This window comes from Puma concolor, chromosome B1, assembly GCF_028749965.1.
Source record: "Puma concolor isolate L17-30 chromosome B1, mPumCon1.1.hap2, whole genome shotgun sequence".
Lineage (NCBI taxonomy): Eukaryota > Metazoa > Chordata > Mammalia > Carnivora > Felidae > Puma > Puma concolor.
In genome coordinates this window covers 90,400,382-90,688,739 of record NC_141670.1, presented here as the reverse complement: position 1 = coordinate 90,688,739, position 288,358 = coordinate 90,400,382, and positions in this window count along the sequence as shown.

The following is a 288,358-nucleotide window of genomic DNA, read 5'->3' as shown; positions in this document are numbered from 1 at the left end:
TTGACACCTTGATCTTGGACTTCCAGTCTCTAGAACTGTGGGAAAAAATGAAAGAAAAGCTTGTTGTTTTAATGTCGTTTAAGCCACGCAGTCTGTGGCATTCTGTGATGGCATTCCAAGTTGACTGGGATAGAAGAATCTGATCAGCTAACTTATTTTGAGAGAGAAGTTTCAGTTAGCCATGGAGCTGGACACTGGGGATCATAGTGACAAATAAGCCATGGTCTTCGCCCCTGGTGAGCACACCAAATACCCAAAGATATACCAGACCAAAGGAGCCTTGGCTACCTTAGGAGAGTGGGTATTTGGTGAGAGAAATATAAGAAGGTCCCTCCTCCACTGAATGGGAACAGAAGGGTCATGTGTTTGCAGCCCCACCCGTTGGAAGGAGTTCACAAACGAAAACTAAGAATGCAAGAAATTTGGAGACAGCTCAGAATCCAAGAATTCTTTGGGAGACTTATATTTCTACTATTTTACCTCTCACTGTCATTTCTTCCAACTTCAAGTTTGTTTTTTTTTTCACCTCTTCAAACTCTCTTGCATCTTGCAACTCCTGTTGTCTTCTATGACTACTTTGCTCTCTGCTGCCCAGAATTTTTATTCTTTCATTCCCTCCAAGTTCAATTATAGAAGGTGGTTGTGTGATTCAGACTTTACGCGTGAGCATGCAGTATTTGAGAGGAAAAATAGCTCTGCACAGTGAAATAGAGACAACTTAAAATTTAACATTAGTCCTTACTCCCAAGAAGATTTAACCCTTCCCCATCATAGTGATTTTTTGTAACCCTGAACATTATTAATGTCCCAGCTCACCACAATATCTTGCCTGCTCTCCCCCCTTGAAGTTTTACATTTCACTAGACTCCAGACTCCACATCCCATAGTTTGTAGTATTTTGCTCAGAATTGTCTTACTTTTGTAAATACATACAAGAGAATACTACTCTGGGATCAAAAAAAAAAATGCAATCTTGCCATTTGCAACAATGTGGATGGAACTAGAGTGTATTATGCTAAGCAAAATAATTCAGAGAAAGACAAATATCATACGATTTCACTCATATGTGGAATTTAAGAAACACAACAGATGAACATAGGGGAAGGGAAGGAAAAAGGATATAAAAGCAGAGAGGGAGGCAAACCATAAAAGACTTAAATTCAGAGGACAAATTGAGTGTTGCTGGAGGGGAGGTGGGTAGGGGGATGGGCCAAATGAATGACGGTCATTAAGGAGGGCGCTTATGATGAGCACTGTCTATTATATGTAAGTGATGAATTACTGGGTTCCACTCCTGAAACGAATACCACACTGCATGTTAAATAATATTAATTTAAATAAATTAGTTTTTAAGAAAAGAATGGTGTTACTTTTTCTACCTGTCTGAAAGTATGATCCAGAGCAATTTATACCCTCCAATTTTAAGGAGCTTTGAGAAACCAAATGCATCCTTGCAAGGTCATCATCAACCTTGTAACACTAACAAAAGATTTGTAACTGTTGTGCTGTGGTTGCTGTGGTTGGAGTAGAAGGGAGAGAGGAAGAGGTTGGGGAGGGTTCTCCTTTTATATGCATATTATTATTGATGTTTGAAAATTAATAGCCTTCTTAAGTGGTCTCTCTTATAAAGAAAACTTGACTCCATTTTGAATAAAAATGTATAAGGCTCATATGGCCAGAATCAAGGGCCATGTGCCTTTCTTGTGTAATAAGAATATGTCTCAGAGCATCACTGTTCCAAGGAAGAGAGATATGGAGAAGACCTGAGTCCAACCCACAATCTAGAGCCAATTCCAGGATTTCAGGAGGAGCACATGCTAGATCAACTAAAGCCCAGGCATCCTGCAGAATGAAAAAAGCTATTCAATATACAAAGATGTCCGTTACACTGTATTTTTGCAATGGAAGCTAAATGATATGAGGGGGAGAGTGGAACCCCTGTGTCCACAGCTCTTGCTCTTTGCTATACCACTCTCTCCTCTTACCTCTAAGGACACTTACCTTTGTCTTAGCATATTGATGCCCCTTTTCTCTTCCTCCTAGTAGATTATCATTTCCTAAAGGACAGAACATGAATTTTTCTCATGCTGTCCAGTCCCTAGCACAAATCTTTGTACCTTGCTGCTGATCAATGAAAATTTCGGATAAATGGTAAACTTGAGCCTCATGTTGGTGATAACTACAGATGGCAATTATGGCTTAATTACCTGCTGGTAAATAAATATCACCAGTCCCCAGTGAGACCGGATGAGATTTAGAAATGGGCTGGCACAAATTCATCTCTCTCATACTGGCAGAGCTTACGCCTGACAGCAGAAGTAGTGAGGTGAACCACAGTAATTTGTTTCTACCACTAGGGGTTTCATCATTACTTCACATTAGTGTATTACTGAAGACATTTTCGGATACATATGAAAGGGCTTATGACTAAGGTAAGTGACTGCTTCAAATGGAAATAGTTGCAGATAAGATTCTCTATCTTCTCAAGAAAAACTATTCTGGCTGCTGAGAAAATTAGGGAGTGTTCCTGTCTCTGCTACCTTCTCCTTTTCCTTTTCAGGTTTTCATCAAATAGACTTCCTTAAAATGACCAAAGCATGATGTACTGGTAATATGTAATATGCCACTACACCTAGCTGTTTTATGACTACTGGTGGCATTTAACTATTATAACAAAAATGCATACCAAACTGTAGAAAAAGGAAAGAAAAAAATATATATATTTTCACAATCTCCTGTATTTCTCTAAAAATGTGCATTTTCAGGGTGCCTGGGTGGCTCAGTCAGTTAAGCATACAACTCTCAGTTTCTGCTCAGGTTATGATCTTGTGGTTTCATGAGTTCGAGCCCCACATTGGGCTGTGTGCCGATGGTATGGAGACTGCTTGGGATTCTCTCTCTTTCTCTCTCTCTCTCTCCTCTTTCTCTGTCCCCCCTCTACTCACACTGTCTCAGTCTCTCTCAAATACGTGAATAAACTTTAAAAAGCAAATAAAAATAAAAATGTGCATTTTCTTTTATTATCCTTGGATCCTCAATTAATGACTCTCATTGATATAGTATATAATGACTCATTAAACGTTTTGCGGAGATAAGAGAACAATGTTGAGTTCCAAGCAATAACTATTGCCATTTTTTATGGTTAGTATGCTGCCTTTATCCTGTCATGGCTTAGTGGAATGCTTCTAAAATCCTGGAGATAATAGCAGCTTTAATTTTTTGAAGAATTTAACAATCATGATCAAATAGAAAAATTATGATTGTAACTACCAAAGAGGTTAGTAATCAAGTGATCTACCAAAGGATGGTTCCAATGATTTTCTGTGAAATAGATTATGTCAAAACCTTGATCATATCAATATTTCTTAGTGAATGAACTATGCTTAATCTACATTTGTGATATAGGCAATGCTCACTGATTTTATTAAATAGTGGCTCTCCTAAATAGGATTCACAAACAGGCAATTTCATTTCAGGTCTTTTGCAGCAAAATGAACCTAATCATTGATGGATAAATAGTACATGGATTATTTTCTGTAACTAATCTAAAAGCAATTAATATATGACTCTAAATTTCTCACCTTGAAATTTCCTGCAATAAGAGCTATAAATCTTTATCTTGGGTAATTGGGAAAAGGCATTAACAAGTGTGATATTAAAACAATTTAAAAGTTGTTTTTTGCCATCAAGAACTTGGGCAAGAATAATGAAAAGAACTGACAAAATTCCAACTAAGCAAAAATATGCAAATAAATTAGCAAAAGCTTTTTTAAGCCAGATTGACATGAACATGCTAATGACTATGTTCTGACTACTAGAGATTTCATTATAATTTGCATCCTCGATTTGGGTGCTCGTGAGCCAAGAGAGCTGTAACACTTTGGTTTAATACTGCAAACTCCGTAACAGTCTTTCCAGGTTTGTACCCCACATCTTTCACATGTTTATTATGTACATGCATGCAAGGTACCTAAATTATCTGTTTCTCAATAAAATGGACCAATAAAGTTGGTAGTAATGAATGCAATTAAGATTCAATCCTAAAACAAATCAGGTGCGTTTTATTTAAATGAGTCTTTTTCTTAATTTACCCTATTATATATATATATATATATATATATATATATATATATATATACACACACATATATATAATACATATTATATATATTACATATGTAATATATATAATATTATATATATTTTCTAATTGTAAAGGATAATGTATGCTTACTGATAAATGTAGGCAGCATAGGGAAACAAATGGAAGGAAAAGCAATCTTTTTTTAGAAAACATGAGGCATACTTTATTTTTTTTTTATTTTTTTTTTCAACGTTTATTTATTTTTGGGACAGAGAGAGAGACAGAGCATGAACGGGTTAGGGGCAGAGAGAGGGAGACACAGAATCGGAAACAGGCTCCAGGCTCCGAGCCATCAGCCCAGAGCCCGACGCGGGGCTCGAACTCACGGACCACGAGATTGTGACCTGGCTGAAGTCGGACGCCTAACCGACTGCGCCACCCAGGCGCCCCATGAGGCATACTTTAAATAACATTTAATTTGCCCTTTCAAAAACCCACTAAGATAGATATTAATGATAATAGAAATATTAAAATATGTCAGCTACGATTTATTGGGCTCTTACTATAATTAATTACTTTCCTAGTATTATGTATTATTATAAGTCCTTACAACAAAACAGGTAAGTATTATTTTTCACATTTTAAAGGTAAATAAACTGTATATCAAGAGAGTTTCTATTGTTTGTCAAAGCCAATTCAGCTCTTAAGGCATGAATCAAAAATTCCAAGCCCTTTCTGTTTGGATCCAAAGCACCCCACCTTAAACAGGATGTGCTTTTGAAGAAAATCAGGTTAATTGTCTTGTTCACAACTGAACAGCTTGACAGTTAAAGAGTCAGTGCTAATATTCCCAGCTCCACATATGGTGATTAACTGTAGTTTCATAGAAAAAAATGAAAACAGTCAGTTCTTGTATATTGTTAAAAACTAAAACTAAGTAATGGAATGCTAAACGGCAGTATGTGAATATTATTTAAATATGAGAAGTGATTTTTGATTCATCTCTTCCTTTTTATTTCTATAGTTGTTTTTTTTTTAATCACCAATGTTCCAAGACATAGCTTTGAATCCAAGACATGTATCCATGAGCTATGAAGACTTCATCACAAAATAAGATAAAATAATAAATTACAAATATCAGTGATGCCTATTTAAAAACAAATAATACTTAACACTGCCTGTGAATCTACATTTTATGTTCTAGCTCTCCTGAGACAAAAGGCATATTGTTCTCACAAAAGGGATCCAAAGAAGGAAGAGAGAAAAGAACATGCTAATGACTATGTTCTGACTACTAGAGATTTCATTATAATTTGCATTATAGGGTATCATTTTATTCAGCAATGTTTTTAATGGAAGAATAAAAATATTTTTTAATCAACTGCTAGGCTTCTGGGATTGATATAATAATATAACCACCTTTTGAATCTCCACATTTGTGTAGACATATGAACCTTTTCTTCTTTTCTTACAATTATTCTTTCCATTTAGAAGGATTTTGAAGATTACATTCTACCTCCTTTGAGTGTGCCAAAATGCATGGCTTGTATGTCTCCTCATCCTGAGCCGTTTGTATAGTTACATGGGCAACCAGGTAGGTCAGACAACACAGCACAATTTCCCTGTATCTGCTTACTTCCTGGAGGCAGGGATGGACTATTCGTAGGATGCTTGTTGCTGGTTCAAAAAAGGCTAAGGCCTTGGCCTTGGGTACCCAATCAATATCTTAAACCACAGCATGTGCAGGCATTATCTTTATCCTAAATCACATCACCCCAAAGAAGTTAGGGCTTAAAAATCCTAGCACAGAAAATGATGATACTGTGACTGACTGCTATTGGTATAGTATTAAATGGTTCTTCATTTCTTGGAGGAAGCCTTCTTCCAGCATCTTTAAGATGTGCCAGACTAATTTGTTAGCTTACAAATAATGGAAAATCTCAGACCTCTTCACAGCTTTTGGCAATCATCTTCATGGTGCTGACAGGAGGTAGAATACATTTTAAAGAACACTTTTTTCCAAGCTTATGTTCTTTTTTTTTTTAAGTTATTTATTTATTTTGAAAGAGAAAGAGAGAGAGAGAGAGAGAGAGAGAGAGAGAGAGACAAAGGAATTCTCAGAGACACAGGAGAGAGAATCCCAAGCAGGCTCTGCACTGTCAGCATGGAGCCCAACATGGGGCTGGAACCCACGAACTGGGAGATCATGATCTGAACCGAAGTTGGACACTTAACCTACTGAGCCACCCAGACGCCCCTGGAATGGATTTTAAAAATAAATTCAATTCTTTTTTTTTTTTTTAATTTTTTTTAACATTTATTTTTGAGAGACAGAGAGAGACAGAGCATGAGTGGGGGAGGAACAAAGAGAGAGGGAGACAGAATCCAAAGCAGGCTCCAGGCTCTGAGCTGTCAGCACAGAGCCTGACTTGGGACTCGAACCTAGGAGCAGTGAGACCATGACCTGAGCTGAAGTCAGAGGCTCAACCTACAGAGCCACCCAGGTGCCCCAAAATAAATTCAGTTCTTATGGACAAAGGGCACATTATGACAGTAAAGGTCTTCCACTACAACCCAATCAACTGTGTGTCTTCTTGAGTCCCTGAATCACACCTCCATTCAAAAGATTGACTTTTTATTTAGGCCATGTCAGTAACTGCTTTGATGACTGGAAATAGAAGTTTTATTTTTGTACCTCCAAGGAAGCCATTCAAATCTGTTAGCTGCCAAATGCTTCCTTTAGGAAATAGCCATCAAGGTCTAAGGAAGCCCAAGCAACCATCATAGTAGACATATATGGAAAAGAATACAACCTTAACTGAGCTCCTGGACAATGTGCATCCAGCATCAACTTCTAGCATGTGTGTGAGTCACCTGGACTGGCTGCTACCATGTGTTACTGATCGTGGTTTGCCTGTGTCAGCTGACATACCAAGAGCAGAGAAAAGCTATTCTTGCTGAACGTTATCTAACTTGTAAAATCTTTACAAATAAAAGATGCTTACTGTATTAAGCGTCTACGTATTTTTTTGTTGTTTTGTTAACTAAACTTTTATTTTGAGATAATTTTACATTCACTTGCAATTGTAAGAAACGATACACAGAGGATCACCTATAGCTTCGCATAGTTTCCCCTATTTGTGACATCTAGCTAAATTTATAGCCATTATACTGACAATGGTACAGTCAAGATAGAGACTATTTGTGAAGAAACTGATACCATCTTGAGTCACAGCTGGAATATCAGTCACCATAATGACAAATATTTCAGATTCTCACATAGGAGTCTGAAGGAAAATGGTCTGTCCTTTTAAAAATAATCAGTCTTGTGAACACCAGAGGAAGAGGGATGCAGAACTGTAATAAAATCTCCTGAACAATTAAATTTCCCATATTTTATGCATGACTCTTTAATGTGAAGGTTTAAGGTATCTGATGATATACTCAATGTCTTTCTGCCCATTGATGCTTGCTTCTCTTCAGGGTCAGGGGTATGGCTCTGTCACTTAGAGTCAACCCACCATCACCTAATACCATAAGCCAAGCATGCCTTTAAGTGTCAGAATACATTTCCACAGGGATGGATCCTGTGTTTCCTCAATGGAAGCTTTATACTTAGAAATACAGCCATCCACAATATCACATTTTAGGGTATAGATTCAGATGTTTTCTTGGACAAACAGGATTCCCCTCCTCCCACTTTGAGGGTAGGTTACCTCTTGTAGCACATACTTCCAAAACCATGAGTCAACACCCATCTAGCTTTACATGAATAAAAAATGGCCAATATTGTGGTCTGCAGCCTTCCCTGCCTAAAGTCCATTGCTTACCTCCAGGAAAATTCCTCTCGTCCATCTCACATCTGACTTTTTATAAACAGTACTCTCTCTATCACCAGTTTTGTACAAGATAGACTTCTGGGCAGGAAAACTGTGAGGCCAAGACTTTATATTTAACTGGCAGTTAGTTCTTCACAAAACCACTAATCTACCCATTTTGTAAAAGTAAATCTTATATTTAGAGGCATCTATTCCTTTGGCATTTTCCTTTAAGGTAGCACAATATTACTATGATTTATATGTTTATATTTAATAGTCTATTTTTTAGAGGCATTTTAGGATTATTGAAAAAAAGGTATAGGAAGTAGAATTTCCTTACATACCCTCTTCCCTTCACACAGTTTCTCCTATTATAAAAATTTTGCATTAGTGTGGTGCATTTGTTAACAAATGATGAACTAATATCAATACATTGTTATTAACCAAAGATCATAATTCACGTTAGAATTCACTTTTTGTTTTGTTGCACATTTCTGTAAATTTTGGCAAATATATAATGATGTAACTACCATTACAATGTCATATATGATAGTTTCACTGCCCTAAAAACTCCCACGCTCCATGTATGTATCCCTCTCTCCTTCCCATGAAACCTTGGCAACTGCTGATACTTTTATTGTCTGTATAGTTTTCCCTTTTTTTCCAGATTATCATACATGTGGGAATCAAGAGAATGTACCCTTTCAGATTGGCTTCTTTCACTTGGCAATATGCATATAATGTCCTTCCATGTCTTCCCATGGCTGTATAGCTTATTTTTGTTTATCACTAAGTAGTCCTCTACTTTTTGAATGTTTATCGACTCATCTACTGAAAGACATTTTGGTTGCTTCCAATTTTTAGCAATTGTGAAGAACAGAGCTACCGTCAACACTTCTGTGCAGGTCATTGCATAGAGACATCTTTAAAATTCATTTGAGTAAATACTTGGCAGCATTAATCCAGAATTGTATAGTAAATCAATGTTCAGATTTGTAACAAACTGCCAGTCCTCCAAAGTGGTTGTACCATCTTTCATTCCCAGCAGAAGTGAATGAGAGGTCTTGTTCCTTCCCACCCAAATCTGAAGAGTCATCTTGGACAAATATAATAGAGAAACTCTGAGCTGGGCCCATTTTTAAGAAGAATAGAGATGACAGAAAGGTGCAAACACTTAATTCAAGACCAAATCCTGCATTAGGGCAGTGACTTTAATTAGAAAGAGAACATTACATTTTGGGAATCTGTAATTACCAATTTTAGCAGTGATATTATGGAAATAAGACACATTGAATAAATCTTACTATATTAATGCCTGGCACAGAAATATAAAATCATGTTGTAATCATCTTTGGAGCTACTGAGATTAAAGTACTTAGAACTCAACAAAAAAATAGCTCCTATAGTTTATATGACTCTTTCCTGTGACAAGGAAGAGTCCATCAGTAGACTGAGTTGATTAATAGCCTTTGTGATATATTTTTACCTTTATATATTAAAACATAAAATTACATTTTATATAATAAGCAATTCATATACTACATGCAGCTTGAAAGAGTTTTTAGTAAAAATTGCTCATACATGCATATAATATATATTAATGGTTATACACAGAAAAATTATCGGTATGTGAACAGTTAATCATTAATTGATAACCTTAAAATTGGAAAAAAACATTTATCTCCAGTAGAATATGGAAATAATTTTGTTCATACAGAAAATCATCTTTAAGCTAATACTCATTTTTGATTCTTTTTCTTTTATTAGATTACTTTCAACATCTTTTGAACTAATAAGCAATGATTTATTCTAAGATTTATAATTTCAATACAAAACCAAGTACACCAAACATATTTATTTCATTTGTACTCATTAGGTCAACTCTAACAGTATATTGATGCTGCTAGATAGCAATTTAATTTTACTAATAATAAAATTCCAAAAGTAAGTAGTAGATAGATAATTAAGGCAGAAGAATTTGATTCGCAATTGGAATGTAAGAGAGAAAAAAGTTTGCAAATCATTAAAGTTTTTAATTTCTTTTAAAATTTATCTCACTTTTAGTCTTTTAAAGGATTTCATTGAGATTCAATTTAATGTGATATCTGTTGAAATAATGAGATTTATGGAAGAGATGTATTGTCATTCTTAATAGTTATACTGAAATATATTCCAGTACAATACTGAACCCTGCTAACCATTAAAACGGTGAACCAAATGAACTATCTAGTTCTCAGAATAAATGACATTTCATAGATCATTCATTATAATTTCAGAGTGGCGAATAGACATCAAAATGATTTCAAACTAAGCAATAATTTGAAAGATTTGGAAAAATTATTCACACTATATATTGGAAGGGGAGCAGACAAACAAACAAAAAAAAAAGAATGGTGAATTTAATACAATTTACCAGTGCAATTTCCATAAACTAGTATGGCAAGTTTCATGAAAAAAGTATTTACTGATTTGCCTTTGTATTTTATTATTGGGTATAATATTTAACAGTACGTTATGGGTTTACAGGAGACCAACAGACATATGACAAATGGTACATTTTCTCTGAACTAAAAAATGTGCCTGTATTTCTCTCCTATGCTTAGAATTTGAAATCACTAACATGATAGTGGGCCCATGAGTCATCCTGTAGGCATTTTGCAAAATCTAGGAGCTCCTTTTATTCCTGAGAATATTTTTCTCATTCTTTCTGCCCCCTACCTACATTTACTAAAGTCATTCTGCCATTTATGTCCATCATTTGGTGTATTATGTGTTTTCAAATAGATGCTAAAATGCCCACATTTATTTTTTCACACTGTAGAAAAAAATTTTATAATCTTGTAAACAGCTAAATCTTTATGAAATATGCACTGAGGTAATTTTAATTAAAGGAAAATGTATTGTTTTACAAAAAAATGATCAAATGGTCATTCTTGAAATGATCAAAAGGTCTTACTGGTACCCTCAGCTTGACTAAACCTTAAGGAAGCTTTTTCCTTACCCTAGGCCCTAACCTCCCTTTTGTTAGAGCATTTACTTTAAAGAATTTCTAATTTCTTTTTCTTCTCCTTAAATGTACAAATCTTCTGCCAGCCTCTTGCCAGCTTCTCAAGGACCGGGAAGCCATCCCTTTAAAATATAATTATCAAGGAAGATAGTGCCCCAATCTCCTAGTTTCTGTAGAAGGGTAGAGGCCTAACATTAGCAAGCACCTTGCTCCAAGTTGTAAAAATATCTTCTGTCATGAAGATATGGGAAAATTTACTTTTCTATTGGGCAAAAACAATTGGCAAACACTGATAGCCTATAATTTCTCTCTCGTTCCAGCCTCACTATGGAAATAGTATGGAGGTTCGTCAAAAAATTAAAAATAGAAGTATCATGTGATGAAACCATTCTTACCATCTGTTGTGTTGTGTTTTGTTTTGTTTTGTTTTGTTTTGGCAGAGCTGATCCTGAGTTCTGGCTTTCCTTCATAATTCCAGTAGCCTTGAATAAAGTCCTCCTTGCCTATTTAACATTGTCTGGTGTAACTTTGGCTTGGACTGAAAGGATAACATTTTTTTGAATGTTTTTTTCAAGAGTTTTCTATTATTGAAAGACTAAGTTGAGTAATTTCAACCGCCAATGAGTATGTGATGTTATTTAATTCAGTTTAGTTGAAAATTACTCACCTAAGAGAGTTTTGCTATTTTTTAAAAATAGTTAAATTTCAAAAAGATTAGCATATCTTAACACCTAATTTTATATCTTATTTATCTTGTTTAATTTCCAAAGAGATATAGAGGGATAGAGAGATAGAGATAGAAAGAAAAAGAGAGAGAAAAAGAAGAAATGAATGAACTGTGTCATTTCAATGAATGTGTCATACTAAAGTATTCATAACATAGAGTTCTTTATGGGATTAACTTAAAAATAATATTTTTAGAGGCGCCTGGGTGGCTCAGTCGGTTAAGCGTCCAACTTCGGCTCAGGTCATGATCACGCAGTCTGTGAGTTCGAGCCCCGCGTCGGGCTCTGTGCTGACAGCTCAGAGCCTGGAGCCTGTTTCAGATTCTGTGTCTCCCTCTGTCTCTGACCCTCCCCCGTTCATGCTCTGTCTCTCTCTGTCTCAAAAATAAATAAACATTGAAAAAAAATTTTAAAAATGATATTTTTGGGGGTGCCTGAGTGGCTCTGTCAGTTAAGCATCTGACTCTTGATTTCGGCTCAAGTCACGATTCCAGGGTTGGGGGATTGAGCCCCACTGGGCTCTGTGCTGAGCATAGAGCCTCCCTCTGCCCTGTCCCCCGTTCACACACTCTCTCTCTAAAATTAAAAAAAAAAGGAAAATATATTTAAAACAATTACATTTCCCTCAATTAAAAAATGTAAATGTGATTATAATAAATATAAGGCCTTTACTGTTTTGTTTTTTTGTTTTGTTTTTGTTTTTTGTTTTTTTTTTTGGTGACAATTTAGCCTTCCAACATTACCCTTTTATGAATTCATGATGTGTTATTTACTGCTTCCAATTTTAAATTTTGACAGAAATTGTTGTGAGTTGAGCATGCATATATTTGAAATCAGGGTGTGAACACTCAGTTGCCAGTTATAAGTTGACCTCAATTTAGGATGTTTGCTAATTTTAACTTTAAATTTCTATGCTGTGTGATAGATCATTTACATGTGTAATTTTATTTGTAAAGCTTGGACACCAATTGCAGTTTTGGATTGTGAAAATGTGTGGTATAAGATATGAGGGTTTTGTGGGCTTTCCCATAATTATTTTTTAATCGTTAGTTGTGTATTTACTCCAGAATATAAAAAATAAAAATAAAAATAACAAATTCTTAGCACCTTTTTCTTCCTTAAATGCAATTGCCCTTCTGTTTTTCCTATCAATGTTTTAGAAAAAATTTCAAGAAAAAGGGAAACTTTTGGAAATTGTCATATGTGTTAATATTAAAGTGAGTCTTCTAATACATATAAAATATTGTTTTCCCCTTAAGTAGAACATCACAAGTAGTGTTATATGAGCAAATACATGTTTAATATACTTATGGCATGGATTTGCTTATTTAAAAACAGTAGATAATCGGATAATTAACTTAGTCTCCTTATTAAATTTTAACTTCTCAAATACTAGTTATTGTATCAAAAATGTGTGATTTGATGAACGTAAATTATTTTGGTGGTAATTATCGGTAAATCTTTAAACATTAAAGTATGTACAGCATTATTTATGAACAAGCTTTAAAAGGTGCAACACATCTTTGGGTTTAATTCGGTGTATTTTCTTTGGAACATTAAATATTTGCTATCAGGTTTCTTTTTTTTTTTTTTAATTTTTTTTTTTGAACGTTTATTTATTTTTGGGACAGAGAGAGACAGAGCATGAACGGGGGAGGGGCAGAGAGACAGGGAGACACAGAATCGGAAACAGGCTCCAGGCTCTGAGCCATCAGCCCAGAGCCCGACGCGGGGCTCGAACTCACAGACTGCGAGATCGTGACCTGACTGAAGTCGGACGCTTAACCGACTGCGCCACCCAGGCGCCCCATCAGGTTTCTTATTATACTGAAATATGTTTAGATAAAATGACCACTTAACAACCGTCCATATTTGCCCAGGTACCTGCGAGGAGAGACCATTCTGCTTTGGTCGGGACTACACTGCTGGGGCCAGCTGTTCTCAAGACGTTAAAGAAAAAAATCATTGAAAGAACCCTGGCATACATTCCTAAGAAAGCAGTAAAAATATTTTCATTTGGCTCTAGAGTAAACTTTATTGCCCATATCTGAAGCAAGGTCAGATTACTGCCATGTCTCTGCCTTCAGGTAGCAAGGTTTCTGGTGATTCCTCATCAACCAGCTTTCATTATTTTTCACCGGGTCATTCAAACTGCCCTATGATACCGTGGCTCTGCTCCCTTTAGAGTATTTCCTAGCTGAGAAACTAAAGTGTAAAGAAATCACCTGTGAATCCTCACCTTCAAAAGTAAAAGAAAAACAATTAATAAAGTTTTACCACTTAAAACGTGGAACTTTACAGAATTGGCTTAAAATAGCATGAAAATCTTCAGACTATGTACCTGACATTAGGTAACTACATTGCCATTCCCTTGAGATCTGATCACACTTCATTCAGTCTCCAAATGTGTTCTCATTTTGAACATAATTGTATGGGTTATTTTTCATCTTTGCAAAATTTGACATGTTTCCTTGATTATCCATTTTTAACCTAATACCTTATACAAGCTGTTACACAAAAATTTGCAGGTATAATCACCTTAGCTTTTAAAGTAAAGGCACCATGGATGTTATGAATCATGAAATGGCATCAATAGAGGGAAAAACAATCCACCACATTGTTAAAACCCTCAGTAGCAGAGCGGTAAGAGATGCGAGAGAAGCTGGGAAAGGAAAACTGGATAAACTAGAAGTTGGCAGCTGTTGTGTTAGCATTTACGTGCTTGCTTTCTCTACCTCTCAGGTTACAATTTCTTTGGCTTAGAACCAGATTCAAGATATGATATTACCTGAGGTGATTTTAATTTCATTCCTTAGTACAGCCGGTGCATTATTTTGAAAGACTGTAAAATTTGATGTGTCTCGATAGTAAATCTTTAGATTACATGTTTCTATGACTTTTATTCTAATCTTTTAGGGGACTGAGATTATATTTTTACCTACTCCATCTCACATGCTCGGAATAAAGTGCATGATATTTTAGTTTTCTACTGAATTTGTGATGCAAATTTTGTTGGAATTTCAGAAATTGAAGCATAGATTTATGCATATTTCAAAGTCTAACTGTTCAAAGAGGAGACAAGCTCACATGTAAAAAAGAGTTTCTTTAATTTCCCACTATATTGAGCACGACTTTTACGCTCACTGTATAAGTTTCAACAATCAGAACCACACCTACATAAAACCAGTCAATCAAGCAGACCAAATCACCACTGGAAAACATCATAAGTTCTGTAAAATTTTATAGAAGTTGAATAGGCAATTATTTTGTACATGTTTTTCTTAATAAATGATTTATGAATAGTCATATTTTCAGATAGTGTGTTTGGTACTATATGCTACTGAATCTGGAAACACATGTGAATATATAATAAATGGCATATTAGTAGATATGTTTTAAGAGGTTAAGGTGATCCTAAGACCAAAAGAGTTAAGAACATTTTCTATAAGTAAATCATGTAGCAGGTTTTTAGGGAACAGAAGAGAAACATCTCAACTAAATGACCATTAATCTATCTTTTAACTGGTAACATATGCTAGACCTGAGAATTTAACAGAAAGCAAAACAAATAAAAAATCATGCACTAATACAGTTTCATTCTAGTTTTAGGAAATTGGTAATAAGTTTACAAAATAAAAAAAAAAATATAGGGTGCAAATGTATAGAGATAGAGAAGGCCAATGGAAAGACAATGTTACATGATACTTAGGAAAAAAGAATTCATTCAAAGGAGGAAGGGGGTGTGAGCTCTGTGGCCATCCGGAGAAAGTGACCTATTGAAAAGAGAAAACCCACAACCATGGTTCTCGGGGGTGCTAACCTGCATGTTACTGGGAGCCTTGAGGAGGCCAGGGAGGCTTGGCAGAGTGAAGAGTGGTGAAAGCGGTAGATGAAATAAAGGGTTGAGAATTGACAAATCCATTTGTCCTGTCAAGGGATTGAATTTTACTCTGAGATGGGAAACTAATGAATGGTACTGAGGTCTATTATAGCTCAGATGGTAATGAGCTAGGCCAAAATCTAATGGGAATGAAGTCTCCTCCAGATTCCTAATGGTTTTTTTCAGGAAACAAAACCTACTGTGGAGTGAATCTGTCTTCAGCAAACTGGTGGGCTTCCTCTTAGGATACTTTTAAGATTTTGAACTTAAATTTAGTAAAACTATGAAGAGCTAGGGTAGAATATTCTTAGAGGGAAATTAGATCTTCCCAGTTTTTCAGCATATTGCTTGAGAATCAGAAACAAAGTGGAGATAGCCCTAGTCTATAAAATGTCAAAAAAGCCCTGAGTTAGTTCAATTCTTGATGGAATTGAAGTTAAATGGCATTTTTGTAATAGAAAAAAAAATTGTCTGCATTATTGTTATGTGTACAGTTCTCAAAGCATATGAAAAAATACTAGACATTCAAATGAGCAAGAAAATATGTCTTCTAGTCAATAGAAAAAGAAAAAAAAAAGTCCAGAGATTTTAAACAAAGCTGAAACATCAGAATAAAATTGGTTTCATTCCAGATAAGGCAAGGTTCATTAAACTTTGGAAAATCAATCAGTGTAGCTCACCATATCAAAAGACTTGCAGAATGATCATTTGCTCGAAATTTAAGAACCTAGTGAAGATCATGATTCTTAGCCAACTGGAGATAAATCACATTCTCCTAACCTAATAAATTATAAGAATTCTTGGGAGAGCATTATACTTAATAGCATTTATTAATATATAATTATCACTGAGAGTCAAATACAATTCTTTCTATTCCCATTCATACTCAATATTATATTGAAGTTCTAACCAGTACAATAAAGAAAAGATGATATTATATGAATTTGTAGATAAAATAAATTTTATGTAGATGACATAATTGAGTACATAAAAATTCCACTGGATTTACACATAGCTTATTTGAATAGAGAAGTAATTTTAGGAAGGTCAGTGGGTTCAAAGTTATCTATGAAATTTCTTGTATTTATTTTAATACTAACAACAAATAAATACATATTGCTATTTAATGTCAGTATACTTTTAAATAGTATCAAAATATCAAATACCTACAAATAAATAAAATAAATGAAAATGTTCAAGACCTATATAATGGAAACTACAAAATATTAATGAGAAAATATAAAAAAATAAATGGAAAGATATTTTATATCCATTGATTGAAACAGTAATATAAAAAAGTCAATAGTCTCCAAACTGATCTAGAAACCAAATGTATTTCACACCAAATACGTGGAAAAACAATGACCAAGTAAAAGAGACATTAATGAACTAAAAAAGTGTTCGTTGCCAAGGGTCATCTGGAGAATGCAAATTGAAACCAGATGTGATATGACTTCATACCCTCAAAAATGGCTAAAATGAAAAAAAAAAGTTAGCTTGCAAAAATTATAAAATCTCACTCTTCAAAGTTCTTAACAGTAGTGCCTGTTGCTGTAAGCAGGAATTGTAGGAAGCTGGTATTATCCTACTTTTTCATTTGGGTACTGGTTACATGAATTTTCATTTTGTGAAATTTATTAGCTGTTTGTTTTTTATTTTTCAATTTTCTATCTTGTGTAATACTTCAATGATTTTTTTTTTAAAAAGCATTACTACATAGAAATGAGAGTCACTACATATTGATTAAAGTTTCACTTACCAAACACATATAACAAAGTATACCTATATATACCAAATAATTCAAACTCCAAAGCAAAATGCTAACTTAGAAAATAGAACAAGGAAACATTTTTTCATAAAGAGGAATTTTAACATACCTCTTAGCTTTTGATAGATAAATTATATTCCACTAAAAAGAGAAAACAACCATACAGAAAGCTTGGAACATTAGTAAGACCACTGAGATAACAAATTTGATATACAATACTTCTCTTAACCATGGCAAGTAATACATTTTTAGCAGGTCCTCTTGGGGAATTTATAAGAAAAGTAACATATATCTGACCATAATATGTTAACAACAAATGTCACAGAATCAGTGTCTGGAGTGGCTGGTCAGAATGTAATTGCCTAAGACAAAAATAGAAAGTAAAAGAATTTTAAAATCACTTCAAACTTAAAGAAAAAGACATCGCAAAATTCATCAGTAAAAGAACTTATAATGGAAATTCATTATGCAAAATTTGAAAAGAGCATATATAAAGTGTGTGAGAGACATTTGCTGTAGAGATTAGAGGGAGACACATTACTCTAAATCCTTGTACTAGAAAATAGTAACACTGAGATGATAATATAGGTAGCCAAGATAATTCATGGAATAGAAAAAATTGCAATACTGAAGTGTGATGAAAACAAAAAAAAAAAGTTTGTAAACACTAAACTAATGACATTGACACTCATTATATTGATTTAAATAGAGGAAGAGGGCAAGGACACAATTTTTAAAATGAAAAGGAACACATAAATCATTATAAAAATAGGCAAGAGGAAAAGTCAGAGAAGCTAATCTGAAATCTCAAGTTTGGTTAAAGAGCTATCCAATAAAATTGAAAGAAAAAACAAACATAACTTTCTGTGTAAGGTCACTCTTCAAAATTAAAATTAGATTAATGAAACATCAAAGAATCAGTGACCCGGAAGAGAGATTCCAGAGTGCTGTAGGATTTGAAATTACAGATAGCTCTTCACTCCTATGTTGAGGAGAGCAAAGACATTCTGGTCAAGATAATATAAACAGAGAAATAGAAGCAAATCTACAGCTAAATATTTTGTAGAGAATTTAAAAAGATAAAAAAACAAAGAAACATGTAAATGTAACCAATGTTATAGCTAAATTGTCTCAAATACATATTTTCAGCAAACATTGAATGTAAAACTCCCAGATATTTGTTGAAATGTAAACAAAACAAAACAAAACACCAGGAACTTTATTGTAGAGAAAAACTGGGGTGCAAAATATAATGCTAAGATGGAGAATGAAACTAAATGTTTGGATGAAACTAAATAAAAATCAAGTTTTTCCTTTTAACAGCCAATTCTAAATGCATAGTTAAGACAGTATTGTCTTAAAAATAATAACTAACTTACAAAAATAATAAGACAGATTGGTAGGAGATATCGGCATTCCGATGTATCTGCATTCATGTACTGTTTGAAAGGAGAACAGAAGTTGGTTGACTTTATAATATTTTTACTCAAATATACATGTTAAAATATTAGATGGGAGATAAGTAATATATTAAAATATTTACCTCAAAAACTAAAGGAAATAGAAAATATTCTCTGACGTATTAAAAAAAAAAACTATCAAAACAATAGGAATCAGGAAAGAAAGAAATGACACAGCCCATCACCCCCCACACACATACGAAAATGACATGGCAAATAGAAAATGCAAAGTAACCTAAAATCAACAAGCCTAAATAATCAGTAATCATCATCAATAAATATGGATTTAAGTAGCTAATTAAAAGAGGTATTTTCAGATTTTAATATTCACATCTCTTGCTACTTTTATAAGACAGAAACATAATAAGAGAAAAATGGAAATTACATTATAAAGATTCACTTTAGTAAATATTAACAGAAAGAAAAGTAGCATAGTTTTAATAATATTAGAGTACAATTTAAATAGGAACTAGAGATAGAGTGTATTTTTTAAATTACTGCTAAAATGAATATTTCAAGAGGCAGGTAGAATATACAGCAAAAATTAGCATAATCACAAAGAAAGTGGACAAATCCACAACTGGGCTAGAAACCATTTTGCCTAGATACTGATAGCATGAAGCAGGCACACAGGCGAGTTCAGTGAGTATTTAGAAAGTTTAATAATACAATATACAAATATAGTCACATATAGAACCCTAAACCCTGGGGTGCCTGGGTGGCTCAGTTGGTTAAGCATCCGACTTCAGCTCAGGTCATGATCTGAGGTTAGTTAGTTCGAACTTGCATGGAGGTCTCTGCTGTTAGCACAGAGCCCGCTTCAGATCCTCTGTCTCCCTCTCTCTGCCCCACCCCTGCTCACACTAAGTTGTTTAATAAAATAAACATTAAAAAAAAGAACCCTAAACCCCCAAATTAGAGTTGTAAATTCTTATAAATATATGTCAAATTTGATTTGAAATATAAATTGTATTACATAATTAATTATTTAATTCAGTAGGATACATTATGATCGTAATCTTGGACATACAGAAAGGAAGATTTAATTTGACACTGAAAGTGGCTTAGTGCTTTGAGAGACAGGAAATAAAAAATACGTGATGTTTTGGGATAAGGATTGATACATGAGTACAACTAGAATTTCCCTCTGAGAATAGCTAAATGGTATAAAGTGACACTGATTAATAGTGCGCCTACTAACATAAGAATATCTAAAGAGCTCACATTATGTGCCAAGCACTTTCCTAATCAACCTTTATTTGTCAGTTCACACAGTCCATACAATCCTATTGGTGGGCTTGCCCCCATTTACCATAAGGAAACTGAAATAGAAAGAGTACAGTACCCCTAATAGCCAAAGCAACCTTGCAAAAGTAAAGCAAAGCTGGAGGCATCACAATTCCTGGACTTCAAGTCATATCACAAAGCTGTAGTGACAAAAATAGCACGGTGCTGGCACTAAAATAGACATGTAAATCAATGGAACAGAATAGAAAACCCAGAAATAAACCCACAACTATATTGTTGATGATTAAAATTAAAGAGTATCCAATGGAAGAAAAGACAGCTTCTTCAACAAATGGTGCTGGGAAAACTAGACAGGAACATGTAAAATAATGAAACTGGACCACTTTCTTATGCCATACACAAAAATAAATTGAAAATGGATTTAAAAACTAAATGTGAGACACGAAACCATTAAAATCCTAGATAACGTGGGCTGTAACCTGTTTGATATCGGCTGTAGCCAACTTCTTACTAGATACAACTCCTGAGACAAGGGAAACAAAGGCAAAAAATGAACTATTAGGACTTCACCAAAATAAAAAGCTCCTGCACAACAAAGAAAACAATCCAAAAATTACAAGGCAACCAACAGAATGCGAGAAGATATTTGCAAATGACATATCTGTTAAAGGGTTAATATCCAAAATCTAAAAAGAACTATAAAATCCAACATAAAAAATGAAGACTCGAGTTAAGAAATGGGCAGAAGACATGAATAGACATTTTTCCAAAGAAGACATCCAGAGGGCTAACAAGGACCATGAAAAGATGCCCAACATCACTCATCATCAGGGAAATACAAATCTAAACCACAATGATATATCACCTGTCAGAGTGAATAAAATCAACAACAAAAGAAACAACAGTTGTTGGTGAGGATGTGTAGAAGGGGGAATCCTTTTGCATCATTGTTGGGAATGCAAACTGGTACAGCCATTCTGGAAAGCAGTATGGAGCTTCCTCAAAAAGCTAAAAAATAGAACTATTCTACAACCCAGCAACTGCATTACTAGGTATTTGCCTGAATACAAAAATACTAATTCAAAGGGATACATGCACTCCGATGTTTATAACAGCATTATTTACAATAGCCAAATTGTAGAAACATCGCAGTTGTCCATTGACTGATGAATGGGTAAAGAAGAGGTAGTATATGTATGCAATGGAATAAAAAAGAATGAAATATTGCCATATGCAACAACATGGATGGAGCTAGAGAGTATTATGCTAAGGGAAATAAGTCAAATACCATATGATCTTACTTATATGTAGAATTTAAGAAACAAAACACAGAAGGGGGGAGACAGAGAGAGAGAGAGAGAGAGAGAGAGAGAGACAACAAACCAAAAAATAGACTATTAACTGGTAGAGAACAAACTGATTGTTACCAAATGGGAGGTGGGTTGGGGTAGCAGGGATAGTTGAAATAGGTGATGGGGACTAAGGAGGGTTTTTTTTTAATTGTAATGAGCACCGGTTGTTTATGGAAGTGTTGAATCATTATTTTGTACACCTAAAACTACTCTGTAAGCTAACTAACAAGAATTTAATAAGTTAAAACAAAAAGGAAGACAAGTAGTTAAACACCCTGATGTGACATAGCTAATAAGTAGCAGGATAGAATTTGAAACCTAGCTTTTGTGATTATTGTTTGGAGTCAGAGTAAGGTGTGTGTGTGTAGGGGTGTGTGTGTGTGTGTGTGTGTGTGTGTGTGTGTGTGTGTTTAAGTTTATTTATTAATTTTGAGAGAGAGAGAGAGAGCACATGCGTGTGAGTGGGATACTGGCACAGAGAGAGGGAGAGAGGGAATCCTAACAGTGCAGAGCCTGATGTGGGGCTTGATTTCACAAACCATGAGATCGTGACCTGAGCCAAAATCAAGAGTGGGAGGCTTAACCAACTCAGCCACCCAGGCATCGCAGGGTAAGATATTTATTTACTGTCTGAATATGAAATGTTTCATAGAGAATAATTTAGGGAAATGAAGAAGCTAAATTTTACTGTGAGTGACTCAAGATTACACGAAGATAATCTTTTGTGCCATATTTTCTATGTAATTTTCATTTTGTATCCTTAACTACAGAAGAAAACATCAAGACTAGAAGTACCATAAGCAGTGTAGCTGGATCTTTTCTGGAATAATAAAAATCTGTACTATATAAGGCTTTATCTTTATATCAGAATATAGTCCTAAATCGATAGCCTTTTAGCAGATACATAAAACTTTAAAGTACTATGGATTTAAAGTTTTTGTTTTGTTTTGTTTTACAAAATCTGCTAGTAGTTACGGTGCTTTTATGAATACTAGAGTCCATCACAAAGTATGTCATTTTCAAACACAGAGGAAGAAACTACAGGTGGAAAAAAATGAGAATATGCACATACAAGCCTAGGAAGATGAGAACTAATAATATATTTGCTCCATCAATGGCTTGAATGTTAGAAATTTTGTGGGAGAAAGGAACTAAAAGCCAAGCCTGAAGTGGGCATGAGTGGAGAAAATAAGAATGTCAACTCCCTCATTCTAGCTATTTGAAACACTAAGGAAATTAAGTTTTTTGTTTGTTTTTATTTATTTTTGAGAGAGACGGAGACAGAGACAGCACAAGTAAGGGAGGAGCAGAGAGAGAGGGAGACACAGAATCCAAAGCAGGGTCCAGGCTCTGAGCTGTCAGCACAGAGCCCAGTGTGGGACTCAAACTCATGAGTGGTGAGATTATGCCTTGAGCCAAAGTCAGACGTTTGAGCCACCCAGGTGCTCCATGAATTTAGGTTTTTATAAAATCATTGGAATGGCTAGAAACATGATTATTTGGGAATTCTACTTTTTTTAAGTGGAGAAGGGAATGGTAACAAAAGGACCAGTATGTCTTAATTTCACTGCAATGATAGATATTCAGACTATCATTTTTTAAATGTAGCTTTCTAAGACCCGATCCCAAATACTCGATTTCATCAGGTCCCAAGCACTGCTTAGAATACTCTACTCTTGGTTAGCCATGACTGCCCTATCCTTGGGCTGGCAACATTCTCAGAAATGATGACAGTAACAGTGCTCTGAAAGAAGGTCACCGAATTGCCATTTATGCATTCTTTTACTCAACTAATACCTGAGTACCTATTCTTTTCTGGATTCTAAGTATACACAAGTGAATAAGAGGAGGGGGGAAAATATCCCTGAGGGAGTTCACATCTGTTGTGGACTGAATGTCTGTCCCCACAAAATTCTTTTGTTGAAACACTATCCTTCATTAAGATGGAATTAGGGAGTGGGGAGGTAATTAGAATGAGATGAGCTCATGAGGGTGGAGTCCTCATATCCTGGATCAGTGCCCTTGTAGGAGTCCCTGGAGAGCTTGTTTCCTCTCTCTGTTACCCACCAGGTGAGCATATAATGAAAATTCAGCAGTTTGTAACCTGGAAGAGGACTCTTACTAGACCTGACCCTTCTGGCACCCTGATTTCAAACTTGGAGCCTCCAGAATTGAGAAAGTAAATTTCTATTGTTTGTAAGCCACCCAGTATATGGTATTTCGTTATGACAGACTGGACCAAGACATTCCAAGTTATGTGTCTTATCCATCAGCTAAGATGATTTCTTTCATACTATATCTAAATGTTTGAAATCGTATGCCCTGCAACAATCACTCACTATGTGACTCGCGTTGTTTCAACCGTGACAGTCATGCCTTATGAAAAACCAAATAAAACAACCAAATTAAAATAATAATTTGGTCATCATGGTCATTAAGCTGATTTAACTCTTTCACTCAGTGTTAAATCTACAAATTGTAGTTTTAGTGTAGTGTAAGTGCTTCTTCACTTTATAATACACATCGGAGAACCTTTAAGTGATAGCATTGACAAGGATCAAGCCATGGAGAGACAAACCAAGGTAAAATTACAAAGTGGATGGGATAGAGAAAGCACAAAAAAACTTTATGTATTGAGGGAAAGTCCGCAAGAGGTATTCTCTGCACTGACTGATTCAACAGTCTTGCCACAAAGCAGGTCTACTTACAGTCTAAGTTCTATTAATTAAAACATGTGTCAGAATCATCAAGATTTATATCCAGGGAACAAAAACTACTCTATTTGAAACACAAATCACTCAGGTTTTTACAAAGTCATTGGAAGGGTTGGGGAATTGGTTCTTACTTATATCTCAACAGTTGCTCCACAAGAACACTGCAAACCCTGGCCTTCCAGGGGAGCAAGCCTAATAAGGGAGCAAATCCTGGCACGGCAGACCTCAGGAGCATATTATCATGGCAGTTGTGATCTCAAGATCTGGAAGCTTCTGTCCCCAGAATTTCTCCCAATGGTCACAAATCTAATTATGACCGAACACCAAAACGATGCTGTCAAAACCCCAGTGACTCTAGGATCTTGCTTACCAACAGGAAGGAAGTAAAACCAAAAGAGAATGCCTGTAGGGAATACAGTCAATGATACAGTAATGGTGATCGCAATAGTCACAGGTAGATAGATAGATGGTAAGTAGGTACACTTGTGGCAAGCAAAGCATAACATATAAACTTATAAATGTATTAATCACTACGTTGTACACCTGAAACTAATGTAACATTGTGTTGCCAACTGCATTAAAGAAATTAAAAAACAAAACAAAACCCCCCAAAAATGCTTCTGTCTCACCTCCACCTTCCAAATATGCATTTTGCAAATGCATTTAATTGGCAAAACCCAATCCGTACCCAGAATCTATGTCTCCAGAGTTTACAGTAAAAGGATGTTTAATATCCCACATTTGAAAAGGATGCATAATGCCAATTTATCCTGTCCTTAATAATCCCAACATGGAAAGCAATTTGGAGAAGGTCTTTGTTGACTGGGAAGTTTAGCAAAATAGTAAAAGGGATATTCCTGGGAATTATTTATTCTACCTCCAATGGTTAATAGACCTCACTGCTTAGGACTTTTTCTGCCAGCAGTTAAGCTTTTTTTTCTTTTTTTTTTTTAATTTTAATTAAATGTTTTCACATTACTATTTGAATGATTGATTGACTTAGTCTCCCCTCCAATTGCATTCAGGTTTTTAAAATGCCTTTCTCAGAATAAATTAATCTCCAATTAGCAGACTGATGTGGGGAAGAGATAGATACATATCTGTGGATCTTTATATCCAGAATCCTTGCTCATTAGAATCAGATTTAGGAATTGGCAGCTTCAAATATCTGTAAACTGCTTTATAAATACCACCGAAGCTCCAAATCATGTTCCGTGGATAGTAAATTTCCTGCATGAAGGGAATTGAAATGATATTCCTAAAATACAATTTATCTAAGTCTTACTATGTTCTTTCACAGAATTATGATAATGACTACACATCAAGATTAAAGTATAATTTTCTAAACTACACAGTGCGATGTCTATGTGCCTGCTTATAATAACAATTATGATTAGACTATCATTACCAAAATACAAGCTTAGCTATATCTTGTTTCTTGGTTCTACATACACAGATTTTTATGTATCTTAAAATGTATACATATTGGTACCTCCAGCTTCCTTTACCATCACCTGTCAATGGTAAAATTAAACTTTGACATGATTTTCTAAACACATACTTATTATAAAAAATTGGAAAACAAATTTTTGAATTAATATTTAGGTTAATTTATCACTGATTTTCTTTCACAAAATTATTTTTATTTCATTTTTAACTTATTTTATTTTTTAATATTATTTAATGTTAAAATCTTACTTTTTATACATGCAGAAAATGTTTATGTCAGTATCTATATTCGTTATTTTTGTTTGTTACAGAATGTGGTATTCACACATTGGCATTCTTGAAAAGATATAGAAATGTTTGAAACAGAGATTAAAATGAAAGTTTTAAGTACAAGTTTGAATAAAATGAATTTAAGTAGAAAAATACAGTAAAGTACTAAGTTTCCACCTCTGAAGGTACAGAGTGAAATCTACAATGAAATAATTTAGTTTGCATTTTTCCTGTTGAGTAATTGTTCACAGCTGGCTCATTTAATTTTATTAAAATATATCTTAAAATATTTGAGTCCAAATTAATTCTCATGTTAAAACACACACTACACGTTTATTATAGTACATTTGTCTTTTTTAAGTGAGTAAGAAAAACATATTGGTTACAGTCAAAGAATTTGAAAAAAAAGCATGCTATATTATAATTAAACTATAATCCTCAGCTGGGGTTATAAATAAGTTGTTCTGTGTATAAATAAGACAGGTCTGTTTTTGAAAAAAATAGTAAAAATAAGCTACAGTAAATATTTTGTTCAATCAAAACCTAGTTTACACAGGTTGCCTAGTTATTATGGCCAATAGAACTGAGCGCCTAAAGCTGTGGTTTTTTCATATGTAAATTATATTTCATTTTTTTGTTGAAAGATAGTTGACATATAACATTGTGTAAATTTAAGGTGCAAACCATATATCAGATAAACAGTTAATGTTCAGAATATATAAAGAACTCATACAATTCAATTACAAAAACAGACAAAACAAAACAAAAAACAGTTAGAACATGGACAGAGGAACTAAAGCTTTTTTTCAAAGAAGACATCCAAATGATCAACAGATACATAAAAAAGATGTTCAATATCACTAATCATTACAGAAATGTAAATCAGAACCACAATAAGATATCAATTCACCCCTATTAGAATGGCTATCATCAAAAGGGCAAGATGGCCAGGATGTGGAGAAAAGGCATCCTTTTCCCTGCCGGTGGGAATGCAAATTGGTGCAGCCACTATGGAAAACAATATGGAGGGTCCTCAAAAAATTAAAAGCAGAACTACTGTATGATCTAACAATTCTGTTTTAAGGAAATGAAAATAGAATATATTTTAATTTTCTAACAGTTACAAGAAGCATTTTATTTTCTAATGTATATACTTTACTGTTTTTGGTTAATACATCCTTATAAAGGACATCTTTCTAAAGTGTAAGCTAATCTATTGTTTTGGAGTCAAATATTTTTAAATACATATTTTAAAACATGTAGGAATAGATTATTCAGCATTACATGGTAAGGCTGAAAGTCTCTCCTGATTTTCTTGGGAGCATAGGAGAGGTTTTCTACATGTATTTATCTATGAAGATTTTCCCCCCATGGAATTGAAGACCATGACCATACAGATCTAGGATCTTTTGCAATTTAAATGGTTTTGTGTGAAACCCATTATATATGAAAAATAAGAAGCTTTTCTGTTTAGATTTTGGATGTTTGAAATATGTGTGAAGTTGACACTGATAGCTTTAAGTTAATATTGTACTACAAAATTCACATTAGGTTTTCCCGTATCTTTTTTTTTTTATAATTTTTTTTTCAACGTTTATTTATTTTTGGGACAGAGAGAGACAGAGCATGAACGGGGGAGGGGCAGAGAGAGAGGGAGACACAGAATCGGAAACAGGCTCCAGGCTCTGAGCCATCAGCCCCAGAGCCTGACGTGGGGCTCGAACTCACGGACCGCGATATCGCGACCTGGCTGAAGTCGGACGCCCAACCGACTGGGCCACCCAGGCGCCCCATGGTTTTCCCGTATCTTAATTCATGTTGGACCTTATTATTCATTCCTAACTCATGCCTAGTGTCTTTTAAATATATTACAATTCTGCCTGATTTGACAAACATTCATTTATTGTTTTTTAGGTGTGAAACACTGCTTTAGGCGACAGATTTACTAAAACAAGAAAAGGTTATCCTTTCCTTCAGGGAGTTTGAAGGGAGGAGAAGATTCATCTGCTAACGACAGATCCAGATACTTGAACAGAGAGGCTGGTGATAAAGAGAGTAAAAGCCCTGGGGCACCTGAGTGGCTCATTTGGTTAAGCACGGACTTCCGCTCAGGTCAAGATCCCTTGGTTTGTGAGTTTGAGCCCTGGTTTGTGAGTTTGAGCCCCTGTCTGACTCTTTGCTGACAGCTCAGCCTGGAGCCTGTTTCCGATTCAGTGTCTCCCTGAAGAGGCAGACACCTCTCCCCCGTTTGTGTGTGTGGGTGTCTCTCTCTCTCTCAAAAATAAATAAACACTTATACAACAACAATAAAAAGACAGTAAAAGCCTTGAATGCCTTCTCTATGTGTCTCGAGGTCTTACCTTCACACTGTTCATTCTATTTTGTTTTTTAAATATTGCACTAATAAGCATCATGTCAGAATATTTCTATGTTTGCAGACTTACCCAGGATCAAAAAATCTCCATACATGTTAGAATACATGTATTTACTATTTCTGTTCTTCCGGGGTTATCAAGTGCTCAGAGGATAGGTAGCCTTTGAAAGAAGGGCAGTTTTCAATTTATTTCCCCAATTTTTATATGGCTGCAAGTCTTCTTTTCATAGAAGCTAGTTAAATTCTATGGATCCTGGTTCTTACTGTGAATTTGGTGGAATGTGTAGCTAAAATTTTCTACTTTTCATAATATACAGAGTTTTATACAAAATCCCAAGAGGCATTTTTATTACCCGAACTCCCTAGGAGGATTGGCCTCGAACAAGACTGGGAACAACACAGACTTCTGATCACTTTCTATTGCTTGTTTCCTTAAGGCTACCTGATTTCCTAACTTTTTTTTTTTTTTTTTATAAATTTACCCTTTATACTCCCCTTATTGTGCTTATGGATCAGTTATTTTAGTCTTGGTTAAGATAAATGTATGAATGTTCTTCCTACTTTATACATTTATTTATAATAATTTTGTAATATCAACAGTGATTGCCAAGGTAATTCTTTTAAAACATCATTTTGAAAAATGTTATGAGGTGCACAAACAGGGTAGAAAATGTAATATTATAAGATATATTATAATTGAATGGAACTTCCAAAAAATGATGATTGGTGCTGTGAATATTTAAAGAGTGAGTAGGGTGAAATCTAGACATCGTGAGCATCTGTTTTATCCATTATTTTTTATGGCTAACCTTTTAATCTTAAAGTAAATTTAGTATGGTAATATTAAATTTTAAATTTTACTTAGATTAAGAACTGAGATAATGTGATTTTCTAATAGTATTTAATCTATGTTTGAGATTTAATAATATTAATAATGTCACGAGTTCTGATGTGCCTACCTACTCTTAGATTTAACATAAAGCAATGTTCAAGAATATATACCTTCTAAAATAATGCATTTTACCCTATTCTTCCTACCTTCTCCTACCCTCCACTTCTTTATTCAAAGTTGAGGTCGTTTTGCATAAGCCAACCATCTGAGAACCGGCACAGCCAATCAGACACCAAACTATAGTGATCATATCTCTTAAATATCTTTGATACATATTTAACATGATTGTCTGCTTTATTACTCACTTATATTCTGTGCAACATGTCTCCAAAGCATTTGATTAAAGAGAGAATCTGAAACAGGGTCCAGCTCTGAGCTATCAGCACAGAGCTCACGTGGGGCTCGAACTCACGAACTGTGAGATCATGATCTGAGCCAAAGTCAGACGCTTAACCGACTGAACCAGCAGGTGCCCTGCTGGTATTTGTTAGTGATTCACATAATTTAAAGGTAATCTATATCGACTAATTAATTCATATACATAAATATGCATACTCGCATCTATACATTGAAGACATAAATAAATATGCTTGCCAAAGTTTTTCAGATTTTAAGAAATTACATGCAACATATTGAGTATACATAAATTTCAATTTCTTTATTATCCTTGTTTTTTTTTACAAATTAGATTGACAGATTAAAAAGTTTTCTGCAAAATAATTCTTAATGGTGTAATTTAAATTCCATTAGTTTCTTAAAGTTATTACTTAATTGTATTCTATCTTTTCCTATCATGTTTAAAATTGTGTTGTGGTTTGGGAAAAGTAACATAGTATTTTGTTCAGAATACTGGATTAAATATTACACATTTTCATTACATACAAACTATACAGTATGCCTAATGATCATTAGTTTTAAGAATTACAGAACCACTGAATGGAGATTTAACATTAAAAATATATCTATAAAGAATAAATATTGGCAAAGGAAAACTCCATTGGATTATAAGCAAACACATGTTTTTTGCCCTCAAAAAGAAATAGGATATATATTAGAAACTTGTATTTCTACTTTGTCCCTGAGTCTCATAATGCAGAATATTATTGACAGTCTAGTGGTCCCTTTTTAAAGGTATCACATTAAGCAATCAAGCCAACAACATTCATTCTTCGCTTGGCAAAAAACATTTTTTTAGTTATTCAGAATGTATTTCAGAGCCACAGGGGAAATAAGACATATCCAATGAAAACAGATTCTTTTCTTGAAAGCAGTAATTTTCTCTCTTTAGATGAACACAGTGTGGGAGAAAACATCAACAGTCATTCAAGTGCTTATGTCAAAATGAGGCTCGGAGTATATATACCGCTGATAACTTCATCATTATGATTTTAAGTTTCATAAATATTTCTTGAATAGCTTTTGAATTAGAGTACTAATAGTTTAATCAGTGAAAAGTTCTCTCCAGTAAGTTGTTGATTACATTTCAGAGAGAGGGAATCCTGAGTCTGTAGAGTAATTAAACATTATATATATACATACTTTACTGTATTTCTAAAAAAAACAAAAAGTGTCATAAAATGTCCCATTCCACACATTGGATTGAGAGATACTTACTAAAATATGGCCAAATGATGAACATTTTACATAAATTATAACAGAGGATATAAATATTAAGCTTTATAATAGTAGTCCTTTTTTCTTCCCAAAATTTCCTATGACTTTTATTGTAATTAAACTTTCCAATAGTGCTGAAGATAAATAAAACATATATTTGTCTTTAATGAAGATATTAAAATATATATAAATAAAGAATTATCTATTGAATATATTGCATGTAAAATTATTCGTTAAACCTCAACATAGTTCTCTCCGAGTACAGATTTTAAAAGCTACATTTTTTTCTCTTTAAAATAAAAACTAAAATGTTCTCTTCCATTGTGTGCTTTAGAATACTACTTTTAGGTTTTTAAAGGTAATGTATGCATAGTAGATAAAACTTTTTAATGCAGATGTTTAAAAAAGGTATATAATCACAACATAAGACATAAATATTGTAAACATTTTATATAACTGTATAGGCTTTTTAAATAAAATAGATACACATTTTAAATTGTGTGAAATCACCTACCATTCATCAATTGGCTCTTTCCAACTGCCTTAATTTTTGTGGAAATTTCCTATGTCACTCATTTGTATATTATTATTTTAAATAGCTGCTCATTTTTTCATCATATAAGTATACTGTTAAAAAAGTTAGCAAGTTGATTTTTATTCTATACTTAAATCACTTCTATTTTAATAAAGTTGTGCTAAAATCACTGGGCATATAACTTTGTTTACACTTCTGGTTGTTTTATCATAAGACACTGAGGTGAAATTTAGGTACATAGAATTTGAGAAGATTAAAAATGGACCATTTACTACATAATAGAATATTATCACAGATATGTATGTGCATACATACATAATTTTATGAGTATTTGAAGAAAATCAAGAAATAGATGATGTCACTATATAATGAATTAAGTTACTCTCTAAATATTTCAAATGAAAGAAAAATTTCATATTTCATACATCTACCTTTCACATCATTAAGTCTTCAGAGTATATCAAAACTCCTGGAGTACAATAAGGAAGCATTATATATATCTTGTTGAGTCCTATAGTAAATCTAACCTTCTATAAAGTCAGGTATTACCTCTTAGAAAATTGTGTTTGCTTCACACAGATTACTAGTTGCAGAAGATATGTACCATTTCTAATCTTGCTAAAAGTTGCCTTTTGTAAGGATAACCAAAATAGGCATGCTGCTTAAAGCCTGGCTGTGTCACCAGTTAACCTAGGTGAAAACCATCAAACTGTACTTTTGTAAACAATGTAGACAATCTAGTGTGGGGCCCTCAGTCAAAATTTTGAACATTGAACAGCATATTATGAATCACCTGCTAACATATCTCATCCTTATATTGCCCAAGAGTGATTCTCAGGCCACCAGGCATGCCATACATAATGATAGCACTACCCAGTCCTCCTGTTAGGATGAGATGCAATCATGGTACAAATTAAGTGCACCAAAATAATAAATGTGACATGGAAACTCCTGATTGTACCATCCCTTAAACCATGTCTAATACTTGAACCAATTGATAAATTGACAAAACTTTCAAATAGGTTGTGAATAAAATATTAACATTATTTCTGATAAAGTTAGTTGGGTACTACAGCTTGAATGTGCGATTACAAGTAGACTTCTTATCACTTTCACCTATTCTTCAGCTTGGAAAGACCCACTTGAGGGGAAGTTTGGTCTGTGAAGCAGTCATATTTACCTAGACCCACTGCGTCAAACCACATTTTTTCCCACCAACTTCCTTGTTGTTAAATCAAAAAGGATATTCCCCAATTTACATCTGTCTTTATCCATTTGAACCATGTGATATTATGTTCCATTTTTTTTTAATGCAAAGCTCTTATCAGTTGGATTTTGTGGGGAAAAAAAAATAATGGTATCCTTTGAATTCTATGGCTACTTTTTCTTAAAGTCCTTCCTGGTCTTGTCTTCCTTATCCTAAAACGACCCATCTATATGTTGATAAAGTAATCATTTCTGTTTCCAGCACAGATTGATCTTTTGAGCTCCAGACCTATTGATCCTGGTTGTTTCTGAGTTTCAGACAGAAACAAGAAATCTAACATTTTAAAAAAAATTGAATTCATACAAATTTCCTGTAAATCTTCTTTCTTGTATTTCTCATCCAAGCAAAAAACACCACCCATAAGAAAGTACATTTGGCTTCTTTCTGTACTCTACCTTTTCCACAAATTCAATCACTCAACAGCTATAGAAAGTCCTTGCTTTGCATAATTCTAATACATATGAACTTTACTTATCATGGTGTAGTCAAATAACACCAGTTTCCCACCAACATGGTTCAAATTCCAGATACCACCTGGTATTAATCATCTAAAGTACATAAAGTACATATTTCACTGCAAGTTCTTTGGTCCACAAATCACCATATAAATAACATATGTGCCATGACTAGTGACCAATCATGTCATTTCTTTCAAAGTCTATTGATGATTGGTCACTACACATCTGTTATTCAGTTCACATACATACAGGCAAAAAAGCATAAGTCTGAATGATAAACCTGCATGGCATTTTATAAAAATGGGTAACCAAAAGAAAACTAGTGTAGTAAGATGGAAGTCCAACAGAGAGTTGTTTTTTTTTTTAAAGACAATGCTGGAGGTGAAATTCAAATTGAATGTAAACGGAATTGTAGAAAACAATAGCTGTCAATGGGAGTATTAACACTACCTTGTCAGAGACTCTAAATATACAGTAACAGGATCTTAGTAAAGGTGAAGGTACACATAAATGAGAAAAGTGTTTTGACTAAAATAATAAAGATATCCCAGAGAAAGTGATGTCCATATGAAATTTCTCATTAAAGGAAACTTTTGGGGTGCTGAGTGGCTCAGTTGGTTAAGCGCCCTATTCTCGAATTTCAGCTCAGGTCATGACCTCAGGGTTGGTGAGTTTGAGACCTGCCTCAGGCTCTGTGCTGACAGCACTGAGCCTGCTTGGGATTCTCTCTCTCTGCCACTCCCCCACTTGCTCTCTATCAGTCTCTCAAAATAAATAAAAATAAACTTTAAAAATAAATAAATAGGGACACCTGGGTGGCTCCGTCGGTTAAGCATAGACTTTGGCTCAGGTCATGATTTCACGGTCTGTGGTTCCAGCCTGCTTCTGATTCCGTGTCTACCTCTCTCTCTACCACTCCCTTGCTCATGCTCTGCCTCTCTCTCTTTCAAAAACGAATAAACATTAAAAAAAAAAAGAACGTAAATAAAGGAAGCTTCCAAGGTATTTTGAGACACGGAATGATGCAAAAAGGACTAAGTGATAGAAGGTGACCCAAATTTAAAAGGGAGCATGAGAATTCTTCAAAAAATAGGAAAGATATTATGTAGATCTTGAAAATTATAGAAGAAGGAAGCAAGAGCTTCTCAAATTACTCTTAGAGTTTTTATAAAGAAATGATGTACTTTAACTTTCAATGTTTCCAACGCCATAAATTATAGAACACTGTATACATACTAAATACTACTTTTACTATTTTTCCATTTTCCTAGTAATTTATAACTAATATTGAGACGCTTTTCAAATAGTGTGACAAAAAAATGTAAAGGTCATGAACTATTATTTTTTCCATTGATTGTTGAGTTGCTACCTGTGGTTTCAGCTTTCACGGTCATTTTTACGATGTTGTACTACTGCCTGAAATGAGGATTGTCTGTATAGTGCATCCCCCTTTCCCAATAGTCTACATTCCATTCTGTTTCTACTGCCATTTTCAGGACACAATCAACCATTACCTGGAATATTATAATAGCTTGTTAAGTTATTTTTTCCCTACATTTTAGATTGAACTTTTTGGAAAGCTATGCTTTTTAGCAAGCTTCTTGCATTTAAATTTTCCATATAATTTTCCATTATTACCAAGGTAAGCAAGTCCAGATTTTCTTTTTTTAACTTAAAAAATTTGTTAAGTTTATTTATTTATGAGAGAGAGAGAGAGAGAGAGAGCGTGAGTGGGAGAAGGGTAGAGAGTGAGGGAGACACAGATTCTGAAGGAGGCTCCAGGCTCTGAGCTGTCAACACAGAGCCAGACGCGAGGTTTAAACTCACAAACCGTGACATCTTGACCTGAGCCGAAGTTGGATGCTTAACCGACTGAGCCACCGAGGTGCCCCAAAGTCCAGATTTTCTAACATGACTAAGAGGCTCTTCATTTCCTAGTGCCTAGCATCATAGTCCAGTGAATCTCTAAACTTCTTGAGATGTATACTGTAGTCATATGCAAAACCTTCAGTTTTCCAAATACTTTATAATTATTTTTGCCTCAGAAGTAATTTTCATTCATTTATTCCACTAGTATTTGAATATGGTATGTTCCAAGTATGTAAAAGATAATAATTATATAGTTTTCAGTAAAGTTTAGTGAATGATTCTGAAACCTGGCACTGTGATTTGGGAGTGATTATTAGGAGTGATTATTAAGCAAGTAACTAATATGCAATTTCATACTTACACAAAATATATGTGCTACTTGGAAAGAGTATGATTAGGAAAGTTTGGGGTGAGATTAGAATAAAGTTCTTGGAAATACTGACTGGCATTGAATTTGTAAAGATGATTAAAAGAGCCATGGGCTGGAAAGAAAATTACAAGTTAGCATTTCAGGCAGAGTAATAGGACATGCAAAGATCTTTTGTTCTGTGTCTTGTCCAAGATTGCTTTATTCTTGGAAAATGGAGAGATTAAAAGCAGGGAAGTTACCCTGTATGTTAACTATCATGAATTTAAATAAATATATATACATTTTAAATCAGGTAAGGCGAAGAGTGCAGAGTATATTAAATTGAAAGTGGTAAATAACATGTGCAGTGATCATTCTAAATATGTAGTTAAACATGATGGCATGCATGGTAGTACGATTCAGTGATACAGAAAACTATGGAACACTATTGGCTGGGGATAGAATGATAAACAAGAAGATTGTCAAATATTTTAATAGAGCCATTAGGAGACAGACGTATACAACTAAAACTCAGAGGCCAAGTCTAGTCTAAAGATAAAAAGATACCAGCAATTTGGTATGGGTAGTAGGGAAGTTCCAGCATATTTTGTATTTTCTTTAGGGAAGCACATGGAGAAGCTTTTGAATTAGAGGAGCAACAACTTTTCGTTTCTAACAGAAGGGGAGAAGGGCATGATAGGTAGGACATATGACTCAGATCTCATTATCTGGTTAGCTGAACGTTTAAGACCATGCTGTGTGATGGCTTCTATTGCCTCTTTTATTTAAAAAAAAAAAAAAATAGTTAACTTATTGAGACCAGGAAGTTGTTTTGAGGATTCAGTCATGGAAGCAAATGAATTAGGTGGCACAGAGAAGAGGAATTCAACTGAGAGGCCCTATTTTTGGATGGATAAGCCTTAGAATACACATATCACACACACTGGTGCCAAATTGTGACACGAATAAGAAGACTTTAGACCAGTTATCAAAATATTTGTTTCCACTCGGGACAAAAGCTACAAGGTCAACAAATGACAGCATTTAGGAAAGGGAGATGATGGTGTCCGTATCCAAATAGTATTGAGCCATCAAAGAGGTGCTTTTTATCATGATGATGTATGAAGGAAGTTCTAGAGTGACAACGGTGGCAGTTAGTGTGCTTAGGAGAATATTGACTTGATTTTACAACACCCATTAATGGTGTCATTCCCTAGGGCAGTCTTCAAAATCCTGCTTGCAAACATGAGAGTCATAGGGTTTGTTAACCAGGGAGTCCAGTATATGACAACTCTGAACAACGTAAATACTCTGTTAAGGTTTTCATAGTCAGTAAATCTTTTATTTCGAAAATATGCATAGGTAAAATGGTAAAATTATGTGGCTTTTCCATGAAATCTTATATGCTAAAGGCATCTATAGTTAAGTTGAGAGAGGTGCATGGTTGCAATAAAGAAATATAGAAAATGCAAGAATTATATCTAAACAGGAACATAAACAGGACATAAAATTAGCACATGGAGCTAACTTGAATAAAATTGAGAGTCTGACTACGTTTCTGTGAGAATTGCATCATCAAGATATTCACAGACTGGAGAAAAAGAGACTATGAATATTTGAGATTTAAAATTACCGTTGTGCCAAACCAGTAATAAGCAAGAAGTAAAGTGGAAAAAAAAAATAACTCAGCTCCCAAGATGGTCATATTCCCTGGCATCCTCATTGCAGTTTTCAAAACAAGGTAAGAGAAAAAAACATCTCTAAGAAGCAGGAGCCATGGTGAATACATAGGAGGAAAGCTACATTTAGGAGACCAAACTGAACAGATTTTTAAAACTCAGTTTAATTGGCAAGAATATCTCTTGTATATAAAGCATGCTCTGAGTTGCTCCTAACCTGCACTCTTTCTATAAATGTGGGATCTGATTAAAAAAATATATAAGTCACCTTGCAAGCAGAAAGAATCAGGAAAATGGGGGAGTTGAATACAGAAGTGGGGAGCTGGGCAGTGTGGCCCTGAACTCAGTTTTTCTGTGGTTAGAAGCCCGCCTACATTCAGTTAAGCATGATTGCCTTCCTTGGGTTCTAATTACCACCACCTGGTACAATCCCTTTCTTCTACCTGATACTTCTCTGAATTAGAGCAGGTGCCGTTTCCCATAATAGCATAGAGCGAGAGCAATCACCCTGATATTCCCATCTATAGTGATGACTCTGATAATTTAAACTAAAGCTGCACTTTGATTATAGTTGAGTCTAGATAAAATTAAATCAGATTGCATATATACGTACATAGACATATATAGACATACATGTTTTTTTTTTTTTTTTTAAGTGATGCATCTAAAATACTTTGTTGAAAACGATAAAACACCCTATTGATTTCACGAGGTCTGGCTCTATTGAAATATTTGAGTAGACGGGAGATACAGTTTAGGATTGGAGAAGTTTTTGTGATAGAAAGAACATTAATAACCACCTGGCTTCTTTACCAGTTCTTTAAAAGTATGACCTAGGTCTTGAAGCAATTACATAAGAAATAGTCTTTGTCCTTAGGGGGCCTTTGGTTTAGATGGAGATTTAGGCAAATTGATATAGTGTTATACTGGTAAACACTGAGGGCTCTAGGACTAATAATGGCTATTTAAGTAATCTTAGTGTTAAAGTAGTCCTTAATGATTTTCTGGAGGAATTGATAACTAAAATGAAGCATAAGGGGTTAAGAGTCTGTTATTAACTCAGTGTAATGCAAAAAAGGTCATTGATAAAGGTAGAGAGCTACATAGAAATAAGAAAAAGGAGTATTTGTGGTTACTAAAATGTATTTATCTTGAAGGATTTGGGGAAATATTAAGGGATTTACATAGGGTAGAAATTCATCCTGGGATGCCATCTTGGGATGTCTCTTGGATGCAAATAGGTATCTATTGGATTCAGGGAACAATTTGTTCCTCAAGCATGTATATGGGTGATCGTCTTGATACAAGATAATGTAAAGACTTGATCAAATGACAATTTCCCAATTAATAGGAGAAGGGGAATTTTTTTAGTTTAATGTGAAACTTTGATTTGGAGTTTGGATCCAGAATTCATTCAATGTTTTCTCTTTCTTAATTAAAGACTAATTACAACTCCAATTTGAAATATGCATGCTAAGCCATTTTAAAATAATAAGTATGTAAAGACAATAGCTGTTGGTCCAGAAACAAAATGTATTGGCCTAATCTCCAGAGCATATTATTATCAAAAATTTCCCTGTTACTATTTTTGCCCTGTTCTCCTCTATATGCCCTGTTACTTATCTGTGATGGATTATATTTAAAATGCAGCAAAACATTTATTTTTTACCTGAATTTATTATATATAGAATTTTATTAGATTAGAATTTTATTATATTAGAATATTTTACAGGGGGTTGAAATTTTACTGTTAACCTATTAGGTGCCAGGCAATTTTATAAGTACTTTATGTTTATTTACTTCATTGTCCAATGGTATTCAGTTGGATTTTAAAAACAATTATTCTGTTAATTGCTAATACTGAAAATCATGTCCAATTTCTCAGTTATAAAAGATGATAAGTATAAACTTTGTTTTATTAAAACAGAGGCATCTACTGAGAGAGGAAGGGCATTGTATGACAGTGAGCCTAGTGGCCACCTACTGCTTAGGCAGTGATCAAAGATGATGTTGGTGAGCTTAGGACCAAGAATAAGATCAAGGTTTTGGCAGATGAATAAACGTGTTGGACATCAGACTAGTATAGTAAGGCCAATAGAGACACACCTAGGTTTAAGTCCTTGAAAATCAGGAAGTCTGTAACTTGCATAAGCTATCTGAAGTTTGAAATACTGGCAGCATTTTGGATAACATTTTGGATAATGGTGATGACTAAACATATGAAAGCATCTAGCATAATCCCCAGTGCAGTAGATACTCTCTAAAAGTCAATTTCATTCCTTCGGTTGAAGTATTGAAAGTATTTTTGTATCTTTTCGTATTTCTCTGTGTGTGTGTGTGTGTGTGTGTGTGTGTGTGTGTGTGTGCACGCATGCACATACATCCTATTGTGATGAGCAGTACTTTTCAGCACATGAAATCAGTTCCGTATATGTTCTAGATTGGTGACTTTACTTTTTTGTCTGGTTTTCTAGTGACTCTACTAAGAATATATTTTATATTATGACCCAGAATTCACAAAACCATACTTACTTTAGGTGAAGACTTCTAATATTTAATTTTGTATTTTAATCTATTTCTGTTTTAATTAAAAAATCTAGTCTATTCTTTTTTTTTCATTTTAATTAAAAACCATTCTTATCTCCACACTCTATAAATCCTTGCTATGAAGATTTCACAACTGTTAATGAATTGCACTATGCACTTTGGAAGTACTCTCCTCGGAGGACCTAGGTTACTTACTCATTCCTTATTATTGTGTAATGAGAATAATAAAAATACTTGGAAAATGGAGAGAAGTATGCCTTTCAGAACTGAAAAAAGGCTTCAACAGACATATCTGAATTAAAAATAATGGTTGTCTTCTACCCTATAAAGATGATGCCAGATGCTGGCTAATAAAGTGTCTTCTTGTAACCACTATGCAAAAAGAGGTAATAGAAACTGAGTTTCATAGAACAGTATTTAGGATGAGACTTCCTTATTATAACACTTCAGTTTTAGTAAAGAAATTTTGCTTGTCTGAAAATATTCATCAAAATGAGTTGAAATGGAGTTTTCAGGTTGTCCTAAAAAATGTAAATAGACTCCTTAAGATATTTTTGATTCAAAAACTTGATCAAGAGCTTGACCAGCATGAGATAGTGCATTAGAACAGTAAAGAATATGTGGGTTGTCATTGTGTGACTTACATCTTTCCTGAATAATCTATTACAGATTGTCCATTATAAAGTATTGACATATTTCATTCTCCATGTAGGCACTGTAAAATGTGGCTTTTCTTGAAATGTATATGATATCTCAGGCATTCTTAAGAATTAAATGATAGAATTTACTCTAACATTTGACTTATCATAGAATTGAAAACATCAGAAAAAATTTTGAATCGTTTGAAGGATCATGGTTTTATATTTAACACTAAATGATCTGATGATCTAAAACCATGGCCCTGAAGGAAGCAGAATGTGAACTTTTAAGCTTGATAAACTAATCACAATTAGACATAACCTGAAATTTGGATACTGATTGCACCAAGAATCTGCTCTATTTCAATTTCTATATGAATTCTTTGTAACTTTCTTTGACCTTAGCTTTGGATTTGGTTGAAGAGAATATATTGAGAATTTTAATGTTTATCTGGCTTTAGTTTTTAAATTAAAGATTTAGTAAAATTTTAAATTAAAATACATCTGTGAAGCCTTTGGAAATAACATGTGTTTAAAGACAATAGCCTCTAGGCAAAGAAAACTAATCCTTTGTCTGCTTGCCAAATCATATTACTGTCAAAACTTGAATGGAGTAAGAAGCCCAATTACTCACTGTGATAGCTTACAGATGAAATGCAGAAAATTACTCAAGTTTTACCTTAATTCATTACATTTAAAGATTTTCATATGAGAAGATAAATAAGGTTTATTCCTGTCTACTATGTCAACCCATTTTGTAAATACCACAATTATTTGCTTCATTAGTTAATGGGATTTTAGCTTGATTTTTAAGCAATGGTAATCTTGGTTATTACAACTGGATGATGTCCTATTTAGACTTTTTAGGATAGTACTTTACATAGCCTTAATAATAATATACTTCACATAAAATAGGGGAAATAGAAAGTTCTATTTTGAGTAAAAAATATAACATGCTTTTCAAATTACTAAATGAAACCACCAAATATTTCCTCATCATAGACTGTCATTATAGGGTCTCTCTTTAGTGAGGAAAATACAAAATCATCATCATCATTGTCATTCCATCTTGTCAGCCTGGTTGAGCCCCATGTGATGTCCCTTTCGATACATCAGGTGTTTTCACTTGAAATATTCTGATCCAGCCTCTTCTTTTTGCCCAGTAAAAACACCTAGTAAGGCCACTGCTATAGGGATGCAGGGCATATTGTGCTATTTATTTCTGTATTACTCTTCAATTATGAAGGCAAACTTTTATACTACACATACACTTTTGATGGGCGTATTTCAACTTTGCTCTTAGTTAATGAAAATATTTTAACAAGGGTAAATAATGCCCATAATTTATGAAATTGTCAATATGCATGGGAATCACACACTGCTGCAGCATAAAACACTTGCCTTGTAAGCCTTCTCAGCCCTCCCACCACACCACTCCCTTTCCCCAACCAATTCACTTAGTTTGTATTCTATCAAACAATCATTTGTGTTTTTCTGCATCTTACATTGATATTACAGAGGAGAAGAATGGTTTTGTTGCCATTATGCTAGTAAAAAAAAAAAGTGTGGCTGTTGCCAAGCTTATGGGAATACATTTTCCTTTTTTAACTTTAGTTTCTTTAAATGATTTTCTTAATTCACTCACCTACAGGCTTATCTCACTTACTTTCCTTATAACTGCTCCTGCATTTCACAGATACTAGATTTTTAGCACATTTTAGAGTATACTCAAACCACGGTTTCATAAAATATAAGAAACTTAATTATCAGAATAACAAAATGTCCTTTACTCTCTCTTTTCAGGTTATTTTGTATTTTTAATTTAACTTAAAAAGCATTTGGCAATGAATAAAAGCCTAGAAGCACATGTAGTAGAACATATAGGCTTCAAAATAATTGTAAAGGGCAAGAAGACATTGAAACTCTCAATTGTTAACAGAGAAAAATCTGAAGGGTATATGGTGGCCTTTGCTAAATATGGACAAATATGGATAGACTGTATGTTGAAGGGAGACTAGCTTTCTCCATGGAAACAGGACATTTTTAGAAGTTATAGCAATATAAACCTAGATTCAGTCAAAATATGGATATGAGTATAATTACAGATGTTTGAAATTTTAATCTACTAACACTGAAACTAGTAACTCTCTCTCCCTATAAGAAGGCCACACACCTAGGACAACTATGTGACCTATTTTTTCCAAGGCAGAGTTAAGACAGCTAAAACAAAACGCTGTCTATAAGCCTCAGATTTTGGAGTTAAGGATTCCTGATGATTTTTTTTTTTTTTTACTTGAAACACTTTAACAAGAAAAGAAAGAATCAAAATTCAAGATGCAACTTGAGGTAAGAGAATATGAAGAGCTGAAATAGGTTTTAAGGATTTCCACTCGTATTTACTGAATTCAGGACTGTTGTTAACATCAGATAATACTGTTAGTTACTTCTTTCTTCTAATATCTCGCAGATTTATTCTCTCTTTGGGAATCTTACAGCTGTGGGATATCATTGCCATGTGTTATAATTTAAATGAGATCAATTAAACACTACTTTAGGACCCTTCCTCGGTCTCCACATTACAGGGCCCATGGAAATGCCCTTTAGTAGAAGGGTATACAAAGTAATAGAAATCATCTCAGAAGAACCTGAAATTCTTTGGTGTTCAACAATAAGTTCACATTTGTAATATTTTAGTTTCACATTTTTTTGTAATGAGGGCAAAAGTCACATTTATTTCTGCTACAGATTTTTTCTTAAATAAACACATAAAAGTCATAAATGTAGGTAATAAGGTACACAACATAAATATAAAATTTGTGATATCATCAACACAAAGTGAGTGCAGATACAGAGATGATAAGCAGAAGAGTTTTATATAAAATTGGCAATATCAGTTTATAATGGTTTGTTAGGGGCTCCTGGGTGGCTCAGTCAGTTAAGTGTCTGACTCTTGGTTCCAGCTCAGGTCATGGTCTCACATTTCATGAGTTTGAGCCCCACCTCAGGCTCCACACTGACAGAATGGAGACTGCTTGGCATTGTCACTCACCCTCCTTGTGCCCCTCCTTCTATCTCTCTCAAAGTGAATAAATAAACTTTAAAAATAAAAGATAATAACAGAGAGGGAGGCAAACCATAAAAGACTTTTATTTATTTTTTTTCAACGTTTTTTATTTATTTTTGGGACAGAGAGAGACAGAGCATGAACGGGGGAGGGGCAGAGAGAGAGGGAGACACAGAATCGGAAACAGGCTCCAGGCTCCGAGCCATCAGCCCAGAGCCTGACGCGGGGCTCGAACTCACGGACCGCGAGATCGTGACCTGGCTGAAGTCGGACGCTTAACCAACTGCGCCACCCAGGCGCCCCATAAAAGACTTTTAAATACAAAGAACAAACAGGTCACTGGAGGGGTGTTGGGTGGGGCGATGGGCTAAATGGGTGATGGGCATTAACGAGGGCACTGGTTGGGATGAACACTGGATTGTATGTAAGTGATGAATCACTAAATTCTACTCCTGAAACATTACTACACTATATGTTAATTAACTTGGATTTAAGTAAAAATTAAAAAATAAAGAAATTAATTAATTAATTAAAATAAAACAGAGTGTTATATCTTTAAAATGTGTTAAGTAATCTTTAAGGTAACCACAATGAAAATACATACAGAGAATATATTCACCAATAAATATATGATGACATTAATTCTATTATTATGACAATTCATCTAGAGAACATACTGCATTCACTGACCACTCACCAAGGAAAGAAATAAACAAGATAAGTCACAAAGCATGCATGGGTATATTTATAAAGAAAAATACATGGATAATTTTATTGGCATAGGGCATAAAGCTGATTTATATTTGGGCTACAGTCACATTGTCCAAAAATGTAATGTGGTGAAAATTGTCATCCTATAACAAAATACAGTTAAAAACAAAACCACACCTAAATAATGCTGTGGAAAGCCCTATACAAAAGGAAGCACATCTTCATGAAATTGTAAAACCAGAATAATACAAAATTTAATGCAAAAAATTCTACATACAAAAAGATGAACTATTTCAAAGGAAATATACTACAATATAACAATAATTTTATTTTTTTTTTAATTTTTTTTTCAACATTTATTATTTTTGGGACAGAGAGAGACAGAGCATGAATGGGGGAGGGGCAGAGAGAGAGGGAGACACACAATCGGAAACAGGCTCTAGGCTCTGAGCCATCAGCCCAGAGCCTGACGCGGGGCTCGAACTCACGGACCGCGAGATCGTGACCTGGCTGAAGTCGGACGCTTAACTGACTGCGCCACCCAGGCGCCCCATAACAATAATTTTAAACTGTGATTGTGTACCCATGAAAAACAAATGTTTTGAATAATTGGCATGTCATGGACAGTAAAACTATAACGAATATTCATTAAAATCAACCATGAAAAGCTCAAATAAAAAGTTTTATGAATAAACACTTAAAAACATTAAAATTGTATTATGTTAATAGATTCCTTCTGTTATACAGAATTTTTTTTTTATTTATTTTTTTTTTAAATTTTTTTTTTCAACATTTATTTATTTTTGCGACAGAGAGAGGCAGAGCATGAACGGGGGAGGGGCAGAGAGAGAGGGAGACACAGAATCGGAAACAGGCTCCAGGCTCTGAGCCATCAGCCCAGAGCCCGACGCGGGGCTCGAACTCCCGGACCGCGAGATCGTGACCTGGCTGAAGTCGGACGCTTAACCGACTGCGCCACCCAGGCGCCCCCTGTTATACAGAATTTAAAGGTACAATCTATTCTTCAGAATCAAGCAAACAAAAACCTTTCATTTCTAAATAAATAAGCACCACCAAAGTTGTAAAATATGCTAACACTCACTTCATAAAAAAAAATATTTAGGATTATATTCAGATACATCCTGAGGAAAGTAGAAAAAACCCTAATGATCAATTTTTCCTAAAGTAAAATCACATTTATGAGTAAAACTTTTTTTCTAAATATAGGAATTTTATTAAGTATCTACCTCATTTCATATAAAGTACATGTCCATGTCATATCATCAAATTGTTTTTAGTCATCAAAATTTAAAAGCATCTTCTATGATATTATTTTTTTATTAATCAGTAGTAATTCCTAAATAACTCTTGATGTACTTTACCTTGCATAAAGCACATATAATGGTAATCTTTTTTTTTTTTTTTACTTTATCTTCTCTCCCTGACTTTGAAATACTTCGCTACCACATAAACTGAAAGAGTTAATGTGCCATCTCCTGAGAGGCCTTCCATCTCTGTAGCAAAAGGCTCTTGTTCCTTGAGTGCCATGTCTGATTGGACAGCCCACAAGTTTACTGAGGCAGATAGCTTATCACTTCTTCAAGGAGTATTGAAACATGCAACTAAATCCTTGCTTCCAAAATTTGATCTTGATGTGTTACTGAGTTCTAGCAGATTGAAAATAGAGTCTATTGTAAAGTGTACTCCAAGCTGGGTATCAGGTCAGAAAACCAGGAAATGGAAAGGAAAGAGTGAATTCTACATTTCAGGAAGAAGCAAATGGTTTCATATTTACAGCTAATATGTCTTTGATTCATGAAACTCAGAAAATATACATTGCTAACAACAAGAGACAAATTGAATGTGGAAATAGCACAAATTTAGGTCTGTCAACATATGATTCAATGCTGGTATGTTGCTTAATGGGTAGATACTGGAAGGTGAGCTGGATATAACCTGTCTCACAATATTATTAAATTCGGTTGATAAAATCCAAATATTGAATGATATATACAATAGTATATTATGTTTTGGTGGTATTTTAATTTAATATGATTATAGTATCTGTCATACTTCTCTATGTTAAAACATCAAATGTGTATATGAGTTCCGTGAAATGGGTTCAACACCTCCTTGTACCTTTTAACTGTGTACTTCTGCAAAGTCAAAGCAGACAATTACAAATACAGATAATAAATTAAAATCAAAGTAATGTTTCTATATTAGGAGAGAAAATATATTTTACATAGAATAAATTTCTATGCAAAATTGTCAAACGTAATGAAGTTAATTGGGCCCCAAATACGAGAACAAGATACTGTTCAGTTTTTCTCTTTCTGAGCGAAATAACAACAAAAAACACCTTGATCCATTAGTTCATGGATATTTATTTATATAAGAGTTTTAAATCTTAGAATATTAGCTTTCCAAGACTTTTATTTATAATGTTTCTCCTATAAGCCTAAACTCTAGCTATGCATCTCTTATATAGTGAACAAAATAATGCAATAAATATGGAGAATTACCTCTCTCTGACCTTACAGGTCTAGGAGACTGACATTTTGGAAGCAAGGATGGAGAACCTTAGAGAACTGATTGAAACCCAGATGGGATGGATGAATAGAAAAAGGACCCATTTTTTTTTGGCTGACTCCCTCTTATGTTATATGATAGCTGTTGGTGGTATAAGGAAAAAATGTTAACTCTGAAGTTTTGTGCAAAGAAAGCCCAAATCTTTCTGTAATAGGTAAACATATATTTCTGCAGCAAAAAGTCCTATATTTTCCTGGAATAAAATTTTGTCATACAAATTTCAGACATCAAGAAAAACAAAATAAGTGCCTAAGTGGGCGATGAATGTCTGGCATAATAGCCATGAGAGAATTCCAAAGTAGAAGCGAGTACCTCCAACTTTTTGCTGCACTATATGTATTTTATTGTTAATTATGATGCAAACAAAAATGTTGACCACTGGAAATATGAACACCCAGAAAGCTTGATAAAATGATTACTATTAGACAAAGATTCTAGACAGTTGGATATTTAAATATGATTTCCCATTCCTCCTCTATAAATGAAAATCTCTGTTTCTCCTGAATCAAACTGTGGTTGGGTTTTCTGCATGGCTGAGTGTAAACGATATTTTGGGCTTCATAAGAGTGGGCAGATAGAATTAATGTGGTTTGTACTCTACAGACTGTGTAAATGCTTGTATAGGAGTAAAACAGAGTTTGGACCTCAGAGATTTGGGTAGTTTTCATAGAAAGTCTAACATGTAACTACTTCACTATGCCTATTCTCCTTGGCCTTCACAAGGGATCTGAAAATTTGGGCTGAAGGAAATATGTCTGTTAATTTGGGAAAATTAATCAATTTGGGAAATAGCAATTTGGGAAAATAGTGACCTCAAAATCCCTATATAAGTATAGATATACATGTATATTCATGTATATATATACATGTATATAGAAATACATGTATATTCATATTTATGTATATTTTCACATAATTTATGTGCTTTTCCTGAGATTCCATATATAAGTAATATCTTTCAGTATTTATTTTTCTCTGTCTGGCTTATTTCATTTAACATATTATGAGAAATAAAAACAGCCTCTTTTGAAACATTGGTCATGTAGTTTCAAAAGTTCCACAGTATACTTCCAAGTTTCAGTTGCTCATAATTATTTTTTACCAGTTAACATAGGAGCATGTATACTAATTAGTAAATGAGTCAGAATGAAAGAGAGATATCTTTTTTATTTGATCATAAATATTTTTATTGGCCCAAATATGGAGATGTAACCAGTATTTTTCTCACTTTTTCTTCCTGTGGCAACTCCAAACCCTATACATTTATATTCAATATGAGTAAATATAGCATCCAGTTAGAATATGTGAAAAAGTACAGAAGAATATAAGATAAACACAATGTGACATTGACCCTATAAGTCAAAGATAAACACTGTTAATATAAAATTTAATGCACTTCCAATCGTTTGTGCTCATATAAAATTTAAGTTTTCATGGGTGAGAAATTAAATCCATTATTAAAACCTGGAGAGTTACTTGGGATAATTTTTCCTCTCACTTTGGAATCTAAAGGATGTGGATTTAAAATCTCTGACACTACTGTGTGGCCATGGTAAAGTCACTCAGCTTTTCTAGGAGTCACATTTTATGTGTAAATTGGTATTAATATTATGTAGCTCTCAGTGTAGTTGTGAAAATTAAGTGTTGTATTGCATGCTGAGGGTAGAACAGAAATTGTTACAGCCATTTTGATTTTTAATCTACTTAAGTACTTCTGTATTAGCTAACAAATAGCTATTGTTTTTGGGCCCCCAAGGTCCCCACCAACTATATCAGTTGCCTGGAATACTCTTTTGAGACCTATTAAATGCTTCCATTATAATTCAACCATTAAAAGATTATTGTCTGCCACAAGGGATTTTCAGAACCTGACTTCATACTATAGCCAGTATATATTATGATTGTGTGTTGCCCATTCCATACTTGTTAAATATCTTTTTTTTTGTCATCATATCTGTTTTGTTTTGTTTTGTTTTCCAGCAGAAATGTTGGTTCTTTGCATAAAGTGCCCAAAGCTGGAGTACTATCTTCTTATTTACAGCATTCAGAAATATTACATACTGTTGGTTTACCTTCTTTAATTAAAAGATGTCATGTAATTTTGGACAGTATGGCTTTCATCTTTTTCTTAAATCAGGATTCTTAAGTAGGATTCCTGGACCTAGTGACACTACCTGTATTTAGCCATTTTCTTTTAAGTTTATGTATTTATTTTGAGAGAGAGAGAGAGAGGCACAGAGAAAGAGGGAGAGATTGAATCCCAAGTAGGCTCCACACTGTCAGTGCAGAGCCCAATGCAGGGCTGGATTTAGTGAGCTGTGATATCATGACCTGAGCCTAAGTCAAGAGTTGGTCACTCAAATGACTGAGCCACCCAGGCGCCGCTTGTTTGGCCAGTTTTGTTTTGAAAGGTATTTCTGTCAGCATCCAGTATGATGGGTTGATGGCCAAATTACATTCTACCTGATCAGTCAGTTTCCCTACCATAAAGACCATCAAATCTATTGAATATTATCTCAGTGTATGGAAAGTCTACCTTAGGAAGATAGGAAATACCCAGGAATAAATATAAAACATATATATATATATATTATTCCCAGAAGGGGAGACAATATTTATTAACTGCTCAGTGAGTATGATATGTTAATATACAGGGTCAGTTCACTTTGATTACTTATCTAATCTACTGATGCTGAATATGATAGAGAAACTAATTAATTCAGTTAAAGCCAATTTGTCTATTGAAATGTCACAAGGTGTGAAGAGCTTAAAAGGGACAAACGAGGGTGGTGGGTACCTGAGTGGCCCAGCAGCCAACTTTGATTCAGGTCCTGATCTCACAGTTTGTGGGTTCTAGCGCCACATCAGGCTCTCTGCTGTCAGTGCAGCGCCTGCTCAGATCCTCTATCCCCCAATCTTTTTCTACCCCTCCCCCACTCATTCTCTCTCTCTTTCTCTCTCTCTCTCTCTCTCTCTCTCTCAAAAATAAATAAACATTAAAAAAATAAAAAGGACAAGTAAGAAAATATTTTATGGACAAAGAGCTATGTATTAGGGGCAAAGAAAACTGATTAGATCTCTCCTAATAATGTCTCAATTTATGATAATTAGAGGAAAATTAAAGTGGAAACATTTAATGAAAAGTTAAAGTGAAATAAAGCAGAACGTCTCTATTTTAAATAAGTGCTCATTAGAAAGGCCACTTTTGAACCCAATGGAAGACATCCACATCCTTACTCCCATGATGTACTGCTTGATATAACATCAATAAAATCTAAAACTCCTCTAATCTTTTCAATTTGATCTCTTTCTTCTAATCATATATAACTTGATATAATTCTCACAATAAGAGAGGATTTTTGCAGTAAAACACAGAAAATTATATAATTGATTTCTTGACTGGATATACTCTGCTTTATGACATAATAACTTCATTGATTTATCTTTTTTACACACACAGCTAGCATTACTATTTGATTTGATGACATTTCTATGTCACACTGAAAATTGTCAAAAAAGCTAAAGATAAAAAAAAGATTTAGTGATATGGGCAGGTATTATCAAATATGCAAAATGATCAACAGCTTTTTTAATAAAATTGTAAAATTTTCACCTACAATGATCCCTCTCCTTTCCTCCTTAACACTTTCTTCCACTCCCTGAACATAATTGGCATCAATAAAAGCACTTAGTAAACCTGACAGAATTGTGTCTTTGTGAACAGATTTACCGATACATACAAATGTAGTTCTTAGTATATTTTTTTTAATTATCCAAAATGTTAAAAATGCAAAAGAAAAAAAAAATTAAACTGAACTGAGGAAATGGTAATTGTTAAATAAAAAGTGATTTGCCACTGGGGCCATTTCTTTCACTGTAGAACATAACTCTTAGAATATGTTTAATATGTTTGAAAAATTCATTAGCTTTTGAAGATACTGGATACTGAGCAAATAACTCTACTGGTCTAAAGAATAACTATAATCTGAAGGAGCTATTATCACTTTAAAAGGTATTTAATTATGGTAAGAATGAGTTCACAAACTGCTGGAAGCCACATCAAAAAGCCATTCTACATCTTAAGCTGCGCTTACACTGTCATCAAACAAATGATTATAATATACAATTTTCATTAGATCCCAGAAGCAACACAATATTTATTGAACAAGACATAAAAAGCTGATTTTTTTTCTTCTGAAATATTTTAGAAAATGAATTTTTAAGCTACCTACTTTGGGAACGTAAAAAAGAGCATAGATTATTAAATCTAAGACCTTCCATAAAACTCATCTGAATTCTTCATCTATTTAAAACATATTTACTCTATTTTCTAGGACCCTATAATGGGGAACATATTTTGTTGCACTGCAGTTATTTGGGTTAGGTACTAATTTTCCCTAACAGAATATGAAGTACTTTGCAATGAGGCAAATGCCCTAATTTTTTTTTCATATGCAAAACAATTCTTAAAAGAAAGGGAAATGCTAGAGAAAGAACTATCACTGGCTGAATGGCTACTATGTTTATGCCAGTGCACTTAGCATAGAAGATACTAACTTACTTTATTTCCACAATACCACCATGTGACATGTGTTCTAATAATCATAATACATAGATATTAAGGAATTTGTCGAATATTACTGAAAGGGTATATACATTGTACAAAGCTGGTATTTTTCAAATTCCGGGTGCTACATTTAAAATACATATCTCATAGGGGCGCCTGGGTGGCTCAGTTGGTTAAGTGTCTGACTTCAGCTCAGGTTATGATCTCACGACTCCTGAGTTCAAGCCCCTAGTCGGGCTCTGTCCTGACAGCTCAGAGCCTAAAGCTGGCTTGGAGTCTGTGTCTCCCTTTCTCTCTGCCCCTCCCCCATTCACACACACACACACACACACACACACACACACACACACTCTCTCTCTCTCTTCCCCTCAAGAATAAACATTAAAAAAAATAATAATTAAAATAAAATAAGTAAAATAAAATAAATAAAATAAAATACGTATCTCACCAATTAAGATGGCATCCAGGGAACACTACCAGAGTGTTAATGTGATCCGAATGAATGAACGGAATGTGCTTTCTTAGAAAATAGAAGGATGAATGTGATTTACCACATAAGAATGTGAAATCCCTTGAAAGGCTGGTGTGTGGAGGCTGTTATTTGTTCTCTGATGTGTGTGCAGACTGGACTATAATCAATAAAGTTTACAAATATCAGATATGATTGAAAACATGGGAGTTTACTCCAACAAATAGTGTTGTCCATCCATGCAGTATACTGCTCTAGCAGGTACCCTAATTCCCTTCAGTAGAGTTATTCAAGCAAAACTTAAATTGGCATCTGTCAGAACTGAAATAAAAGGCATTTTTCATTCAGTGGGAGTTGAATTAGATGTCCTACATAGCCCTTTCCAACCATGACAGTTTGTAGTTTTATGATAATCATCAAAACCCAAGATAATTACCATGACAACAACATATTTCAAAGTATCTTTGGGAAAGTTGAAGTTGAGCACAATTATTTATATAATAATTATGGGTTAGATGTGGAGTCAGCAAACTTCTTCTGTAAAGGAAAATCAGTAAATGTTTTAGGCTTTGCAGGCCACGCAATCTCTGCCATAATTACTTAAAGTGTTGTTGGAAAAGAACCTTAGAATATAGGTAAAAAGTTATAAGTATGAGTGTGCTCCAATAAAACTGCACTACAAACAAAGGCAGGAGAGTGACTCTGGTCCACAGACCATAATCTGTTAACCTTTGAGTCAGATAATGGTGTCTCTGGGGTGCAACCTTCCCAAAACTGCCACTGAAAAAATCTTGGTTTAATCTTGTTTCTCCTAGCTAACATCTTGGCTAATCTGGCATGAGACACTGTATGTTGAAATAATACTTCCCTTAGAACGTTTCACAATTTTCTCCAGCACTAATATTTCATGATTGTAAACTCATAGTTCTTTCTTACACTTTATTTGTATATTTTTGTCTTCTTCATCTCCTCAAGCTGCCTTTGATTCACGAATAAAATGGAGACACTATTTAAGCCAATGAATTAACTGCCTGAGATTCAAATGAACAAAGAATTCACAGTCATTAGGATGAAATAATCCAGAGTTTGAGGTACCCGATGTGAATGATGGACAGAATCAGCAAAACTGAACATCTCAGCAGCAATCAAATGTCCTCCAGGAACAGCAGGCTCTGAGAGCAGTGACACATCTGGTTAAACCTACTAAGAGCTTGAAGCCAAAGAAATTTAGTCATCTGAAAGAGAGCATGAAGATGCCCAACTTTTATTGGTCTCATTTTGTCAATGCTGAGTAAGTCAGACTTCTCATACACACTTGCAGTTTCTTCTTTAAACCTACAGAATAAAATGGCTGCCCTCCAGGCATTCCCTGGCACTACTACTTTTGATGGATTTGTGTTGCCTTGGAGATTTTTGGAAGACGTATGTGTTGAAAGGATTGATTTATACTTGACATAAAGCTAGGGTTTCTAATATTATTCTGACAGCATTGATGAGCACTATTTTCTTTAATAATGTCTTCATTCATTTGGAAAAAGATTGGTATAGTTGCCTGAAATGGTTTCCAACACTTGAAACTTGTGAGTATTATAATTTTACAGTTTCTCTGAGATAACAAGTAGACTAGCTCTCTCTTCAAATCCCAGATCTGTGTCTGGCTGAGTTCTCCTTATTCTTTGATTCTCAGCTTAAATGTCGCTTCTTCAAAGTGGCTTTCTTGATGTTTTCTACCTAAATGCATTTATACATACACCTATGTGTATTTGTGTATGTGCTTAATGCCGTGTTTAATATTTATGTCCCTTTCTGTCTGTATGTGTGTGTGTGTTTACCTGCACTAGACTTAAAAAAGAGTACATCTTTTTTTCACTCTATGCAAACATAACACTTAATATACACTTCTTGATACATAATAGGCTTTCAACCAATAATTGTTTGACATGCAAGTTTATGACTGAATAAATGATGATTGAATCAGGATAAATGTGGGCAGATATAACTTCATTTTAATATTACTTAATAATCACTATAGAATTACTTCTACAATTATGTTCGTGTTTCTGATCAAATCATCACTGAAGAGTAAACTTACGTGATTAACAAAACATGTTTTAATGCATTGTTTTATGTTCAGAAAATGAAGATGATGTAATTTCATTTATATACATCATTGCATGGTTTAAAATAAATAGAATTCTGATGTAATATACTAGTTTCCGTCCCTGGTTTGCTAATTGTAGATCTTATTGGGTATTTTTCCTGAAAACATAACCATGCCTACTCCGAATTTGCTGGTTGTGCACCTGTGTGTGTGTGTGTGTGTGTGTGTGTGTGTGTGTGTATTTGTATGCAGTAATGGATTCACTTTGTCTCTTTGTTTCACTTTAGTTCCTAATTTCTCATTATATAATCAGACCCATAATTAGTGCCTGCCTCTTCAGTGTTTGTACACTTTCCTTTGGAAAAAGGAGAGAAATAGCAAGAACTTATGAGAAGAAGCGAGATTTGATATTGAGTTTCTTCTGCAGGATTCCTAGAGCCCCTGGACATTGGGTAGCATGGAGACACTATAACTTTAAGAGAAGAGTTGGGGCGCCTGGGTGGCTCAGTCAGTTGAGCCTCCGACTTCAGCTCAGGTCATGATCTCACAGTTTGTGAGCTCCAGCCCCATATCGGGCTCTATGCTGACAGCTCAGAGCCTGGAGCCTGCTTCGGATTCTGTGTCTCCCTCTCTTTCTGCCCCTCTCCCACTCATGCTCTGTCTCTCTTTGTCTCAGAAATAAATAAACATTAAAAAAAATTAAAAAAAAAAAGAGAAGAGTGAATTGACTAGGAAAAAATAATGGTTATACTGTAAGATAAATCCATGAAAAATTTGAACAAGATGCTTATGAAATGTTAAACAAAATCCTACACACAATATTGTTTAGATTGAACAGGCCTAAACCCAAATGCATATTTTTTAACTATCCAAAGTCTACTCAGGTAATGAGCAAATTCTGTTGAATCCAATTAATATCTCAAATGCCAGGTAAACATTGGGTGATGGTAAAGGTCAAACCAGAACGGTCCATTTGCTCAGTATGAGGAGAAAAGGGATGTATACACTGCCTACATTTTTAAAATATTTCATTTCTCTAGTGGGACATTCTCCAATAATTTCCAATCTTGTTCTTTTAAAATTACTCTCTTTAAATTTATATTTAAGAAATAGTAAATGTAATAACAGAAATAGCCCATTGATAATTATTTGATTATTGAAAATTATAGTATTTGAAATAGTAGGAATAATATTACCAGTAGGATTCCTTCCATATATTTTGGAATAATCTTAAAAATTGATGACACTTATTTTTTTAAAATAGTTCCTAGGATAATAAAGAAGGAGAATAACACATTGTTCTAAAGTGCTGAGTTTAATCATCCTATAATAAGGAGAAGCTATCATCGGACATTTTTATTAGAGTCTGTAGGTTTTAAGACTCACCTTTTCCCTTCCCCTCCTATGAATGCAATATCAATTTTATGCATTAAAAAATCAATAGCCAATTTTTTCCCAAATAGTGAAGGTGTTCAAAACCAATTAATGATAAGCTTAAAGTACAAGTAAGAAAAATATAGCAATAAAAGTCGTCGTATGAACCAAAGATCTCAGTCATCTTTACTACAAGCAATAATTCTGGAGTATAATAAATCAGGTAAAATGCAACTATTTTAATTAGGATACTTACTATAAAATTGCAATAATTTAAGATATACATTAAAATTATGGGGGAAGTTAAGGAGCAGATATCTCCTGCCACACTTATACTATCTCTGAAATATTTTAATTATATTAAATATGAGAAAAAAACTTTATAGAGTGGAAGCAAAAATACGGATCATCTAAGCACATCAGAGTAACTACTAAAAGATAGAGACACAATATCTAAAGAAATTTCTATAATATCCTGATTTTTAAAATAAAATCCAAATTGAAAAATATTTTAGCTATGTATCAAATTGCCACTCATATAGTGTCTAAATATCTGAATATGAGATCTTTATTTGGACTATATAAAGATGACTAGATATAGACATACAAACATATATAATACAGTTAACATGCAACTTGCTTCTCTGAGGTACAATATGTTCTAAATAGGCTTGAGTAATACTGCAAATGTGTCATTATTTTCTAAACTTGATATTCACTGCCCTCAGCTCTTTTACTATGAATTGCTAAAATATTTGTCATTCTGATCTAAGCCACTTCAAATCACTGCTCTCCTCACTTTTCACATAAGAACATATGGGGCAATCGATGTGACTTGTTTCAAATTGTATTCATTGTATGAACATTTATGAAATTCCTAATTTAAGCAGATACTGTGTTAGGTTGTGGAAATGAACATAAAATAAGACAGTTTTTGACCTTGAGGGTTCAACTCTAAGGGAGAAACAGGAATATTTTTTTCAATATCTTTTCTTCAACAAGAAAAAAGTTGAGAGAGCTATAAATATACATATATATATATTATTTTCCTACTTATACACATATTTTATATTTTACATATTTATATGCTTACATATTTTCTTACTGTATGTATTTTATGCTACATATCATATATATACAATAAGAATATATGCATAATATATAACATAAAATACCATATATGTATTTTACATATGCACATGTATAACCAGTAATATAGTCATTGGATATATGATTTAACTGTATTAATATAATTTAAATAAAAATTATGTACATAAACTATAATTTATTCTAGAAATTTAAACAAACTATAACTTAAATCTTGCACTATGTAGACGAGCTTATGAATAAACTACATTTTCTAACATACTGACTATATAACTTTGAAAAGTAAAGTCAGTGTCAAAAAATGAGTACTTTCTAAAAGGTTAAATAAATTGTACTGCCATTGAATTAAAGCTGCTGAAAGTTCTTAAAGGTCATCTTTTCATATTTTTACTTGTTTACTAACCATATTACTTATCAGAGAACTATAAGGTATGCTTCACAGATTGGTAAAAACATTAAGCTCTATGTGGAAAAGATAATATGTGTTACTTAGTATTAAGATTATCATTTAGTATTCTTAACTTCTAAATTGCTTATCAATAAGTGATAAAGAGAATTGACATCAACAAAATTGATATCTACAAAATATGTAGTTTAAGTTAGAGTTGAAAAGATAAAGTTACCTCACCTTACACGTATACACACACACAGAAACACACTTCATCACCTTGAAAAAGAACGGGCTGCTCACAGGCCAAATGGCAAATTGACAAATTTACCTGCGGTACCGATTACCTCCCTTGGAATCCCAATTATCTCCGAGTGACCTTTTTTGCCTTCTTGTCCTGAATGAACGCTGCATTATACTCACTGATATATGCTTTACATTTTATCTTTTAAAGGAATTATAGTATTTTAAGTAACGACTCCTAAAAACTAGGAAGAGTTAGAGCCACGGGAATAAAATATAATTAGTTTTTATTATAGATTAGATAAAACATTTGGGATTAGGGAGAATTGCATAGCCCCTCACCAATCATACTATTTTTGAAACCATTCTTTTCACTTCTCATTATTCGGAAAAATTACTCATTATTCTTTAGAGCAACTCCTGGAACATATTGTATACTTAATAAAACTTAATAGAAATACTTAATAAAAATTTGTTAAGTAAGTGAAAATGTTAACTATCACTATTCCACATATCACTGGGATGACTTCAAAAGCTAAATAAAACAATGCCTCCAATAGCTCTTAATTTACTAATTAAACCAGTTTTATTAACTTGACTACACCCTAAGTTTAAAGTGAAAAAATAGAAAGATGACCTGATATTGGTAAAGGAAATATATGTGTGTGTGTGTGTGTATGTATGTATGTGTGTGTGTGTGTATATATATATATATACACACACACATACATATATATATGTTTATTATATATATATAAAATATTTCAAAATATTTTACCATGAAAATGCTTTATAAAAACTGTTTATGTAATTGAATTTCATGTTTCTGTATCATCTGATATAGGGAAAATATGGAGAAACACACATAAAAGTAGAGTTTTGTGATGGATTTAAAAAAAAGTGCTTAAGTGGTCTCTCAATTCTTTTATTTCCCTCCTCTCAATTATATACATATACAATTTATACAAATTTATACAAATATATACATATACAATTTGCACACAATATAATACAAAAATATATACAAAAATATATATACAAAAAATACATATATATTTATATTTATACATATACAATTGAATATATAACTTGTATATGCATAATATATATTATTGCATTATATATATTATGCATGCATAATGCACATATGCTATACAATATCTATGTTACATAATATACTATCCATAATACAAATCATATATTACATATATAATATATAATATATATATATAATTGAATAGATATAATTAAGTACACCTCCAAGGTCAAGTAATTCTAATACTGATTATTTTTTTCTTTGTATTTATTCATTTATACTAAACAAAAACGAAATTAATACATCCATTTCTCCCACCCCCACTCCTTGCCTCTGGCAACCACCAAGATCTATGAGCTTGGTTCTCAACGTGTGTATATATATATATATATATATATATATATATATATATGTTTTCTTAGATTCCACTTAAAAAAGAGATCATATGGTATTTATCTTTCTCTACCTGACATGTTTCACTTAGCATAATGCTCTCAAGGTCCATCCATGCAGTCACATGGCAGGGTTTTATTCTTTTCTATGGCTATACCACAATTTATCATTCATCCATTAACGGGCATTACATTGTTTACATATCTTGACTATTATAAATAAGCTGCAATTAATATGGGTTATATACATCTTTTCAAGTTAGTGTTTTTATTTTCTTTGCATAAATGCCCAGAAGTGGAATTGCTGAATCATTTGACATTTCTATTTTCAATTTTTTGAGGAACGTCCCTCCATACCATTTTCCACAGGGCTGCACCAACTTACACTCACACCGTCAGTGTACAAGAGTTCCCTTTTCCCCACATCCTCACCAATACTCTTATCTTTTTCATAACTGCCGTTTTAACAGTTGTGAGGTGATAGCTCATTGTGGTTTTGATTTGCATTTTCCTGACAATAGTGACTTTGAGAGCATCTTTGATGTACCTGTTCACAATCTGTATACCTTTTTTGGTAAAATGTCTATTCAGATCTTCCTCTCATTTTTTAATTGGATTGGTTTTTTTTGTTTGTTTGTTTTTTGCTATTGAAATGTATGAGTACTTTATATACTTTGGATATTAGCCCTTATCAAATATATGATTTGCAAATATTTTCTCCCAATTAGTAGGATGCCTTTTCATTTTCTTGATTATTTCCTTTGCTGTACAGAAACTTTTTAGTTTTATGTAGTCCCACTTGTTAATTTTTGTTTTTTTTAAATAATTTCAATGAATTGTTCTCGTATTTTTCCCTCTTTATGACCAAACTTATTTTCTGTCACAAATGTTCATAAAACTTGCTTATATCAATTCTCTTTTCATCTCTTCAAAGACACTACAAGTCATATTACATAATATGAATATTTTAAAAGGAAGAAACTGTTAAAGATGGAAGATGAATGTTGAATTTTTCTATTTATAGCTAAACGTGACTAAATATATAAAGCCTTTGAATCATTAAATGCCTACATTTTCTTCAGAATTATACAAAGTATAATTTCTCCTCACTCATAAAAATTAAAGATATGTGTATGGGATGTGGAATAACTGAAAATAATACCTATTTATTTTGTTAATTCAGCCAGCACATTTCTAACAAACCCTAACATAAAATGAGCCACTTAAATGCTTAGATTCCATCATACTCATGGGTGTTCATAGGAAAACTTATAGTGATAAATTTAAACATAGACAGAATTCTACCTGTCTATACACACACTGTTCTCAACTGAATTCAATAAACATTTATAAGTTGCTTTCTACGCTTGTTAAATAGTCTAATTTTTCTGAGAGTCTTGAGTTTCCTCGTAAGCAGACTCTGAGATAAGGACGTGTGTAAAAGGAATTTAGTAGGATATTTCCAGAAGCAAGCAGTAGAAAATGAAAGAGAGGCAGGAAAAGAAAAATAGCCAACCATGTATGTGAGATCAGAAACATCACAAAGAGAGTAATTTTGGCTCAATTCCATAGGGAATCCCTGGAGGTAGGTAGATAATAACTACAGTTATCTCAAGCAGTTGCAAAGGTGTTAAGAGTGTTAATGCCCTCATCATTGGTTAGGTTCTATCCATGGAAGATGTATATTCCTGGGCACTCCTTTCTTCACAAGCACAGACAAAGCACTAGTGAGAACATCTGTTGACAAGGTCACACCACAAATGGAAAGGGGTTCCCAGGGCATATGCCTAGAGCAGGGACATGCTTTGATACATAGTTTAAGAGGAGAGAAGTATCATTTTATCATTCAAGGAGCTTAAAGGCTACTCTGGAAAAATACATAATACCACAGGTGCTTAGAACAAATATTTCTCCACAACATTATATGAAGCCTACCTTACGATCCAGTCATACCTAGTTAGAAGGAAATAAAATTTCAGCAGGTAGTATTAAGCTCCTCTGCCTCCAGTACCTTGAGTTTATTCTGAGGAATTTACAGATTCCCAAATTTCTAAGTCCAATGGGTGATAGTGATATGCTTAGTGTCCAGGTCCGCAGGGTAACATAATCTGCTGGACCCAGTGCCAGAGCAAATGTGGAGATCCTTGTTCAAAAGGTAAAAAAAGGGGCGCCTGGGTGGCGCAGTCGGTTAAGCGGCCGACTTCAGCCAGGTCACGATCTCGCGGTTCGTGAGTTCCAGCCCCGCGTCGGGCTCTGGGCTGATGGCTCAGAGCCTGGAGCCTGTTTCCGATTCTGTGTCTCCCTCTCTCTCTGCCCCTCCCCCGTTCATGCTCTGTCTCTCTCTGTCCCAAAAATAAATATTGAAAAAAAAAAATTAAAAAAAAAAAAAAAAGGTAAAAAAATATATTGTTAAAGTGATGATATATAAAAAAGTGTTTTTTGTTTTTTTGTTCCACCATCTCTCTCTTGACTTGTCACTTTTTATCATTATTGTTAATTAATGTTCTAAAAAAGAAAACTTTAAATTTAAAATTTTCTTCATGAATTTTACTGTTTGTCTTTGTTATGGTGAAATGCCAGTTTTAAATGCAAAAATAGGAGCATTGAACTCATATGCAGAATCACTGAAATTACACAATTTGTATTTTGTAGCCAGGACATGCATATGTATTTTGTTCTTACCAGAAGAGTGGAAACACTGCACAAAATTAACTCAACTGTTTATACTTCACTCCTTGATGCATGCATATTCTACCTACATGCTTTACATACCCTGCTACTGAACAAAAATAAATGACCAAAAGTAAAAGAATCTATGAGTGGGACTATCTTTCTTTTTCACTTCACTTTCAACTCAATAGGGTAGTTAGCAGAGCTAGTTAGTTGGTTTCCACAGCTAAAACTAATATGATAACATTTCTTAGGTGTTTCAAAGAACACTACTGACTTCTTTCTGTGTGCAAAGAAAATTCTGGTTCAAAGAAAATGTACAGTCTCTAATTTGTTGTCACCCATTCATTTAGTCATCTACCTAAGTTGTTTCTTTCCCTTGTATTTGCTGAGACTTGCTTGAACACACTGAGGGTTGACTGGAAGTCTGTGCTCACAAGACATTGCTAATGCCGTATGTGAACAGGATGGCAATGAACATGCTTCATTGTCTCTTCAGATGTCAATTATACAAGTTCAATAATAAAATGATTAAAAATTCAAGATGGTTGTCTTTCCTCTGTTAATCTATCAATTCCTGACCCTGCCTGAAGCCTTGAAGCCACACCAAACATTTTGCCATTCTCTACCCTCTTTCTCATTTCTTCACGCTATTCCTGCCACCTGGATTATTCTACCACTTGATCTTTACCCATGACTCCTACCCAGCTTCTGAGACTACTTGAATGAACCCTTTCTTGACACGGCTAAAGCCTAGAGTAGACTCTTTCTTCCATACTTCCATAAAGCTTTTCTTAATCTCTTTTTAAGACAGAGGATAGCCTATTTCAGTAACTGTTTTTCACCGAAGACAAAAATACAGAAAACTCAGTAACTTTTTACCAAATGAACAGACCCATTTAACAGCCCAGATCAATAAGGAGATAATATGACCAAACCCCAGATGTCTCCTGTGCCTGCGAACTGTGGGGTGTGAGCTTCATGGACCACTGTAGTCTTCTGCTGCTAGCAGAAAGCATCAAATGCACAGTCGAAGAGTGCAATGGCACCTGGCCTTTGGTTCTCCACATAGGATTCTACTTCTCCAGTTGTCCTAGACATTGCTGAGGGCACTTAACAATGAAATCCTTATGAAGGAGATACACTCTGATGACTAAAGAAGCTAAGGGAGAAGTACCCAACCTTTGACTCCTTGAGGAGCCAGGGAAAACTAGAGGCTTGAGTTTTGATGAAATCCTCCAACGGCACCAGAAAATTATCTAAGAACAGGATGTAGGCCTTGAGGTCCTTTCTTTTATCAAAAATCACCATAAACAAATGGGGCAGGAAATTGTTAATGTGCTGGATGAACAAAATAAGATAATTGATGAATTTGCTGACCTGGTGAAGAAGACACATGAAAAACTTTAAACTGAAACCAGGGATGTGAATACGGTGGATAGAAATTTAGCATCTTGTGAGTTTATAATGGTGATTTCATTGCTGTTATGGCGGTTGTTGCAGTCTGGCCACCAGCTAGTGGAAATAAAGGGACCACCAGCCGTGACACCTGCAATGGTGCAGCCTTTTGGTACATGAAAGACACTCTCAATAAATTCCCCCAGAACTCTGAAAAAAATCAAGATAGCAGCATCATAACATTAAACCCAACATGATGCCCCTCCTAGAGCTGGGTCTTGTACAATCATCCAGGTTGTACACTCAAGAAGTTGGCCCCGTATACAGTACTTCTTGCCCCACTGACAGTGGATGCTTTTGAGTTTAATACCAGACTTACACAAGAGAATACTGGTCCAAGTTGAGGGACCTGGCATGTTGTCTGGCTTCCCTGTATGCACATAAAGCCCTTCTCTGTGGAGATCTTGCCAAGTCCTTGATTGTCTTAAGTATGAAAACATAGTACCTCTTACTTGCATGATCTGAAAAATCCTATTCACTTTGCAATCATATAGGAAGTTCTTCAGATGTTTTCTTCTCCAGATTACTTCTCCTCACATCTAAACATTGTCCTAAATCTGTCACCACCTCACATCCTTTGTCCACCATACTTCTTAAATCACCTCAGCTCTCCCCAATCAAAAATAAGAGCTAACTGGAGAACTAGCCTGGAGGTTCCTGGAAATTCTGTCTCTGAGTCTGTAAACAGATATCCCAATGGAAAAGGAAACAAAATATCAGTTATAGAAAATAGCATAAAAATTAATTTCTCATTGAATGATGAACCATATACAACATCACTAGATAAATAAGACATTGGAAGAACGTGTCTAATGAGAGGAAAAGAAAGACAGAGGGATTAGATGATAGTCATGCAAAAATATAAAATGGCTAGAGGTTTCAAAAATAAAGCAAATAAAAAAATTCTATGTTTTAGGATCAGAAATGTTCAGAAACGCTCTTTTCTTAAACAATTATAAGGAGAAACAATATATTCTCAGTGACAAAAATAACAATACTGGCTTTGGTTTTTACACTGAAGACTAGCAGTTTACTTTAGCTAACCTTATCATAATAATGATAATGATGAGGAACACCTGGGTGGCTCAGTTGGTTGAGCATCCGAATTCAGTTCAGGTCATGATCTCACAGCTCATTGGTTCGAGCCCCGAGTCAGGCTCTGTGATGACAGCTCAGAGCCTGGAACCTGCTTTGGATTCTGTGTCTGCCTCTCTCTCTTCCCCTCCCCCACACATGCTCTGTCTCTCTCTCTCTCTCTCAAAAATAAACATTAAAAAATTAAACAAAATAATGATAATGATGATCCATAATTTTATTGTTAATGTCATTTACATCTAAATAAGTATAATTTATAAATTGTCATTCTCCTATGGGAACCAAATTTTATAATTGTTCACATTTATCTGAGATACGCTATACAAAACTTTAATTTTTAGAAATAGAAGTTTCATTTTAGGTGAGCATACATAAGAAATGCATCCAGTAAATTTGATAACAGACAGACTTTATTTCTTTACATTGAATAGAAGGAGAATTATAATCAAAGATTTGTTCTTAACTTTTGATAAAGAACAGAATATTACCACTTTAAAGTTGTTTGTGGCCATCTCTTCACCTTGATCAACTATATAATCCTGATTCTATTTTTAAAAACTTCTTTGCAAATTAAGTATTGTAGTCACTGAAGATAACACATTTACACTGGTTTTGAGGTGTATATGATTTCTCCCCTATAAGTTTCCTGAAAAGAAAATTGATTCCTCTTAAAAGCAAAGTCTAAATTTTAATCCTATATTTTTTTTTTAATTAAGGGCTTATATTATTCTTTTTTTTAACTTTTTTTTTTTACATTTATTTATTTTTGAGACAGAGAGAGACAGAGCATGAATGGGGGAGGGTCAGAGAGAGAGGGAGACACAGAATCTGAAACAGGCTGCAGGCTCTGAGCACAGAGCCGGATGCGGGGCTCGAACTCACGGACTGGGAGATCATGACCTGAGCCTAAGTCGGACGCCCAACCGACTGAGCCACCCAGGCGCCCCAAGGCTTATATTATTCTACAAATGAGTCTACATACTCTTAAGATAGAAATTTGTGTAGAGATTCAAAGGATAAAATACATTTGCCAAAGTTTTCTAAATAAGTTGACAAATGAAAATACGAAAGCATTTGACCTTGGAGTTCAAGAATCAACATGAAAACCAGAACAAGTGAATAACAACTTTAGATAGCTTTCAAAATTGTAGAAATAGAAATTGTTATTTTGTACAGATTTATAAGATATCTATATGAAAATAATGTGAAACATAAAGCAAAATTATTTCATGCAATTTATCAATATATCAAACTTGAAATCTGTCAATTTAATATTTATGATTAGAAGAAAATAAAGTACTATATACAACACATCTATAATGTACAAAGTACCATGCATATTTTTTTATATTTTATGATATTTCATTTAATCCTCGCAGAAACTTAGCAGGGTAGGCTTTGATATCCTTATTTTACAAATAAAGAAGTTTAGCATCTTGAAGTTTAAACATTTTTTCAGGAGCACAATGTTAAACACTATTGGAGGTGAGATTCATATATCAATTAACATACAGAACATATTCTCTGAAGGTCAAATAAACTCCAAAAGATTTGGTTTTACCACTTTAGATTAATGGACCATAATAATTGTATATATGTATACAATTCTCTTTTTCTGATTTATGAGCATTCTTAACAGAAGAAAAATAAAATCGAACTCGATCAATATGAATTTAAAAACAATCATTTAACCAAGTAGTAGCATAATCATACCTTTTTTATTTTTTTTTTTAATTTTTTTTTCAACGTTTTTATTTATTTTTGGGACAGAGAGAGACAGAGCATGAACGGGGGAGGGGCAGAGAGAGAGGGAGACACAGAATCGGAAACAGGCTCCAGGCTCCGAGCCGTCAGCCCAGAGCCCGATACGGGGCTCGAACTCACGGACCACGAGATCGTGACCTGGCTGAAGTCGGACGCTTAACCGACTGCGCCACCCAGGCGCCCCAATCATACCTTTTTTAAAAAGATTAAAAATAGAGGTGCCTGGGTGGCTCAGTCGGTTAAGCGTCCGACTTCGGCTCAGGCCTGATCTCGTGGTCCGTGAGTTCGAGCCCCGCGACGGCTCTGTGCTGACAATTTAGCGCCTGGAACCTGTTTCAGATTCTGTGTCTCCCTCTCTCTCTGTGATCCTCCCCCATACATGCTTTGTCTCTCTCTGTCTCAAAAATAAATAAACGTTAAAAAAATTAAAAACAGATTAAATTCTAGATAAAGTGAGGGTTAAATATTTAGAGTATTGCTTAAAGTTGTGATATAGGGTGCTATAAATTCATCCATGCCAGTCAAAGATTATATCTGGCATCACAGTCAATTATTCATACTGCCCTTTTCTTCCTCCCCAAAATGTACTGGTTTGAATGGCAGATTATAAAATCACCATCATTATGTGCAAACATAGGTGTGTGAAACAAACAAAAAATGTTAAGAAGTGCTTACACCAGAGGATAAAGTATAAAATACCCAACTGCAATAAATCTAACTCAAATCACATAAATAATATATTTGAACAATAACGTTAGCAAAACAATAACAAAACTTATATCTAGCTATTATTTGACCCAGCAGAATGAAACAAACAGAAAAAAAAAAAAAAAAAAAAAAAAAAAAAACGACTTTCAGAATGATTCAATTCTTGTTACTGTGTTGATGTACAAAGCTACAAAACAGAATGCAAACTTTGAAAATGGTTTGCTAAACCTGGCGAGGAACTTAAAATCTCTAGCATGTTAATGGGAGAAATCAAAAAGAAAACACCCATGTCATAAATTAATGTAAAAAAATTAAGCTCTAGGCTATTAATAGCTTGCTCTTATGTTAAAAGCGTACTTTTTATCCCCTTTCTTAAAAATAAAGCTGCTATTAGTCTATCGTCATTAAAAATGTTATTTGAGAAGGCTTTTTAAAAGCTGCTGCTTGTTCAAAAACCCCTCGCTAGCAGCCTTACTTGTACACTTGCCCTTGAGTGTTCAACATAACTATTATAACCCCAGTCAGATTTTCCCGTAGGAAGTATTTCCTACATTTCCCCTTATCATAGCTTTTGCCTCATTCCCATAAAATGTTCCATTTATTTACCTGCTGCCTTTACTAAACTATAAGCCCCTCAGTAGAAAAGTCTGTGATTAGCATGGAAAATTCATGCAATTAATGCATGTTTAATGGACACACACACACACACACACACACACACACCTTGCTTAATTTACCTGATGACAAAGAAGGTACTTTTGTCTTCTAGTTCACTTATTTATTACGCAGTATTATTTATTTATAACATATGATATAGCTTAAAGTATATCTGAATACATGTAAAATGTGGCTATTTGAATATGTATTGACAGCATTTTCTTTTAATTATCAGAGAGGCATGAAAATTAAAAACTTGGTTGAAGTGGTCAGTTCCATTCTTTATAAGTCCAGGTCAATAAATATTTGTCATAAATGTTTTTAATGGCTGAAAAGATTTTTATTTTTCCTATCCAATGATAGGACACCAATCTCATAAAGATAGGTGCAAGGAAATCCACTATTTTTTTAGAAAATGTGTAAACAGAAGATTCTCTACAAAATCTAACTCCATCTGGAAAACTCTAAATGGTAAATGAAATGACATTGATTTTATAAATAAAATAGTAACTTAACCATGTTTAGGATCCCCATGTCATCAGGGCCAGCATATTTAGCCTAACGTTGAAATGACTCCCTGCCTTCTGTATGTCATTGAAGCTGATAATGATTAAAGCATCCAAAGCCTAAGGATATACACCTGGTCTGATTTAAGACTCTAGTTGTTCTCAGAGTCAACCCTCATATCATTGTGTATATGTCACTAGATTTGGGTTGTATTTTCATCATGATTTAAGCTAGTCTGAAGGTAGATAATATCAGCATATGAATTATAAGGAATCCAAGATCTTAACAGCTCTTGGACACATTCAGGAAATAATTTGTACAGGTTTCAAAAGCTAGTTATTTGTTTTCCCTCCAATAGGTCCCGATGGTCTCTGCTGAAATACAATTTATAAGGTTTATCAGATTAAAAGGAAAACGTTGGCTAATAATGGTGTGGTACTTTTGAAAAGGCTCAATCTTTGTAGGGAGCACTTCCACAAAAGATTTATAATTTAATTTGCAATGTCATTTTAGAATTTATTTTTTAATGCTTATTTATTTATTTTGAGAGAGACACAGAGAGAGAGCGAGAGAGAGCGAGTGTGCAAGCAGGGTAGGGGCAGAGAGAGAGACAAACCCAAGCAGGCTTGGTGCTGCCAATTCAGAGCCCAACGCGGGGCTCAAACTCGTGAACTGAAGCATTGTGATCTGAGAGGAAACCACGAGTTGGACCCTCAACCAACTGAGCTACCCAGGCGCCTCTAATATTGTTATATAATTTAGATTCATATGGATGTTTAAATATTTATAAAATCGTTTTACAAATGTCTCCCCATAGAAAGGTAAATATCAAAATTGCGTACTAACAACAAAAAATACTTGAGTGTGAAAATCTATTGTATTTACTGTATTTGGAGCTTCCCTATATCTTCCATTTTCTCTTGCCCCCTGCATAAGAGTCAGCAATCATCTACACTTCAATATCTCCTGTGTATGTGGATCCTTTCATAATGGTTTTTGGCAATGCTCCATGTACACCTCACCTGTGGATGCATCCTAAGACATTGAAATGAGACATTTCCCCCAGCTTCTTTGCATACTAATACATAGCTTGGAGCAAAATGGAAAAGTTCTGTTCCCTGCTAGGAAAAATAGCATTCTTTTTAATTTAATTTTCCACAGGTACATTTTTGTCTTTCATTCTGAACTGCATTGATGGCTACTGGCTTCTGAGTCTGTTTTGAGTTGTTTCTCATTTGTGTGTCTACTTTAACATTGCTTCCTCCAAGTTTCTATTACCAATTACAGTAAAACATCTCAGAACACAAGCTAACTGATTGAACCAAATTCAAAGACATTCAGTAACACATTCATATTTGTTAAATAACTCCATCCTCATCCCTAATCCATGAGTTTAATTAAACTCCGTGCTTTTATTTCCAGGCATACATTTTCAATGTAATCTTTCTGAATTCAAACTGAATCTCTGCTCCAAATGATACTTACAAGAACTATAAGTAAAAGAAATGAATCAGTGTGAACTATGGAGTACAGTGTTCAAAGTCTCATATGAGATATTCCCCAAGAAAGAATTGTAAGGAGCATTTCTTCATTTATGCCTTTTAATTGAAAGCTTGATGGAAAAGAAATTGGTGAGAGAAGGGTCTCTGACAAGAATATTGCAATACAAATGTATTAACCGAAGACCTGCTTAAGAATTGTATACTTAAAATTGCTCTAGAAGGTATGTCTTATGTTAAATATTCTTACCATACATCATTATCATCATCATCTTGGGGATAGGAGGAAACCATGGGAGGTGATGGATATATTTATGGCCTTAATGATGGCAACGTTACCATGGTGTATACTTATCCCCAAATTAATCCATCTTTTTACAGGTGAAAAAAAATAGAATAAATAAATAAAGAAGTCCCTGCTAGCAGAAAGCTCAAATGATTTCAACAGAGAGGATTATTTGATATGAAATTAAACATTGTAACAGATATAAATTTAGCCTTCTCTACGCATATATACATTTTCTGCCATATAACACATTTGCTTATGTGTTTTACTGTTATTTATATAATGGCATAACAGTAAGAAACAAAAGGTTGTGGACTACTTAACTAATTTCTTTCATCTAGGAAAGAAAAACTTAAATGAGACCAAAAGCAAACAAAAGCAAAAACAAAGTAAAACAAAACTCCTGTAAGTGTCCTTATAACTGGTGACTTAGCTTAAAAGCCCAAGATGAGACCGTTCTCAGGAAGAACTCAGAACTCCCCAACTCATTAGATTTCTCAACAAAAAGCCATTTCTTTAGGTTTCCAGGAAGGTTCTTATCTCTGATCAATTTGCAAGCGTTTCTTTATTCTCTAAATTTCAAACTAGTTTATTTTTATGGACATTTAGCACAGATTTTGATGAGTCTATTATGGTTGCAATTTATTTGTACAGTGAATTCAATCTTCTCATTGGGTCAGGAATTTAACCTCTGCTTCTATTACTAAAAGACCCAGGATACTGATGTGATACCAGTTTTGGTCAAGTTCAATTGGGAATAAAGCAGCTGAGTTTTTTTGTTGTTGTTGTTGTTTTCATTTTTGTTTTTGTTTTTTTAGCAACAGAGATGGCAAACTTTACGTAGACTTTTAAGCATGTGCCCAATCCATATGAACTTCAAACACAGTCTTTAATCAGCATCCTATTGCCACCTAATTCTTTCTTATTTTCTAACGTTCTTTCCCATTCTGTCATGGTCATTGGCTCCACATTCATGAATTTTCTTGTCTCTTCTTCTAGAATAGGCTTTCTAAATTTACAGGCAGACAGGGCCTGAGCCCTCAGAATTTAAATCATCTGGTGAATTGGAAGTTATTCTGAAATTTTACACTCCGTATTTCAAAATTTTATTTTTGTTCCCCTTATACCTACCAGTACCACAAGCTAAGACTTTCCCAGGAGAATATTTTCCGGTATTTTCTTTTATTCTTTAGTATCTATTCTCTTAAGCTAAAGTTGCAATTCCGGTTATTCTATCCATCTGTAGCATATTAATGAACCAAATACTATAGAATAGAGAAATACATAAATGCACAAATAAAATAAACCTATGAGATTTAGGAGGAAACTGGTTGCCAAAAAACTCATGTATCATTCTGTATCTTTTTCATCATATCGCTTCAGAGAACTGATATTTTATGAATGTCAATCAGGATTCACTACAGGAAATGGAAACCTAGAGTGGTTTTAAGCAGAAAATGAATTAATTGTTAACAAAACCGTTAACAGGAGCTAGAAAAAACACGTGTAGGCTGGGCATTCACAAGTTTCTCCTAGCATGTTGTAGAACTCATTCAGTAAAGAATCAGGTGCTGCCAATGGAATACCAATGTCAAAAAACACCTTAGATGTGGTAGTCTAGAATAGGAAAAATGGTCAGCCACCGTCGTAACTGTGAAGAAGCAAGATGTTACTGCTGTTACAATTACCTGTCTCTCAAATAGAAAAATCAGAGGCCAGAACCTGGGTGTCCACTTCAGGAAACAAAACAAAACAAAACAAACAAAAACAAAAACACACACCCACCGAAACAAAGGCCAAAGAATGTCTTTACAGCTTTGTCTATACAAGCAATTGAGCCTGACCTTAGCACTAGCTGTAAGAGAGTCTTGGAATTGTTGAGCTTTAGGGTCTTTCCACTATACAAAAGCTCATGAGGAGACATGACAGAATGCCAAGTGCTTAATTACCCTGTCTAATACAATATATAAGATGAAGAATAGTCTTATGATTTGGTGAATGGTAAAGAATAATGACTCGCTTCAGTAATATGACAGAAGATTCCTTAGAAATAAGGAATCTTCAAATTAAAAGTCAATGTGATATCTAAGAGAAGGGAAAATAGATCTACACGTCATACTCATTCTTAATATTTTTATTCCATGACAACATTTGTTAAATAATGTTTCTATAATCAAGGTGGTCATGGAAACTGCAAAAGAATCCTAGATGTGGTGTCAAGATAGAGGTTCAGATCTCAGAAAGAAAGCATTGCAACATGGAATTTAAAAGGTCATGTTTTTGTTTGTGTTAAGATTCAAGGGCCACTATCCAATACTTGAGGAAAACAGAAGGAAAAATCGAAACCCTTCCTTGTAAGGGGGTCATTTATGAAAGAAAGCAAAACCACTTTAGCTTCCCACTGGCTATCAGTAGGCAATTAATGTTTGAGATCCATCCTTTTAGCCCCAGTCCTTAGCAGATTTTGAATTAGTGGGCATTCAGTAAATGTTTGATGAATAATTGAATAGTATTTAAAATGATTGATTGGGTCAACAAAAAAAGCTAAATTATATTCACTCTAGTATAAAATGAGTCGGAAAAGTGTGTCGTAAGTTATTGAAAGGTTTCTAACAGAGCAGTTATAATGAAAGTTTCAGTTAGCAACTGGGAGAATTTCAGTCATTTGGATAATTCATGTTTGTGAAATAGCTTATTTCCCAAGGATGCCAGGTAAATGAAGCAGAATTGTATTAATTTCAGATAAATATTGTCACTTAATAAAAGAAAGTTTATAGTTATTTTACTGTTTCAGCATCTGAGCTTTGTGTTTTGTTCACACTTCTCTTATAAAATAGAAGCCTCTCTTATAAAAATAGAAGCTTCTCTTATAAAAATAGAAGCTAAAGTAAAGTAACAATATGGAACTTGTTACCTAAAGTTTTTTATGATTAAATAAAAACTGAAATTCACATTATTTAAAATATTTCATCCCAGAGGTAATAACTTCTGAATGAATATTAATCATTTGTTTGGTCCTGAAATGTACTACAACCCAAACAATTTATGTTATTGCTAAGACTTTAGGTAGGAATGATACACAATTTCAAGTTTAGTTTTTTCTTACTCAACAGACCTCTAAAGAAATTTCTTATATTATTGAATGTTTTTAAACAATTATTCTCTAAAACAGAAGTACATCTTAAAGTAACTATAAACTATATGTCATAGCAATTTTCAATATTATATTTTAAAGAAAAAGTGATTGGGGCACCTGGGTGGCTCAGTCGGTTAAGCGTCTGACTTCGGCTGAGGTCACGATCTCGCGGTCCGTGAGTTCGAGCCCCACGTCGGGCTCTGTGCTGACGGCTCAGAGCTTGGAGCCTGTTTCAGATTCTGTGTCTCCCTCTCTCTCTCTGACCCTCCCCCATTCATGCTCTGTCTCTCTCTGTCTCAAAAATAAATAAACGTTAAAAAATTAAAAAAAAAAGAAAGAAAGAAAAAGTGATTGATTTTTATATTGATATTTTCATTTGATGTTCATAAGGGTGTAGTCTAAGTGAAACCTAGGCATTAGCTTTGGCCATCATAAAATCTAATTTATAATACATTCATTGAATATTGCATGCAAGTTGATCACATTCCCTTTTATTAGTGAATTGATTGAATACTTACCATTATATATACACACACACAATTTTAATATGTATGCTACAGATATGTAGGTATATATGCAATATGCATAAATATGAAATTTTAATTTCCAAAATGCTTTTATCATGAAAAGAAATATATAAAGAAATTAAGGGAATATTAGAGAAAAAAATAAAAAATCAGTCTACACCCAATATGTGTCCATAGATATGATAGTGAAATATGTGCTAACAAATTCATACAAATAATGCTGGATCTCAGGGTTTAAGGCTCTGAAATTAAATTATTGTATACCATATTTATTATACGACATTATTGGAATTCTCATTATGCATTTACATTTATTTGAAATAAATGTGCAGATACAGTTATTTGACTGAAAAGAGTTTTTTTTTCTACATTCCTCATTGCTATTCATTTAAAAAAATTTTTAACGTTTATTCATTTTTGAGAGACAGAGACAGAGTGCAGTGGGGGAGAGGGTCAGAGAGAGAGACACATAGAATCTGAAGCAGCCTCCAGGCTCTGAGCTGTCAGCACAGAGCCCGACGCAGGGCTTGAACTCACAAACTGTGAGATCATGTCTGGAGCCAAAGTCAGATGCTTAACTGACTGAGCCACCCAGGCACCCCTTCATTGCTATTCATTTTAAGGGTGTGTTTCTCCTGGCCAAATATATAATGAATGAGTAGACTAGTAAGTAGTCTAATAGTAGACTAGCTATGCTAGTTTTAAGTAGGGAAGCTTTTTTTTTAAAAAAAAGTAACTATTGTTACCATTAGAGGAATAGAGGTATAGATTAATTTATATATGGGCATTACATATACTAACCTTTCCTTCTTTAGTATTACTCATTTTCATTTGGCTAAACACTTCTTCCTTAACGATACTCAGTGCTTGTGAACCTTTAATCAAAAGGCATCCCTGCCCTCTCTTCCCAACTAGGGAGTATCAATTCTACCAGAAGCACTCAAAGTAAGAATTTGCCAGCCCTTGCTACTTAGATGAATGGTCCTCTATTAAAGACTTGTTTTCTTAAGATGTGTCCTGTTATCTTTCCAATGGCTCTCCTTTGGCTTTAATTGGACAAAGCTTGTTTCTGTGGCTTGCAATTAAATTAAATTAAATTACATTAAATTAACTGATAAAACAGAAGATTTAGAAAAATGATAGCAAATGTATATTTTTCACAAGTTTCACATGGTCACTTATTTCTGTAGTTTATGGTTGATAGGTAATGCAGAAAGCATGTTAAAAAGTGATCATGTTCTGTATCGATACCAGTATTACTGTACCACATTTTTAAAATAGGGATACATTATTCTTGTGATTGTAGTTTACATTTCATGGCAATTCTGACCTATTACTTTGGTGAATTTCTGCTTTGGGGAGTTATTAAAACATTCCACTCAAGCTGAATGAGGAAAAGTTGGTATTATATGTCTAGTTTAATTCACCGTCTTGAATATGTTCTCACATATTTTTGGATTTTATATGTATTTTTCTTCTTATCCTTTAATTGTGCAATATTAAAAAGTGGATTATTTCAAGTAGAGATAAAATCCTATTCAAAGAAGTAAATGATTTTCTTTTCCTCTTTTAGTCACTTTCCTCCTTATTCCTTTACTACTTTCTTCTTGATTGGGCTCCCCACTTTTACTTTATACTCATATCAGCAAAACACAGTCTGTGAGAGCTTTCATATCTTTTTCTACCACATACTGGTCATATAATTTCTGGCAAGTTACTTAACCTCGCTAAGCTTCAGTTGCCTTATATATGAAATAAAAATACTTACAGTACGTATTTCCCATATTTGATGACAAAATTAGACAATTCACCTAGCATTCTTATCCCAGTAAGTGATACAAATTAAGAACTCAATAAACCTTAGTTATTCCTCCTATGTAGGTTTTTTGGTTGGTACCAACTAGTATAATAAGTAATGTTTTTAAATGATTGAAAACAGAGGTATCTGAGAGTGGACTGGAATAATTCTCTGGTTGTCTGAGGTGAGATAAAATATATTTTGACTGCCCCAAATTTTTAAAAATTTCCCTGTAAGATCATTGAAAAGACAGTAGAGATTATGTTTTATAATGGAAAGGTTGCTTAAGAAAAAAATACATTTTTTTCCTGACCATGTATGTAACTTATTCAGAGAAAATTCTACCTGAATGACATTCAGGAGAAATGAGAGCAGAATTTAATTTAATGCCATATTTTTCAATAGCATATATATTCATGATGTTTCATGTGTAAAGCAGTCTCTTTACACATCCTTTTCTTTCCAATGGTAGTTTGTTAATTTTCCTACATAAATGGATAGCTTTAAAGATAATTTTTTTATAAATATAGTGGCATCTTTCAGTGCTATCAGGGTAATTCAGAATTGAAAATACCTAATTTTGGGGGTGCCTGGGTGGTTCAGTCGGTTAAGTGGCAGACTTCAGCTCAGGTCATGATCTCACATTTCATGAGTTCGAGCCCCATGTCGGGTTTTGTGCTGACAACTCAGAGCCTGGAGCCTGTTTCAGATTCTGTGTCTCCCTCTGTTTCTGCCCCTCCACAGCTCATGTTGTGTCTCTCACGGTCTCTCAAAAATAAATAAAGATTAAAAAAAACCTAATTGTCATACCTATGAGCTAAATAAATGTTTATAAAATCCACAAAAGGAAATTGGCTATACTGATAATTTCAGATACAATTTATTAATTCTTTGACATGTATGTAATTGTAAAAGAAATAAAAACATTTTATTTTTGCACAGTTCCTCTTGCCAACAAGCAAACAAACAAACTTAAGCTCCATGGCCCCCAAAAGATCCATGTATAAGAAAAGTACATTTTTTTTAACCTACCATTCTTTTTTTTTTTTTTTTTTTTTTTTTTGGTTACCATTGTCATGCACTAACCTAATAGCTCAGTTTGGAGAAAATAAGAAAAACACACAGTGCCCTCGGTTGTGTGCTGTTATATTTGTTCATACAGATGTTCTTAATTCATTTTTGTTACTCCAATTTAGATTTGATCACACACAACTTTATCACTATCTTTGGATTCTTTGAAAACTTAACTAGACTCAAGCCACAAAATGTTTATAAGTATATAGTTTTATATGTGTTTATTTTTTTCTCACAATATATACTTGGAAAATTCTGTCTTTCCTATTTTTACTTCATTTCTTAAATTATGCAAAGTATATGTGTGGCTGAACCTGAAGCAAAATTCTTTCTAAGTTACTGTTGCAAGATAAAAGTGGAATTAGTATTTAGGAACATAGGGGATGGTGACTGCACTTTAAGAGTTATTCAATCATTTAAATATATTAATTTTGTTATCTATAAGAAGAAATGCTAATGCATTGGTGTACAAAAAGCTGTACATAATGAAAAGCTAACAACCTTCAGGGTATCCATTCACCATAAAACTAATTTCACACCTAGTCTATTATGTAATGTGCTATGAAAATAGCTCTTTGCTTTAAGATATCATTATACTAGCTTGCATGTACAAATTTGTTTCTCTTCTTTGACATAAAGATTGCACACACAGTAATAATTAAACTCCTAGACTCAATCCATAAATTCATTCTTATTTTCTACATTGAGAAAATCTATTTCTATAATAACCCATTCACAAGAGAGTAAATAGAGGTAGAAAGATAAAAACATTTCTTCTCCATAAGTCTCCAAACTAGGTAGATGGTAAACTAAAATGCGTGGCAACTTCACTGTTTTGAACTTCTATTTCAGATATTTCTTTCTAGCACTTTCTGGCTGGAATGCCTTACAAGAATACTTGTAGTAGAAACATCATCTTGTACTGAGCATGTACACTGTGACTCTGAATGATACTCAAACAAGTAACTTAAAATATTATTTTTTTTTCCTTTTTCAAGTCTTTATTTAAATTCCAGTTAGTTAATATATAGTGCAATACTAGTTTCAGGTGTAGAATTCAGTGATTCATCACTTACAACACCTATCACTCATTTCACCCATCCCCCTGCCTACCTCTCCTCTAACAATCCTCGGTTTGCTTTGTATAATTAAGATTGTGTTTTTTGCTTTCCTTTTTCCTCCCTGTTATCTTCATCTGTTTTGTTTCTTAAATTCCACATATGAGTGAAATCATATGACATTCGTCTTTCTCTGACTGACTTATTTCACTTAGCATAATACACTCTAGCTCCATCCACATCATTTCAAATGTCAAGATATCATTCTTTTTTATGGCTAAGTGATATTCCATTGTGTATGTGTATGTGTGTAAATATATATATATATAATTTATTTATTCCTTTTTCAAGTTTTTATTTAAATTCCAGTTAGTTAATGTACAGTGCAATATATATATACATATATACATATATATATATATCTTCTTTATCCATTGATCAGTCAAGAGACACTGGGCTGTTACCCTGATTTTGCTATTGTTGCTAATGCCGCTATAAACATCAGTGTACATGTACCACCTTCAATCAGTATTTTTGTGTCTAAATAACTAATAATGCAATTGCTCGATCAGAAAATAGTTCTATTTTTAACGTTTGAAGCACCTCCATACTGTATTCCAGAATGACTGCATCAGTTAGGACATCATTTTTAAAAATACATATTTTAGAAAAGAAAAATCAATCAATCAAACAAGAAACGCTTCATATTGTACCTAAGATGTTTAATTTTGCATGTCATAATTCACCATTAGAATTTTATTTACTTAATATTATTAAACAACAGCTTCCATTGATTCTGTTCTTTAGCAGTTAAATTAAAGAAGAAAACATTTTTTTGAGATTCTTATTTTCCATTTCTTTTTCCATAAGCACTCTATTTAATGTTTTTTAATGTTTATTTATTTTTGAGAGAGAGAGAGAGAGAAAGAGTGTGAATGAGGGAGGGGCAGAGAGAGAGGGAGACGCAGAATCTGAAGCAGGCTTTAGTCTCTGGGCTGTCAGCACAGAGCTGGACGTGGGGCTCAAACTCATGAACTGTGAGATCATGACCTGAGCTGAAGTAGGATACCCAACTGATTGAGTCACCCAGGCACCCCCATAAGCACTCAATTTAGATTGAATTGGAATAATTAGGGATTAAATAAACTTCAATGTGGGATATTGATTAACAAAGTTTTGTTTGTTTTGTGTTTTGTTTTGTTTTGTTTTGTTGTTTTTTTTGTTTTTGTATTTCAGTTTTTGTTTCACATATCTTATTAACCTGTGATCATGGAGAAAAAGAGGAAAACTAAAGAAAAAATCCTTCTGAGTTTTTTTGTTTTGTTTTGTTTTTACTATTTTTAGAGAGAGAGAGAGTGTAATAATGGGGGGGAGTGTAAAGGGACAGAGGGAGAGAGAAAGAAAGAGAAAATCTTAAGCAGACTCCACACTCAGTGTGGAGCCTGATGTGTGGCTTGATCCCATGAGTCTGGGATCATGACCTAAGACAAATCAAGAGTCAGATGCTCAACCAACTGAGTCACTCAGGCACCGCCTCTGAGATCTTTGGAAGTAAATCTGATGACCATAAAAAAATGGAAACTCTACTAGATACTACAAATTAAGCCTACCATTCTTTTTCTTTTTCTTTGAGAAAGAGAGAGAGAGTCAGTAAACACTGGAAAGGGGCAGAAAGAGAGAGAAAGAGAGAGAGAAAGAATGTTAAGCAGGTTCCATGCTCAGGGAAGAGCAAAAAATGGGCCTCATTTTTTCTCACAAGACTGTGAGATAATGACCCAAACTGAAATCAAGAGTCTAATGCTTAAGCAATTGTGTCACCCAGATACCCCTAAGCCTCTAATTCTTAAATTTAATATTTTTATAAAGCATTAATTACACAGTGTTCTGGGAAGTGGAATTGGTAGCTAAACACCAATATGTAGATAAGTTGATGTACCCAATATTTTTCTAGTATATGTGCTAAGATTCTTTACTAATTAGATTTGTAACCACAATCTATGAGAAAATAATTAATCTTACATAACACATAATAGTTTTTTATCTACCACTAAGATGTTAATAATTTTCATTGATTATTGAATATTGAAAAAGGATAATTTTATGGCTGTTAATAGGCTCATAATATCATGAAAAACGTGGTTTTAAATTTACTTATAGTATAAAATAGTATAAAATGTTTCATAACATCTCGATACAGTCATGCAAACTGTTGGTAAAAATAATACTCAGATATTTGTAGTCTCCTTTTAAAAGTACCAAAATAAGTAACTAAATAAATCATAATCATTTTGCTTTAAAACAGATGAATTTTTGAATCATAGTTCAAATTTCTCTTTTATATTTCTTATTTAATAAACAAAATTAGGACAAACATTTCATTTGACAATATTTAATATATATATATGAAATACGAAAAAGAAAGCACATTTATTTAAAAGAAAATATATTGATAACATCAGACAATCTGCATGAGACATCTAATTATTTTTTTTATTAAAATCAGGGGGAGTAATATTGGGTTATGTACTAATTTTACTGACAACTACCCACTAGGACTAAAAGAAAAGGTGATACTTAAAAATATTTGTTAAATATTAAAATATTTATATTAAAATATTAAAAATGTATTAAAATATTAATGACCAACACAATAGTGAAAAAATATATAAGACAAAGTTCAGGAGAAGATGGAAAGATGATGGCTTAGTCAAGCATTATGGATCTTCTGAATCCCTGAATGAGTCTGCCAATTCTCAAGGGTGTCTGCTAGGATAATACAATCAAAAGTGCTTTTGAGAGTCACAGGCCCCAAATCGGGTAGAATATAAAAAGGGAGGCAGACCCTCCTAACCTCTCTTATTTCAGTCTTGGCCCTTGAGGGTCTAGACTTAGAGATCACCTGCTGTTGGAAGTAGAACATCCCTCAAAGGAAATTAAATCTAACTTTGAAAAATCTTAATTTTTGAAATTCAAATAAGATGATCCTGGGTAACAAATATAAATCATTTCTTGAGAAAAACTTCAATATCCTATGCCTCTCATTATTAGTACTCATGCTTCTGTACAGTTTCAGTCACTCAGTCAAACAGAACTAGGCAAATGCACAATGATCCATGTCAACAGTTTAAAAAGTAACAGAAACAAATCCATAGAAACATCTGAAAATGGAATTTTCAGATCCCCTCTTCAAAAGAAGATCCACAGCAAAGTAATAAAAATGCCATTATTAGGCATGCCAGAGTAAAACTGCTGAAAAGTGAAAACACTGAGAAAATACCAAGGATAATTAGGAATAAAAACCAATTATTTTTATAAGGACAATAATTAGAACTCCAGCTTTTATAAGATAATAGCAATGGAAAAAATGGAGTCAGAAGATAGTGGGATGAATGATGTATTCAATATCTACAGGAGCAAAGTTGTCAAACTTTAAATATAAATTTTAAAAGTATGTTATGATAATTTAAAGGAGATAAAGTCAACTTTAGAGAAAAAAATTATAGAGAATTTGCTACCAAAAAGCACACACAAAAAGATATATTAAATGTTGTTCTTTGGGAGGAAAAATAATCTCCAGATGGTAGCACAGAGAAGCAGAAAGGAACGGAGATCTTGAAGAGGGTAAATATGTGGGCTAATTTAAGAGAATACTAACTGGATAAAACAAGGAATGCATATGTTAGAATTAAAATCGCTAAAACCATTGAATGTAATTTAAGAAATGTAGTAAATGGAATTAAAACTTCTATTAAAGACTTTGTTTTGTCTAGGAAGAGGATAGAAGAACCGAGTAATATTAGAACTTGCTTAGCCAAGAAAACATGATGCAATGTGTACATAAAAAAAAAAAAAATGTTTAACACACACACACACACCACAAAAATGTCAAGCTAATCCAGGAGTAATGCACAATAATACAACATCAACCCAAAAGAAAGACGACAAGAATTGTCTAAAAAGGTAGTTCAATAAGTCACCTAAAGTAAGTTAGCCGAATATGGCTAATGTAATCAGAAATTATATTATATGTAAATTGTCTAATTAAATGTCCAAATTAAAAAAAAAATGATGGTTGGATTACAAAGTAATTTCTATTTATTAAAATATCTGTAAAATGTAAGGACAAAGTCAGTTTGGAAGTAGAATGACGGAAAAAGGTATACCATGTGTGATGGATAACCTCTGAGAAGGCACCCAATGATTCTCACCTCCTGATATTCACTGAATTGTCTACTATAATGCCATAATGATTAGAGCTGATCTGTGTTATCTATAGTATTCTGAGACAATGTCAATGTGTCACAATCTAGATCATGATTTCCACATTGTTTTCTGTGGAGGAAGGTAGCCTTCATGTCACAAGCACACTTCAGCAACCTATAGGAAGGCAAGCATGAACAGAAACTGAGGCCCCCCAACAACAGCACAGAATTCCAATCATTTGGAGAATCACCTTTGAAGCTGATTCTCCAGCCACAGTCAAACCTTCACATAATGGTAGCCTCAAATAACATCTTGAGGGCAACCATTTGAGAGATACACAAGTTAGAAATCTCCAGCTAAGCTGCTCTATTACAGAAATAATGAGAAATAATCAATGATTTTCATTGTTTTTAGCAACTAAGTTTTGAGATAAATTGTTATGCAGCAACAGATCATTGATAAATCATGTAAACACAAAACAACATAATAACCACAACAAAACAACTAGAATGGTTATATTAATAACTGATAAAGAAGGTTTTCAGCCAAAAAAAATTACTAGAGATAAATAGGTATATATCATCATAATAATAGAATCTACTTATGAAGAATATATAAAATGTTAAAAATGTATGCTTTTAATAACACAGTTTTAGGTAAAACAAAAAGGAACATCTGCCTCACAAATAAAGCTGTAAACCGATACCTAAAATGCATCTACAAAATTGCCATATGTTTACAAGTTATTATATAATGTATACTTTATATATAATATAATATCTCATGGGCCAGTAAAGAAAACATCCTGAAAATTACAATATCTTGGAGTGGGTGAAAAGGAAAACAGTACAAACCAAAAGTGTGGTAAGCAAATGAATCCATTTTCAGAGAAATGTTTATTGCCATAAATATATTATAAAAGAAGAATTTCAAAAACCTAAGGATACACTTCATGAATCTAGAAATGTTAGTAGACCACAGAAAGTAGGAGAAAGAGTAGTAAAAATACAAGATAACTTGATGAAATTAAAAAAAAAAAAACAGATAAAATTATCAAAAACAAAACTGGTTCTCTAATGATGGAATTTTAACTCTTCACCAATATTAATACAAGTAAAAAATGAAGGTGCCATAATCATTGACAATAATAAATAGGAGAACATCAATATGATCTTGCAAAATTAAAATGGCAATAGTTAATATTGTGAAAGGTATACTGTCAGAAAATGAACATTTAAATTTATAGGCAAATTATTAGAAAATACAATTTAACTGAAACAAAATTAAATAGAAACATTTGGAAAGTTAACTGTTTAAGCACTTGAAATCTAAATAAAACCCTTTCCATAATCAAAACTTCAGACATAATGGCTTCAACAAATAATTCTAACAAAAACTTACAAAAGAAGTAATTTCAAAATTACAGAAATTTTTCCAGAAAACAGGATAGTGAACACACCATGAACTCACATCTGTACTCAGCCAAATCGTGATACCAAAAGCTGCCAAGGAGATTAGAGGAAGGGAAACTGCAAGTCAGTGTCAAACACTTAAAAAACAAATTTAGGGGCGCCTGGGTGGCGCAGTCGGTTAAGCGTCCGACTTCAGCCAGGTCACGATCTCGCGGTCCGTGAGTTCGAGCCCCGCGTCGGGCTCTGGGCTGATGGCTCAGAGCCTGGAGCCTGTTTCCGATTCTGTGTCTCCCTCTCTCTCTGCCCCTCCCCCGTTCATGCTCTGTCTCTCTCTGTCCCCAAAATAAATAAACGTTGAAAAAAAAAATTAAAAAAAAAAAAAAACAAATTTAAAAAATGAAATTCTTCTATATACTCTGAGCAATAAATTTTATTGAAGAGATTTACTTCTGTAGATTTTGATATTATCACATGATAATTCCCATGTATTCAATGTATGTGTAAAATAGAATTCTAAAAGTTAAAACCCCTTTTAAGTCAGTCAACACCATGTCCTGGAAAACTGACACCACGAGTCTTCAAGATATGCCTCTTTTTCTTTGTTTAATTATGGCTACTGTGATTATTGAATTTTCTTCTGTTAGCTTGACCAGGTTATGGTGTTTGGTATAATTATTTTGTCAAACACTCATCTAGATATTGTCATGAAGATATTTTGTAAATGTGATTAATATTTGCAATCAGCTGCCTTAGAGATAACCTTGCATGATGTAGGTGGGCCTCATCTACTCAGTTGAAAGAAGTAAAAGTTAAAAAAGTGTTGTTGTTGTTGTTGTTGTTCTTGTTGTTGTTGTTTTTGTTGTTGTTCTTGTTGTTTTTTCTGAGTAAGGAATTCCACTTCAAGACTGTACCAGAGGAATCCTGCCTCAGTTTTCTACCTACTGTTCTTCTCTGTAATTTATATAAATTATTTTTCTTAGGAGGGTTTTGTTTCCGTCAGTTGTCAATCCAAAGCCAATGTTGTATATTTTAGTTTTTGGCTCTAGATCTCAACATCTGTGCAAGCCATTTCTTGTCACAGTACTGTGTAAAGAGACACTCGAAATCTCAGTGGCTTACAGCAATATACAATTATCACATGCGGATTCTGTAGGATGAGTGACTTCAGTTCAGCAGATTTAGTAATTAGATGGCTGTACTTCAGTCTGTAGGCTGGTTTTGCTTTCCTCAAAACTCACATCTGTTCCAGGGGCGCCTGGGTGGCGCAGTCGGTTAAGCGTCCGGCTTCAGCCAGGTCACGATCTCGCGGTCCGGGAGTTCGAGCCCCACGTCGGGCTCTGGGCTGATGGCTCAGAGCCTGGAGCCTGTTTCCGATTTTGTGTCTCCCTCTCTCTCTGCCCCTCCCCTGTTCATGCTCTGTCTCTCTCTGTCCCAAAAAATAAATAAATGTTGAAAAAAAAATTAAAAAAAAAAAAAAAAAAAAACTCACATCTGTTCCATTTTGTAACCCATTTTCCCCTGTTGCCCCAGCTTATTATAGTGAACTAATGGAATCACTTTACCAAGCTAAACATCAATAAGATGGTGAAATACATCTTGTCTGCAGTGTAGGGAGAGAGAAGTGGGCCACACATAACCCAGGCCTTCAGTAAAAAATGTGTTAGAAATCTACTCTCTATCTGGAGTAAGAAGAGTTATTAATTGTTTCTAACATTCCTATAAAGAGTTAAACAAAGATTTTTTTTTTTCTTTGTCCAGATCCACCATCACAACCACCCCCAGCAGTTTCTATACCAGAGAAGTGTCTCTTAGTCTCCACTCTTCCAACTTACCACCTTGTATACTTCACCACCTTGGTCCTACCTGCCAAGTTGTGAAGTATAGACCAGCTGCAAAAAGTAAAAAGGATACATAAATTATGTTTTCACAAAAACATGCCAAACATTTTCAGATACTTTGAGTATTTAACTTTATAACAATCAATAATCTCAATATATGGATCATTCTTTAAAAATGCTTAAGTCTGGGGCACCTGGGTGGCTGAGTCAGTTAAGCAATCGACTCTCGATTTCAGCGCAGGGCGTGGTCTCGCAGTTCATGAGTTCAAACCCCACACTGGGCTCTACATTGGAAGTGCTGAGACTGCTTGGAATTCTATCTGTCTCTCTCTCTCTGCCGCTACCCCACTTGCATTCTCTCTCTCTCCCTCGCTCAAAAAATAAATAAATAAATAAATAGATAGATAAATAAATAAATAAATAAATAAACAATTTTTTTTAATCTATTTGATTTGGTAAAAATGAAATCTTATATTTACATTTGCATATCAATACACATATTTAATGTCATGGCCACCACAAAACTTCAATTAGAATAAAGGTATACAACTTTTTTATCTTCACATATGATATATGGAAAACTAAGAATTTCTAAGACTTTCTATGATGCTGTGAAAAAATATTAGAAAATCAGAAGGTTCAAAAAACATGAATATTATTACATGAGAATTGTTGATAGTCCAATTTTTATATATATTTGAAAAATTAATTTTATTTATGAATGACCAATTTTGAGATTTAGTTCTGACTAGGTGTGTTAGTAGTTAATAAAACTAGTATTTCAATGTATTTCTAGATCATCTCTTCTGTGATATAAGAAAATTGATATAAGAAAATTCACCTCAGATACTTTCCTAAATAATGGAAGATCTCAAATATGGATAATGTACTGTATCTTCTTCATTGTTTAAATGATAACAGACCATTATAAAGAAAGGAGAAAAATGTCATATTGATTTATCCATGTAATTAACATATAGATTGAGCATTCTTATTTGAGATTTAATGCTTTCTGGCATTTCTAATTCACTGTAAAGAAAATTTAATAAGTATAGATCTTCCGTTTTATAAACTATTGGGATAGATGGTGGTGCTGGTTGCACACAAAGTGAATCTATTTAAAAAATGTACATATCAGGGCACCTGGGTGGTTCAGTCAGGTAAGCGTCTGACTTCGGCTCAGGTCATAATCTCAGTTTGTGGATTTATGGATTCCTGGGTTCAAGCCCTGCATTGGGCTCCACACTGACAGCACAGAGCTTTCCTGGGATCCTCTCTCTCCCTCTCTTTCTGCCCCTCCCCCAGTTGTTCTCTCTCTCTTTCCCAAAATAAATAAACTTAAAAAATTAAAATAAATAAAAAAATACATATAAATATTGACTGTATTATGTTTTAGAAACCTTACTCAAACTGGCTAAAACCTAAGAGAAATTGATTCATTTACACAACTATAAATGTTACTTAACTGAAAAGATGCACTGGAACGTTCACATGGATAGATTCAGATGAGGGATAATATTGGAACACTTCTCTTTTTTTTATTTTATTTTTTTTTAACGTTTTATTTATTTTTAAGACAGAGAGAGCATGAACGGGGCAGGGGCAGAGAGAGAGGGAGACACAGAATCGGAAGCAGGCTCCAGGCTCTGAGCCATCAGCCCAGAGCCTGACGCGGGGCCAGACCTCACGGACCGCGAGATCGTGACCTGAGCTGAAGTCAGACGCTCAACCGACTGAGCCACCCAGGCGCCCCGGAACACTTCTCTTTCACTCTCCAACTTTCAGCCCTGCTTTCCTCTAAAGTGGCTTGATAGCCCTCCTTGGGTTGTAACTGAGAGCTCTGCTTTAGAAATGCCAGGAGAAAATCCCTTCTCTCCAAATATTTGGAGTAAATTCCTTGGACATGGCTCTGCTTAGCAAGGCTTGTAACATGTTCAGCCGTGAACAATCGTGGGTGGGTGTGTGGTGCTCTAATGGGCCAAGCTAAAACTTGTGCCTACTTCTGGAGTGCGGGGTGACAGCAGTCACCCCATGTACTGATTTGGAAGAGGATGTTTTTCCTCAAAAGGAAACTGAGAAGCTTTAAGAAGAAGAAATGTAAATGCATAAATAACCCATGTAATATTTTTGGGAAAAAGTTATTAAAATGGATTGAATTGTACATGCCCACATTAGTAGATAATTCCTACTTCACTGAAAGATAGCAGCTTGGTACTGCTGAATCTGAGGAAAGAGAACTTCTCCCTGCAAATATATACATATATATATACACACACACACACACACACACACACACACACACACACACACACTCAAATTAGTTTGACGCATTAATAGCTGAAAAAAATCCATAATGTTGACACACTTTTAATTAGCCAGCCACTGCATTTCTTTTTCAACTCTTACTATTGCCTTTTGGACTTTTGTGCATAAGTTCTTTAAAACTTACAGTCACATGAATACTAAATGAGTAACTTCACTGAAAATCCTGTACTTGCAGCAAAATGGAATTGCACAAAATAGAGTAGTTTTACTAATATCGACCAATATATTCTTTAAAACTTGTATATATTATCATATTTTCAGTTAACTTTGCACAGCATTCATCTGCTTAAAAGTTGAAAAAAATGTGAATACGTACTACTAAAACACATATTCAATGTTGAACCATTCATCTGAAATAAAGCACTGCATAATTATTATTGTGTAGATATAGAGAAATCATGAATCATGGGCCAAAAGCATTAATGGATTTTATATGCTTATTCACAGTTCAAATCTGAATCTGGCATTTAACTGGGGCTAATTAAATACTTTTTGGCTTATGCATCTATGACCATGACATAAAAAATATTTACATGGTCAGAATATGGATAAAGCACTCCAGAAATTGTAATGCCTAAGAAAGAACATAAGTGCTTTCACTAGGCCCAATGTTAAGAGCTAATATCTATACCTATAAAGCACCTCATATCTGCCAGGGACAGTTTTAAGTACTTCACATATATTAAAGTACTCAATCTCACAACAATCCTGTGAAGTATATGCTACTATTACCTCCAATTTAACACTTGAAGAACTGAGAAGTTGGGCGTTTAAGTATCTAATTCAAGGTCACTGGTAAGACCTATGACTCAGTCGCAGGCAGTCTGGCTGAGCGTCCACACCTTCAGCATTAAACTATGAATTAAATGGAAGAAACTTTTTTTCTTTTACTTCAAACACTATGAGTAAATGTATAAACTAAACATCACAGAGCATCTGGTATTTATATTGACAAACAAAGGATAAATGCATGAAACCAATTAATAAATTGTATACGTGTAATAATTTTAAGGCTTATTTTATTACTAATAATTGCAGTTGTGCTACAAACAGTTCTGGAATTTTTTTTAAAAATGTTTGTTTGTTTTTTTGTTTGTTTGTTTAGAGAGTACATGTGTAGGGGAGCAGCATGAAGCCTGATATGAGACTTGAACCCAGGAACGTGACATCATGACCTGGGCTGAAATCAAGAGTCAGGTGCTTAATTGACTGAGTCACTCAGGTGCCCCAACAGTTCTTGAATTTAAAAATCATTTCCTATGTTTCAAGTGGCTGTCTGCTATCACTTATGGGTTGTAACTGGATTCTTACATATTCTGTGTTTCTAGTGGTCATGGTAAATTGCATTTAACCCTCATACTAGAACCAAAAGTTTGGCTAAATATATCTCTGCAGAAACCAGCTCAACCACTGAGTTGTGTGTGTGTGTGTACGTGTTAGAAAATTATTAATGCTCACACATAATTTAGTCTTATTCTAGATCTCACAGACCTTGAGATACCCTTCTGTATTCATTTTATTAAAAGAAAGAAACATTTAGGAACATGTTTGGAAGCCCCAAATGCTGAAGTAAGCTGTGCCATCTGTGTGGAGTAAAGCATCTTCTCATAGTTCTGAGAACATTTCTGCTTACATTCGACTGAATATTAATGACATCAAACTGTGACATGTCCCTTGTTGGGTCTGATGCATAGCTTTTCCTATAAATTTCAACAAATATCATGATAAGGATATATTTTAACCATTTTTTCATAGTTCAGGCACATAACATTGAGCAATGCAGTGGAGCATAACTATTTTCATATTCTGCTGATACGGAAAACTCTAACAATTTTAATAAGCAAGATACATGACACCTAACAATTAATTAGGAAGAAAGAACATGTCAGATTTCTAGTGACACTATGTGAAGCTTAAAATTTTTATGAGAAAAGATATTAAAGGAATAGTCACTGTCCATTCTATCCCAGTAGCTTGTAAACTCACACACCAGCTCTACATATTGTATAGGTTTATGTTTTAAACAACAGTTTATTTCATGAATGCTTCCCTAGTTATTTAATGTGTGTGTATATTAGAACATATCTCTAAGGATTATTAGCATTATTTCCCCTATTACTTCTTTGATCAGACAAAAATATAGAATTTGTCCCTTTAATTCCTTTTTATTTTCACATATCTTCATTATAATGAAAATATCAAATATTGTTTTTTTCTTCTTATGACTATCATAAGTTTCTGAATTATTACAAATTACTATTCATTATGGGTTACAAACATTTCTGCCATGCAAACAATTATTTTTTATAGAAATAATTACCAGAGGGAAATATGTTTAAAGGCTTGATACACATTTCTCAAAGTCTGTGGAGTTAAAATACTTGAGGCCTTTGGGTTTACTATTAAAAATACATTCTAGGGGCGCCTGGCTGGCGCAGTCGGTTGAGCGTCCGACTTCAGCCAGGTCACGATCTCGCGGTCCGTGAGTTCGAGCCCCGCGTCAGGCTCTGGGCTGATGGCTCAGAGCCTGGAGCCTGTTTCCCATTCTGTGTCTCCCTCTCTCTCTGCCCCTCCCCCGTTCATGCTCTGTCTCTCTCTGTCCCAAAAATAAATAAACGTTGAAAAAAAAAAAATTTAAAAAAAAAAATACATTCTAATCTCATCCTTAAATAACTCTTATCATATAGATAATTGCTTAACATGTTACTAATGTCCAAATGATTGCTATTGAAAACATGATAAATTCCTTAAAAATTATGCTTTATTTCATTTCTATTTTGAAAGATAAGTGATTGCTTCAGGTAAGGTGACTTTTCTTTATCAAAGTCACTAACAGCTGAGACAAAAAATGTATATGTTCCATATATTGATTAAAATACTTGAATTCATTAAAAAATATATTTCAGGTCAACCTGCACACAAAGGCAATGCAACATTTCTATGATATCATCAATTGTAAATAGCTACACGTAAAAATTTAAAAGTTAATTCATCATGGTAGACACCTGAACAAAATCTGTCCTTATATAAATACAGAAAGCAAAACTATATAAATAATGGACTTTTTTTTTTTTTTTCAACGTTTATTTATTTTTGGGACAGAGAGAGACAGAGCATGAACGGGGGAGGGGCAGAGAGAGAGGGAGACACAGAATCGGAAACAGGCTCCAGGCTCTGAGCCATCAGCCCAGAGCCCGATGCGGGGCTCAAACTCACAGACCGCGAGATCGTGACCTGGCTGAGGTCGGACGCTTAACCGACTGCGCCACCCAGGCGCCCCAATAATGGACTTTTTTATAAAAAATAAATCGAAGCTTATTTTATATCTTTAAGGTTGTATTCTCAGAAGTTTATAGTCAAATGAGTAATCAATGACAATATTAGATCTAATAAGAAAATATTTAGCAAGATGGTGAAGCTATTGGGGAGATCATCACACCTTTCCTCAGTCACTCTTCAATTAAATCTTTATCTTTTAAGAAAATGTTTATTGGGGTGCCTGGGTGGCTCAGTCTGTTGGGCGGCCAACTTTGGCTCAGGTCGTGATCTCACAGCTCAAAGGCTTGGGAGTTCCAGCCCCGCATTGGGCTCTGTGCTGACAGCTCAGAGCCTGTAGCCTGCTTCAGATTCTGTGTCTCCCTCTCTCTTTGCCCTTCCCCTGCTTGCTCTCTCTCTCTCTCAAAAATAAATAGACATATAAGTTTTTAAAATGTGTATTTATCTTAGAGATGGGTGGCAAGCAGGGGAGGGTGAAAAAAGAGGGGACAGAGGATCCAAATGGTCTCTGCACTGACAACAGAGAGCCAGTTGTGGGGCTTGAGCTCACAAACTGGCAATCATGACCTGAGCTCCACTGACTGAACCACCCAGGAGGCCCCTTAATTTAATCTTTAAAGGACCTTAAAAAAAGTTCCAAGTCTCTTGTGTTTAAAAAAGAACATATTAACAACCCCAAACAAATCCTCTTTCCAATGTAAATTCCCTATTAGCAGTCTCCTTAGATCTCACCTTCTTTTCAGAATGAAACCTTTCCACAAGTGTACTTCATATTTACTATTACTTTTAACTCTTTACTGTTTACTAATTACTATTTACTATTACTATTAACTCTTCTTCCACTCCCTCCTTGACCCACTTTAACCTACCTTGCAGTCTTGTCATCCACCAGACCAGTTCTAGCTAAATTTATCAATAACATCCCCATCAGTAAGCGAGGATTACTTGTGAGTCCCAACCATCTTTGTCCTGTTAGTAGTTTGCAAAAGTATTAATCACGTTTTCCTTAAAATATTTTTGTTTGGCTTTTGTGATACTACTATGTATTTATTTTATGTGCTGTAAAACTAAACACCACAAATTTAAAACAGCAGCTTAAAACAACATTACATTTCTTAGTTACAGTTTCTGTAGGTCAGGAGTCTGGGCAGAATTTAGCTAGGTCCTCCGCTAAGGATCTCAAAACACCCAATCAAGATGCCAGCCAAACCACAGTGCCATCTGGAGCTCAGCTGTAAATGAGTTTCGTGATTGTTGGCAGAATTCACTTCTTTGTGCTTGTAGGACTGGGGTCTTTAGCTCCTAGAGATTATCCTTCTCCATAAGCAATTTACTACATGGCTGTTGTCTTCTTTCAGGCCATTGTTGAAACAGCTTCCTTGTAGAGAATATATCTGATTAGAATAAGACTAGGATAATATCCCTTTCCACTAGAGCCTTTTTTATATCTGAAAAATCCTTTCCATTTAGTACATAAGGTAACCTAAACAAAGGAGATTCATCCATGATTTCTTCCATATGGTCACTTAATCACAGGGTAAAAGATCATGGAGCCAACTATGATTCTGTCAATTATATCACATATAACTTCTGTTTTTTTTAACTTCTCCAGTTATTTTTCCATCTTCTTTTAAACCTGTCGCCCTCTACTCATCAAATATTCAAGGTTTTACTGAAGCCTTAGTGTCTTATCTACTTGAACTCAATACTCAATTCCATGCCATCTTCATAAGTATCCTTGGAATTGTTTGCTTCTCATACATAAAATCCTCACAAATTTATATCAGTGAACTATTTATTCTCTGATCTATAGCCCCAAATCTCCAAATTATAAAAAAGAACACAAAATATGCACAAAATCAATTTCTGTTCTTCTCCTTATTCTGAATTGTGATGATCTTCTACTGTCCTACTTCTCAGTGAATGATATAGAAGTTACCATATTTTATAAGTCACAAAATTAGGAATCCTCTGTGACTTGTCTTTTACCTTTTCCCCTATAGAGCATATCTCCAGGACCTGTTGATGTTTTGAGTATTTTATAGTTGTCTACTTTCTCCATTTCCACTGCTCTAGCTTCTACTTCATGCTGCTACTGCCTCTTATTCAGACAAGAGGTATGATCTCCTGTGGGGTACAGTCACATTCACTCTTATCTTTACAGGTTTTTCATTCTCACATCATCCACAGTCATTTTTTTCCTCCATAAAAAAAATATGACCTTATTATTGTTATGCCCAGAATTCATGATCCCCAAAGACCACCAGGGAGCTGAGTCTGATGCAAAAGCAAAAGAGCCTTTATTCGAGCTAGCTCGAGCTCAATCCCCTACCTGCACCGACGCAGCAGTGAGATACCGAGAAGAGAGAGCGAGTTTCAAAAGCACAAAGGTTTTATAGGGGTCTAGGAGCAGTTGGTGAGGTAATGGCTGTGGCCTTAGCTGATTGGCTGAGGAAGGGTCGTGGCCTTGGCCGATTGGCTGGGGAAGGGTCAGAGTCATGTTACCCAGGTCACCGGGCATGTTTTCATCGGGAAGTTTGAACGGTGAGCGGGAGGTTATTCAAGGGGAAGAGGCATGTTCTGAGGTTTCTGCGATTTTCCCGGAAAGGGGGCATGTCGAGGACATAGTCACTCAAGGTGGAGGACACAGAACAAGATGGAGTCGGCCGGCGTAGGTCCGCCCTTTCAATTATCTCTATGCTTAAAATCCCTTATCAGTCCTCATTTTTATCTAGATTAATACCTAAATTTTTAATTTGGTTTCTATGTCTAAACACTGAGACAGTTTTATCTCTGACTAGTTCTCCAGCCTTAATTTTCTCAGATCTATTATTAGAGATTGGAAGTCTTATGTGCTCAAGGTGTTTGAGCAAAATCTCTCACTAATCTTTGACAATTAAGCAATGCAAATATACAGGTTTCACCAAGGCAGCCTATAAAAAGAATGGAAGGAAGAAAGGAGGGAAGGAGAGAGAGAAAGAAAGAAAGAAAGAAAGAAAGAAAGAAAGAAAGAAAGAAAGAAAGAAAGAAAGAAGAGTCATTAGTGGCTGAACATTGTGGAGAGACAGACTTCACAGATGGTCGGAACCAGTTATTTCTGTCATGTAGGTAGCCTCTAGCAGCTGGACAAGGCAAGTAAACAGATACTCTTTTCTAGCACTCAGGGGAGTGCAGCCTTGTCAACCCTGTGATTCTAGGAATTCTGACTTCTGGAACTGCAAAATCATAAATTGGTATTGCTCAAAGCCACTACATTTGTGGTTACTTGTTACAGTAGCAATAAGAAACAAATACAGATTTTGGAACTGGGATGTTCTAACAAATACCTAAATCTGTGGAAGGAGATTTAGAATTAGGCAATGAGCAGAAGATAGAAGAATGTTGAAGGACATGATAGAAAAATCTTAAATTTCTTTCAAAGATTGTTGGGAATATAAATGTTAACAACATTGCTAGTGAAAACTCAGAAGGAGTCATGTGGTGAGAAAAACCTATGTCATATTAGAGAATACTGAAATCATGGTGAACAAACCATTGATAGAAATATGAATGTTAAAGTTGATACTGGTAAAGGCTCAGAAAAAAGTGAAAAACATGTTTTTTGGAAAATGTAGAAAAAGAGATCCTTGCTATATAGTTGGATAAAGCTTAGCTAAGTTGTGTCCTTTAGTTATGTGAAAGCAGAAATTGTAGGCAATGAATTTGGATATTTAGCTGAGGAGACGGCATAAGATCCAAAAGTGGAGCAAATTAGATTAAGTATGAATGAATGAATGCCCTTTCTCCAAAGACAGAAATTGAGTTATTGGGTAAAATAGCAAGACCCAAATATATGCTGGCTCCAAAGATACATCTTAGATTTAATGATATAAATAAGTGAAAATAAATAGATGAGGAGACCTATTCAAAAATAACCATAAGAGGGGAAGAATGACTATAATAAGATCAGATAAAATAGACTTTAAGAGAAGAAATGTTACTAGAGAGAAAGATGAATATTTGACTGTTAAAAATTATCAATTTATCAGGAATACATATTGGTTATATGTATTGATGCATCAAGTGTTTCCCAAACTCCATGATGCAAAACTAACTAAATTGAAAAATCAGTAGACAATTTAATAAAACTACTTGAAGTTTCAATACCCATGACCAAAGACTAATAAACAACTAGAGAGAAAATCAACAAAAATATAGAATTGAATTGCACTGTCAACCAATTTGTTCTAACTCATATCAGTAGAATATTCTGCCAATGTATGAAGAACAAACATTCATTTCAAGTGCATATGTAACATAGTCTATGATATCCCATATGCTAAGTCACAAAACAAATCTAAATAAATTTATGATTGAAGTCATATGAAATATGGCCTTTGAGCACATTGGAATATAATTAGTGATCTGCAATGAAAAGAAATTCATAAAAACATGAGATACTTAAAATTAAGTAATAATTGTCTAAATTATCTATAGGTTGAAGAGGAAATAAGATGATAAATTTTAAAAATAAAATGGAAAAAAATTAAATTGAATAAAAATGGTAATACTGCATTTCAAAATTTTTTGTGATGGATTTAGCAGTGCATACAGGGAAAATGATAGCTTTAAATAGTTAGACCAAAAAATAAGTGCATAAGTAATAACCTAAGCTTCTTAATTAATACAATAGAAAAAAGAACAAACTAAACAAAAAACAGTAACAAATTATGAAATAATAAAGACTATATCAAGATCAATGAAACAAAGGAGAAAAATTAATAGAGAAGTTCAAAGAAAACAAAATAGTCAATTATTTTTTTAAATCATTTTTAATAACAACTGACAAACCCATACATAGGTAACTAAGGACAATTTCACAAAATCAGTAATGAAAGAGGGAGCACCACTACTGACTTCACATAAATTAAAAGAAATACATGGAAAGATTAGCAAATTTATGTCAACACATTAGATAACTTAGTTATCTAAGTAAATTTGGCAAATTTCCAAAAAAGGTATAAATTGCCAAAACTGACACAAAGGAAAAAATATATAAATACACACCTATAACACTACCACAAACAAGGCAACTTGTTTAGCATGTATTCTACACTGGAAACTTCCTTTAGAACATTCAATATAAACTTTATTTATCAATCAATATAAATTCAGTGGGGAATAAATTTTGAATAATATTTTCATCAATAATTATCCTAAATATTCTGATAGTTTCTTTTCAAAACTCCTAATGACATCTTTAGCAGATTCTACTGATTTCTGGGCATTCTTAGTTATTAAGTCTCAGCTGAGTTTAAACATATAATCTCACAATAGATGATTTTCATCTTATTCCCTCCCCTCTCCAAGAGCAGGTTTAAATTCTGTCCTCAGAAACTTGACATGGGAATAGTGAGTGGACTCCTCTCTTACTCGTTTCCAACAGCTTGAAAAGGAATGCAAGGAGGGAGTTGGATTCAGAATATCTCCTTGCCTTTCTGCTTCTAGATCTAACTCTTCTGCAAGACCGAATGGAGGACAGTTGGCAGAGACCAAGCAGAGGTAACTGGTTCACTATTATAAATAAATAAAAAATAATTTCTAATTTTGTTATAACTTTGTCTGCCACCATCTTCTGTCTGCAAAAATGGTGAGTATGATTTGATTTATCTCAGCCTTCTCTGTCACTAAGAATACTCTGGGTTATCATGCCTTTCCTTGATAGAGAGAAGTCTCACTTAACCCTGTAGCTAACCCAATTGCCCTCTGATTCTTACCTACTATGAGGTGCGGCAGTCACCACTGAGGTTGTCTTTACTGCCCTTTACGGTCTGCAGGAAATTGAGATGTGTTTCAATCAATTCTCTCTTTGGCCATCTGTATGAAGGCCCCTTATTACCTTTCTGCTGAGCAGAGACTTCTCTGACTCTAGGAAATCATATAGGACACAGACAGTTTGCTCTCATTTCTCAAAAGTCATTAACTTCCAGGGACGAATTCCAGACTCTCTCAATAATTCTCTCAATGTACTCTGGTCTACTCAATGTACTCTGGTCTAAGGCAGCAAAAGGATGGACCTATGGGGTGTAGAAATTGAAGAAGAGTCCAACTGTGGAGCCGAAGTCAGTCATTACCAGTCTTCAGAAACGCTTCCCTTGTGTTATCTCGCTATGCTGGATGTGGGTGGGGCATAAGGAATTGTCCTCCATGCAACACGAATATGAGACAAAGCATTTTCTTTGATGACTTCCCTCCCTTTCTTTCCATTCCTTTATTGTTTTGATCATGAGTGCTTTGAAGGAAAGGTGGTTTGCCAGCAAGTCCTGCCACCTTTGCCTTCCATTGTGATAGCCCTTCAGAGTGGGAGAGTCTTGTTACAATTGTTGGGATCTCTAAAACCAAATACTGTTCAATCTGCTGTGGGGCCTATAGCCAGAACAATACTACACATTCTACTCTATAGTCTATATTCATTGTATGAAATAATCTTTTCAAAAGACTATATAACCTCAATATTATAAACCACCCTCTCTTATGCCCCAACTTTATAGATGAGTTTTATGAAAGTTAAGTAAGTCAACTAAGGTAACATATTTAGTATGTAGCTGCAACAAAACCTGCATCTGCCTGACTCCAAAATCAAACTCTAAATCACTACAGTTAACTGAAAATGTGAAAAATAATATGAACGTTAACAATACACATTTGTAATACAGAAAACTCAATGATAATCAGAGGGATAACATTTAAAATAGGGAAATGAATTTTTATTTATATACTTGAATGACTTTTATAATATAAGAACATTCAAATAGTAGACATTAGACACTTAAATGAGTAAGCCTATAAAATTTTTGAGGAATTGTATTTTGTTAAAGTTTCTTTGAAAGCAATTTATCAATGTGTATCAGAAGTTTCTGATAGCATCTTATCATTTAATTCAAAAGTTACCTTGTGATATTTTAATGATATTTTTAAAAGATATAAAATTATATTGGCATTGATTGGAGCATTATATATAGTATTGAAAGCATAAATTTCAAGAATTAATATCATTAAACAAATTATGGATGCCTTATTAAAATGTAATATTATGTAGTAATTAAATGATACATTTTAAATGAGGTGGATAATGCTTATTTTACATATATAAATAATGTCAATCTATATCATATATTTTATATCAATAATGTAAAAGTTAAAGAAAACAGTGGACAGAAACTTGACATAGTATACATATTTGTTTCTAGAAAATGGATTATTTTTTTCTTTATACAACAGTATGCATTTTCTTACATATGGACTTTCTAAAAACGGATATATGTCTCCTATTTTTGCAAAATGTAAAAAACAAATTAGACAGCACAGATCAGGAAAGGGTAGGTATTGTTACACTATAGAAGTTAAAAGACAGTAATTGTCTGTCCCAAAATTCTGAAGAAGCTAGATGGCATTAGAAGAGATTATTATCTGTCCATCCTAGGTTACAATGGCAATCTTGAGAAAGTTACATTTTTTTCTCTTCTCCTCTTTTTATGCCTTCTCTTCCTTCATCTTTTTTTTTTTTTATTTTTTTTTTTTTCAACGTTTATTTATTTTTGGGACAGAGAGAGACAGAGCATGAACGGGGGAGGGGCAGAGAGAGAGGGAGACACAGAATCGGAAACAGGCTCCAGGCTCTGAGCCATCAGCCCAGAGCCCGACGCGGGGCTCGAACTCACGGACCGCGAGATCGTGACCTGGCTGAAGTCGGACGCTTAACCGACTGCGCCACCCAGGCGCCCCTATGCCTTCTCTTCCTTCATCTTAACAGCAAATTCAAAATGAGAGTATTGACTCATTTCGATAAAGAGAATTTCTGAAACAAAGATGTAAAGTTTCTATAGAGACTAGACTGAGCAATTGTGATAAGCAAAGCTAAAGGTGTTGATTTTGGTCCATGAGATAAATGTTAAACAAGACAATCACTGGGTCTTGATTAAATTAAGTACTAATATCTGGTAGAGAGAGTCTCCCATGTTGTGTATTTCCTTCAATTGAGTTATTTATTGGTTTTGTTATTGCCAGTTGTTTTATTTTAAGCAATATTGCTTGACATTATCTAGTGTCTTTAAAACCATGCTTATTTTTCAATTCTGAAAAGGTCTTTCTATTATTTACTTAGCTTATATTTTCCTTAGATATCTCTACTTACTCAGGATAGAACTTCTATTGTGGAGAATTGTAAAACACTCACCCGTTTGGGAAACTTGTTTGTGTTTTACATTTTCCTTTATATTTCTTCGCTCTGACTTTTATCAGTGGACTCTTTGATTTTCTTAGCTTGGTCATCTCTTCTAATTGAATTTTTAATTATTTTCATTCACATATTCAGTCTATTACATATGTTAATTTATTTGTATCACATTTCAATTTCCAGATGTACTAATCTTCATTGCTATTATTAACATATTCCATAACTGCCTTTACTCATTTCATGGACATGATATGCTTTCAAATTTTTGAGAATATTAATTCTATTAAGTATCATCTTCTCTGGTATTATCTTCTTATACAAGGTCTGTTCTTTTTTTTTCTGAGTTTGATGCCTCTCTCTCATTGTGTTCATATACTTTAAAATTTTCGTGTGATTCAATGTTACTGTAAAATAAAATATTATGTTGTTATTGTCTACTTGGATTTGTATTTATCAAGCTTTTAGCCATCCATTTAGGGATAGGTATTGACTACTTTCTGTTTCAACTGGGTATGACTACTAATGAACATGACAAAGCTTGTGTCTTTATTGGGCACAGGATCATGGGGGAAGAGACACATAGAAACCAGGTGAAACAAGTATTCAATTTTATTTTTTATTTTTTTAAATTTACATCCAATTATTTAGCATATAATCAGACAATGATTTCAGGAGTAGATTATATAATGGCCCTCACCCATTTAGCCCATCCCCTTCCCACAACCCCTCTAGCAACCCTCAGTTTGTCCTCCATATTTATGAGTGTCTTCAGTTTTGTCCCCCTCCCTGTTTTTATATTATTTTTGTTTCCCTTCCTTTATGTTCATCTGTTTTGTCTCTTAAAATCCTCATATGAGTGAAGGCTCTTTCCATACTTGGGCTCTTTCCATACTTTGGCTGTTGTTGATAGTGCTGCTATATATGTTGGTAGTGCTTATAGTTCGAAACAGCACACCTGTATCCCATGGATAAATGCCTAGTAGTGCAAGTGCTGGGTCATAGGGTAGTTTTATTTTTAGTTTTTTGAGGAACCTCCATACTGTTTTCCAGCGTGGCTACACCAGCTTGCATTGCCACCAATAACGCAAAAGAGATCCTCTTTCTCCACATCCTCGCTAACATCTGTTGTTGCCAAAGTTGTTAATGTTAGCCATACTGACAGGTGTGAGGTGGTATCTCATTGTGGTTTTGATTTATATTTCCCTGATGATGAGTGATGTTGAGCATTTTTTCATCTGTCAGTTGGCCATCTGGAGGTCTTCCTTGGAGAAGTGTCTATTCATGTCTTTTGGCCATTTCTTCACTGGATTATTTGTGTTTTGGGTGTTGAGTTTGATAAGTTCTTTATAGATTTTGGAAACTAACCCTTTATCTGATATGTCATTTGCAAATATTTTCTCGCATTCTGTCGGTTGCCTTTTAGTTTTGCTGATTGTTTCCTTCCCTATGCAGAAGTTTTTATTTTGATGAGGTCCCAGTAGTTCATTTTTGCTTTTGTTTCCCATGTCTCCAGAGACGTATTGAGTAAGAAGTTGCTGCAACCGAGGTCAAAGAGGTATTGCCTGCTTTCTTCTTGAGGATTTTGATGGTTTCCTGTCTTACATTGAGGTCTTTCATCCATTTTGAGTTTATTTCTGTGTATGGTGTAAGAAAGTGGTCCAGGTGAATTCTTCTGCATGTCACTGTCCAGTTTTCCCAGAACCACTTGCTGAAAAGACTGTCTTTATTCCATTGGCTAGTCTTTCCTCCTTTGTCAAAGATTAGTTGGCCATACATTTGTGGGTCCATTTCTGGTTTCTCTGTTCTGTTCCATTGATCTAAGTGTCTGTTCTTGCGCCAGTACCATCCTGTCTTGATGATTATAGCTTTGTAGTATAGCTTGAAGTCTGGGATTGTGATGCCTCCTGCTTTGGTTTTCTTTTACAAGATTGCTTTGGCTATTCAGGGTCTTTTCTGGTTCCATACAAATTTTAGGATTATTTGTTCTAGCTCCGTGAAGAATGCTCGTGTTACTTTGATAGGGATTGCATTGAATATGTAGACTGCTTAGGGTAGTATTGACATTTTAACAATATTTGTTCTTCCTATCCAGGAGCATGGAAACTTTTTCCATTTTTTGTGTCTTCTCCAATTTCTTTCATAAGCGTTCTATAGTTTTCAGTGTATAGATTTTTCACTTCTTTAGTTAGATTTATTCCTAGGTATTTTATGGTTTATGGTGCAATTGTAAATGGAATCAATTCCTTGATTTCTCTTTCTGTCGATTCATTGTTGGTGTATAGGAATGCAACCGATTTCTGTGCATTGATTTTATATCTTGCAACTTTGCTAAATTCATGAATCAATTCTAGCAGTTTTTTGGTGGAATCTTTAGGGTTTTCCATATAGAGTATCATGTCATCTGTGAAGAGTGAAAATTTGACCTCCTCCTGGCCAATTTGGATGCCTTTTATTTCTTTGTGTTGTCTGATGGCAGAGGCTAAGATTTCCAATACTATGTTGTATAACAGTGGTGAGAATGGACATCCCTGTCTTGTTCCTGACCTTAGGGGGAAAGTTGTCAGTTTTTTCCCATTGAGGATGATATTAGCGTTGGGTTGTTCATATATGGCTTTTATGATCTCAAGGTATGCTCCTTCTATCCCTACTTTCTTGACGGTTTTTATCAAGAAAGGATGCTGTATTTTGACAAATGCTTTATCTGCATCTATCAAGAGGATCATATGGCTCCTGTCCTTTCTTTTCTTGATGTGATGAATGATGTTAATTGTTTTGCGGATATTGAACCAGCCCTTCATCCCAGGTATAAATCCCACTTGGTCGTGGTGAATCATTTTTTTAATGTATTGTTGGATCCGGTTGGCTAATATCTTGTTGAGGATTTTTGCATCCATGTGCATCAGGGAAACTGGTCTATAGTTCTCCTTTTTAGTGTGGTCTCTGTCTGGTTTTGGTATCAAGGTAATGCTGGCTTCATAGAAAGAGTTTGGAAGTTTTCCTTCCATTTCTATTTTTTGGAACAGCTTCAAGAGAATAGGTGTTCACTCTTCCTTACATGTTTGGTAGAATTCCCCTGGAAAGCCATCTGGCCCTGGACTCTTATTTTTTGGCAGATTTTTGCTTACTAATTCGATTTCCTTACTGGTTATTCAAATTTTCTATTTCTTCCTGTTTCAGTTTTGATAGTGTATATGTTTCTAGGTATTTGTCCATTTCTTCCAGATTACCCATTTTATTGGTATATAATTGCTCATAATATTCTTATTATTGTTTTTATTTCTGCTGTGTTGGTTGGGATTTCTCCTGTTTCATTCTTCATTTTATTTATTTGGGTCCTTTCCTTTTTCTTCTTGATCAAACTGGCTAATCGTTTATCAATTTTGTTAATTCTTTCAAAGAACAATCTTCTCGTTTCATTGATGTGTTCTACTATTTTTTTTGGTTTCGATAGCATTATTTTCTGCTTTAATCTTTATTATTTCCTGTCTTCTGCTGTTTTTGGCTTTGATTTGCTATTATTTTTCCAGCTCCTTAAGGCATAAGATTAGGTTGTGTACCTGAGATCTTTCTTCCTTCTTTAGGAAGGCCTGGATTGCTATATTCTTTCCTCTTACAACCGCCTTTGCTGCATCCCAGAGGTTTTGTGTTGTGGTGTTATCATTTTCATTGACTTCCATATACTTTTTAATTTCTTCTTTAACTGCTTGGTTAGCCCATTCATTCTTTAGTAGGATGTTCTTCAGTCTCCAAGTATTTGTTACCTTTCCAAATTTTTTCTTGTGGTTGATTTTGAGTTTCATAGCATTGTGGTCTGACAATACGCACAGTGTGATCTCGATATTTTTGTACTTACTTAGGGCTGATTTGTGTCCCAGTATATGATCTATTCTGGAGAATGTTCCATGTGCACTGGAGAAGAATATATATTCTGCTGCTTTAGAATGAAATGTTTTGAATATATCTGTTAAGTCCATCTGGTCCAGTGTGTCATTCAAAGCCATTGTTTCCTTGTTGATTTTTTTGATCAGATGATCTGTCCATTGCTGTGAGTGGGGTGTTGAAGCCTCCTAGTATTGTGGTATTAGTATCGATGAGTTTCTTTATGTTTGTGATTAATTGATTTATATATTTGTGTGCTTTCACAGTTGGAGTATAAATATTTACAATTGTTCGGTCTTCTTGGTCTATAGACCCCTTGATTATGATACGATGCCCTTCTGCATCTCTTGATACAGTCTTTATTTTAAAGTCTAGATTGTCTGATGTAAGTATGGTTACTCTGGCTTTCTTTTGTTGACCATTAGCATGATAGATGGTTCTCTATCCCCTTATTTTCAATCTGAAGGTGTCTTTAGGTCTAAAGCGCATCTCTTATAAACAGCATATAGATGGATATTGTTTTCTTATCCATTCCTTTACCCTATGTCTTTTCATTGGTGCATTGAGTCCATTGATGTTTAGAGTGAGTACTGAAAAATGTGAATTTATTGCCATTATGATGCTTGTAGAGTTGGAGTTTTGGGTGGTGTTCTCTGGTTCTTTCTAATCTTTTGTTGCCTTTGGTATTTATATCTATATATATATATATATTTTTTTTTTTTTTTCTCCCCTCAGAAAGTCCCCCTTAAAATTTCTTGCAGGGCTGGTCTAGTGGTCTCAAACTCCTTTAATTTTTGTTTGTCTGGGAAACTTTTTATCTCTCCTTCTTTTTTGAATGACAGCCTTGCTGGATAAAGAATTCTTGGCTGCATATTCTTCTGATTCTGCACACTGGATATATCCTGCCACTCTGTTCTGGCCTGCCAAGTTTCCGGGGATAGGTCTGCTGCAAGTCTGATCTGTCTTCCCTTGTATGTTAGGGACTTTTTTTTTTCTTTTGCTGCTTTCACAGTTCTCTCCTTGCCTGAGTATTTTGTGAATTGGATTATTATATGCCTTGTTGATGGTCGGTTTTTGTTGAATCTAATGGGGGGTCCTCTGTGCTTCCTGGATTGTGATGTTTGTGTCTTTCCCCAGGTTAGGAAAGTTTTCCACTGTGATTTGCTCACATAACCCTTCTACCCCTATTTCTGTCTCTCCCTCTTCTGGAACCCCTATGATACTGGTGTTGTTCCTTTTTAATGAGTCACTGATTTCTCTAATTCTTAAATTGTGCTCTTTTGCCTTAATCTCCCCCTTCTTTTCTGCTTCGTTATTCTCTATAAGATTGTCCTCTATATTGGTGATTCTCTGTTCTGCCTCGTCCATCTTTTCCGCTGCTGCAACCAACTGTGATTGCAGCTCAGTTATAGCATTTTAAATTTCTTTATGGCTATTTTTTTACTTATTTTGTCTCTGCATAAAGGGATTCTAATCTATTTTCGGCACGAGCTACTATTCTTATTGTCATAATTCTAAATACAGTTTCAGACATCTTGCTTGTAACTGTGTTGGTTAAATCCCTGGCTGTTGTTCCTTTGTGCTCTTTCTTTTGGGGTGAATTCCTTCATTTTGTCATTTTGAAGGAGAAAAGGAATTAATAAGGTAGAAAAATTGAGATTAAAAAAATAAAATTAAAAAAATATTAAAATTAAAAATTAAACACACACTCACCAAAATATAATAGTTGATGCTAGATCCTAGGTGTGTTTTGGTCTGGGTGTTGAAAGTAGTTTGACAGATTAGAGAAAAAAAAAAGGTGGGGAGAGAAAGAAATCATTTGAGAATTTGAAAAAAATGAATACACTGAAGTAGACTAAAATGAGATGATGGGGGTAAAATAGGATTTGAAAAAAATATACACAAAAATAAAGAATATAGTAGAAAAAAATTAAAGAAAGATATTTTTAACAAAAATTAAAAATAAATATGATTTTTTTTCATTTTCTGTATTTAGAAAAAAGAAAGGAAATGAAAAAGAGAAAAAAAAAGTGAATACGCTGTAGTAGACTAAAATAAAATGATGGAAGTAAAATAGAATTTTTAAAAATTTACATAAAAGCAAAACTTATAGTAATTAAAATTAAATAAAAATATTTTAATAGAAATTGGAAGAAAAAATGAAGTTTTTCTCTTTCTGCATTCAAGAAAAAGAAAAGAAATGAAAAAGAGAAAAAAAAGAAAAAGAAAGAAAAAAAGAAATTGTTTGAAAATTTGAAAAAGTGCATACACTGAAGTAGACTAAACTAAAGTGTTGGAAGTAAAGTAGAATTTGAAAAAATTTACAGAAAAGTAAAAAAAAAAAAAAATGTAGTAATTAAAATTAAAGAAAGATTTTTTAATAAAAATTGAAACTAAAATTGAATTTTTTCTCTGTATTCAAGAAAAAGAAAAAAATTGTAAAAGAGTAAAAGTAAAAAGAAAAAAAACAAAAGAAAATTGAATAGATGAACCTGCTAACAGATTGAAGTAGGACTGAAATTGCTTCTTTCTCCCCTAGAAGTCAGTCTATGTAGCTCTTTATAGTCCATAAATTAAGCTGTTGGTGAGACTTATGTTCTTGAAGAGTGAAGTTGGCCCAGTTGGGTGGGGCTTAGTGTAACAGCTCCACTCTCCACTAGATGGAGCTGCTAGACTACTGGGGTGGATTGTTGTGGCGCTCTTAGGTGCATATGTGTATGTGCAGGAGTGGTGAAAATGGCGCCACCCAGCTACCCAGTCTGTTCTCCTGAATCAGCAATCACGCACCTGTCCTCTGTCTTCAGCTTTTGTCCACTCCCCACTTTTTCACTCTCTGTGACCAGGCCCCAGGCAGTACCTCTCTCCCAAGTTTTGTCTCAGATGTGGCTGTTTTCACTGGCACCTTACTTTCGAAGGACTGTGCCTTTGACCCGTTCTGCCCCTTCCTGGGAGGGTCTCACTGAGCAATGGTCAAATGAGCAATGGCCAAGTATCAGCTGCACCCAGGATGGCCTGCTGGACCCTGTTGTTGCCAGTGCCCTGAGACTGCAGACAGGTGCCAGCCCATCCCAGAAAATGTTCACGAGACAGTGTAGCAGCAGTGTTTCAGGGATTATGGAAAATCAGAACACACATCTGGCACCAGGCTTCACCCTCAACGACCTTACCCCAGCACCAGCAAATGTGGCTGCCTTCCGGGGTCTGCTGGGACCAGATGGCTTCAACAGTCTCTACCAAATGTCCTTCCAGCAGTGAAACTGCTTTTCCCCATGTGGCCCAAGAACCTCCTGGACCCCACTCTGTTCCTGGGGAGTCGCCCTTCCCACCAAAGCACCGCCAGGTATCTAGCTGTGGAGTTGCAGCCTTTGCACTCCCCTTGATTACAGTCTTAATGGACTTTAAACCTTCTCCTTTCTTCTTTCTCCCTTTTTAGTTTAGTCCCTGTGGCTGTTTCCAATTTCCACTTTCTCTCCAGCTGCTTTTGGGGAGGGGTGCTTTTCCAGTATTCTTCCCCCCTCCCCAGTCTCTGTCCTCTCTCCACCTGCAAAAGCAGTTCCCTACCTTTCGCGGCTTCTTGCACCCCAAGTTCAGCTCACCGCACCATGTACCTGCTGAATTCTGTGGTTCAGGTTGTGCAGATTGTTGTGTTAATCCTCCAATCAGTTCTCTAGGTGTGTAGGATGGTTCAGTATTGGTCTGGCTGTATTTCATGGATGGGAGACACATAAAAAGCTTTCATGCTATTCTGTCATCTTGGCTCCTCCCTGAAACAAGTATTCAAATAAGTTAACAATAACATTCACTTTGTTATATGTGAGCTAAATAAACAGCTGATGAGTTAGACAGTTACTGGTAATGATCCAATTTTTGATAGGTTCATTGGTTATCTTGTTATTGTAAATATAAAGTTTGCCTGGATTTGTTTTCTTTCTTACAGTTTTTCTCCAATTTTATAAATCACTTTTCTTTTATTTATATTTTAAGGATTGCCTCGGTGGCTCTGTCAGTTAAGCATCTGACTTTAGCTCAGGTCATGATCTCACGGTTCATGGATTTGAGCCCTACATCGGGCTCTGTGCTGACAGCTCAGAGCCTGGAGCCTGCTTCAGTTTCTGTGTCTCCCTTTCTCTCTGCCCTTTTCCCACTTGTGCTCTGTCTCTGTCCCTCAAAAATAAATAAATAAATATTAAAAAAATAAATTTTAGTTAACATATAGTGTAATAGTAGTTTCAGGAGTAGAATTTAGTGATGCATCACTTACATATAATACCCAGTGCTCATCACAAGTGTCCTCTTTAATACCCATCACCCATTAACCCATCCCCCTGATCACCACCCTTCAGCAACTTTGATGAATGGATAAAGAAGATGTGGTATATCTAACCAAGGAATATTACTCAGCCATCAAAAGAGTGAAATCTTGGCATTTGTAACAACATGGATGGAGTTAGAGAGTGTTATGCTAAGCACATAAGTCAGAGAAAGACAAATACCATTTCAGGCTTAGGAAACCACAATTTTTCATGAGAGCTCACAACCACACGTTCCTAATTTTTGCATCAGAGAGAAATATCACCTTTATTATACAGCACACAAAGTTTTTATCTGTTTTACAGAAACTCTGTATCTGTCTACCAAGGATGTTTGCTATTACAAATATCATTGCAACAATAGTCCAGAACAAAAATTGTCAGTAAATTTTATTGAAAGATGTTCAGAATGAGAGAGATGCATAGAAAATTATTTCCCAACGTTATAAACCATGTCTTCATAATTTATATAAATGAAAGGATGAATAATATAATCTTTGTTGTATTCAATGGCATTTATAAACATTTATTTAAGTATCTGTATATGCATTTTACTTATTTGGAGGATTCCTTTGTGTGTGTGTGTGTGTGTGTGTGTGTGTATGATTTAAATTCAAAGAAGTTTGCACTTTGTGTATCTGTATGGTTAGTATACTTACAATAATTTTTGGACATGTTATAAATGGATTTCTTAAAGGAAAACTGCCTAACATTATTTTATATCCATTAGAGATATAAACCTGTTACATAATTCTTTTTCATTCAATTAGGTACAAATTGTGAATTCAGTGCTCCATCCATATGTGAAAATTATATATGGAGTATATTTTTCAATGAGCAACTAATAATTACTATTTACTCAAAGTACATGAGTAAACTCTTAAATGATGATATATATAAAATCTACTAATTTAATGGCACAAAGGATACAATTTTGTAGTGCATTTGCGTAATGAACTACATGTGATTGTTAATGTAAATGTATGTATGTATGTATGTATGTATTTATTTATTTATATTTATATTACCTAATATCTTTCAGTTGAGTCTAACTCATTTCACTTGGTTGTTGGGCAGCAACCTCTTTCCTCACTGACTCTGTTACTGAAGGTCCCGTGTACTTCCTGTTCAGTCTTTTGAGTGCCATCAAGCCCTGGTGGTCTCTTCAATCTTGTAAGACCTAAAGGAGTACTCATCTGAAGTGAACAGAATCACCACTAACCCACTCCATTTCAGTCACATCCTCCATTTGATCCCTGGTCTAGACTGTGTATCTCACAACCTGTGTTGTGTGGTTATTGTCTCCTTACCACAGAAACTCTATGCCTAGTTCATTGATTCTTAAATCTCAGTGGTATTCTATATCTGTGACTGGAGAACTGGGAAATCCCTCTCATTCTTTACTGGAATTCATCTTTCTGAGACATGAGGTGCTATTTCCCGTCCTTTAAATGATTATATTGCCAAATTTACTTTGCTTCTTCTGGCTAAAGTGGTCTATCAAACTCTGTAAGCTGTTGTCCCAAAGTCTTTTTAAAAGAGGGGACAAAGCATAATTTTTTTCTCTCTTTGATTTTCAGTGATATCATCTGAAAGTTTGCTTTTCCCCTTCTCAACATGTTTCAATCCACTCAGGAACTTATACATCTTTGTGTATAATAGGAACTTACTAAATCTCTCAAACATATTAAATATATATCTGAAATATTCTTTTTAAATATTTTTATGTTATTTATTTTTGACAGAGAGAGAGAGAGACAGAACATGAGTGGGGGAGGGGCAGAGAGAGAGGGAGACACAGAATCTGAAGCAGGCTCTAGGCTCTGAGCTGTCAGCACAGAGCCTGATGGGGGGCTCAAACTCAGAGTGCGAGATCATGATCTGAGCCGAAGTCGGACTCTTAACAGACTGAGCCACCAAGAGGCCCCAATTTAGAAATGTTATCTTTACGATCTAAGTGACAATATCAATTGTCACACACACCAACCATATATTCTAATGGTATTTGGTGTTATTATTCAATAATGTTTCTTTTTATTAAATTGGGAATTTAGAAAGATCAGATTTAAAAATATCTATTTAGGGATGCCTCGGTGGCTCAGTTGGTTAAGCGTCCAACTTTTGATTTTGCCTCGGTTCGCGATCTCACAGCTTGTGAGGCCAAGCCCCTCGGGCTGTACACTGACAGTGTAGAGCCTGCTTAAGATTCTCGCTCTCTGTCCTCTCTGCCCCTCCTCTACTCATGTGTGCTCTCTCTCTCTCAAAATAAATAAACTTAAAAAAAACACATTTAGGGGCGCCTGGGTGGCTCAGTCGGTTAAGCATCCGACTTCGACTCAGGTCATGATCTCACGGTCCGTGAGTTCGAGCCCCGCATCAGGCTCTGTGCTGACAGCTCGGAGCCCAAAGCCTGTTTCAGATTCTGTGTCTCCCTCTCTCTCTGGCCCTCCCCTGTTCATGCTCTGTCTCTCTCTGTCTCAAAAATAAATAAACGTTTAAAAAAAAAACACACACACACATTTAGAGATGTATGTTGAATATCACAAGGAAGAGAAGAGTCATGTTTATGTATTTTATCATGATTATTTAAAATCTTATATACAAAATTTATTACATAAATACTTATTCATTAATATTAATATTAGAGGTTATTGACATTTATTGGATGACTACATTTAATTCTCCAATATTTAGAAGAGATGATTTTTAAAACAAGGGGAAAACCCACTACAACAAAAACTATAATGCACTTATTGGAAAAGGAAAAAAGCTGATCACTTAATATAAAAACAAGTTCTTTATGAGACTTTGAATTTAATATATGGTAATGTACTCAATTTCTAGAATTCAAGAAATATTTAAATTAAGTGAATAAATCAAGTTTTAATGGCAAGCACAGTTTTTGGATTTTTTACACTTCTGGTTTATTCAGTTGCTATTCACTTCTATTATTGTAGATAAAATTAGATTATTCCCTAATTCCTTATTTGAATACTGAATATGATTTCAAGAGCTATATAACATCTTTGAAACACATTTTAGAAAACTTTCCCCTTTTGGAATCAGATGAAGTATTACTTAGATCAATTTAAAGAATGCCAATAGATGGGGCGCCTGGGTGGCGCAGTCGGTTGGGCGTCCGACTTCAGCCAGGTCATGATCTCGCGGTCCGGGAGTTCGAGCCCCGCGTCAGGCTCTGGGCTGATGGCTCAGAGCCTGGAGCCTGTTTCCGATTCTGTGTCTCCCTCTCTCTCTGCCCCTCCCCCGTTCATGCTCTGTCTCTCTCTGTCCCAAAATAAATAAAAAACGTTGAAAAAAAATTAAAAAAAAAAAAAAAAGAATGCCAATAGATAAACTGTGCATGGATATATGTGTGTATCTACATACATATATATACTATATATGCATATGATAATAAATGTGTATGCATATATATATATATAGAGAGAGAGAGAGAGAGAGAGAGAGAAATAGTGTATAAATATATGTTGGTATTTATTTTCAGATTTTGTATTAAACACCAAAGCAACCACTAAGCTTAATCCACAAAGGTGTCTCCTGGAATCTTTAGTATCATTTTTTTATGAAAATCATCCTAAATGCTTTATTTTAGCTCATGAAGGCCAGATTAAAGTTATTTTTGTCAGCTTTACACAGGCCATAAATAGATTCATGCTCTCCAATGATTACATAGTCCTACCCACAGCCACAAAGCTGTCTACTGAAGCAGCTATTACCTGAAGAATACAATCTATCCAAGAAGCATGCTCAACTAGAGCTTTCCATAATGCCATAAGACAAAAATTATAAATAAAGAAATGGGATATTGTCTTAATTTCCTCAACTAGGGGCATGCATTTATTTTTAATTGAGTGATTTCCTACACCAGAATTTGTCTTGTTTGTGATACCTCCTTAGAGAAGCATTAATATGCAGCTTTTAAGACTTGAGTTTAGAAATGTTTTGCTTACAATCTAAGTGACAGCGTCAATTGTCACACACAGTGACCATATATCAAGGAATTACACTAGCATTAGGTAGAACAGCAGGTCCATTTGTTCAAATGCTCACTGAACATATGAGTGATTTTCTCTAACAAGGTCCCCAGGGAACCAACTTGCATCCATCACCGCCCGCATCCTGACTGGAAGATAACTATTTTAAACTCCTGCTAAAATATGTGATGTTTTAAGATTGAAATAAAGTATATGTCAGGAGCCAGAGAGAAATACACTGTTGGAATGAATACCAGAGAAAATTTGATAAAAACCAGCAACTGCTCATCTAATCAGATTTTTATTTTTGTTCTTATGTTTTATAGATTATAAATATATATTGATAAAACTAAGAAACGGAGCTCTATAAGATTATTCTCACTGAAAGTTAGACTCTTTGGGTTTCCTAAAATGTGAATATTTTTAAGGTTCAAATAGATATAACACACACACACACACACACACACACACATATTACCATATGTAAAACTCTTAGTATTTTGTTGAATTTATTTATTTCTTCAACAAACTACTTCTCTGTTTTTACATGGGCTTATAACTCTAGTTAAAAAGAAAAGCTTTAGTTAATGTATGTAATGGCAGCCACACCCTAAGGTGACGCCCAATGATTTACCTTCATAATACCCCCTTCCTTTGAATGTGAGGGCAGCTATGGCTTGTGTCTAAATAATAGAATATGACAAAGGTGATAGGCGGTAAACTTTAATTAGGTTGCATTATGTGAAAATTTATGTTAACAACCTGGAGCACCAACGTTTCTTCCTGCTGGCCTTAAAGAAGCAAACCACTGTGTTATGAACTATGGAGAACGTGGAGAGCACTACATGGCAGGGGACTGCAGTCAGGCTTTAGCAATTGAGAGACCTCCAGCCACAGCCTGTAAGAATCTAGGAACCAATGGGATCTTCAAAAACTTGAGATAACAAATACAAGTATTTTAACCCACTGAGTTTGTGGTACTTTGTTATTCAGCACAAAAACTAATGCAGTATGAATTTATTCATCTAGGATTAATGTTAGTATACTGGCTTGAGCATGTTGGAGTGGCATTAAAGTTCTGCAATTTGGCTGTAAAGCTTGAACAAAATATTTGATGGCAGTCTATGAGGTTGAAACGTTAAGAATTTCTTGAGAGAATGTAAAGGAAAGGGTTCAAAGATTTAAGGAGATGGGCATGTAGAATGTTCAAATTGCTCAGTTGTCCCAGGATCATAACTCTGAGAATTATGGCCGAACATTTCCCTTATCGGGGTATTGATGGATGTGTAGTTGAACATCTTTGGAAACCTTTGTGCTGCCTACCTTCACAGAGAGGTTAGGGAAGAGGATGTTGACATGGAAATGGGTGCTTTTATCTAAATAGGATTACCGGGACTCAAGAATCACAGGGGGTTATCTGTGGTGCCTAACATTAAGAGACAGTATAGAATCACTACCACTGCAATTAAAATAAAAGCTTTAGTAAATACAGTATTTTGATGGATGGGAAGAAACATATTAAGAAATTTCTTGCTATATGTTGATGGGTAAATTCTAGGCCTGACGAGCAGATACTTAATATCAGTTTATATAGAAGAGCCTTGTCTTCTTTTTCCAGCTGCAAGCCTGTTTTCATTCCCTGAATGTAATGTCTACATTCCTACAGCCCCTCAAATAAAGGGGAAGCTTAATCAGGTGACTGCATTAGAGAAAATGAAATCTGAATCTTTATTGCGATTACTAGGTACTGGATCTGAACTCATACTAATTTCTAGTGACTATCATATCACCACAATCTAGCAGTCATCATTGTGTGTTATGGAAGTGATGTGATAAAGGTGTTTTGATAATCTATTGCTGTATAGTTCCAAAATATGGTGGCTTACAACAATAATAATCATTACTTTTATTCACAAATCCTCTCTTTGGGCAAGGCCCAGCAGTAGGTTTTGTCTCTGCTTCATGCAGCATTAGCATGATAGGTGATGTAGCTCTACTAGGACTGAAATGGACATGTCCAAGATTAGTCACTAACAAGGTTGGTGAACTGGTAGTGGCTATCAACTAAGAGCACAAACTGGGAAATATCATGAGTCTCCATCCTTCTCCATAAGTCTCTCCACAGGGTTCCTTGGGCTTCCTTCCAGTATGGTGGATTTGTTCTGTGACCCAGTAATATTCTAAGAGGAGGAGATAAGAGATCACACCTTTCTGTCTACAGAGAGACTTCAAATCCATCCTTGACCACTTTCCTGTTTCAGAATTATATAGGAATAGTAATGAGCAATAACTGATGGAACCCCTACCTTGGTATCATGAACAATTTTGGATTGATGAGTTAAGTGGAAAAATCGCAATTTATGCTCTTTTTATGTCCAACCAAAAATGGTAATCAAAAAATGAATGTAACATCCCAAGAGGAATTATAAAAATTAGTGTTATAATCCAAAACCTTACACAGGGACTATTATTTTTATAATGTCCTCATTTACTGCTTTGTAATGTGAACAAACAAAATGTGTCATAAACAATATTGTGTAGTATTTATATTTAAATCACAAATAAATACTGGGAATTCAAGAATATTTTATATTCAATATTGGGTATCTCTATTTATAAATAGAAATTGTTTCCTATCTTAGTCTGTTCAGGTTGCTATAATAAAATACCACAGACTAGGTGGCTTAAGAACAACAAAAATTTATTTCTCACAGTTCTTGAGGCTTGGAAGCCCAAGGTCCAGGCACCAACATGGTCACATTCTGGGGAAAGCCCTATTTCTTTTTTACATCTGGCACCTTCTTGCTGTATCTTCACACAGTGAAAGGGGCTAGGGATCTCTTGTATAAAGGTACTAAATCTATTCATGTGAGCCCCAACATCATAACCTGAGCACCTCCCTAGGGCCCAAACTCTTAATTCCTTCATATCAGGTATTAGGATTTTAATATATGAATTTTGGTGAGACACAAACATTCAGGCCATAGCACTTGCTAAACAAAATGTAAGACTGAAAAAGTAAGACTTTATGTCAAGCTCTCGTGTAATATCAGAAGCATATATTATCATAAGGGAGTTAATTATTTAATTCAGGAATAGTTATTCCTTGTATACGTTGTGCCAGAAATACTGTGCAGAGCAAGAGAGAAAAGTTCTTTGCCCTCAAGGAGTTTTTATTGTAATAGGGATGGTAAAAAATAAATACTAATTGCCAAATGTTACATATTCTACCTGCCATCCTATTTTTAAAACACAATTCTCTAATTAAGTAGATCCTACTCTTTTAGATTTTTTGAATGGGCAGGGGGCAGGGGAGTGGGCAATGGAGTAACATAAGAAATGAATCCCGCACTATTTTAATACAAACAAAATAACTGTCCTACGTGTAATTGGCTCAGAAATAAAATATTATGGCCTGTTGACATTGTTTTATTAAAATACAGAGGTCTGCATTGGATACAGTTTTCCTTAATGATATGCATTGGTTTTACTTGAATACTACTTAGAATGGAAGCACCTGGAGGGCACAAGATTTGTGCCTCAAGAGGCTAAAGACAGAAAAAAATAATCAAATAAATATCTTAGCAGTGTGGTAGCTGACCACACTGTTTCAAGGGATGCAGAATAAACCTCTCTGAGCATGTCACTATCACTTAATAACACAGAATAGTACCATTATATTCAACAGAGTTTGCCTGAAAAAAAGTCATTAGATAGGTCTTGTTATTTTCTTCAGTTCTAGAATTGTTAGTGTTTCAAGGGCACATTTCCAAAGACTTTGAAAATATATATAAACAGTACTAGTCCCCTCAAAAAAACCTTTTGGGTAGTTTATACATTATGAACAGTGTACTTATTAAAATAATGTCATAAAAAGGACTAACCATTCTTATTGCTTTAGTTCATATCAACTTACTACATATGACTGACACTTAATAAAAACAAACATAAATATTAATATGTTTATTTTTATTCTTCTTCAAACTTCTTTATTTAAATGTTTAATAATATATGCGAGGTTTTTAACATAAAAGGATGATTTTAAAACAATTTTTGATATATATGGAAACAAACAATGTAATAACAAATATCCTAATTAGTAGTTCAATGAATTGCTTTTTTTCATATATATTTAAATTAACATGATTGGGGCGCCTGGGTGGCGTAGCCGGTTAAGCGTCCGACTTCAGCCAGGTCACGATCTCGCGGTCCGAGAGTTCGAGCCCCGCATCAGGCTCTGGGCTGATGGCTCAGAGCCTGGAGCCTGTTTCCGATTCTGTGTCTCCCTCTCTTTCTGTTCCTCCCCCGTTCATGCTCTGTCTCTCTCTGTCCCAAAAATAAATAAACATTGAAAAAAAAATTAAAAAAAAAAATTAATTAACATGATGTTTTTTTGCCAATATCTTTCCTTTAAACATTCGCAATAACCATGTAAATACGATTGGATGGGCAACAATACAAATTTTAAACAATTTTTATACACACAGGACAAATTTTAAGTATATTCATACTTATCACTGATTGCATACAATTTGTCTAATACAGCTTGCATTCTTCCTTGCTTTGAAAATAAAGAAATGGTGAATTATAATTATTATAATAACTACTTCCCTTATATTTAAATACAGAATTCTAAATCAGTGACAAGGCCTCAAATTGGTTAGTTTACATAATGTGCAGAAATATAGAATGAAATATCTGCAGCATAATTACTGGCAGTTGAATAATGAATAATCTGTTCATGTTCAAACAAGTCCGTTAATGTGACACGTAAATTCATGAACATTTATGAGCAATTAATATTCTGAAAAGTTAGTGGAACTGGATATCTTACATTATCTTCCCTGAGGTAGAGCTATTTATATACTTTAACCAAGTTAACTATTCTTGTCTTCACACCTTTGATTTTCCTAATTAATATGATTTTTATTTTTTTAAGTCATAAGTGAACTTAGCATCTGTAAATTGAAATATTTCATTTTTGTTTCAATCCACAGTCTGTTGCTCATCAAGATTTAGTGCATCTCTTACTGGTCACACTACCAATGTTTCCCTACCAATGATTCTTAATATCCCCAAGGAAAATATTTAATCAGATTCTCAAGGCAAATAATATCTTGTTTAAAAAATGCCATCTCAAAGAATTTATACACTGACTTGAAGCACTAACAAAGTAAAATATGAAAAATATTTGTCATTGCTTTAATTCACTGTGTCATTTCTTAAGACAGAGTTTTTAAACAAAAATATTATTACTAAGTTTCAGAATCTAATATACCTTTTTTGACAACTCATATTCATGGTTGCTTCTGTAAAATATAATCGTATTTTTTAAATGAAGATTTGGTATTGAAAACATTCTTAGATTTGCTCTGATTCAATTTCAAAATAGTTTCCAAAAGTATTTTTAACCATGTCATCATATCTGGATTTAGGTTAATATCTCTCTAGAGTTTACAGGATTTCAAATATATCTGAATATCTGAAAGAGTTTTAACAGAGATTAGTTCCATTCTTTGACTAAACATGACACAATTTTTATATAATAGGTATATATCTTTAAATCTAATGATTAATCTCACTTCAAAAAGTGTGCAAGTTTAATAACAAAACTATCAGTTTACTGGAAATAGATTTTTCTGTAATAAAAATTTCCATCATCGTCTAGCTGTAGCAAAGTTTCTTCCACTGTAGAGTGAAAGGCATTGGACACACCACAAGATTTTTGTCTATATTTCTAATTAAAACTTGAGGAAGTTCTCAGCTGAAAACATGAGAAAGCTCAATATAAAGTCAACACTTTATTTAGGAGAAAAGAAGTTTAATATTTATTTCAGAATATATGAATTTGCCCTTTGCTTTGTTCTAGTAACAGAGGTGCACGTGCACACACACACACACACACACACACACACACACACACACGAAGTATAGATGATTTTCATTATCTCACATGTGTGGATGGAGGGGAGAAATGGGAATAGTAGAGACATAGGATAAAATCTATGACACGGAATCACTATATAATATTTCAAGGCTATATACGTTTTAAAGAATTAAACATAGTATTCAAAAAGTTAATTTTGGAAATAAAAAGTAAAACAAGTCATTTTGGTGCAGGAGTTAACAGAGAACAATTCCTAAAGGGATGAAATATTATTTATGGTGTTTGTTTGCTGACTACCTGGGTGGCTGGAAGGGTAAAGTGTACAAAAGGACAGAAAACATTCAAGATGAAGAAGTGGCAATAGTATGAATCAAGGTCATGACAAAGAAATTTCACGGGTTTAGGAAGTAACTAAAATGGCCTGACTAGAAGGGAATATTTTTGTTCAGGGATTATAAAAGAAAGTGGGATTTCATAAATTAGGGAGAATAATTTGTAAAGAACTATGGATATTATAATAATAATAACAGTAATAGTAATTATTACTACCAATGTTCTGCATTGATGCCATATAGAGAAAAAAAATATTTATTTTGAGAGAGAGAAAGAGAGAGAAAGAGAGAGAGAGGGAGAGATATGCAGGGCTCAATCTCACCCACTGTGAGATCCCGACCTGAGCCAAAATCAAGAGTCAGACGCTTAACTGACTGAGCCACCCAGGCACCCCTAGAGCAAAGATTTTTTTAAATTTTTTTTTTTTTAACGTTTATTTATTTTTTGGGACAGAGAGAGACAGAGCATGAACGGGGGAGGGGCAGAGAGAGAGGGAGACACAGAATCGGAAACAGGCTCCAGGCTCTGAGCCATCAGCCCAGAGCCCGACGCGGGGCTCGAACTCACGGACCGCGAGATCGTGACCTGGCTGAAGTCGGACGCTTAACCGACTGCGCCACCCAGGCGCCCCAGATTTTTAATGCAAATATGCAAAACTCAATAGATATATGATGAACAAGACAAATGTCATTTGAAAATTTGAGAAATATGATTGAAATAATCAAGGTGTAAAGTGAGATTGTAATATTTTTATAACACTAAGGAAAGAAAGGAGGTGAAAAAGGTAAAATCTAATTCAGAGGATGAAGCAATAGACAAAAAGTACAAGAAAACCAAATGGGAAAATGGAAGTTTTAAAATATCACAAGCACTAATCTAATATTTCAGACTATTAAACATATTTTTGAATGTCAGAGGAAACACGGATGAACAATAATACATCATGAATCTCGGGGCACCTGAATAGCTCAGTCAGTAGACCATGTGACTCTAGATCTTGGAATAGTGAATTTGAGCCCTATGTGGAGAGGTAGATTGTACTTTAAAAACAAACAAACAAACAAACAAACAAACAGACAAACAGACAAACAAAGGAATCGTAAGCACACTGTTATCAATTCAATATCAAGACAAGTATTATAGGACAGGAAAAGTAACACGATTATAGTTGGTATAAACTATTATAAAAATATATGGAAATATTAAGAATCTCTCAAAGTAAGGAAATGTTTGAAATGGCGTAGAATAAGATAAAATAAAAGCACTTTAGAATTAGATTGATCTTAAACATACTAAAGAAAAGAAAGGGGCAAAAAACTATTAAAACTATTAAAAGTCCACCTCAATGCTTGAAAGCAGAAATCCAAACATCATAGAAAATTCTCTGCAGCTTGTCAAATCAGCCTCCATAAAAGAACATGGCCTCTTGGAAAGCATTATGACTTTTATAGCTATAAAAAACATGTACTGAGGTAATAGACTGGGTAGATTTGTCCTTCCCTTCTAGCTTAGAACCTAAAAGCTTGCGAAAAATCCTGAATAACAATATCATCAATCTTTCGAGTATGAGCTACTGAATGCTGCTGTATATCATATCAACTGAAAGACAGCAGAATAGTGGTTGTCAAGCTGGCAGTATTTAGTGAGGGACAGGAACATCAATTCTCAATAGGAAATTATAGACAGGAAAGTGGGGAAAGTTAATTAAAGATATATTTTTCATTTAAAAAATATATATGTGTATATATATATATACACACACACACACACATATGTATTTACACTCACGTGAACACATGTATCATGTATGAGTTTATCTTTTATGACGTAATACTGTTTTAAATTAAAAGTTTTTATCAAGATTATTCTGTTTATGTCTAAATTGTATATGAATATTCACATTTGAAGTAAATATTTATCATACCTCTCTCATAATAGCTTGACATAAATATCTTATAATCTTATAATACATAAAATATCTTATAATAATTACCTTTGCAGATATTTTGCTAGGTCATTGGGGAATCTAAATTAAGTATCGGAAACACTTTATGAACTACATTACGGTGACAATATGCTGTAAATGACAGAGTTCTCTACACAGGTAACTTAAGTTATAACAGTTAAAAAAATGTGACATTAATCAAATGGCTTTAAAATATATTTTTATACAAGGTAATAATGATTTCATTTATTTGTTTATTTTGTTGCCAGTAGGAGAAAACATTCTGTTTCTTAGAGGGTAAATATGACATTAGGTTCTTCCAGATAATCTTTTTTCCTTAAAGCCAATTTTACCTTATAATGTAATCTAATCACAGGAATGATCCCTCATTATATTCAGAGAATTATCCACACCCAAAACGTAAGGGATTATATAAGGTCCAGGTTCACGGGGGGGATCATTTTAAAATTCTGCCTACCCAAGTCAGCATTAATTAAATCTTTTAAGATGATATAATATATGCAATCAGGTATCTGGCTACTGAAGGAGAGCTCTGAACATCTGTAGATAATTTACAATTCAGATAAGTCATGCACTAATAAACAGATTTGTGTGAAATAGGTGTGTTCACTACCTGCATTAAGGCTACCATAACAAAGTAACATGTTGCATGAGACAAAGCCACTGGGGCCATGCCATTTTAAGTGTTTTTCTAACACCATTCATGGTATATCATTTATCTCTGAATATATTAACATATTTACTATCAATGTGGTTGAGAGTATTGAAGATTTCCCCCTTCTATCCAGACTTTTACTTTTAAAAATTTCTATGTCTTTAATAAAAATATCAGATTATGGTTTTTAGAATTTTGAAATATATACATCTTTGTGATTGTGTGGCCCTCCCACATACACTCCCCTGATTATATCCTTAGCAGGTTCAGATGGTAGGGTTCATTTTTGCCTTTGCCTCTTTATGGAGAATTCCACAATTCAGCATCTGTTGGCATAACCAGTTTTTACACGCACAGAACATAATTGACATTTTTGTCAAAATCAGTGACAAAAAATTTACAAAAGTCTATAATGATTTACAAAGACAAAACACAGAAAAGCAATCTTTGGAGAATTAAAAATTTATTGTATTTTTAAATAATATATTATGATTATAATAATCAAATTTGAAAAACACATATTTAAATATTTTCACATTTGTGAAAAATCTTTTGGAACAGACTATAATGTTCACAATTTTTTTCATTAAGAATAGTTTTTATAACCAATATCATGTATTTGAAAGAAACAACTAATATTTATTTGTTTCATTCAAATAAGTAAATATTTTAATATGACTTTTTAATGAAATAAATGGTTTCCTAAAAACTACTAGCCTATGATTTACAGTGATTGATTCTCCTTCAACTCTAAATATATATCTCAAAATAATTTAAAATATATTTTGAAACAAAGTTTTAGATGGGATAATTTTCTCTGATTTTTAAAATAAATCAGAGCTAGAAAAATGTATTTTACTCTCCAACATTCTATCTTACTGAAAAGAAATACCAACATGGTTGAATGGCAGAATTGCTAGACCACTGAATGGCCAGATACATGATATCAAATAATAGTGAATAATAATTTAAGAGGAAAGAAAGGCTAACTTTCTTGTTATGATAGTCTGCAGATTTGAAAACCTCCTATTCCTTTCAACAGAATATTCCACTGACCAGCCATTCATTAAATTTGAAAGAAATAAAACTGAAACATATCAACATATTGCAGAACAATTTCAAATCAAAAGCAAAGATTTAAAAGCATATAAAGATACAAATGTACTGTGCCTATTTTATCCAAGAATGTAAGTATCAGAACTTCTATACCCATTACATGGAAATTCATGAAAGTATTTTTGTTTATATTTTCACACACACACACACACACACACGCACACACACACCACACACACACACAGGAATGATGTTTCACTAAAGACTATCATTGTTCCCCTGTAGCATCTAAGTATTATTGCATGAAAATTACAATGTGCTCTACTCAATAACTATTTGATTTATAATTATTGGATCTTAAAATGAAACATGAGATATCCTAGTTAATAGTATTTATACTCACATTTATTTTAATAGACTATAAAAATAAATGCAAGCACAGCACATTATATATTTTATGATTTTCCTTATTTCATTTTGACAAATACAAAGAAATATTAAGAAACTACATCCATATTTGCAGGTGTGAATCAATTTTTTTTTAATGCAGGCAGCAAATCTTGCATACAAGCTATCTGGCTTTTCAAAGAAAATTAGATTAAAAAATGATAAAGTTTATTGTCTCTTGCCAATTTTTTTTTAAATCGTGATTAATAAAGTTGGGAAGAAAATCCTTTATGTCTGACAGTAATTAAATTAGCATCTATGAAAGTGTGCCTTTGTGGTGGGATTAGGATGTGTGTATGTGTGTATTTCATAATGAAGTCCAAGACTTTTTTCTTACAATGGAGAGGAGAGGAATTTCAACTGATAAGGAGTAGATAAAAGAAAACTACTGATTCTTTTCAGGAAGCTGTTAAAAGAAACAACAACAAACAACAACAATAACAACAAAATATCTTTTTTTTTTTTTTTTTTTTTTTTTTTGGCCAGATAGCCTATTAATTCTTCCACATTCTCAAATTATTTTTACATTGCCCCTTTCAGTACCTGGAAGTAGTACAGGGTATCTGAATGTTTAAACTGTGATCACTGCTAATGGTACATGAGTTCTACAAGTTTACCCCCACCATGTAAATTTGCTTAACGACTCCTGAGATTTATTTGCTTTAGATTTGTGGATAATAGAACCCACATTTTACTATGTGAAGTACAGTATGGCTGTAGCAAAGCACAGAATGGCTGCATACATGACATTTAAATAGCAAAACAGACAAAATATCATAAATGTCATATTCCTGGCCAATAGCAGGAATTGCTTTTCAGTTAAGATTCAGTCAATGAGTTTTTATACACTGGAGATACTCATAATCTTATTCTGTAATTCATCATGGGTAAAACCCCAAAGCGCCAAGGAGACATAGTTATATAGCCAAGCTGATCCTATAAAAAAATAAAATCTAAAACTCAAATGATAAAAGCTTAAATCACATATTACCAAAAGAAAGAAATAGCTCTTTGGTGATACTATTAATAATTGTCCTACTTTTAAAGATTGAGATGATCTTTTCTTCTTTATGCAAGTAAAGTAGTGATTCTGTCTCAAGGAAACAGAGATCCAAAAGGCTGATATAATGAAAATAGCATGGGATACCTAGGAGGAAAACTGCCAAATGTGGACAAGGAAAGAGGAGTTTAGGCTGCACCACAGCAGAACCAATCAAATTGTTTCTTTTTGGCAGGGCATTGGAAGTCAATATCAGAAATACATTCTATGTTATTTACAGTCAATTGTATATCTATGCTTAGTTAACTGGTTGATAAATGTATACATACATTTATCATCAATGTTGACCCCTGTACTGTGGCCTAGAAGCCTAGGTTTAAATGCCAAATGATTATCTCTGAAAACTCAATACACTTTTCACACAGTTTATTTTTTTATATATATTTTAATGCTTATTTATTTATTTTGAGAGAGTGGGAGAGAAAGAATGTGAGCAGGAATAGGCAGAGAGAAAGGGAGAAAAAGAATCCCAAGCAGGCTCCATGCTGTCAGCTCATAGCCTGATGTGGGGCTTGAACTCAGGAACCACAAGACCATGACCTGAGCTGAAATCAAGAGTTCAACACTTAACCGACTGAGCCACCCAAGCGCCCTCCATCTTGCAAAGTTTCAAACAGAACTTGTGTCATTTTTCTGGTTATAAAGCCCTACTTTTCCTGCACCTAGAACCAAAGCAGAGATTCCATAGTATAAAATGGCAAACCCAACCCCAGTCTCTTCTTGCTACTGCTTTTATTTATGGTTGACTTTGATGCCCACCAACTTGCTAAAATTATTCTTGGTTCCATCATTGTCTGAAATTAATTTATTTCTTTACACATTGGTTACATATATAATATGCACTCCTTTCTGAGTCGTGCATCTATATTGTATCCTGCCTCTTTCACTGTGGCTCCTTTTTTTTTTTTTTTTGTAATTTATTTTGAGTATTTTGGTGAAGAGTTGCAACTCATAATGGTGACAGAAGTTATCACAGTGACAGTGCTGACCCTGAGGTAAAGGACAAAGAAAGAGTTCTGTGTGATAAAGCACCATGTTTACTGTGACTTTACGTGCTTTCAAGAATATGGTTAAAAGTGAGGATGAAAATCAGCAGTTGTTTCCAGATTCGTAGGGTCATGTGTCAACATGAAAATCACAATAAAGCCTCGGCAACAAGAATGGTTTGGGAGAAATGGCTAGGGAAGCCAGCTGGGAAGGGCAAAAGTCTGATATAAATCAACTAGCAAAGGAGAAAAGCGGATTGCATACTATCAGCGTCAGCATCACAAAGCAGAGTATAGAAGAGTGGGTTTGAACTACAGGGTCGAAGAGTTAATACTGGTATAACTCTACACAGAGGGACCTCATATAGTGGCGATCAGCTTCAAGCTCTCATTTGTAGAATCTCCATCCCATACATGCTATATATGTATGTTACCATGCAAATGACTTCCTGGCTGTTTTCTATGGCCTAGAGTTCAGTTCCATGACCTTATTTACAGTGAGGATTTGACAGAATTAAAAATGTGATCTGTTGCCTTGAGAAAATAGAATGGAAAGATGAAAGATTGGAGATAATACACTGATAAAGACAATTCTTGGTTGTTGCAGTTCCTTATAAGGTAAATCATTTTTTCAGAGGATGCAATTGGCAATACTTTTTTTTTCTCTTTTTTTTTTTACTTTGTGCTTTTTCCCAGATTTTTTACACTAAAAAAACCATGTTACGTTTGTAACTGGAAAAGATAAATTTGTATAAGAAAGAGAACACCACTAAAAGATAATGATGCTGGAAAATATGTGTAATACAGATAAAAAATAAACACTATATATAATAACATTTTGAGCCCATTTAAATATAAAATGAAAAAGGAGACTATCTCAATATAAAAATATTTGGACATAAATAGGTTAGGTTACTGAACACAAATGGTTAATCAAACATAAAAACTTAGTTTCATGAGTAATGAAGGAAATGAAAACTCAAAGATTCTAATTTTTATCCATCATTTTTCACTGTGTTCACAAATTATGTAATTATATAAATAGTCCTGAATGTTCTAATAATGTGTGTGTGTGTTATGTGTCAAACAGATATTTTGCAGTCTTCATATTAGTCTTAATATTAGAAGCAATATGTTAGGATGCTTTTCTTTACTTTTCTCTAATGGATGCTGAGTCTCTACTCGGTATTATAGCTAGGGAAAAATGTGGACTGTGAAATACCTACCATTTACAAGCAAATGGTAAACAAAAAGATCAGTTCCCACCTCTGAATTTTTTGATTCCCTTATAAAGAAGGGAATATATATATATATATATATATATATACACATATATATATATATACACACACACATATACACACATATATACACATATATACACACATATATACACATACACACACACACATATACATATATATGTATATGAAGGCAACTGTCGCTATAAAATGAGTGCAAAAAATAAGAGAAAAATTATGTATCTTCCAGGCTTCTAAGACCATGACAATAAGGTGTACAAATAGTGAGACAAAGCCATAAAAAAAGACCAATGAATTACACTTTATGTAAAATTATATAAGCAGATGATCACAACTAGACTAGTATATTACACAATTCCATATACTGTGGCAATGGAACAATAAATCATTCTTAGTCAAACCTATATTTTGCTCCACAACTGAAATGAAAAAAAATTCAGATTACTCTCTTAGGCAAAAAGAGATCTTCTTGCTAATTAACGTTCAATAAATGGCAATGAAAGACGTATTTATTCAGGATAAAGATGTCCAGGAGGTTTTACACATTTTGCAACCGACGTGAAGAAAGTATTAACTAGATTCTGAGGGGCAATTTCATACTAAAATAAGTAATAGAGAATGTTGTTTGCCCCAACCCTTTATATAAAATAAGTAACCAAACTTATTATTGTTTTACATTTCATAGGAAAGTATAGATACTATATTTTAAGAATAAAGATATTTGTGGTAAATGGGAAAATCAGAACAAATTATGTATTCATGTATATCTTCGACCAGAAGTATATACATGACATTAATAATGCAGTGTGTTATTAAGACTTATTAATGAGTTGGTAAAAAAAGAAAATCAGTATGAATTACCATCTTTTCAATTTTCATAAAATGAAAATAGAAAGTACCAGATAATGAATAGTCTACAAGTAATCACTTTGCTCCCCCCACCACCCAGATGGTTAGTTTGAACACTGATTTTTCCTTCCTAAAGCTGTTTCTTTGACAGCCAACCACAGCTTTCTTCCTCCAGATGTGCTATCTGCCATCTATGCTAATCCACACACACACATAAGATTGATGATTTTGTCCTAGAGTTTTCATGCTGCATTCTGCCTCTCTCCTACACGTTCATGATATATTTTGAGATAAGAGCCTATCTTTGTACTATTCCTCTTTTCACAGATAAATTGACAAGATGTGAAGGACAGAATGGATCAACAGAGACAAGACCTTCTCTTCTGAGATAATTTGGTGGTAGCAACAGTCTTTGGTTGCTACCAAAGATTTGGATGAACTGTGCTCATTGAGCAAATGCTTCCCTTTTCAGAAACCTCAAATCTGCAAACCATTATTTTGAAATGTGTTTGTCATAGATCTGAAGTATCATTTTCTTTATCTAACATCAAACAGTTTTGCATTTTCTTAATTGGTCCTTCTTTAAGTAGTGTGAAGAATGTATTTTCTGGTAGTTCTGTTGCGATAAGAGCAGTGCAATTTTTCCTCAACACTCTGGTTACACTGGTTTTCACATAATTTCAAGGCCTTATTTCAGTTTCAATTTAAGTATCTTATTCTAATCATTTGTCATGTAGTCTGTCACTACATTGTTGAGTTATTTAGCTTTTTTTTTTTTTTTTTTTGCATTCTTATGGTCACACTAGCCTTGAAAAAGCAATGATTTGTAAAAATAAAAATCAAATAAAAAATACTACAGGGGGGCCTGGGTCACTCAGTCAGTTAAACTTCTGACTTCAGCTCAGGTCATGATCTCGCAGTTCGTGAGTTTGAGCCGAGCCCCACGTGGGGCTTTGTGCTGACAGCTCCGAGCCTGGAGCCTGATTCAAATTCCGTGTCTCCCTCTCTCTGCCCCTCCCCGCTCACGCTCTATCCCTCTCTGTGTCTCAAAAATGAATAAACATTACAAAAACATTAAAAAAAATACTATGTAATTGCAGCGCAAATGTAATTAAATCCAAAAGTACAATTCCAGAATTATGAAATTATTTTAAAAGTTAGGCAGTGAATGTTCTCTTCATAAAATGATTTCTAGGCATACAGTAGCCTCAACCTACTTACAACATAGTCCATTAGGAGACAACATCACCAGACTAATCAAAGTTAGCTGTTCAGGTCACTACACAGTCTTCTGTTTTGTTTATCTCATGCCCTTTGTATCCCGCTTTGCATCCTTTGTTTTCAGACTGTTCAACTATCCCAACTGTGGGATACTCAATACTCTGAACTTTTCTAGGCTACTTCACCTGATATTCATTCATCCCCATCCCCAACATTCCACCAACTAACCGCAGTATACCCCAGTCATATTTGCTTAATTTCTGAGGATTATGTATTAGGTTCAATAATAGCAAACAAATCAGTAAAATAATCCATTCAGATGTGTTTATTTAAGCGCTAACACTTTTCATCATGATAATGCCTTTATATCATAGACTTTGTTTGAATGGTTAAAAGTAGGATCCTTCAAAATCTATCCACCTAATACATGGGGTTAACGAAAAAGAACAAAAAAAGGTATGTGATAATATGTTTAATTAGAAACTGACACAGTAGAGCATATAGATAAGTCATAACTTTGTGAAACATGGGTATTATACTCTTGGTAACTGAATATAATAAATGAAAGTGATGAGGATTTGTAAGTCATCTGATGATTTTGGATAGTTGACAAATTGTGATGTGCCAATAGAAGTATTCTTTCTACATTATAATATCCTTATTGTATAAACTTTTCTACTATACCTATTTTATCTGCTCTACTTCCAAACTGGCTGGCCTCACACATTTCTTTGGAAGCCTCATTAGACCTTATAAATTAAGAAATCTCTGCTAGTATTCATTCTGTTACCCAGAATGGACAATGGCATGGTTGAACATGTGAGAAACCCATTTATTTGCATATTTAAGCCAACAGTGTGCTTTTTCTGTCTTTGTGATTTCAGATGGTAAGTTCATCTTTAAGGCTGTGCCTGAAGCCACAGTCTCAAAAGCCTTTGTTGCATCTCAGTTTGAGCTACAATCATGCATTCCTTTTTTATTGTATTCTTTTTAAGGTGCTCCCAGCGCATTCCGCTGTGAATTTACATACCTGACATAAACTGCACTTTAAGTCATACTATCTCAGAATGCACTTTGTATTTTGGGATTTCCATTTTGCTAATTGGCATCAATGATTGAATAAATCAGAGAATGAAGAACTACATTTGTCTCAGAGAATGTATTCTCATAAAGTTCCTGTGTCATAGAAAAGGAAACATAACACCACCGCTAAAAAAGATAAGAGTAGCAATATCATCATCAAATAATACCTTATAGTGCATTTCCTTCTTTCCCTTAGCTAATTTGTTTGTTCTGTATACTTAATACCTTTTCCTCTTAAACTGAAAATAACTGAATATTGTAGATAGATTTAAACCAGTATAGTAATTTTTATATTCTACTATAATCTTTAACCCATTTTCATCGCATATAAAATTGATATATATTTATTTCAAATATTGTATTAAAGTCTTGTCTCCATTTCCCCCAACCATTCTGTTTATTATTCTTTCTTTCTTTTGCTCTAATTTTCATAATATTATTTTTCAATTTTTCATTTTTCTAACTTGGTAGCCATATACTTGTCCTATTCTTTATTTTTTTTAATTTTTTTTAATGTTTATTAATTCTTAGACACACACACACACACACACACACACACAGAGCATGAATTGGGGAGGGACAGAACAAAAGAGGGACACAGAATCTGAAATAGGCTCCAGGCTCTGAGTTTCAGCAGAGAGCCCAATGCCGGGCTCAAACTCACGAGCCATGAGATCGTGACCTGAGTGGAGGTAGGACGCTTAACTGACTAGGCCGCCCAGGTGCCCCTACTTGTGCTGTTCTTTAAATGATTAACAAGAGATTAAAACATCCAATTTTACTTTACAAATCTAATGTAACTTGAATTTATTGCTATTTACCATGCTCTTGATTTTATATTGTTCAAATAAACAATATTGTTCAAATGAATTTTAATTCACTCTTTCTAAACCCAAAATATGACATTTTAATATATTCAAAATTATCTAAATTTATTCCCATATTTATGCTTTCTATAGCTTTACACTTCTTCCTGCATTTTCACAATGCCACTAGAATTTTTTTTTCCCTTTTACTTGAAGACTACCCTTTAATGTTTCCTTTAGTCCACTTTTGCTGGTAATACATGCAATAAATTTTTGTGAGAAATATTAGTTTATTTTTATTTTTGAAGGAAATTTTTATCAGATAGTGGTAAATTGGCATGAATTTCATTCATTTCTTGGTTAAAGTGTGATATTTCACTTGAATTCTTATTTTTCAAGGAAAGAATTTTTGATATGTATATTTTAGAAATCTTATTTTTATTTTTTTATTTTTTCAATATGAAATTTATTGTCAAATTGGTTTCCATACAACACCCAGTGCTCATCCCAACAGGTGCCCTCCTCAATGCCCATCACCCGATACAATATGTTTTCACTCTTATGTGGATCCTGAGAAACTTAACAGAAATCTTATTTTTAGATTTAAATTTTAACAGTTGTACCCTGGACACCTCGGTATGAATTTCTGTTTTCATTGTTTTTAGGGGTTGTAAGAGTTTCATGAACCTGTTGCTTATTTATTAACTGTTTCCCACTTGGGATATTTATTAGTCATTATCTATTCAAATATTGCTTCTTCCCCACTCTTATTTCATCTACCATCCAGACTTCAGGTCTTCTAACTATATCTCTATTTTTCCTACTTTCTTTTTTATTTTATGTTGTTTTGTCTCTCTAGGACTCATTCTGTATGTTTTCTTCTGACTCATATTTCATTCACTCTTAACCTGTTTAATCTGATATTAAGCCATCCTTTAAGATATTACTGTATTTACTATATTCTAATTTTAAAATATCCATTTGCTGATTTTTACACTTTACAGTTTTTTGTATTGCATCCCAAGTAGAGGTTTCAATCTATGCCTGAAAATTCAATTTATCACTTGAGTATCCTGTAGGCTTGTCTCTATTATTTGCTCTTTCTTATTTTATAATTATGTAATTTTCTTTTCATTTATGACTAATTAGATTTTTGAGTTTGGGATTTAGTGTGATCAATGGAATATAAAATTACAGGTCTAAGATTATGTTGTTTTGCTCCCAAGACAATTTATGTTTACCTATATTCTTTTATGTGTCCTTTTTGCCCCAAGAAAATTACTGTTTAGCTAACCAGCTTCTGAGAAATCTCTCCTGAGAAGTCAGAAGAGTTGCTCCAAATACTAGTCTTATCTCTCTAATTTTTCTTCTCTTTTTAGGTAATCATTCTATTTTTTCCACCAGTGCATTAAAAAGAAAAAAAGCTCTTAGCAACCCAATAATTGCTTCAACCAATTTTCATAATTTGTCTAACTTTTATACTTTTTATTTAGTAAGAGAGTTTGTCCAAATTACCTTTAATGTCAATGACACCTTGATTTATAAAAATTTATATATTTATGCCTTTCATGACATTTTCAGAATTAGCATATGTAATATGACAACAGAATTAAATAAGCAACTAATTTATTGTGTTTATATTATAATTAAACCCATGTGCATAATTGTATGTGAGTTGCAGTGGAGAGAAAATTCAGTATCAGAGTAAATGACACTAAAAATGTTATTTGTGGTTTAGACCACTTGGAAATGGAAAAAGTATTGCTGATACTAACTTATTCTTGTTTTGTATTCTATTTGATTAAGAACGATAATGAATTATATATTGGTCAACATGTATCAGAGCTACATTTTGTGGCTGCTAAATCAGAGATTGAAACTATCTAATGAAACAGTTAGTATTTTAGTTTTGAGCACTTACTGAAGGGAAGAAGAATAAATACCTTATGTAAGGTGAAACAATCTCTAAAATACAAATTCATAATCATTTATTGATCATAATTATAAACATCTAGTTAATCAATATTATTTATTTCAGATCTCATAAATTAAGAAGGCACAAAAATTAAACTTTGACAATTTAAAGGAAATGTAATACTGATAAAGTAAATTGATTAAAATATAAAATAAAATATGCTGAGGATATTATTTGTGAAAATGGGTAGACTAATTATAATATCCTATTTCCTTTAATGAATCATGATTCCTGTAATTAACATGTATTCCCCAAACCTAAAAGGATATTTTTTCTGTAAACCTAAATATTTGAGTGTCTGTGAGATTTTGCCCATTGAAAACTTATAGCAATGCCAACTTTTGGGAATAAATAAATTGGAATCAGTCTTGATAAAATAGGATAATGAATGCTGACACAAAGACTGAGATAAAGCTTACTAATCACATCACTTAGCAACAGCTAATGAGGAAGCCATCATGCCAATTTATCCCCCAAATTATGTAATTCAGCTGAAGCATCATAAGCAAATTAGAAATGTTAATGATTATCTGAAGAATAACACAGCAATGTGGAACTGCCCAGTCCATCTTAGAACTGTAGTTTGGTAAAGAAAAGTGGCCTTAAAATTGCAACCGTTGTAGCAATATAATGCCATGTAAAGCTAGTTTGAGGGTTTAGAGGGAATCAGGAGTGATGTGAATTTAATTGTTTTTTTTGGTCTCACGATCATAAATGACCATCTTTTTTCTGTTATATTTTTAAAAATTGTCTCGTATCTATAAGGTTATCCTTGTGAAAATCTTGGCTATCCAATGTAATTTAGTAGTTTTTACTAATATCCTGTCAAACTTAGTAGCTGTTGAGGAAGGAATCTTAATCATTTTAAGAAAAAATATTATAGTCTCCCTCTCACCTGTTACATAAAGATCAAATACATTCGTATTTGTGTTTCTCTGAGAATCTTAAAGCTCAGAATGTAAGCCGAAGACACATTTAAAGAAAAATTTTCATCCATATCATTGACCAACATTGGAAGTATATTTAGTCATTAAGTGCTAATAATGAATAAATTGGTATTACAACACATACTTTGAATTAGTGTGAGCATAGAAATATATTTTTTAGAAAGTCATGGGAGTAAATTTACATTTTCTTGTAATTATGTCCATGGAATTCATATTTACACTTTTAAAAAATAAATAACAAGTAGCAGCAAACAAATTAACCTTTTATGTCCTTAGAATATTAAATGTAACTTTTGTGTCTATTTAGAATAATGATCTGCACATAGTTTAAGTGGTTTACATGTGTTGATTTACTTAAGATTAAGGTGCCAAGTATTACCTAATTGATATTAAATTATATTATAATTTAAAATCTTATACAAAATTAACATTCAAACTTATGTGTGTTGATAGAAATAAATCATTTTTGCAATTCTTAGAAATAAACAAAAAAATAATGAAAGTCCATTTATTAAACAATAGTTTCGGGTAAATTGTTTTAACTTGTTTGATGAAATATTTGTACTGGAGAATAATTGCTTTCCAAAACACATTTTGGAGTTTTAAGCATAAGATTCTTGGGGCACCTCGGTGGTTCAGTCAGTTGAGTGTCCAACTCTTGATTTTGGCTCAGGTCATGATTCCAAGATCATGATATTGAGCCCTCCCTCAGGCTCTGTGCTGAGCATGGGGCCTGCTCAAGATTCTCCCTCTCTCTCTCTCTCTCTCTTTCTCTCTCCCCACTTCTGCCCCTCTTCCCCGCTCATGTGTTTTCTCTATCAAATAAAAATAAATAAAATAAAATAAACTTAAGATTCTTGTTCAATGTATACTATGTAAATTTTCAGGTTCACAGCAAAAAAAAAACATTGATGATTCTATAGTTTTATAAGATATAAATATTATATTTGTATTTGGTTACATTCTATATTTGCATTTTGGTGCCTTTTAGCAAATCAATTTTTAGAAAAAAATAATGGACACATGCATATTTTAAATTGAATTTTTCATAAATGTTTCTCTTGTAGAAATGTGATTATGATTCAAAACAAAATGGTGAGAAGAAGAAATCAATGTTAATAATATACTTGACTTTAAAAGTGTGAGAAAGAGGAGCAGGTGATGTATAATACAGCTAAGGATATTAAAAGAAAGTCAAATTGGGCAATCAGAGAAAGACAAATTAGCATGTGAAATGCTAAAAGAATGCTGAATGCTGAAAGAATCAGCATTTCATAACTACTGATATTGTCAAAATAATCAAAGTTGTGGTTGAAGACATGCTTTACTTTCACTGAACACTACAAGATGTTGCATGACTGAAAAGTGCCATTTTCCTGTAAGAGAAACAAATAATAAAAACAAAATATCTCTTCATGTATATTATATGTGATATATATGCATCATATGTATGTGTATATAGGTGATATATGTATGTCTTTGTGTATGAATTAATATCTAGACATAGAGACTACATATTCTTTATATGGAATTTGCATACGAAATGAGAGAGAATACATGTAAGTGAGAAAGAGAGAGACCACATAGGGAAAGAGAGAGAGTATATGAGCAACTATTACCTCAACATACTAAACTAGAGAGAAGAGAAAGCTAATGTTTAAAACCCACTTCATAAAAGCACTTTACCCTATTTACATAAGTTCTTCTGCAAATTTCACTGGCAAGTTCTTCCCTGAAATACTGTACTGAAAAGGGCCACAAAAGAATTCTGAGTAAAGTTCAGTGTTTTGTTTTTTTTTTTATTACCTGGTTCAAAATCCACTAATTTCCTTTTTACGCTGTGGGTTCTGCTGACCTTTATAATAATGTGAAAAGTATACCAAATGAAGGGTAAAGAAAAAAATGAGGTTCGAACCTAGAAAGAAATTCATCCAGTTTTTCTCAAGTGAAATCAAAACACAGGGTTTAGGTGCCAGTTAAATGCCTTTAGGTAGGGGTGCAACTCACAAGAATGACAATACTTTTTGCATCAAAAGTTTTTATGATTTTTATCATTATTTCAATTAAATTCCAATGAATCTTTAAATTCAAATTAAACAAAAATTGTATGTATTATTTACTCATTTATTATCTATAAAATTAGCATTAACAGATATTATCATAGTAATCATGAAAGTTATTATTATTAATATTACATAGATGAGGAAACCGAGAACCAAAAATTTAAATTGTTTTCTAATGATTTTACCACAATATGACAATGAATCTTAAATCAACATCCTTTGACTCCTACCAAATCATTCTTCTCAAAGAGTGTGATTCCTAAGCTTTCAGTTTTATCACATTTTATGTTTTATTGTGATATGTCCATCTGAATATAACTTATTGATCTAAAATTAATTTATATTCAAATTTGAAAGATTGAAAGGGATGAATTTAAAGATCCTACCTTACTGGTAATAGACTTAACATTTGAAGAGCTATTTGTATATATTAGATCTATTCAGACATTATATCTTTTAAAAATATCAATCACAATGTTAAGTATTTTATTTTTTCCCAAAGGATGAGGTGGAGGCTGTGAAAATAGAAGTAATTTGCATAAATTCACACAAAGTCTAAGCAGTAGAGCCAAAGCCATGTCTATTTGACCTCAAAGGCCTTATTCTCTCAAATAAATGATAATGAATAATGGCTAAAAAAAAATATAGTAGCATAGCATCCCATCAGAATTCTAGCAAAACTTTTTTTTTTGTATTGAAAAGAAGTCAAATGGAAAATTTCAATACATAATGGCCACTTTCGTTTTTAAAAAAAATGTCTAACAGTTATTCATTTTTGAGAGACAGAGAGGACAAGTGGGGGAAGGGCAGAGAGACAGGGAGACACAGAATATGAAGCAGGCTCCAAGCTCTGAGCTGTGAGCACAGAGCCTGATGCAGGGCTTGAACCCACAGACTGGGAATTCATGAGCTGAGTCGGACACTTAACTGACTGAGCTACCCAGGTTCCCCCTATGATGGCCGCTTTCAATCTTGTGTATAAATAATGAAAATACTTATGCTTACTTGTGCTTACACCAGTAAAAAAAAACTGTTGCCTGCAGATAAATACTTCTTTAAGGTGGAGACAATTTTCAAAAACTCTTAAAAAAAAAAACTACCTACGGGTACCTGGTTGGTTCAGTCTGTAGGTCATGTGATTCTTGATTGTGGGGTCATGTGTTCAAGCCACATCTTAGGCATAGAGCTTAATAAAAAAAGAAAGAAAGAAAGAAAGAAAGAAAGAAAGAAAGAAAGAAAGAAAGAAAGAAAGAAAGAAAGAAAAAAAGAAAGAAAGAAAAGACAAGAAAAGAAGAACAACCTGTAGCTACTAATCACACAAATACAAACTACTGTGTTTTCTCAAAAATAAGAATTTCCTTAATTTTTTCTAACCTTAAAAACAAGCCTAATAAGTAAATCATGGTCTGAAACTCAGTGTTGTAGATAAACTAGTATTCCGAATATAACCTTCAAAATGCTGCCATTGGTTCAAGGAAATAGATTTTACAAAATGCATGTACCACAACTGATCACTGATGACAATTAACATATAAAAGTTATTTCAAATTCTACTCTGTGATTTAGTTACTTTTAGAACAACCTGAATTATTTTAGGGCAGGATGTGAGCTTAGCTATAACTAGATTTGACCTCTTTACCAAATGACCGACTCCTTTCAAATGCATCAGCTTCACAGGAGTCTGCTTTGTTGTCACGTCGGATGAACTATTATAGGACTTACTGCTGAGAATCAAAGTAAACTACATTTGGACCTGTCAGTTCTACCAGTAACATTGTGCTACTTATCCTGAAGTTATTTTGGATCAGGGAGATGTGTTACGACGTGCATTGAGCCCTTGGGGAGGCTAATTTTTCCACCCTTGATTCTTTTATCTCAGAGGTAATTGTGTAAGTTTTACTTCAGAACTTCTTGAAAAGACATTTCACAAATTTAATTTGGGCCATCACCAAATTTATTAATGTTTGTTGTTTTACTGTTATTATTTTTTAGTAAACCAACCAAACAGGTTATCATGTGTAAGAGCATATACTTTTAAGTTCCTTCTGGAGTTCAGAATTTGGGATCTACTAATTACTCACTATGTCACCTGAGCAACTTAAATGTTCTTTTGCTTGTGTGTGTGTGTGTGTGTGTGTGTGTGTGTTTTATAAAATTAGCATAATGATAAAACAGATCTCCAAGAATTCTTGAAGCAATTAAATTGGATTCTATATGTAAGTTACTCATTCCCATGGCTGGCCAAAAAATGACATTCATAAAAATAAGTGCAATTGTTATTATGTAAATTATATAAATTGAGAAACATTTAATATCATTGACAGATTTATTGATAGTTTATTCAAGAAAATCATTAATATGTATGTTTTCATGGACAATAGCACTCAATAATGAGATTAAAGTCAAATAAGACTGTCTACCTTTTAAAAAACTACATTTTTATAGTTGGTAACTGAAAAATTACAAAAAGTTGATAAATCCTAAGTTTTTTTTGCTAAGTTTAGAATACTATGTGAATGCCTTTATGTGTATATATGTGTATGTATTATTCAGCCATAAAAAGAAGGAAATGTTGCCATTTGTAAGAATGTAGATGGATCTTGAAGGCATTATGCAAAGTGAGATAAGTCAGACAGAGAAAGACAAATACTGCGTGATCTCATTTATATGTGAAATATTAAAAAAAAAAAAGCAAACTTACAGAAAAGGAGGTCACACTTGTGATTTCCAGAGATGGAAGGTGAGGGTGGGGAGTGGGGACATTAGGTGAAGGTTGCCAAAATGTGCAAACTTCCATTTATAAGATAAATAAGTACGGAAATCTAATGTATAACATGGTGACAATAATTAACACTGCCTGCGGTACATTTGAAAGTGGCTAAGAGAAAAGATCCTAAATGTTCTCATGCAAAGGGAAAAACATTGTAGCTGTGTGATGTGATGGAGGTTAACTACACTTGTAATCATTTCACAAGGTATCTATGTCAAGTCATTACGTTGTGTACTTTAAATGTATACACTGCTGTATATAAATTATATTTCAATAAAACTGGAATAAAACAAAAACAAAAATAACACTAGTGGCAGTAACCAAAGTAAAAAAATAAAGTGCTGTATAAATACCTAACAAAGTAACTAAGCTCCACTAGGAATGGAAAGTTTTAGGGAAGCTTGTTACTCCCAACAGGAAGTAATCATTGAGCTGAATCTTGACGGAACTGTAAGGGTTAGGCAAATGATAGGTGAAGGGCAAAAACTTTCTGAATATAATCAAGAGCCTCCTCAAAGACCATGAGCAAGGGAAGAAGATGTGATGGAATTACTGAGCAGTGTGAAGCAGGTGAGTATTTATACGTGTAATCAGGCATTGACTAATAAAGAATTTGGAGATAGATTATATCTGAAGATTGAAACTTATACCAATAACTTAAAAAATACTTTGAAAAGGGGTGCCTGGTTGGTTCAGTTAGTTGAGCATCCAACATTGGCTCAGGTCATGATTTCATGGTTCCTGAGTTTGAGCCCCTCATAGGGCTTGCTGCTGTCAGTCCAGAACCGGCTTCGGATCCTCTGTTCCCCTCTCTCTCTGCCCCTACCCGTCTTGCTCTCTCTCTTTTAAAGATAAATAAGCACTTAAATTTTGAAGGAAAAATGGCATGATCAGAATCACCTTCTAGAAATATTTCTGAACTCACTGTGAATAACAGCTTGGAATGGGAGAAAGTTAGAGCATGTGACCATTAAGATACTGTTAGAATTGTGAAGTGGAAATACAGAAGGCTGAACCTATAAATAGTTGATGGATTGTTAAAATATGAGTAATATTAAATTTAAAGTGGATTTTGGTAATAATATTAGATCTAAAGTGCACCTTTAGTCAATAGTAATATTCAGTTCTTTCATTTTATACATAAGTAGACTGTCAGGGACATTCAGTGATTTCACCAAAGTTATATCAAATTAATGGTGAAGACAGCATGATTGTGACCAAATGTTCTAATGTTAACATTAATGTTAAATTGCCTCCTTTATTCGAAACTTCAACACAATAGAAATGTGAGATAGCTTCTGGATTTTAGAGGGTATATTAGAGGACCCGAATCCTCTCAGGATCTCAGGAAAGATAAGAAAAAATTTGAGCTGAGAAACGTGGTCTTGATTCTTCAGTTTTATTAGAAGAGAATGATTAAATAAAGACGTTGATGTTATTACAATTGTTAGGAAACCGGAGTGCACAGAACTTCTCCACAACTCTTTTTTTTTAATGTTTATTTAAGAGAGAGTGAGCAAGTTGGGGAAGGGCACAGAGAGAGGCTCAGAGAGAATCCTAAGCAGACTCTGTGCTGAATGCTTATGCAGGGCTTGATCTCACAGATCCTTTGAGATCACGACCTGAGCCAAAATCTAGAGTTAGAAGCTTAGCCGACTGAAACACCCAGGTACCCCAAACTTTTCCCCAAGTTTCAAGTTTACAATACCATTCAAATCTCCACTCCTATCCTGAAACTACCGAGCTTCAACAGAGAACCAACCATCTTCCGATTCAGACTCAAATCTGTCTTGCTATCGTTTGGTAGTATAAAAAGGTAGATTTTTTTTTTTCTTGTGAAAAAGTGTCAGATTTTCCAAAGTGCTGAAAAAGGAAAATCTGATTATAGTGCTTAAAATAGTTTGCTGCTTAGGAACAGGTGGGAGACTGTGAACTGAATTTAGGAGAAGACAGAACTTCCATGTGGCATTTTGTTCTTCTGAAAGTTCAAGTCTTTTTCTCTTATATAGCACTAAAAAAAATGAAAGAGTTAAATATGATTCTTTAGGATGGATGACTCCTTTGTGAAGGCAAATGTCTCCTAACAGTTTTGGGGTGAATTTAGCCGTGTCATTGGAAATGGATTAAGGAATGCTCTTAGCATTAAAGATTCAATGAGAAGAAAGGAGGCATATGGTCTCCAATTCTTTCATTATCCACTGAGCGGGATGGTAATGCATGTGCAGACTGTTGGACCTACAGTGGGTTTTCCATTCCCATGGATGAATACTGTTTTTCTTTTCACTTCCTTCATCTATATGTATGAGAGCAATCCCAGTAGGAGAAAAAAATAAGCTTCTTGTACCGAGACATTTGGGTACAAAAGGTGCCTGAAAAACATGTTCTCATCATCTAGATAGTTATAATTTCTCTAGCCAGGGGGGGTGATATCTTCAATCCTGTGATAATTTAGGTATAGTCTCTTTCTAAGTGGAAGGAATAAGCCTCTGATTCCTTAGCAACCCAGAATTATTTTTCAAAATCCTGTTTTAAATACAGGATTTTAACTGATTTTAGCTGTCACATCACAAAGCTGTAACTTTTGATCTTTCTGTAAGATCATATCTGTAAGAACTTATTACCTTTATATATATATATATATATATATATATATATACACACACATATATATTTGTGTGTGTATACAATAAAAACACATATGCAACATACACATATTACCATTATGTACGTATGTATATACATATATACGTATATACACACATATCTTAGACACACACTTATATGTATATACACACACATATCTTAGACACACGCACTTAGACACATGACTTATACACACATACACTCCTTTAGGCATTATACCTTTTAACTTTAGCATCAATATATCTCAGGATTGTTCTGTAAAAATGTAATACTTGTAAAATGCACTTGAAAAATCTGTGAAAGGATGGAATAAAAGGCAAATGTTTAAACGTATATCACCTGATCTTTTAGAAGCCTACATCTGTCTTTGCTCTCCAAATTTTATATTTTCTTATAAAAGTCGGTGCCAATCAATAGCAATAGGAGAAAGAAGGAGATGACCAAATTCTGAAATGTCATCAGAACCCTGAAGGCTCTTGTCTATGAGTGAAACAATTGGATGGTGCTCTTGCCCTAGATGCATATCAACAATATTTAATTTAAAACCAATTTATAAAATCTCTATCTTGCAATATGGAAACATCTATCTAACTTGGGGAAATTAACATATTACTTTCATGTACTCTACAATCAAATACAAAGAGAAAGTTGTACAGTATGTAACATTGGCTTGGGGGTAGGAGACATTCACCTAGATAGTATTCCTTTTCTGATTTAATTCTCTCATCTTTAAAACTTGGGATGATCCTAGCTCAATCTTTTCCACTGTGATGGACCAAAATTCATTATTTAAGCTTTTAAAAAATGACAATTCTTGTGCCCTTGGGTGGCTCACTTGTTAAGCATCTGACTTTGGCTCAGGTCATGATCTCACGGTTCATGAGTTCGAGTCCTACATCGGGTGAGTCAAGACCTGCTTTGGGAGAGCTCAAGCCCCACTTTGGGTGAACACGAACACCATTTCAAGTAAAACATGAGCCCCACTTTGGGTGAACCTACTATCTCTCCCTCTCTCTCTCTCTCTCTCTCTCTCTGCTCCCATTCACTTGCACCCTTTGTCTCTCAAAAAAACAAAACAAAAACAAAAACAAAAACAAACAAAAAAACCCAAATACACACAAAAAAAACCAAAAACAAAAAACCCAAAAATGTCTAGTCCCAAATTCAAACTTACTGAGCTATGATTTCTAGGAAGTGGGCTCAGTATATCTATGTTTTCCTGAAAAATTTTTTTGGATCTGATGGCTATTCATGAGTGGAAATGACTGAATGAGATCACTGAAGATTTGCCCATTTCTAAACATGTCTGAATTAGTCTATGTTGTTCAGCAGACCATATGAATCTCATAGTTGGCTTCTTCCTGCCAACGTTAGAGAACTTTTCTCAAATGAAATTACTCTCAGTATCTCATGTTATTAAAATATATATAAGAGGATTTTTTTTTCTGGTTAAAGGAGGATAGAGAGTGGTGGCCTTGCTCCTCTGTTCATTTGTGTCTCCAAAGCACTCACAGAAAAAGAACACATTACTAGAAGACCCAGGACAAAGCCCAATTTTAAATCTTTTTTTTCTAAGATCTAACTGTGTAAACAAAGGTAAAAGAAGATTAGAATAACGAGAGACTTTTTTTATTCAGGGAAAAGTATAGAAAGAGTGTCCACTCACTTTTCATGCTTGCAATTAGATTATATTATTTTCAGATCTCCGTATCCTTCAAAATGATATTTTAAATATTTAAACTTCTTAATATGTCACAAGATATGTCATTATATTTCTTTTTTAAAATAAATGTACTTGTGATTTGATATTTTTTATTACCACAATGCACGGATTATGAATAAAATTCACAACATAGTCCAGTCCAGCCTCCCTTCTCATTTTTAACATTTATTTTCATGGTTTCAGTATAACATCTGAAAGAAATACATGGTATACTAAAAGTGTCATCATGTAAGTATAATTGTTTAACGATATAATTGCTTATGTCAGTAGAGAAATCCCCCATATTTCCCTGATGTAGTATGAGAAATAACATACTATATTCTAGTAGAAGTAACAAAGACAGAGTTTTTACACTTCAAAAATTCTTTAATATTTGGGACAGAATGAAACATTCAGAAAACAGAAAGCTAAGTCCTGAATTGTCTAGGGCTATTAAAATTACTAATTTTAAGATTATCATTATTTTAAAACTACATATTTTTTAAATGTTTTTATTTATTTTTGAGACAGAGAAAGACATAGCATGAGCAGGGGAGGGGCAGAGAGAGGCGGAGACACAGAATCTGAAGTAGGCTCCAGGCTCTGAGCTGTCAGCACAGAGCCTGACATGGGGCTCAAACTCACAGACGCTGAGATCATGACCTGAGCCAAAGTCGGACGCTGAACCAACTGAGCCACCTAGGCACCCCTAAAATTATTTTTTAAGACTACATTGTATCTACTTATTAAAATTTATTTATGTATTTATTTATTTATTTATTTATTTATTTATGGGGGGGAGAGAGAGAGAGAGAGAGAGAGAGAGAGAAAGAGAGAATGAGTGGGGGAGGGGCAGAGAGAATCCAAGCAGGCTCTACTCTGTCAGCACATAGCCAGATGTGGGGTTCAATCTCACAGACCGTGAGATCATGACCTGAGCTGAAGTCAGACACTCAACTGACTGAGCCACCCAGGCACCCCTTAAAACTACATATTAAGACAATGTTTGGATTAAGTATTTACAGATTTGGTACTGCTAAGTTTCCAAAGACCAGGAAGTGGCTGATGCCCTTCAATCTGGTAATGTAGTTCATTCCTATTCATATAAAATCTAAAATCCAATAACTTCTAATCTGAAAACATAATGAAACCTCTCTTTACATTAAATTAGAATACAAGCATCAAAGTAATTCTATTACCAGTAAAAAGTCTTCAATTTTCTTTCAAATATTTTATGTTTGATTCAGGCAGTATTCTATTTTAGGCATTTTATCAAAAGTTCTGTAATTGAATAATATTGCACATTGTGTGAAAACAAAAGGTAAATGAATATTCCATTTTTTTTCCTGTGGCAGTGTTATATGGAAAGGAATTTACATAGCTTTGAATTGAAAGAGATATATCTAAATATTACTCTTGGGATGCCTGGGTGGCTCATTTGGTTGAGTGTCCAACTTTGGCTCAGGTCATGATCTCGTGTTTGTGGGTTCGAGCCCACATCAAGCTCTGTGCTGACAGCTCAAAGCCTGGAGCCTGCTTCCGATTCTGTGTCTCCCTCTCTCTCTGCCCCTCTCCTGCTCACTCTCTGTCTCTCAAAAAAAAAAAAAAATAATAAAATGTTAAAAATTTTAAAGAATAAAATAAATATTACTCAAGTCAAATTCAGTAAGGTCATTTTGAGGGCTGCATTGTGATGTTTTCTTCTTTATTAATAATAAAACTTAAATCTATGCTTATTTTAATAACCTTTAAATAACAAAACTTTACTTAGTCATTTTTATGACAAAAGTAAGTGACAGTTCAAGGTTAGCCATTAGAATTTCACATTTGTTTACAGTACACTTAACCTAGGAAAACCTAAACCAGAGTCCCTTGCTCATCGTACCACTTGGCTAAAGCTGCTGTCATCTTTTTTGAGATGATAAACCTCATCTAACAGATCCTTTCCTGCCTTGTGTAACTCTTGAGGGTAACCAAAAATTATCAGAAAACACTAGTCTTGCATTCCGTTTGACAATGCTCAAGCAGTATATGCTTCACTGCTCAGGTGTTTTCCCATCTTGTAGACATACACAGGCAGAGCGGCCACATTTTAGCCGAGCTGACACTACTTTATTGTTTTGCCTTAAAACACTGTAGTTAGAATATTTCTGTTGTGTATCAGGCAGTTTATTTGACTCCTTTACTTTTCAGATGGTCATTCTCTTCATAGGAAGTCTGGCTCCAGTCCCCAAGGACCAAGATGGGAAGTTTTCGTTTGCTACGAACCTATGTCTCATGCTGTCTGTTACTGAAGGCTGACATTGTGACTTCTTTCTCCTCCTAACTATTGTCTTCCTGGGTTACTCTGTGATAGGCTGCCCAGACCTTCTTTCAGGTATGAAAGACTTATTTATCCAAGTGCTACTCGCAGGCGGAATTCAGTAATCAGCCTGCTTTGGGGTTTGCCTTGACTGAAGAGAATTATCTAGCCTCAGCTCATGCTCCCTTGCTGGGGTAGTCCAAAATCAATAATCATGCGTTCCACACAATTAGGAGGTGAGCAAGGTTATGAAGGCTTCACCTCCTGCCTCAATTCTGGATAATTTTCAAGGGTCATTCCCGCTTCCAAGCTCTGTGTTAGGTCAGTCACAGCCTTCACTGACATGTTAGGTCAGTCACAGCTTCACACATCAACTTCTTTCTCTAATCAGTCAGTTTCTGTCCACAGATGTTGATCCAAAGAGCATTCCCTAGTAAGCACTCTAAATCCTAATATGTCAGGATTTGCTTCCAGGTGAATGTAATGTGATTATCTCCGAGATTTGAAAGGCAGTGTTTTCTCCCCCTCCATTCATTCCATGGTGTAATCCTGGTATCTAGAGAATTGGTCATAACTTTATCTTTTTGCATCGGCTCCAATGTAGTCTAGAGGCTCTTAAATGGATGGCATCTTTAGGGTTAGTATGCAGACTATGACCCACCATGAATGTGAGATGAGAATAATGTGGCATAATATCCCCTTTCCATATCATAAGGACAGAGGTTTCATATAAATTTTAACTCTTCAATGCAATGCATTTTCCATTAAGTACTAAAAACACCTCTTCCCAACACAATTCCTATATGCAAAAACATAGTGCAACGAATTTTTCTTTCCTGTATATCCTCAACTTAAATATCTGTGTTCTAATATGACTACATTTCAGCTAACCAGAAACTGAGAAATTCAGTATCTAACTTCATAAAAGAGAGCAAAGCATAGGTAAAAGGAGAAGCTGAGGTTTATGTAACAAAGTTTTAAGAGAGGGAGATGAGAGTGGCTTGCAGTGACAAATTATTTGGGATGTTCTGCAGACAAACCATTCGTTTCCATATACTGGATTCCCACAGAGTAACTTTACCTGAGGGAGAGCTGCTTAATCTCTCTGGGCTTTATTTTTCTAGTTTGTAAAATAGTTATAATAGTCCCGATCTCATAAGGTTATAGTGATAATTATACATTAACCATATATAAAAATATTTTTTTTAATTCTTAGATGAGTTCTAGCATAAATTGAATTTTCAGGCATTGCTATAGTTTTTTTTAATAATTTCATTTTTTAGAAAATTATCATCTTCCCACTGATGATTTCTCCAAAAGAGTTAGTGAGGGATATCCACAGAGAGAAAGCTGTGTTCTCCTAGGACACATTTATGCCACTAATAGGAAACTCAGCACTTGCTCTCCCACCTTTTCTACTTATGACAAAGAGCTCCCGTTGTGTTTGAATTTTTTTCAAATTAGTCAAGATCCCTTTGAGGATGGTAGGGAGTAGTTCATATATTTCAAATTCTTAATATATTTACCTCATTAGGCAAACCTCAAAAATGTCACTTTAATGGGACTATATCCCAGCAGATAATCCATAAATAGACTATAGCTTTTCCATATCACCTCTTCAACAATGGAGGTTTTCAGATTTCAGCTGAGATGTGTGCCTGGGTTCAATGAGTTAAATAGTTTGATCCATCAGTAGGTTTCAAAGATTCTGTTATTCTAAACTTAGAGGCTATGAATAAATAAATAAATGAAAGTTAGGCTAAGTATTAGTTGTTAAAGATGTAAATGGTTTAAATTGTCTACTTTTATGAGCAATGTTTGCTTCTATATGCTTTAGATACAAGTATTAAATTAATTTGTTTGTTTCTTCCCTCTGTGCATTAATATATTTAGCCAGAAGAACTACCTCCTAATTAGTCCTTTCCTGCATCCAGATTTATCATACAATGTATATGGAGCTATGGATTGGTATTTCTTAGATGTTACTACCTGCTGTACAAGCTGTTTATGGGATACCTAGTTGAATAAATACACTAATGATGAATCATTATTCTTGCCATTTTGGGGGCAAGAATCATACAATTAGCTCACTTTAGTCATAAAGATAGCCATAATGTTATCTCTAATCTCATGTCCTTTGCTTCCATCTTTCATTTTCTCTTCTTCCCTTCCCTTCCCTTCCCTTCCCTTCCCTTCCCTTCCCTTCCCTTCCCTTCCCTTCCCTTCCCTTCCCTTCCCTCTTCTCTTCTCTTCTCTTCTCTTCTCTTCTCTTCTCTTCTCTTCTCTTCTCTTCTCTTCTCTTCTCTTCTCTTCTTCTCTTTTTCTTTCCACAATGTGATCTTCCCCTTCTTACATTATGAGTTGAAATCCAATTACCTTCCCTTTGACAGGACTTGTGACTTCTTTGACCAATAGAGTATGGCTCAGGTGATGGCAGGAGACTCCAAGGCCAGGTCAGAGGTCACTGCTGCTTCCATTTGGTTCTCTAAAGGTGTCGCTCTGGGGAAAGGTACCTGCCATGGATAAGGTCTGACTCTCCTAAGACCAACATACTGGATGTCCCACATAGAGCAGTCAGTAGCCATTACCAAATTCGTACCATGAGAGTAAAGTAAATTAAATATCCAGTCCCTCTTAAGCCTACGTGATTAGACTCCTGCTGAGATCTTTCCAAATCCTGATCCACAAAGTCATTAGCAATACAAATGACTGTTTTAAGCATTTACTTTTTAGAGAAAATTTTTATACAACAATAGTAACCAGAATAGCCATGTTATCAGATAGGCTTCTAGTAATAAAGTACTAATTTTTTCTTGGAAGTTTCTTAAATATAATACTGATATAATAACAGTCTGCCAAGTCTGCTCTATTTTGTTAAATAATGTTACTTCAAGGATGAATTTAAAAGATTAACATTGAGTTGTCAGATGATCAATGTTCTTAAAATTTACATATAGGCTCGACACCACTCTTTCTAAACACAAGAATGAGTCACGGTCCTTGAACCACTGTTGGCACTATAGCTGTGGTTGTGAGTTTATAGATACAGTTTTATTTTATTTATTTTTTTTATTTTTTTAATTTTTTTTTTCAACGTTTATTTATTTTTGTGACAGAGAGAGACAGAGCATGAACGGGGGAGGGGCAAAGAGAGAGGGAGACACAGAATCAGAAACAGGCTCCAGGCTCTGAGCCATCAGCCCAGAGCCTGACGCGGGGCTTGAACTCCCGGACCGCGAGATCTTGACCTGGCTGAAGTCGGACGCTCAACCGACTGCGCCACCCAGGCGCCCCTATAGATACAGTTTTAGAACCAGCCATGAGTAATATTGCAGACAGTTCTGACAATACTGGGATAGTCATTGAGAAACTGCCAGCAGTATACTCTTAGACCCTAAATATACTAAATTCCCTAAACTTTGTAGGCTAGAGCAAGTGAAGGAAGGTAGGAATACAGATTGGGCTCAGTCTTTGCTGTGAAATCACTTCCCAGTCAAATTTACTGAGGTACTGTACAACTAACACTTTTTAAGTGACAATTTCAACCGTGGTTTCATAGGGTGTTCCAAAAGCCTAAGGAATCAACTGTTATATTTTTCAATACCTCCCCTCAACAGAGTTTGAGTGCCTAAATACACCAGAATTTCTAAATGGTTTATAGTCTTGGTTACTATCTTCTTTAGCTGAGTGAGATGCTTTATAACCTAAAGCTAATTATTTTTTTCAAGATTGGTTTTGCATAATCTGGAGTTACAACAATTCTGGACCCTATCTTAATGCCATTGATTAATAGCGCCTTAATAAATTTTGTTTAAAAATTGATTTTGGGGGAGCCTGGGTGGCTCAGTAGGGTAAGCATCTGACTCCTGATTTCAGCCCAGGTCATGATCTTGTAGTTTCATGGGTTCAAGCAATGCATTGGGCTGTGCGCTGAGAGTGTGGAGCCTGCTTAGGTTCTCTCTCTCCCTTTCTCTCTGCCCCTCCCCCACTCATGCTGTCTCTTTGTCTCTCAGAATAAATAAATGAAAAATGCTGATTTCAAACATGATAATTTTTATAGAATTCTCACTTAAATGGATGATCTAGAAAGTTTTCTCACTTAACTTTTCATTTTAAAGAACCCACACATAAAATAAAAACTCATTGTTAGTAGTACATAGATTCTCTCTTAATAGTGTTTCATTTGATTCAGAATACAAGCAAAATCTTTTAAATAGCTTGACAAATAGCGGGTCCCATAGCTGCTCCTTCATCTTTTAAAATATCTTTTGAATGAGTACATATAAACTGATAATTTTTAGCTTGGATCAACAATTTTAAAGGTGAATGTTCATCAATAAGAAAGAAAAAATAAATAACTGAACAGTTAGATTATAGGGGCACTTGGGTGGCTCTGTTGGTTAAGCCTTCAGCTTGGCACACATTATGGTCTCAAAGTTCATGAGTTCGAGCCACACATCAGGCTCACTACTGTGAGCACAGAGACTGCTTCGGATCCTCTGTCCTCCTCTCTGTCTGTACCTCCCCCCTCTTGCTTTCTCTCTCTTCAAAAAATAAATAAACATTAAAAAAAGCAATTACAGAATCAAGCTCCATGTAATACTTTTAAATATAGAAATGAATAAAATTTTTAAAATGAATTAGAGCTTTGACTCTGAGGATATTTATAATATATTTTTGTATGTTGGAAGCGTAATACAGAAGAGTATAGAAGATCAGTCTAATTACTACAAATACAAAATAGCAAAAATCCCATTCATATAAAGTAATGTTTATATTTATACACATACAAACACACACTTAAATTTATGCACGAAGGAATATTTTGTGCATAAATTTGAATGGTCAAAATATGTTAATGGTAATAGAGTTGGAGAATTCTCAGAATAGGAAATTCCAACTGAAATTTCTATTTTCTGCTTGTATTTGGGTTATCTGGTATAAGCATTATTACTTACGCTTACCACATGTGGACTATTGCTGATATGTGTAAAAATCTGTGTTGAATCTACCCTTAGAGATTGGTGAAGTTATGGCCATGGTAACTCTGACCCAAACTAGAAGCTGAGACTTTGAATGAAGTCTAATATTGCAATTAATCTAAACTAGAACTGTGGTAATTGGAATAGGCAAAATTATATTTTAATAACAAACAATCCCAAAATATTGGTGAGTATTATTGTTTTTTACTTATTTACACAAAGTCCACTCTAGGTTCAAAGGTACTCCATGTGATGACCCGACATTGGACCTCCTTATTAAAATGTTTCTTCACCATTAATGACACAAAGGAAGAGTCAATTCAGAGTTGGGCACTGGCAATTAATATGTTTCCACTTAGAAGAGACACATATTGTTTTATTGTTCAAAGCAGACCATATTGTCATGCTTAATCAAGTAAGTGAGGGTAGTTAATCATCTTCTATTCCCAGTAATAGATTGGAACTGGGTATTAATAAATGTGAACGGTGGTAATATTTGCAACAAAGTAAGTACAACAAATATATATTGGGATGTCCAAGTCTTCCAGAACAAATAAACAAACAAACATGAGACTCTTTTATGCAGGAGCCTCTACATATTAGTTTTCTTTATATCTCATGTCCTCAATATGGTAAATCAACTTAAGATTCACTTAAATATACTATATCCAGAGCTCGTTAAGGATGGTTAACTTCTCAACCTTCAAGTTTTTTTTTTTTTTTAATTTTTTTTTTTTTCAACGTTTATTTATTTTTGGGATAGAGAGAGACAGAGCATGAACGGGGGAGGGGCAGAGAGAGAGGGAGACACAGAATGGGAAACAGGCTCCAGGCTCTGAGCCATCAGCCCAGAGCCTGACGCGGGGCTCGAACTCCCGGACCGCGAGATCGTGACCTGGCTGAAGTCGGACGCTTAACCGACTGCGCCACCCGGCGCCCCTCAACCTTCAAGTTTTAACTTACTTATCACCTCTTGATATTGGAAACTGTTTTTGATGCTTCATTGTGATTAGGTACTTCTTTTACTTGAACTGTAGCACATTGCACACTCAGTAATCACTTATTACTAGGGTCATGAAATGATTAAAGGCAGGGCTTGGGAGCCCAACTACATGGTTGACAATCTTGCCTTTGACCCTTCTGTGTGACAAGGACAAATTTCCTCATCAGTATAGGAATGAGTATAGGAAATGAGTTAATACGTGTAAGTTTCTTAAAAGTCTTAAATATTCAATGAATATTGGCTATTATGTTTATCATGTTACCTTGCAAAATACAGCCAAGGATTTCCTATCCTTATATTAATGACACAGAGTGCTTTACTGAAACATAAAACATTTTTAATAATTTGTATTGAATAAATACATAAAGTCTTTATTAATAACTTATATTTAGCCTGCTTTCTATGGTAAGGGGAAAAAATGAGATTTTGTTTGATTTTCCTCCCATTTTTTTACTAGCATCTTCCTGTTTAAATCTCAAGTAACTGCTTGAAAATATCAATCACACTTAGTATAAGTGACATCAAATATTTGATTGTTTTACCTTTATCAGAAGGCACAATGAAATTTTATTTACTTTTTTTTAAGTTCCACTGTTTTATGATACATATAAAGTTATCTGGATCTGTTCAGTAGGACAGAAATCAAATGTTAGACGTGAAATTTGCTTCACTCTTTTTTTTTTTTTTTTTTAATTTTTTCTTCAACGTTTTTTTTTTTATTTATTTTTGGGACAGAGAGAGACAGAGCATGAACAGGGGAGGGGCAGAGAGAGAGGGAGACACAGAATCGGAAACAGGCTCCAGGCTCCGAGCCATCAGCCCAGAGCCTGACGCGGGGCTCGAACTCACGGACCGCGAGATCGTGACCCGGCTGAAGTCGGACGCCCAACCGACTGCGCCACCCAGGCGCCCCTTTGCTTCACTCTTAAAGGGAGTAGTGGTAATCCATTTTGATGCACTGATAGTAGACAATCATGAGAAAGGAAGATGTCTTTCACTAGTATTGAAAAATGTACATAATTGCTAACTTTGGATGTTTACAAGAGAAGCTAAACTGTTAAGCTTGGAAGGAACAATTAAGCGAAGAAAGAGTATGTGGCTATAGTTCCAAGTTATGAATTCAACAAGTCTCAGTTTTCTGAACCTGCTTTTGGCCAAGGGCATGACTCTCTATGGAAACATGGGGAAAATACACTCAAAACAATCATCATGTCATTGCCCATCGTAATCCATTTGTGTGAACCAGCACCTCAGCAGAATCTTCAGTTTACCCAGGACAGCTACTATTCAGTGATGATGTTTTGTTCCATTACTGCAGAAGGCACTACAAACCAATCCCTATGGTGTTCATGAGAACCTAGGACTGAAGCTCTCAAGCAAGTTAATCGGAGATTAACTGAGACCATTATTGCACCAAGAAGTGGGGAAGAAAAGGGACTCCTAGGTGGTTCAGTCAGTTGAACATCTGACTCTTGATTTCAGCTCAGGTCATGATCTCATGATTTAGGAGTTTGAGTCCTACATCAGGTTCTGCTCTGACAGTGCGGAGTCTGCTTGGAATTCTCTCACTCCCTCTCTCTCGGCCCCTCCCCTGGTCACTCTCTGTTTTTCTCAAAATAAATGAATAAAATAAAAATAATCCAGTTTAAACCAAAGTAACGAATATCAGAAATGACTATATTAGGAAGATGAGGAGAGGAAAAGAAACAAAAGGAAATGGGTTTTTGTGGGATCAGAAAATATTCCCTACAAAATTACAATCATACTGTGTATCACAATATACACACAAACCTGACTTTATTGAAAACTATAGTAAAAAAATAATACAATGAAGATTGTTGGGCTTCTTTAAGTATCACTGTTCTCATAAAATGCTATATTACATACTCTAAATTCAACAGAATATGTTTTTGTTCAGTTTTTAAAATTTTATTTGAGAGAGTGGTGCCTGGATGACTCGGTTGAGCATCCAACTTCCACTCAGGTCATGATCTTGCATTCGTGGGCCTGAGCCCAGCATCAGGCTCTGTGCTGACAGCTCAGAGCCTGTAACCTGCTTCGGATTCTGTGTCTCCATCTCTCTGCCCCTCCCCTGCTCACACCCTATCTATGTCTTTCAAAAAAAAAATTAAAAAACAATTATTTGATACAGAGAGAACATGCAAGCAAGAAAGACAGAGGGAAGGAGAGAGAGAGAGAGAGAGAGAGAGAGAGAGAGAGAGAGAATCCTAAGCAGGATCCATGCTCAGTGCAAAGCCTGATGCAGGACTCAATCCCATGACCCTGGAATCATGACCTGAGCCTAAATCAAGAGTCAGATGCTCAACTGGTTTAGCCACCCAGGTGCCCCTATTTTTGTTCATTTTTAATTCATATTATTAGTGATATGTAATCACCATAAAGGAAGTGTTGAAATATTTTTGTCAAGTTATCAAAAAATTGCAATGACTGTAGGCTATTAGACAGTGCTATGGTGATGGTGAGTACTTATCACTGTTAATGTACTATGAAATCAATAGCCTTTGTGAATAAGTAAACACAAGCTATACCTTGACAATGGCCTAAATAAATAGTGTGGGGTTTGTTGATAGATTATAACTAACCTAACTGCTCTATTATACAATGCCTCTTAAACTTGTTTTAGTTCAAATATAAATTTCACTCACAAAGTAGGAATAGTACTTTTTACTAATTAAAAAAAATGATACGTATCAGTATTCTTTATCTGAAAAAATAAAACAAAACAACAAAAAAATAAAGCACCATTACTAGAATCATTCATTCATTGCAGTTGTAAGATTCATATTTTTCCTTAATCATAATATAGGAAATAATCATTTTGCTATCCCATCATACTACATTTATGGGGAAAAGATTGGGTCATTATTTAGTATACTATTTTCTCTGGACAAATTCCAATTCAAGTGAATTTCAAGCTGCTAGGATAATGATTTTCTGACATCTTGCTCAATAGTAGTGCAGCTCCTACTAATAAACAAATATCACCTACATACAAGAAAAACACCTTGTTAAATGGAAAATACAATAAGCCTGGGTTATCATCATTTCTTTCCACATACTCATTTTGTGTTTAAGAATGTATGTTACCTAATGATTCCAAGCAAATTGCTTCTAATTGATAACTTTTACATTAGGTTGAATAGTGCACATAATAGCTCCTTTGTCACCATAATAAGCCAACAATTATGCTGCTGAGTAAAATTTGAGGGACCTGGTTTCTGGTCCTGGTCCCATTACAAACCATAAGAATGACCTTGGACAAGATATCGTGTGAAGATCTCATAAATGGTGTATACAAATAGAAGGTGGGGGAAAGGCAATGGAGTGTGAGAGTGTAAAAGTATTATGATTGCTATAAATTTAAATTCTGCCATTGTGTAAACTTGGTCACCTCTTCAGAGAAACATTTTCTGACTTGTTAAGGAAGTGTTAATTACTCCCCCTTTGTGCTTTATAAAAACATTATCCTGCATTATAATATGCTACCCCTCCACAAACACACACCATTGAACTACTCTCAAGAGTTGGGACTGTATGGAAAACAATATGAGGAGGGAAGGGGAGAAAGGGAGGATAGCTTTCTTAGATTTTTTTAAATTTTCTGTCAGTAATTTCCAAAATCATGTGAAGAAAATATATGAAGAAAATGTTAAAAGACTGAATGATAGGTTCTGGTCTCGACACAAATTGGCACTGAATTCGTCAATGTTTTCTAGCCATCAAGTATGAATTAGTTGTATCCCCTTACCCAGAGACACATACTGATCTATCATCTATATACATAATTTACCTTATTCTATATTAAAGCTGTTCCCCATGACTGTAGTGTTTTCCTATTTTGATGTCTTATATAAAGTTGTTTTAGGAAATGCCACTTCCGTTAAGCATGGGCAAGTAACACATCATCAACTAGGGGAATATTAGCTCATAAAGTAAGAAATAGTGAATCCTTCTATCCATAGGTAGGTCTAACTTTAAATGGTTTTTATTTATATTTGGCCAATATTTGTATTGCTATTTTCTGCCAAATAGGTTACTTCAACTCTTATCGGTCATTCGAGTAAAAAGAAAAGAAAATTCCTAATGTCTGAATTTGAAAACAACTAATAGGGTTGATATTATGGATCAGTTGGTTGGGATCTCAAAAATATTCTTGCAGATTTCTTCTCAAAATAAAGGCTTATTTTCCTCAAACTTGAAACTAATTCTCCTAAAATACATTTTGTATTCAATTAGCTTTTTTTCTGTGTGTTGGTGCTGGGGATGGGGTTAAGACAAACTTTAGATACAAACTTTAAGATCACTTTTTTTTTTCCAATGGCTTATCAAAGACTACGTATGTGAAAGGGAGTGGGATGGAGTGGGAAAGGCATTTGAGATTCGTTTTAATAGATACGTTCCAAATGTTCCCTTTGTCAAAGTAATGAACTACATTTTCCATATGTATATGTGAGTGTTCCAGAATCTCAAACGGGGGTGGTCAGGTGGTTCCTCTTCGTCTTAATGCCCTTCGCCCACCAAACATCAGTGCACCAGTTGGCAAATTTTATTTCATACAGAACTTCATTCAAATTGCAAATGAATGGGAGATTTATAAATGCAGGGGCTTGGGAAGCTTTCTACAATTTCTTTCATCAGTGTTTTATAGTTTTCAGAGTACAGATCTTTTACCTCTTTGGTTAGGTTTATTCCTAGGTATCTTAGGGTTTTGGTGTAGTTGTAAATGAGATTGATTCCTTGATTTCTTTCTGCTGCTTCATTACTGATGTATAGGAATGCAACAGATTTCTGTATGTCGATTTTGTATCCTGCGACTTTACTGAATTCACGTACCAGTTCTAGCAATATTTTTGTGCAATCTTTTTGGTTTCTATATAGAGTGTCATGTCATCTGCAAATCATGAAAGCTTGACTTCTTCCTTGCCAATATGGAGGTCTTTTATTTCTTTCTGTTGTCTGATTGCCGAGCCAGGACTTCCTGTACTATATTAAATAACATTGGTGACAGTGGACATTCCTGACTTGTTCCTGACCATAGAGAAAAAGCTCTCAGTTTTTCCCCATTGAGGATAATATTAGCTGTGGGTTTTACATGTATGGCCTTTATTATGTTGAGGTATGTGTTCTCTAACCCTACTTTGTGAGGGGTTTTATTGTGAATGGATGTTGTACTTTGTCAAAGGCTTTTGCTGCATGTATTGAAAAGATCATATGGTTCTTATCATTCCTTTTATTAAGGTACTGTATCCCATTGATTGATTTGTGAATATTGAACCACCTTGAAACTTAGGAATAAATCCCACTTTATTGTGTTGAATGATTATTTTAATGTACTGTTGGATTCAATTTGCTAATATTTTGTTGACAATTTTTGCATCCATGTTCATCAGGGATACTGGCCTGTAATTCCCTTTTTAATAGAGTCTGTCTGGTTTTGGAATCAGGGTAATACTAGCCTCTAGAAGGAGTTTGGAAGTTTCCTTCCATATCTATCTTTTGGAATAGCTCAAGAAGAATAGGAATTAACTCTTCTTTAAATGTTTGGTAGAATTCCCCTGGGAAACCATCTGTGCCTGGACTTTTGTTTATTGGCTGATCTTTGATTACTAATACATTTTTTTTTTTTTTTTTTTTGCTGTTTATCAGCCTGTTCAAGTTTTCTATTTTTTCATGTTTCAGTTTTGGTAGTTGATCTGTTTCTAGGAATGTATCCATTTTTTCCAGGATGTGCAATATGTTGGCATATAATTTTTCATAATATTCTCTTATAATTGTATTTCTGTAGTGTTTGTTGTTATTTATCCTCTTTCATTTATTTATTTATTTATTTATTATTTATTTATTTATCCTTTCCGTTTTCTTTTTGATAAGTTTGGCTATACGTTTATCAATTTTATGAATTTGTTCAAAGAACCATCTGTTCTGTTTTTGTTTGTTTGTTTGTGTGTTTTTAGTTTCTATACCAGTTATTTCTGCTCTAATATTTATTATGTCACTTCTGCTGGCTTTAGGCTTCATTTTTTTTTTTCACTTTTTCTAGCTCCTTTAGGTGTAAGGTTCAGTCATGTATTTGAGATTTTTCTTGTTTTTTGAGTTAGACCTGTATTACTATAAACTTCCCTCTTGTAACCACTTTTGCTGCATCCTAAAGGCTTTGCACAGTCTTTTTTTCATTTTCATTTGCTTCCAAGTATTTTTTTTAATTTCTTCTTTGATTTCCTGGCTGATCCATTCATTGTTTAGTAGCATGTTGTTTAACCTCCATGTATTTCTAGTTTCTCCAATTATTTTCCTTGTGATTGACTTCAAGCTTCATAGTACTATGATCTAAAACTATGCATGCTATGATCTCAATTTTTTGTACTTGTTGAGGCCTGATTTGGACCTAGTATATTCTGGAGAATGTCCAATGTGTACCTGAAGAGAATGTGTATTTTTATGCTACAGGATGAAATGTTCATATATATATCTGTTAAGTCCAGTGTGTCATTCAAAACCATTATTACCTTGTTTTTCTGCTTAGATGATTTGTCCATTGATGTAAGTGGGTGTTAAAGTTCCCTACTAAAATGAGTTATTTTTTTTATTTTTTTTAACATTTTTATTTATTTTTGAGACAGAGAGAGACAGAGCATGAACAGGGGAGGGTCAGAGAGAGGGAGACACAGAATCTGAAACAGGCTCCAGGCTCTGAGCTGTCAGCACAGAGCCTGACGCGGGGCTCAAACTCACAGACCACGAGATCATGACCTGAGCTGAAGTCGGCCACTTAACCGACTGAGCCACCCAGGCGCCTCTAAAATGAATTATTTAATGTTTGTTATTGTTTTGAATATTTGGGTGCTTTCAAATTTGGGACATATGTATTTACAATAGTTAGATCTTCTTGTTGGATGATCCCCTTCATTATGATATAGGGACTTTCTTCATCTCTTATTAAAGTCTTTGAAAATCTAGTTTGTCTGATATACAGTTTTTGCTACTCTGTCTTTCTTTTGACTTCAGTTGGCATGATAAATGTTTACCCCTTCCCTCCCTTTCAATTTATAGGGTTTTTAGGTCTAAAATGAGTTTCTCCTAGGCAGCATATAGATGAGTCTTATTTTTTTATCCATTCTGACACCCTATATCCTTTGATTGGAGTGTTTAGTCCATTTACATTCAGAGTAATTACTGGAAGATATGTATTTAGTACAATTTTACTACTTGTTTTGTCATTGTGTCTGGAGATTTTCTCTCTTCCTTTCTAAATTTTGTCATTTTAGTCTTTCTTTCCCGATAAAAGAGTCCCCTTTAATATTTCTTGCAGGGGTTTTTAGGGTCATAAACTCCTTTAGTTTTTGTTTGCCTGGGAAACTCTTTATATCTCCTTCTATTCTGAATGATAGCCTTGTTGCATAGAGTATTCTTGGCTGCAGATTTTTCACATTTACCGCATAAAATGTATCATGCTACTTCCTTCTGGTTTGCTACATTTCTGTGAAGAGATCTACTGCTAACCTTACTGGTCTTCCCTTGTAAGTTAGGGACTCTTTTTGTCTTGCTGCTTCTAGGATTTTTTTTAAGCACTAAATTTTGCAAACTGAACTACAATATGTCTTGGTTTTGGCCTGCTTTTGTTGATTTTGATGGGAGATCTCTGTACTTTCTGGATTTGAATGGGTGCTTCCTTACCTAGATTAGAGGAGTTTTCATCTATCATTTGCTCAAGTAAGCATTCTGATCCCTTTCCTCTCTCTTCTTCTTCTGGGACTCCAATGATATGAATATTATTATGTTTGATGGAGTCACCGAGTTCCCTGTCTAATATCATAATCTAAAGTTCTTCTTTCATTTAGCTTCATTATTTTCCATAATTTTTTTCTTCTGTATCATTTATTTATTCCTCTGATTCTTCCATCCTTGTAGTCATTACCTCCATATGGTTTTGAATCTCAGATTTTGCATTTTTTCATTCCTGCTTGATTGTTTTTCAACTCTTTTATCTCTGAGGTAAGGGTCTCCCTGATGTCTTCCATGCTTTTCTCAAACCCAGCAAGTATCTTTATGATTATTGCTTTAAATTCTCCATTGGGCATATTACTTATATCTATTTCAATTAGATCTCTGACCATAACCTTTGCTTGTTCTTTCTTTCGGGATGAATTTCTCTATCTTGGCATTTTGTCTGGGTATCTGTCTTCTTTGTGTTAGAAAACTATGCTATGTTTCCTGCTCCTGAGAGTAATGGCTTTATGAAGATGTCATATAGTCTCCAGGGTCTGGTGCTTCAGAGAGTGTCTCTAGTGTGTGCTGCTTACACTCTGGTCATGTGTTTTGATTGTTCCATCCCTCAGATCAGTCCTCTGCAGAAGCTCTCCTTGCCTATAGAGGGCAGTGTTTGGACCTTTGCCAGAGTGTGGTGCGTTTTAACTAGGCGTGTTCTGGTCTGCTTGAGACCTGATGCTATTTCCACCAGAACTGAGGAGTTGCAGAACTCTATGGTTCAGTAGAGGTGGTACATACAGAAGTTTCTGCTGTCCTTCTGGGAAAGGGACACAGCACTGGTCCTTAGGCACACTTGACTAGGAAAAGTAGCACCAGTAGAGCACAGGGAGGCAGGAATTGGTGTAAGCAAGCTAAGCAGTCAGTGTCAGCACTGTGGTTTACTGCAGGCAATTCTGTGCTTATGCTGAAGGATAGGGGAGGGAAATGGTGCCAGACAACATTGCCTCCAGTCACAGAGGGGGTCTCCGTGCTGGCTGTTCTCAGGGGAGCACTCCCAAAAGAGCAAATAATTTTCCCCTCATGAGTCCTGGGCACTTTTCAGATTGCTGTTTTCAAGCCGTCTCTGCATTGCTTGCCTGCCAGGAGCAGCTCAGAGCACTTTGGTCTCTACCTCAACCAAGCCTGCTGACTTTCAAAATTCGAAAGCTTAGAGACATACTATGGTGGGGACCTGTGCTCGTCTTCTGGAGGAGGGTCCCCCCACACTGGGACTGATGTAGATTTGACTGAAATAGGCAGTCACGCCAGAGTGCAAGGGTGTGGGATTTGCAGGAAAGCATGCTAAAGAGCCAGTGTTCAGGTTAGCTGCCCTTAGCAGGTGTCTCTGTGCCTATGCTGAGGAGTATGTGAGGCAAATGATGACTGCTGGCTCTTTTGTCCCTGGAGAGGCAACTCTGTGAAGGCCTCCTCTCACAGATGTGCTCCAAGAAGAGCAAATAGCTTTTCCCTGGGTGCCTTAGGTGATCCTCACATTGCACTGTCTGATACTTGGTTGCGTGCCTGCCTTCTCTCCAGGAGTACAGCAGTGTTCTCAGGGCCTATACTGGCCAAGCCTAGCAACTTTTAAATTTCCAGTCTTTAAACCCTGCTTGTTGCAAAAACTCACAAAAATCAGCCCCTATCATTTTCCCAGCCAATGGCTTGTGTGTATCTCTGTGCACTCCATTCTCTCTCTTTCTCGCTCTCACTCTCTCTCTCGCGTTTCTTTGCAACCAAGTGTCCCTCCACTCTGGAGCACCTGTGATCCACTTCTCTCCCAAACCATGTCTCCACACTCCTTACCTTCCTGAATGTGGCCTCTTCTCTCCCTTTGGTTGTGCAGGTTTCTCTGTCAGTCCTCAGGTCAATTTCTTGGGTATTAAAAATGATTTGATAATTATCTAGTTGTGTAGGAGGGACGAGGCAAGCCTAGGGTCCTCCTACTAGTCTCCCATCTTAGCTCCCACCCCCACTCTCAGCCCCATGAGCTTTCTAAATCAGACAAAATTTGTAGCATGAAACTGTCTAGATGTAGAACGGATACAGAAGTATTGACTCTGTTCATAAGCGTAGAAGAGACAAAGACATCATTTGCGTCATTTTATCCCTCAAATATTGATTAATTCCTGAAAATGGGGGGAAGTACTGTTAAATACAGAGTTTGTCATTTACACCGATCTTAAAACATTAGAACTAATAGAGTTCTATATCTTTGTTCTATATGTTTAATATCTGTATCTTTAATTTGTTTGTATAATATGCTAATTTGGCCTTCTAATTCATGAACAGAGCTTTTATCTTTTAAAACGGTACATGAAATTGATACTGTTATTAATTCTTTAGTTTCTTGAATCATTTTACCTTTGTCCAAAACGACAGGGTTTATTTAGAAAATAAAGGATTTGGGAATAGATGGCTTAAGTTTGAATTCTGGCTCTGTCATTTGCTAAGTCCAGGAAATAAACAAAACAATATAAGCCTCTCTATGTCAGCCTCCTCATCTATATTAGGACAATAAGGTAACCTTATATAATCAAAAAAAGAGATAAAAAACAGCAGTATTAGCACTTTTATTTTTTTTATTTTATTTATTTTATTTTTTTTCAACGTTTATTTATTTTTTGGGGGACAGAGAGAGACAGAGCATGAACGGGGGAGGGGCAGAGAGAGAGGGAGACACAGAATCGGAAACAGGCTCCAGGCTCCGAGCCATCAGCCCAGAGCCTGACGCGGGGCTCGAACTCACGGAGCGCGAGATCGTGACCTGGCTGAAGTCGGACGCTTAACCGACTGCGCCACCCAGGCGCCCCTTAGCACTTTTAAACTAAGGAAACATTGTGTGTGTGTGTGTGTGTGTGTCTATGTATATATACATATATACATACATACACATATATATATATATACACATATATACATACATATACATAATACATACATATATATATATACACATACATATATATGACTATCATTTTATATGCTACAGAGCTGAGCATGGTTGAAGAATTATATTCCCACTGGTATTATATTCTCTCTGGTATCTTTGGGCTTCGCATGTCGATGCCAGTTATTGTGTTGCTATAAATCAGCTATGTCTTCAATGCTAATTTTCTAAATTTCTGACCTGTAGGGTGACGGTTCCATTCCATGAGTTGGAAGATGGGAAGCTCTAACACAATTGTCTTACCACCTAGCACTCCGGTTTTAAAGTGGGGCTGTCACCGAGAGAGAAGTATGCCATTGTATTCCTGCCCCTAACTTTAGAGCTCTGGCTCAGAGAGTTTGCCTGGGGAGAGAAGCAGGCCATAAAAGAAAAAAAAAATTATAATCTTTTCCCAAAGGAAGTGATTTTATTTACAAGAGTGTGGAGCAGTTCAAACCTCATGGTTTCAAAATTACTGAAAGTTGTGGTGAGAGGCAGTTGAGAGGAAATTGACAGATGTATTGATGATATAGGCTAAACTGTAGACCAGTTTGCAGAAGAGTTCCAGGGAAACAACTAGAAGGAGACCTACTAGGGTTGAGAACAAATCTCAGCAACTGACCCAAGGAACTATTTCTTCAAAGGAATGTGAGTTTGATTGGATTTGGTCGTAGAGCAATTGGTACCCCAAAGGATTATTAAAAGCAATATAGCAATCTGCCACTAATTTGTGGAGTTTGACAACTCCACAAAAGAACGAGTCAGGAAAAGAACGAGTCAGGGTAAGGCCTGACAAAACCAGTATCCTCCCAGGGTAACTGCAACACCTGAAAAGCAACATCAGAGGCTCCCCGGAAATGGTGACAGATAGATAAATGGTGATATATAGATAAATGGTGATAGATAGATAAATGGTGACAGATAAACTTCACTAATAATTCAGAAAGCAGATAAAAATTAATAAATAAGAATTAAAAAACTGTAAGGTAGAGATGCCAAGAGTTGTAGCATTATATTATATAAAATGTCTAAGGAGGGCTTCCTGGCTGGCTCAGTCAGTAGAGCATGTAACTCTAGATCTCAGAGTTCTGAGTTCAAGCCCCACTACGGGTATAGCGATCACTTAAAAATAGAATCTTAAAAATGAGTAAAAAAAGTAACATGTCTAATGAAAAATCCTGAGACATTTAACAACAGAAAAGAATTACGTACCCACACACAGGGAAAATAAAAGATAATAGACACTAACTGTAACAGTAACCATATATCAGAGTTAACACAGAAAGACTTCAATGTAGGTTATACATATATTCAAATAACTAAAGAAAACCCTGATTAGCAGAGGCAAAGGAGGTTATGAGAACAATGTCACTTCAAAATAGAAAATATCAATAAAGAGAAACAAGATTTAAAAAATGGAAATTCTGTAGTTAAAACTAAAAAGGAGAATTCACTAGAAGTGTTCAACAGTAGATTTAATGTTTATTTATTTTTGACAGAGAGAGAGAGAGAGAGAGAGAGAGAGAGACAGAGCATGAGTGGGGGGAGGGGCAGAGAGAGAGAGGGAGACACAGAACCTGAAGCAGGCTCCAGGCTCCGAGCTGTCAGCACAGAGCCCGACGCCCAGCTTGAACTCACGGACTGCAAGATCATGACCTGAGTTGAAGTCAGATGCCCAACTTACTGAACCACCCAGGTGCCCCTTACAGTAGGTTTAAACTGGTAAAAGAAAAAAACTAGCAAACTTGAAAACAGATTAATAGAGATTATATAATATGGAGAACAGGGGGACAAAAGAACAAAAGAAAAAATAAACGAGACCTCTGAGAAACAGGGGATAACATTAAACACACCAACATACATGTGAGAGTACAGAAGGAGGGAGAGAATGAAAGGAGAAAAAAATTCAGAGAAAACTTCCCAAATTTAATGAAAAACATTAATCATTTCATCCAGGAAGTTTATTTATTTATTTTTTTATTTATTTTTTATTTTATTTTTTTTTAATTTTTTTTCAACGTTTATTTATTTTTGGGACAGAGAGAGACAGAGCGTGAATGGGGGAGGGACAGAGAGAGAGGGAGACACAGAATCGGAAACAGGCTCCAGGCTCTGAGCCATCAGCCCAGAGCCCAACACGGGGCTCGAACTCACGGACCGCGAGATCGTGACCTGGCTGAAGTCGGACGCTTAACCAACTGCGCCACCCAGGCGCCCCTCATCCAGGAAGTTTAATGAACACTGAGTAGGATAATGACAAAGAGATACACAAAGAAACACATCATAGTAAAAAATGCTGAAAGCCAAAGACAAGGAGAAATCTTGCTGGTGGAGAAGAAAAAAACTATAATTGGGTGCCTGGGTGGCCCAGTTGGTTAAGCATCTGACTCTTGATATCAGCTCAGATGATGTTCTCACAGGTTGTGAGTTCAAGCCCTGCATCAGGCTCTATGCTGACAGCGCTGAGCCTGCTTGGGATTCTTTTTCTCCCTCTCTCTTTTCCCCTCCACCACTAGCACTCTGTCTCCCTCTCAAAATAAATAAATAAACTTAAAAAAGAAAACTACTATCAATATAAGAGACTCTAAGTAATATTAATAAGCCACTTCTCAATAGAAACAATGACGATCAAAAGACAGTGGGAGAATTATTTACAGTGACAAAACAAAAACTATCAACCTAGAATCTAAATCCAGCATCATTATCTTTCAAAACTGAAGCTAAAATTAAGTCCCAGATGAACAGAAACTGAGTGAATTTGTTGTCAGCACACTCAACTACAAAAATGCTACATAAATTTCTTTAGACTGGAAACATGTGACTCCAGACAGTAATTTCAATCCCCATACAAGACAAACAGCATCAGTTGGGTAATTATGTAATTATAAAATACAATTAAATACTTGTTTCTTTTCCTTTTTTCTCTCAACTGATTTAATAAGTTATCATATAAAACAAAATACAATTAAGTACATATTTCTTCTTTTTCTCTCAACTGATTTTTTAAAGTTTATTTGAGAGAGAAATAGAGAGCAAGTGGGGAAGAGGAAAGAACAAAGAACAAAAAAGATGAAACAACAAACAAAAAGTACAATCGGACCAATAATACAGAGACACGGGTGGTTACCAGAGGGCTGGGGTGCGGGGAATGGGCAAAGGAGGTGAAGGGAAATGGGAGGTAGGAGAGTCCAGTTATCGAATAAATAAATCATGAAAATAAAAGGCACAGCATAAGGAATACAGTCAATGATATTATAACAGCATTGTATGGTGACAGATGGCAGCCAGAGTTGTGGGGAGCCTGGCATAACATATAGAGAAATTGAATCACTATGTTGTACACCTGAAACTAACGTAACATTGTCTGTCATCTCTACTCAAATTAATTTTTTTAAGTGGGATTGCATTAAACTAAAAAACTTCCTTATAGCAAAAGAAGCCATCAACAAAGTGAGAAACAACTTACGGAATGAGAAAAAAACATATCTGTGAACCATGTATCTGATAAGCATTTAATACTGGAAAAACACATAAAGAATTTATACAACTCAATAGCAGCAAAACACAACAAAACAAATAATCCCATTGAAATGGGAAAAGGGCCTGAAAAGACATTTCTCCAAAGAAGAGATACAAAAAGCCAACGGGCACCTGAAAATATGTTCTACATCGCTAGTCAGGGAGGTGCAGATGAAAACCACGATGAGATATCCTCATGCCTGTTAGAATGGCCATCATCAAAAAGACAAGGTATAACAAATGCTGAAATGTACATGGAGAAATTCTTTTATGTGCTTATCTTTCTCATAAGTACTTATAAGTACTATATAGCAGATCCTCCATACATGTTTTACTAATGAAGTTATAAAGAACAAACCCTCAGGAATACGTAACTTTATCATTATTTTTCCTACAATCCCATTTCACAGCTAAAATTTGATACCACTTAGAATTTTGGCTCTTTAAATGCAATTATTAGTAAAATCCCTGTGTGTGTGAACATCATTCTAACTTAGCTATGAATTGATGTGCCAGGATTCCTAATCCAGTGCAAGCTGAAAATAAGAGATCTGGCGTTTAATTAGTTAGTTATTTTTATCAGTCTGGGAAATTGGTGAGTCTTTAATTTAAGACTCATTTTGTACTTTTAAATTATTTTAATTATGGCAAAGTATTCAGGTGCAATATGGTAGCCATTTATAAATAAATAAATAAAATTAAATAAAATACAAGATCATTATCATTATGTGTAATGTACTAATTACACAGAGCTCTATTCAGGCCAAATTTGATTACTGTGATTCTTCATTGCTATTTCCCTAGATTTAAAAGCCAAGCATTATTACAACCAATTTCTTTTAATTTTATGATGGACTCCTTTTATTTTACTCTTTCTCTCTGTTGCATGTGAAAACACAAAATTGTACTGAGAATAAAACTACATTTTTCTCCTCTTTTGAGATAATTAGGAAGTGTCCTTGTTTGTCTTTGAATTTAAAATGTATAATTCAAAGTCTTTATGTTAAGAATGAATGCCTAATATTACAGTATCAGCTCCTATTAGTATTGCTTTGTACATGTAGTCCTGTTAACTTTGGAGTATAGAACGAAGAGAATGTTAAAAATTTTAAAAGAGAAAAAAGTGCTAGACATTTAAAGATGGAAGTAACTAACTATATGGAGTATCAGAGCCCAAAGTGAACAATCCACATGGCCTTGAACTGTACTGGTCTGTTCTGAAAGACCCAACATGGATTAATAGTGGAAACTTAGTTAAGTCCTCAGGGTGTGTTTAATACTGCGCATATATAAACTTTATATGACAGTCTGAAAAATGTTTTTGCTTTTAAAAAATAAGATAAAAACAACTGCTATCCACTGACACATACTATATGATAGTTTTTAACATTAGTTGATTTATATGTACCGTCATCTAAATCTCACAGCAACCCTCTGGGTACACATCAGTATCCCAGTTAGAGAAGAGGAAGCAGAAATAAACATAGTTTAAAGCCATTTCTGAAGGTAACAAGGAACATGCCAGAGCTTGGGTTTGAATCACAGTTACCTAACTACAAAGCCTAATATCTTCCTATGAAAAGATTGTGAGCTAAAGACTAGATTATAGGATGAGTTTTCTTTAAGGATGTCTGGCTAGAATCAGCAAGAAACGAAATAAGGATGGGTCATAAAATTTTAGGATACAAGATTAATGAGTTAACATCACTTTTTCTTAAAAAGTATATTCTTTACTTTGAGTGAGAGAGAAAGAGTTGGGGAAGGGCAGAGAGAGGGAGGGAGAGAGAATCTCAACGAGGCTCTACACTGCCAGCACGGAGTCCCACTGGGGGGGGCTGGAGCTCACAAACCATGAGATCATGACCTGAGCCAAAATCTAGAATTGGACGCTTAACTGAGCCATCAGGAACCCTAACTTTATTTATTTTTTTATTTTTTTTAACGTTTATTTATTTTTGAGACAGAGAGAGACAGAGCATGAACAGGGGAGGGGCAGAGAGAGAGGGAGACACAGAATCTGAAACAGGTTCCAGGCTCTGAGCTGTCAGCACAGAGCCCGATGCGGGGCTCGAACTCACGGACTGTGAGATCATGACCTGAGCCGAAGTCGGATGCTTAACAGACTAAGCCACCCAGGAGCCCCACCCTAACTTTATTTTTTAAAGTGCATCCCTATTTAAGTCCTATAACATAAAGACTCTAATATGATACTAGAGATAAAATATCCTTTCACCCTCTAATAATAACAAAAGGATAACCTGACGGTCCAAATACATTTAGAACCTTTTCACAAACACACGGTAATAATAGTCAGGACAACTATCAAATTAATTTTTAATTTTTTTTTTTTTACATTTATTTATTTTTGAGAGACAGACATAGAGCACAAGTGGGGCAGGGGCGGAGAGAGAAGGAGACACAGAATCTGAAGCACGCTCAAGGATCTGAGCTGTCAGCACAGAGCCCCACGCGGGGTTCGAACCCACAAACCACAAGATCATGACCTGAAGTTGAACACTCAACTGACTGAGCCACCCGGGCGCCCCTCTAATTAATGTTTTTGAAGCCAAATGGAGAAAGAGATTTTATCCACAGGAAACATTAATATATCATTGAAAAGCGTAATAATTTAAAAGGGTAAATATTCCAAAATCTTTTAATTCTTTTCAATTATTTCACTCAGGTACTTAGTAGCCCAATTATCCCTACTGTGTGTATAGTACAATTGTAACTTGCTTTAAGAGATAATGTCCCTTTATGGGTTTTAAATTTTTTTTTAAATTTTATACAAAGGGTGATTTACATTTAAAATATTAATGTCTTTAAAATCTTTCCTTCTAAATGTATGTTTGGTGTTGGTCTTACCTTGATGAATGAAAATGTGAGCAGCAAATTAACCAGTATTCTCAAGTATCAGTGCTGCTATTTTGTGAAAGGCCAGGAAAACTAGTGCTTGTTAGCAAATGTTAACCACAAGCATGTATATCTATCCCCATGTTGCTATAGATTCTTTCGATGAAAAGTTCAAAAACAGATAAGTCAATGAGAAGTAAAATTCAACTTCTGACAACAGGTTTCGAACCCTTGGTATGGACTGATTCTGAAACCTCTGGTATGGAAACTTTCTCCTGTATAGACTTGCACCGGGAACCCGGGATGCTCAGGCTATAATCTACAGTGAAGCCTGCTAGAACACCCCTAGCCACCAGTTTTAGGTGCTTAGAGTTATTATTGAATGTACTTCTTGGGTATTAGCCTCAAGCAGAGTGAGGATGGGATGGGAAATTCTTGAGCATCACAGTAACTTCCTGGAAGTACTGACTAGTGTGCTTCAATAAATGTGCTTATCTTATCTACCCAAAGTTGCAGAGAACTTTCACTGTGCTAAGACTTTGGTGGTTATAGCAATTAAGAATCATTTATGGGGGCACCTGGGTGGCACAGTCAGTTAAGCGTCTGACTTCAGCTCAGGTCATGATCTCACGATTCATGAGTTCGAGCCCTGCATTGGGCTCTGTGCTGACAGCTCAGAGCCTGGAGCCTGCTTCAGGTTCTGTGTCTCCCTCTCCCTCTCTCTCTCTCTGCCCCTCCACTGCTAGTATTCTGTCTCTCCCTCAAAAATAAATAGACATTAAAAAATGGCTCAATAAAAAGTAGAATAATTTATCTAACAAATTCATTCAATGGGATTTATCGAGCACCTGCTATGTATTGGTCATTGGGGATATTGCCAAAATGATGGATGAAATTTTTGTGACCCTGTAGTTATAGAGATATATAAACAAGTTACACAAGCATATATTTATATGATTGCCCATCCTGAAGTGAATGTGCAGAGAATGTGTGAAGGCAAAGGACAAACATAAAAGAAGAGCAGGAGACATTTTTAAACCCGGTTTTAATAAGATTCGATTTACATTTCTGCAAAACTGCTATGGCTGAATGCAAATGATTTCAGAGGGACCAGAGTGATGGTAGAGAACTAGTAATAAAACTAATGTGGAAGTCTAGGCCACACATGAGCATCATCTGAATTAGTGTAGCAATAGGCAAGAAAAGCAGAACAGGATGGCTAAACTATCACCAATGTTGTACCAATAAGGCCACTCTATGAATTTAGTCACATGAACTAAATTTTAACCTATAGGGAAAATAAAAATATAATACGTAAGAAAGTCTAGTTTGGACAATAGTTAAATGACCACTAAGGACTTCGTGCACCTAGAGCCAGTTAGTCATATGAATAGTCTGTACATTACAGAAACGAAGCTGTATTCTATCATGACAATTTACTGGAATATTTTGCTTAAACTAATGACCAAAATTAGACACAAATTCTTAATAATTTGTAACTGATATATAACTCAGGACTATCCAGACCAAATATCTTGTAAAAGCTATCCTTTCCATTTAACACTATTCTGTAAATATTTATAAACCACCCACATTTTATCAGGCACTGTGCTAACTGTTGGAAATCAATGATGGTAAAATAAAAGCACACAATATCTTTGTATCTCTCTCCATCTAATGGTGCAACCAAGCAATCTGAATAAAATGTGATGTCATTGCATTACTTCATCTGTAACGATGTTGGTGGAGTACAATATTTTCAGAAGATACAGGGAAGATGAAGAAAGAATCAGCATGTAGAAGGCATGACAACTATGTCAAGTTGACAAGAAGTGTGAAAATAAAAGAGTGCTGATCATCCATGGAGATGGAACACAACTTATACAGATTCTCAGTAAATAGATAAATATAAAACGTTGGAGGAACGGAAAGTGACTCAATAATGTCTGCAGCAAAATATGGTAGGTGGTTGAGATTGAAATGAAGATTTTAGTTTAGTTTTTATAAATTTTTTAATGTTTATTTTTTAGATAGAGTGTGAGCGGGGGGGGGGGGGGGGGGGGGGAGAGAGGGAGACACAGAATCTGAGGCAGGGTCCAGGCTCTGAGATGTCAGCCCAGAGCCCGACGTGGGATTAGAACCCACAAACCACAGGATCATGACCTGAGCCGAGGATGGATGCTTAACGGACTGAGCCACTCAGGTGACCGAAATGAAGATTTTAGTGAAATAGGTTATAGAACAGCGAAAGATAGAGGTGAGCTAATTAAAAACCACATAAACCAAAATAGAGAGTTTGGGCTTGATCTAAAGTGAAAAAAAATGGTACTTAAAATTTTATTTTATTTTTTAAGTTTATTTATTTATTTTTGAAAGAGACAGGGGCGCCTGGGTGGCGCAGTCGGTTGAGCATCAGACTTCAGCCAGGTCACGATCTCGCGGTCCGTGAGTTCGAGCCCCGCGTCAGGCTCTGGGCTGATGGCTCGGAGCCTGGAGCCTGTTTCCGATTCTGTGTCTCCCTCTCTCTCTGCCCCTCCCCCGTTCATGCTCTGTCTCTCTCTGTCCCAAAAATAAATAAAACATTGAAAAAAAAAATTAAAAAAAAAAAAAAAAAAAAAAGAAAGAGACAGAGAGCACAAATGAGGGAGGGGCAGAGAGAGGGAGACAGAGGATCTGAAGTTGGCTCTGTGCTGACAGGGAAAGCCCGATGTGTGGCTTAAACTCACAAACAGTGAGATTATGTCCTGAGCCAAAGTCAGCTGCTTAAGTGACTGAGCCACCTAGGTGCCCCAGTACTCAAATATTTTGGAAAGAATTACCAGTACTTACATTTCAGCACTATAACTGAGGTTATAATGATGATAATAGACATGAGAAGATCAAAGCTGGAATCAGTAAAACTGATTAAGAGACTGTTAGGAACCAACCAAACAGACAGACAGACAAAAGGTAGCGGGTGTTATCCATTAGGATATATACAATCAGATGATGTTTAGAAATATTTAAAGTAAAATCAAAAGGTCTTGGTGACAATTTGACTCTCTGGGTTGATTAAGCTATTGGGAGAGAAGCAAGTAATTCTTAATTATGTTCTCCACAATTTCTGCTGGTTACTCTGTGATGAGATGTGGATGTGACAACGGACTTGATTTGCTAGGGAGAAATAACATGAAGCAAGTCAATGTATATTTAACAGCTGACATGTACCTTTTTACACCCAGCATATAAGCACCATGATTTTGGGAAAATCAGAGCTAACAGACTACAAAACAATATTCCTTCCAGCACACCAAACCCTGAGTAGACCAAATACTAGTTGGCTGTTTTTCACTACACATGTCAGAAAAGGGTGTTCCTTCATTTTGGAGAGATTGATTAGCAAAAGATACGGTATTTATAAGAAACTCACAAAAATAGGGGAAAAAATATCAAGGAATTAAAGATAAAAGTGAGTGTGGATAAAAACTGAAGATGAATGCTAAAATGTAGTTTTGAGTACTAGGGCAATTATGCAAATATAAACAGTTCACAAAAGCCCATTACACTTGCCTGCAAAATAAATTGAAGAATGCTAACAGGTCAGGATTATTAATGTATCATCTTTTCCAATTTGTGAAGTAACAAAAGTAAAGAGTCGAGGCTAAATCATTAAATTCTAAATTTTAAGAGAGGAATTAATTAACAATATTAAGACTATTGTTTCTTAACTGAATACAGTGAAAGCTCTGAAGCCATTTTTTCTACCCATCAATTCACTAAAACACCCCACAAGGTTGAAGGGTTTAAAATCTTTAAAATGTGGAATGAGAAACAAGTAAGAGTGAGTATATTTAGTTTCTAACTTCCTCTCCTGGATATTTGTATGCTTAGGACTCTGATTTAAGCCAGAAAGATAGATATAAAAACCAAAGCTCAACAAGCAAGTGGTGGCACAAAAAAAAAAAAAAAAAAAATCAAAGGAAGGAAATGACCTAGAAAGCACAGAGAAGGTGTAAAAAATTTCAGAGAAAACAGAAAAAAAAAAAAGTGCCTAAAATTGATACCTTTTGGTGGAGCCAGCAAAATCAAATCTTGCTGGTGGCAATTCCAGAGAAATGCCATGCTTAAACTTCAAAATGCGGCAAACACACCTTTAATCATATTAAAAAAAAAAAAATCAGTTTGAGTAGGTGCTAAAACAACTAAAAAGGATGATAAAGTGTATAAAGTTTGGAGAAAAGAAAACATATTTAGAGTAAGGTATTTAGATGAGTTTTTAAGAGAAGAATGAGTAACATCAGTGGATGGGATATGGGATCATTTAGTTTTCACACGTGTTTTGGCTATTCCAGAGTGGTTATTTACTATCCCATGCCTAAAGCTTTCCTCTTCTCTCTGTTAAAACTTCTTGCTTTCAGTAAGCAGCTGGTCCAGGGATCTGCTTCTCACACATTGCTGGGACATTTGTTGTATGATATTGACACAGATGAAGTCAAGATTATGCTCCAAAGGAATATCCGTTTTATCTATTGGTACTCCTGGTGTTTTTGGTCCATATTTAGTAGAGTTTTAGGACCCTCATGCATTTGAAAATGATTAGAATGCATGAGCATAATTGTAACCATATGGCAAGAATTAGTTACTATTTTTCACCTTTAGATTAATATTAATATTCATATTTATTGAAGTGAATCATTTACTGTGTCCTCAGTTTAGCAAGGTCAATTACTTTAGATTTTCCTCATCAAAGCTTATCCTTGATCCATTTATTCATTTTCTGATTTTCTTTTAATACAACTGAGATCTCTGTTATGACTACAATAGATTCTGTGCAGATATTTTATCAAATTCCAGATTTGCCATTTAACTTACGAAATACTGTAAGCTGAAAATAGACTATCAAATCTCTTTTCCTTTTTATCCCAGAGGAGAAAAGAGAAAGGACAATTAATAAAACTGAATATACAGTTTTGCCTGCATTGTGGACCTCATCAACCAATTTTGTTGTACTACATTATTTTCTCTCTGAAAAATTAATTATATATAAAATTTAGAGTTTCTGCTTGATGGCATTTTACTGCGTTCTTTACAATAAACATTCAATTTGGACGGAGAATTCTCAAAATTCATATTATAATATTATTTCACTGAATTAAAAAGTGCAAAGATGATAATTTTCCACTTCAAGAAAATTATTAAATATGAGAATTTCTTATTTAAAGAAATTAATGTGATGTTAAGTTTGGAATGGGAATTTTTATGTCTTTCAGAAAACTAATTAGTTATACTTTTAATTAATTATAAAATAACAGCAAAGTTTGAGTAACTGCTATTTATAACATTTGGTCCTCTATTGACTTGATACCAAAAAAGTTTCATCTCTGTCACCTTGGTATTTTATTGGATAGTTTGTCTTTTTTTTTTTTTTTTTTTTAAATTTTTTTTTTTTCAACGTTTTATTTATTTTTGGGACAGAGAGAGACAGAGCATGAACGGGGGAGGGGCAGAGAGAGAGGGAGACACAGAATCGGAAACAGGCTCCAGGCTCTTAAAAATCAGCCCAGAGCCCGATGCGGGGCTCGAACTCACGGACCGCGAGATCGTGACCTGGCTGAAGTCGGACGCTTAACCGACTGTGCCACCCAGGCGCCCCTGGATAGTTTGTCTTTTTTAAATTGATTTTTGAGAATTATTTTATATTTTTAATTAACTATGTATTGGGAATATCCATTGCAAATATATCCTCCAAGGTTGCGACATGATTTTTTACTTGATTTGCCTTTTGGTAAACAGATGTTTTTAATCTTAACATAGTGAAGTTGATCAATTTTTTTTTTTTACACTTGTATTTTTTGTGTCTTGTTTAAGAAGTCCTTTCCTATAGCAAGGTCAGAAAGGTATTTCTTTTCTAAATTTTCTTTAGAATTTTTCATGGTTTTGCCTTTCATAATTAAATCTTTAAAACATCTGGAATGGCATTTGGATACATGGTTACGCAATCATTTTTCTATTATTCATTTAATGATTCCTCTTTTCCCCACTGATGTGAAATGCCTACTCTGCCAGAAACTGAGAATCCATTTATTTATTTCTGGCTTTTTTTTTTTTTATTAATCCATTATCCTATTCTTCTGTGAATAAACTAATATTATAACTTTAGAATTAGCCTTATTTGTTTTTTGATGTGTTGCGCAAATCCACTTACCACCAAGTCATTTCTTGGTAATATTGCCTTAGCTAGTCTTGGTTCTTTGAACGTCCACTTCAAATTTTGTTAATCAAATAATAGGGGAAAAGAAAAACCTATTGCCATTTAGATTGTTTACTATTTTTTCTCTCTTATTGTGGAATATATGACCTGGAAAGTAGTGCTGATTCAGTGATGTTAGTAAATATTCTCATCTTTTTTCCTCCCAAAGAAAAAACTTCTAATGTATCACCATTACAAACAATTTGATAATCAGATATTACAGACAATATCTGACTAACTTAAGGACTTACCTCTTAGTCTTTATTTTGTAAGAATTGTAATCAATAATGGATGCTATATTTTATCAAATATCTCTTCCTAATTTAATTAGATCATGCAAAGTGTATTTCCCTTTATCCAGTACTGTGATATATTACATAAATCTATTGTAACTGTTAATTGACCCCAGCCTCACCTCAGATAAACCCAACTTCCTCCTAACACCGATTATCATAAAAAGTAATTACTCATGATCATGTTTATGAATCTCCCTGGTTTTCAGCTATAGGCCAAGGAAAGTTGGATAAACAAATGAACAATACATAGATAACTTCCAAAACAAAACTAGGTAGGAAACTATGTTCATGAACTCAAAACCACTGGATAGCCTACATGTGCAGTATCAACAGAGCGGGAGGAACTAAGAAGAAGAGAATAGGGAAATTCAGTGCTCATGAAAACGTGGTATCAGAAAATAATTGGAATCAAAGCCCGTTCAAATCTTTTAGAGGATTAAGAGGTAACAAGAGCAGAATTTTAACCCTGTGGACAATGAAAGTATTCAATAAAGACGTGAAAAAAAGTGAAAAAAAAGAAAACCTAATATTTTAAGGAAGTAAATATACTATGACATTTATAGTAGTTTTAAAAGAATAAAATAAATTAGAAATTTTTAAGAAATGTAGAAATGAAGAGATTGGAGAGAAGAAGGTTGAAAATAAAAGTCCTAAAATTCAAGAAATAATTAGAAATAAAAATACTTGAGAAATCAAAACTAAACTTAGGTAGAATCCAAGACCAAATAAAAGAGTGGGGAAACAAAAAACCATAAAAATGTAACATATATAATGACAATGAACAAGGAGGCAATGTGGCTGAATTAAAGGCAAAGAAGGGAAGGCTAGTAGGAGATGAGTTCAGGAGAATTACAGCAGCAGAGATCGTTTTAGACCCTTATTCCAATGATCTGTTACTGTGTTTCCTGTGTATCAAATCATAATACATTCCATTATCTAATTCTAAATGGAATGATTTAAAATAATAATAACATAAAGAAGTATAAAATTGCTTAAAGATAAGAAAGAAAATTATTGTGATTCTCTGTGTTCACGGCTCTCAGGTTAGCATCCATTAAACATTCAAGTGGAGATGTTATGAATATGCAGTTAGATATTCCAGATTTCAGCAGAATGGTTCAGGCTGGATATATAATCTTGGGATTCATCAACAAAGATGCTTTTTAAACCATGAGAATAGAAAAGAATGTGTAAGGAGTGTATATATAATATATAAAATAGAAGTCAGTGAGGGTTTTGCCTACGCATAAGTGCCATGCCTAGCCATACTGGAGCTTAAGCCAAAAAATAAAAGTTAATAATATTGATTCTGTTTTCATTAGACATTTTACTTATTATGGGATTTTTGCATGTTTTTTAAAAAAAATATTGAAATAATTTTATCTTTGTTACTAAACTTTTGGGCACTTTGGGCACTCCCTAAATTTTGTACCCAAAATGAGTTGGTCTTTTGCATCACCATGATATCAATGTTGCCCGAACATTCCAACATTTATTATTTTTTTTTATTTTTTTTTTTAACATTTATTTATTTTTTTTGGGACAGAGAGAGACAGAGCATGAACGGGGGAGGGGCAGAGAGAGGGAGACACAGAATGGGAAACAGGTTCCAGGCTCTGAGCCATCAGCCCAGAGCCCGACGCGGGGCTCGAACTCACGGACCGCGAGATCGTGACCTGGCTGAAGTCGGACGCTTAACCGACTGCGCCACCCAGGCGCCCCACATTCCAACATTTAAATTTGGGGGAGTTCTTAATGAAGCAGCAAAGGAAACTAAGACAGCGTGGCCAGAAATGTGGGAAAACCACATTTGAGTGCTTTCTAGAACCTAAGAAAGTGTTTCAAAGAGGAAAGAAGAATTAACTGGGTTAAATGCTACCCAAAAGTAATGCTAAATGAAGATAGAGAAATGGCCAAGGGCTTTAATAACATGGTTATTAGCGGGAAGTATAGCATTAGTGAAGTGGTGAGTGTGAAAATCTAATTAAAGTCAAAAGAGATAAGGAGTAAAGAAAATGAAGGCAGTAGCATATGAAAAAAATGAGATCGTTGGGTTTGTTCATTTTTAGGATGGAAGAAAAATGAGATCGTTGATTTCTAAGATAGTCAAATGAAATTTGTATTCTAAAAGGAATGATATATTAAAAGGGAAACATTATGATGTAAGAGAGTGAGATGGGGAGAGAACCTTGAGAAATGTCCTTGAGCAATTAGGGGGAATGTGTCCCTGTGAATAGCTGTTAGGATTGGTTTTGGCTACGAACATAGATGGTAGTACATTTGGAATGAGAGGAAAAAGGTGGAGTATATGGGAGCAGAAATACGAAATGGTTTGATATAGCAGTATAAGTTAAACTGTTATTCTTTGTTGGCTTCTATTTTCTCAATGAAATAGAAAATGAAATGGGAATTTGGAGTGTGAATTAACTGTCCAGGCCCTTAGGGACATGGAAGAGATCATAGGTTAGGAGAGTCTAGAATGTTACGTTCAGCTGCATGGGTGTAGCCATAGACCAAGTATACAAGGGATGTCCCATAAAACTCATAATTTAGCAGCAGAAGTCTGTACTTCAGAGAGTGGGATAGATCCCTTCATGGCATTACTGTGAAAGAGAAATAAAGCAAGGTTACATCTATATTTTTACTTCAGAAAGTCTCTCTTTTCCCAATAAATGCCAACATCTGCCAAGATCCAACTAAAATGTTTGTGAAACTTACTCCAATTCCCAGATAGAATTAAGTTCCCTTCCAAAGCAGCCCCATGTCATTTTGTAGTGATTTCAAAATTGGCATTTGTCACATTAAATAAAAACATTTAAAAATGGCTTATCAGCTCTATCATTCTGTGACTCATTCGACAAAAGAACGTCATAGTAGAAATGAGTCTTATTCATTGAAACTTAGAGAATAAAATAATGAAGAATGCGACTTGTTCAGTGCTATTCAGAAAATGTGAAAGCTAAAATGTTACACGACCTTTGGAAGTTCCTAGCAGCCATATGATTTTGCATGTGTATTTTGTAGAGAAATATTCAGAATAGATTTCAAACTGTTTTTGAAATGGGTTGATAGATCATTTTGTGGATTATTTTGAATGTTGCTCCAGCAGGCAGAATATATTAGCATTCATCTTGGAAAGGAAGTGGCAGCATATCTATTTCTGTAATTCCAGTGAAAGTAATCAGTTCATTGGGGGAAATAACAAGCTAAGACTTCAGACAAACTTAACTTAAACTGCCTGGCCTCATGTTTAGTTGACGAATTCTCTAACAATGGTTTGTTGGTTCCTGCTTAGAGATTTTGCTCTGAAAAATAAATGTTTTGCTAACTCTTGCACTGAGTGCTGTTGCATAACCTATGTCAAGACCAAATTCAAAATTCAGATTTGCCTGGCAGGTCTGGTACAGCACGTGACTCTTGGTCTTAGGGTCACGAGTTTGAGCCCCATGTTGGGTGTAGAGATTACTTAAAAAAAAATCAGAGGTAGATCTGTTTAAAAGAGAGAAAAAGGAGAAGGATTTTGTTCCCTTTATATAACTCCTGTCCTCTCCATTTGTGAAAAAAGCTACCTGTGCCTGCCAGATATTTGTTGTTTATACATTTTGGATGACCCCCACTGGGATCCAAAATTTTTCACCTAACATACATTTTATTCATTGTCTCCAGAAAACGCTATAACTTTACTCTCCAGAGACTTGGACCACAATCAGTTCCTGTAAAAGCCTATTTATATTGTTCCCTTATTCTGTTACAGGTCTAAAACACTATAATGTATACTTTTAACCCAAGGGTCAACATGATAGTTTGATTAATACCAGAGACTGACTGAAGAATTTATTGACTAGAATGCCACATATTCAGATCTCTCTTACTCAAATATTCAGTAATAAATGCATACGTTATTATTTTCACTATGATTCCGAAAACTTTCATGTTTTTCTTCCTGTTCAAAGAGCCATGCTTCTAAGCACCATAGTAAATCCCTATTCTGTTTATTGTTAAGTTCATTACAAATAGTACAAAAGGGAAGGCAAAAAAAAAAAAAAAAACTGACGATAATTGTTCTATGAAAGATAATATATTAATTTATTTCACTGTCTCTATTCATAAGCATAAAAGTAATTTAAGTGTATTTTTCTAATGCTTAATTACTTTTGTAACAGAAATGCAACAAAAAGAAATTAAGAACAAATGCATGCTTATTAGGAGATATGTTTGTTTTCTTAGATATATACTATCATAAATAAAGGAAGTGAATCTCCACTCAATCTTTTTTTTTCTTTTAAACATTAATGGATTTAAGCAGGTGAAGTTAAGAGTTACTAAGTTAATAGTTTTTTTTTTAAGATTATCATTAGTCCTTCTAGTTTTCCAAAAAATATATAAATCTATAAAATTTTAATTTAGAATAACGATAAGAACACCTTTGTCTGTAGGAGGGACAAACAATTGATAAACATATCTGGAGAACATATGCTACAAAACTCTCAGATATCTAAATTTGAAAATATTTGAGTCTCTCATTTTAGGAATAACTCCTGATCGTGGTAGGTTAGCATTTTTTGCAATGAAATAATAGATCTGATTTTTGAAAAATATGAAAAGAGATGGCAGTGATAATTCTTCCTTAACAGACATTCAGTAAGCACCAATCAGTGCTGCACTCTATTTATTGAAATTGCAAATATTACAGGCATGTGTTATTACAACTTATATAGTATCGCATTAAAAGAAGTTAAAAGCATCAGCAAAATGAAAAAGAAACAAATGAAGAGAATAGGCAAAAGGAGAGAAGCAAAGGAACTGAAAAATCTGCAACCTAGACAATTAACATGTGATAAAGATTTGTCTGTACTCTACTATTAGGTAATGGATCTAAGTGCTTGCTAACCTCTAACAAGAATGCTTACTTTATGTTTGATTAATGTGAAGATTCAAGCATCAATTTCTTGATATCACTGCTGGTACGTAAAACAGATAACTTTTAACTCATAAAACCAATATATCACATCTATCACAGGAAAAATCAGTACAATAATACTACAAAAAATGTAAAATGCTTACCTGGAAATGAATTCCTAGTGTACTTTGAACATTTGAGTATCTACTTAATCCAAATACCTTTCTCAAGAATGTTTGTGATAAGTAAAGTCATTAACTGTTATGCTGGGATAATAAGTTAAGTAAAAATTGTGTGTGTGTGTGTGTGTGTGTGTGTGTGTGTGTGTGTGTCTGAATTTTTCAATGATGGATCTCAACATCAGATATTCATATGACTTTTACTCATATTGCCAAGTTATATTTACAATATGTAAGATAGTTCATGAATGAAATGCATTTTCCCTGAGCTAGATATAGACCACTCAAAGTTTGGCTACAGTTTTTAAACAGTTGGATTTCTCAATAAGCCCCCAAACTCTTCAATAAAAGAAAATGCCTCAATATATTTTTGTCAAGATATATATACATATATATGTGTGCATACATACATTCACACAGGCATATTTGTAACCACCTGATTTAAAATGGATCTAAGTTACTGATTATCTGTCAAATTACCTAATATATTTCTAATATATTGTTGCTGGACATATATAAACTCTCTTTCTTTTAAATTTTTTTTCATAACCTATTAGTAAGTATTTCATTGTAGATATATAATCTGTCATATACATACCAGAGCCAAAACTTCCTAGTTACTTTAGATAACACTTCCTTTTTGCTAAAAATTGCATGACAATTATCCCATCAAATCATGCAGACTGCATTTTATCAGTGAACATGCTGAATACTTTGTTGATTCAGATGGCAGACTTATGATATAATTTCCATGAATATTATATAATTGAATTTCAATCAAGGTGACTGATAGAATACCAGTCAAGACTAAGGCAACTACATACTTAAATTTATTAGGCATTTACTAATTGAAAACTATTTGTATGTATGAATATCCTGAATTTTTTATGTTAAGGAGGTAGTGTTCCACTGAGGAAAATTGAAGAGCACGTAGAAAAATGGGAAAACATTCCATGCCAATGGATTGGAATAACAATATTGTTTAAAATGTCTATATTATCCAAAGCAATCTACACGTTTAGTGCAATCTCTATCAGAATACCAAAGCATTTTTCACAGAGCTAAAACAAATAACCCTAAAATTTGTAGTGAACCACAAAGACCCCTGATAGCCAAAGCAGACTTGAAAAAACAAACAAAACTGAAGGCATCACAATTTTGGACTTCAAGTTATACTGCAAAACTGTAGTGATCAAGACAGTACGGTACTGGCACAAAAACAGACGCATGTATCAATGGAATAGAATAGATAAACCAGAAATGGACCCACGACTAAATGGTCAATTCATCTTTGACAAAGCAGGAAAGAATATCCAATGGGAAAAAGACAGTCTCTTCAACAAATGGTGTTAGGAAAACCTGACAGCAACATGCAAAAGAATGAAACTGGACCACTTTCTTACACCATACACAAAAATAAATTCAAAATGAATGAAAGACTTAATTTGAAATGATCAAAATCTTAGAAGAGAACACAGGCAGTAACGTCTTTGACCTCAGCCACAATTTCTTTCTAAATATGTCCCCAGAGGCAAGGGAAACAGAAGCAAAAATGAACTATTGGGAATTCATCAAAATAAACAGCTTCTGTACGGTGAAGGAAACAATCAACAAAACTAAAAGGCAACCTAGGGAATGGGAGAAGATATTTACAAACTGAGATCTGAGAGCTTATAAAACGGAATCCCCAAAAACAAATAACCCAGTTTAAAAAAGGGCAGAAGACATGAATAGACGTTTTTTCAAAGAAGACATACAGATGGCTAACAGACACATGAAAAGAGAATCAACATCACTTATCATCAGGAAAATACAAATCAAATCTATAATGAGATATCACCTCACACTGGTCCAAATGGCTAAAGCAGCCACACAATAAACAACGGGTGTTGATAAGGATGCAGAGGAAGGGGAACTCTCTTACACTGTTAATGTGAATGCAAACTGGTGCAGCCACTCTGAAAAACAATATGGAGGTTCCTCAAAAAATTAAAACTAGAACCACCCTAAGACCCAGCAATTATATTACTAGGTATTAACCAAAAGGATACAAAAATACTGATTCTAAGGGGTATGGACAGACTGATGTTTATAGTGGCATTATCAACAACAGCTAAATTATGGTAAGAACCAATGTGTCCATTGGCTAATGAATAGATAAAGAAGAGTTGCTATAATGTGTGTGTGTGTGTGTGTGTGTGTGTGTGAGTGTGGACAACACACACACACACACACACACACACAAGGGGAGATTACTCAGCCATAAAAAATGATCCATTGCCATTTGCAATGATGTGGATGGAGCTAGAGAGTATTAGTGTAAAAGAAATAAGTCAATCAGAGAAGGACAAATACCATATGATTTAACTCATATGTGGAATTTAAGAAATAAAACAAATAAATAAAGGGGCTTAAAAAGAGAGGCAAACAAAGAAACAGACTCTTAACTATAGAGAACAAACGGATAGTTATCAGATGGGAGGCACATAGAGGGATGGGTTGAATGGGTGATGGGGATTAAGGAGGGCACTTGCGATGAGCACTGGGTGTTGTATGTAAGTGATGAATCACAATACTGCATCAGAAACCAGATTACACTGCATGTTAACTGACTGGAATTAAAAATAAAAATTTGGTGAAAGAAAAAAAGTTGGAAAAATATAAAATAATTAATTAATTAGAAGAAACAAAATTAAAAACAAAAGGAATGTAGTGTTCCAGGTCAATATTAAAGCCACAAGCCATTTTAAGTATACCCATGCCCAAGATAAGGTTGACAAAAATACAGGTATGGGTGTCAAGTCATTGCCCTTCTCACTTTTGGGATACCATTCAACATAAAGTGATGTAAAAACTACCAACATCAATGTCTAATTAATTTGACCGCCTTTAGAAAAGAAGGAGGAATGCTTCAGTTTACAGAAGCTCTCATAAATCTGAGAACAAAAGACTTCCCAAAAGTCTACTGTTGCCCATCATTTAATTTTTAGAAATGTGTATAATTTGAAATTAAATAAAATATTTAGATAGACATACACACAACTTCTGGGAATGTCCTCACCACCTGAATCACAAGGAGATCTGTGGTATCTACTTTATATTTGTGCCTATATCCCACAATACAAACATATATGTATATACATATACATGCTTATATATATGTATATGTAGGTATGTATATATATGTATATATATACACATATTTCATATTTGTAGAAATATAAAACCTCAACATAACTTTTATGTTTGCACTAAATGCTCTTTGTTAAAAACTTTAAATATCATCCAGTACACCCACTCTACTCACAATTAGAATATCAACTAACTCAAGCAATTAATACATAATTTTAAGAACTGGAAATCTGTAAAATCATAGTTTACTAATCAGGGAAAGAAAACCACTTTTTATATTAACACCACAGAAATAATTACAGATACTAAGAGTTGGAATCTTTATTTCCATTAAGAATATTCTTTCAAAACAACATAGAACTGACTGAAAAGTTAAAATTTTAAGAAGAAATAAGAAGATTATGAAATCAGAAATATTCTCCCCTTTATAGTAACCTTGACCAACACCAGCTCTGACTTTCCCTCTCTCAGGCCTGAAAGCACTATCTCTCTCTCTCTCTCTCTCTCTCTCTCTCTCTCTCTTATCTACCTATCATCTATCTATCTAATCTATTATCTATCACCTATGTATCTATTATCTATCTATCTATCTATCTATCATCTATCAATCATCAATATCAATCTATGTCTTGAAACTGTATTTACACATTACTCTATCTTCAGTAGAATACTCTGAAATTTATCAAAATGAAAAAAATAAGTAGGTGAAATAAGTATATTCATAACTGCTATGTTCCTCAAGCTGTTTGGAAAGTGGTGCATTTTTATAATAACAAACTTTTGTCTTCTCAAACTCTATCCTCTATAATGACAGGTTATTAAAATATCTACTAGTCAGTGAGAGTTAGTGTGGAGTAAGGTCAAAGAAATGTGATTTAAGAGACACATTTTAAGCTTTGGAATAAAGAACAAAATGTATATGATATTATTTATGATTTATTTTATATTTTGCTTTTATTCATAATAGTTTTTATATTTGCATACAATTTACTTCAAACAATGAATTGAAAATAGAATAAAATATTGAAATATATTGGTCAGTTACTCATTGCATAATTTACCTACATACCTGCTCTTTATTGACAAATCAAAGCAAACTAAAGAGCTAACATGTCAGTAAGTTACCTTGCATTTCACTGTCAGTTAAAGGCACACAAAGAGCTAGCCACAGAATCTCCTGATTTTTAAGGACACCAACAGTTTTCGAAGAGCTAAAGAAGTATACTCTATTCTCAGTTTACTTAGGGTTGTTATTCATTGTATAGGTCATACAATATACTCTGCTTTTATGATGTTCTTCACATTAGCTCTTTCTGTGCTTTGGAACTCTTTTTTCACATCTATTTCACTATTTGCTTTCTGTCCTAGAACAGCCTGTAGTTCTTCTGCTTGAGCTAAGAAAGCATAATTTTTAAATCACTTTTGACTATCCAGAGGAGCAGAGAGAAATCAATTTTAAAGAGAAAAATAATCTGCATTTACTTGTTGCTTTACACACATATGAAGGACAGTTTAAGAGACTGTACATTCAATGACCTAGGTGATATTTTTTCAGTATCATCTATCAGGAATACTAAGTGTTCAATTTTGTGTCCAGTCTTTCTGAGAACTGGGAAGGTGCTACAAAAGTAACCAAGAAGATGATTACCATACTCATTTTTAATTTTTAATGCTTATTTATTTTTGAAGAGAGAGAGAGAGAGACAGAGTGCAAGCCAGGGAGGGGCAGAGAGAGAGGGAGACATAGAATCTGAAGCAGGCTCCAGGCTCTGAGCCGAAATCGGACACTCAACCCGACTGAGCCACCCAGTGTTTACCATACTTCTAAGGGATTATTTTAAATTAGAACTTTAGACAGATTTAAAGTTACTTGAAGTGAAGAAATGAACATAAACTATTGTTAAGAATAAAAATTACCAATTACAAAGCATAACGTACCAGGAAGTATACTTTGTGGGTCCTGTGTTAACTATGATTCTTTAAGGACACAACTAAAACTGAAATATTTAAAACTTTGGTCCTAGATAACTTATTTTTTTTAATGTTTATTTAATTTTGAGGGAGAAAGAGTGTAAGTAGGGGAGGGGCAGAAAGAGAGGGAGACACAGAATCAGAAGCAGGCTACAGGCTCTGAGCTTCCTGCACAGAGCCTGATGGAAGCCTCTAACTCACAAACTGTGAGATCAGGACCTGAGCTGAAGTCAGACGCCCAAGAGACTGAGCCACCCAGGCAGTCCCAAGATAACTTATTTTTTTGACCACTCCCCAGATGTTGCTTATACTTACTACCTTGGGAGACAGTGCTGAATTTTGACTATCTACAATAAGTTAGGACTATGAATGAACTTAATTAACTAAGGCGGACTATCACAACATAACAGCTTAAGAGCTAATCTAAATCCTCTTTTAGCTGAGAAGAATGTCATCTATTTGGGCATAGACTGGATGGGGAATGAAGAAGAGTATTATCACAAATGTCTATGGTGTGGAATAACAACCTCTGTAAACTTAGAAAATCTTTCTGCGGTAATTTCCTGTGTACTTCTATCTTCCAATTGCCATAACAAACTACCACAAATTGGGTGGCCGGATATGAATTTTGGGCTGCACCATTCAACCCACGCTAGTTCACCCTCTGTTCCTCCAAAATTCACATTCATTGCACATGCAAAACAAATTCACTCCAGCCAACATTCTCAAGAATCTTGAGTCACTCCAGCATCCACTCTAAGTCCAAAATCTCTTCTAAGTATCATCAACTCAAAAAGTCCCAAATCACATCATCTAACTCAGGTATGGGTGAGACCCTATGCATAACCCATTTGCAGTTTTTCTGGGGGCTTGACATTCTCAGGTACCTTGTCTGTTGCTTGTGTATGTCAAGAGGATCCATGCCATTAGACCAAGGGTTCTCCATAAATCTTTTCTGGGCAACTGTATCTCTATTTCTGGCTCTGCTGAGATGATTTATTGGATCCATAAGTAACAAACCTAATATCTCCAACAACAGATTGTTCTCCTCACTCTTGGCATCCTTTCCAGAATGTACTTTAGTGTTTTGTTTTGCTTTGTTTTTAATAAAAATAAACTATTTTGCAAAACATCAGTTTCTGATTCCATTTTGCTATTAAGCAAAGAATCTATTAAGATTCTTCCTTATTTTATCTCTTTCTTCCAAAATTTTACTATAACAGCAAGGAGAAACCAGGCTTCAACTTCAACACTTGGTTTGAAAATGTCCTCAGCTAAATATTCAAGTTCATTGCTTGCAAGTTCTGCTTTCTGCCCAACAGCAGTATACAGTGCAGCCAAGATTTTTTTTTTTTTGGTAACACAGATTGTTTTTTTTTTTCTGAGGGTCCAATGACATGCTTCTCCTTTACTTCCGAGACCTCAACAGAAGCACTTTTCATGTCTGTATTTCCACCAATAGTCTCTTCAAGGAAACCTAGACTTTTTCTATCATAAGCTTCAATACTTGCAGTCTCTACTCATTACTCAATTCCAAAGAAACGTCCATATTTTAAAATATGTGACAGACAAGTACTCCACGTCTGAGTACCAAAATCCGCATTGGTTTTCTAGACCTGCCGTAACAGTGTATAACAAGCTGTGTGGCCTAAAACAATAGAAATTTATGTTCTCATAGTTCTATAAGATAAAATTCTGAAATCCAGCAATCAGCAAAACAATGCTATCTTTGAAGACTCTAGGGAGCGATCCTTTCTTGCATTTTCCAATTTCTGTAGCCTCAAGTATTCTTCAGATTGTGGTAGCATAATTCCAGTCTCTGCCTACTTCCATCTTAAAATGACCTTCTTCTCTGCACGTTTTACATCAGTCATTGTATGTACTATTCACCCTTAATCTAGTATGCCATCTCAACTAATTATATCTGCAAAGACTCTGTTTCCAAATAAATTCATATTGTAAAGTGGAGTAGGAAGTGCAGGCTCTCAGTTATAGTATGAATGGGTCACAAGAATGAAGGGCAGAGCATGGGCAATTTAGTCGATGGTACTCTAATAGTTGTGTATGGTGACAGCTTGTGGCTACACTTGTGGTGAGCATAGCATAATGTACAGAGTTTCTGAATCACTATATCGTACATCTGAAACTAATGCAATTATGTGTGTCAGCTATATTCCAAAAAATTAAAAACAGAATTATCATATAATCTGGCAATTCTACTTGTAGGTATTTATCCAAAGAAAATGAAAACACAAATTTGAAAAGACATATGTACCTCTATGTTCATCACAGCATTATTTACAATAGCCAAGGCATAGAAGCAACCTAAATATTCATCAGTACATAAATGGATAAAAAAAATTAGTAAACATATACTGTGGAATATTACTCAATCATCCAAAAGAAGAGAACCTTGCCATTTGTGACACACATATGGACCTAGAGGTACTAAGTTAAGTGAAATAAATCAGACAAAGACAAATGCTATACAACTTCACTAACATGTAGAATCTGAAAAACAAACAAAACAAGACAAAACATAAACATCATAAATACAGAGAATAAATTGATGGTTGCTAGAAGGAGGAGGTATGAGTAGGTGGATGAAATAGATGAAGGGGTTAAGAGGTACAATCTTCCAGTTATAAAATAAATAAGACACAGGGACATAATGTACAGGACAGAGAATATAGTCAATAATATTTGACTTTTTTTTTATGGTGACAAACGATAAGATTGATTGTGGTGCCCATTGCATAATATCTATGGATACTGAATCACTATATTGTACATCTAAAGCTAATAAAATGTTGTATGTCAATTATTCTCAAATAAAAAAGGATAAAACCTAAAAAAAAAAAAAAAAAAAACATAAAGCCACAGCCAAGTTTCCAGCTGGATGAAAAGGAAAAGAAGAGAGGCACTAGCAAAATTACTCAACCTTCTTCCCGTGATAGTAATAACAAATAGAGTCAGAAGCTGTTGGATTTACCATAAAGATGCAGTCTTCCAGTGTTCTTTTCTGTTTTAATCCAATATGCACACTACTGCTATCTCAACCCACCTGCATGGATAGATAACAGGCACACCTCTGAAAAGGGATAGACGTGGAAGGCTCTAAAAAGCCGTGGTTTCTTTTATTTAGTCTCTTCTGAATGGAATTGAGTTATTTTCAAGTATCATCTATGTTTCTTTCCCAAGTCAGCCTTTCCTATTTTCTTATTAGAAATGAAATGTTATCTTCAGCACTAACTAAAAACTTTAAATAAAAACTATCATATATTTTAAGAATATTTTCACTGAGGCTGGAAAATTGAGTTTTGTTTAAAACTAGAAAGTGCATGTATGTTTTCTAAATCCTAAGACCTTAAAAAAAAAATAAATCCTAAGACCTTAACCACTTGTTACAAATTAAAACACACACATACACACACACACACACACACACACACACACACACACACACCATACACATATATTTTGTTCTAAGTTTTACAGGGATGGTTGCCAAACAAATATGAACACTCTCCAAGTGAATTCCATATGATGGATTTACAAAAGCTGCAATTATTTTATAAAGATGGAAAAGATGCTAGAAATGTTTTATTCCAACCTAATAGTTTACGGTTTAAGAAAACGAGAACAAAGATATTGAATTTCCCCAAATCACATGGCTAATTACTGACAAGGCTGAAGTTGTTAAATACTTGGTTATAAAGACTAAATCTGCTGATTTTTTTTCATTTGCAGAATAAGCTCTTTGCTATTGATAGAGCCTCATAAAAAATGACAAGGGCTTTTGCTTTCTCTGCTTCTCTGTAATATTCATGTTGCAGTCCTATGAGACATATGCTGACCTGCCTTTCTCCCTGAAAATCTCACTTTTGCAGCCGGGTGAAAATCCTGCACAATGTGAGTTGATGCAAAGGCTCAGAATGTTTAACCAGACCCCTCTATTAAAAAGATATATAGACAAGAATAATCAACTCATTGCTTTGCCAAGGAAAATGAAGCCATTATTTCTAAGTTCAATATTAGAGGACTGTTTCATTATATATAAGAAGGGGAGCAGTGATAATAATGCCAATTTCAATATACAGTTTTAAGGATAAAGTACATCAACATGTAGGAAATTGCCTAACACATAGTAGGAAATCAGTGAATCTTAACATCTTCTTTAATTTCAACAGATTATAGAGACGAAAAAAATGGATAACACAGATATTGAACCTAAAAGATATAAGGAATAAATAGAAACTAAGAAATTATGAGGTATTGATAGTATTCAGGCAACCAATGAGAAATGCAAGACTTATAACAATAACACTTTCTCAAAAATGTCCTATTGAAATTTATAGCTGGAATAAACCTTAGTATGTACTTAATCTGAATCATGATTTCTCAGCCTCGGCACTGTTGACACTTTGGCCCAGGTCATTTTCTGAGGCTCTGTAGATTCTTTAGCAGCACTGCTGGCCTCTATTCACTAGAAGTCAGTAGCATCCCCTCCCCCCACGTTGTACAAAAACAAAATATGTTGCCAAATGTGTCCTTGGGAACAAAACTACAATCAGTTGACAACCACTGGTCTGAACTGACCATTTTATTTATGCAAATCACAAATATCAAGAATTGGCTGGTGTCCTCTAACGAGGCTATGAACTGCAGTGAGATGGAGAAGAAATGACAATGAACTAAGGAATCATGTAGATTTTATGTTGGGTTTTCCTCTGCCTCTTACTTTCTGTGCGAATTGAGATAAGTCCCTTATCTATTATAGTCACACTTTCATCATTTAAAACAGGAAAAAAGAAAGTATTTAACCCGCATGAATCACTGGATTGTGGGTGGATAAAATAGGATAGTGACTTTAAGGGTTTGGAAACGACCCATCTCTACCCATAAATGCATGTATACACAGATACCCTTGTGTATTATTATCTTCACTATTCTTAGTGAAAAGCCAGATTTCAAACTCGGTTCCCTTCATATCTATTTGGATCCACTGAAACAACACTCAGATACTAAAACAGAATTATCAAACTACGTTGCAGCCACCACCTACATAGGACTAACCTGGCAGTGCTTGCTACAATGCAGACAAGCAGGTCCGTTGCTAGTTAATGTAATTTGAAAGTCTGGAGGCGACTTTCAAGTTGGCATAGTTAAATGATAACCTTCGCTGCTGCTGCTGTTTGTTCCCTATTATTTTGGAATCATTGCCATGATGAACATTTTCAGATGTTTCCGGGATAATTTCTATGATTTTCAAGTGTTATACTTCCTCAATTCAATATTCTAAGCAGCTTTTATTTGCCATAAATAAATGAATGAATAAATAAATAAATAAATAAATAAAATTGACATAGTTTTTTTTACTAAACTACTCTCTGGCTAAGTTTCTTCAACCACTCTTATTCCTTACAGTATAAAATACAAACACTTGGGTTGCATGGGTGGTTCAGTCGGTTAAGCATTGCACTTCGTGCGTCTCTTGTCATGATCTCCTGAGTTTGATCATGATCTGTGAGCTTGAGCCCCTCATTGGCTCTGGGATGACAGCTCAGAACGTGGGGCTTGTTTTGGATTCTGTGACTCCCTCTCTCTCTGCCCCTCCCCCGCTCACTCTCTGTCCCTCTCAAAAATAAACAAATATTTAAAAAATGAAAAATAAATAAAATAAATAACAAACAGTCTACCATGATAGGAGATCCTCCTATGATCTGTTCCCTTTTCTGCTGATCAAGTGCATCTCCTATATCTTCCTTTCCTTCATCTCTCTCTCCCTTTCTGACTTTCATCCTGCCCTTCATTAATTATCCCTCCTAGACTCTATATCCTGATACTCAACCTGAGGCTCCTTTAAAACAATAAACTTTCTATAATTTCCAAACACAGGTGATTCTCACAAATGTCATGCTTTGCAATGTTTGTCCTCTACTGTCCACAGCATAAATCCTATCCATCTTTCTAATCTTATTGGAGGCACTCCACAGCTGATACCCTTAACTCACTTCCACAGGGTTCTCCTATACACATTCCCCAATATTCCCACTCCTGTTAAATGCATTAGATATTGGTAGTGCATAGTATGTGTATATGTGTCCCCGTGGAGCACAGGACAATGGAAATAACATATTCCCATTCAATTATGATTTGGTATATAGCACCATAATTGACACATAACGAAGATTTAATAAATATTTTTGAAAGAATAAATGGTACTGTGAGGAATACAGACACAAATGAGAAAAATTCGGAGCTCAAATGCTTATAAAGTAGGGAATGAAATGACTATCCCCATAAATATGAAAAGAATGCGATGAGTACTCCACTATCCCAATGGCATATATTCAGGATCATGGGAGCACACAAATAGGACAGGTCACCTTTGTTCATTCATAGTCCTGTTTCTGTTTCCAACTAGATCCAAAAGAGTTATTTGTAAAGTAATTGTATCATCTCACTAATCTGTGAATAGCCGTTGTCTGAAGAGAATGTGGTGTAAATCAACTGCCATTATATTTTTAAAATACTGAAATCAGGGGTGCCTGGTTGTCCCAGTTGGTTAAGCATTCGACTTCAGGTCAAGTCATGATCTCACAGTTTGTGGGTTCAAGCCCTGCATGGGACTCTGCACTCACAGCTTGGAGCCTGGAACCCGCCTCAGGTTCTCTGTCTCCTTCCCTCTGTCTCTCCCCCAGGTGTGCTCTCTCTCTCTCAAACCTAAATAAGTAAACATTAAAAAAAAAAAAAAAACCCTAAGATCAAGGGGCACCTGGGTGGCTCAGTCAGTTAAGTTTGATTTGGGCTCAGGTCATGATCTCACGATTCGTGAGTTTGAGCCCTGTGTCTGGCTCTGCTCTACTTGGGGTCCTCTTTCTCCCTCGCTTTCTGTCACTGCCCAATTTGTGCTTATTCTTTCTCTCTCTCTTTCAAAAGTAAATAAGTAAACTTTAAAATCCTGATATCAGGATAATTTCAGCCATAGGAGCGGCCTTTTCCAAAAAGAGTTATCTTTTTTATACTTCTACCACTAAGGTTTACTTTATATTGTGATAATATTAGATCTTCTTGCTGTAATGGTCTGCATCATTCTTATTCCAAACTTTAACCTTGCTTACCCGAATACTACATAATTATAGCATAATCACAGCAGAGCTAATCTCACATTTCCCCTAAAGCAGAAACACCATATAAATCTGATCTTCCTCTTACACAACTTTTAATTAACAAGATTTACCTACCACCTACTCTCTGTTGAACAATGAGTTGATATAAAGTAATTAAAGAGACAGCTTTTGAACAATTAGAGTATGTACTTATGCATAAGTTCTTCAAATGAAATAAAATTACCTCCAGACTGATGTGGTTAATATCTCTAATTATCTCCAACTTAGATAAGTTTCAGTTCTTAGGCAAGGTTACTTTTTCTGCTCCTTACTCAACTGAATCACCAGTTTCCAGTGCAATCCTAACGCCTTCCAGTCTCATATTTCAAATAAGTGCTACCTGTTCTAATATGAAGTTGAGTGTTACCGAAATAAAGGTGTGTTAGTATTTATATGAGATAAATCAATGGGAAACACATTAAATTTATTTAAATAGCCTATACTATAATTTCATTTAATATATTCACCTAGCAGACTTTCTTTTCTTCCTTAATGGATGATAGATTTTGTTAAAGATGAGTCATTCATCTTAATCTTTTGTCGAAAAGTTACACACGATCATTTTCAAATATTCCCAGGCAAAATAAATGTCTCAAAAAATGAAGTAAGAAAAATAGTAGACATTTTTTTTCTGGCTGATATTCAAAAAGGAAATATAATCATCTTATTATATTTAATATGGTTATTGAGAAGCAACAAGGAGGATTTGTATTCACAGAAAGAGGCTTCAAATGCTTGCTGGAAACTTTTTTTTTTTTTTATCAGAGATGCTGGTCAATACTTTATAGCTTTTCTGAGCTTATGCATTCTGATCAAACTTCAGAATATAAAAGATTAAACTTCTCAGCTAATTACATGCCTGAAGGCACATTAACAATGCAAGTGTCAATGCTCTGTTAAAAATTCATTTTGCATTTTTAACATAGTCCTGATAGCAAAACTTTGAAGGCAACAAAGTGGAAAGAGTTATATTCTTATTTTAAAAGATAGCCTAGGAACCTTGAGAAATTGGAACTTCATTATTTCATATTATGGAAAATATCAGAGGTAGTATGAAATCAAAATGAATTTTTACATATTTAAAAATTTCATGGATCGTTGAACTTTGGTGAGAAGGACCTTAAGAGTCTTTTGGTCCCACCTTTTCATTTTGCTATGAGATTATCAAAGCATAGAAAGATTTTGACTCATACAAGAGTAGACAGGGATAGGTCTAATACTCAGAACTATTAACTCTTAAACCGGAGAGCTTTTCAAAGTATTGTTGCCTTGTAACACTGCAGAACCTATTCCTTAGTATGTTGGAAATACATTTTGCCTGTTGCACACTGAATTGTGTTCCCTGCAAAATGTATATGTTGAAGCTCCAAACTTGGATAGCTCAGAAAGTGACTAATTAGAAACAGGCCATTGAACGACACCTGGGTGGCTCAGTCAGTTAAGCATCCAGCTCTTGGTTTTGGCTCGTGGTTCCTGGGTTCAAGCTCCACATCAGGCTCTGTGGTGACAGCACAGAGCCTGTTTTGGACTCTTTCTCTCCCTTTCTTTCTGTCCCTCCTTGATCACGCTCTCTTTCTCTGTCTCTGTCTTTCAAAATAAATAAACATAATGGGGCACCTGGGTGGCTCAGTCGGCTAAGCATCCAACTGTTGTTTTCAGCTCAGGTCATGATCTCACGGTTTTGTGAGTCTGAGCCCCACATCTGGGTCCAAGCTGACAGTACAGAGCCTGCTTGGAATTCTCTGTCTCCCTCTCGCTCTCCGCCCCTCCCCCACTTGCACTATCGCTGTCTCTCTCAAAATAAATAAATAAACTTAAAAAAATTACAAAATAAATAAACATAAAAAAAGAAAGAAAAAAACAAGGCATTGAAAGATATGATTACATTAAAATGAGGCCTTCAGAGTAGGGCCACATTTAATGGTGTCCTTACCAGAAAAGAAAATTTACACACAAAGAGATGCCAGGGGTGAGAGACCTTGTAAGCACAGACCAGAAGGAAGTATGTAAGCCACGGAGAGCAGCAGCCTCAGAAGAAACTAAACCTGGTGACACCTTGGTCTTTGACCTTTAGTCTACAAAATTATGGGAAAATAAATATGTGTTGTTTAAGCCATCCAGTCTCTAGTGCTTTTTCAGGGTAACCTGAGAAAACTAGTCCACTGCCTAAATCATACAAAAATATAGTATATCTTTTCTGATAGAATTCTACATGCTAATTTTTTTAAGCTTAACCTCTCCATAGGACTCTAAATTTGAATCAGAACATTCGATCAGATATGAAAAGATTTTACTGTCTTAGGAAAATACAAACACACATCATTTAGCATGCTTTGCTTTATTGTGCTCCACAGATTCTGCATTTTTTTACAAACTGAAGGTTTTTGGCAACCATGTATTGAGCAAGTCTATCAACACCATTTTTCCAACACCATTTGCTCACTTTGTATCTCTGTGTCACATTTTGGTAAATGTCACACTATTTCAAACTTTTTTTTTATTACTATTATATTTGTTATGGTGATTGGTAATCAGTGATTATGACTCACTGAAAGCTCAGATGATGGTTGGGATTTTTTAGCAATGAAGTATTTTTAAATTAAGAGATATGTATTGTTTTTTTAGACAAAATGCTATTGCACACTTAGCCTACAGTATAGAGTAAACTTAACTTTTTTTTAATGTTTATTTATTCTTGAGAGAAAGAGACAGAGAGTGAGCAGGGGAGGGTCAGAGAGAGGGGGAGACACAGAATCCGAAGCAGGCTGCAGGCTCTGAGCTGTTAGCACAGAGCCCAATGTGGGGTTTGAACTCATGAACTACGAGATCACAACCTGAGCTGAAGTCAGATGCTTAGCCAACTGAGCCACCGAGGTGCCTCTAAACATGACTTTTATATGTGCTGGAAGCCAAAAAAAATGCATTTTGTGGGGTGAGCCAATCGGGTAGAGGCTGGCAGCACAGGCGGTGAAAGAATTCACCCAAGGCAGAACCAAAAATATAAAAGTTTATGGAATACCCTATAAGGAAGCAGGGGCAGGACAGGTATGGGGAGACTGTATGTCAGGAGACTGTGTTGGGGGGCTGTAGGTATGGGGAAGAGGGAGGAGGTATGAGAGCCTCTGTTACCTGTGCCTGGTTGTAAGTAGTCCATTGGTCAGCTGGGGTTTATGGATATTTTGAGATGGGTCAGCTAATGAGTCTGCACTCAACCCAGTGGTCACTAGGGGCCCTTTTACCTTCCCAGGCTTCATTGCTCAAGCTTGTTGCCTAAAAGCAGCATCTACAGAGTTGACCGCTTTTGTTGTGCTATTTGCTTTGGTCTGGAACCAAACCCCCAATATCTCCGTGGAATACCTCTAATTTCCAGTTTACATGGAAGAATGCTGTACATAAACAACCCACAAAATAAAACTTTATGTAGTGTGTAGGGAAGGTCAAACTTGAAAATCACAAGCCGAATTGCATATGCATCTTAATTGACTACATGACAAAAGTAGAAATCATCATCAGATGAAAAGGATAAAAGGAACCCCTTCTATTGTTACTTTTGACATTTTTGAGTAATATCCAACTTTAGGATGTGTGGTTTGGGGTGCTTGGGTGACTCAGTCGGTTAAGCATCCAACTTTTGGTTTCTGCTCAGGTCATGATCTCATGGTTTGTGAATTCAAGCTCCATCAGGCTCCATGTTGACAGGGAGGAACCTGCTTGGGATTTTCTCTCTCCCTCTCTCCCTGCGAACCCTTCAAAATAAATAAATAAACATTTTTTTTTTTTAAAAGAAACGTGTGGCTTACCTAACTTTAAGAACCATTAATAATGAAATTATTTCTAATTTTCATATTGATATAGAACAGACACAATATTACCTAAGTTTTAGATTTGTTCAATGAAAATTCTTAAAGAGTATGACAATTTTATTTTTATGACATTATGAAAGGAGCTAATATAATGAAAACAAATTTAGGCTTCAAATCAGCAACCTAGAGTTCTATTAGCCTGTACTCAGTGTGATCATAGGACCATGGCTTACTTTCTCTGAGCTTCAACTGTCATATATCTAAAAGAAAGATTCTTCGGGGTGCCTGGGTGGCTCAGTCAGTTGAGCGTCTGACTTCGGCCCAGGTCATGACCTCACGGGTCCGTGAGTTTGAGCCCCATGTCGGGCTCTGTGCTGACAGCTCAGAACCTGGACCCTGCTTCAGATTCTGTGTCTCCCTCTCTTTCTGCCCCTCCCTGACTCATGGTCTATCTCTCAAAAATAAATAAACATTAAAAACAATTTAAAAGAAGGATTGTTCTAAATCATCTCAGTATTTATTTTTTGTTTTAAAAATTCAACTAAAATTCATCTAAAAATTCATTAAAAACAATTTAAAAGAAGAATTATTCTAAATCATCTCAATATTTATTTTTGTTCTAAAAATTCAATATTTGTTCTAAAATAATTCATTCTGTGCTGAAGATAGCTGCTTTATTAGATAAGTCGATTGTTCTGACTGGTTGAATAAATAAAAAATTCATTAGTCCACATTTTTTCTTAGGAGGAAAAAAATCTCTTTAAGGTCTATACTATGTAATCCTTTTATGAATCAGAAAGAGTGAGAAATTGGCAGATGTTTAATTCTTTAAGACCTTTGCACCCATAATTCTCTCAGGGCATTTGACATGTTTTGCTGTGACACAGACAAAGTGCACCTCAACACTGTCTCATCAGACTGCTGTTCACCAAACTGAGAAACGTGGTTTGCCCTTTTTTTTTTCCTACAGTTTCCTACAGGTGTGACAGCAAGTTAGGGAAGACTTATAAACAGTTGCTAGAGTGAATCATGGAGAGATAAAACAAAAGTAAATGGTTTCTTTTCTTTTATTTTCCTTAAATATTTATTTATTCTTTTTTTTTTTTTAATTTTTTTTTCAACGTTTATTTATTTTTGAGACAGAGAGAGACAGAGCACGAATGGGGGAGGGGCAGAGAGAGAGGAAGACACAGAATCGGAAACAGGCTCCAGGCTCTGAGCCATCAGCCCAGAGCCTGATGCGGGGCTCGAACTCCCGGACCGCGAGATCGTGACCTGGCTGAAGTCGGACGCCCAACCAACTGCGCCACCCAGGCGCCCCTATTTATTTATTCTTGAGAGGGGGAGAGAGAGAGAGCATGAGCAGGGGAGAGTCAGAAAGAGGGAGACATAGAATCTGAAGCAGACTCCAGGTTCTGAGCTGTCAGTACAGAGCCTGACATGGGGCTCGAACCCACAAACTGTGCGATCATGACCTGAGCCAAAGTTGGACGCTTAACCAATTGAGAAACCCAGGTGTCCCAAAAGTAAATGATTTGTTAAGCAATTGCTCTTTACGCAGTTAACTTTCCCAGCTAAAGTTTTACTTCCTCAAAGTACTCACAGTTATAAATGGATGTTGAAACAGTACAGAGAAGTTGAAGGAGAAAGTAACTGATTCTCAGTGGACATAATTTGAAATGGCAAAAAATTTAGCCTAAGAGGCAAGGGCCATGTAGTCATTTTGCAAGTGATTTAAAAACCAAGAGTCCCTTAATCAATAGGAGCTACAATTTAATATGTACAAAATGAGTAGTTCATCCAATTGTTCAATAAACAGTTGTTGAGGACACAGAGGTGCCACACACTTGAACTAGTTACTTGAGATTTTCAAAATGAAAGAAAACAGCAATTCGGTCGAGCTTTACAATAGAGCAAGAAGTACAGTGACAGTTGAAAGCCGTGGGAACTTGTCATGATAGAGGGGTGCATACTCTGCTATAGAAGTAAGCAAGGAGCACCTAACCCAGCCTGGAGGAAAATGATTGTTTTTCTCAATGTCATTGGCTTTTATGCTGAATCTACAGGTGTATAGATAGCCTCTCTGAAAGAAACATCAAAGGAAAGCAGATTAGTGTGCATAAAAACGCCACACACAAGAATGATTGTCAGGAAAGACTAAGCTTAATGCCGGGGTTAATATTTGTGTCCTCTAAGGTTCCGTCCAAATCTAACACTGAATTTCAAACATTTCCAAACATCTATTTAAAGCAAAGAAACAAAACCCCAAAAGTATTTATTTAGTCTACGGATACTTAGTTAAAAGAAAAGAGAGGAAGGATTAGAAATCCTCATCCACATGTTTAGAAAGAACTGGTTTTCCAGCACTAGGCACCTCCCAGGCAGGGTGCTCTGACTGTGCCAAATCTTATTCTTTGTTCTGGGTTTACCTCCAACTACTAAATATATTTTACATTTTCTGGTGAGGTGAACTGAAATAGATACTCGAATAGAAATCTCCCAGTTTTGTTTCTGACGTTCTACCAAGCCTCTGCCCGCACCAAGCCATACACACCTCAGTCTTCTCTACTCCGCCTGCTTTAGTATTCTCCACATTGACACTGGATGTCACCAAGTCTCCCCTGGGAAGAGCACAAAGACAACAGAATGTTCTAGTGCTGTGCAGAGTAGTATTTCTCAGTGGGGAAGTGAGTGAAGAGTACATTTGAAGACACTGCCATTTAGTTTGAGGCATCGATGACAGCAGCACAGAGGAAAGGTATCTGCCAAGGCAACGAAATTCCACCAGAGCAGGTGCAGCATGAAACCAGCCATTCTCCTGCCCAGGTAGTTTTGTCAACACCTCATGGCTTTCCGAGAGAGATTTGAGTTTGAGTATGGAACATACATCTAGCTTTGCTAGGATAGAGCAGTTATTGTTTATAACACATGAGAAGTGTTACTGGATGGGGTCGCAGGTGAGAGACTCACATATTTTAACAGGGCTTCTAACCTGGCATAAATTGAGGGAAGTTGTCCAGTTCAGAGTCTCAGCAGCAGGATTGAGCAGACAGATTGGGGAGAGTTTTCTTACCTGTATTTGCACATAAGGTCTTTGCACATAAGGTCAACTAATCAGATGTGTATTTCAGATGAAAACCATCACCAATGGTGAACCTAATTAAAACAGATGAAGGGTAGTCTCTTTCTAAGCCATGTGAGTGTACGTGTGTGGGAGAGGGTGGGGGGATGGGGATTATGGGCACAGAGGAAGAACAGTCAGGTAGATGGCTGATTTTTAAGTTATTAGCTGGTTATCTTCTTCCCCAACTTGTATATCCATGTCACATTATCAAGATTTCTCTGAATTATAAGCCCTAAGTTAGATTTCAATTCAAATCACTATAAAAGTACTCATGCTTGATTCTGAAATAAGCATTTTAAATAATGCTCCATGTAATATTGTTATTTTTTCCTTTGTATGGTATATTATTTTTTATTCTTTTTAAAATATTTATTTGTTTTTGAGAGGGGGGCAAAGAGAGAGGGGCAGAAGATCTGAAGCGTGTTCCAGGCTGACAGCAGACAGCCCCACTCAGGGCTTGAACTCACAAAGCGCAAGATCATAATCTAAGCAGAAGCCGGATGCTCAACCAACTGAGCCACCTAGGTGCCCCAAAATTGTTTTTATTCCTAATTCAAACCTTTGACTACACTGATTCAGTTACATAGTAAGCATCAAATAAATATATTATTTTGATGTCACATGTAAATTAAATGCTATTTTTTCCTTAAAAATCAGGGTGTTACTGATTCAGTATGGATATTTATACAGACAATAAAATAAGCATTATTTTAAAGAAGGGGAAATATATTTGATGAAATGGAACATGATAGCCCACTGTGAATATAGCAAATATGTTTTGAGCCCAGAATTATTTTCCTCTTTTGAGGTTAATTTTGTCTCCTTAAACAGAAGGATAATGCATCATAGTGAGGTATAGATGCCCTTGGAACAAGGCTATCTTCTAAAATATTAACTCGTCTACTTTACAAGAAGTTATTCTGAATGTACATTTGAAAATAACATTGACCTTTTTCTCAGTGGCACTTTACTACCACCTCCTATTTAATTCATTACCACCACTTACCTTTCTCTGATTCCTATTTTTTAAAAGCTTTCTGCCCTCTAATTTGAAACCATATCTTTTCGTTTAAGAAATTGTCTGAATCAGTGATCCACATTAACTTTTCGGCACGGATGTGACTTCCAGTCTAAATTTCTTGTGTTCTTGATATTTGGGGGAAAAAAAAACCACAAAGTAATAAATTTGACTAGAAATAATTTCCAGCGTGGGCATAAACTTCTGAATTTTCAAGAGGTCAGACTCACTTGTTTCACATAACGTCCAAGGGTATATTCAACAAGTGTGTACATAACTCATTATCCAGTGAGCTATTGTTTTGTTGTAAAGAAAATATCCTCCGATGAAGTGGTGCAAATGCAATAGAATTGTATCTATTGGTCTCTTACACAGCACACTGTAGGGGTAGGTGGTCAAGGTAGATCTTTCCACGCCACATGTCACGCAGGAGTCCGTCCTGCCGCGCTGCCATTCCTGGGGGTGTTGTCCTCAAGTGCATTGGTGATGCTCCCCTCCCACTACCATGTTTACACCCTCGTAAGAAAAAGAATAGAGAGGAAGCAGAGAACAAATGATATCCTTATAAATACACACTCTTGGAGTATACACATCACTGTCACTTTCATTCACTTTGTTATAATTAGTAGCATGACCACATCTAACTACAAAGAGACTTAGAAATAAAGTCTTCAACATCATAGCCCCATGCCCAACTGAAAACAAGGAGTGGAATGAGTAATTGTGGAAAACTGTCAGTCTCTGTTGCAGCACATAATCTCAAGTGGCCCAGTGATTATGGGCTTTATAAAGAATTGCTGGGGCGCCTGGGTGATTGAGCATCCAACTTCAGCTCAGGTCACGATCTCGCGGTCCGTGAGTTCGAGCCCCGCGTCGGGCTCTGGGCTGATGGCTCGGAGCCTGGAGCCTGTTTCCGATTCTGTGTCTCCCTCTCTCTCTGCCCCTCCTCCGTTCATGCTCTGTCTCTCTCTGTCTCAAAAATAAATAAACGTCAAAAAAAATTGCTAGAAACTTGAAAAACAAGCTATATTTTTAAGCTGGGTATCTTAGTACTCTCAGGCTCCTATAACAGAGTACCATGCACTGGTGGCTTATAAATAACAGAAATTTATTTCTCAGACTTCTGGAGGCTGGGAAATCCAAAATCAAGGAGACAACATATTTAGTGTCTGGTGACTAATTGCTTCCTGGTTCCTTTCACTGTAAACTCACATCAAAAAAGAGGCAAGAGAGCTCTCCTGACTGCTTATATAACAGCACTAATCCCACTTATTAGGGCTCCATGATCAGTCATTTACAATGCAGTTTCCAAATAGTCAGCATTAGTCAAATTAAAATGCCACTAAAATGAAAATTAGCAGAAATAATCTTGAAATAAAGTTTAACATCTATAGATTATATTGCTAAAATGTAATCAGAAAACTTGTGTAACTACCAATCAAAATGTGTGGATAAATCTTGAAATAGCATTTTTGTTCACTTATTTGAAAAAAGTTTTACTGTGAATATTATTTCCATCTCACTTTTTTTCTTTTAGTGGTGAATATTTTCTCATGAAGAAACAACAAAGGAAACTATAGAAAATATTTACTCTTCTTTGTATTTACCTTCAAACAAAAAAGAAGCTTGTACTTTTTTAATTAAAAATCACTTTCTTGCAAACTGTACCAATATTAAAAAAAATCTAAGAACTTAGTATGGATAAAGAGCCTATCATCACAGCCACACCAAAGATAGGAAGAAGTTGAACACATTTTTTTCTCTAGAAAGGTTATAGCCCAGAGTTGATTAATATATAAATTCAAAAATTAAATCGTTATAATAAAATGTGCTCTAAGTCAAAATAGAGTTGAACCATTAGTAATAACTAACTGTAAACTAGTCTGGCTTTCGTTTCCTTCCCCTGTATCTCACACAGCAGAAAGCTTCCTTCTCTGATTTAATGCCAAGGTGCCAGGCAAGTAACTGGGACTGAGCACATATGTTCACAACAAAAGTTAAACCAAATTGTATTACTTTCCCAGAGCTGCTATGGCGCACGTGCTCAAACACTCACACACACACACACACACACACACACACACACACACACACACAGTGAAATAAAACAGAAATTTATTCTCTCATAGTTCTGGAAGCCATAATTTCAAAACCAAATCATTGGCAGGTTTGGTTCCTTCTGTAGACACTGAGGCAGAATATGTTTTATGCTTTTCCTCTGGCTTCTGGTGGCTGCTGACAATCCGTGCCATTCTTTGGTTTGTGGCTACATAGCAGTAATCAGGGTCCTCGTCATCACATGGGCTTCCCTTCTGTGTCTTCTCCTTTCCTGGCTGTCTGTAAAGACACCCTTCACTGGACAGCCTCATCCAGGATCATTTCATGTAGGGAAACTTCTTCAGTTATATCTGTAAAGACTATTTTCAAATAAGCTTACATTTACAGTGACCAAGGGTTAGGACTTGGTCATATCTTTTCTTGGGACACTATTCAACCCACTACAGAGGGAAAATTATTTATAATAAGATACCTCAAGTTTTTCTCCTATCCTCATAAACCTTATAATCCCCTAATATAATTGTATGTTAAAAGGTCATCTGAGGGGCACCTGGGTAGCTCAGTCGGTTGAGCATCCAACTCTTGATTTCACCTCAGGTCATTATCTCAGGGTCATAGGATGCAGTCCCATGTCAGGCTCCATGCTGAGCATGGAGTTGCTTAAGGTTCTTTCTCTCTGTTCCTTCACCCCCTCCCCAGCTTGTGTGTGAGCTTCCTCTCTCTCTCTCTCTCTCTCTCTCTCATTTAAATAAATAAACAAGCAAACAAACAAATAAATAAATACATAAATAAAAGTGTTTCCAAGGAGTGGACTGTAAGAAACTGAGATGATTCAAAATGGAAACCAATTTTGGAAGTCCTCTGTTTTTCCAACTTTCTATACTAAGGATTCATCCTCAGAGCTGTTCAGCTGCAAACACTGGCCATTACTTATAGAAAAGGAAGGATCTCTCAAGGGGCAGAACCAACAGCCTATGACAGATCCAAGCACCATGAAGAGTAACTGGGTAGAGAGTTTCACCAAAAGACTGGTACTGGGACCTAATCAAAGAAAAATTTTCTGCCCCTAGAATAGGGTGTCTGACAATATGTCCAGTTGAATTTTAGAATTCTATGAACCGGTGTGCTTATGTGTTGTCCATTACTTCTAATTTTTGAATAGAAATGCAAAAATCCATTATCTTGTCTCTGTCTTAGTATCAGAATGCCTGGGACAAACATCTTTTCATTTTAATTCTAAAGTGTATGTATGAAATACTCAAGGAGCTATATCCAAGGAGCTTCAACTGCCTCCTGGTGTAATCCAAATCCTAAAACCATGGGATTTAGACTTCATGCATTGCTGTTTGAGATTTGGATTATCTTGGGAATGACTAAGTGTATTTTCCATCAAGTAGGCCTGTGAAGTATTAAAGTCACATTCCATGGCAGGTTCTTGCATTAATACCCAACAATAGATTACACCTCTCAATTTTCATGAACCTTGTGTAGTCTCTTCCCATAGTGAGTCTTAAGTTTGATCATTTAGCTCGTTTTGACCAATAAGACATTGGAAAATATGACACAGGTGGAGTCTTAATGAACCCACTTGTTTATCAAGACTTGTCCTTTTGGAATTCCGTGACCACATGAGGAATCCTAAGCTTAGCTTCTATAGAGGACATGTAGAAAATACACAGATACTTCAACTGACAGCTTCGGTCAAATGATACACATATGAATAAAGAAATCTGGGATCAGGTACCCATCAGACAGCCTGCCACCTTACTGTAAATACAGGAATAAGCTTGCCAACGTCACCTGGAGCAGAGACAAGCCATTTCAGCTGACTCCTGCAAATTCCCACACTTAAAAAAAGGTTGTTTTTTGGGGCGCCTGGGTGGCTCAGTCGGTTGAGCGTCCGACTTTGGCTCAGGTCATGATCTCGTGGTCCATGAGTTCGGGCCCAGCGTCGGGCTCTGTGCTGACAGCTCGAAGCCTGGAGCCTGCTTCAGATTCTGTGTCTCCCTCTCTTTCTGTCCCTCCCCTGCTCATGCGCTGTCGCTCTCTGTCTTAAAAATAAAATAAAATAAAATAAAATAAAATAAAATAAAATAAAATAAAATAAAATAAAAAAATAAAAAAGGTTGTTTTTTAGACCACTAAGTATGGAAAGGTTGGCTAGGCAATAACATATAAATGATGCAATTACTAAAGAAGTTTTATTAATGTGCCAGTGTAAAGTATTTGCTCACTGTATGGTCAAAATGAAAACTGTATTATACCATATTTTAAGAATACTTTAACATATTTACTTCAAAAAACAACAACAAAAAAACCAAATGATGAAATATGTCTGCAGTCCACATATTACCAAGAAGATACTCCACTTATATCTGTATGGACTCACACAACAGTGTGAAATGATTATCAGAGAGCAATTCATTTTCATAATGCATGTTTAGTATACTGGTATATGGTGATGATCAATATATTAGAAGAACATAAGTGTATATTTTTCAGCCTAAGAAATTTCAATATTTTTGTAAATCAACATAAGACTGTCTATCTATCTATCTATTTCATCTCCAAATGGGCAGCATTAATATACATTATTAATGGAATAAAGAAAGAAAGAGCTTTCAAGTAACATATAAAAACACTAAGAAAATTCAGATCCAGTTTGTCTTATCACAATACTTATAATATTCAGTAATCTTTCAATAAATATTAGTTATCATTATTATCAAGAATATTATTGTACTAGAGAAATTTTCACATGTGCTATAAACTAAGTCAATTTCATCTGTACCTAACTCCAATTCTATTCCAAATATAATTGACTCTTTTGTTTTACTCATTCGTTGGCAATCAGAATATGTGTCTGATGATGATTCTTAAAAACATGACTATTTTTATAAAAACACTGCAAAGTATATAAGATGCATTGACAATAATAACTTCATAATGGTGCTTTCACTATAATTAATTTGCAACTCAGAAATGCTTTAAAGGCAGCATTTTAGTGATAAATCTCAAAGCATGGCAAGCTTACAATACAGGTTCTGTGCTTATCAAAAATAAATTGGGTAGGGGCGCCTGGGTGGCGCAGTCGGTTAAGCGTCCGACTTCAGCCAGGTCACGATCTCGCGGTCCGGGAGTTCGAGCCCCGCGTCAGGCTCTGGGCTGATGGCTCGGAGCCTGGAGCCTGTTTCCGATTCTGTGTCTCCCTCTCTCTCTGCCCCTCCCCCGTTCATGCTCTGTCTCTCTCTGTCCCAAAAATAAATAAAAAACGTTGGAAAAAAAATTTTTAAAAATAAATAAATAAATTGGGTAGATTATTGTGATGGTAGTTTTGAAATACAGTACACCTGTGTGAAGCACTATTATAATGGTCTATATCCAATTTGCATAATGTCAGTCATTTAGCATTCAATGGAATGTATTTTGAATTAAAATACATTTTTCACACTTTAAAATGAGTAAAGTTGTGATTAAACTTGCATTTCCTGATCTGTAGAGCCCTTTCTATCCTTTTCAAAAGTCACTCGTGAAACATTGTTGCTTCATACATTTAATGTTAGTGATGTGATCATAAAAAGACACTTTTATGGGAATGCAGGTAAATGCAATGTTAGGTTTCATATAAAGAGGTTAAATCAACAATTTCTTCTTCCAATTTAACAGCCACCATTTTAACAATATTAAACTTATGCTATTATTTGATCATTGGCCCTTCCAGGCCGTCCTACTTCTCCCACTGTATTGATTTTGCTTCTCTTCAAAATCTGCTAAACCTTTGCCATGTTGGCTATAGGCTATGCAGATTGTGAGTACTGGATAATAAGATAAGTTCAATAATGTTACAGAAGATAATGGGAGTATATGTCCTATTTGAAGATACTGATATTTAGCAAATTCATAACAGAGACCCTAATGTTTTTTTTTTTTTTTTTAAGGGTAATCTAACCCAAACTGCTAAGAAGCATTAGGATTATTAGCAAAATTTGGAAAAGACAAGGAAAAGAGAATGTATGACCACTCTTGTGGAACTGTCTCCTAGTTATGCCTAAGCTGTTTCCAGAAGTTCATCTCTCCAGTCCTCAAATGGATTTCCATCAACGTAATAGCTTGCTTCATGTTGAAAGTGAATTAATAAGACATAGCTCCTATCTTCAAACCTATTGTAGTCAAATACATTATGATCACAGTTCAAAATAATTGGGGCTCATGGCAGATATGTGAATGGGCGCTTAGGGTTCATAGAGAAAAGGGTTCTTTCTCTGACTCCGAGATGAGGCTGATTTACCAAAGAAGGTAATGCTTGGACTGCAGTTTTGAAGAATTAGTAAAATAGTTGAATGGGGGTAAAGCATCTCAGGGAAAGGTGGGAGAGTAAACCTGTGAATGCGTGAAGTTATCCAGCTGAACCTAGTGAGGACTTCCTCTGCTGTGTGAAACTAAAAGTGTTTAAGGAGATGGAACACAAAATTTGTATTAGTAATGTTACTCTTGCATATCTTTTGCAGTTTTTATTTCAAGTATACAGGATTAAAAGTATTGAAATTGAGAGAGAAGAAAACATATTATTTATATTGTTTTATTTTATCACATTGATAAGCAATGATGAAAGAGATTGCATAAATTAATATGGGGTGTAAAGAAAGTATTTGATAGGGGGTGTAGAGATGAGTCTGAGGAATAAGGGGGGGATGGGCATATCATGGAGGTCACATTGTTTGGCAATGTGATTCTACTTTTGTTTCGATGAGTTACCAGTCTTTAACACTCTGAATATGCTTCTTGGTTGAGCCAACATTCATATAAAAGCATTCACACTATCTCATATTTTGTATTTTAGTAGTGCCCCATTTCGCCTAAGGAATCTGTTTCCATTCTGTTGGTATTCATGATTATTTCCCCAAACTAACAGGTTCATTTCATAAAGTGAGTTGCCATATTTAAGAAATTAAATTTGTCCTCCTGGTGTAGATAAATATCTTGTCTGAGGCTTCTCTTCCTGACCGCTTCAGGCACTTTACAGATGTTCAGAGACTGACAAATCCAGTTAAGGAACATCATTACACAGAGTTCCTGTAATAAGCTTCTTTTTTCTCTGTATGCTCTATCTTCTATGTTCTAGGAGTAACATATCTGGTCTCATGTAATTATAATAAATTAATAATAATTAGTAGTTTGATACAATTTGTGTAAGGTTCAAAATCAAGCAAAACCAAACATACAGACAAAACTTATACAGTAAACACATTTAAAAAAATAACCACAAGGTGTTAGTAAAATTCGGGAAAATGATGATGTCTGTCAGGGAGGGAGGGAGCAATTTCAAAATTATTAAACATATTCTTTTCAAAATTTTGTCATGAATCATTGGTATTCATTTTCATTGTATTATGATGATTCAGAAGCTACGTATATGTTACCTACTTTCTCTTAATTGTTTCACTATAACATTATTGTAAAGTACTAAATTGTGAGTTAAGAGCCCCAATTTCTGGTCTCAATTTGTCGGACAGCCAATTCTGTGACATTTGGCTTGAGACTATTTTCTGGCTACAATGTCATCATATGGAAAGTAGCAGCTAAGCTTCCTATACATCCTACTGTATCTTCTGCATAAAAATTCTGACTTAATGGATTGTACTTAAAATATAATAGAAAGGCTATTCCATTAATAATGGGCTCCTGAGAAGAATAATGCAATGTTTAAAATAAGAACTCTGAAGTCAGACAGACAAAATTGTAGCCATGTTATCTTTTCCCCTTGTGGCAATGAACAAGTAGCAATAATCATGCAAAACCTTAGCTTCGTATCTGATATTAATGAATAACATTTACTGAGACCTAAGCATATACTAGATATTATGCTAAGTGTATATATTCTGTTTTTCATTTAAATACCATCACAAGGCAATGGAATCTGTGCTGAATAAAAACTTAGAATGTTAAACTCCCATCAGGAGGAGCAGATCAAACCAAAATCTTTTTTCTTCAAGTATCTTAATATAAAAATTCTTTCTTGGGCACCCGGGTGACTTAGTCAGTTAAGCATCTGACTCTAGATTTTGGCTCAGGTCATGATCTCATGGTTCATGGGATTGAGCCCCCGATCATGCTCTGTGCTGACAGTGCAGAACCTGCTTGGGATTCTCTCTCCCTCTCTGTCACTCCCTGACGTGTTCATTCTCTCTCTCTCTCTGAAAATAAATAAACATTAAACAATATTTCTCAAAAATAATCAAATGGTTAGAAAAGTGTGTGGCACATAGCATTCAATAAATATTTGCCAATTATTGTGGTTGTAGTTGAGGTCAGAGAAGCGCTGACACTGGAGGCTGACGCAGTAGTAGTCATGGAAGTATGTTCCATCCTGTGCATCTCACCTGCTCATGGAATTACAGTTGTTTTGGTCAAATAAATAATTATACGTAGAGATAACTTCAAGAAACTGAAAACAAGGTGAGCTGTAAAGGGTGCATCAAATCAGAGTTGCAGTGGACATAAATTGCTTTGTTTTCCCAGGGCAATATTTCCCCATTTGGGGAGTAGGATTGTTTCTATGTTTTGATGGCATTTACCCTATCTGACCCCTTGGTTTCAGCTGTGTGCAGGTGACTGAGATGGAGCCATTCAATGTACTCCACTAGTCAGGGAGAGTGGCATGCGAGCCAAGCTTATGTAGGCATATTTTCAGAGCCGTTTGGTATTTTAGTCTGTGTCATCAACACAGTATTCATAAATTTAATTTCAGAAGAGAGAACAAATGAATAAACCAACAAAAAGCAGAATCATACCTATAAATACATCTATAAAATTGATGACTGCCAGAAGGGATGGAATGGGGGGGAGGGGCAAAATGAGTGAAAGAAAGAGAGAGATTCAGGTTTCCAGTTATGGGATCAGTAATTCATGGGAATAAAAGGCACAGCATAAGGAATAGAGTCATTGATATTATAATAGCAATGTAATGGGACAGATAGTAGTTCAACTTGCGGTGAACATAGCATAATGTATAAACCTGTCAAATCACTAGGTTGTTTACCTGAAACTAATGTTCCATTGTCTGTCAGCTATACTCAATTAAAAAAAAAAAAGATAGGTATAAATATATGATAGATAGGTGATATATAATAGATACGTAGATATAGATAAAATGGTATTTAGAAACACCTAGTTGTTTACATTTATGTTAGTGTCTCTAAAATTGCCCACACAATCAAAAGACCGAACCAACAAACTGGGCTTTAAGAATACAGTTAACCTTTGAAGAACACAGGGATTAGGGGCGCCAACCCCTTTTGCTGTCAAAAATCCACATGTCAATTTCGACTTAAGTAATAGTTGCCTACTATTGATTGGAAATGTTACCGATGGTGCAAACAAACACATAACACATAATTTGTAAGTTATGTGTATTATATGCTGTATTCTTAAAATGAAGTGGCTAGAAAAAGAAAATTTTAGGGGCGCCTGGGTGGCGCAGTCGGTTAAGCGTCCGACTTCAGCCAGGTCACGATCTCGCGGTCCGTGAGTTCGAGCCCCGCGTCGGGCTCTGGGCTGATGGCTCAGAGCCTGGAGCCTGTTTCCGATTCTGTGTCTCTCTCTCTCTCTGCCCCTCCCCCGTTCATGCTCTGTCTCTCTCTGTCCCAAAAATAAATAAACGTTGAAAAAAAAAAATAAAAAAAAAAGAAAAAGAAAATTTTATTTAAAATGCATAATAAACATAAAATGTTATACTGTATTTGAAAAAATTCTGCGTAAAAGTGGGCCCATTCAGTTCAAACCCATGTTGTTCATGGGTCAGCGGTAATTAAATTGAACTACCAACAATGATAATAAGGATAAGTAGCCTTCAAACAGAATATATCTCTCAGAAATGCCACAGGACTAAACTTCCACTAGTAAGACACATTCATTTTATTTAATAATCAGAATTTAGGGTACATATTACCAGCCTTAGAAATGTGAGCTTACATGGCCATTCATATTTACACCAACTTAAAATTGTACTGAAAGATAACGTTTACTACCTTGTATATGAAACACGATAAACCCGTTGCTTTTCCAACCTTCAATGACCTTGTGGGAATCATGTATGTTTGGAAACCCTTTTATAAAATGTTCACTTGCTTTCTTTTTAACCATTTGCATTTGAAAATAAAAACTAGCTTTTTTTTTAAAAAAAATTTTTTTTAACGTTTATTTATTTTTGGGACAGAGAGAGACAGAGCACGAACGGGGGAGGGGCAGAGAGAGAGGGAGACACAGAATCGGAAACAGGCTCCAGGCTCCGAGCCATCAGCCCAGAGCCCGACGCGGGGCTCGAACTCGCGGATCGCGAGATGGTGACCTGGCTGAAGTCGGACGCTTAACCGACTGCGCCACCCAGGCGCCCCAGAACTAGCTTTAAGAAGCAGCAATAAAAAATAAACTAGAGAAAAGAACAATTTGTTTGAAAGTCATTTTGTGGCCAATATCTGTCTTCTCATTATTCCGGTAATGGTATCTGGAAATTTTCAAAACGCAATGTTAGTTTTCTACTAATAGATCTCAATGGGTCGATATTTGTCAAAGAGACATGAAAAATCAAACTTCGTCAAGTAAGTTATACCCTTGCCTGAGATTATAGATGATGTGGTAAGGAGGGTGGGCGCCCGCCAGTATTCATTTACTAATTATGAGACCCTTTGGTGAATGCCTACTATGAGGGACGCCCCTGACTCCTGCTATCTTCCCTTCAGCTATGGTTGACTCATTATATTTTCTTTCATACATGGCTATTGGCAGAAGCAGACATAGTATTTTAACATGCACTGAGCCTGCTTCAAGCATTTTAATTGGTTTAAAACTGTTGGTAGCATGTTTTACTGTATTAATTTATTGCTTCAGCTTCAGTCAACTGAAACCTTTGCCAGATGGTAATGCAGCCACTGAATACGGAACAGAAGAATGAGGGTATTTAGATGATGCAAATACCTCTTTTCCATCAAGTATTCATGAACTTTCTCTTAATGATTATATTGTAAAAGTACCACAAAGGTTGGGATTCATGCCATGGAAAAACTAATAATCTAATTTTGCAAAAAGACAGTTTTGTTTAAACTTGATGGAAGACATAACTTTTGAGCAGATTCTAACAACTACAAAGAAAGAGTATCACTTCGGTGGTGTTGTTTTGTGTAGATTCAGTGAAATTCAAAAGTGGTAGCCTTGGGGGGCCTAGGTGGCTCAGTCAGTTAAGCATCTAATGCCTGGTTTTGGCTCAGGTCATGATCTCATGGTTTGTGAATTTGAGCCCCACATCAGGCTCTGAGCTGACAGTGTGGAGCCTGCTTGAGATTCTTCCTCTCCCTCTCTCTCTCTCCCCCTCCCTTGCTCTCTCTCTCTCTCAAAAATAAATACACTTAAAAAAAAGCAGCAGCCTTAAAAATAAATGCCCCTCATAGCACAGATTAAGAGCAGATAATAATATTTGTTTATGTCATTACTTTAAATCATTACATGCTTATTTGTTTGGATATAGCATAGACATTGTGTAATAGTTACATAATGGTGTGTTACACAATATTAGCTTCAAATTGTTCAGTTAAAAATATAGTGTTATTCTCAGGTAAAATCTGATACTCTAAAATCACACATACACATGCATACCCACTCACACCCCCCTCCCCCACACAAAGAGCACCAAAATAACGTTAAAGCTACTTTCAATTTCAATCAAAATGTTGGAGCTTGTAGAATCTATTATTCAAGACTACATATGCGACTTAAATGTAAATTATATTGACATTTCCTTAAAGGAAGGAGACTGTACTTTTGAATACCTTTCTTGCTGAAAACAGATCTACCTAGCATCACAAGAGCAAAAATATATATTCTAAACGAATCTATATACATATTTATAAGTTGTACCCAGATGGCCAGGGTCAAAATACTCCTTACTAAAACTCTACTTAAATATTGCACACCTTTGTAAATCCATCAGCTTTCATTGTCTAGCAATATGTATCTTTATGATGTGGTCCATTGACTGCACATAGAACATCGCTGCCAGGATCTTTGCCTACAGGCAGAAATTTATCTTGAGATATTTGCTTACAGGCACTTCTAACTCTAAGCCTTACCTTGTCAGGGGTTAACATAGGAGAAAGTCCTTAGTAATAGAAATTAACTTCCAGGGACCAAAAGAAACAAGAAATGTTATAATTGGTGACAGTGTATCATTTTCAGTTAAAAATAATAACAACATGTTATATATAAATTGCACTAAAATGAGAGCACAAGGGACAATCCAACTTAATGATAAGAATTTATGTTCTTAATAAAAAGAAGAAGAAACAGAGGGAGAAAGGGCAAAAGAGAGAGAAAGAGATACATCTGGGAGAAGATGTTTTACAAAACTCATAATTTTCCCAGGGTCATAATTTCGAACTAGATCTTTTTGCTACAATCCCCTTATTCTTAGTCAAGCATGACATGTTTTGAAGTACAAAGCTTGTCTGTCTTTCTCTTATTACTCCAAGGTTCTAGTCATTTTTCTTATTAATATTATTTGCATGTTATCAAATCCAAAGTGATTTATAAAACAAATCAAAGATAAAGCCTTTAATCTATGCATTTCTGTTTTTTCTTCTGCCTCTGCTATCTGCCAACAATGCCATCCTAAAAGCCTCAAGCTTCTGGAACTCTTCTATCAATCACAATATGTGAAAACAATTGTTAACGTTTTTATATACTAGAAAGTGTGTAAAAGCTTTTGTTTTCCCACTAACATTCACTGTTTTCAAGCTTCCCAATTCTTTTAGGTTTTGTAAGATCCCTTTGGGCTACTATGTGACAAAGAATTACAGCTCTAGAATTCACAAAACCTAAGTTTTGTGAGATTATTTCTGTTTGTTTTTTTGTAATCAATTCATTGAGCTATGATTTTCATAAAATAAAGTGCACAGATCTGAAGTTTGCAGATCAGTATGTACTGACAAGTACAAACCTTTATTTAAGCATCACCACAAGAAAAGGAAATTTTCCATCATCCCCAAAAGTTTCTTTTACAACATTGAAGTCTACCTCCGCTTCTCAGCCCCAGGCAACCAGCAACTTGATATTTTTCTTAGTTCCGCTGTTCAGAAGTTAGTATTAACTGTAAATACGTATTGCACATTTTAGCGTATGTCAGGCTTCTCTTACTCAACTAAATTATACTCTTTCTTTATGCTTTTAGAAAAGTAGTAGTTTGCTGCTTTTAATTGCTAGGTGGTATTTCATTAGATAAATAAATCAATCTACCTGAAGATGGGCAGTTAGTCTTTCACCAATTTTTGGTTACTATGTTCGAAGCTCTTGTGAACATTTCTATACATATATTTTCATTCCTCTAAGGTAATTACTTTGGAATTGAATTACTGGATTATGTTGCAGATATATATTTAACATTGTAAGGAAATGTTAACCTGTTTTCCAAGCTTTTATAATTTTATACTCCTACATCCTCTAAGACACTTGGTATTATCAGCCCCTTTAATTTTAGACATTCTTGAGGGTCTGAAGTATAATCTTGTTGTAGTTTTGCTTTAATTTCCCTATAGACTAATCGTGTCAAGTGTCTTTTCATTGGTAATTTATAAATTTTCTTTTTTGAAATATTTCTTTCTCCAACTAATTCTCTGTGTTATAGGATTGTCATTTTATTGATGATTGCATATATATATACATGTGTGTGTGTGTGTGTGTGTGTGTGTGTGTGTGTGTGTGTGTATACACACAAATAAGTTCTGGATGCAAGTTTTAATCAGATATTTATACGGTAAATATCATGGTATTATACCTTGGTATATAGATTTTCTTTTCTCTTTATTAACAGTGACTTTTGAAAAACAAATTTTTAGTTTTGATGAATGATGCATTGTTTCTTTTGTTGTCGTTGTTGTTGTTGTTTTAGTGCCTTACTTTTTTTTTTAAAGAAAGGTCTTTATTTAAATTCTAGTTAGTTAACATATAGTAACATATAGTATAACATTGGTTTCAGGAGTCGAATTTAGTGATGCTTAGTGCTTTTTGTGTCCTAACTAAGATATTGCCTTTTTGCTTCTTTTGGAACCTTTATAATTTACACTTCAGCTATATGATCCACCTGAACTTAATTTTTTGCATGATATGAAATACAGGTCCATATTCTTATTTTGTTAAACATATGGTAGATATCCAGTTTACCCATTACCACTTGATGGAAGGTCTGTCCTTTCCCCATTAAGTTACTTAATTTTGTTTAAAAAAATGACTATATATGAGTGAGTTTATTCTGAGTGCCTTTATGTTCCATTAGTACATCTGTCAGTCCTTTCACCATTAGTAAACTGCAGCTTTACAGAAAATCTTGAAATCTGGTAGCATAATCCTTCAGATGTATTCTTTTTTCAAACTTTTCTTAGCTATCATTTTCATATATGTTTTAGAATCATTTTGTCGACTACTAAAAAAGAAAAAGCCTGCTGAGGATTTTGACTGAGAGATGGAAGGAAACAAATCTGTTCCTGGGGCATGCTGACTCTAAAATTCAAAGAGGTTCAACTCAACATGCTCAGTCCATTAATATATATATATATATATATATATATATATATATATATATATATCTTTTCATTGAAATCTGTCAAAAACAAATAGTATCCCCCCAGAATGTCTTTAGATCACACTTCTCTTTAGTCTTTTGGTGGCTCTGAGCTCTTTCAGACTTTCCTCCCTCTTTTGATCTCACACATTCATTCTCATTTTATCTTTACGCTGAATATGAATAAAGGATTCCTGGACTTACTACCTTGGCCTCACTTTAGATCATGACCCTCCTCTCTGTGTCCATGAATTCCAAGGACAGGAAAGAAGGGTTCAATTCAGTTCTTAAGCCCTGCTCCAGCTCCATGATATTTTCAAATATAATTGATTATTTAAATATTTTATACTAGCCGTTATGAAACCATCTTTGCTTCTGCATCTCTTCCAAAATATGTGCCCTTATTATTTTGTTATGACTTGTTTATACCTAAATATCTTCGTGAGGGAATAGTTGGAGTCAGGAGGGTATATCATATTTTATTGAAATATGTGTGCTTATTTTTGATGCCCAGTTGAGTCAAGCTTTTTCTTTTTTTCACTTTCTGCCTGGTTCACCTTTCATCTGTTCTACTAGTCTCAGTGTACTGTCAGTGTTTCATATAAAGTATCAAATATTCATAAACATGTTCTTAAAAATAACATGTTCTTCACAAAATTCTGACAACACCAGCAACTGAGACACACATTTTCAATCACATTATTTTCTTTTTCTTTCTCATCTATATCTTCCCAATTCTTTACAGAAAAAAAAAAAACAAACAAACAAAAAAACAAAAACCATTATCCATGCAGGTGCTCAAGGATTTTAGCTGTAGCACTGCAACCAAATCTCACTCATAATTTGTACCAATTTCATGGCTCACCTTGTCTCTCTCAGAAACAGATACAAAATATCCAGCATATATCATCCCAACAATCACTCCTCAATTACCTCCTTGTAACAACAACATGCAGTTGGTTAGGCAGAATTAACTTCACATTCATTTTCAGGAATGATGTGGAGCCCAAGTCACTTGGGATCTGAGCCAATCAGATTATTAGTGATGCTTAGTGCTTTTCGTTTATTAAGGTACCCAGGACCAATCTAATTACCACAGGTCATTCCACAGATAGCAGGCATTGAATGATGAGTTCAGTAACCACAAAGCCTCAAAACTTTTTTCCATGGTAGTGAGTATAGAATAGATGTTCTCTCTAGACATATTCAACTATGAGAGAGATCCAAACTGAACATGAAGCCAATATCCATACAGGGGAAGAAGATACATGGAATTTGGGGGGGAAGGGGATGGGGCAGAGTCAAATTCCAGAACAAATGAAATCTATTTTCTGAACTACACCTAGCCCTTTCAGTTGAATGACTCAATAAATCTTCCTGATTGTTTCAAATGATTTACTTTCATTTTCTGTTACTTACAACTAAAAACAATATAATGGGCAATAAATGTTGAATCAAAACACAGATAGCATTGCTTAACCCCACATATCTGCTGTAGGAGGAAATGTAACTATTCATTTGTTTTGTTTTCCTTACAAACATCAAATTGCTTCAGCACTATTTGTTGAAAAGATTATTCTTCCTTCTTTGACAGAAATCACTTGGGTTACTTGTCAGATTCTACTTCTGGGTTCTCTTCCATTGATCTATAAATAAATGAAGCAATAATAAGAGAATAATTACTCAATTATTCTTCAAGACTATCCTTTTGAATTTCTTCCAGATACCCAAAAGTTTAATATTCCAAGATCATTGACCTTAGTATCCTTTTTGTCTGTTTGTATTCAGAACTGTGCTAAATACCATGTTGCAGGTACTATGCCTATAATTTGCTGTTTCCTCAGAAGAAAGAATATCAATGGAGTTAGCAAATACATTTAAGGAGTACTATATTTTTAATAATTTTGTCACAGAAATTGTTAGAAACCTATTTTAATTTTATAATTATTTATTCCCATACTTTTGTGTTCTTAAAGTACAGAAAATACTATCACAGTCTTATCACTAACATGGATCTCAGGAGACCAAAAGCTGAATATCAAGGAAGAGAGCCAGGAAAGAAAACAGAATAGGCCTCAGCTATAACAAAAATACTTTCATTGCTTCTTCTTTTTTTGTCTTAAATTCACATACAAATTTTAAGTCCTATTCATTTACTCATAAGTTGTATTTGATGTATGTGTATCAAATTAAATTAAAAAGGAGTTGGAAACTATTTTAATCTTTTTCTTAAGAGTACATTACAAACCTAATACATGAAACTCTTTTGGGACTTTAGTGATTATGCTCGTGTGGATAAAACTTAAGATTTAAATATATGATACTAAATATCAGTCTGTACTGAGTAGTATCACAATGGTGTTTCAAGGAACATATGGTCCCACTGCCCACATTTCTTTCAAATTTAACTCACAAGAGGAAAGATACTCTGGTTTTGGATTCTTCTTTATTTTTTTTCCACAGTAACCATTCCTTGGATATTTGAGAATTAAAAATAGTCTCTTGTAAAATGTTGTGCATATCTTCATCATTATAATGTATCATCAACTTATCTTTTGAATTTCATTATTGAAATGTGTAAATGGTGTCCTATAGCCTCATGACAGAACTTGCAATGAGCAATTTTGGACAATTCCACTAGATGAAATCAGAAATAACAAATAAAATGGAAAGTGAATTGAAGACTACTGTTGAGAGGATCCACACATAGATTGCTGGAATAGAGTTAGAAAGTTCAAAAATAGAATCAAATAGAATGTGGAAAGTTTTTTTTTTTTTAATTGCTACATTTTTTGGATTGTACAATGAAATAATATTTGTGTCATTGGATTAAATATTAAAATTAATCTCATATGTTTTAGTTTGTTCTTTCAACTTTTTGTTTTAAAATAATTGTAGATACACAGGGAGTTTCAGAGACCCTGTGTTCTCTTCACCCAGATTTTCCCAGTGGTTGTATCTCACATAACTATAGCAAAATATCAAAACCTGGAAATTGACATTGATACAAGTGTGTGAATAGTTCCAAGTCATTTTATCAGATGTGTAAATTCATGTTACCAAGGCCGCAATCAAAATGCAGAATATTTTAATCGTCACAAAGATTTCTTTCATGATACTCTTCACAGTCACATCTATCCTCTTACTCAAGTATCCCTGAACCCTGACATTGACTAACTTGATCTTCATCTCTATAATTTCGTCATTTGGAAAATGTTTCATGAATGATTTCATTCAGTACTTTTATTTCTTTTAATCTTTATTGAATTTATCCTTGAAAGATAAATTGGGACTTTAAGTTTGCTGTGTTTACAAGATAATGTTTCAGGGGCACCTGGGTGCCTCAGTCAGTTAAACGCCCCACTCAATTTCAGCTCAGATCGTGATCTCACGATTCATGAGATTGAGCCCTGAGTCAGGTTCTACACTGACAGTGCAGAGATTCTCTCTCTCCCTCTCTCTCTGTCTCTCCCACACATGCTTTCTTTCTCTGTGCTCCTCTCCCATCCCTTTATCTCAAAATAAATATATAAACTTTAAAATATATATATAATGTTTCAGCAGCGGCTCACCCCCTTCCCTCCAGTTTTGTTGAGAAATAATTGATATACATTACAATACAGGTTTAAGGTGTACAGCATGATTGATTTACATATACTATGAAATGATTACACAATAAGTTTGGTTAACATCCACCATCCCATATACATACAATAAATAAAAGAAAGAAAAATTCTTCTTGTGATCAGAACTCTTAAGATCTACTCTCTTAACTTTTCCATATATCATGCAGTAATGTTGACTACAGTCATCATATTGTACATTACACCCCTAGCACTTATTTAACTTATGACTGGAAGTTTGTACTTTCCTCCAACTCTGCCTGAAGGCCAGGGTGGAAGAGACACTGTTTAATATTCCCTCGTTTATATATGTATACCATATATTCTTTATTTTTTCATCTCTCAATATATACTAAGATTGTTTCCATATCTTGGTCATTGTAAACAATACTGCTATGAGCATTGTTATGCAGATATCCTTTCCCGAGTTAGCTCTCTATTCCCGTGAGTGTGATTTTTGGATCAGATACTGGTTCTATTTTTAATTTTTTGAGGAACATTTGACATTGGGTTTTTATACTCATAAAGTTCCCTTAAGATCCATCCAAGTTCCTGTGTGTTTTAATGTTTCATTCACCATTATTGCTGACTAATATTCCATGGGATGGATATACCAGTTTGATTAACAGTTTGCCTAGAGCATGACATTTTGATGGTTTCCAGTTTTTGTCTATTACCAATAAAACTCATATAAACAATCATTTGCAAGTTTTTTTTTGTAGACATAAATTTTCATTTTTCTAGAATTAATGCCCAAATAAGTGACGGCTGGGTTTTGTGGTACATGTATGTTTTATTTTTTTAAGCAACTACCAAAATATTTTCCAGAATGGCTGTATTATTTTATATTCCCAACACCAAAGTATGAAAACTCTAGTTTCTCCATGTTGTTAACAACATTTGTTATTACACTGTTTTGTTTAGCTTTGTTCTGTTTTAGCTGTCTTAATAGGACTGTAGTGATACCTCCTTGTAGTTTTGATATCTCCTTTGTTGATTTGTATTTTCCCTGGGCAGTGATATTGAGCCTATTTTCATGTAGTTTTTGCCATCCACATATCTTCTTCAGAAAAAAAATGTCTCTTCATGTCTTTTGCCTATTTTTTAACTTGGGTTTTTTGTTGTTTTTTGACTTTTGAGTTTTGAGAGGTTTTTATATACTCTAGGTATGAGTCCCTCATCAAATATGTGCTCTATAAATATTTTCTCCCAGTATGTAACTAGGTTTTTCATTCTCTTAAGAGACTATTTTTCAGAACAAACTTTTTTTTTGTTTTATTTATTTATTTATTTTTTATTTTTTTTTTTCAACGTTTATTTATTTTTGGGACAGAGAGAGACAGAGCATGAACGGGGGAGGGGCAGAGAGAGAGGGAGACACAGAATCGGAAACAGGCTCCAGGCTCTGAGCCATCAGCCCAGAGCCTGACGCGGGGCTCGAACTCACGGACCGCGAGATCGTGACCTGGGTGAAGTCGGACGCCTAACCGACTGCGCCACCCAGGCGCCCCAATTGTTTTATTTTTAATAAAATTCAATGTATTGATTTTTTTTTAAAGGATCTTGCTTTTGGTATAAATTCTAATAGCTGTTCTCCAAGCCAGAGGCCCCAAAGATTTTCTTTTTTTGTTTTCTTTTGAAAATTTTAAAGTTTTCATCTCACACTTAATTCTACAATTCATTTTGAGTTAATTTTTTTGGTGGGAGGTTTAGGTCAAGTCCCTTCTATTTGCCTATGGGTATCCAATTACTCTAATACCATTTGTTTCAAAGGCTCTCTTTTCCGAATTTAATGTTTTTCCATTTCTGCCAAAAATAATTTGGGTGGAACACAGAGGGTTTTTAGGGCACTGGAAATATTCTTTAAAAAATTAAAATAATGGATACATGTAATTACACATTTGTCAAAACTGATAGAATATACAACGTGAAGAGTGAACCTTAATGTAAACTATCGACTTTGAATGATCACGATGTGTCAATGTAGACTTATTGATTATAACAAAAGTATTACTCTTGTGGGAAATGTTGGAAGTGAAGCCAGCTGTGCCTTTGTCAGATTGAGAGGTATACAAGATCTACCTCTTAAACAAACTGGTACATTCTTCCCATGAAATATTACTCAGCAAAAATGACAAATGAAGTATTAAAACACATAGGGACTTGGATGTATCTTAAGGGAACTTTATGAGTATAAAAAGCCAATGTCAAATATTCCTCAACAAATTAAAAATAGAGCCAGCATATGATCCAAAAATCCCACTCATGGGAATATAGCCGAAGGAAATGAGAGGTAACTCAGAAAAGATATCTGCATACACATGACTACAGCAGCATTATATATAATGGCCAAGATACGCAAACAATCTAGAGACATTGTTGTGTTGAGAGATGAAATAATATAGAAGATATGGTATACATATATATGCAAAGGAATATTATCCATTGCCCCCACCCCAGCCTTTAGGCAGAACTGGAGGAAGATACAAACTTCCAGTTATCAGTTAAATAAATGCTAGGAATATAATGTGATGACTAGATACCATTACTGCATGATATATGGGGAAGTTGTTAAGAGAGTAGATCCTAAGAGTTCCCATCACAAGGAGAATATTTTTATTTATTTTCCTGTATTTGTGTAGATGTTTGTTTTCACTAAACCTATTGTGTGACCATTTCATAATATATGTAAATCAAACCATCTTGCTGTGCACCTGAAACGTATTCAGTGATGCATGTGTGAAACTCTGCACTGCACACTCAAGTTTTCTGTGAACCTAATACTGCTCTAAAAAATTAAGTTTGTTAAAAAAAAAATAAGTTGAGCATATCTGTGTGGTTCTATTTATGGTTTCTCTATTCTGTTCTATTGATCTTTATGTCCATTAATTGCCAAATGACATGATCAAAATTACTGAAGCAACATAATAAATCTTAAAATCTTAAATCTCTATTAAGATATAGTCAATACTCTCACCACAATGTTTAATGGACATTATGTCCATCAACCTTATAGTTATCCAAAGTACTATACCTAAACGATGCATAAATTAAGACTACTTGGTATTTCCAGGTCTAATAGTAATCATATTTTCAGCGTAATTCCATGTCACGCCATCTGACAGATTAAACCAAGAGTAATAAAAGACCTAGACCTTAAAGTGGGATTTTTATAACTTAATAATAAGAAAAATTATAACTTTATATGCAACATAGTCAAACATAACATGAAAGTAAATGTCCAAAGATTTCACAGATTTTTATCACTGTGATTATATTAGTCTTAATACTATTTACCTCAGATAAAGAGCCAGATAATTTTATAATTATAAAGGAATACTGTAAAATTTCTTCAATCACATATCTCATATAACCAAATCTCATTAAAACATAATGCTCTTGACTTCTTCATAAAACTCTATTTCCTCTACGGGCACCTGGGTGGCTTAGTCAGTTGAGCATCCGACTTTGGCTCAGGTCATGATCTCATGGTTCATGGATTCAAATCCTGCATTGAATTTGCTGCTGTCGGTATGAAACCTGCTTTCGGTCTTTTCCCTCTCTCTCGCTGTCTCTCCCCTGCTTGCACTGTTTCTCTCTCTCTCTCAAAAATAAACTTTAAAAAATAACATTAATAACAATAATAATAAAAACTTTATTTCCCTTATAAAGGAAAACTGCCCATCTAGATATTTACCCAAATACCCAATATTCTAATTAAATATTCCTGATTGTCAGCTTCCTAAAATGCCTTCATTATCCATATTACTACAAAAATATAGCTGTTTTTAGCTCACATCTCCCAATAATATATTATAATTTCCTCTGGCCAAGATTTGCAATGTTGCTGATTAGTATTATGTTTATGAAGGAAATGCAATTGAATTTTATGGGAAATATGTTAAAGGCTGGTTGTTCTCTCCAGGAACTTTGTGTCATTATTTCATAATAAAAGTATTTCTATGACAATTTGTTTTTTATACCAAGTATGGTACACTTTACTGCAGCTATTTCACTGACATTACTCTGCAATGTCCTCATCCATGCATTGTATTTTTGTACCAGTGCATAGCTATGAGCAAACACTCACTAGAGGTTTATTAAATAAAGAATGAAAGATACTGAGGCATAAGCAAGAAAGGATCTAATTCATTAGGTACGTTATTGACTTCTTTTTTTGTTTGTTTCAAGTTTTTATTAAATTCTTGTTAGCTACAGATGATGTCATATTGGTTTCAGAAGTAGAATTTAGTGATTCATCACTTACATATAACACCCAGTGCTCACCCCAACAAGTGCCCTGCTTAGTACCCATCACCCATTTAGCTCATCCCCCTCTCACATCCTTCCATCACACCTCAGTTTGTTCTCTATAGTCTCTAATGGTTTGCTCTCTTTTCTTTTTTTTTCCTCTTTCCATATGTCCATCTGATTTATTTTTTTAAACTCCACATATGAATGAAATCATATACATGATATTTATTTTTCTCTGATTGGATTATTTCACTTAGCATAATACACTGCAGCTCCATCCATTTTGTTTCAAAATCTTCTTTATCCTTTCATTAGTCAATGGACATTTGGGCTCTTTCCATAACTTGGCTATTGTTGATAATGCTGCTATAAACAGTGAAGTGCATGTGCCCTTATGAATCAGCACTTTTGTATCTTTTGGATAAATACCTAGCAGTGCAATTACTCGGTAATAGGGTAGTTCTATTTTCAGTTTTTTGAGGAACCTCCATACTGTTTTCCAGAATGGCTGAACTAGTTTGCATTCCCACCAACAGTGCAAGAATGTTCCCCATTCTCCACATCCTCACCAACATCTGTTGTTTCCTATGTTGTTAATTTTAGCCTTTCTGACAGATATGAGGTGGTATCTCATCATGGTTTTGATTTGTATTTCCCTAATGATGAATGATGTTGGGTATCTTTCCATGTGTCTGTTGGCCATCTGGATGCCTTCTTTGGAAAAGTGTCTATTCATGTCTTCTGCTCATTTCTTAACAGGGTTATTTGTTTTTTTGGTGTTGATTCTGATCAATTTTTTATAGATTTTGGATACCAACCCTTTACCATTTATGTCATTTGCAAATAGCTTCTCTCATTTGGTAGGTTGCCTTTTGGTTTTGTAATTGTTTCCTTTGCTGTCCAGAAGCTTTTTATCTTGATGAAGTCCCAATGGTTCCTGTTTGCTTTTGTTTCCCTTGCCTTCAGTGATGTGTCTGGCAAGAAATCGCTATGGCCAAGGTCAAAGAGAGGGTCCTGCCTGTTTTCTCTTCTAGGACTTTGATGGTTTCCTGTTTCACATTTAGGTCTTTCATTCATTTTGAATTTATTTTTGTATATGGTGTAAGACAGTGGTCCAGTGTCATTCTTCTGCATATTGCTGTCCAGTTTTATGTTGACTCATAAAGATTTTTTTAGATTTGTCAACTTGATTAGTTTTCTCAAAATAAAATGCCATATAGAAAATTAGTATTATTTTACATACTGTGTATGCATATAGGGTAACATCATAAGAAATGTTTCAAATAATATTTTAAAGTTAAAGCAATTTCTGTGGAACCTTTGCACAAGTTATTTTCTCTCATTTCCCACCAAATGTAAACCACATTATATACAATTTCCTCTTTGGTCTCTTGCAGGTTCATGAGCATTTTTTTTTTTTTCTATTCTCACAGGTCATTACATGATGCCTTCTCACTTTTACTCAACAAATTGATATAGAAGCCACAATAATTTTTGAATCTTCCCACATCGTTCCCAGCTGCTAATATTATAGTGATCAAGAGAGTACTTTTAATAGTACTAAACATCAAGACAGCTGTGCTACATTCTCTGGTCTTATGTACTGGGAAAATAAAAATGTTGTATTGCCTTTCTTATCCTGGGTCACACCTAGGAACTTGAGTGCTAATCAATCACACTATATTGTTCTGATAATGATACTTTCTTACACTTTTACCCGTAGTCCTCTCTGTATTGAAGAAAAAAAAAAAAAGATTAAGAAAGTAGTTTTGGTCCATATAAACACACCCTGAATCAGATTCCCCAAACACCTTTGTATCTATTCTGTTTCTTTTCTTATAAACATTGTCTTCTTCCCTCATATTCTATTTGGCATAAAAACTGTTTATCTCAGGTAAATTGGGTTACAATGAGGAAATATTGTGGTACTGCTGTATTTTATTTTAAGATCTTTGTCAGAGCTAGGTTAGGAACATCTATCAGAGAGATTCATAATTTAATATCAGAATGATTTGAGAGGTTGACTGAAGCCTAGTCATTAGTAAATACCACAGGCTTTCCTGCTTATGTTCTTTATTCTGATTCTAGCACCATTACTTAAAATGAGATTACATGAATAAAACCAACAGCAGCTTAGTTCATCCTTTTATTGTAGCACCTCATAATAATCCGCATTTTCTTTTTATGACAAAAAGCTTTTCTAGGTTGAAGGAAAATACATATGTTATATAATGTTCATAATGTGTTTTTCTTTTTTTAAAAAAATGGAACTCCAGTGAGAGGCCAAACATTTTCATGTGCGTTCAGCAAGAATAAAATGGTAATAAAACAAGACATCCTAAACCTGTTTTTTTGTTTTTTGTTTTTTTGTTTTTTGTTTTTTAATTTTTTTTAACATTTATTCATTTGAGAGACAGAGCATGAACGGGGAAAGGTCAGAGAGAGAGGGAGACACAGAATCCGAAACAGGCTCCAGGCTCCGAGCTGTCAGCACAGAGCCCGACGCGGGGCTCAAACTCACAGACCGCGAGATCATGACCTGAGCCGAAGTCGGACGTCCAACTGACTGAGCCACCTAGGTGCCCCCTAAACCTGTTTTTAAAATTATGGACATTGCAAGAAGGTAAGAACCCACCCCCCAATTCACTGTTATAAATTTATAACCAATATAAAACCCTTAAAAATAGAGAAGAAATTCAAATCAATACTTTTCTTTCTCCTTAACTCTATCAAAATAATAAAAGGGAAGCCCACTAGCCATCTACAAAAACCCTTGTATTTCTGTTTATTTTGGCTCATTGATGATATTTTAACTTATGCAATTAAGGCCTCAAGGCATGAAAGAAATGTATGTTTTTGAGGCTGTTTAGTTTTACCTAAAGTTAAATTTCCTCATGACACACTGAGCTGCATACTTTTTCTTTTTTCCTTTCTCTTCTTTCTCTCATACAAATGTCCTTCCTTTTATGGTCCTTTTTTTATCCTATATAGTGGAGAGACTGAACCCCATAGGCAGAAGACACAAGCCTGGTTGAGGGGAAACAATGTAATTATATTTATAAATATATGTTTTTTGAATGATATAGAAAACAGATCAGTAGAGCTGAAGGTATATTTCAGATTAATCAGAATCAAAGGAAAAAGGCAAAGTAATTCCTCAATTTCATTCTCAACACATCTGTAATCACATCACTGTTAGCTAACCAGATGAAATCATTAAATTAGCATATTAGCAGTTCTTTGATAAGAAAATTATTTACTAATATTTATCAAAAAGAGCAACATATTCGACACAACTTTAATAAACCAACTCCACATTAGGCCATATTTAGAGTCTCCTGCTTACCATAGCGCAATGATATAAGTCATGTTGACTTTCTAAGTGGTTTGGAACAACAAATGTAAAGGACATAATGGATATTTTGTTTGTGTACATTAAATTTCCACTGCACATGTCAGATGAACGGATTTTTGGATCACAACATATGCTTGTTAAATTAATCACTTGCATATGCTTCTGGAGGTTGTGTAATGGAAAGAGGCAGAGGCAGCTTCAAGTGGCTTTAAAGGATTAAAAACTAATCAAAAAGCATACTTTCAAATTCCCTTGGTAATAAATATTGAAAATTAATTAGGATTATACTAGGCACCAGGAAAATTATGTAGATTATCATAATACTATTGTGAGGTAGTACCATTATTATCTCCATTCTACAGATGGAATAGCTGTAGCTTAAAGAAGCCAAGTAAATAGTACGAGGTCACACAATTCCTCAAAGGTACCAGGATTTAAGCAGAAGTAGTTCAAATGGACCTCTCAATAAGAGTGTACCCATGTATCTCCTTTAAATTAAAAATTACAGTCTTTAAAATAATGAGTAAAGATCATTATAGACAAATATTTTTAAAGGGCCTTTTGATATTTGAACCAACTGATACCTCACTGTGGTTTTAATTTTCATTTCCCAATAACATATGATGTCAAGCACCTTTTCAAATGCTCACTTGCCACCTGTATAATCTTCTTTAATGAGGTGGCTGTTAAGGTGGTTAGCCCATTGTTTGTTTGTTTGTTTGTTTGTTTTGTTTTCTTATTGTTGAGTTTTAAGGGTTCTTTGTATATCTTGAGTAACAGTCTTTTATCAACTGCATTTTTTTGCACATGTTTTCTCCCAGTCTATGGTTTGTCTTATTTTCTTAATATTTCCTTTTACATAAAAGAAGGTGTTTTTATTTTATTTTATTTTATTGACCTCTAGTTAATAATACTTTGGATCATGTCTCTGGTGCTATATCTAAAAAATCATTGATCCTTGTTGTATCCAAGATCACCTAGGTTTTCTTTTATTACCTTCTAGGAGTTCTATAGTTCTTCACTTATATTTAAGAAGATGATTTATTTTGAGCTAATGTTTATGAGGCTGTAAGGTCTGTGTCTAGCTTCACTTTGTTGCATGTGAATGTCCAGGTGTTCCAGCACCATTTGTTGAAGAGCTTGTCTTTGCTCCACTGTATTGTTTTTGCTTCTTTGTCAAAGTTCAGTTGACTATACTTATGTGGGTCTATTTTTGGGTTCTCCATTCTGTTCTGTTGATTTACTTACCTGTTCTTCCACCAATACCAATTGCTGACTTAATTACTGTAACTTAATAACAAGCCTTGACGTTGCGTAGCCTCATTCCTCCAACTTTGTTCTTCAATATTTATTGTATTGGCTCTTCTGGGTCTGTTTGATTTCCCAATTAAACTTGTATTTTTTTATTTTTTAAATATTTATTTTTGAGAGAGAAAGAGAGAGAGTGTGAGCAGGGAAGGGACAGAGAGAGAGAGAGGGAGACAGAGGATTCAAAGCAGGCTTCTGTGTTGACAGCAGACAGCCTGATGTGGGGCTAGAATGCATGAACTATGAGATCATGACCTGAGCCGAAGTCAAATGCTTAACTGACTGAGCCACCCAGATGCTCTCCATTTAAACTTTAGAATCAATTTGCCAATATCCATAAAAATACAAAGAACCATTCTTGAAATTTAAATTTTAAAAAATCTTCCTCAGATAAGTTTTACAAAAATCTTTTTTATCTTATTTTAAACAGCGTTAGTTGAGTTTCACAAGAGTTATGAGGAAGTTACTCTGAAGTTAAGACTGTAAACCAGGATCCATAGACAAATACAGTGCTCTTTTTACAGACATACAGGTACTTGATTAGAACTGGGTTGTAAGTAGTTAAACTAGTAAGAAAAAAATAGTGAATGTAGTAAAACATAAAAGATATAAGGTGATCCAAAGTACTTTATATTTGTGAAAAATTGTGTGTATATGTAATTTATTTTGAATGTATGTTGTTATTCCAACTACAGTTCTACAATGAGCTCATTGTACCCAGTGGCCCAAGACATGTGTGGTAGTGTAAATAGACTCCCAAACATGTCCTCAAACTAATCTCCACAGTCTGTGAATGTTATATGGCAAAAGGATTTTGCAGATATGATTAAATTAATGGTAGTGATGATGGGGAGATTTTCCTGGATTATCCAGGTAGGCCAATGTAACAATAGCAATTTTTATAACAGTGACATAGAAAAAGTCACAGTCAGAAAAGAAAGAAAAATGCCCACAGAAACAAGAGATTAGAATGTTAAGTATAGAAGATGAAGAAAGAGGCCACAAAGAATTTATACAGGACTGCCAAAGTCATGATCCCACGGTTCCTGAGTCAAAGCCTCCAGCCGGGCTCTGTGCCGACAGTTTAGAGCCTGGAGCCTGCTTTGGATTCTGTGTCTCCCTCTCTCTTCCCCTCCCCTGCTCATGTTCTGTCTCTCTCTCAAAAATAAATAAACGTTAAAAAAAAAAAAAAAAAAGAACATATAGAGGAACACCAGGAGCTGAAAAAGATAAGGAAATGGATTGTGTCCAACGTCTCCAAAAGAAACCAGCCTTACTGACACCTTGACCTCACTTTGGACGTCTATCTCCCAGTTCTGGAGCAGAATAAATTGGTATTTTTTTAAGTGACTAAGTTTCTGGTGATTTATTACAGCAGCAATAGGAACCTAATACAACATATATTAAATATGTTTCTTACTTTATGATATAAATATTTCATACATAATTTTGTTAAAGCTATTTTGGTTAAATGTTTGACTATGCTTATATTAAGTAAGGTGACTTTGTAGTAATTTTTATCATTAATTTTAAACATGATTCAAACTACAACCAGTTTTTAGTATATTATCTTCAGATAACTAAGAATATGTCATTTTTTACAAATACTATTTACTCAACAATTACATTTTTGAAATTGCAGGAAATAAACATTGTCTTATTTAGGATATCAGATAATTGAATACTATAAAATCATAAAATATATAATCTATAACTAAAAAACATTATGACCTAAATTAATATACAACAGAAGCATTTAGTAGCATTTAAATATAACAAGGAGAAACTAGGCAATTTGGATAATAAGTCAGAAAAACTTTACAGAGAAATTCACAGAGAAATAAAAGCTTAAAAGTTCCCAAGAGATGAAAGGATATGAAAAGTACAGTAAAATATCAAGCTTATTTTGTTTCCAGAGATTATGATAGTAAATAGATTTCAATCAATATTCTATAACTCCAAAGAATTTTACAAACTGAAAAGATAATGAGCCACATATATAAATAAAAATAAAACAATGTCCTCCAAGACACTATGAACTCCTAGTGAGAGTTCTCTTCCTATTTAAAATACAACTCTAGAATAAAAGCATTGTACCCAATGCACGATTGCAAATTTTAGAGAAGCTTTCTTATATATGAAGTAAGTACTTAGTAAACTATCTTCTAGAATTATTTAGGTTAACTATCATATTTATATCAAGTATTGCATTTTAGGGGTAATTTTTTCCTCAATATCGTATGTTGGTTTCTGTATTTACTCTCATATGTGAAATACCAAAAAAACAAAAACAAAACAAAAAAAAAATTTGCAAATTACATAAAATAACAGTTTCATGACCATCAAGCAGTGAAAATTAGTGATTCCTAAGAGGAAGGAAACATAACTAAATAAGCTCTACAATTTCCCAAGCTTACACCTGAATTTTCAAGCCAAGTTTCAAGAATAGAAAACAGGCAAAACTAGATGGATTCTCTGAGATGAAAAAATGGAGATGAGAATCAGAGGAGATCAAGGTAGCTAGAGATCACAGGGCAAACTATAGAGAGGTATTAGAGAGAGTAGAGATGTATACAGAACTGCCTAACTCTAGATCTCAAAGGAAGAGTCAAGATTATTTGAAAAGATATATGCACTCCTGAGCAACTGAGAGCCTTTCCCCTATGGCTAGGAACAAGACAAGGATGCCCTCTCTCATAATTACTATTTAGCATGGTGCTGGAAGTTTAGCCTCAGCAATCAAACAAAAAGAAACACCAGGCATCCAAATTGGCAAGGAAGAAGTCAAACTTTCACTATTTTGCAAATGACATGATACTCTATGTAGAAACCCCAAAAGACTCCACCAAAAAATTGTTGGAACTAACACATGAATTCAGCAAAGTTGGAGGATATATCAACGTGAGGAAGTCTGTTGCAATTCTATACACCAATAATGAAAAAGACATCAAAGTATCCATCACATGTGCAATTTCACCAAAACAAAAAGATCACTAGGAATAAACCTAACTGAAGATGTAAAAGACCTGTACTCTGAAAACTATAGAAAGCTTATGAAAGAAACCAATGACGACACAAAGAAATGAAAAAGCATTCCATGCTCATGGATTGTAAGAAAAAACATTGTTAAAATGTCTACACTATTCAAAGCAATCTACACATTTAATGCAATCCTTATCAAAATAGAATAGCATTTTTCACAGAGCTAGAACAAACACTCCAAAAATTTGTAAGGAACTATAAAAGACTCCAAAAGACAAAGCAATCTTGAAAAAGAAAAACAAAACTGGAGACATCATCTATATTCAAAGAGACATCAAGCTATATTCAAAGCTGTAGTGATCAAGACAGCATGGTACTGGCACAAAAACAGACACATTATATCAATGGAACAGAATAGAAAACCCAGAAATGGACCTGTGAGTTTAGGGTCAACTCATCTTTGACAAAGCCGGAAAGAATATCCAATGGGAAAAAGACAGTCTCTTCAACAAATAATGTTGGGAAACCTGGACAGCGACATCAGAAAAATGAAACTGGACCAATTCCTTACAACATACACAAAACTGAATTCAAAATGGATTGAAGACCTAAATATGAGAGAGGAAACCATCAAAATAATACAGAGGAACACAACATCTTTGACTGGGGCCACAGCAACTTCTTACTAGGCATGTCACTGAAGGCAAGGGATACAAAAGCAAACAGTAATTATTGGGACTTCATCAAGATAAAAAGTCTTTGCAAAGCAAAGGAAACAGTTCACAAAACTAAAAGGCAGCCTATGGAATGCAAGAAGATATTTGCAAATGACATATCTGATAAAGGGTTGGTATCCAAAATCTATAAAGAACTTATCAAACTCAACACCCAAAACACAAATAACGCAGTTAAGAAATGGGCAGAAGACATGAATAGACACTTTGCCAAAGAAGACATCTAGATGGTTAACAGACACATGAAAAAATGCCCAACTTCACTCACCATCAGGGAAATACAAATAAAAACCGTGATAAGATACCGCCTCACACAAGTCAGGAAGGTTAAAATTAACAACACTAGAAACAATAGGGCTTGGTGAGGATGCAGAAAAATGGGAATCCTCTTTCAGTTTTGGTGGAAATGCAAACTGATGGAGCCACTTTGGAGAACAGTATGGAGATTCCTCAAAAAAGTAAAAATAGAACTACCCTACAATCAAACAATTGCACTATTAACTATTTACCCAAAGGATACCAAATTGACTCCAATTTTTATAGCAGCATTATCAACAATAGCCAAACTATGGAGAGAGCCCAAATGTCCATCTACTGATGATTGCCTAAAGAAGAAGTGGTATATATGCATACACATATACATACATCTATATCTATATCTATATCTATATCTATATCTATATCTATCTATATCTATATCTATATCTATATCTATATCTATATCTATATCTATCTATATCTATATCATCTATATATTACAATGGAATATTACTGCTTGTACTTGGTCTGTCTCTCTGTCTCTCAAAAATAAACAGAAAAAATATGTTAAATACAGAGAAGATATTAAAAACATCTCATGATCAAACTTTTAGTAATGAAAATTGCAATGTCTCTATACTGGATGGAGATAACAATCAGACATTGCTTAAAAAAAAAAAAAACTGGTAAACTTGAAGATATAGCAATGTAACAATCCAAATATAAAGAGAGAACCCCCCTCACCAAAAAATTAATTTTAACTGAGTTTCAATTAACTTGAAGTGGAGTGAAATGACTCCAAGAAAATTACGTATATATGTCACTTGAGTACCTATGAGAGAATGAAGGGCAAAAATATGAAAAGAAATAGTGCTTAAGATTTTTCCAAATTTGATTAAAACTATAATCCAAGAATCTCAACAATCTTAGCACTAGAAACACACACAAAAAACCTACATCAAGCCATAGCATGATCATAAACAAATTGCACAAAATTTGTGATAAAAAAAAAATCCTAAAAGCAGCTACAGAATAAAAATAATTAGGTATTCAAGAATAAATGTAAATATGACAGTGTATTTCTTGTCAGGTACAATGCAAGTGAAAAGACAAAGGCATAACATCTTTAAAATACTGAAAGAAAAATATTAAACTATAATTCTATATATAGGAAAAATCTTTCAAAAATTATAAAATAAAAAAATCCATTTCTAATAAACATTGAGTAACTAAAAAAAATATTTTATTCTGATACCATGCTATATGTGTGGACTTCTCTATATAACCTACAATTTTTTCAAGTTATGTCCCAAAAATGTGCACTTCTCATTGACTATAGTAAAATCCACAAATCTTTAGTGTACTTATTGATGAATTTTTACATGCACATACATTCATGTAATGGATATAGAATATAGAATATTTACACTCTCCTGGAAGGCTCCTTCACATATATTAGTGTTAGCCCTAAGTAAACAATCCTCTGGTTATCATCATAGATTAGTGTTGCCTATTTCTTCTTTTTTTATTTTTTTTAAATGTTCATTTATTTTTGAGAGAGAGAGAGACAGAGAGAGAGTGTGAGGAGGAGAGGAGCAGAGAGAGAGGAAAACACAGAATCTGAAGCTAGCTCCAGGCTCTGAGCTGTCAGCACAGAGCCCTCTGCAGGGCTCCAACTCACAAACCAGGAGATAATGACCTGAGCTGAAGTCGGATGCTCAACCTACTGAGTCACCCAGGCACCCATAGTGTTGCCTATTTCTGACTCCATATAGGTAGACTCATACAGAATTCATTCTCATGTGTTTGATTTCTGTAATGAAAATATTATGAAGTGACTTTCCTCTTTGCTTTATGTATACTTGTATGTCTGTGTATTCCTTTATTAAGAGAGGAAAGGAAGGAAAAGGAGAGGGAGAGGGAGAGGGAGAGGGAGAGGGAGAGGGAGAGGAAAAGGAAAAGGACAAAAGAAAGAAAAGGAAAGGAAAAAAGATTATCCATTCTAATTTTGATGGATCTTGGGTTGTTTGTAGGTGTTGTCTATTAAAATTATCATCTGTGAACATTTTATACGTTGTTTTGGTAGACATAAGCACTTCCTTTTGTTTTTAGTTGCATTCTTTTTTTTAAAAGTTATATATCTAGAAGCAGGTCAGTTAGTTCATAAAATATAGCTCTTTAATTTTCTAAGTAGTGCCAAACATTTGTTCCAAAGTGATTATGTCAAAATATGTTGTTACCAGCAATGTGACAGAGCCTTCGTTGTTCCACATGGCTGACACGGCAGTGCATTAGGTTATTTTAAACTTTTCAGAGAGATGGCGACATTGAGAGACACGAAGAGAGACAGAAAGAGAGTGAGAGATTTAAAAAAAAAGTGATTAACACCAAATTACAATCTATGTAAGACACAGAATTCTGAAAAGCCTGGACTAAGATAAGAGAACATCTTTTGGAGCCTACACATGTTGTTTCAAGTATGGTGAAAAGCACAGATTTCTTACAAAATAAGACAAGAATTCCACAAACCAACCTCCGTGTTTCTTACATGCATTTATCATTTTTCCTCCACTTTGACTACCATCCAATACACTTTAACTCAGATTTTTGCATTTGTTTTTTTCTCACTTTTTTAGCTTATCCCAAGAACAATCAGATGGGAGATTATTGGTGACATATTCCTTATCCTAATGCTTTCCTTATAGCCAATAAAAATTACCTTTAATGATAAAAAAAACTCTTTTATGCTATCAAAAACATTGGCTTCCTCTGGCAGCACAGCACTTTGTATACTGAAGAAAGCAGATCTCGGTGTAACAAACGAAAACAGACATGCGCACACAAAACCTTAAGAAAAGTAATTTCCAAAATAATACTTTGAGAAATATAGGAGTGGAAAGGTGCATATATAGATCCAGAAAATAGCTGAGTGTTAAAGAATCTGCACAAATAATCAAAGGGTGAATAAATCAAACTCTTGTCCCAAATCTATTTAATGAAATATTTTTCAGAAAGTGTTGTTTAATTTCATTTAATCACCCCATATTTTTCTCACATTATATAGCAAAAGTAAAAAAGCAATTACCAACTACTATTGCAAGCAAAACAATTGAAAGTAAACACGATCTCATCATCTCTAATCTTTGTTTAGCCAAGAATAACCGTATGTTGTCTATTTTTCTATCCACATTTGTCCTATGAAAAGATTAAAAAGGGATTCATCATGTGTCATTTCTAAGCAATAGTCTTTTAAAATTACTGGAGATAACTAAAATGCACTTCTGTATACTTATAATAATTTTGAGAACTGTAAATAGTAAATTGAATTCCATGTCTCCCTCTCTCTCTGCCCCTCCCCCACTCACGCTCTGTCTCTGTCTCTCAAAAATGAATAAATGTTAAAAAAATGTTTTAAATAGCAAACTGGGAGATAAGCAAACTTAATATTAAGTAAGTCTTTTCAGTATGTAGTGTTATAATCTAGCAAGTAATTCTCCTAAGCATGTGGCTTAATAGCAAGAGATAGTGAAGAAAGAGAAAATTATGGCTAAAATGTACCACATCCAGTGTTGTACTTTCTAAGAAAATATTTCTCTATTTGCCATCTTAATTTTACTGTTTCCATAGTTTGTAACAAGGTGTGTTTTATCATGTTTCCATAAAAAACATGTATAATTTTTTAGCAACTAGAAATTATAAATTAAAATCCATATTGCCACAAATATGTGTACATCACGAGTTATTTTTAAAACTCTTACTTTTTTTTCCCCTCAAAGGAAGATACGTTATCTCTTCCTATTCTGGAACGGGAAACAATGAGCAATGAATGAAAATATTAGTTTTAAATAAATTGAGATTTATAACTTTTGAAATGCATTAAACAATTGCTATCTATTGATGCTATATAGTGCATATAATTTCTGTATGACATGTAAGTGTGATGACGGCCAAAAAAATAATTTAATTACAAAAAAACATACTATTTTAATGTTTAAATTATCATTCTCTTTATTTTTGAAACTATAAAATTTTCTGTGATTTACTTTCCATCTAGTAAATATGAAGATGATATGAAAAACCCGGTTCAGAAACCTTATAAATGAGAAATTATTCCTAAATAAGTAAGTCAGCTACTAATTTTCAGTTTGCACCTGATCCTATCCTGTTATCACAAAAACCAACAATCAATATGAGAACGATTAGTAGAAATAGTAAATTTGCAAATTAAATAAAATGAAATTATACAAATTCTTTTTATGTAAAGGTTTATCTAGTAGATTGTCGATGTATTAATTTCAGCACAATTGAGATACTATCTCTAAAACAACATTTCACAATATTTCTATATTGATCTCTCCACCATTACATAAGTATCTCATGAGGGAAGGGACTAAATTAATATAATCTTTTCAACCAAGGGGAAATTAATGAAATTATTTTAAGTTATAAATGTATTAATACATGGGATATCGATTTTTGTACTTTTCACTTTGCATGGTTTTGTTTTGTTTTGTTTTACTATCACCTTAGTTGTTTTTGCCTTCCCAACATTACCTGATAAACTACTCTATAATCTCACTAGATTTTCAGGACTCCATGCTTTGTGAACACCTGAGTAGGTTCATTCCTTGGCCCTCTGTTGACATTTCTTTATAATAAGTCCCTGAGAGAATTTGTACACTCTGACTGCTCACCTACCAGGAGACAGTTCCAAAACCTGCCTCCAGCCCAGATAGCCTCCTGTCACAATTTTACATTCAGTTCCATCTGTGACTTATCTAAAAAGTAAAATCGTCATTTTCACCCCAAAATATGCTTCTTTCTCTTTTCTCGCCTACCACATTAATACCTCAAATATGCCAAGAACTTTTGTCCTCCAAAATTTCTTTTCAATTGATAGCTTCCACTTCTACAGCCAATTATCCTCGGCAGAGAGTAATTGGGTCATGCCTGGACAATCACAATAGAGTTCTTCTTAGTGTTTCTGTTGCTCGCATTTCTAGTATAGTCCCTACCGATCAGAATTTCTCAACTATGATTTATAAAGATATCACTAAATGCTACATTCCATAAAATATAAAACATACAAATTGGATTTCATACACTTAAGTTTTCCTGTTGTTTTCTTTCATCATCTGGATCCCTACGCGTTTGTCTTGTTTTTCCACATTCATATCTTGGTTTTGTTTAATAGACCAGTCATTTTGTGCAATCCATTATATTTGCTATTCTTTCAAGCAGTTATGTTCATTCAGTTTTCCCATATGCAAATCTCTCCGAGTTTTTGCCCTTTTACTTAGTATTTCCATTACAATTTGTGCTGGTTGGTTTGACCTTTGGAAAGATTCTGTGACCATCTCTGCAGTACTCTGAACCTACAGTGGCTTTAAGTGGACCATCTCGCTCTCAGGTAGAATGAAGCCTCGGCAGAAAATCAGTTGTCAACATGAGAAGAGGCCAGGATTTTAGTCTCCTCCACTTTCTATCTGCCAAGCTGCAGAGTGGACAATAAGGTGTTCTTTTGCTCAGAGACTCTACTCTTTAGTCAGAGGTCCTTTCTGGCACAAATACGGGTGTTGCCAGTTTCTAATGGTACCACTCCCTCTGTCAGCACGTAGAGTGGGGGTAATGATCCTCACTGGGCCCTGCCTCATTACTTGTTCCCATCTTTTTTCCTGAGGAGTCATGGTGTGAATCAAAATTTACCTTCTTATTGTGGCTTTTTACTTCTTTTCATAATAGTCATTTTCTTTTTCCAGTCTGTGTTTATGAATTTTGTGACAGCTTAGATTTGTGTTATTTAAAGTTGATACTATCTCACATCACATACCAAAACCAAAGTCAGGCGAACATTATAATTCAGCGATAATCATATAGAAGAATAAAGATCTCCATCACTCTGGATAGGGGAGAATTCCTAAACAGACCTTAAGAAGCAAAATGAAAAGAAAATCAACTATAACAAGAGAATATGTATTATATGTAAGATTTATTTAAAAGCTATCAACAGGTGAGGCTATACTGGAGTGATCAAGGTTTCGGAAAGCAATTGCCTTCAGGGGAAGAAGAGTGCACAGTGATCAGGGTCTGACCTGCTGGCAGCATTCTATCTCATTACCTGGTGGCTATGCAACTGTTACATTTGTGACAATCCCAACCATTTACAAATATCTATCATATACTTTTCTATGTTTCCTATACTTCATTTGAAATTTTAAAAATCTCTCTATTATAATCACTGATAGGACAGAGCAGATCATAAAACCAGACCCCTGGACATGTAAAAGAGAATGCATTCAAAGCCAGTATAGAGAAAGAGAAAACAAAAACAAAACCAAAACTGGGTGTAAATGCAGGCGGATGTATCTTTTGGAGGCAGAAGGAGTAGAGTAAGATCTTTAAAGAGTTCCTATGTGGTAACTTTAGTTTTTGTGTTTGTGTTTTTTCTCCTAAATTAAGAGTAAGCTGGAAGTTCAGATGAAGGATAGTGAAATTTGTAAAGAACAGGAAAGATCTGACCATTGTGGGAAATAGAAAATTAAACATATACTAGCAAGTTACAGTAGTAGTGTAACAAAGAATGTGACTCATTTTTGATGTTTGACTGTTGACAGCTTTTTTTTTTTTTTTTAATTTTTTTTAACGTTTATTTATTTTTTTTGGGACAGAGAGAGACAGAGCATGAACGGGGAGGGGCAGAGAGAGAGGGAGACACAGAATCGGAAACAGGCTCCAGGCTCTGAGCCATCAGCCCAGAGCCTGACGCGGGGCTCGAACTCCCGGACCGCGAGATCGTGACCTGGCTGAAGTCGGCCGCTTAACCGACTGCGCCACCCAGGCGCCCCCTGTTGACAGCTTTTAAGCCACACTCCTCCCTCCTTCCCTTCTGCTTTCCATCTGCCAAGCTACTAAGGAATTCAGGGTACTCTCTTCTTTGACTTTGTGGGGAAGTCTAATCAGCAGGTGCGGTCTAAACCTCAAACCAGATTCCTCTCCCTGACCTCCTGCGATGTTTTCAGACCAGTTTCAGAGTCCTGCTCTGTTCTCTCCCAGAGAGCACAATTTTGTAAGTAATAAAACACCCATACTCTCTCAGTCCCTGTCTGGTATCATCCACTTCAACAACCAAACCAAATTTTGGATGTGGGAGTGGGAATTGATCCCATCTCTGTGGGGTGATCATTACAATAGGATTGATGGGCAACACTGACAGCCTATGTAACTAGCTATGTAACACTGGTATACATGAAGCAACCATGTAATGACAGTGGTCCCCATGGTCCCAATCTACTGTTTGGAATAAGAGTCACCTGTTTATGTATAGCTTAGAGGGCAGTTGAATTTGCCTAAAGTTAAGAATTTATAAGACAGATGGGCCAAAAGGACAAGCAGGCAGACAATGGAAGTTTAACCTAAACTTATATTTAATAACATCTAAAGACTGAGTAAAGTGAGTATAGAAATTGACTGATGAATACAGAAAAAGTAGAGCATCAGTGGAAAGAAGACACCACAAGGCAGAAGGCTGAACATTAGAGTGTGTGCTATAGATAACAACTTCAAACAAGGTATTATAGCTACCATCATCCTGAACTATTCCACCTCTAAAATATTACATTTAGACATCTGAATGCATAATAGGAGGACCAGATGATTTAATTTGATATTCTATAGATGAAATACTTCTAGATATTGGTAGCTACAGCAGCAAAGATGAGGTCATAGGAGATGAGAGATTAGAACATAAGACATGGGGATATTGGTAGATCAGTACTTTGAACTTTGACATCATATGGCATAACATATTTAGCATAGATCCTCAAGTCTTTCAGTGTATAAAATGAGCAACAAAAACTTGGGCACATGAGAGTGGCCCACTTGAAGAGCAAAGGTCTCAGAGCAGATTATGTTAAAAGGGGAATGAGGTGGGGGGGGGGGTCAGGGGAGTGAGGGAAGAAGGGACCTTTCAGTGAACTGATGCAATGTAGCATGGAAGATGAAAAATCTTCCTTTGGAAAGATACATGTAAAGGCAAAATTTGAAGAAAATAGTTTTCATTTGTGTTTAAGAATATTACAGAAGACTCTAAAAAGTTTGAGAAAATATGAGGGTTATTATTAGTTGATGAATGGTAGTTGTAGACAGCATTATGAAGGGTCTTGGAAGTTAAAAGTGATTTAGAGGATGGGGCACTAGTGTGAGAGGCCCAAAGCAGTGTGGAAATGGCTTGTGGCTAATTATAGATGTTTGTCTGTGAAAGCAAATTGAAGAATCCGGTCATGTAAACCATGAAAAGTTTAAATGGTAAGTTGCAATATGATTTAAATAAATAATTCTTGGCACACCAGGGTGGCTCAGAGCCTGGGCTCTGTGCTGAGAGCTCAGAGCCTGGACCCTGCTTCCGATTCTGTGTCTCCATCTCTCTCTGCCCTTCCCCACTCGTGTTCTCTCTCTCTGTCTCTCTCTCTCTCAAAAATAAATAAACATTAAAATAAACAAATAAATAAAGAAACATATAAATAAGTAGTCCTGAAAATAAAATAAATAAGTAATCCTGTTTCTTAGTGGATAGCAACTTGAGTGCTTTTGAGAATTCTAGAATAGCCACAAAATGTGTTCCACAATATGACAGTGGTGACATGAAATGGCATTCCTAATATTCAACAGAATGTATGTCCTCAGACAGTCAGGGTGTATGTCATTATTTCCTGGATTGTACAAGGAAAAAATTCACCAAATTTGAAGGGATTATCAGTAGCACATACAGAACTTCAGCCCGAGGGTTTGTTGTGAAGCTAAGACTCAGTATTTTAGTTTGCAGGATGGGCTCCTTGCCATGTGACATTAAGACAGTCTGGGAGAACAGCAGATACAGTGGAGGTAGTGATAAGGCTTAATATGATCTTTGTACTGCCAGAACCTAGCACAGACCCATTTGGTACATAAATGATTTGAGAAATCTAAGACGATTACAGATTAAAGAAATAAAGATATATATATATATATATATATATATATATATATATATATATATATGCAGGCTTGCTTTTATTGTAACAGAAAAGCTTTATTTGTATTTCATGTTTGAAAAAACAAACCTGCCAGAATATTTTTAAAAAATTTTAAACTTTAGTAGAAAGAAGAAAAATGAGTGGACTATAGTCTCAAACAGCAAATATTATGCTGAAATTTATTTTTATTTTATATATTCACACACACATGAGTGTGTATATGTATGTGTGTGTGTATGCACACACACATATAAGTGTATGGTTCAGAAAATAATAAAACAGCACTCTCTTTAAACAGTTTAAGATATATTTTATAACCAATGTTTAAAACTCCAAACTATGACCCAATCAAATCTTATTCCTGTCACTTTTCTTTTTTTTTTTTCCTTTTTTATTAAAGTTTATTTATTTATTTCGAGAGAGAGCATGCACACACGAGCGGAGAAGAGGCAGAGAGACTGGGAGAGAGAGAATCCCAAGCAAGCTCTGCACTGTTAGCACAGAGACAGTGCAACTCAGAGAGAGAGAGAAACAGACAGAGAGACAGAATCTCAAACAGACTCCTCACTGTCAGAACAGAGCCTGACATGGGGCTTGAACTCACAAACCATGAGATCATGACCTGAGCTGAAATCAAGAGTCAGAGGCTTAATCAACTGAGCCACCCAGGCACTCCTCCTCTCACTTTTCTATTCTGAATGATGCGTGAATGGTTCCAGCCTGGCTCTAGCTGACATCTCAGGTTTACATGAAAAAATAGCAGTTGTTCCTTTGGAAGAAACTTGTCCGCCACTAAAGTACCTGAAGCATAGCTCATGACTCAGGATTTCTCCTAAATGCCTGTTCCTGGGAATCTGGAAAACTTAATTTTGAAGGTGTCCTCTAGGCTGTTATGGCCAGTTATGCAGGTCTGAAAGCAGTTGCTCTACTCTTGGTGGGTAGAAAAAAGGATATTCCCATAGCACTGACCTGTGTTGCCCTTGATAAATCTGGTGATAGTTTTATTGAATCTTAAAATGTTGCCAATAGCCTATCTAGCTATTTGATCTGCTATTTGGAAAACTAAGGAGTAATTATTAAAGACACCTTTTTATTGGATTCCATGAGCTGTGGGGGGGGGGGGGGCGGGGAAATATCACAGATACTGAATGAATCGTTTGAGTCTCTCATGTAGATACTCATGATATGGACCTTTTCTATGAAGGCACCTACAGAGTCAAGCTGGTGACAGAAACACATGACTCACAAGGCCACCATGGCAGCCTGAAGCCATCTTTGTAACAGACATGGCAACACATTTACTATCAGAGACTGGGCCCATCTAAAGGATGCCAGCCTTTATGCGTATAGGCTACCACTGCCTGCCAGGCTTAGGATAGCTGCCAAAGTTGACCTGGGAGTCCTGCAAGGTGAGAGGTTTCGTGGCACAGTGTTTTATCTTTGCCGGCTCCTGGAAGATTGACCTTTGATCATTTCTTAGAACTATCAGTGGTGTGTCTGCTGTTGACAGCTTTTCTGATTAGTTTCTGTTCCAGTCTGATTAATCAAATTGATAGGGAATACTTAAAGGAATGATGTTTGGATAAATTCTATCAAAATAATAAATTCCCTTCTAGTCCAGGTACCATAAGGGTCAAAGGACTCCTTCATATTGGTGTGTGTTACCAGTTATACTATTCGTCGGTCCGTAGAAGGTAAGATATGAACCAGAACTCTCTGTATAACCAAGAAACATGTCATATAGTTTATGTATGCTAAAAAACTGCATTAACTTTCACATGGAATTTTATTTTTGCTTTTATTCTATCCCAATAGGCATCCGGCCATATTTCAGGTGCTTTCCCTTTCTATTTGGAAAAGAGCTCTGTTGGATAGAAGTGCTCATGCACTTTCATTTCAGTGCCAGCTCCTGAAAGTGCTCCTTGGTGCTAAGGTAACCCAGAAAATAATTGGTAACACCCTACTCTCTGACTTTATAAGGCATGAAATTCAGACTCAAAATCCTGATTTTGAACTGCCACTACCCTGTGGTCATAAAAGTGTCTCCAAGTAGAATTATCTTCGGTAATACCTATCTATTACTAAAATAATGATGCAAATCAAGTAGCCATTAAGTCTGTTGATATAAAACAACAAAAGTTTATTCAGCTCGTGAGTCAATAAGATTGAGTATTTCTGGGCTATGCTTGTCTAATCTGCTCTGTGCTCTCCCATATTTCTATAATCAGCAATAGGCCATTAAGACAGATATGCTGACAAATACTGGCTCTACTCACATATATAAGACCAGTCAGCTCTTGTTTGACATAAGATAGCTTTAAATGTAACAACTGGGGCAATTCACTTCTATTCTACATGTTTTCATCCTTCACCAAAGTAGTCCATACATGTTATCATAGAAAAGGCAGAAAGCTCTAGTGAAAGCAAATGCAGTCATTGAAGTGCTTTGTAAATCTTGCTATGTAAATATTTACTAATTCTTATTGACCAAAGCAAACTGCATTCCTAAAACTGGAGTCAGAATTGTATTACTACAAAATTATACTGCAAAGGATGTAAATACATATAGTGGTAAAGTATTGGAGCCACTTCTAAACTCCATTAAACCACCTTTCAGACATAACTATGTATTTTTGAGTAGCTGTGTTTTAAATTGATTTACTAAATATATCTGCATTTATTCATTCCATCAGTGAGCATTTATTGAACTACTAGTATCTGCTAGATATCATTGCAGGAAATCTATATGTAGCAATGAAAAAGGATTTTCAAAAAATAAAAACATCTTACTACATAAATGTATTAGAGTTGTCACATAAAATAAATATATGATGAGAAAAATAAAATAGAATAAAAAGTTTGTATGGTATAATTACATTTAAAATCATGCCAGATTGGGGCACCTGGGTGGCTCAGTCGGTTAAGCGACCGGCTTTGGCTCAGGTCGTGATCTCGCGGTTTGTGAGTTCGAGCCCCGCTTCAGGCTCTGTGGTGACAGCTCAGAGCCTGGAGCCTGCTTCGGATTCTGTGTCTCCCTCTCTCTCTGCCCCTCCCCGCTCATGCTTTGTCTCTCTGTCTCTCAAAAATAAATAAACATTAAAAAATTTTTTAAATAATGCCAGATTTTCTTACCTAAGTAAAGCAATATAGAACATGAGAAGAATGAAAATATCATTTACAGAAATGTCACAAACTTGAAACGGAGGAGGTTGTCCATTCTTCTAATGGTCATGGCATTCTTTTTTTTTTAAATTTTTTTTTTCAACGTTTATTTATTTTTGGGACAGAGAGAGAGAGAGACAGAGCATGAACGGGGGAGGGGCAGAGAGAGAGGGAGACACAGAATCGGAAACAGGCTCCAGGCTCTGAGCCATCAGCCCAGAGCCCGACGCGGGGCTCGAACTCACGGACCGCGAGATCGTGACCTGGCTGAAGTCGGACGCTTAACCGACTGCGCCACCCAGGCGCCCCATGGTCATGGCATTCTGATTTCAAAGTCTGATAATAGCCAAGAGTTAGTGACAACAAATTTTATGCATTGCACGTACGTGTGCATATTTGTATAATAGCTTTGGAAAATATTTTGGCATTATCTGTCAAAGCTGAAATTGTTCATAATCAACAATACACTAGTCCATTCCTAGGTTAATCCAATGAGATATCTTTTTTTTATATTCCTTTTAATGTTTATTTATTTTTGAGACAGAGAGAGAGTGAGTGGGGGAGGGGCAGAGAGAGAGGGAGAGATTGAGAATCCCAAGCAGACTCCATGCTGTTAGCACAGAGCCCAATGAGAGCTTGAACTCAAGAGTTGTTGAGACCATGACCTGAGCCAAAACCAAGAGTCAGACGCTTAACCGACTGAGTCACCCAGACACCCCCAATGATATATCTTGCATATGTGTCCTAGGAGCAGGGCCAGCTTCTAGGGTGTCTTGATTTCATAACCTGAGGAGTTCTCCAAGCTAAATATGAAATTGGAACCATACAAAGAGGGCAAGAAAAGAATGAAGAAAGAGGCAGATCACTATGGATAAGGCAGGGAAGGGAAGAGATGAGAAAGGGAAGGGAAGGATAAAAGAAAAGAAAGAAAAAGACCTTAAGCCATCGTGGAAAATAGAGTATCTCCTAGAACCAGCTTCTATCCCTCTTCAGTCCAATTTGCATTTCTACCTTCATTCTTAATCTACTCACTGCCCCTTTCCTATCTGCTGGATCAAGTTCCATCACCTGTGAACTGCATTTTGTACTGATATACCAGCGTTAAGAGTAAAATCATATAGCACTTTGCCTTGGAATTTACAACAAGCTCCAGCATCCCAAGCTTTCGTGAGTAGGTTCTTCAATCAAACGGTTGCTAAATGACTTAGAAATCAGAGCTCTGCTATTTGATATGAGTATTATTCTGTAATTTTAGATTTCTATAAAGCATAGTTTTCATTTCTCTGAACTGAGTACAGTAAAACTCTTTTCACACGTTTGTTCTAAGGACTAAACAAGACAATGAGCCTTTATTTCTTTGAAAACTCTTAAGGTGATATGCAAATACAGTGAGTATCTGAGGGACTTTTATGGATGCGGATATACATGTAGGTTACATGTACGTGATGTAAGCATGTGGAGTACCTGAGCATGATAGGGGATGAGAATTGTACTGCGAATTGATGCATATCTAAACATGTATATTTCATGACAGCTTAAAGATATAAACACAGAAATTTTGGGTGATGTGATTTTTTTTTTTTTAGTCACCATTTTGGAAATCCTTTCGAGAAATATAGGGTTAGAGAAGTTAGTTAAAAATCAATATGCAAGTGCGAAAACTGAGACAAGATTTAGATGTAATAGTATTTGGGCAATATGAAAATAACCACTTTGTCTTATGAAAATATCTTCTGGAGAGTCAGATCCTAGACTCAGTGCAGAGTATCTGTTCTGAAACTAATGAGTAAAAGTGTTGTCATTTCAACCAAACCTTTAGGCAGAAAATTTGCTTCTTTGTTTTTAATGTTTCCTTTCTCTCAGGAACATCTATTTCCTAGAAAGAAGTTTTAGAAGATTTCGATACCTTAATAATTTGTGTTATTTTTGGGGGAAAGTCAGTAATCCAGCACTTTAAATACTAAAAATGTAACTCATAATCCTAAAGAAAAGGTCAAGAAAAAGAGAACAAAGATACAAAACGTACTTCTCTAACTTTTTGTGTAAGGTGACATATTATTAATTTGTACTTAGTATCATCATTTGCTTTTTCCCCCTGATTATCCCAACTTATACACAGTCTAGTCTGCTTTACTGATATTGGCCTTCAGCAGAAAAATCTTGCTAATGCATTCTCATTTGTAGGTACATATGCTTTCAGACTTATTTCTTTCAGGCAACAGAAGGTTAATATATACTGCTAGAAAAAAAATGCCTTCATTTTCTTTCATTTTCAATGAAGGCAGACAGATAAACACCTATAGGCAGATCTCTACCTGCAGGCATGAATATGTTTTAAGAGAAAATCTCTTAAGTTTTGCAAGATGCTTTCAGAAGGAATTCTTTAGTGTGTTAGCTAATTACAACCCTGTTCTGAAAAAATGTTTACTTTTAATATTCTTGGAGTTTTTCCAATTCCTTTACTGTATGGCAGTCTGTTTGCTCACATTTTCAGGAGATAAAAGAAATAAATGCAACATATTTTTAAAAAACATTATTTTAAGGATTTATTAAAAACAGTATCTTTACTCTTGGCTTTAAATTTCAATTGATAGTTGGAATAAATATGAGTTTTTCAAATCTCAGTGCAATCTGTTCAAAATAATGATTGAATAAAAAGTAACTGCATGGCATTTATTTCAGAATTAAAAAAAATTGTTATTGAGGAAGTAAATATTTATAGTAAAAATAGAGTAGTTTATTTTGACTCATATGTAAAATCACAGAAATCATAAGAAAAAACTGAGTCTTACCATTAGTTCAAAATATTGTTGTTGTCAAGATACAACTGCTTTTAAGCAATTCAAAGTAATAAAAAAATGCTGGAAAAATGAGAGGTAGGCCAAAACGTATTTACATTTAAAAAGTATAATTGTGTATTCATTCCTCAATTATGTGAATATTTAAAATTAGAGAAAAAATAATTTTATACTACAAGTAATTCATTTCCATTAAATATTATAATTCCATTCAGCATTAAAACATAACTCTGATCCATATTCTCTGAATCTTAATCTCAGATTTATTTACAATGGATTAAATACACAAGTATTTTGCTTATGTTTTCATTGAAATGTGACTCCTATTTTGATAACTTAAATTGGCTGGATTTCTCTTTTGTAATGTAGCATTCCAAAAAACAAAAACAAAAAGAAAACAAGTTATGTGTATCAAGAATCAGAATGTTCTAATACTGTAAACACATTTGTGGTAGAATGTTGTTACAATCTTCAAAAGTAATGCTTTCAAGTATTTTTATAACTATTTAACATATTTAGTGGTGTTGTCAGTGTCTGAGTCAGGAAACTTAACTACCTCAGAAAGTATACCTGATTATGGAGGTGCCTGGTTAGCTCAGTTGGTGGAGCATGTGACTTTTAATCTTAGGATCATGAGTTCAAACCCTATGATGGGCATAAAGCTTAAAAAAAAAAGAAAAAAAAAAAAAGCACACACTCCTGGTCACTACTGTATGCCCTTGGGAAAACTATTTCCTCTTATTACTCAAACAAACCATTAATATATATTGCACTTTTATTCATCTATAGTATCCCAGTGACATTAGGAGCATTTTCACTATGGCTGGGACACACAAAGCATGATATGTCATAGTACATTCAGGTTTCTGTAACAAAATAGCACAACAGCATAACATATTGTTTATGTTTCTATTTTATTGCTCACAGTTAGGAGGCTGAAAGTCTGAGATCAGGATATCAGTGTCATTGAGTAAGGACCTTCTTTTTGGTCACAGACTTCTCATTGTAGCTTTACATGACAGAGGGGTTAGGAATCTCCCTGGAGCCTCTTTCATAAGGTACTAACTAATCACATTCATGTGTGTTCCACCCTCATGACTTAAGAATGTCCCAAAAGTCCCACATCCTAATACCATAACTTTTGAAAGCGAGGATCTCACCATCTGAATTCTGAGGAGACATGAACATTCAGACATAACAGTGATATGAACTGCAGGATTAAGAGGTTGCAAAAATGCAACTGTTGAAGGACTCCTTAAGATCTCTAGCCAACTTTGTACTAAATGACTTTAAAAGACCCCTCAGTAAGTCAGAGTACTAACTGCTAAATTCTAAGCATTGTTGAATTTTGTTTTTTTAAGTAGAGATTGGGTGAGAGGTACTAGATAACTTCATATGTACTCACCTATTTATGTTCGGAAATAGGAGACCCCAGACAAGAAAGCCTTGACTATATGCTACCAGGATGGAGAAATGAGATTAGTACTACTGGGGCCATTAATAGATGGAAGTAGCTCAAACTAAAACAACTGTTCTAAAAATAATTGAATATAACTCAGTAACCTCTTCCAAACTTCTTATTTGTTTATTTGGTTTGTTTTTCATGTACTAATTCTGCTAAAGTTTCAATTATAGAACTACAACAAAATGCACTTTGGGGGCATAGTGACGAGTTGGCTAAGATCTCAGAAGTACTTCAAGTGAGATGATAGCAAACAAGCTAGAAGTAGTTGTCACTGAAGGAGATATCAGTGCAGCGAAAATGTGGCTTCAGTGGGAACTATTATCATCATTCCAGTGCATTTGCAGGAAGATTATGCTATGAAAGAATATTTAACATCAGCATCTAGAGGACTTTGGGCACTATTAAGATAAAGGAAGGAAGAAAGGAAGAAAGAGAGAGATTGAAAGAAAAAGAGAAGAGAAACTCAACATAGAATACCCCAACATAGACCTTCCCTCAGAAGGTATGAAAGAAACAAATAAAAAGAAATATGGATCTTGGGGCGTCTAGATGGTTCAGTTGGGGAAGGGCCCAACTTCAGCTCTGGTCATTATCTCACAGTTCGTGAGCTCAAGCCCTACATTGGGCTCCCTGTTGTCAACACATGCCTGCTTTGAATCCTCTGCCCACTCCTGCTCTGCCCCTCCCCAGCTTCACTCTCTCTTTCTCAAAAATAAATAAACATTTACAAATATATATGGTTCTTGGTAATCCTTAGGTGATGGGTAATAAGAGACTATTTTGAGGTCAATCTCTGGTGAATAAATAATGCAATGGCATTTGGAAAAAAAAAATACAGGATAGAGCTGTAGTGACTTAAGATACAGAATTCAGGGAACCTTGAAAATTCATTGGAATTTTAGGGTCAAGAAAAAGCCAGATGTATGTACAGAGCTTGGCAGTATTCCGGTAATGTCAGCGTTGATAAGAACAAATTCTAGTCTTTTAAAAGGTCTAGGCCACTGCTTTCTACCACTATAATGCAACAAATACCTAGCTATCCAAGAATACCAGTGAAGAGTTGTAATGAGCAGTATAAAACAAGAGGAAGATTTAGTGTGTGTGTGTACATGTCTGTGTGTGTCTTTGCGTCTGTGTTGAATTAAAACATGGAAGATAAATGGTAAGCTGGTAAATACATGACTTCTGATGACTGACATAGTCAAGTAGAAAAGGATTCAGAGGATTCAAAGCACAGAATGATATCTTTGACAAAAAAAAGAAAGCCAATAGTTTCCTATTTCGCAGGATCTCCTCTCCACCTCAGTGATAGAGGGAACTGAATGGAAGGTAATGTAATTAGTTTGACATTCTTACACTTCCTATTCCATTTACCTCCTTTAGCCAGAAAATTATAGAAATTCTTTATATTTCACTGGCCTTTCTGGATAAATATCATTTCTTGTTCTACTTCAGGACAACTTTCATACATTCACTGAGCTTCCAAATACCGAATTCCTAGATTTTTAACTGGACAACAGACAAAAAGCTTCTGATTATCATTATGTTAACTTATGAATATTCTCAAAATTTATTTTATATATTGAAGAAATAAAAAATCTACATGCTGAAGAAAGACGGATACCATTTTTTAAAAACATTTATTTATTTTAAGAGAGAAAGAGAGACAGAGAGTGCACTCATGAGTCGGGGAAGGGCAGAGAGAAAGGGCGAGAGAGAATTTGAAGCAGGATCACGCTGTCAGTGTGGAGCCCAACTTGGGGCTCAATTGCAGGACTGTGAGTTCATGACCTGAGTCAAAATCAAGAGTTGGATGCCTAACCGATTGAGCCACCAAGGTGCCATGAGGAATAACGTTTTAATATTCCCCAAAAAAATGTATTAGGGAGGATGGAGAAAATAAATATGTAAATGATGTTCTCAACACAGGTGGTATAGAAAATAACTACTCATCAGAATCACCAGGAAAGTCCCATTAAAATCATAGATACATAAGCACAAATATAACACATAAAGTTCAATAGATGTGGGCTCACATAATATTTTTTTAAACACATTGATGGAGCAACAACAAAAAAAAACAAAAATAGAAACAATGAATATTTTTTAAAAATATGGCAAACCCTTGGGTGCCTCAGTTGGTTAAGCAAGGATTCTTGATTTCATCTCAGGTCATGACTTCGCGGTTTGTGAGTTTGGGCCCCACATCAGGCTCCATGCTTACAGTGAGGCGCCTGCTTGAGTTCTCTCCTCCTTCTCACTCAGCCTCTGTCTCTGCCCCTCCCTAAGTCGTGTCCTCTCTCTCTCTCAAAATAATAAATTCAAACTTGAAAAAAAAGGAAAAAAAAAGGTATTGAAAGGGTAAAAGGATCAGTTTTCAGCAGTTGTGGGGAAGGGGAGAGGGATGAAAAGGTGGAGCACAGGGTTTTTCAGGCCAGTGAAACTCTTCTGTGTGAATCTCTAATGGTGGATATACCACATTATGAATTTGGTGAACCTACAGAACTGTACAACACAGAGTGAATCCTAATACAATCTATAAATTTATTTAATAATAGTGTATCAGTATTAGTTCATCAGTCATAACAAATGTAACATACTTCTGTGTAATGTTAGTAATAGGGAAAATGAGAAGGTAGTGATTATATGGGGACATTGTACTTTATGCTCAATTTTTCTGTAAAGCTGAAAGTTTGCTAAAAACAAAGTATAATAATTTTTACATGTGAACAAAATGTATAGCAGAATATGGATATATCTTTAGAAATTGCTTTTTAATTCCTCAGTTTCTCTTGCTAAAGAGATAGTCATAAAACTATTATAAACTAACAGTTTACTTGTATTATCCTGAATTTTGCTTATTTTGGATTGTTTTTTCTGAAGAAAAAAATGTTCTTTGCCATGTTTCTATTTAACATAAGTTACTTTTATTTTGGAATATAATTACTGGCATGTTTTTCTGTAAATGCATTTAATATAAATTAGTAAAAAACTCAAAATAAGTCCACCAGTTCTAATAATTTACATGAGACTAGTCAAATTCATAAATGCATCAGTTTTTTTCCTCAAGTAATTTTTTGTTTAATTCTACTTAACATCTTTAAAACTATAAAAGTGGTTCTTAGTTGTTCACTTATCTTTAATGAGTTTAACTAAAATTTTAATAATCACCTATAAAAATGAGATAAATATGTCATTTTTTTCTGGTTTAGTAATAAATTTCTAAATCAAATCCTAGCTTTCAACAATTGTGTGATTTTTAGAAACTGGTAAGTGAATGTCTTTATTTTATTAAAGGTTTACTTGAAGTGGTCCCACATGATTGGAGTTGGAATCTTAAAATTTAATTGTCCATTGTATGATGAACAGTTGCTTAAGTGATTTCTGAGGTTATGTGTCTTCATCTTAATACATTCAAAATCACATTCAGCTCTAAAGTTCTATTAAGTAGTAATAAACTTGTTTTTTCAAAAAATGACTAGGAATAGCATTAGTAGTAGTAATATGTGTTATACAAAAATCATACTATTTTTAGCTAGTGAATTTTAAGAGTCAGTTTAACATTGTAAACTGCCCACTAGAAGTCCATAAATTTGAATTCTATTCATAACTTTGACATTGAAATTTGGTGTTACAACCATCAGTAAATAATTTGTTGATTGGGTCTCAGATAGTTTGCCTATAATAAAAAAGATTATATGTTGGTCAAATATAACACAAAACTATTTTTTAAAAGCCAGTTTAGGGGCGCCTGGGTGGCGCAGTCGGTTAAGCGTCCGACTTCAGCCAGGTCACGATCTCGCGGTCCATGAGTTCGAGCCCCGCGTCAGGCTCTGGGCTGATGGCTCGGAGCCTGGAGCCTGTTTCCGATTCTGTGTCTCCCTCTCTCTCTGCCCCTCCCCCGTTCATGCTCTGTCTCTCTCTGTCCCAAAAATAAATAAACGTTGAAAAAAAAAAAATTAAAAAAAAAATAAATAAAAATAAAAGCCAGTTTATTTATGGAAGCTGAATGCTTCGCCTTAATGCTTTTGAAGGTGTCTGTCTTAGTCCATTCAGACTACTATACAAAAATACCATACATAAAGTAATTCATAAGAAATATATTTCTTACAGTTCTGGAGGCTGGGGAATCCAAGATTGAGCATCAACTGATTAGGTGTCTGATGAGAGCCTGTCTCCGGGCTCATAAATGACCTTCTTCTCACTGTGTCCTCACGTGCCTAAATGGGTGAGAAAACTCTCTGGAATGTCTTTTTATAACAGCGCTAATCTCATTCTTGAGGGCTCTATTATCAACCTAATTACATCCCAAAGGCCCATCTCCTAATACTATCACACAGAAGGTTAGAATTTCAACATACAAATTTGATGGGGGTGGGTGCACAAACATTCATTCTACACCATGCCGTAAGTTTTTTAAAAATAGTTTTGATTTTATGAATGAAAAAGGGAATGTCCCTTTTTCTCCTGTTCTCATTATATTTTCCTTATACTGAGAAATACCAAGAGACATATGGACATTGAATGTCATGTTTCACCTAAGAATGGGTTATTGTTTCAGCTTCCAATCTGATGTGATTGTCAATAGTTTTCCTAGTAACTATAAACTTGCTCTTTTTCAAAAGAAGGGAGAAACTGAGGATAATAAAGAATTTGGAAGAAAAATCACATAAATACCTAAAAGTGTTTTCTTTACATAGGGTGTAACAAAGGGTAGAGTCAGCAAGGACACAGGTTCAGGAAAAAATATTAGCTATATAGAATTAGAAATAATTAATTTTGATTAAACATGATTAATACTGATTAATAAAATAGATTAAGAATTGACAAGATAAGCAATGCTTATTCTACTTAGTCTATTTGTGTGTCAATATTCACTCCTTACCCCATCTTTTATTTTTTTTAATTTTTTTTAATGTTTATTTTTTTTTTCAACGTTTTTTTTAATTTATTTTTGGGACAGAGAGAGACAGAGCATGAATGGGGGAAGGGCAGAGAGAGAGGGAGACACAGAATCGGAAACAGGCTCCAGGCTCTGAGCCATCAGCCCAGAGCCCGACACGGGGCTCGAACTCACAGACCGCAAGATCGTGACCTGGCTGAAGTCGGAAGCTTAACCGACTGCGCCACCCAGGCGCCCCAATGTTTATTTATTTTTGAGAGAGAGAGAAAGAGCATGAGCAGGGGAGAAGCAGAGAGAGAGGCAGACACAGAATCTGAAGCAGCTCCAAGCTCTGAGCTATCAGTACAGAGCCTGACGCAGGGCTCAAATCCACGAACCACAAGATCATGACCTGAGCCGAAGTCGGATGCTTAACCCACTGAGACACCCAGGCACCCCAACCCCATCTTTTAAACATGACTTTTTCCTCAATTATTTTTTTTTAAACCATGCATAAATCCTCAACACTCCCATGATAAACACTGATTTTTAGTATCACCCAATATGAGACAAAAAATCTATATCTTTTAACACATTTCCTTCTTTTGAGGTATAATTGACATATTATATTAGTTTAGGCATATAATATAATGATTTCATATCTGTATATACTGCAAAATGATCATCACAGTAAGTCTCATTACCATCTGTCACCACACAGCAGTATAATTTTTTTTTTTTTTTTTTGTGATGAGAACTTTTAAGATTTGCTCTCTTCGCAACTTTCAAATATGAACTACAATATTATTGACTAGAGTCATCATAATGTATATTGCAGAGGGAGGCAGAGGGAGAGGGCAAGAGAGAGAATCCCAAGCAGGCTTAGCACATATCAGTGCAGAGCCCAACACGGGGCTCGAACCCACAAAATATGAGATCATAAGCTGAGCTGAAACCAAGAGTCAGATGCTTAACCAACTGAGCTGCCCATGTGCCCTGAGTTGTATGAGTTACTTATAAATTTTTTATACTAAGCACTTATCAGATATATGATTTGCAAATATTTTCTCCCATTCAGTAGACTGTCCTTTCATTTGTTGGCAATTTCCTTTGGCGTGCAGAAGCCTTTGGTTTGTTGTAGTCCCACTTGATTATTTTTGCTTCTGTTATTTTTGTTTTTGGAGTCAGATCCCAAAAAAGTCATCGCTGAGACAAGTGTCAAGGAGTTTACTGCCTGTTTTTTCTTAGGCATATTATGGTTTCAGGTCTTACATTCCAGCTTTTAATCCATTTTGAGTTAATTTTTGCATGGAATCTAAGATAGTGATCTAGTGTCATTCTTTTGCATATGTGTGTCCAGTTTTTACAGTATATTTATTAAAATGACTATCTTTTTTCATTGTATATCCTTGCTTCTTTTGTCATAAATTAATTAACCATACGTGCATTTGCTTATCTCTGGGCTCTTTATTCTGTTCCATCTATCTATGTGTCTATTTTTATTCTAATACCATACTGTTTTCATTACTACAACTTTATAATACACTTTAAAATGAGACAGTGTGATGTGATGCCTCCAGTTTTGTTCTTCTTTCACAAGATTGCTTTGGTTATTTGGAGTCTTTTGTATTTCCATACCAATGTTAGAATTATTTGTTATTTTGCTGTGAAAAGCACCACTGGGATTTTGATAGGGATTACACTGAATCTCTAGTATGAAATTTCAACAATATTAATTCTTCTAATCAATGAAAATGGAATGTCTTTCCATTTATTGATGTCTAATTTCTTTCATCACTATCTTACAGTTTTCAGTGTTCAGGTCTTTCTCTCCCTTGGTTAAATTTATTCCTAGGTGTTTTATTCTTTTTGAGGCAAATATAAATTATTTTTTTTCTTATTTTGTCTTTCTGATAGTTCATTATTAGTGTTAGAAATGCAACAGATTTTTGTATGTTAACTTTGTACCTTGAAGCCTTACTGAATTTATTTATTAGTTTTGACAGTTTTTTGATGGAATCTTTGGGCCTTCTACATGGATAAACATGTCTTAAACTTTGCTGGCCCCCAGACCAGACAATCTGAAGGTGTTCCCTGGATGACAGTTGCAGTTACTGGGGCTTTCAGATGACTGTGTAAGCTCCATTCTGGAAGATACCAACAAACTGTAGTGATACTGAGGGATGGAGCAAAGGTGGTGTCTCTCTGGGTTATGTTCCCTGAAAGCACCTCTGTGGCTTCAAGATGTATGGCAAACGTGATTTCTACCACTCAGGCTAATGCTTCAGTGCAAGTAAATAGGCTTTTTTTTTCACAGAAAGACTGGGGGTGTGTTTCTGCCTCTGTAGTGCCCTGGAGTTGGCAGTCTGCCAAGAACTATTTCTCTGATAGTTACAGTCCTGTGGGATCCAGGAATGCAAGTCCCATGGCTACTGGAGCCACTCAATCAAGAAATGCCCCATGTGTGGACTGCTCTCTCCTATATGCTTTAATAAGACAGTGGAGAGCACAGAGCTGGAGTATGCCCACTGGCTGTTGTAGTGTCATGGGAGAGTTCAGGGCCAGGGCTTGCCGGAAAGCACTCCCAGGGTAGAGGAAAAGTTCATAAATGTCCCCTGCCAGTACCTCCATTGCTGGGGCCACCCAACAGGCCCCCATGCCTCCAGCAGATACTTTAGGATTAGCAAACAAATCTCCCCCTCATATGGTCTAGGAGCTTTTCTAATGGCTGCTTTTGTGTTGGTCTCCAGGAAGAGTGAATCTGCAAGTGAGCCCCCAAAAAGAAGTATTTCGGTTCCCTCCAGCCAGGTTTCCTGGTCACGAGGCTCATTAGTCTTCTAAGCCAGACATTTTGGGGGTTCATCTCTTTATTGGTGGTCTCAAGTGCTGGAGTGCCTGATGAGGAAAATAACCTCTCACTCTTTAGGGAGAAACTGCCTTTGTGAGATCCCTCCTGATGGTGGGTTGCCATCCCGAGGGTGAGGTTTTTGGTAAAGTCATATCTTCGACTCTCCATTGTGGCCCTTCTACCATTCATCGTCATGGAGCTGTTCAACTAGTTTTCAGGTATTCTTCAAAGGAATTGTTTCACATGTAGCTGTAGATTTGGTGTGTCTGTGAATGGAGATAAATCAGGATCTTCCTACACCATCATCGAGGAACACCCTCAAGACATAGGTCTGTACTAAGCAGAAATTCACATAAGCAGATATACTCACATTATTTTTCCTATCTGAGGATCAGGACTCTGTCAATGGTCCAACAGTATTCTACTTAATAAGGTATTCAATGGGATATGTAAACTAGAATGAGTTAAAAACAAATTCTTTCCCAATTGCATTCATTCATCATTTAATCAGCAATACATTCAATTGTGTCAAGCTCCGTTCTAGCCCTTGTGATACACAATTGAGCAAAACAGACAAAATAAAGCTTGCCCTTGTGAAGCTCACATTCTATTGCAGAATATCAGACAGAGATCCACAAACATAATAAACTAACAAATTACGTTCATTAAGTGGTAGTGCCAGGAAAATTAGATCAGGTTTATGAGCATGGTGCATTTTAGGAAGAGACTGAACCTTGAAAAAAAGTGAGATAGAAAAAAAGCTTCACTGAGAAGGTAACATTTAGGAAAAGGTTTAAAGTAGCACTGGGAGTGATCCATCAGGAATGTGTGAGAGAAGAGCACTTCAGGGAGAGAAAGGAGCCTCAGAGTTGGGAGCATGCCAGCCATGTCACAGCAACAACAAAAAGAAGGTGACTATCGCTGGAATAGAGTGAGCTAGACAAATAGATCAGCAATAAGATCAGAGAGGGAATGGGAGTCAGATCACATTGGGCCTTGGATGTCAAAGTAAGAAATCTTTTATTTGGAAAGAAATGAGGACTCATAGATGGGTTTGGACAGAGGAGTGGAGAAACTTAATTTGCATTAAGTCAGGATTGCTCTGGCTGCATTTTTAAGAGTAGACCTGGGTTCCAGTTAGGAGTTCAGACTGGTTACGATAGACTAGGTCATACTGATATATCAAACAATCCCATAACCTCATTAAATCACCCCAATAAATTTTACTTCTCATGCATCCGTGCCCAACACAAATACACAGGTGTTCTCTGCTCCTCATGGCCATTAGGAGCTGAAACTGGAAGAAGCTCTGCCTTGGGGGTTTCTACAGCATGTGACGTAGAAAAGGGTATGCAGCAAAACATGCATCAATTCTCAATGCTTCTTGTGTCACCGCCATTTACATTTTATTTGGCAAGGCAAGTCACACTGTCATGTCTAATTTCAAAGGACCACAAAAGAGCAATCTTATCATGGGCATAGAAGGAGAAAAATATCACAGAGAATATTACAAAAACTCCAGCAAGAGGTGATGGTGTCCTGGACTGGGGTGACACTGGCTGAAGTGCTGAGAGGCCACTGGAGTTTGGACATTCTTGGAATATATAGCCAGCCACTTCTCCTGACAAATGGAACTTTAAATGTAAGAGAAAGAGAACAGATGGTGAGGCGCCTGGGAGGCTCAGTCAGTGAAGTGCCCGACTTCGGCTCAGGTCATGAACTCACAGTTCACGAGTTCGGATCCCACGTTAGACTGTGCTGACAGCTCAGAGCCTGGATCCTGCTTTGGATTCTGTGTCTCCTTCCCTCTCTGCTCCTCTCTCTCTCTCTCTCTCTCTCTCTCTCTCTCTCTCAAATATAAATAAATATTTTTAAAAAATTAAAAAAAAAAAAAACGGAAAAGAGATGGTGATGGCTTTGGAGATAAAAACTAGAGAGAAGGAGTGGCATAACTGAGATCAAGCAGACTGAGCGTTATGCAGAATTTGGAGGGACTTAGGTATTACGTTTTAGACATTCAAGTGCAGAGCTCAAATAAGTTGCTGAACACACAAGCCCAGGAATGCAAGGAAGATGTCTGAACTGGAGACAAAAAAGGAGGAAATGTACATGACATTTACAGCTAGAAGATTGGATAAGAACCCCAATCACAATGACAGGGCTATTTCACCAGATGCTATAAAGTTGTAGATTATAATATCTGAATTCAGAACGTATTAGTGTTTCTTTAGATACACCTGATATAGACAAGTCTACACCTCTATCCATGTGCCGTGTTTATTATATCTAAGTGTATTTGGAAATATCTACCCATTCCCTGTTGAGATTATACATTTGAGGTATGAAACAACTATTACTGTGTGGACACTGCTCAAACACAAAGAATGTTCGTTAGTGGACAGCCAGCCTTGCCTGTAACATTAACTCCTAACTTATATTCAAGAGCCCCACTTTCTAATATGTGAAACTCAATTTCACTTCCATAGGTAGCATTTAGTTATTTTCCTTCTGATTTTATATTGTATTGTGCCAAAAATGCATTCTAGAATTTGTTAATTTATGCATATGTTCTAAATGTCTTTTTTCTTCATAAAACACTGAGTTCAGGTCATCTTTACAATATATTTTTTATAAGAGCATGAAGTAGAGGTCTTGAAAGAGAAAAGAATCTTAGGAATATTGGGAAAATAAACAAAAATAGTTATAATAACCACATAAATTAGGACCTTTAGCAATTGTCTTAATCCTACTTAATTCATTTACCAAATAAGTCTTTAACATTTTTTTTTAATTTTTTTTAACGTTTATTTATTTTTGAGACAGAGAGAGACACAGCATGAATGGGGGAGGGGCAGAGAGAGAGGGAGACACAGAATCGGAAGCAGGCTCCAGGCTCTGAGCCATCAGCCCAGAGCCCGATGCGGGGCTCGAACTCGCAGACCGCGAGATCGTGACTTGAGCCGAAGTCGGACGCTTAACCGACTGAGCCACCCAGGCGCCCCAGTCTTTAACATTTTTAAAGAAAAACTAAAACAACTTAACAGTGTTTTACTAGGCTAAACTTTTAAGTACAATAATAAGAGGAAACCAGACAATTCATTTTTTTGCATCAGGATACCCGGCTGGGTGTGAGCTCCTTCAGGGACCATATGCCATTCATTTAAAACATAAGCAAATAGCACAGCACATGTGACTTTGGGAGCATATGATTATTTTATTCAACAAATAGTTTTGGGAATCTATTTTGTGACAGGTATTGTCCAAAGACAAGGGAATAGAGAAATAAACTGGCAGATTAACTGCTGCTGTTTTTTTTTTGTTTTTTTTTTTAACAATTTTTATCAATGTTCATTTATTTTTGAGAGAGAGACAGGGACAGAGTGTGAGTGAGGAGGGACAGAGAGAAAGCGAGACAGAATCTGAAGCAGGCTCTAGGCTCTGAGATGCCAGCACAGAGCCAGACGAGCTGGAACTCACGAAACGTGAGATCATGACCTGAGCTGAAGTTGGACACTTAACTGACTGAGCCACCCAGGCAACCTTCTGCTGCTGTTTATAGTTCATATTCTAGTGGAAAATACAGTAAATAAACACATACCTGAATTATAGTTTCAGGTTAATGATAAATGGCTGATCGGTATAGAACTTTTTTGTGTGACTTAAGCATTTCTGCTCAGAACTGCATGCATGCAGTCATGGGGCCTTAGTTGGCTTGTACTCTCTATCTGGCCTCCTGATCAGAACTGGCCCTTCTGTTCCTGACGCCAAGAGGGATTGACATACCTCACTTCCTCGAATCAGACCAGGCTGGCCCCCTGGAATGGATCAGGGAGGGAAGAGAAATATGTAGCCGCTCTGGCTCCTGAAATTATGAGATGTGATAAGAAAAGCAGAGAAAAACCAGCTTGCTTGGGACTGCACTTAGGCAAACTTAATGACTAACCATAAATCACACACAGGTTTTATATATATATATATATATATATATATATATATATATATATATTGCCCTGGTGGAAATAATTGGAAGTCTCACCTTAGAGGAGAACACTCTGCCTTGTACCCTTAATCGGACCCCAACTAGGCTATTCACAGTGGGGCTTTCCCAGCCAGAAGGTTGGATGTTGTGAATACTGAGTTGATGTATTGAGCATTTTTTGTTCTTTTCTATACTTCTCTCTCTCTCTCTTTATGTTTACTATAATTGTTCAATTCCTTATTTTCCCTTTCCCTTATAATTAATGAAGTTTTCCTCTGCAAAACCAAAACTGTGGCTGTCATCAATTCTTATTATTATTCAGAACAATGGCATATGCAAAGTTAAAGCTGGATGTGGGAATGAGAGTGAGGGAAGAAGGGAGAGATTAGAAAGCAGGGGTGCTGGGGAAAGGTCTTTTTTCTGGAATGACAACAGAGGAGAAGAAACAAGAATAACATAAAGGAACCAGGCAAACAGAGATCAGGGGAAAGACATTCCTGGTTGAAAAATGGCCATAACAATTACAAAGGTCTGTGAAAGGAGGGACCTGCATACATTCAACAGTAAGGCCAGAGGGACTGAATCAGAATCAGAATCCAATTACTTGGGATTGTATGTAGAATATAAGTAATAAATCAGGTGAAATTTCAAAGACCAGTTTATTCATAGGTTTTTAAAAATAATTTGGAAAAGAAACGATGATGGTTTAATGGGCTAGTAGCAGTAGAAGGTTAGAACTCATATTTGAAAGCTTACGGCTGAGCTTACTAAGAGTAAGCAACCAACTTGCAGATGGCTCAGCAACCAGTTGATTGATAGACTGCATGTGCAGTTTCAGAGACTGAGAGAGCAAGGATAAATCTTGGGGTTTGGGTATCACCCACTGACACAAAGAATATTGGAGGAGCAGGCTTATGAATCAGGAAGCCAATTTTGACTGTGCTAAGTTTTGCATGCCAAATTCATATTTTAATGAAGATGTTTAGAAGTGGAAATATCAAATTATGAGCTCAGTAGATACACCTGAGGGTTGTCCGCATATAAAATGAATTCAAGTGCATGGGAATGAGTGTAGTCAACTCAAAAGAGAAGAAAAGGTCTGAGAGTGAGCACATAGACTTTGGGAATTGGAGAATAAGTCATTAATTAGACTGAATAGGATTCATTAAGATGGGAGAAATCCAGTAGAGGTTTTTATTTGGGAATCTACAAAAGAAAAGTTTTCATGAAAGAAGGAAGGTTGTATTGTATAAAATGATTAACATCTATATGATGTTGGTTAAAATTAATCACTGGGGTTGGCCAGTAAAGGTTTTGGTAGCATTCGCCATAGTGATTTCTTAACTAGTATTACTTCTCAGTCAAAATTAGTGTTTGTGTTAAAAAAAAAGAACAGGCAGATGTGAAGGCGGTAGCAACTAGTTATATGAGAGCACAGTGTATCAAAGAGGTTTTTTGTTGTTTTAAGTTGGAAACATTTCTACAGGTTTGATTGTTGGTAACAGGTGGAAAAGCAGGATGTATGAGTTCAGGTACATTGATAGATTTGTTCATGGAAAGATGAGTGGGCTGTTTTTATTTCTTCTGTTTTCTCAATGAAAAAAAAAAAATCAAAGTCACCAGCATTAAGAAGTAGGGGAAGGTGTGAGGAGAAAGAAAATGTGCAATAGTCTTTAGAGGAATGATGGGCAATGTACAAGTGTAAATGTAAACTTCTGTACAAACTAATCTACATTATTAGGGAATAAAATCTGTAGAGGACTGAGTGTGACAACTGTACTGGATTTTGATGGGGTCTCCAAATCAAATACAATGATTTAGAAAAAAAGAAGCAACAAACGTCATTAAAAAAAAAACACTGATTTTTTAAAAAAATAAATCGAGTGTGAAGCTAACAGCCCTGTGCAGTTTTCCCCAAACAAATGCTCAAAACAATATATTGTTTGATGAAAACTAAGTTTCCATAAAGAGGTGTCAGTAGTCACATAAGTTTGAGGCCCTTTGACTTAACCAAACTGACCCAACGTATGGTTGATGGTTTGTTTTGTTCTATTTTCTATTTTAATGCAGGGCCTATCAGAGCATATAATAAGCCATTAGACCTTGTGAATCTCCGAGAAGGTGATTTTGAATGTTGTATTTGAGGATATTCCTTTTTGTGGAGGAAGGGGAACACTGGAAAAAAATGGATTATTTTCCTTTTTCCAATGCACAGTTGCTCTGGTAAATACCTACAGATCCCTTTGCAGATGGCTAAGAAAATTACATTCTAGTATAATTTTGAGAATACAGTTTGGGAGGATCTGCCCTGGTATTTCTGAATTACAAATATTTTAACACATTCCCTTTTCATTTTACTTCCCCTCTTATGACTGCTCTATATAATACTTTACATCTTCCTTTTTTTGCGTTAGATTAGTGAGGTGTTACAAATTTATATTGTGAGATATACACAGCTAAGACATCACTTTTCCTGTGATAATCAGGCACTAACCACCTGTGGTTCTATTGATTGCAATATTATACTTAACTATGGAAAAAGTAGAAACAGCTTATTATTTGAATATGATCTTAGATTTCAAAGAATGCTTTCCTCTGAAGAGTGTTACATCTTAAGTAAACACAAATTAAAAAAAAAAAAAAAAAAAGCAAAACGGCCAAAATTTCCAGTTGCTTCAAGGTGTTGCTAAAGACAAACTTGAGTAAAATGCGCCACATTGTTCATGGTAGCTGAAGAGATGCGCAAAATTGAGAATGCTATTTTCATAACTCAGACGTAGGGAAAAAAAAAGAATATCTAATTGCATCACTTTTGAGAGATGGCTAAACAAAAACCCTCCTGTCCGTTCTTAAGATTTTTCTCCTATTGTATTCTACACAATTGGGGTTGCTGGCATTTCCATATACTACTAACTTAATTAGAAATTCAGTGTACTTGGGTCTACGGCCTGATGCCAGTGCTGGAACTGACTATGGGAATGAAGGCAGCCTCATTTTGTTGAGGGATTCTCATCTTTACCAACTGGCCTGTGAAATGTAGAAGCATCACCTGGGTTTCCCCTTTTTAACTGAAAGCATATCACAAGACTCAGATTGATGTCTAGGGCCCCTTTGCTCTTTGCTCACTGCTCACACAGCGGCTTTAATCACATTCTGAGCAGAGGGAGTTTGTTTTTATCTAAATGCTCCAAATCCACTGCCTCAAAAAGGGATGCCGCAGGACAGAAATGTCTCTTATTGAAATGAGCTGAAAGCATTTACATCCATGAGAAAAGCTGTGCTTTCCTAAGGATACTCAGAAATGACTAATTGTGTCTGATGCCAGGTGCACAAAGCAAATCATTTGGTTTTGCTTTCACAGTTTTTAAGGGAAAAAAAGGTACATTGTAGTATACAAAGAATTAGCATATTGCTTTTCAAGATGTATTTATTGTTTCTGAGGATGATACCTGCTTTCTTTCGATTTATTATTCTAGTTCAATTTCCTTACATTCTTTTCTTTTTCTCTTTTTATTTCCACATTGAATTACGATCAGAAAAGCAAGTGGAATTGCATTTTGCAAAATCCTTCTTGATTCATATATAAATTCCAAAAAATGTACAGACCGACTGTCAGGAGATTAGCATTTCTTTCTTGAGATGTTCTTGATGTGATATCCTTCAAACTGAGTGAGATTAATGAGCATCAATAGATTGGAGCTCATGAACCTACATATTTTAACCCATAAGTTCTTTTGTTAATGCAAGTTCTCTAGATACTTGCAATGTTGTTTGTGTTATTCTTCTTTTCAGTTTTAATTTGTATTCTCCTGTGATGCCTTTTTTAATCTCAGAGGTGGTTTGACATAATTATCATTCTTAATGTTGCAGTGTGGTGTGGACTTCACATAAGTGGTTCATTTTTCCAAATCCCTAAAGATTAAGAGTGACTTATCTTGCATGGCACTTTTCCAAATATTCCTCAGTTGCCATAATTTGGTTCAATGAGATGCCTTTCTAGAAATATTTTTTAAGCTAATTAACTATGTCAGCTTGATTTCATTTGTTTCAATCTATGATCATGAGTTACATACATGATTGTGAGGGCTGCCTAGTCAAGCTCAAACTGTACAGGGTAGGTTGTTAGGAAGGGAAGAGTGGAATCTCAGGCATTAAGATGCGGTACACAGATAGAATTTCTTTTTCTTCCCGGAAACATTAGTCCTGTTCTATGGGCTTTGAACTAATTGAATGAGGCTTATACAGAGTGGGGGAAGCTAAGATTGTGGCATAGTGAAGAACCCTAGGCTTGCCTCACCCCTCAAAAACAGCTAGATAAATAACAAATCATTCTGAATACTCAAGAAATCCACCTGAGGACTGACAGAAAAATCTGAACACCAAGAGGGAGAGAAGGGGCAACATGAAGGAAGTTAGGAAGTGTGGAGACAGAGTTTGGGGAAGAAATAAATAGTGGGTGCTGCAGGAGGAGGGAGCCATAGTCATAGAGAAAGGTGTGAGAGAGAGAGAGAGAGAGAGAGAGAGGAGTACACAAAGAAATGAACAAAGAGAACACTTCCCCAAAGGCACTGGCTGGGAAAACAAGAAGGGCTGATTTTCATGATTATTTTTACAACCAGTGGGGCATAAAGACTAGAGTTTGGGAGCATACGATAGAGGCTACTCCAGGAGAGAAGGCAGTTGAAGCAACCCTGGGCAGACAAAACAATCTGAGGATCACCTAAGGTGCATGGAGAGAATGTTAGCTCTTGGAGCACATATGTGAGAGGTGGCATTCCGGAATTGCCTATATGGCGACCAAATAGCCAGCGGGCATCTTTTCCCTCCCCTGCCCCTCAGCAAAGGTGCAGAGACACCTGCTGATGGTGACTAACCCATACACTGGCTGTTGAGCCTGCTGGCTCGAAATCCTTTGTGTTCTCATCTTTGTGTTCTCACACAACTTGCCTTCTCGGTGAAACCTGCCTCTGTCCCAATGTGGCAAGACCCTCCTCCAGAATAACAACATAGGCCCCCATCACAGCACGTTCCTAAAGTTTGGAGTTATAGAAGTCAGCAGGCTTTGGTGGGATAGAGGCTAAATTGCACTGAGCTGCTCCTGACAGGCCAGCAACCCAGAGACAGACAGTGTGAAAATAACAATCTGAAAAATGCCTGGGATGTAAAAGGGGATATTATTCACTCTTCTGTGAGTGATTCACAGAGAGCAAAAGTCACAGATTCCCCTCTCTGGGGGCAAAAGAGCTAGCTGACGCCATTCCCCTCCACCACCCCTCAGCATAAATGAACATCAGTAAACAATACAGTGCCAACAATGGCTGCCTAATATGCTGAAACCAAGTTCTGCCTACTGCACTCTGCTGATGCTGCTTTTTTTTCCAGCATATGTGCCTAAGGACCACCATAGCAGGCCCTTTCCCCGGAAGGCTAGTAGAAACCTCTGCACTCACCACATCTATCAGCCATAGAGCTCTACAAGGCTTCAATCCTAGTGGAAATATCATTAGGTGTCATTTAACAAGCAGACCAGAGCAAACCTAGTTAAACTCACCATAATCTGGGTAAGGTCCCAACACTAACCACTACAGGCAGGAAGAGCCTCTGCAGAGGATTGGCCTGAGGGATACAGCAGCTAAAACACAGAAGTAGAGTTCATGTAGCCCACACCAGAGACAACCTGAAGCACCAAGCCCTGGACACTATATGACAACTTCTTCATAAAGCCATTACCTGCAAGAACAGGAAACATAACAGACTTTTATAACACAAAGAAGACAGAGACCCAGACAAAATTCAAGATGGAGGAATTCATTCCAAAAGAAAAAAAACAAGAAAAGGTCATGGCCAGAGATTTAATCAAAACAGACATAAATAATATGCCAGGTGGATAATTTAAAGCAACGATCATAAGGATACTTGCTGAGTTTGAGTAAAGCATGGAAGACATCAGGGAGACCCTTACCACAGAGATAAAAGAGTTGAAAAGTAAGCAGGTAGAAATGAAAAATACAACTGAGATTCAAAACCATTTGGATGTAATGACACCAAGGATGGAAGAATCAAAGGAGCAAATAGTGACATAAAAGATAGAATATTGGTAAATAAGGAAGCAAGGCAAAAAAGAAAGAACTATAGATCATGAGAATAGACTTAGGGAACTCAGTGACTCCATCAAATGTAATGACCTTTGTATCATAGAAGTCCCAGAAGAAGAGAGAGAGAAGGTGGTATAAGGTTTATTTGAGGAAATAGTAGCTGAAAACGTCCCTAATCTGGGGAAGGAAACAGATATCCAAATCCAGGAGGCATAGACAGCTCCCATAAAAATCAACAAAAACAGGCAAACACCAAGACAGCTTGTAATTAAATTTGCAAAATACAGCGATAAAAAATCCTAAAAGCAGCAAGACAAAAGAAGTGCCTAACTTATTACAAGGGAAGACCAGTAAGGTTAGCAGCAGACCTCTCCACAGAAATTTGGCAAGCCAGAAGGAAGTGGCATGATATCAGGAAAAATCTGCAGCCAAGAATACTATATCTAGCAAGGCTATCATTCAGAACAGAAGGAGAGAAAGAGTTTCCCAGACAAATAAAAACTAAAGGAGTTCGTGACCACCAAACTAGTCCTGCAAGAAATGTGAAAGGGTACTCTTTGAATGGGAAAGAAACACTAAAAGTAATGAAGACTAGAAAGGAACATCTAGAAGACTAGAAGATTAGAAAGACTAGAAAGAAAATCTCCAAAAACAATGACATGACAAAACGAGTTATAAAATGGCATGAAATTTGTGACTATCAATAATGACTCTGAATATAAATGAACTAAGCACTCCAATCAAAAGACATAGCATGTCAGAACGGACAAAAAAGCAAGACACCTTTATATGCTTCCTGGAAAGACCCATTTTAGACCTAAAGACCCTGCAGATTGGAAGTGAGGAGATGGATGGGGCACCTGGGTGACTTCATTGGTTAAGTATCTGACTTCAGCTCAGGTTGTGATATCATGGCTTGTGTGTTTGAGCCCAGCATCAGGCTCTGTGCTGACAGCTTAGAGTCTGGTGCCAGCTTTGGATTCTGTGTCTCCCTCTCTTGCTGCCCCTCCCCCTCTCACACTCTTTCCCTTTCTCTCTCTTTCTCTCTCTCTCTCTCAAAATAATAATAATAATTGACAATAATAATAAAAAAAACATTAAAAAATTTAACAAGGGAGGAGATAGAGAAATATTTATCATGAAAATGGAAATCAAAAGAAAGCCAAAGTAACAATACCTACATCAGACAAACTACATTTTAAGCCAAAGATGGAACAAGAGATGAAGAAGGGCACTATATCACTAAAGAGGACCATCCAACAAGAAGATCTAACAATTGTAAATATGTATGCCTCCAACTTGGAACACCCAAATACATAAAATAATTAATAGCAAACATGAAGGAACTCATTGACAATAATACAAAAGTACTAGGGGACATTATCACCCCATTTACATCAAAGGACAGATCATCTAAGCAGAAAATCAAAAAAGAAAACAATGGCTTTAAATGACACTCTGAAGCAAAGGGACATAATGGACATATTCAGAACACTTCTTCCTAAAGCAGCAGAATATAATTTTTTTTTCAGATGCACATGAGATATTCAGAATAGATCACATACTAAGTCACAAATCAGGTTTCAGTAAGTACAAAATGATCATGCCATTCATATTTTCTGACCACACTATGAAACTTGGAGTCAATCATAAGAAAAAATTAGGAAAGAGCACAAATACATGCAAATTAAACAACATGATACTACATACATGATAAATAATAAATAGGTCAGCCAGAAAATCAAAGAATACTTAACAAAAAATACCTGGAAGCAAAAGAAAAATGAAAACACGACAGTCCAAACCTTTGGGATGTAAGAAAAAAGATCCTAAGAGAGAAGTATATAACAAAAAGGCCTACCTCAAGAAGCAAGAAAAATCTCAAAAAGGCAACCTAACTTTAAACCTAAAGGAACTAGAAAAAGAACAACAAATGAAGCCAAAGCCAACAGAAGAAGGGAAATAAGATTAGAGCAGAAATAAATGATATAGAAACTAAAAACACATTGGAACAGATCAATGAAACCAGGAGATGGTTCTCTGAAAAAATAAAAATAAAAATAAACTGATAACCCCCTAGCCAGACTTATGAGAAAGAAAAGAGAAAGGACCCAAATAAATAAAATCACGAATGAAAGAGGAGAGATCACAGCCAACACTGCAGAAATAAAAACAATTACAAGAGAATAATATGAGGTATTATATGCCAACAAATTGGACAACTTGGAAGAAATGGATAAATTCCTAGAAACAGATAATCTGCCAAAACTGAAACAGGAAAAAATAGAAAACTTGAACAGATCAACTGAAATTGAATCAGTAATAAAAAATCTCCTAGTGTCCAGGGCCAGATTACTTCCCAGGAGAATTCTGCCAAACATTTAAATGAGAGTTAATACCTATTCTTCTCAAATTATTCCAAAAAATTAGAAATGGAAGACAAACTTCCAAATTCTTTCTATGAGGCTAGCGCTACCTTGATTTCACAACCAGACACAGATTTCACTAATAAAGATAATTACAGGCCAATATTCCTGCTGAAAATGGATGGAATATTGACAACAAAATAGTAGCAAATTGAATCCAACAGAATATTAAAAGAATTACTCACCACAATCAATGGGATTTATCCAGTGCTCAACGATTGTTCAATATTCACAAAACAGTCAATGTGATATATCACATTAATAGAAAAAAGGATAGAAACTATACGATCCTTTCAATAAATGCAGAAAAAGCATTTGAAAAAGTAAAACATCCATTCATGAGAAAAGCCCTCAACAAAGTAGGGTTAGAGGGAACATACCTTAACATAATAGAGGTCATATATCAAAACCCCACAGCTAATATCCTCTGGGAAAACTAAGAGCTTTCCTCTACAGTAAGGAACAAGCCAGGGATGCTCACTCTCACCATTGTTATTTAACATAGTACTGGAAGTCCTAGCCCCAGCAATGAGATATCAAAAAGAAATAAAAGGCATCTGAATTGGCAATGAAGAATTAAAACTATTACTATTTTCAGATGACATGTTACTCTATATAGAAAACCCAAAATACTTCACCAAAACATTGTTAGAACATTGTTAGAATCAATCCCATTTGCGATCGTACCAAAAACAATAAGATAAACCTAACTAAAAAGGTAAAAGATCTATACTCTGAAAACTATAGAACACTTATGAAAGAAATGGAAGATGATACAAAGAAATAGAAAAGCATTCCTTGTTCACGGATTGCAAGAACAAACATTGCTAAAATGTCTAAACTACCCAATCAATCTACACATTTAATGAAATCCCTATCAAAATACCGACAGCATTTTTTGTAGAGCTAGAACAAACAATCCTAAAATTTCTATGGAACCACAAAAGCAATAGCCAAAGCAATCCAGAAAAAGAAAAACAAAACTGGAGGCATCATGATTCCAGATTTTAAGCTATATTAAGTTGTAGTCATCAAGACAGTATGGTACTGGCAAAAAAAACAGACACCTAGATCAATGGAACAGAATAGAAAACCTAGAAATGGACCCACAACTGTAGGTTCAACTCATCTTCGACAAAGCAGAAAAGAATATCCAATGGGAAAAAGACAGTCTCTTCAACAAATGGTGTTGAGAAAATGGGACAACAACATGCCAAAGAATGAAACTGGACCACTTTCTTACAGCATACACAAAAATAAATTCAAAATGGATGAAATACCCAAATGTGAGACAAGCAACCATCAAAATCCTAGAGAACACAGACGTGAATCTCTTTGACATAGACATTAGCAACTTCTTACTAGATGTGTCTCCTGAAGCCAGGGAAACAAAAGCAAAAATAAATTATTGGGATTTCATCAAGACAAAAATTTGTCCACAGTGAAGGAAACAATCAACGGAACTAAAAAGCAACCTACAGAATGGGAGAAGATATTTGCAAATGATATATCTGATAAAGGGATGATATCCAAAATTTATAAATAAATTACCAAACTCATTACCTCAAAAACAAATAATCAAGTTAAAAAATGGGCAGAAGACATGAATAGACATTTTTCAAAGAAGACATACAGATGGTTAACAGGCAAATGGAAAGATGCTCAACATCACTCATTACAAATCAAAATTACAATGATATATCACCTCACACTAGTCAGAATGGCTAAAATTAACAACACATGAAGCAAGTTTTAATGGAGATTTGGAAAAAGGAGAACGCTCTTACACTATTGGTGGAATGCAAACTGGTGCAGCCACTCTGGAAAACAGTAAGGAATTTCCTCAAAAAGTTAAAAATACAACTACCCTACAACCCAGCAATTGCAGTACTAAGTATTTACCCAAAGGATACAAAAACACTGATTCAAAGGAGTATGTGATCCCCAATGATTATAGCAGCATTATAAATAGCCAAATAATGGAAAGATCCCAAGTGTCCATGGACTGATGAATGGATACAGGTATTAGATAGATAGATAGATATCATAGATATATCATTATATACATATATCATATATTATAATAATGGAATATTATAAAGGTGTCACACACATATGTATATGTATATGTATATGTATTTACAGTGGAATATTTCTCTGTCATCAAAAAGAATGAAATCTTGCCATTTGCAATGACTCAGGTGGAGCTAGAATGTATTATGCTAAGTGAAATAAATTAGTCAGAGAAAGACAAATACCATATGATTTTGCTCAAATGTGGAATTTAAGAAAGAAAACATATAAACATATGGGGGAAAAAAAGGCAAACACTAAGGCTTGATGAAAGGGAGGTGGGCACTTGTAGTGATGAACACAGAGTGTTATATGTAAGTGATGAACACTAAATTCTACACCTAAAACTAATATTACATTGTAGGTTAACTAATTGGCATTTAAATAAAAACTTGAAAAACAAGAATCAGGCCCACACAGATTATCTAAAATACTCCCCTCTTTTAAAGTCAACTGATTATGATTATGATCACAACTATAAATATCTTCACAGCAACATCTAGATTAGTATTTTATTGAATAATTGGCTATAGCCTGGCCAAACTGCCCATTAAGGTCCAACATTTGTCAACTGGGCATCCATACACATCTCCTTAAACTATGTTTACTCATAAAAAAAAAAAAAAAAAAAAAAACTATGTTTACTCTTCAGATAAAAACAATAACAAAGTTATACTTTCCTCTAATGTGATATGACTATCCTGTGCACAATCAAAATGCACCAGTTATTTCCTTGGAGGACAATGCACAATTTTGTGTGATGTTTGCTATTCCCTTTAATATCCTGTAACTTAAACACAGTAGTATAAATTTAAGATTTATTAATATTTCTTACGTTAGATGATAAAGGAATGAATGAGAAGAAAATGAAAAAAGGCTTAATCCATCTATCTATAAACATATCCATAACAAAATAAGAAATAAATTCTCAAAGATATTACAGTCCTCATTTTGGCAACTGGTCATGAGTTCATATTTACTATTAATAACCACATTTCCACTATCATTCAAGCACCTCAGCTGGTCACATTTCCTTGCCTGGTGAAGTGACCTAAATCTTAATTCCTATTGGGTCTGGTTCATTAGCACTCCTACCTTAGTTGGGTTATTGGTGCTTTTTATGACATTAATCACAAGACATGGCAATACCAGGAAATGAGTTAAGTAATTGCCTGTATTCCAGCCATATTCTTCCTTACTTTTACTGCATAGTGGAAATTGTGCAAACCATTTTGCCCTTGATGGTCAGGATCAATCATCCTAGTCAGTATAGGAACTCATTTGTCTGCTGATTCAGAGATATGAGACCAACATAGCAGTGACATTGCCCACTTCTAATTCAATTGTTGTTGCGCTTAGTGTGGAAGTATTCCTCCCTTTGGACTAAGATTTCTAAACCAACAGAGCATAAAATCACAGGGACAGAAGTAAAATTGTTGCTAGTGGCAGTAGTAGCTCCACTTCCATTTCCACCTCTTCATGCCTGGACATGAATACTGGCTATGGGGCAAACAGCACTATTTTTCGTCACCTGTTTAGAACATACAGAGCTTCATGGAGGAGACTACAACAGCCCCACACAGTATTGCCACCAAGCTGACACTGTAAGGGAGTCTTCAAAAGGCCATAGCTCTGTTCTGTGAAGGCAACCAATACTGAATGATGGGAAACATGGTATAACACGTAATTCAATAGGCATTGGCCCACTGTTAAGCTAAATATGCTTTTAAGAAATGATCATTGCTTCACTGATCAGAGACAATGCTCTCTGGAATACCATGATGGTGGATAGGCATTCTCTAAGTCCATGGATGGTAATTCTGATAGAAGCATTATGTGAAGAACAGACAAATCCATATTCAGAGTAAGTGTCACACAGAACACAGTGCTGCCCCTTCCACTATAGAGATGGCTCAGGTAATCAATCTGCCAATAGGTGGCTGACTGATCACTCTGGGGAACGGCACCACACTAGGGAATCACTGCTGGTCCGTACTGCTGGCAGAGTGGGCACTCAGCAGTGGCTGTAACCAGCTGTCTATGGTGACCTGAAGTCCCTGTTGCTGAGCCCATGAATTACCTCCATCCATGCCACTACACTCACTTTGTTCATGAACCCATTGAGCAATGACAGGAGTGACTAAGAAAAGAAGCTAATATCCACTGGTATGTCATACTATCCACTTGATTATTAAAATTCTCTGAGATCACCCTTTGATGAACATTCACATGGAACATGTATTCCGAGTCTTTCCCTATTCAGCAAGTCCTTCCACATACCTTTCCCAAGACCTCTCTGTCACCAATTTTCCTATTAAGTTCCTTCCAAGTCCCTGACCATTTGCCAAACCACCGACCACAGCCCATAAGTCAATATATACTCATATGCCTGGCAGTTGTTCTTCCAAGAAAAATGTACAACGAGGCTCACTGTTTGAAGTTCTACCAACTGAGACGATTCCCCTTCCCTTCTGTCCTTCAGAGATGTCTTGGGAGGGCGTTGAGTGCTATAGCTGTCCATTTTCAGACGATGCCTACATGTTATGCAATACCCTCTGTAAACCATGCCCGAGTTTTCTCTTGTTCAGTTAGCTAATCATAGAAGGCCCTATGTGTGGAATGAGAAAGAGAAGCTAATAAAGCAGGGGTGGGGGCTCTGTGGATTTGGGCCACTTCCTCATAGATCTTGCTTGTGTCTTTAGGGCTTGCTCTAGTCTGATATCATAAAAGGATCACTTCCACTTGAAAACAGAGTGCTGCTGCTGATGCCCAACTTTATTGTTTTTTGGGTCAGACAATACCCAGTTCATGATGGGCAGCTCAGGTTGCACTGTAATTTGGTGGCTCAGGGCTAAACTTTCAGTCTTTACTAAAGCTCAATAATAAGTCAAGAGCTGTTTCTCAAAAGGACAGTAGTTATAGGAGAGTAGCTATCTTTGGAGGATGACAGTGTTTTCCTACAAAATCCTCAGGATCTTCTCTGTGACTCACTTGTAAGCGCCTGTCAAAGTCTTAAATCAGCACCTCTACCACTAACATTTAAAGCAACACCGCATATAGTGGCTCATATGGCCCAAGTGGCAAGTCAGCACACATGGAAGCTTGCCACTGTCACAGAGCCTTGTCTTCTGGACTCTAGTATAAAGTAGCATCTCTTCAGGCCACTTTTTAACGGGCCAGAATAGCATACTTCATGAAGAATATGTTGCCTCCAAACTCTAAAGAGGCATATTCAACACTTTGTCTCTTTTTTGGTTGGGCCAAATGCAACAATAGCTCATATTTTAATGTTACAAGGATATCTTAACATGCTTCACAGCACTGAACCCCTAGAAATTTCACTAAGGTGAAGGTCTTTTTTTTTTTTTTTCTTTTTTCTCACCTGTTGCATACAAAGTGACTTATTGAAGGAAATTGGCTTATATGATTGTGGATGCCAAGTCCAAAATCAATGGGGTGGGCCATTAGGAAGGACAAGATGAAATTCTCAGTGTGAGTTAAAGTGGCCATTCTGCTCCTTAACCCTTTCAATTGGTTAAACAAAGAAAACTCACATTGTCTAGGATAATCCTCTTCACTTACAGTTAACTGATCATGAACTTGAATGACATCTGCATAACCACACCTGGATTAGTGTTTAATTGAATAACCAGGACTTTAGCCTATCCAAGTTGATAGGCTCAACTGATATTCACTGTCATTTTTGCACAAAAACTTATGTATCTCTGGAAATTTTTCCAAATTTTTAAAATAAGACAGTGTGTACATGGTCTCTAAACCATCCCTAGTTCCTCATCACTTGAGAATTTCCACCTGATACTCCACTGAGTTCCAATAGGTTAGAAATGATACAAAACAGCAAGTGTAATCACCAACTATATGAAGTAACATTTATAAGCCCAGTTTCTCCTAAATTTCATCCTTTTATTTCCAGGCTGAATTTAACGACCATTCTAGTCCATATTTACAAAATGCTTCTTTTGATGCACCAAAAAATGTGTATTACATCCAGATACTAGAAAGGGGAGAAGGAATTTAAGCTTGTCAGGCATAGTGGCATGGAATCCTAGACAGTTTAGGGGCATAAGAATCTTGCTGGAAAAGTGGGTTACTTGAATTAGTAGAAAAAAAATATAGTTCTGGTAAAAATATATAAGTGAAAAATAAAAGAATATTGTAAAGGGAAAGAAAATGCGTAATTTAGCGCTTCACAATTTTGATTTTGAGGGGAACTTCTTTATAAGCATACAGGAATTATGCTATAATCACTGGATCTTTTGGATATAATTGGACTTGAAATATCACAGAGGTGAAGGGCATTGCTGTTAACCCTCAGGTTAGCTGTGTCTGATGCTAGTAGTGTGAGACTCAGTGTGCTGCATAAATGTGGAGTCTTAAAACTGAGATTTTTCTCAGATTATGTTTCTTCCTTGCCTGTGGTATGAATATAAAAGATTTCTTCTTAGCATTTTTTTTTTTCATCACAGGAAGAAATGGAACTCTCAATTGAAGTTAGTGTACCTTAATCTCACCCAAATTACCCCCAAAGGACTAAACATCCCTCCTAGCCAATAGTATATCTTTTTGATGTCTCCTGAAAGAGCTGTTTAGACTTGGAAAATAAGAATAGAGGAAAGAGTTCCTCTGGGTTTAGTGTCAAAGGGAGATTTGCTCTGTTAAGCCCCACGAATGCAAAAGCTATTCCTACCTCTTGTAATAATTTTCCCCCTCTATGACATGATACACAATGTAATTCTCTACATTCATTTTATTATAGGAACTGATTCCCAGAAATATAAATTCATTTTTGAGCTCAAACCATACACAGAAATGGATTTACATGCAAACAAAACCAGAGCATTGTAAGAGTTAAATATAGGTCACTGCTACTCAATATCAAAGCAAGAATTATGACTTTAAAAATGTAGAAAAACTTTTCTTCCAATTTGTATAGTAATCACATGATCTATTATGGGACGTAAAATATGTTATAGAATTTTGCTATTTGGTTTTTGATAATTTAAATTTAGCTATTTTTCCTAAAATCATATAAAAAAACAAACACTAAAGAATGCCTTGTACTATTTTTATTGCTATAGTAGTTAATATCCAGGCAAATGAAGCAAAAAGATTCTGGAAAGAAATCCTCTCTGTGTACTTTACTCCTAAATATCCTTTTTAAAGCAATATTTTTCAAACAAGCAATATTTTTCAATTATTTCCCCCCCCCAAGAAACATTTGGCAACATCAGGAGACATGTCCGGTTGTCACAACAGCGATGGGAGTAGGGGCGAGGGAAAGAAGCTGTTGGCATCTTGTGGGTAGAGGACATGAAGGGCACACACCATTCTACAGAGCACAGGAAAGTCCCCTACCAAGAAGGAATTATCCACCCAGAATATCAATATTTCTGAGATAATTTCTTTAAAGGAATGAAATGAAGGTAATTGATGTGCATTTGGATGCCTGAGAATTGGTATCACACAAATGGCAGAGTGCTGTATACAAAACTGCCTCATAAGGTCTAAATGGAAAACTGTTACATGCATAAAAGTTTCTTCCAAATAGTTTCTGTTTATTTTAATAATTCTGTTCTGCGACATCTGGGTGGCTCAGTCAGTCAAGCTTCTGACTTTTGATTTCAACTCAGGTCACCAGCTCATAATTCATGGATTTGAGCCCCACATTGGTCTCTGTGCTGGCAGTGCAGGGCCTGCTTCGGAGTCTCTCCCTCTCTTTCTGCCCCTCCTCTACTCATGTGTTGTCTCTGTCTCCAAATATATAAATAAATATTTTACAAAATGATTCTGTCCTCTTATTACTCTTCTCCCCTCTTTGATTTACTAAGAGGGACTTCATAAGCCATTGCTTCCTACGTATTTATTGACACAAGAACCAAAACATCTCTACACCCTCCCTTTGCTTATATTTTTCCTTGACTTTTACTTCAGTCATTTTATGGGTGGAGCTTAATTTTATATCTTTAAAGTCTTGTACACATTCATTCAACAACTATTTATTAGATATATTTTATCATCTTGAAGTTATCTTTATTTACACATAAATTATGAAAAAATAGGAAGAGACTCTCATAAAGAAGTAACTTGGGAGGATTTCAAAGTGAATCACTTATGAATTAGAACTTGAAGTTGAGGCTATAAAAAGGAAATGCAAAGGAAAGCAGATGTCAAGCGAGAAGGAAGGTGTAGGCAAATGAGAGTGGTAAATGAGCATGATACATTTGAAGAATAGGAATCAATCAGCCTGTATGAAAAAATACATTTTTGCAAATCATATAGAGAAAATTATGCATATACTAATACTGGCCACATTGAAAACGATTTTGAGTGTCAAGCTAAGAATGCTTTGTTTTTGTTTTTTGATTTTTAAATGAGTGAAAGATGCAGAAATCATTTGATCTGGAGAGATGTCATGGTCAAGAAATTTTCTAGAATGACATATCTGTTTATAATATGTCAAATGGATTTTGTGTGGGAAAAGAGGTCAGGAACAAATTAGATAGTGGAGTATGAATTTTAAGAAGAATAATAACTCTGGAGATAAATATGGTAAGTCAGGACATTAGCTTTTAACTGTGAAGAAAATATAGATCAACCAAGGAAAAACCTCTAATGACTGCATATTGATGTATGCTACACTTAGGAAATAGAAGGAAAAATAGAATAGTGAAGAATTGATCCAAGTGTTTAAAAATAATACAGAGAAAAGAAAATACAGTTAGAATCAGAATATTATATCTAAGATAATGCTGTATTCATTATTGCAATGGCACACTGTCATGATTCACAATTATTTTACTTAGAATTGTGATTTCCATGCTGGTAAGCCAGATTTGTTCAGTATTTTCCATTGGATACATACTATCTGTTTATATAATAATAAGATAGAATGGATGGGAAAATCTGTAACTTTTATCTCTGCATTGGAAGTTTCTAGGGGCAAAGAAATAGTTTTGTCCTTCATGTTACTTCAATTTTTACAGAAAATCTTCATGCAGATGCCTTTGTGGGTTAAAACAGTAAGAGAGCTTGGACATTTGAGTTCTTCTGTTTGTTTAATTGTTTTTGCTATTACACATGTATTGATCAATTTAATCTTGCTAAGACAATTTTACACATATTTGCATAATTCATTTATTCCCTCAAAACTCTATTTCATCTAGATTTCAAAATTAATAAGTATGTAATTGAACATAATATCTTCAAACTGAGTCAGATTAATGGGCACTGATTTATTGGAGTTCATGAGTATGCATTTTATAGTCTGTCAGTTCTTTTGTTAATATAAGTATTGTAGATAAGAACATAATAGTTTCATTAATAGAACTATCTCCATTGTACTTCTTGTTACGGTCACTGCTAAAAAAGCATATTCAAGGAGCTGTTTTTATGTATCTATGCATCACTTTTTTCCTTCTCCTTGAATATTCTTACATGACACTCAGTGGAACGATTTGATCCCAAAACTTAAGATTTTCTTCAGCTCAGAGAACCTTTCTTTGTTTCTATAATGGCCCGTTTCCCTCTTGTTTCTATGTTGTATTTTTTCTAAAATTTCTATTAAATGTTTTCTCAATTTTATTTTATAATTTATGTTTTTATATGTTTTAGCGCTAGAGCTAAGGGTGAGCAGAAGCAAGCATCCGAATTAAGATTGTCAGCATTATCTTTGCGTGGCTCCCTTCTGTCTATGGAACTTGCCTGAATATGGTCTTGTCCTCAAGCTGATTGTGTAAGACTTAAATTATATTGTCAAGGTGGAATAATTTAGGATTTTCTACTCTACCCAGCATTTAGAATCTATTTTCCTGCTTCTGACTATTATGGTGAAATGGAGCTCCTTGAGGTCCTGTCTGGCTTTTCTATCACCAAAATACCTGTGTTGGACACTTACATGGCAGATGGCAAAGCCCAGAGGGAACTCCACTTTACAGTTTGGAGTAAAAACTACAGCCACATCTTCCAAGTACATGAATTAGACACTGGCAATGTTTATCCCACTTTAATGACTCCACAAAGTACTCTGTTAACTTGCTGATACTTACGTTGGTTTTGGTTTGTTTTTTCTTTTATTTCTAGTGTTCTGAAGAAAAAATCATGAACAACAGCCTACTTCTCTCTTGTCTTTGTACCTTTGCTCTATTTTGACGATCTTATTCCAACTGCTTTAAAGCTTACAAATTTTTATTTTATTTTATTTTTTTACATTTAGTTATTTTTGAGAGACAGAGTGAGATAGAGCATGAGTGGGGGAGGGGCAAAGAGAGAAGGAGACATAGAATCTGAAGCAGGCTCCAGGTTCTGGGCAAGAGTTCAGCACAGAACCCGACATGGGGCTTGAACCCACGAACCGTGAGATCATGACCTGAGCCAAAGTTGGATACTTAACTGACTGAGTCACCGAGGCACCCCTAAAGCTTACAAATTTGCTTAAAAAATTTTTAATCGTCTTTGGCACAATTACTTCTTTCCATGGATCCTATGGATTAATTTATATTTGTATATTTCTTCAATTATTCCATAGATTATATTTGTGGGGAGGATAACATATGAGTTAAAACTCTCTTCTTGACAGGTAGTCTTAATTTTTTTAGCTTCAATATAACACTAAAATATTATGTACCTTAGATTCAATGTACCTTAAAATATTACACATTCAGATATTTCTTTCTTACGCTATCTAGGTGGTGTCTTAATTAACACCACCAAAAAGATAAATATTTTAATCATTATCTGAGATATATACCTAGAATATTATGTATCTATATATATAGATAGCCTGGATTTTACTGACACAGTCTTATTTTCTAATATTTGGCATTAAATCCAACTGATACACAGTTCTATACCTCTAATGTGATTACTGATTGGGGAAACATACTCACAATTAAGTCAGATCATCCAGGTCAGACCCTTACGATTTAGGACACAATTCACAGGAAGGGAACTAATGTCTTACACCAGCAGAATTTGCATGGGGACATTCTCCACAAACCTCTACAGCAGCCAAAATTTTATTTTAGGACAAGAAGAAAGGAACAGAGAAGAACTATATAAACAAGCATGAAACAATGAACAAAATGGCAATAAATACATACCTATCAATAATTACTTTAAATGCAAATGAGCTAAATCCACCAATCAAAAGACATTAATGTGACAGAATGGATAAAAAGGCAAGACCCATCCATATGCTGTCTCAAGACACTCACTTCATACCTAAAGACACATGCAGACTGAAATGAAGGGATGGAAATCATTTACTATGCAAATGACAGCAAAAGGAAAGCTGAGATAGCAATACTTCTATTGGACAAAATAGACTTGAAAACAAAAATTGTAACAAGGGACAAAGAAGGACACTGCATAACCATAAAGGGAGCAATCCAACAAGAGGATATAACAATTGTAAATATTTATGCTCCCAACATGAAAACACCTAAATACATAAAGCAACCATTGACAAACATAAGAAAGAAATTAACCATAATCCAATAATAGTATGAGACTTTAACATCCCACTTCCATCCATGGAAAGATAATCCAGACCCAAAGTCAGCAAGGAAACAGTGGCTTTGAATGGCACATTGGACTAGACAGACGTAATGGAAACACTCAGAACATTCCATCCCAAAACAGCAGAATATGCGTTCTTTTTGACTGTATGTGTAGCACTGTCCAGAATGGAACACCCGTTAGGCCACAAAACAAGTCTCAACAAATTCAACAAGACTGAAATCATATCATACATATTTTCTGACCACAACGGTTTCAAACTAGAACTCAATCACACATAAAAAATCTGGAAGGAACACAAATGGAGGCTAAATAACCTGCTACTGAGCAAGGAAGGTTTCAACCAAGAAATCAAAAAGGAAATTACATGAGGAGGAAAATAAAAACACAACGTTTGAAAATTAATAAAACTTTAGAGTTTTATTTTTTTGCTTGTGTGAAACATCTGCTAGGAATCGAAACCAACCGAGTGCACACGCCAATTATTTCATCAAAAAGGTGTTCATGTAGCAGTTATTATCTTAAAAAATAATAGTTCTTTTTATCCTGAGGTGTAGCTACAGCCCTGCTAGTTAATAAATGATAGCCCTGTGATAAACAGCTTGATCTCTCAAAGTCTCAGCCTCTTCTAAAACGGTAGTGACAGAGTCTGTAGTTCCTGTATAGGATCGTTAGGAAGATCAAAAAAATTATATGAATCATTTTTCAATATGTCAAAATATTGTGCACAAGTGTATATTATCTATTAAATAAATATCTTTTTATCTGACTGAACCCTTTCTGATTCTGAGCCAGTCTTGCATTGGAGGGTGTCTGACAACTGAAGGGGGAATTTGCATCAACAGTGTGAACACCTAAGAGAGTGGAGAGTATGATCTTGTTACTGAGAGGCAGAGAGGCAGACGTAGGTTACCACATTAATAGTACCCAGCCCATGATCGTGCAAGCATTCTTTTGTTTCCCTTATTAATAATAAGCCTGACATTCTGATATGTGTCTGCCTGCGATGGTGGGTATGCTGCTTCCAAGCTCTCTCTCGCCTTTTGTGTGACTCAGGGAAGCAAAGAGATGACATTGAGGTAGTGATCTCTTCGATCTTACCTTTACATCCCAAGTAGCAGATGCAAGTTGGGAAAGTACGGACAAAAATATTGAAAAGTGATTGCCTGCCTACTTCTCAAAAGACAAGTTCTTTTCCCAAAACCATCTGCCATGTAATCAGATTCTCTGGTCATCACAGACAAACTCAGTCAAATCAAAGTACAGATGGTCGTTTATTACAAAACAACACAGGAGGCTTAGAATAGATGATACATTTGGTCATTTTTGCACATAAAGTCTCTGATTAAGTATGAAAAATGTGAACATTTGTTTATCTTGGAAAAACTGCTATTACTTGTCAGGCATGACCAATTAGTTATTCCTAAACTGTTATCCATATAATTAAGAAAAACAGCCATCTGTAAAGTCAGAAGTTTGTGTCTCTTTTCTGATCCACACGTAAATGTAATTTCTATAAACTGCTTTACTTAAAAAAGAATTACCAAGTAGTATACAAGAGATGCCAGTAACTGATGAATTGTATAATTTCTTTCTGTGTTTATTTTCCCACGTATATGATAGGAAAGCTATTGTAGCTGAAGTAAGGAAAATTGAAAGAACATTATAAGAAATTTTACAAGGATATTTATTTTTTTTAAATATAAAGTCTGGTTGCTATAAGGAAATGTGAAAATATTGCAAAAGAAAGTCTTGATTTCTTAAATCACACTGAAGCATTTTACATTCTTACAATAGGAAAAAAGGAAATATGATCAAGTCCTTAAAAATGACCTCATTGGAATTCAATTTTAATAAGCATCTATATGTTAGTAGGTATATGCATGAGCTTGATAGTTAGTAATCAATATAAGTAAATATAATAAAATATTAATAAATATTATGACATGTTAAACATAACTTACATATTTAGCTAATTGATAAAATACTTATAAAATGCTTATTTATATTCCATTTGTATTAATCAACATTCTTTATCTCAAGCAATATTCCGACAATGTAGCATTGAAAATCAAATTGTGAGTGAATGAACTCGTCATATAAGATGAAATTTTCATGTGTTTTTTTTTTTCCCCAGTCAAATTCAACACTGTTCCTGAATTCCCAGAATGGCAATGGAGGATGTCACAAAAAAAAAATAATTCATGCATCACTTACCAACTCCAGATGTCCCCGACACCTACTGTTCTTACTATTTCATCATATGCCCAGCTGTCTTTTCTTCGTTTCACCTAGGCTTTTTTAATGTTAAACATTTTAAATGACTATAAACTTGATTTTAATTGAACTTATTAATGCATTAAGAAAAAGTACTTAGATTATATCTCTCATAACCAATTACTTTGAATTTTACTATTCTAATTTGAAAGGGTCAGTAAAAAATGAAATTCCACAGGACGTTGTCAGCAAAATCAATTGCTTATTTAATGACTTCCAATTACTTTTAATTAGTCACAAAATAAGGAAATTCAAAATCCTGGTAACATGTCATTTATAGTATAAGTGTGAGTAGCAAGTATTTCTGCTATGTATGAATAATCAGTAGTGAATATTTCACATTTTAAACTTGTAAAATATAATCAGAATGTTTAGTCAGGTTACTTGCTGCATCTACTGTCATATAGTATATTTGAAGTTTGCTAATTAAATAGAAGCACTTTTTAGAACTTGAAGCCATCTTTTATTCTTTAAAAAGAAAATATGTAACAGTGGAAATTTTAATATGACAGAAGAGACTGATAAATACAGGTGCTGTGGAAACAGATGGTTAGACATTTGTCACAAACTAGATTTCCCGTTTTCACAACACTTGTCAAATGGTTTCCATAGCAGACCTCAAATCCATGAGGCAGCACTCTACGTGCTTCCTCATGAAATCAAATCCTGGGATAAGCCAGAGAAAACTATGTGTGAACTGCTATGGAATCATATGCAAAAGCTGTAAGATAGGGGTTTCTCAATACAAAAGTTACTATGTGAAAGAAAAATTTAATGAGGTAAAATAAATAAGTGTTCGACTAAAATGAACAGAAAAGAGCAGGTTGTTGTTGGTGGTGGTGGTCATGAAATCAAATCCTGGGATAAGCCAGAGAAAACTATGTGTGAACTGCTATGGAATCATATGCAAAAGCTGTAAGATAGGGGTTTCTCAATACAAAAGTTACTATGTGAAAGAAAAATTTAATGAGGTAAAATAAATAAGTGTTCGACTAAAATGAACAGAAAAGAGCAGGTTGTTGTTGGTGGTGGTGGTCATGAAATCAAATCCTGGGATAAGCCAGAGAAAACTATGTGTGAACTGCTATGGAATCATATGCAAAAGCTGTAAGATAGGGGTTTCTTAATACAAAAGTTACTATGTGAAAGAAAAATTTAATGAGGTAAAATAAATAAGTGTTCGACTAAAATGAACAGAAAAGAGCAGGTTGTTGTTGGTGGTGGTAGTATTGGTATAGTATTTTAGTTCTTACAAGAAAATTGAGGGGCACCTGGGTGGCTCAGTCGGTGAAGCATCCAACTTCAGTTCAGGTCATGATCTCACTGCTCATGGGTTCAAGCCCCGTGTCTGGCTCTGTGCTGACAGCTCAGAGCCTGGAGCCTGCTTCGGATTCTGTGTCTCCCCCTCGCTCTACCCCTCCCCCGCTCACACTTGGTCTCTCTCTCTCTCTCTCTCTCTCTCAACAATATATACATGTTAAAAAAATATTTTTTAATTGAAATTTTAAAATAATCAATTTCCATTGTTACCTTCTAGATCAGCTTTTTTGAAATATTTTGGTCCCAAGAGCTCTTTTCTCTCTTAAAACTATAATGGTACCAAGGAGCTTTCTTTATGTAGCTAATATTTCCTACACTGAAAACTAAAACTGAAAGATTTAAAATGACTTATTTAATTAAAACATTAAAACATTAAATGCATTAATGCATTAATTAATTAATGCATTAAAGCATTAAAAACAACAGTAATAAACCCATTATGAGTTAATGAAAAATAAGTATAATATTCTAGACAATGAAAGATAAGAAGTAAGATATGGCCTTATGGTTTTGCATAGTTTTAATGACTGGCTTAAGAGACGTCAGCTGAATACCGTTCTTCACTTTTAAATTCAAACCACTGTGATATTAGATATGATGTAGTATCTGGAAAAAAGTTGTAAGAGAATGAGAATGAAAAAGGCAAATAATATCACCGTATTACTATGACAATAGTGGTTTTAGCAGCACTGAGATACAAAAGGTTTGAGAACTACGGGGCCCTAGAAAACACTGTGAGAACCATGTGCTGTAAAACACATATGGTATACAAATGCCTCCGAATCCAACAGAATGTGTTCCACACTTGACAACCCTTTTCAGTCTGTGTAATACATGTGTCATTCATGCCTGATTTTTACGTGTGAGATAACAGCTATACTCATGAACATATCAGTATCCATTATATCGATTAGCTATGTAACCATTTACAACTAATTAGACAAAGATATACTGCCTAAAATATTTTAAGTTGAACAATGAGAAAAATAATATTTTAACTGTATGATATTATTGCAAATTAAGAAGATACCAAGTTGAGCATTATAATATTTATCTAAATTAGAAAATAGAGCATTATATTTTTGGTCTTGCAAATTGATACAGAGGTTTCCATGATATCATCTGGGTCACAAAGCAAACCTTCTAGTTACTGCCTTAACTTAAAACACAAATCCTGTTGCTTAATTTTTTGTAACACCAAAAAAATATTGATGCATTTTATACTATTGATGCATTTTGTACTCATTCCTTGGTATAACATTGAAGACAAGTTTGTAAAACTCTCAGATGTAATCAGCTATGGTAAGAGAGCATCATAGAGCGTTTAGAATCCTACCTCTTACAATGCTAAATTCTAATGAACCATGGGTACCACATAAATGTTGATTCACATTATTTTCACTGCCTGCTAGCTTGCCAAAAAGCAAAGGAAATTTGCCATCAGGTTTTAAATGGGATGAATTAATTCTTCAGTGAGGAATGCAGCTAGAAAATAGCATGCATTATTAAATGATTTGCGTGGAAATCCCATAGGATAATCCTTATATTAAAACTGTGCAATAATGCCATGCTCATCAGATCAGAGTAACGATGTTTCATAAAATAAATAATTAGTGAATAAAGTGATGAACAGAAGAAAGACAAATACGAATTTGCTGACTAGATCTGGAACAAGTTGATGATTAAGTGAGAACTGAACCAGTGTCAGGAACAAATAGGAAGCAGTTTTTGTGATGGCATCTGGAAGAGAATAAAATGTGCTAAACTAAGACTAACTTGGTGAGAGCTATTCTGGCCAGCCAAGCCAAGCCAAGTAAAGACTCCCAAATGGAAGGTCCACATAAGAGAGGAGATGTTGCTCTCACGTGTAACCAAAACTCACAGGCAGCATCAGTTAATGTTTAAATATTAAACTTCTTGGGGCACCTGGGTAGCTCAGCCAGTTAAGCATCCGACTTCGGCTCAGGTCATGATCTCACAGTCTGTGAGTTCGAGCCCCGCGTCGGGCTGTGTGCTGACAGCCACAGAGCCTAGAGCCTGCTTCAGATTCTGTCTCCCTCTCTCTCTGCCCCTCTCCTGCTCACGCTCTCTCTCTCTCAAAAATAAACATTAAAAATTAAATGTAAATTTCTTTTGCATTTTACCAATCTTTAACTATAGATATGTTCCCTTGGGATGGACATCACAGGTTAATAGAGCAAAATATCACAGTGATAAGTGATTTTTCCCATATAAATACAAGATTGCCTAATGAATACACTCATTCCCTATAAATTTTCAAAAGTTAAGTTTTAAAATAGACAAAGTGATTGGACTGATTATCTTTAAAAATGACAAGGGCACCTGGGGGACTCAGTTGGTTGAACGTCCAACTCTTGATTTCGGCTCAGGTCATGATCTCACGGGTCATGGGTTCAAGTCCCACATTGGGCTCTGCGCTGACAGTGCTAAGCCTGCTTGGGATTCTCTCTCTCCCCTTCCCCCTTGCCTCACCCCAACTCATGTTCTCTCTCTCCCTTTCTTTCAAAATAAATAAATAAACTTAAAAAAATTAAAAATCAGTAAAAATGAGAAAGAAGGGCTATTAATCCTATATATGTTATAACATTTCTTTTAGTCTGCATATTATTTACTTACTGTATGCTCATCATTGTTATCAGAACTTAAACAAAAAGGAAGAACAAAACACTTTATTTTTTTTTTTTCCACGTTTATTTATTTTTGGGACAGAGAGAGACAGAGCATGAACGGGGGAGGGGCAGAGAGAGAGGGAGACACAGAATCGGAAACAGGCTCCAGGCTCCGAGCCATCAGCCCAGAGCCTGACGCGGGGCTCGAACTCACGGACCGCGAGATCGTGACCTGGGTGAAGTCGGACGCTTAACCGACTGCGCCACCCAGGCGCCCCCAAAACACTTTAAATATAAGTGTTAATATGCCAATATATCATTTGTTATGATTTAATATTATTAGCCATACTTTTATTGTTAAAACACACACATATACACTTACATAAATAGTGAGTTAAAAAGATGAAAATTAAAATACTGCCTAAAAAAGTATCTGACTGAAATGATCAACAAAAGACCACAGTCAGTAAGCATGTGGCTGCAGTGATTTCTAGATACAATCACAGGTAAGGGTCAGGCTTGTATATTCAGAGAAATTTATTATAAAGGGATGAAATTTCAGATGAGCCTATTGACAACAGGCTTTCCTCATTACATTGTCTTACTAAGATTCCAACTGACACTTTTCCTTTGCTACATAGGCACTGAGGAAGCCAGCAATTAGGTAATCTGCTACCCTCTATCTCTGGAACAAAGATATCAGAAGGGCTGAGAACTGCAGAACTCTGGGCACATAACAACTTTGTCCAGACTCTGCACTAAGAGATGTAACCAAAGTCTAGTGCGGCTTCTAACATCGTAAGGCTTTGTCCCTTGGATGACACACACCCCAACCCCCCAAAAATGCCTTCCTAAGAAAGATTAACGCTACAGGAGAATTTACTATTTGTTCTGGCAACACCTATGACAGGCCCTTGACCTCCCTTTCTTAAAGCATTTATCAAAAAGAGCTTACAGTTGTGACTATGTGTCTCATGCAACTCCGAAGCCTCTCTCTCAAGGACCTGAGAGCAATTCCTTTGAAATGTAGTCATTAAGAAGGATGAGGCCTCTCTCTCCCAGGCTGTGTGGGAGGATAGAATCCTAACTTGGATAAGTGCCAGCTACAGACACAGCTTGCCTCATCACATTTACACTGGCCAACACTTTGTACTTTTACACTTCTCTGACTCTACACAGCTCACACTCCCTTGCCCTTATTCTCCCTTTAAAACAGCCAGTCACCATTGCACAAGTCAGAATGGATCTCAGCTCTTTCCCCTACCGTCAGTATTTACTGAATATAATCTGTTTTCGCCACTTTGACAAACGTCTGGCTGTGTTTACCACTGAAAGCATCACAGGGCGTGGGCCAGCATAGAGAGGAACAAATACGTAGAGAGGATACACAGAAAAAGGAAAAAGGAGAAAGCACACGTGAATCATTTAGGAAAGAGACGAAGCCTGGTTTCTGTTTCCTCTCTAAAGCGTGTGGACGTTGACTTTATAGTCAGTCAAATATCAGGGAAATGTTCCTGTCTGTGTACTGGATGTCACATCTTCTCACCATCTAGCCAATCCTGGAACCCAGTCTTTCTTCACTTATGTTTCTCCCATACCAACCTTCCTTCTTTCATTTTCAGTGTCACAATGAAGTGTGATGCTCCCGCCTCTCAGTCCTTTCACAAAGCCTGCCAACAGCCCACAGTGGTCATTTTTGTCGACTTCTATTATGGGGTAGCAGAGCTCCCTGAATTAAAACAAAAAGGTAGTGATCTGGATCCGGTAGTTGGAAACATTGGATTTGTAGGCATATCTGACATGTGAAAATTCATAGTATGTCAGAAAAAGGTCATGACCGATGGCTCTAAGATTAAATTTTAAAAGGCTGTATGCCTTTGGGTGAAATCTTACCTAGACATTCAACTCCGTAAGGGAGATAGAAATCATCCAATAACCCAGAATAATAGAGGAACAATAGATGTAACTGGGTTGAAATATCTTCAAATTTCTATTTCACGTAGCACATAAGAAGTAGAAGGTAGTAACATAAAATAGGTTTTTATTTTAACAAGTATTGTTATTAACTGAAGAGTTAAGTAGGTTTTTATTTTAATAAGTGTTCTTATTAGACAAAGAGTTAAATGAAATAAAAAAGAAATCAGATGAGAAGATTTTCTCAATTTCTATAAAATACACTAATTCAGCCCTTATAATAATGGTCAATATTAATGGCAAACTTATTTTCACTTTATTTCTCTATGCATATCTTTGTTTTAGACTAGTTAGGCAACTGGATACTACAAATATCAAAATCCACAGAAAGCACAAAATTTATTAACATTTAAGGATTCATTTCTCCTTTGACTATTACATATTTCAAAGGAGTATTGTAAAAAGATTCACTTTGCCAAAAAGGAGATACGAAAATTCCAAATATGGTTACCCAGAAAATATTTTATACTGACCTAAAAGACAAATATTAATATTGAATGTATTTCTCTCTGCCAATTCCATTAGGAAAGCACTTGTTCCATTCTAGACACTGTCAGTATTATGAATAGATAAGTGTGTGCATAATGTGATTTCAAAGGCCCCCAAAAGACTCCTATTCACAATCTGCAAAAAAAGCATCATAAATCTATTCACCCTATTCATCAATGCCTCATGTTCTATGAACAACTTTTGGAAAAAAAAATCTGGACTTATTAAATATAGTTATCCTAAGTGATAGCAAAAAAAAAATTATACTGATTAGTCATTCATATCTTCATGTCAGTGAATTGATAAACACCGGAAAGAGCAGATTTGCATTTAGGTACTGCAAAAATGGAGAGTAATAATAATCTTTATTTGTTTCAGGGTTCTTTTGCTTCTATCATACGTGCCTTCTTGGGTGAAACTGCTGGAGATTGTAAATGCTAATCTCACTTACATCCAAGGCAAGGTAAAGCTAAGACAGAGTGGATATCACTTTGAAAGGAGATTTAGTTATGTCTACATAAAGGGTAATCTTGTGTGTTACATTCATAATATTTTGTTAAAATTGTACGTTATATTGATTAACATTTTAGGTGTACCTGCAAAGGAAAAAAAAAACAAAACATGTATTTGGGAGGCGAAAAAAGTGGGAGGTATATTTTGTCTTTTTTTTTTTTATTTATATATGAAATTTATTGTCAAATTGGTTTCCATACAACACCCAGTGCTCATCCCAAAAGGTGCCCTCCTCAATACGCATCACCCACCCTCTCCTCCCTCCCACCCCCCATCAACCCTTAGATTGTTCTCAGTTCTCAACAGTCTCTTATGCTTTGGCTCTCTCCCACTCTAACCTCTTTTTTTTTTTTTTTTTTTCCTTCCCCTCCCCCATGGGTTCCTGTTAAGTTTCTCAGGATCCACATAAGAGTGAAACCATATGGTATCTGTCTTTCTCTGTATGGCTTATTTCACTTAGCATCACACTCTCCAGTTCCATCCACGTTGCTACAAAAGGCCATATTTCATTTTTTCTCATTGCCACGTAGTACTCCATTGTGTATATAAACCACAATTTCTTTATCCATTCATCAGTTGATGGACATTTAGGCTCTTTCCATAATTTGGCTATTGTTGAGAGTGCTGCTATGAACATTGGGGTACAAGTGCCCCTATGCATCAGTACTCCTGTATCCCTTGGATAAATTCCTAGCAGTGCTATTGCTGGGTCATAGGGTAGGTCTATTTTTAATTTTCTGAGGAACCTCCACACTGCTTTCCAGAGCGGCTGCACCAATTTGCATTCCCACCAACAGTGCAAGAGGGTTCCCGTTTCTCCACATCCTCTCCAGCATCTATAGTCTCCTGATTTGTTCATTTTGGCCACTCTGACTGGCGTGAGGTGATACCTGAGTGTGGTTTTGATTTGTATTTCCCTGATAAGGAGCGACACTGAACATCTTTTCACATGCCTGTTGGCCATCCAGATGTCTTCTTTAGAGAAGTGTCTATTCATGTTTTCTGCCCATTTCTTCACTGGGTTATTTGCTTTTCGGGTGTGGAGTTTGGTGAGCTCTTTATAGATTTTGGATACTAGCCCTTTGTCCGATATGTCATTTGCAAATATCTTTTCCCATTCCGTTGGTTGCCTTTTAGTTTTGTTGGTTGTTTCCTTTGCTGTGCAGAAGCGTTTTATCTTCATAAGGTCCCAGTAATTCACTTTTGCTTTTAATTCCCTTGCCTTTGGGGATGTGTCGAGTAAGAGATTGCTACGGCTGAGGTCTTTTCCTGCTTTCTCCTCTAAGGTTTTGATGGTTTCCTGTCTCACATTCAGGTCCTTTATCCATTTTGAGTTTATTTTTGTGAATGGTGTGAGAAAGTGGTCTAGTTTCAACCTTCTGCATGTTGCTGTCCAGTTCTCCCAGCACCATTTGTTAAAGAGACTGTCTTTTTTCCATTGGATGTTCTTTCCTGCTTTGTCAAAGATGAGTTGGCCATACGTTTGTGGGTCTAGTTTTGGGGTTTCTATTCTATTCCATTGGTCTATGTGTCTGTTTTTGTGCCAATACCATGCTGTCTTGATGATGACAGCTTTGTAGTAGAGGCTAAAGTCTGGGATTGTGATGCCTCCTGCTTTGGTCTTCTTCTTCAAAATTACTTTGGCTATTTGGGGCCTTTTGTGGTTCCATATGAATTTTAGGATTGCTTGTTCTAGTTTCAAGAAGAATGCTGGTGCAATTTTGATTGGGATTGCATTGAATGTGTAGATAGCTTTGGGTAGTATTGACATTTTGACAATATTTATTCTTCCAATCCATGAGCAGGGAATGTCTTTCCATTTCTTTAAATCTTCTTCAATTACCTTCATAAGCTTTCTATAGTTTTCAGCATACAGATCCTTTACATCTTTGGTTAGATTTATTCCTAGGTATTTTATGCTTCTTGGTGCAATTGTGAATGGGATCAGTTTCTTTATTTGTCTTTCTGTTGCTTCGTTGTTAGTGTATAAGAATGCAACTGATTTCTGTACATTGATTTTGTATCCTGCAACTTTGCTGAATTCATGGATGAGTTCTAGCAGACTTTTGGTGGAGTCTATCGGATTTTCCATGTATAATATCATGTCATCTGCAAAAAGCGAAAGCTTGACTTCATCTTTGCCAATTTTGATGCCTTTGATTTCCTGTTGTTGTCTGATTGCTGATGCTAGAACTTCCAGCACTATGTTAAACAACAGCAGTGAGAGTGGGCATCCCTGTCGTGTTCCTGATCTCAGGGAAAAAGCTCTCAGTTTTTCCCCGTTGAGGATGATGTTAGCTGTGGGCTTTTCATAAATGGCTTTTATGATCTTTAAGTATGTTCCTTCTATCCCGACTTTCTCAAGGGTTTTTATTAAGAAAGGGTGCTGGATTTTGTCAAAGGCCTTTTCTGCATCGATTGACAGGATCATATGGTTTTTCTCTTTTTTTTTGTTAATGTGATGTATCACGTTGATTGATTTGCGAATGTTGAACCAGCCCTGCATCCCAGGAATGAATCCCACTTGATCATGGTGAATAATTCTTTTTATATGCCGTTGATTCGATTTGCTAGTATCTTATTGAGAATTTTTGCATCCATATTCATCAGGGAGATTGGCCTGTAGTTCTCTTTTTTTACTGGGTCTCTGTCTGGTTTAGGAATCAAAGTAATACTGGCTTCATAGAATGAGTCTGGAAGTTTTCCTTCCCTTTCTATTTCTTGGACTAGCTTGAGAAGGATAGGTATTATCTCTGCTTTAAACGTCTGGTAGAACTCCCCTGGGAAGCCATCTGGTCCTGGACTCTTATTTGTTGGGAGATTTTTGATAACCGATTCAATTTCTTTGCTGGTGATGGGTCTGTTCAAGCTTTCTATTTCCTCCTGATTGAGTTTTGGAAGAGTGTGGGTGTTCAGGAATTTGTCCATTTCTTCCAGGTTGTCCAATTTGTTGGCATATAATTTTTCATAGTATTCCCTGATAATTGTTTGTATCTCTGAGGGATTGGTTGTAATAATTCCATTTTCATTCATGATTTTATCAATTTGGGTCATCTCCCTTTTCTTTTTGAGAAGCCTGGCTAGA